Here is a 288358-nt window from a genome sequence, read left to right as displayed (position 1 = left end):
GCAGCTGCCAAAAATCATATATCCCACTCATCTTCACACACTGTCTATATAAATGGAGCATGAAAGTCACACATGGCTTTTATGAGTAAGGTGTTCTAGTGGCTGTTTTTGAATGGCACTGAGTCCTGGAACCATTCAGCCCATTTGTTAAATGCTTACAAAGCACTCATGCTATATGCAAAAAAAAAAATAAATTCTGCAGTCACCTGAGCCCTGAGCCATCAGATTCTGTGCCATCCTGTCATGGAGGGCATCCTCACATGGGGATGTGAGGATGCTCCTATCTAGAGCTCCAAATCAGCAAAACTGAATTAAGGTATTTCAAGGTCCAGAAAAGGGCAATGAAGCTGGTGAAGGGTCTGCAACACAAGTCCCATGAGGAATGGCTGAGGGAGGTGGGGTTGTTTGGCCTGGAGAAGATGAGGCTCAGAGGAGGCCTTATCGCTCACTATGATTCCCTGAAAGGAGGCTGTAGCCAGGTGAGGGTCAGTCTCTTCTCCCAGACCCTAGTGACAAGGCAAGAGGACATAGTCCTAAACTGTGCCAGAGGAGGTTTAGGATGGACATTAGGAGGAATTTCTTCACAGAAGGGCTGGAATGGGCTGCCCAGGGAGGTTGGTGGAGTCACCATCCCTGGAGGCGTTTCAAGGTTAGACTGGATGTGGCACTGAGTGCCATGGTCTAGTTGACAAGGTGGTGTTCGGTCACAGGCTGTGCTCAATGACCTCAGAGGTCTTTTCCAGCTTAGCTGATTCTGTGAAGGGAGCCCGTACACCTAGAGATGGACGCAACCTGGCTGCTCCCTGCCCGTTCCTTTGGCTGGTGTCAGGGGTACCCAGGTGCCATGGCACACTTTCAGTCAGACCAGCGCCAAAGGCAGCTGTGCCTGGTGTCACCGCTCCCTCACACCCAGCTCCCATCACACTCACACCAGAGCCCAGCTGCCAGCCTTTCAGCGCTGCGCTGCCCGACACAGGGACAGGCGACTGCCGATGTTCTCCTGCTCTGCAGGTCCGGCTAAGGATGCACGGCCTAAAGAACCTCTGGCACCCTGCCTGCAGGCCCTGCCGATCCCACCCTCGGGCGCTGCTCCCCTCCCCGCAGGGAGGCGGGAGCTCCCCCAGCTGCGCCATCCCGAGCGGGCAGCGCCAGCGCCCGGAGGCGGCAGAGGGGCCCGGCCAGGGACGGACCGCATGTCCCCCTCCCAGGCGGCAGGGACCCTCGGGGCGGTTCGGAGCAGCCCCCGGCCCGGTGCCCGGGCATGCGCGCAGAGCCCGCGGGTGCCGCCCGTGCCCCCCCGGCGGCGTTGGGAGCGGCCCAACGGACTTTGCCCCGGGCGCGGCGGTGCCGTCACGCGGCGGCGCCCAATGGCCCCGCGCGCCCGAAATAGCGCGCTATAAATGGCGCTGCCCGCCCGGCCGGCCGGCCCAGGTGTGGCGGTGCCCGAGCGCGGGGGCCGCCGCCCCCGGCCCCGCCGCCACCGCCCGGCCCTCCCCTCCCCTCCCCTGGTCGCGGCTCGCCCACGCCCCGAGCGGCAGGCTGGGCGCGGTCCCGGCCCGCGGGAGAAGCCCCGGGGCAGGGTGTGGCGCCCTCGGGGCCCTTGGTGCCTGGCTTTGTCACTTTGTCCTCCCTCAAGGACTCGCTGGCTCTTCTTGCAGCTCTTGGTTCGTTCCTCCCTTCCAAGCGTGCGCTTCACCTGCCTCTGCAGCAACCGAGGGGAGCCGGTGCCACGCCGTCCTGAAAAACCCAAAGCTCTCCTGGCAGCGTGTCCTGTGTGTGCTTTTAAAACAGCATCTGTCTGAGAGCTGAGACGGCCTGTTCCCGATGAAGGAAGCGGGCTGATAAAGCTTATCGCCTTGGCCCGAGCTCTTCCATCTCTCCTGCATTAGTCTGAGCGCTGGTGCCACGGGAGAGGCTGCAGAGATAGCGCAGGGCCAGGCCCTCTCTGGGCAGGATGCTGCGGGGAGGACACAGGCCTGCCCTGTATCGGGCTCCCCACCCGATTAATGCACAATGAATGCAAAAACCCAAACCTACCAGTGGAAAAACCCTAGGTGGGATTTTCTTTTTATCCCCTTTCCAGCTGGGAAAGATGGGGGTGCATCACCAGGCGGTAAGGAGAGCAGAACTGTGAAAACTGAAATTACTCAGAATGAAAGCAAATAGTCCCCTATTTGAGGATGTGTGCCTTTTTTAAAAACAATGTTTAAAATATACCAAGTTCCTGGCTATACTCAAGACAGCAAGGGCTATAAGTGCAGTGGACCCCTTCCAAGATGTGTCCCTACTTGCCTGAGCTGGGCTGGTTTTGTGGACATGCTCCCAACACATGTTCTCGGTCTGCACTGTGCAATTGCACCTGTTCTCACCCTACTGCTTGGACATAGTCCTTTGCTACTCTCAGATAAGGTCTCTGCTGTAGGATCACTGAGTTTGGATTTGAGGTTGGGTTTTTTTTTTTTGTTGTGTGTTTGCTTGGTTTTGTGGTTTTTTGCTTGTTTGTTTTTGGGTAGTTTTTTGGTGGCTTATTTTGCCTTTTTTTTTTTTTTTTTTTTTTTTTTTTTTGTGAGACCTTGTTAAGATAATAAAGAATATGCATTTTCTGTTGGGGAAGAGTATCTTGCATAATTTGTATACACACACAGATGTATATATGTATGATTTCATACAGCTGAATTCTCTAAATAGGAAGTTTATTCTCTTTTTCTTGTTGCCACTGGATTCAAGGAGAGGTATTTACTGAAATGCTTAGCATAAGAGCTGGGGAAGAAGAGTGATCATCAAATCAAACTATGAGGTGGCAGGTTCAGAAGAAGGTACCTCTTCACACAAAACAGATCTTGGAAGTTACTGCTACAGGACGTCAGGAAGCAGTTTAAGGAGCAATTAAGCATGATCATGGAAGAAAAATCTGCGCAGAGATGTTCAGCATGAACAGCTCTGATTCAGGAACTCTTTGAGGTGCAAATCCTCATCCTGCGGAAGCATTTTGGGGAGCAGCCTTCCCTGTGCTCATGCTGTCATTAGGCAATTCCTGTTGGCTGCTCTGGAGATAGTCCTGGACTGGACTTGAAGTGCTGCTGTTTGACCCAGCATAGTCATCCCTGCATTTAACTGTCATTTCTCTCAAGGTGGGTTTTTTTTTCCCACGGTCTTTAGTAAGTCATAGACAGCAATTTTTGCAATAAATCTTTGTGACACAGAAATGCTCTTTCTTTATGTTCTGTACCTCTCTTGTTCTTTCCTGTCTGTTGCTTCAATTGAGGGATGGAAGGTGTTTCACTGTGTGTTTGTACAACACCACATTATCAAGCTGAGCACTGGTCCGTGCCTGCATTTCCTAGTTAATTATTTGATATAAATAAATATTAATAATCTGTATTTCTGAAGGTGGCCCTAAGCCAAAAGGCTTGCTGCTTGTTTAAACACTCAAAGTAAGAAACTGTGGAGATCCAGTCCTCGTGTGCTGGCAGAACGAGAGAGATGGGCCATTTGAGAAAGTGATTAAAATACCAGCAATACCTGCCTAAACAGTTACAAATTCCACACTCCACATCTGCAAGGGCTTGTATTTATTATCTAGGGCACGGGACCAAGCCTTGTGAGCCTGCTGACACTGAAGGGTGAGAGCAAGGATGAGGTGCCAGTGCTGTAGGGGGGCTGAGTGATGCGAGCCCCCCATCTCTGCCCTGAGCTGCCTGAGCCTGGCTGAGAGCCCATGGGGAGCTCCTGTTCCAGCCTTGCTGCTGGAAGGAGGTGGATTTCCACCCACACTTTCTGTTGAAAAGTCAGTTTGGGCATATAAATATTTGCAGGGGTTTTTTTTTGTCAAAAACAAGACAAATTTTAGGGCTCAGAAGTGGAAGTGCCCTGAGATCACATGGAGAAAAGGAGCATGATCATCCCAAGGTATTGAACAATATTCAGGCACAAGTCTTCTGAAAAAGATTCCTTTCCTGTCAAGGCTGGTGAACCTCTATAGACTCTCACGTGCTTTTCTAAACATAGTGGAAATCCAGTGTGTCAGTCATAAGGCAGGGGAGAATTACCTGAGGGAAGGCCATTTCCCTAAGGAGAAGTGAAAAGAGGACCTGTTTCTGCCGAGGAGAATCCTTGCCATATGGATTGGATTTTATAGCAGTGTAAGGCTCTAGGGTTGGAGGCGCAACTTCCCACATGTACAAGGGTCCAACTCTGGATGGATGTGGGCAAAAGCCAAGCAGTAGAGCTGTTGTTCTTCCTGTTTGTCTCACCTGTGTTCCCATTGCTCTGCTGATTGATGGCAGGTCAGCGAGAGGCTGCATATGGAATGGGACACAGCAGCTGCTTGCAGAGATTGACAGTGCAAGCCCATCCTGCTGAGAAGTCGTTTCTTTTACATGACTGCCATCTCTGTTGCTGATAACCATGCAGATTGTGGTTTTAGCAGCCCCTCAGAGACAGCTGTTTCATGAGGATGAGGAGTTCTTCAAAAGCTGTTTAAATATGAAACTACCTTGGACTTTGTATAGTGCTTTTCTCCAGAAGTGAATTAGCATATACTGTAAATAAAGACAGTAAAACAAAATTTATTCTTTAGTTGGAGGACACAGGCCTGGAAGGGATGGAATAAGGAGCTCAGTCCCACAGAACCAGCAACAGGGATTGGGCTTCAGCCCAGAAAAAGGGCTGCAGAACAATTATTCCACCCGCCCCACACTCAACATACATTTATACCACATCGTCTGCACTGCCATAGCAACCGTCTGTACTTCCCAGTAACTTCTTAATGAACCTCAGACTGGTAGTAGGTGTCCAAAAGTCCCAAGTCTGAAGTCACACAGGAAGAATGGAGAGGTCAGGGGCACTGGCACTGCTTCCCTGTGGCTGATGGGTTTTCTAGTCTCAAGTCCCACACTGCTGTGGCACCTCCTAAGCTCATGCAAAGTTCTCAGAGTACTAGGGAAGAGCTCTCCCAATTCCTGTGAGTTTCAGCTCGTGACTTAGATTCCCTTTTAGTTTTCCTTCAGTTCATCCAGTCCATTCCCACAGACACTACTAAAGCCCTATATTGTCTGCAAGGCTGGGCAGCTCCTGCAGCCCAGGTACAGGGTGTAGGTTGTTCCCATGGAGCAGTTCATCAGCATTTCTGTAGGGACTGCAAGTCACCCATGACTGGGATGGCAGGAGATCTTGTGTCTCAATAGCATTGGAGGGTAGCAATGTTTTCTTGGAGTGGGGCAGTAGCTGACACTCTTTGGAAGAGGAAATCAAATTGCCTAAAGGTACAGAGGTGGTGCCACACAGTCATAAGAAAAAAAAAAAAGAAACTTTTTTTTTTAAATTTTCCAGGAGAATGACTTATTTTTATTCACTGGTATGTCTCCAGACAGTGCTGATTTATAGGCACATATATAACATTTTCATTCAGTCTGTGTTTTCCACTAACCAGAACTAGACAGTTTCTATCATTTGGGCAGTTATATACATGAAAATATATTAATTTGAATTTGTAATTTTTACATTTTAGTAAATTATATTTTTGCTCCTTATTTGGTGTGCCAAATCTGCCAGGGGACCTCAGGCACAAGCACTGTGCTGTAAGAAGAAGAATGTTGGCAGAGGTGGCTCCCCAGCCCCATGGAGAGCATGGGGATCAGGTAAACCCATGCTGGAGCTTTCTCTTAGTTCTTAACCTTTGGCCATGTGAGGGTTTGGGCAGGCAGCTTGCAAGGTTGGTCATCCTGGAGTAACCTCACTTCTCCAGCCTCAGGACATTCACTTGCCTGTGCTGCCCAGCAGAGAGCCCAGGGCCAGCTGTCACCTGTCAGGCACAACTCCTGCACACTTTGGCACCCCCAGCTCCCTGCCCACTTGTCAGCTTGTCCCTGCTGCACGACTCTAACGCTGCTCTGTGCAAATGTTTTGGGGCAGGTGGAAGGAAATGCAGATCAGAACACTGATCTGTCTACTAGCAAGATGCCCTCTCTGGGTCAGTGCAGTGCAATTTTATTGGCATAGGAGCCTGTCTGGCTCCTAAGTAAATTCTGTTGCCACTGCTATCTTTAAGTTAGAGCAAACTTAAATAATTCCCACTACTCAGCTGAAGGAATGTGACTGCCAGGCTGACTGCAGAGCCCAGCCGTGTCCTTTCACCGAGTCACTTGCAAAAGATGTCTTGGGAATGGCCATTATAATATTTTTCTTTTAAACTTAGGTACACCTTATCCATGTGAAGAAATATTTTTCATCAAATAAGCATTCCTGGTGCCTATGCTGCTGTTATCATTAAACAAATATTTCATTTAGGGGGTATGGAAACAGATTTATGAGGTTTTTTATCAAACACAACCATTAGCTGTTGACAAAAGAACACAGATTGCACCATATTTTAGGGTTAAGAGAATTGGCTCTCCTATTCTAATATATTCTCCAAATTTATTGCAAGGTAATTTTTGCCTTGCAATAAATTGTAGTAATATTTTCATGCTACTTTTTTTTTTTCTTAAATACAGATTTTGAAGTGTGGGTATTATTTACAGGCTTGGATGTATTTGTGAATTCTAGTGATGTAAAAATGGCACTCATTTGAATGATGCTAGAGGAAAAATATCTACATGTAAGTTTTCACAAAACTTTCCACAAGTGCCCTCTACCCATACTGCAGCAGGTGGAGGTGAAATCCCAATTAGCTGAACCACCTTAGGCTGATCTTGTAGTCTCTTGACAATTTCCACAACATAAAAATCCAAACAAACTCTTCACACTCTACATTTAAAAAAGAAAAAGTGATATGAAGTCAGGAGCCTGTCTTTATAGATATAACCAAACTTTGCTTTCTTTTCTCTACTTGTGAGTTGTTCGTATCACTTCAGGTAGGTGAGGACAGGGACTCTCTGAACAATACTTTTAATGTTATGTGAAGATTAGCAGTCATGTACATACTTTGGAATTTCTCTTCAGAGTGTTCTTGACCTTTCATAAACCAATTTTACTGATTTATTGCAATTGGTATAAATAATTAATTTTTCTAACAACAATTTAAGAATAAAAATAACGTCACAGATAATTTAAATACTACAACTCAACACCCTCTAATTAAATTTTTCAGCCAATAAAACACAAGGTAGAAATGGCAGAAATTCAAATCTTCCAGTTGACAATTGTTCCTTGGATAATTCCTAAAATAAATATTAAAGTTAGCCTTCAGTGGCTTTAATCTTTTTGCAAATATCCACACCAATCCTCCTAGTGATGCTAAGTCTCTTGTAAAGGTATGAGAGGACATCCAGTAATGAGTAATCCCTAAAACTGATATTTAATATTCCACTAAAGAAGCTAACATATTTACAGTTCTCACATGCCACACCTTAATGTCCTTTTTATTTATTTTAAATCAGATAAAATAAGCCATAATAAGACTGATTTATATGAAGTCATGATAAGAGTCGCCATTCTCATGAAAACAAAACCATTGTAATAAAGCCCTGGTCCCATTGACTTCAACATCTAAACCAAATTTTCACAGCCGTGCTGATAGCTTTGCTGTTAGTAATTTCTCAGCTCCCTGTCAGGCCCCAGGCCCATCCTAGCTGGGTCTGTCTGTTCCATTTGCCTTGGGCAAAGGGGAGAGGGTGGCTGCTGGCAACCCTGCAGTAGCAGCCACATCAATCTCCTTGATTGTCTCTCTAAAGATTATCCTAATCCTCTGTTGCCCATTAGAACCATTTTGGTCCAAGCCCAATGGTAGAATTTTATTACCATTTCAGTTTTCAGGTTTTTGATTTTTACCCTAAACTATGGAAAACTTGGGTTTTGGTACCTTGCCAGGTTGCATCAGTAAGCCTGGCACTGGTCTCCTGGTCACTGCCACAGCTGTACATTTAGGGAAGCCCAGTCCCTAAGACTGGGGAGATCTGGAGAGAAATATTATACAACCCAAAGTGTGTGATAAGCAGCATGGATGCCAGAAAGAGCTTTACACTGAATAACCTCTGCATGACAAATGCTAAAGTAATGTCTGCTACGTCAACCACCCACGGCCATGGTGCAGACTGTGGGCAACAAATATGTGGGTGTGCAAGCCTACCTTTCAGGGAAGGCTCTAATCTCAGGTAAAGGTGCTTTGCTTAGTGTTATCAGTGACATCTGGTGGCGACAGACAGTAAAGTAATTTCAAACCTTTTGAAAGGTTGTGTAGGAGTTTGAATGGCTCATCCCAAATGAAGTATTTTTGACAAAGATGTATTTCCCAAAGTGTATTTCTTTCTGACAAAACCACATGGTGACCATGCTCCAAGCCAGGAGCAAACACTAAGCAGATCTGTATATAGCATGGGATCTTTTGTTGGTGGGAAACACTGGGACCAAGGAAGCCACCAAAATATGTAGTGTGCCTGAAAAGCAGTTGATAAACACCTGATCTTTGTTACTGTTAGCTGCATAGAGCCTTGTAAGTGTTCCAGATCTCACAGCCCTTCTGAATCAATGAGCATGGCAACAATTCAGCAGCTGGCAAGGAGGATCATGAGTGCTGCTGGGGGTTAAGTGGTGAGTGGGCCGGACTGAAACACCACAGAGGCCCCCACAGCCCCTGTGGGGACTGCCAGGGAGAAGCTGAGCACTTATCTGGACCCTATTTCTGTCTTCCCAGCCCCTTCTTGGGCTGGACACCTTCTGTAGAGGACAGCATTTCTCAGCGACGTAGTTCTTAGCTGAAAGCAGCAGAACCAGTGCACATGGAGACACATCTTCCTTAATTTTGCACTTAACCTCGTGGTGTAAATTGAAGACTTTTTTGTTTCAATACCTTCTGTGAGGAGAAGTTCCTTTCTCATTTTGGCCCAGTTTTGCAACAGAAGCTTTGTTCATACAGGAGACTTGTTTTGACAGTGGCTGGGGAATTTGCACCTCTCCTTTTCCTATTTGCATGGCCACATGTACTCTTCTTTCTTCTTGGGTGAAAAATAGAGAGGGTTATCTCTTCAGAAAAGCACCTTCTCACTCCCTGTGTGCACCTCACTTGCTGCTCTTCTGAATTCAGCTCTAAAAAGCAAAAGTGCAGGACTTTGCTCTGACTTTTAAACTTGACAATTCAGTAAGGTAAGCATTATCCAATAAATAAGCAGTGAAATGAAACAAAACCCAAAACTTAAAACACCACTAAAATCATATACGAGGCATCTGTGCATGTTGTAATGTCACATTCTCTGTAATGTGTTCTGCTCTTCTGAAATGTTCTTTCTTCTTGAAAGGACATTTCACATCACAGATTTCTGGAGCCAGCATTGAAACTTTCAAGTTTCATCTCACCTTGAAGAGCAAACAGTTCTTGAAGCAGTTAACTTTGATAAGGCAAGTGCAAAAAAGGACAAAGATAGGCTATCAGCTGTACTGAAAATGTGTCTATCTTTTCATAGCCTGTTCCTCCTGAGAAGCAGTGACAAAATAAAGACCTCTAGATTTGTTAGGTTGGGAGAATGATCCTCTGCTTTAAGCCTGCCAGAAAGGTTCTTGAAATCTCAGCATATCTGTAAAAAATTGTGCTTGAATCAGATATTTAACATTGGGATTTAAGTCTGGATTGTGAGTGTTGTAATTTTGAACTTCTGGAAGGCATTCCTGTAGAAAAACACTTTATTAACACATTGAACTGTCAGCAACTCTCTGTGTTTCCACAGATATATTCACATATCAAATTCAATAATTTGGCCCAGTTAGTCACATCCCTAGCCCCTTCTCATACCTGTGGAGCTGTCTGTGTGCTCTGGTGACTCCTTAACCAAGGCACAGGCAGGGAAGGCAATGTCCCCCTCAAATATTTCCATGCAGTTGTTTATGAGGAACTCCACCAGCACTGTCACCTGCACAAACAAAACAGCCCATTTCAGTCAAGACAGATTGAAAATTCTTTCCCCACCCTGCCGGCTATCTTTGTAGGAAGGACAGCACAGAGCACAGTGGCTTCTGCCAAAATCCTGGCTTGAGATCTAAGGGCGAGTCCCCCATGGGGAATAAGGCCCGATGCTGCAAACAATACAGACAAAACACCATCAGCCACAGCTTTGGCCTTGCTGCCCGAGGCCCAGGGGTGACAATGGCCACGGGTGCCCCTGGCCCTCCACATGCAAAGGCTGCAGGAGCTGTGCTGTGACTGTGGGGGCTGCAGGGCAGCTGCTGCTTTGCTCAGCATCCCCAAGGCCCAGGGGTGCTGCTGTGTTCAGCTGCTGCCATGGCCGTGGGATGGATCCCTATGGATGGCTCTCAATTGCCCCGAGGGAGCGGCTGCTCGGTGAGTCCAGCGCACCTTGTCGTTCATCTCCTTCTGCACTTCCAGCGGGAGCGCGCTGTCCGTGCCTGGGCTCAGCAGATTTGGGCCAATGCAGATGGCCAGGTTGCTGGAGTCCATCCTGTTGGTCTCAGCATTTTGGCTGATGTGGTGGAGCAGAGAGAGCAAGAGCTTGAGCAAGACGAGGTTTGGTCTCGGCAGCTTGTCAGCCACCCTGTGGGAACACAAACCAAATGTCACGTTAGTTGATGGTGCAGAGGCCTCTGCTTCTTGATTTGAGCAAGTCTCAATTAAACTTAGAGTGATACCACTTCCTCCAGAAAGGGGCATGTGTGTGCTCTCTGTATCTTTCAGAAATCCCCATCTGCAGCTGAGTGTGGGGTTAATTATGAGACCTTGAATTACAAGGTCTTGACTGAAAGGCAGCATTGCAGAAGTCCATGTACTGGCATAGATGAGGTAACATCAGGAGATGTCACTGGAGGCTTCCCAATGCCTATGGTTGTGCTATGGGGCTTTCAAAGCACTCCCAGTCAGTCCCCACACCTACTGTTCCTGAAGAGCAAAACACGGTGGTGGTCTCCATGTGCCCGAGCTCACCCCCAGCAGCTGTGGAGGCCCCGTGTCAGTGCCTGTCCCACAGCACCGTGACTGTGTTAGCTGAGGCACTGCAGCCTCTGCCCTGTTCCTATGCTGTTCTTTTTTAGGGCAGCCACCAGCAGGATCTGCCCTGGACAAAATGGAGTGACTGGCAAGGCTGTTTTCCCATCATCACCAGTTAGAGGCTCTTTGAGAGTGTTACAAAGTATTCAGAGACACTTAGATAAAGCAGAACACTGTAAGCCAGAAATGCATGGAGCCAGGGGATAGGAACATGGAGAGGGATAGGGACATCCTCTTCAGAAACCTAAGTGCTGCCACCACTAAGTCTAAAACCAAAAAGTCATTCAGATCTTCAAGAGGCTTTAGAAAAAGAGACTGTTGATCCATCACCCCAGAGCTGAGGAGACACAGAAAGGCAGGTATGTGGTTGGATGTAGGTCTTGGCTTCCAGGTGGCTGCTGCTCCCCATCTATGGGTCTGGCACACAGCCCTGACTGCATGTGGGGCTGCACAGCCAGGCACGGGTGCTACAGGATGCCTGGCTGCTGCAGAAGTTGTCAGCTGGAGGTTCTTTTGAGCATTGAGGAAACTTGCACTTCTGGATATGTCAGCTGGAAGGAAACAGTTTGGACTTTGTGTTTGATAAGAAGTCTGCCTCCTCTACAGTGTGGATTTGATAAGAAGCCTTTCACTTTCTCACAGGACTTCTCCTCCAGTTTGGCTGTGCACTCATCATGGCACAGGGGAGGCCACGGAGGTTTCCAGTTCCTGCTCCCTGCTCGGAGCCGCAGCATCATCATCGAGTGAGTGATGTGGGCACGGGGGAGCGGAGGGAGGCCGGAGGGAGCGGGCGCTGCAGGCACTAGAGGGCAGGACAGCCCGCGGCAATCCGCATGGAGAAACGGGCGCGGAGACAGCAATGTCACCTATTGCACATGGCACACCTGCACTGTGACACCCGTCTGAACTTCCCTCCTCTGCTGAACCCCAATGGTGTCGATCCCTTGGAAAATCTGGCCATACTTTAATGTCAGGAACCAAAACTTAGGGTCACCCTACACTGTCCACAGTACAAGCACAGACTCAGGTTTGGATTAGAAGGGACCTTTAAAGATCATCTATGCCCCTGAAAAGTCCACATGTCCTCTACTCAGTCCACACCACAGTTGTGGGTTCCAGGGCTTTTTAACTGCAGCTGCTGAATATTTCCACACCACACCCCAGCTTTCAAAAAGTTCAGCAGAGCTGTTTCAGCCTGTCCTTTGAGATTGGAGGAAAAAACACACTATCCTGCCTATATTCAAACATCTTTCTGGATGTCCCAGTAAGTAGCCCTTGTCACCTTCTTGCCAGAATTTGGTGTTTTAGCCTTCTGCCACCATTATGAGGTGACTCAGCTGAAGGTGAGAGAAATTGTGTGCCACAGCTCCAGCACACTTTGTGAGAGTGAAGCAGAGGCTTCAGCACACAGATTGGCAAGATGCTGAATTTCTGGGTTTTTGTTTGTGGTTGTCACAGAAATCTTCCTGCAATATTCATGCAGAAAAAGGATGTGGCTAAATTAAACCACTGAAAACCAGAAGTTGTTCTCTGGAGCAAATATTTCAAAAAGTTTGTATCCCACATGGGCTGCAAAATAAAGCTGGGAAAATTTTCAGAAGAGCTCAAGCTCCTGGGTGCTTTGAAAATGAGTCCAGGAATGTTGTCTATGTGGAAATCTAGTCCCACAGTCCAGTGGAAATGACAGGACACCCCCTTCTTTATACTGCTTAACTTCTGAAATCAAATACACAGACTCAAACCCCAATTCCATGTAGAGCAACCTTTATAAAAACAAATTAAACACTCAACAGCCACCTGCAAAATGCAAGCTGTACCTCAAAAAGCACAGATTATCATGGGCTTATTACCAAACCCTGTGCAGGGATCAGCCTTGTTCTGTTTTCACACTGCATTAAACTCATCTAGTCCGCAGTCCCAGAGCTGCCACTGGTGATTCATTTCCTCCAGCATCTCTGGCTGCTTTCCCAGGAGCAGAGCTCCCGGCACAGACCCTTGACACTGCTCCTACCCTAGTCCCCAACTAAGTAGCTGCCTGCATTAAACACCAACATTTTCCCCTCATGGCAACCTGGAGGGACAGCTCAGCAAGCTTTATGCAATGCACTTGCAGCAGTGTTTCCAGAAGGAATGCATTCCTGCTGTCTCACTGCTCAGGATTCACCAGCAACTCCTCTGGTGTTGTGCTTTGGCCTCAAGGGACAAATTCTGCCTCATCCCATGCTGCCTGATGCCAGATTCTCTCCAGACCATGGGACTGCTTTTGCAAGCAGCTCTTGCCAGTCAGGGCTGGAAATATGAAAAGGATGCAGATGTGCCTCTTTTCCAGTGCATATGTGCTTCTTTTCCTTCAAGATACAGTTCCTGAGCAGAGTTGTGGAACATCCTGGCATATGCAGATCCAAATCATTTGCAATGCCTGATCTATGTGCAGCAGTCCTGGGTGTGATCCATGACACATCTCCACCTAGTTAGCTGACCTGAACAGGAAAGTCCATCTGGGGATTATATGAGCTCTGGACTTGGACATAAACACCAGAAGAGTCCTTCAACAGCAACTGGAGAGCTGAGCAAACCAACCCAGGCACAGAGGTTGCCTCAGCCACTCTACAAGGTGCCGGCCACCAGCTCTGCAGGGAACATTTCCCCAGGGGTAAAGTGTTCATGTGGCCCAGTGCAAGAGTCAGGTACTCTCTGTTGCTAAATCTCCTTCCAGCAGAGACCTTCTGGGCTGCAGAGGCACACCCCTGCCCCCAGCACTCACATGGAGTAAGATACTCCTTCACTGCATGGTCCCTGCCAAGGGCTCAGCAGATCCCACTTCCCAGCCCTCACAGCAAACAGCACACAAAGGAGAGGCTGCACCTCTCTTTTAATAGAAGCTTAGGGAAAGCAGGATTATGGTGTTTGTCTTCCCAAGCTACCATTACACGAGCTGAGGCTCTCCTTCCCAGGGTACAGTTGGACATCTGCCTGCTGATGGGAAGCGGGGAATTAATTCCTCTTTCTGCTTTGGTCACATGCACAGCTTTTGCTTTTTTTATTAAACTGTCTTTGACCCTTGAGGTGTTTTTTAACCTTATTTTGTCCAATTGAGGAGAGGAGGTGAGAAAGCATCCAGGTGGGTGTCTGGGAACCAGCCAAGATCAACCCACCAGTCCTTTTCCTTGGGCACGAGATAAAGGCAGTTTTGATCTGGGTGTACTGTAGCTGCCGTAGGTGATAATTGGCAGGGCTCTGCATGGCACACTGGGCTCGCTGGATTTACAGTGTAACAGAGCCTCGGGCTCAGCAGTGGCTGCTTTCAGCTCCTCCTGCTGCAGTGCTTATCTCTGGGTTTCACCATGCCTGGGAGCATTCTGATAAAGCATAGCCCTGCCTTGTCCCTGGCACGGGCACTGCTTCTGTGCCAGGAGAGCTTTCCTGAGGAGAGCTGAGGGATTGCACCTCTCTCTTCCCCTCCGGGACTGATGTGCCTGCCTTCCTCTCCAGAGCTCCTCTCCACATCCTTATCTAGGCTGCTTGACTAATGTCATCTTCTTGTCATTTGCATAGTAACTACTTTTGGTCTGGTGTTACAGGGAACCAGTTTGCCAGTGAGGTGACAAGGCTTTGGGCCACCGATCCCTGGGTGCCTTCATGGTGTGTGGCAGGACTTGGTGGCTGCCTGGCGGCGTTATCACCTCACATAGCCTGTGATCTTGCACCTCCACAGGCATGTTGAGCTGGCACTTGATTGAAGGGTGCCTTGCCTGCTCCAGTGAAACCCAGCAGCTCTTGGCACTACACTGGGGCTTTCCTTGTGCTTCTTGAGCCTCCCTTCAGCACCATCAGGGGAACGTGGTCGAGACAGGGATGTAAACCACATGTGGCAACACTTAGCAGTCAAAAAGAATCACTGGATGCAGAGGTAAATGGGTCCATACCAGCAATTAGTACAGGAGCAGGAGGAGGAAGTGTCTGATCAGGCAGCTGGTCCTTCAGCAAGGCAAAAAGAGGAGGAAGTGACAGAAATGACCGGCTCTGAAACTTGGGCAGACTTCAAAATATGCTGAAACATTACAGCCACCAGTCTGGCAAGCAGATTGCTGCCACTAGCACTGAAGAGGGCATCCAGTATTTGAGACTACTAGCAGTGCTGGAAAGTCCCTATGGTGACCTGGATGACAACCATGTCTCCAAAGATGCAGATGGCCACTGTACATGAGAAAGTGCAGAAGGGTTGTCTGAAATTCACCAGCATTATATTCCATCTGCCTGGAGACAATGGGCTGACCAGGCTTGAATATATGAGCTGTGAAGAGAGCATCCCACTGACTCTGACTTTTGCAGGAAACCTGTCTCTCTCCTGTCCCCACAGGTCAGGGCCTTGGCCATCAGGGGCACTCAGACATATGCTGTGTGCCACTCTGGCTCCTCCTGAGTGACCTCACAAGGAAGTGGGATGGTGACCCTCCTCCGAGTTAGGAGCCCATGTACACAAGTTGGCTGGGAAGAGAGATGATGAGGAGGGCCATCCATGAGTGCTCTCAGTTCAGCTGCTGTTGAGATGGTGGAAGGCAACCAGCAGTCTCCCTGATATAGAAGAGGATTAAGAGTGCCTCTCTTGATTTTGGGGAGGGAACTTTTGGTCTGACGCTGCAAGGGTCTCCAGCCTAGAATAGAGGGTCACTGCCTTTGATCAGGAGGAGGAGAGGGGTGACCAGCTTTACTGGGCTGTGTGGAATTGATGGCCTGGCACACTGGATCCATGGAAGTCTAAAGTATTGCTAGACACTGGTGCACAGCGTACCCTAATGCCATTATGGCATGTCAGAGAGGAACCCATCTGGATTTCTGGATTAACAGGGAGATCACAAAAGCTGTCTGTACTGGGGGCTGAGGTGAACTTAACAGGAGACAAATGGCAAAAGTACACTGTTGTGACCAGCTCAGAAGCCCTGTGTATCCTTGGCATAGACTGTCTCAGGAGAGGGTACTTCAAGGACCCAAAAAGGCATTGATGGGCTTTTGATGCAGTTGCCATCGATTCAGAGAAGTTGGAACATCTGCTTGCCTTGCCCAGCCTCCTGGAGGATCCCTGTGTCGTGGGATTGCTGCACATCAGAGAACAGCAGGCGGCCATGGATGCCATGATGGCACACCCTTGGCAATACACATCCCCCAAGGCTCCCTGTTTGCCTTCCATGATTCACCAGCTCCAGAGCCAAGGAGTGATCAGGAAGACTCACAAGGTTTTCTTTAAATCTACCTCTGTCCCCCTGTCCTGTTCAGGAGGGAAAATGAGAAAGCATCTGGGTGGGCATCTGGCAGCCAGCAAAGGTTAACCCAGCACACTCAAACTCACAGGCTGGTACATATGCTCATGTACCTGAATGTACATATGTTCTCCTCTGAGCTGATTCCCTTAGGAACAGCAGGCAGAGGAGACTGACTCAGCTTCAGGTGGTGCAAATAAATGTGGAAGAAACTTCAGGTTGGAGAATTTACATCAATTCTTTGAACTAATTATTATTGTTATTGTTAATAATAATAAAACCAACAATAATATTTTTGCTGTATTGCATAAAGCTTCCAGGAGGGAGAAAAAGCCGTGTTGAGTGAATGCCAGTGAAATGCCATCCCAGCCCCAAGGAAAGCCCGGAGCTGGCACAGGTCCTGCACTGTTCAGGTGGTCGGAGCGGGGCTGCTGGGGACACCTGAGGGGAGCTGTCAGCACAAGCGATGGCAGCAGAGCCTGGCTCTCAGCGCATACAAGACGTGGCAGATGGAGTGCAAAAGCAAAGGGGCTGGCGAGCAGCAGGGCCTTTGGTAATGAAGCTCACAGGAGCTCGCAGACTCCGCTCTGATTTTACTGGGCTGCCTTCCAGAGTGCGTCTTCACCTTTGTTTTTTTTTTCCCCTTAAGTATCCGCAAATGAAAACCTGCTAAGCCCTTGGATAAGTGTCTCTTTAACTTCTTGGTCTCTTTTGAATTTCAAATAGCAGTTTTTTATTATCTTAATTGGTGAGTGCCTGTTTTAGTTAGGCATCCCAGTTAATCTTAGTCTGTTTAAACATATGAGGCTTTGTGCAGATCAAAGTGGTTTCTTTTTTTAGCATAAGTATCAAAAGAAATATGAATTGTAAGAAATAAGATGACCATGTTTGCATTTCTGATTTCTCTCACTGTAGTCTTCAGCTGTCACCTTTAAATTAGCCAGTATTTTACATGCCAAAAAGTCCTGCCCAAGATGTTGTGTGAGCTTAGTAAAATTTTCTTCCCTTTGCAGCAATACAGAAAACATTTCTGATCTAAACAGCAAAGCAATGGTCTTTCTCACTTCTCTGGAGGTCTCTTATCTGTTCAATTCAAGCTAATATAAAATAATAAACACATTTGTAAATGCAGAAATCAATCACTGCTGATCATGCTGTCCAGGAACATATTGCAACTTCCTGAAAATCTGGCCTGCATTCATGTCCTGGAGGGCTTAACTGAGTCTTCACAATAGTTGCAGTGATGATGCCAAATCTCACGTAACTTCCCTGTTGATTTTTTGCAGGCTGCCAGAGGATGTCACAGAGCGGACCCAGCAGCTTGAAATTAACTTTTGTTAATATTTGGTACAAGTGATGTTCTCAGTAATAAAGCTGAAAAAATACAAGAAGAAAAAACCCAAACAAACCAAGAAGCCCTCCAGAAGTCCCTGAATCACACAGAGCCAGGAAAGGGAGGAAAATGCTGGCAGAACTAGGTGGCTGATTGGCAGCAGCTGGCTGTACACAAGCAGAGGCAGAGCTGCTGTCATTCGAAGCAACTTAATGCAGGGATCTGTATCTACCTTTCCTTTCAAGGGGTCTGAGTGGGTTTGAAAGGTGCTGTATTTTGCTGTTTTGTTTGGGGTTTTTTTCCCCTAAGGAGTGCCTTGTGAGCAGTCAGGGACGTGATAATTCATCCCTCCCCTCCTCAAGGACAAACTGGAGCTCTTATTAACCAGCCCAGATTTGACAGGACATTTGTCCTACTCATGGGAAAGAGCAGTTCCTATGCTTTTTTTCCTCGTGAAAATACCAAAATCCAGACTGCAAGAGCAAGTGTCCCATCTGGAGACAATTCATCATTACTTGAAACAATCCTGCAAATTTAGCTGCCAAGCAGCACAACTCAGTGAGAACAGGTCACTTGTAAAATATGATGGTTACGTACAGGCAAATCAGTAGAAGAAATAATCTACTTTGAAGCGATAAAGCTTCCCAGCACTTGGGTCACTTAGATTTCAATAAGGATATGGAGAACATTGGGTAGCAGAAAGCCAGTCTCAGTTTCTTAAGAGCTTTGTGCCATTCTTACCAGAATTAAAAAGCTGATTCCCCAGACCTATGCCCAGGACGATGAGAATGTCCTAAGACTGAAGTGGACACTTGTACGGATGATGAGAGAATTACAGAGTCTTCACATCCAAGCCAGTGGTGACACAGACCCCTATCCCTTATGCCACTTGGTCACATCCCTCATTCCTTCATTCCTGATGGACGCAAATTTCGTCTGCAAGTTGCCCAGCCCTGGTGCTCGCTATGTCTGACACCCTGCGGTGTTACATTCATACCTGCCACGCTGCCTCAGGAATAGTCCAGGCAGGGAGAGCTTGGCTGTGAAGGGCTGGCTGTGAAGAACCCGCGAAGGGTCTTCTCTTTGTAAGTCACTTCTCACTTCATTTCTCCCCTCGCCTATTGATTTTTGCCTCCCCTTATCCTGCAAACGCTGCCCGCGGACCCCCGGGGTTTGCTGCGGGCGGCGGCGGCTCCTCCCTCGGCGGGGAGGGCCGGGGGCGGCCGGCGCGGGGTCTCCGCTCACTCGCAGCGGCTCCGCGCCCGAGGCGGACCCGGACCGGGCCCCAGAGCGGGCGCTGCTCCGGCGCCTCCCGGGGCGATGCCGGGGCCGCGGGCAGGCGGCGGCAGCGGGGACCCCGCGCCCGAGGCGGTGAGTGCGGGGCGCAGCGGGGCGGGCAGGGCCGGGGCAGCCGCGCTCCTTGCCGGGTGTGAGAGGGGATGCGGCTGCTGCTGCCGCGGGTGACCTGGGCATAGAGACAGCTCAGGGTCTGCCGGGGTCTGAGCCTGGTCCCGAATCTGGTGACAAGCAAACCCCAGGACTGGAGATGGGGCACGGGGCCGGTGCCGGACTGCTGGGCTCACAGGGGTTCGTGGTCCCTGCCCCGCAGCGCAGAGCTCTCCTCATCCCGAGAAAGGGGTCACGGGAGCCGGGTGGACGCAGGGTCAGATGAGCAGAGGACAGGTCGACTTGCAGTTCCTCCCTTCTTGCCAGAAATGGGATTTAAAGAGAGTGCTTGGCGATGTCACTGCCCTGTCAAACTGCTCTGGCACCGTGTTAGGGCAGCAGAGTCTTGAAGAACAGAACAAACAAAACAAACATTTACTCAGCCACGAGTAAATGGACGTTGGTGGGTTTCTTGGCTATATCCATGTGAGGGGAAGAGTTTAAGATGTTTTTTGTTGTTTTTGTTGTTCTGGAGAGGTTTAACATCGTTGTAAGAAACACGTTTCCCTTTAGATCATGCTGTGAACGCTGTCCCATAGCACCTGGTAGTGCGTGTGAGCCCAGGACCGAAGCCTGGTCCCCGGGGGGGTCTCAGCTGCAGCGAACGCTGCCGTCAGCAGGGAGAGAAGCCCCGGCCACCGGCCCATCGATTGCGGGGCCAGAGGGGAGCGTTACATCATTTAGTCTGACCTCAGACAGGAGCGAGGTGCTGGCTGGAAAACAAAAAGAATGTTGCTGAGGATTGAATCTCTGCATTGAATAGTGACATTTCTTCATGACATTGTCAGCTCTGACATATAGACTTTTCTGCAGGGTTTACCTTTACACAGAGATGTGTGGATCTTAAGTGGTAGCTTCAGTGCTTCCAAATATAAAAGTTTGTCATTTTACATGACAACTGATCTGGTTTTCCATTGTTCCTCCTGCTCTTCAGAATGAGGGCCGCTAGCAGAAATGGGCTTTTTATACAATAAGAAAGAGTTTACATTAAAAAACTAAACCAAAACAAAAATGAGTTGAGGAAAAAAGAGAAACAAATAATAGTTACATTTTCTTCAAAGTTGTTTGTAGGAACATTGTAAAAAAAAGAAAGTTTCAGATATGCGTATTTTCCTCTCTCTTCTTCCCATTTCTTTCTTTTTAACCACTCTTTATTTTTCTGTTTCTGGTGAGAAAGTAGACAAGAAACAAAAAGAAAAGAGTAGGTGATTGTTTAGCAGAGAATGTTGGGATGCTGGTCGTGGCAAGATCAATTTTTACTTAGCTTTATTAAAAGGTAACCTTTCAATATACATTGAAAAATATTGCTATTTTCTTTAGACATAACACAGTCCCAGTAATTGCACCTATAGCATGGACATAGATCCATTTTGCTGTGCTTTGACACTTCACTTTGAGTTTTGTGGATCTATTTTGCTTAAGCCTGATGTTATTCCAGAATAGCAGTAGCCTCTGAAAATGGAAAAAGAGAGTACCAAAAAAGGCTCTTCACCTTACCTCCCACTTTTGTGGATTTTAACAACATCCACAAATCCCTTGCAATGGCACAGGAATGGAACATCACAAGGAGGGCCAGGCTGTGCTGGGACATGATCCCAAGGGGCAAGGAGGGTGACCTGCTTCCCCAGCCCTGTGCATCCATCAGCCTGGTGCACCATCTGCCACAGACCTGTGGGTTCTCCTGGGAGCCTGAGAAATGTGTATGTGCTGCCGATAGTCACAGATTGCACGGTGTGCCAGGAAAAGGGACGGTGGGGTTTGCGGCTAATGAGGGCCAGTGCAAAGCTGCTTCCTGCAGTAATTTATTACCTTGGAAGGCAGGGGTGTGATGCCAGACAAATAACTGGCCCCGTGGGAGGTCAGGACACCAGGAAGGCAGGATCAGGAGGGCGGGAAGATGAGGGGGAGGAACAAGGTCCCAGAACCACAGCCGCTGTCTCCAGCAGCAGTGCCCAGCAGAACTTGTGGGGGGATTTGGCACAGCTGGGTCTTGGAGAGCCTTCAGCAAGGCCCCTGTGGAGACTCTAAATCACACGGATTGCACAGTCAATAAAGGAAATCTCATCAGTCCCCATAACCAGGCTGTCAGCTTTTAAACCTATTTAGACAAAAATCTGTTTATTGCTGTGTTGTTAGAAGCCCAGAGTAACTGTGCTGATTTGAGTGATGATAGTGGCACAAAGTAGCTTTGGAAAAGAGTTTTACTGTGGACCAGATAAAGGCAAATTCCAGTCTGGTTTATTCTGTGTAAGCCTGGACCCACACCTTGGGCTGGTTAGTTTAAATTGGCTGCTGCTGCTTATTTCAGAGGGACCATTCTGCCCACACTGATACAGCAAAGACCAGAAATCCTCCTCTTGCATGTATTTGTAAGTTCCTTCCCAGGGAGCTTGACTGAGCCAAACAAATTCTTAAGGGAATATCCATGGGGCAGCTCTCATGGGTACTGCTGGGGGCAGTGAGGCAGCAGAGCACCCAACAGATCCCAGGGGGGTACAGAGGTGCCCTGGTCCATGAAGGACAGAGGAGCCAGATAATGCCACCCATCTGTGTGTCACTGGGAAATACTCACAGAGGGCTGCTCATCTGAAATGTCAGCTAGTGGGACTGGCTGCAGAAATGGCCAGTGCATGCACCACTCAGGGTTTGTCTGCATTAATGGATTAGGAAGCACTTGAGAGTGCTGCCTGGCACTGCAGCAGAATTATCTAAAATCTGTATAAATTATAATATCGCACATAAACTGCTAAAGCCAGCCCTGAACCCTCTTTGGCCCATGACAAATAGCACTGCCATGCTCAACCTCTTCAAGGCAGCAGCATCCAGGGATGTTCCCAGGAGCAGAGCCCTGACTCAAGATGAGCAGCACTGGCTCCCACAAGCATATCCTGAGCCATGAAACCAGGAGCATCTGCAGGTGGTTTGGCAGTGCAGCAAAACCAATGTCTTGAAGAGTGTTTGGATGGCATCCTCACACCTCTTGTCACCTCCTTGCTAATGACCTCATGTGAGAGACAAAATTGGGAAGAGGTCGAGGAAAAAAGTCATTTAAACTACTCATTGCCCTCAGGAGCCCCTTTTCCTCACCTTTTTGGCAGCCTCATCTGCTGGGGTGGTCACAACTGCCCCTGTCCCAGCCTCCTCTGCATGTGCCTGTACATGACATGACTGGGGAGAGTCCCTGGGAATTTCATTGTGTTCCCTGGGAAAACTTGGTTGAGGAAAGGCAGGTTTACCTGCCACCACACCTCCTGGAAATCCTCCAGGCTGTCCTCTCTTCTTCTGCTTTTGGTGTCTTGTGGGCTTTGAAGTGATCACTTCAAGTGAACTGATGTTCACATTGAGTCTTCCTGCCATTGATGGATTCTTTCAGGAGAAGAAGGGCACGATTTTCACAAAGACTCTCACCTATTGTGGTAGAAGAGGGTAAAGAGTCTTTTTGTTTTTCCTTAAGGACTGTAAAAGTATGTTAGTAGATGTGAGGGCATTTCTAAAAGTCATGAAGAAACATAAGTCCAAGGTTTTAGAAATGGCATTGGTTTTCAGCTAGTGGTGGCTGTTACTTGCTGAAGAAGCTGGCCACTCAAAAATCTCTTCAGATGACATGTATACACACTTTAAAAGGCTTTCTGAATGAGTGAAGACAAGCAATGCATTTGTGCCTATAAACCAGCAGGATATGGTCAGCTTATCTGAAGAAGGATGACTGAACTCTGGATTTTCAGGGTTTTTGGTGGAGTGCTTTGAGATAATAAAGGAGATTAGATTCCTGTGCCAGTTGCAAAAAGGAAATAATTCAGTGCAAGGGTTGTTGTGCACCCTCAGTAATCTATATCCCACTACAATGTGCAGAACACTGGGATACTTTTCAGACTTTCCCTGCTGTTTTTCTGGTTATGGTCGAGTCTTCAGGCAGACCTCCTTGTGGGTGCCTGGTGTGAAGCCTTTGCCTGGGGTGAAGCCCTTGCATGGTGGATGTAGGTGATTTCCTGGAGCAAATGGCTCCCAGTGAGTGCTCCTGAAGTTCTGCCATCTGCAGATGACATCCTTGCATTATTTACTGTGTGTCTCAGAATGAGAACAGGTCACAGGCAGGAGTAAGAAGGGCTGGAGCTAAACTTGTGGCAGAAACTGTGATATCCTCCGTTAACAAAAAAAGATTTCTGTTAAGTGGAGGAAACCCCCTGAAGAGAGAAAGTATGATGTAATTGATAGTGAATACTGACATAACTGTGTTCAAATTCTCCCAGGTCTTGGAACACAGGGCAAAGTTATTTTGTCCTCTCTGCACCTGCTGCAGTGTTAAGTAAAAATCACATGTAGTTTTTTTCCACCAAAGTAGCAGTAACACTGGGGAATAAAGTTGTTCTTCATGACATGACATTACCTTGTTCAATAAATCAAATAATAAGTCCCTTGTATTTGGAATGAGAGGAGGAACATCAGATCCAATATTTTCACTTATGTCAAAGTGTGCATGTGTATAAATTCATCACTTGAAATACACAGCTTATTTAATCTTGTCTATATGCATTTGGTAGATGAAATTGTGGTAACTCTAGAATAGAGTTAACATAAGAATAGCAGTAACAGAAATAATTTGCTTTACACTGATCTGGGGAGAGGAACAAAACAATTTTTCCCCACAGTGCAGAGCTCTTTCCTTGCTGTCCTGTGACACATCAATCCAGGCACCCTGAGCATCCTGCTGCCACCAGCTGTAACCCCCATGCCCACTCTGGGTGGGTGCCAGCAGGGTTGCATTTCCCTGAGCATTCCCTGTCTGCTCTGCACAGACAGTACCTTTTGGCTGGTCCTAGGTGGGCTCAGAAAAGAGTCCTGGCCAACCTCTCAGATGTTGCACCAGATTAAGAAATTAGTGTCTGCCCTCCCAAGGGCATCTTGTTTGGGAATCTGCACTGAGCAGTCCTTGTGGATTTAAAAGGAGGCAGGATGACAGACAGCATTGATGTGTTATACGTTAGTGTGGTCAGAGCTCAGAATACAAGGGAATAAACTGGGGAGAAAATGGGCCTCTGCCTGAGTCAGGATTCATCCTCACTTCCCCTGGAGGGTGCAGCTATTTCCATTGCTTTATCACTAGGCTGGTGTTTTATCCTGATACTGTAAAACCAATGATGAATAGACCATGCCTTCCATACATACTGGTATTTCAACTGGAGCTAGAGGACTTCCCCAGCCAGAGTCCCAGTGGGCTCAAACATGAAGACAACACGCTACATCTTCAAATGATCTTAGAAGGGTAACCTTTCTCCAAAACACATTTAATTCCATGAGCTCAGCAGTGACTGCTGTGACAGCAATATAGGCTTTGTCATGTACTGACCTTTTGTTGAGCACCACCTGCAGAAGAACTTCTGGTAATAATGAGTCAATACCTAGAAAAGACTTGATGCTCTGATAACATATGTAATTAGTAATTTCAAAGTTCATTTCTTTGACTTCAGATTGCATATATTTAGGTATTTGTCAAAGGTAGACACCAACAAGGGTCATGATAGTGCAGGCATGGGAACAAGCACTGCCTTCAGAAACCAGCTCCCCTGCAGGCATGAAGCAGTGTCACCTACTCCTGTCACACAAGGTCCCACATACATACACTGGGATAAATATACCAGTGTCAAACTAGTATAAACCAGGAGTAAATATACAAATCTCTCCTGTCTTTCACTGTTGCCAGGAGGAAGTCGTTTTCTAGTATCCCAGTGCAGTACTGCTGCAGCTTCGTGGCCATGAGTGCTGGCACTTTTCACTGCAGCCAGAGCAAGGTGACTTCTCCTGCTGCTGCTGCTGCTTTACTTTTTTCTGCTAATAATAACAGGGAACATCACCCATCTCCTCTGGGAAACTGCATTTGCTTGGCTTACATGGGCCATGGCACCATGGGGTGGCCTCATCTGGGCTCCCTGTCACCCTTGTCAGGGTCTCAGACACCTTCAGGGAGCACACGATGCCTCCAGCTCTGCTCCATGTGGTGCAGGGGCCTGCCCTTTGTGCTGGGCTGGTTTGCACTGACTTGGTGAGATCGTGGTAGAGGAGATCTGCAGACACCCCCAGCAGGGCTTGTTTGCCATTTGTGTACTGCATGGGGTCGTATGCTGCTAACATACTTTAAGGAGTAAAAATTGAGAGTTAGAGGTTAAAGCTGATTAAATTCTCATGAAATTGGAACAAAGTTCAATATAAAGCAGATGGTGATTTTAATCATTCCCTTTCCACTCATTTAATAAGGCCAAATGTTCAGAAAGTTCTCTGTAAATATATCACCCTGCTTTCCAAGTATCTCAAAAGAATTCTGTAACTACAACTTTAATAAGACAGGCATCCTCCCAAAAGGGCAGTAACCTGCCCTTTATTGGCCTCATGTCAACACTTGGCAGCAAGGAGCCATTTCTTGCCTCTGATGTTCCTCTGTTGTGTCACTTGTTCCTAAAATAGCCTCTTTCCTTAGCACTCATACTTGTGTTCAGATGGCAGGCAGCCACACAGAACCTGCTGTCCCAAAGCACAGATTGCAGGGATTTTAGATTTTCAGGAGGCTGGGAACTTCCCTGTGGATTTGGAGGAGGCAGCTTACCCACCTCTAATTGGAACCAGCTTTGTTGCCTCTGCATGCTGGGCTCACCAAGTGCAGCCTCCTCTCACCCTGCATTACAAAGTGTGGAGGTCTCTATCCCACCCTTTTGGTCCAAGGGCCTTTTACAGTCAGGACAGAGAAGTGGGCACTTCTGGGAAAGGACATGGCTCCTATTCTCCCAAGCCTGCTGCAAAAGTGGGGAGGGAAGTTTGGTGCCTGCAAGTGTCCATGTCTCCCCTCTCCCTGTAAAAGGAGCTCGGGTTGAGCAGCCTCTGTGCAGACACTGGTGCTGAGGTTGCCCTAAGTGACACCTGCTGGGGTGCCTCAGCTGGTGGCCCCAGGGCTTTGTCCCCAGTGCTGTGGCTGTGCACCTCCCAAGCTGAGCTGGCCCTGTGTGACAGCAGCTGTTGTGCTGACCACCATGGGGATTGGAGCCTTCACACTTGAGGGGAAATTTGGCAACATCCAGGAGTTAAGAGCACAAACACATATTCTCCTCCCATAGACAATTTGTAGCAATGACTCCTATAAGTACTCAAACCTCACTTTTGTTGGAGCTTTGCTGTAGGATGGAAACTGATGACAAACTTATTCTTGTTTTCAGCCCCTCAAGACTGTTCCTTCCCGTCGGTGTTCAGCGCCATCGCTCTTATTCAGCAAAGGTTTGAGCAAGCCATGGCTGCCTTCAGCCAGGTAGGTACATTGAGTGACTGCACAGGGGGTTGATGCCCAGGAGCAAGGTGATGCACCCTGGCTTGCCCATGCTTGTGTCATGGGGCTCTGCCGTCAGTGTCCTGCGCTAGAGGACCCCGGGAGAGTTGCAGGTGTGGGAGTGTACCTGTGGTGCCTGGGGTGGCTGGGCTGGCAGAGCTGTGGCTCCAGCAGTGGGGAATGCTGGTGTAGATGGGATGGATGGGAGAGGTGGTGGGAACTGCACTTCCTGCTACTGCATCCAGCTGCTCTTCTCGCCCTCCCACCAGGCCTGTGCAAGCCCAGCAGGAGATAAGCCTCTTCCCTCCATCTCTCACACCCCATGCCAAGGGCTACCAGTGCTGGCTCCTTGTTCATATTACTGTCACTAGTTTCTGCTAGTGCTGTTGAGAAGCCCCCATTGGCAGTTTCTCATTGGTGCATTCTGATTCTTTGTTTTCCGCCTGTTTTTCTTTCTTTTGGATAGCAAAGCCTTCAAAACAGGCAGAAGAGTTGGTTGTGATAGCATTTATTGCCTCATTTCACTACAGGTCACAACTTACCTACACAAACCAATGGGTGATGTTAGTGGCAGTGCCTCCTTCCTTGATTAAACTATTTCCAATGAGCAGAACACTGTTATTTGAACTGCAGCTATTTCACCTAAGTGCCCTGATTTCCCCTCAAATAAACCCAGTGCAGTTAGTCAAACAGGTCTGCTAACTGGGCATGGTGGTGTTGCAAGTGGGCTCATTATGTGTTACAAAAAAATCTTCCCGGGGAAAGGCAGAAAGGGAGCCAATATCTTGAGTTTTCATTTTTCAAAAATTCAAGGCCTTGAGCATTCCTTGCATGGGGAAGGGACAAGATGTGCTGTATGAGCTCTTATTAATTATTTGGCTGTTATGTCTCTGTTCAGAGAGAGCACATTTTTTTTGCATTCATTTCTTGACATGAACATCAGGAGCTGTCAGACTGTGAGAACGGCTGAGTTTAACACATTTTCCTTTTGCTGGAAACATTCCTGATTGAAGTCTGTGAAGTGGCTCTGTGTGACACCTCCTGGCTTCCCATATGGCTCCATCTTAGAGCCCAGAATCATCCTACAGCCCAGGAGGATAGGAGGAACTCAGATACTGAACGAGTGCCTAGGACCCACTGCTCTGCTTTTTGTTGATGCCATAATTTGCTAGGTGTTACGAGTGAAAAATACTATCACACACCCCACCCTACCCTCCTCCCCACAACAGCTACAAACTCCAGACACCTGCAGGAAAAAGGGGCTGTTAGTGCCACTGAAGGAAGGAGACAGCAGCATCCCTGTGTTAGCTGGTGATAAGGGTGATCAGCTGAAGGAGCAGTCGTGCCTCTTGCCCAGCCCTGAGTTCCTCCATCCTTCTCCCTCTGGCTTTGGTTTTTGGACATCTGTCTATGAAAACAGAGTGTGCTGGGCAGGAAAGTTGTCCCAGTGCCTCATCCCCACTTCATGCTTAGCATGGGCCCTCCCTCTCATTTCTGCAGGAGGCAGCATTTACCAAGCGCTCCTGCAGAGCATTCTCAGTGCTCTAATCCACATTGCTGCTGGTGCCATCAGCTAATTTGCAGCTCGTGCCAGCCCCTAATTTTGCTGCTCCAAGAGGTGGTTCAGCAGTAGCTGCCACCTCCCTCTGTCCTGAGCCTCGCCTCCACATTGTTCTCCAGACAGTGTGGGCAGGAGAGCCGTGATGCTTTTCACACTCTTTGCTCCTGTGGGTGGCTGCCTGCTTAGCCTATCCCTCGAGCTGTGCTAATCTCAGTAGCCTGGACAGAGCCCCAGTTTATTCATCAGCATCTGCCTCACAGCACTTATGGCCATCAAGACCTTGAATCAGCTCATCTTACAAAATGAAGTATCATTTCTACTGAATGCATTGGAGTCAATGAATATACAAAACCTCTGAGGTGCAGAAGAAAGTTGTGAAAGTCAGGTCAGACCCAGCTTCCTTTGTGCTGCACACACAGTCCCTCCCTGAGACCTCACAGCCTCGTGACCAAGCCACTGGTGGCTTCACTGTGATGTGAAGCAATGGAAAAGGCCCACAAAGCCCTGTGGAAAGTGATTTTTTGAGTGTGTGTGATCAGCACAATCTAATCATCCTTGAAACAAAAAATGTCAATTGTGTCTCAAAAAATGCTGCCATCTTGGGCAAACCCCCAGACTTGCTGTCTGCAGATGTGGTCTAAAGCCCCTGCACCTAGAGAAGCATAAAAAGAAAAGAAAGCCTCTATTTCACTTCACAGCAGGAAGGTGGAGTTGTTACAAGTAACCCGCCTTCATGAAGCTGTCACCTTTCAGGATGGAGAGCAGTCACAGATGAAATATTCCCTGATTTTTTTCTGTGAAGGCAGTGAGCTATGCATATGCCATGGAGCACTTACTGGAACGCTGTCCTGCATAGCCACAACACAGTGAGGATGAATTTCACATGGCAGCAATAGCCTTTGTGAGCTGGTTGCCAAACTGTGAACCGTCCACTCCTGACTGTTCTCAGTCTAAATGTGATTTTTTTCTTTCCTTTTCAGAATTTCACAACTAGATTGGGCTAATGCAGGTGATTGTTGGAGTGAACCATTAGTAATTTACAGAAAATTGATAAATTTGTTATTCCTGCAGGTTCAATGGTTTAGAAACTGGTATCATCCAGCCCTCAAACCAATTCCTTACTGCAATAGCATGCAGGCTATATTCTAATCAGCCAGTGCAGACCCAGACATTGCACGAAGAGTTGGCTCATGAGATAAAAGTCACTGAAGTGTCTGGTTTCTGAACCCATTGAGAAATTATCAGTAGCATTAGATAAAGGTAACATAAGCATAATCCTGTTCTTACTTTCTGGTTATTAATCAACAGGCCAATCAGAAATTCTTTGGATTTATGTTGGAAAACGACCAATGACTAATTTCAGGGAGTATATAAGGCAAATCTTTTGCTTTAAAGGAAACAGCCTCCATTACAAACCGAGACCCTAATGAAACTTATTCCTTGGGATATCTAGAGGATATTTTCTGAGAATTGATGTTTAATTTGTACCAGACATCTTGTGTACCTCTGAGGCTGAATTTGCATATTGCTCATTTGGTGCTAACTTCATTGCCCACTCCTGACAGGGGAGACATTAATTAACATGCATCCTCTTCAAATATTCATGGGGGCAGGATTCCTACCCCACAGGGTTTTCACTGAGATTTCCACTGATGTCATGTTAGAGATATCAGTGCACACAGACTAACCCTTGCCATGACTGCAGAGGCAGTTGCAGGAGCTGAGAGGAGCAGTGTATTGAAGTCAACACTTCACTGTCTTTCAGGAAAGTGAAGCAAGTCTTATCTGCAGCCTTTGGTGTGACATTTGGGAAAGTCATTTAACTAATGACTCTCTTGATTTCCCACCTGATAATGAAGGTGGCACTGCATTTCCTTGTGGAGGAAAACATCATTTTGGGGGGTTCTTCTCACTGAAAGAACAAATAGTGGGAGAGCTTGGGCTCTGTGTGGTCTTTTCTGTGTTACCCATGTTCCTTTTCCTGCCCAGGTAGCCAGGTCTAAGCAGGGAGGCACAGCATGTGCTGAGCTCTCCTACAGAGATTCTGGATCCTGTCCCAAAACTGAAGATCTGATTCCTGTCATCATGCAACCCCATTTATTTGCCTTTTTATTCTTGCCATGAGAAGCTGAGAAAGCTCAGGCAAGTGTCTGCAGAGATGCAGAGGGGGTGAGTCATGCAGAGCCTGGGGGCTGACAGCGGAGACCCCGGTGTGGAAGGCTGTGGTTAAGGGAGGTAGGAAGGTTTCTGGCTGACCACAGAACTAAAGTGGGCAGGTGTCAATGAAGGTTACTGCAAAACACAATCTCTGAAGGTGAATTCAGTGAGGTTGCTGGTAACACCACGGAGTTTTATGGGTCAGCTTAAAGCTTCAGTTTCCTTTCCATACCCTCCCACGACTCCTTGGCAGCTATACTGCTCCTGCCCTTCACTTTTTCTCTTCATTCACTTTTACTAACTTTATTTTTCACCCTTTGTGCACTTATAGTAGCTATATGTTTTAGCTCCCTTGTGTAACCAGCTGATAATATACTGTGAGTTTTCTTTCATACACTGACCAATGGGAAATTAATGAATAAAAATGTAATACTATCAGAGGACCAGCTGAATGGAAGCATAGCAGTCAGGGTGCTGCTTTTAGGAGAAGAGTGGGCATGCACCCCCTGCTCTGGTTCAGACAACATTCAGCATGACATTTCACCTCTGCACCACAAGTCCCCATCTGTAACACAGGGTTAATAATGCTGCCTTTCCTCATAAGGATAACAATATTGTGAGGAATGGAGAAGTTAGGAACTCAACAGAGGGATGGGGATGATTAATTTGGAGTTAGGCATAAGACAATCAGGGACTGCAGAGACCTGGAGCAAACTCAAAAGATGAGGTTTCTTCAGGGTAAGATTTGTCTTATTATTAACCCTTAGCATAGCAGGGCTCTGATCTATGCAGGATCCTTCTCTTTTTATAATACAAGTAATAAGTGAAAGTACTTCATATTTATTAAGAGCAATTTCCTTGAGAAAGAGTTTTGTGAAAACAGACCTATTTATAAACACAGAATAATGTGTCTAGCTTCTCGTGTGGGTTGGCTCAAAACAATTAATAGAAATTGCACTGCTGAGAAACTCAGAGGCTGGCTGACATTATTATAGAACATGTCTGCTTTCTTTGGAAAAGTTACATTTGTTAAAAAAAGTAACACTGAAAATATCACTCAAACTAAGAAGTTTCTCATGGGGAAATATATGTCCTTGTTGGTAGAGATCTTTAAACTTTTATTTTACCTATGACCTAACTTAAATTTGAGCTTCAGAAACTTGGCCTGTGATTCTTCATTGTGCTTTTGATAAATTACAATTTCATGAAAGCTGCAACCCAAATGCATTCAATAAACTCCAGAAACACGGGAAGTCAACATGTTTTGAAACAATATTGCCCTGACAGTGGCTGATGTTGCCACAAACATATCTGAGACTCCAGGAGCAGTGCCAGTGGGCTCTGACTAGAAGAGTTCAGTGGGGTGAATTGGGAATGTGTCCCGCCAGGGATCAGCCTGCATCAGGATGGCCTGCAGAGCCCACACAGCCATGTGACCAGAAGTGTCCCAGTGCAGTGGGCCATAAAAGCATCCACGAAGCTTTAAAAAGACTGCAGGGTCTTCAGGTGTTACAGCCCTGTTCCCAATTAACACCATTCCCTGTCTGGGGGTTATAAACAGCAGCAAAGGCTGCTGGGTGCTCTGGTACCAGTTCTGCTATTTATGTATTACAGTGCTGCACGATGGGGCTTGAAGTAAGCTGGAGACTTTCCACTGGAGATGAACTTGGAGCACTCGCTCTGTTTCACCTGCAGACTGGTGGGAGCAGAGTGCTCATGAGGTGGCCAGTGACAAGCCACACCCAGGGCTGGGCAGCAGCTGCTGCCCTTGCAGATGCTGACCTGAACAGCTGCTCCATGCAGGGCAGAATCTGTACTTCCAACAACACACCTTGTTAAAAACAGTAAAACTTTTATTTTGTGTCCAAGCCTCAGTCATAACCAGCTTATCTCTAAACAGCTAAGAATTTAATTTTACTTCTAAGTGAAACTCTGAGGTTTTCATGACCTTTCTTCACACACAGAGCTATTCCTATCTACATGCCACAAGGAACATGCAGCAGCATGTGCAATGTTGCCTAGGACTTAGCTGAGTCCATCAGCACTGCAGCCCTTATGGACAAACTCCATAAATGGCCAGTGGTGCTCATGGGATGTTAGTAGAATACAGGCTTCTTCATTGCAATTTAAAAAAATTGCACCTAGAGAAGACCTCAGAGGGATGGGGGTTTTCAGTGCTGTGACCCTGTTAAAAACTGGGTCTGAGAGGGAGCCTCAAACCGAGAGACGCACTGATGGAAATCGGGAGCATCGCGCTGTGCGCTAATGAACACCCATGACAGCTACATCCTGTGTGCTGCTGGAAAGGAAACACGCTGTGGGCGTCCCCAGGCTGACACTCACGCCTGCCATCTCCCCCTGCTGCTGCTGCAGACTGGGCAGCACAGCCAGCAGTGTGCTGGACATGCAGACCATGGGCACTCCAGAGCCTCCATCCAGAACCCTCCCATCCTCTGCAGCATAAGGCAGCCCCAGAGGTCTCCAGAGCAGGGCACCTGCTCTGCTAGCAAACATGTTGTTGTCAAGGACTTTCCCCATCACTCAAACAAGATTGTCCTTCTCAGAAATTGCTCAGGGGTTCCCAGCACAGCACAGCTCGGCCCAGGCCAGCCAGCCCTTGCCAGCAGCATCTTGACACCATCTGGAAACTGGCACAAGCTGGACAGGCCCAGCAGGCAGCTTGGATAATGTCTCCTTTGCTTGGCAGGGTGATAGCCTTGGACAGCAAAAATGTGGACTGCCCCATGCCAGGTCACCACAGAACCAGGTTCGTGTCACTGTGAAGAACCATCCTCTGCCCTGAGCCCAGGGTGTGGGCAGGGCCCAGCTGTGCCAGCAGTGCAGCCCTGGTCTCTTTAGCTTCCTTCTCCACTTCCAGCCATGAAAGGACATTGCTAATCTGCATAGACCCACTCCAGTGCCCCCAGCTGACCTAGGTGGGATTCCAAGCTAAAGCCAAAGCAAAGCCAGACTAAATGTTTCAGGCTTAGGAAAATTTGGAATTTTCCTTTTCCATATTACTTCCAGTCCCACGTGATTTCCTGCATGCCCAGAAACAATTCACTTTGTTGTCCTTCTCAGCATCCTCCCAGGGAGGAATACTGAGATTATGGGTGAATGAAAAGCAGATGAGAGCTGAGTCCTGTTGTTACCCCAAAGCAAAGGCACTTGGCACGTCCTTGTGCAGCCCACTTATGACAGTGGCAATGGGCACCTTTGAGATCAGGAAAGACAATGGGCTGCAGGGCCATCTCAATGCTGCAAGAAGCCCCAGGGCTGAGTTGAGCCACATGACACTCATCCTTCCCTTGCTCAGGTATGCCTGAAGCAGTTCCCTGACAGGGAGTCTTTGGTGTTTATTGAAGCTAGGAGAGCCAGGGTGAGGTGTCTCCAAGTTTGTTTGGAGATCAACTTTGAATTGTGCCATGATGTCACCAGAAGGAGTGGAACCAGAGGGTTTCCTCCCACTCTCTGTCTGTGGTCTCACATTTGGCAGGGTTTTTAAGTTCAATCACACAGTTATGCAATGCCTCTAGTGCCAGGCAATCTCCTGCTACCCAGGCCAGGAATACTTAGCTCCCAGGTTTAGCCAAGCATGGGTGCCTGTAGCCTCACATGGCTGTGAGGGACCCAGAAGGGCTCTGTCCTTAAGACAGCCAAGGTCAAAATGTGTAAACATGCTCAGACAACTCTTACTGGATGACACTTGCTACTCCCACTCTTTCTCCTTTCTACATATCACCTCCCACAAACAGCACCTTTCCCTTCAGTCTCCACAAAATTGGTTAATAGTTAAAGGTCAACCAAAGCAGCAAAACCTTTGCAGTTCTCAGCAGCCCTGAGCTCCCTGCCAGCACTCAGTTGGCACAGAAGCAAGGGCAGGGGAGGAAGCAGTGTGTATGTGGGTGTGCTCTTGTTGCACGAGAGAAGGGATTAGTGGAGCATCATCTGTGATTTTCATTCCAAATGTCACCATGTCACCTGCCCTGCAGAGGGAGAGGGAACTAGGCAAGCAACAGGCAGATGAAACTAGCTGGCTGCTGGAGGAGAACCTTCTTATGCCTTGGAAGTGTGCTTCACATTGTGTCTCACTCTGATTCTGCTCTCTTTGAGGTCCCTGGAGGTGTGAATGTTACCTGGTATGGGAACCAGGTGTCAATGAGATAGAAAATACATTTGCACTTCTTAACCCTGCATGAAAGAGGGCAGGCAGACTGGAAGGCACAAGATCCTCGGTTGGTCTCAGCCCAGTTCACTTGAGAATTTGCAGCCATGGAGGGACCTGCAGCTTGCAGAGGTGAATGTTCTTTCTTCCACTCCTGCAAATACAGGTGTCTGTAGGCCACCCAAGCCAATGAAGGGCCCTGGTATACTGAAGACAAGACCAGGTGTTTGGGTTTTATGTGGCAACACAGATCTGTTAGGGTCTCAAACCCCATCCTCTTCTCCTCTCTCATCCCAGGCAGCAGTCACTTCCTACTGTCCCCTACTGGAAAACTAAGTGACAGTATAATTTCCTAGTAAACAGTATGAACAGAATATATATATATACATATACATATATATATATATATATATATATATATATATATATATGTATATCTGTATCTGTATACAGGAGTTTTATCAACATTATTCTACTAGGGTATGAATTTGGGTTTCCTTGAGACTGCTGGTGTAAACTTTCTGGGGGTCCTGGCATCCCCAGAGTCATGGGAAAGATGTCTCCACTGCTCCTGCTGCCGAAGTCCACAGCATTCTTTCTTCAGACCTGTCCACCAGTGTCTGCATGGCCCATGGCACCTGACCTCAGGTCTCCTAAGGAATAGCAGAGCTCTTTTATCCTCTGGGTGTCCATGGTCCATATCATGCTTTAATTAAGGTGGATGATGGAAACTGGAACAGGTAACTGGTTTTAAAGCATCTTTCACGTATTTATTACCCAGACAACCACTTGTAATGAAGCTTTTATTTACTCAAAGCTTGATGTGACCTTTGGGTATACACAAAGCAATTAGCAGAAGTAAGGAGATTAATTTTAAATTAGAAAAGTGTTTGAAATAGTGGGACTGAAGGATGTCTGACGCATTAGTGTCTAAGTTTTTTAAAGGATTTGAAAACTTGATGAAACTGTAGAAGGATCTCTTTAAAACTGTGGAAAAGGTTGAGAAAGCCCTGCAGAATGAATCTGAAGGATATTAGCCTGGGTAAAATAGTAAAAGGAAGATCAGAAGGTGACTTGGATTATGTGTGGGTGTGTTATTGTAGGGGAAACAACTGCAAGATGGGGCTCTTGGAAGTAGGTGAAATTGGTATTAGGAGAAGAGGTAGATGTGCAAACTGGGAAAAATAAAATCTGAAAATAACCGTGCTGCCAATAAGCCATTGTGAAAGATTGAATCACAGTAAATCACACATTGCTGGCTGGGTTCACTCCAAGACTAACCAGATGAAATTCCAGTGTGGATATGGAGCCAGACTAGATGATTTAATGGACTGTTTCCCGGCCTTGTGGATGAACCTATGTGTTCATGTTACCTGTTTTCCTAAGGAAAAAAAAAAGAATGTGTTTCTTCTGATAGACATTTCCTCATCCTGCAGTCTCACCTAAGCATAATTTTCACCAACCTCTTCAAAGTGTTGTTCACACAGTTCTGTAAGGCCCAGGCCAGATCTCACCCTTGGCCCTTCTTCCAGCTCAGAACATGACTCTGATGTGTCACTTCCAGAGCTTCATTGCAAAGACCAAGACCTCCTTGGAGGATGGCAAAAGAATAAGCATCTAAAGGCACAAACCCATCCAATATGCATCTAGAGAGACAATTCCTCACTTTCTCGGGCAAGCAGCAATATTTAACAACAGCCAGCCAGCCAGCCAGGGTTTCCACAGTTCTAAGTTTTGACCCATGGCAACCTTGTATCACAGCTTCCCAGAAACCCAGCAATGAAAAGCCATCTCGCCTTTGCTAATAGCAGTAACCCTACTGATGATGTCTCATAAATATAAAGTAAAATAGATTTTCTTACATCTTATATTTTCTTTTTTTCATATATCTAAAAATAATCCCTGAAACCCCCCATTTAAAGTGTTTCTTGGGAAATAACAAAAAACCCCAAGACACCTTGTAGTCAGTTATAAACAGACAATGGGAAAATCCTACACTTGACTAATTGTAGTACTGTGGCTAGGCTTTGTGTTTGGGGATTTCTCAAAGTTTAACTTCTGCACGAGTGAGCTCAAAGCCAAACTGAAAGTGAAAGTCAGGCTCTGCTTGGAGCCATGCTGAGCCAACCACCGGTGAGCTGGGTGAATCTGCAATTCTGCTTCTGACCCACACCAAGACAATCAAACAAGTATTTTTGGAGCTGGCTTGAAGAAGAAACTTGAAAGGAGCTTGATTTCTTAAGAACAGCTGCTCAAAATCTTATTTTTGGCAGGCTGCTGGGAACTTTGGTCCTGAAATAGGAAGAAGTGTAAGAAGTTGTCTCACATTTTGAATAGCTGGCGTTCAGCTGAAGAAATGCTATTTTTTTCAGTGAAAGAATTTTATGTTCAGTTAAACTTTTCATAATGCAGAAGTAATTTTTAGAACAGTTTCAATCTTCCCTTCATTTCGTGAAGAGACGAACCTCACCTATTTTTCCTCAGCAAATGTCCCACTTTGGACCTGCTGGAGGCTCACATATGGATAGGTGGCTGGGGGAACAGCACAGTCAAGGGGCTGCAGCTTTGTCCTCAGCACCGGGCTCATCAACCTGGACCTGCTAATGGGCATGTCACTGCCCCCAGGGGATCTGCCCACATCCTAACTTCAGAGAGCCTGCTTAGGACACAACTCTCCAGGCTGTTATGCTTAGGTTATAAAAACATTTCCCAGGAAACTGGTAACAGGTTCTTCACATGAAAAGCTGGAACCTTCTCCTTGCACAGACCTCAGGTACCTGTTGTTCCAGGCAGAAACCTGGTCCCTGTGTCACCTGGGGTGCTCTCATTTGGCTGAGCCCAGGCCCTGTGCTGTAATAAGCAAGGTCAATAATAACCACGCTTATGGTGAGATCAACAACAGCAGAGTCAATCAAGCATGCCCACCCTCGGACCACAAACTCAGCCTTTCTATATATACATAACATACCGACGCAGAAACTCTTCCCTAACAAAGCAGTCAGTAGAATCTCAGAATCACCGAGGTTGGAAAATACCTCCAAGATCCTTGAGTCCAACCCTTGACCTGATACTGCCAAGCCCACCACAAAACCATGTCCCCAAGTGCCCCATCTACACATCTTTTAATTACCTCCAGGGATGGGGACTGCACCACCTCCCTGGGCAGCCTGTTCCAGTGCCTGACAACCTTTCAATGAATCTAGCACTTAAACATTCATCAATGAGTTTCAAATCAGCCATCTGATGTTTCTAGATATGCATGAAGGGCACAAGCTTTCATTTCAGAAGAGCAACTTGCATTAAATCTGTGCTCACCTTGAGTTCTGAACTGGAGTTCAGCCATGGTCAGCTTTCTTCCTTCTCCAGCACTACTTTTCTGGTTCAATTTCTCCACTTAGACCCTGGTAATACAGTCTCTGGTTCAGATGCTATCTGATGAGCAGATACTTTGAAACAAATGGAAATGAGAGAGACATAATCTGTCTGATTTGAAGAAACTTTGAAATATAATCATTCAGGAAGACACTAAAGGCAGAAAGGGAATTTCCCTGGACAGTCTTAGTGTGAGAGGGGCTGCTAGCATAACTCCAGAGAAGTTCACAACACAAAAAAGATTAAGTTCAACATTTAAATGCATATCATCTGCTTCACATATCATAAATGTTTCTCTAGCCCATTTGCTGGGTAAAATGCTAATTTCAGGATCCCAGCTCTTGGGTTTTTTTGTAAGCTTCACAGGAAAGAGGAAAATGGAGACCAGGCACCCTGAGGGGATCAATGGTTTTAAAGTTTTTTGTCCTCTCAAAAAAAATGCATCAGGAATCTAGGACATGGTAGACCATTATTCAGAAAATGCTGCCACTATAAACAGGTGCCAGCTGGATGCATTGCAATCTAGTGTGTAAATCAATCTGACTAGTGACCCTTAGCAAAGATTTTGCCCAGTGGACCAGGACAGCTCCTTTGTAGTAACAGAAGGAAAGGCTTTCTGTACCCTAGCAGGCACAGAATCTGTTATGAAGTATGATGTTCCTGGCACCTGCTGTTTGTTTTTTGGTTGGGTTTTGGGGTTATTTTGTTTTTTCCTCTAACTGTTCTGCAGGCATACATCTAAACTCTGTGTAGCTCATACATGCAGTAAAAAGGATGGCATCCTCCTGCCCAGGTAACTGTGCTGCACATTTAGAAAAGCACCACTACAAATCAGACTAATTTTCCTTTTCCTGTCAGTATTGGAGAAAGGGACTTTGATCATTCTACAGCACACAAAGAATTTGGTTTGATTCTTAGAAAGATGCTTTCCTTGGCTAAAATTTTAAGCCTAAGCTCCAAATTCTTAGGGAAGAAAATATACCAGCTTTTCTGAAAGACTTGCTGCTACAGTCTTAAACTGCAAAGACCCCTGAACAGCCTTTCTCTTCTCACAGGCAAAACATCCAGCCCGTGCACAGGTCAGTCAGACCACTGCATTCTCTGACTTTTTACTCTCCTCCTACATTCTACAAGTTAGTACTTCTTTGTAAAGCCCACACTTCTTAAATTAGTCAGAAGATGAATTAATTTATCAGTCTGAAGGGGTGGGAAATAGCAAAGGCTGCACCTACTGATTCAGCCTCAATTGCAGTATTTGTCATACTAATGGTCAAAGAGCATCTTCTGCTTCCCATCAATGCTCTTCATGTCTGCTGAGAAGTGACTTATCAGAGAGATGACTGAAAAAGAACAGAAAGACATAAATGCATTCTTATTAATTTCTTCTTAAAACCAGCTCAGATGTAGTTTTTCATTTCCATTGTTTAGAGTAATTAAAAAGTTTCAGTTACTGTTCAGTTATTGTATTACTGTATCAGATGCACTTCCTATGAGAAATTTCCCTAGAAGGCACCTAAAGGCAGAATTCCTAAAATCAATATGCAATGCCACTTTTGTGATACCATGGTATAGGTCTGTGCTTTGGTTTTTTGTTTGTTTGTTTGTTTTGTTTTTTAATTTTCCTTAGAAACACAAGAAAGAGCAGCAGTCTTTCCTAGTTCTTTGGGGTTGTTTGGTGGTGGGGGTTTTCTTCCCATTAAGTTTTTTTCCTGATAGGTCTACTGGAAATCGGAAATCTTTAAGTCTTTATTTTTACTGGCAGCTTCTCAGGTGGCTGAGGGAAGTGAATGGCAACACAGCTGTCACTCAAAGAAGAAAGGCTGTGCCTTTAACAGAAATGTTTTAATCTACCTTTGTTAGCAGACAGCACAAAAAAGTACCATTTAAAGGTGCCTTTGAGGAAGAAATAGGGTAATTAAACAAAGAATGTTGAGTGTAGGCCCATTCAAGCATTTTTCATCTTGCTTTTGTTGCATGAAAGGACTAATGCATTAAAAGAACACATTAATTCACTTAGTGAATGTCCTCGTTCTTTAACATGACTGTATGCTGCTTTACAGAGAACAACCAAGGTAAGGATCTTCCTGGGTCTCTCTGGCAGAGAGAACAGAGTGCTGAGAAAAGTAGAGGCTCTGGCACAAAAAGGCTCTTCTCCCTTCAAGGGCAGCAAGCTCACAGTCCCACTGCCAAGGCATAATGCAAAAGGGCAGCATATGTGGGACAGCTTGCATGGATTACACAAAAGTTTGTAGAGTGATTCTACTTTGGAGGGTAGAAGGTGCCCAGAAGAATGCTCTGACTCCCTACCAGCAATCTTTCCTTTGAACTCTCTGCTCTTCTGCTCATAGGGACAGAAGGTGATGTACTGGTAAAACTGGAATTGTTACCAGTGTACTATTATTCCAACTCTTTATAGGAAAACAGTCTTTAATTAAATAAGAAACTAAATCAGCCTACTCCCGTATGCTTTTCTCAAGAGTATATAAAAGTAATAAACTAGAGGCTTGGAAGAAAAACATTCTTATAAAGGTGTTGAGATCTGCAACTATTTCTGTAACAAGTAGCTTCATTTGCCATTAGAGAGAGAAATCTGAATTAGGTGAATAATTCAGGAGAATAATCCAGCCTGCTTATTTCCTACATTCTTATGTTTTTATGTACACTAGTTTTCTCCAACAGAATGGCCCAAGCTGAAAACTCAACTGTTTTCAAGGCTTCTATGAGCCGCTGAATATTGGGGTGTGGAGGTTTGCTGTGGTCATCAGTAGGGGCTTACCACCACCACACATCTTCACAGGTCTTGGTTTCAATCACAACTACAAGCAGAAGTTCCAAAATAACCCAAGAAAGGAAGTTCCCCAAGTTGTTTTTAAAGTCAGGAAGTAGAAGGATGCTACTAAAGCCTCCAGAGTTAATACAAATGCTAGTCTCATTCACAGGGTATGCCATTCTTAATGAATGCTTCTGTAACTCAGACTTTTTGGGCTTCCCCATCCTTGAGTATATTTTAGAGACAATGTAAGGAGACTGTGTTTGTCTGTTCAGAAAACCACAGCCCTGAGGATCAGACTGCCATGAAGAAGCTTCAGATTAGGCATTGCCTGGGATTTGCTCTGCAGACATCTCAACACAGTCAGCATGGAGAAAGGGCAGGGTAGTCCCCTTAAACAGACACTGGATGCTTAGAACTAGTATTGATGTGAATTGTAAATGTAGTCTGCCAATCTGCCCAGGATGTCCTTATTTTTTTCCTCCAAGTACAAATGACAGAATCATGTAAGCACACAAACCCTGCCTACCTGTGTATATGGATGTCTGGGATTGATTTGTTGGGATTGATCCTGTTAGTTTTTGCCTTACACAGTACATTTTTGTCAGGAAATAAAGGTAATACTCAGAGACACTCTGGCCAGCCTCCTCAAAATGTAGGTTTTCTTGGTCAGTTTGGGATAATTTAGAACACCATCAGCTCAGAGCAGTGGCCAGGATGTTGTCTGTTGCAGTTGCTGTGCATCCAGTGTTGTCTGATAGCCATGGAAAACCTTCCTAAGGCTGGGAGCACTGTCTACACTTCCCAGCACAGAGTACACAGGCTGATGGCAGCTGGTGTCTTGAGAACCAGTTAGAGCTCCCTGACCTTCCTCCTTGCCCCAGACATTAGGGACCTGGCTTCAACATCTTCTAGGTTAGAAAATATTTGCAAAAGATTAAGTTTCCTACTCTGAAAAGAAGATTTGTTTGTTTGATCACTTTTGCTCTGCCTCTGATGATGCCTCATACTGCAAAGAAAACAGAATCATGGAGAGGTCTGTGAGCTGGCTGGCAGTGGTCCTGGGGACCAGCCAGGATCTGGGGAGATCTGGAGAAGAATGAAGCTACCTCAGGTCATGTCTTTCTCACCTTGCCTTGCAAAACCCATATTCTCCCTCTGTCTTTTGTCCTGGAAGTGGGGAGGATGGCAGAGGTGCTGCTGTTCTAACATTGCAATTAAATGAGGCTCTCATCTGATGGGACACTGAGGCACCTCAGGAACATGGCCAGACACAGAATGTGCCCCAGTGACTTGGACTGATAAATGATGTTCAGCATATTTTATGTACAATCTAGATAAGTGTTATGTCACAGAAGAGTTATTTCTATTAATGCTGATGGATACAGGTGTTAGTGTGTATGTGTGTATGCGTGTGTGTGTGTGTGTTTTTGAGTTTCTGAAGGTCTACAAAGGAAGTCATCTGTGAAAAGGTTGAAATCCCCCAAGAGAAAAATGTGAAAAAAAAAAAAAAAGCTTGAAGTCACCCACAGGTGGTATTGACAAATAACTGTTTCCCAGGCGTCCAAGAGAATTTTTGCCTTGTTTTGGGCTGACTGAAGGCTAGTGAGTGAGGCATGATTGTGACAACCATTCTTCTCTGTGTTACCAAGTAATCTGAAACCTTTCTCTCACTTTTTCAAATGTATTGTGGTTTGTAATCACAAACCTAAGTCCGTCAGCTGCTGAGGCTGATAGAAGCAATGGTCACCTCAGCACTGGGGGAAGACCCAGTGAGGCAATGATGACCAGCATGTCTCAGAAAACAGAGAATTCTGGTCGTGGGAATGATCAGTTCAGCAAATTTCTCAAACAACAAAATGCACACAGTTGCTTTTCAAGAGAAAAACACAAGTCAGGCTTGACTGGCAACAAAGTAAAAGCTCAGTAAAAAGAAGTTGAGTGTATCTGAGTTGTAGAAACCTTTCACGCTTGCATCTGAGTTGAAGAAAACTTTCATGCTTGCACAACAAGGCACTGGGTGTTGAGGCAAGAGACCGACCAGCTGACACAGATCTATGATGCTGTCTGTCACGTGAACCAGGTTTGCAGAGAAAATCCCTCTGATGTGCCTTTGAGACAGTTACTCAGAGATCAGCTGCCATGGCCCTGGTGGAAGGCTTTCTCTGGCCCTCACTTTGTATCATTCTGAATGCTTAAACTTTTGCTCTCAGGAGCAGCCTTAATGAGAGAAATGGGCAAAAAACCCAGTCTCAGCAAGGTGAATGAACCTGGGCAAACTCTTACCTATCTGTACTCTCTTGTAGATTGTTGCAAGTCTAAAAGTTACTACAACTGGTCATATTAAAGGGACTGTTTGTTCCTGCTTCCTTGTTAGTTCATTGCATGGAAGCAGACCCCACTTGTAGTTTTATCAGCCTCCCACACACAAACCTCTCAGAACCTGCCAGTTCCTCTCTGAGGAGGAGGATGATGTGAAGAAATGTCACCAGTGATTACTTTTTGAGTGCACAGTGGGCTGGAACATCCTCTCACTGGCACCTGCTACTATGTAGCCTTCACAGGAGGCCCTTGCTGACATGTGCAGTCCCATCTGCCAATCTGCCTCTGCTCTCACTCCTTTTTTTGCCTGCTTTCTGCTTGGTCTGGAGGCATAAACCCAGCTCCAGTCCCGAGAGTGTTTTGCACGCTGTGTCCTGGGCAAAGCTGAGATCTGGACCCAGCTTAGGGCATCTCCAATGGAATGGCAGGCTAAGGCAACTATTACAAAACCATCAGGAGAAATGAGACATGGGAATCCCAGGCTTCTTTTGTCATAAAGGAGGCATGAGAATGGTATGGACTCATGCTGCTGAAGGGAACCTAGGCAGGTAAATGAGATGCACTTCAGGGCACAAAAGAGCAGAGTGAGAGCTTCTGCTGGGAAGAGGAGTTTAAGAGCAAGGTACTACTGTTGAATACTGTGAGCAGTATGGGTGGAAGGAAAATGGTGGCGTTATTTCCTAATTGTCTTTGACAACATTTGGTACTTTCTACCTCCCCATTAGCTTAGTGGGCTTGAAGAAAATAATGCAAAGATATTTGCATCACTCTGTCTTCAGGCCTCTTCTACAGAGAGCTGCAGTCAGCAGGGACCACAAAGGTTTGCTACTAGCTGCTCTTCAACTGAAGTGTAACCATTCTAGGAGGTGTTGAGAGAAGTGTGAGCATACATGCACTCTCCCATAGGACAGCTGGTAAGTAGGATTCAGGTTAGCCAGCATTAATGGGGTGAGGCTCAGTGACAGCTGGGGAGTCTGTAGTACAAATCAGCCATGATGTGTGCAAATGCCACTATCCATAGTCAGATGATACACTAGGATGGCTTCTTGGTTTTCTCTGCCCTTCTGTTATTATTTTGTATTATACGGGAAGATCCCAACACCTCCTGAATTCCTGCAAGATCTTAATGGGATTTGTATTTTACACTTTGCAGTGTAACACTGTTCATGAAAGAAAATTACACCTTCCTCATTTTTCTGGGGTCATGTGTATGCTTTTTTAATGCAAGGCTTGTGAAGAAGGAATGGTTCCTGCCTGTGCACAAGATTATTAGCATGCCAAAGTCCTGTTAAAGTCTTATACATATGGTACGATGGTGAGGATGTGCCAGAGGATAGCAGTGATTCAGTGCCCACTTACAGTAAAAGATATTGTACTAAGGGAACCTCTCACTGTGGCCCCATAAGTTAGTCCAAGGCAGAGTTCATTCAGAACATCTACTCTAGGGACAATGAAATCTCTCCATTCATAAGATTTTGTCTGGAACTAGATCTTTGAATCATACTCATTTTTTTAGAGACTAGTCATTGACTGAAAACATTATTTAGAGCAATTCATCTCTGAATCCCAGCTTTGCAATGTTTTTGTGCCATATTTCTGTGACAACTCAAATCAAAACCTAGATGCTGAGCCACATCCCTTTTCTATCTGTGTCCCTAGACCTAGAATTCCAGGCAAGCACCCTGATATTAAATCCATCCTCTATATTATCTGGTGCAGTCTAGGTCATGGTTATATGTTTTTTTTTTTTATATCTATTTTCTATAGAGGTGATTTGGGGGCTGTATCAGGTAGACTCCCTGTACCTTTCACTGGTACTGAAAATCAAAAGGATCAAATGGAAAGCACTGCCTAAATGCAGGTTAGCTTTATCTTAGCCATGCTTAGTGCACAGTAGTCATGAAAAAGAGCAAACTGCAAGGAGTAATACCTCAGGCTGCTGGAGCCTGCCTGACCTCTCCCTGACACTAACCTCATCCAAAATTTGCCAAGGCAGTTAGATTCTCAGCTTCTGTTTTAATTCAGGGTGAGTGGGTGATTAAAAAGGCAATAGGTCCCTAAGCACCTTTGAGGATTTGGTCTTTGGCTCCACTTCCTCACCAGAATCCCTAGTGGTAACTCCCCAGCACAAGGATTCCCACAGCCACCAAAGCCAGCTCCAGCCTGCTCCCACTGAGATGGTGTGGAAGCTGGGGCAAAGGAGATAAAATCCCACCAATGGGCATGTGCTGTTTCCATACCCTCTTCTCTTCCAAGGAACAGGGACCAGGATGATACCCATACCATACAAAGCAGAGCACTCAGACATGTATCATTGTGAAACCCCCATTCTGTGGTTCCTAATGGAAATTCCCCATTTTGAGAACAGAAGTTCACTAAAAATAATAGACTATTTCGTGACAGCAGGCTTTTATAAGTGCTCTCTCAAACAGCCACAATCCAAAAACAGAGGCCTGGGATTTTTTCCCATTTTCTGTGGAAACTTATCCCTGTTTAATTTTGAACACCACCTAAACAAAATGGTGGTATTTTTATACCTGGGATGCCTGGAGAGCCAGGCTGTAGGAATGGGGCCCTATTTGGTTATTCCTACACAAGTACAGAAACAGCCACACAAACCACTGTGAGAGAAGGCAATTTTGGCGGGAAAATTCATTCTGCAAGACCGGTGGTGTCTTGCACATTGAGAAAAAGAGAACAAACAAAAACTGAATTTTGAGGAACTAAAACTTGGATCTGCTAAGCAATTGTAAAGAATAAAAAAGAGAAGGAAGAGAGGAGAACCAGTGTCTGACTGTAATTTCCTTTTAATGAATTATCTCTGTATAAGAAATTAGGCAACTACTTTCAAGCTGATGAAACTTTTTGATTTTTTTTTTCAGTAAGTACAACATCATCCAGCATTTAGAAACTAAACTGGAAAATACAGGCATGAGGGTTTTTTCTTATTTTCATTAAATTCACTTTATCTACACAGAACACTGGCCAAACCACATCCAAATTTCTCTAAGGTAAGCCAAGAAAAAACACTGGTTGACCAAAGAGAGGATGTTCCCATTTGTTATTGGATTCTTCCCCTGTTCTTAAAAACAAGCAATCTCTGGGGTATAAAATGGGCCTTGTCTCTCGACCAAGTACATTTTCAGTGTACTGAAAATGAAAGAGCAGAATTTCAAGCTCTTAAGGGATACATTAGCCCAAATGCAATGATTTTCATTGGTTCATGATAAGAGTAGAGCAAAGGGACAAACCTACTAATTACAAGGAGAAAGCAGTGATTTCTGCCTTGGTACCAAAAGTATTTAGTTCATCCTCCTGCCCAGAATTTCAGCTAAGCACTTTTCTGTGCACTTTTCAGCAAAGTGATGAACTGCATCAAATACTTTGGCATACTGAGCATCTCAACCTTCACAAGATGGTGTCACAGTGGTGGAAAGGAGTGTTCACTGGCTTGTCATTGGGATGCAGAGCAAGCAGTCAACCTCCATACATATATCCATCCAGTCACTGTCCCAGTGATTTTTTGAAGATTAAATATGAATTTTATGGAATTTGCAGCTACCTCTTACCTTCAGCACTTCTATGTTGAATATATAAGGCAAGGACCTTCTTAGGAACTTGGAGATAAAGTAGTCGCAATTACTTCAGTGCCATGCAGCTCTTCCCAAGCTTGCATTGAGGGAAGCAACTCCTGATAGAGCATGTAGACATCAGGTGACACCATTTCCACTATCAGCCTGAGGATGAAAGCATAGCCTCTGCTGTGACCAGGTTGGAGCCCCCATGTCAGATCCCCTGCCAGAGGCCAGGCAAAGAGAGAGGAGTTCATGCTCAGAATGTTACTAATTACACAATGCAGACAAAATGGCTGGTTCAGTCACCATATTGAATGTTTATTTCATTGGTACATGATAACATGTTGTCACATTTTCATATATTATCCTACCATAAGCTTCATGCTTAAAACAAATGTGTATGTGACATGGCCAGAAGGTGACTGCTACATTCTGATGTGGCAAGTAGAACTGCAAAGACCTTGGAGGGACAAGCTCTTGTCCCAACAAATAGTGCCCAGACAAAAATGTAATTTTCTCATGAGTGATGCACTTCAAAACATGCTTTTATTTGTCAAAGGTTTGCCAGTAGGGCTAAAATTAAGGTTTTCTCTTTGCTGTATAGTGCATAGGAGGCAGGAGAGGGAATACTGAACTATTTACAGGCTTCTCCTGGATGTACCGGTTTTCAACAAAAGATATCAAAGCACGTTATGCAGTAGAGTGACCTTTTATTTTCAGCCCATTGTTAATAAGAAACTGAGGCAGAAAGAAAGCAGGCTACCTTTCAGATGTTGCATGGAAAATCAAAGGGCAAACTGAAGCATCTCCCAGAGTTCACCTACAAAATTCCAACACAAAGATGCAATTACAGTCTTTGGTTAGTCTAAAAATTCCCTAATAGGGGGATTACTGTGTTGTAGCTTGTTTACATTTAGAGGTTGATTACTGAGTGCTGAGTAAGCATGTTCCATTGTTAATATAATGACTTTTTCCATGCCTGTGACGTTCATTAGGACTGTTCCTTTAAGGCCAGAATGAAAATATTATCTGCATTGTTTATTTATGTCAGTCTCACATTTATGACAGGTTTATGTTGCAGCACACTCTCATCCAAAGAAAACTGTGAGAATGCTTGGTTCTGGAAGCAAACAGAACCAGGGAGGAGGGAGGAGGAACAACCACTGGGACATAAGAAAGGTCTTGCAAACTCCTCTTCCAGCAATCCAGCTCTCCTAAAACAGCCCAGACAGGTGTCAATTACTATGATATGTTGTATCTTCAAACATTGTTTTGCTGAGTATAGCACTGGAGGTGGTAATGTAATGATTCCAAAAGGGTAAATTTGAAAGATAAACTCTGGAGATTTTTGTCTAATGCAATGATAGCCACTTTGCCCTACCACGTACTAAATGGAAGAAGAACTCCCTGACACATGTACCATCATCTTCAGTTTGGCATAACTTACAGGCTAATGAGTGTTCATGTTTATTCTCTGAATACTAAGTTTAATTAAGTTATACAAGGAAAAGATCACTTCACAGTGTTGCACAAGCCTTACTCAAATGTTACAGCAGTTGCTGAACTGTACATCTTTTGGCTTAGCATTTTGAGATCTTTTGGTGCCTAAAGGAAAGAGGATTTCATCTCTCTTTGAAAAGACCCTTCTTGAGGTACTTCTGGGGTATCTGATCTTTTTATAACAAGTAACTGATCAATGGATCTGGTAAAATTAAGAGTGTTTCTTCTCAGCTTGTCCTGAGAGTAAAGACAGACATTTCTTTTCAGACCTGAGGAATGGTTTTGTAGCTGTATCATTTGGCTTGGTTAAAGATATATCCTCCCCTCACAAAATTTCTTGCTATTTCTCAGTAAAGCAGTGTGTGACTGTAAGAACACACAAAGGGACTGCTTTCAGAGAAAAAAATCCCAAAGAAACATCCTCTGCTGAGTGGGAGAAAAGGTAAATCTCAAACACAGCACAAACAAACCTTTAAAAGGAAATGGAAATGGAGAACAAATTCTTCCTTTCAAGCCTCCACCATCACTGAACAGGAAAATGAACATTGTGGCATGCAGGGTACCTTCTCTACATACTCTTTAGTGTCATCTCTGTGCAGTGACTGCAGGACTGGAAGCAAATGCAGGGTCCAGAGCAGGCACACACAGGCAGAATGAGTAAAGGCAGTGTAACAGCACCTGCTTTGCATGTCAGCAGCACAAATTAATGGCTGACTTTGCAGGAACGCAGGCCTGAAGGGAACAGCCTGACCTTCAAGCTGGGCCCTCTCCAGCAATGGGTCCAACAGCTGAACTCAAAAGTTTTTGTCTTTCTCTGACCCCACTCTCCCAAGGGGGAGATCCCAGCTCCTGCTTGCCCTGCAGGGTGGGAATTTCTCCCTTTTTCCTGGCCTAGAAGTGTCACTGTGCTTTTGCAGATGTGAAGGTGAGGACGTGGCTGCCCTAGCTCTGGGTGCAGCAGCCCTCAGTGCCCTCCAGTTGTGCTGGCTGGGGCTGGTGCCTGAGGCCAGCCTGGCCTGCCCTGGGGGCACCTCCACTCCCTGCACGTCCCTTCCTCCCAGAGACCTCGTGATGATCTGCAGCAGGAGGCAGAGCCCATGCCATGAGAAGCATTTGCTCTCAGAAATCCTCATAAGGTAGTCATGCTTTAAAATGGGATAGCAGTACAGAAGTGGAGTGTTTATTTAAAACACTAACGGGGCAGCTGTTGCTAGTAGCAACAATATGGCAATCACCAGCTAATATGGAGATGTTTGTTTCAAATTTATCATCTTGAGTTTGATGGGTGGCCAAAACTTCACAGAACATTTTATTTTGCAGTGTGTGGATGTGCAAGGACAAGGACAGCACATGACAACAAATAATCCTTTCGAAGCATGGGGTCAAATGTGCTCAGGGGAGTTCAGCTGTAGTTAGCAGAGTAGTCCCTGGAAAGATTTGCTTTGCCTGACACTGCTTTTGCCCGGAGAATGAAATCTAGATGTGTGCTCATAAAAGTTCCTATTCTTGGTGGATTTAGTGGTGTTGAGGACCTGGTTACTGGCAGTTGTACTTATTACTTAGGAAGCAGGTGACAACACAGGAATGACAAACTCACAAGGGCAAAACAATGATGAAGAGTTTGGGGATGCTCCCATCAAACCCCTGGGGCTCAGAGCAAGCCAGCTGGAGAGAAATGATGGGCAAAATCCAACTACTTCTGGTTGTTTCTCCTGGGCACCTATAATAATAGCTGTGTTCATGGCACTTGCAATGCTTGGAGCCAGGGCAGTGGTAAGGTCTTGCATTGCCAAGCCTGCCTTTCTTTTCTAGTTTCTGTATCAATGGGACACACGTACAATGAAACCCCAAATTATACTTCGACCAGGTTTTCTTGGTCTTATTCCAGACTGGCTCCTAGGCCAGTGCCAGTCTACAGATCATAATAAATGTGAAAGTGACATGACTTATGCCTGAAAAATCACATGCAAGTTAGAATTCAATGTCAAATCCAGCTTCTTTTTTGTTTCCCTTAATTCACATTTTGAGATCTGAGAGAATTTTGATGCTGAAATTCAATGCAAAACAGAAGCTGCAGAAACAAGAGATATACAAGCCTATGTTTAAAAAAATCTAAAAGAAAATATTAGTGTTAATCCTGAAAAGTAAAATCAAGATTTGCACTGCTCTATATTTGGTAGGAAGCATAATTGGTCCCTGATGGCAAATGAGCTTGGCAAAAAGTCCTATCTCATTTTCTGATTTGCAAATGAAGAGCATAAAGAAGCAAATTAGGTGAAAAACCTGCTGGAGTAACAAAAAAAAGTAAGCATATCACTTTTCAATATTGTTTGAGTACCTTCAACCAGAGATCTTGAAAAGAATAGATTTCAGACTGAATTATACATGCTCTCTACTATTTTCGTGTAAGTAAGCAAAAGTTTAGATCTGCATCTGCTCAGTCAGAAACAATGGGCAACTTCAATTCCCTGATTCCTTTGGGCTAGTCACCTCAGGGAACCTAAGGAATGAGTAATTCCCAAGTGCCACAGAGATACAAAAGCAAGCTGAATGCAGAAGAGCCAAACAGCAGCACAGACCCTTTGGAAAAATGGCCCATATGCACCTGCCCTCCACAATTGAAAAATCATCCAGTGGACCCAGTCACCTGAGGATGAGTAAAAACCTTTAGAGCTGCCAACTTAGTCTTGGGGGAAGCACCCATGAAAGAATAAACAAACAATACTGCAAAGCAAATGCAACCAAAATGGTGTAATGGGAAGGGCATAAAATACACCCTGTGCTGTATTTATAAAGTTATTTTTGATTTGTAACCTTTTCCCATGCAGTAGTAGCACAGTGTATAGAAGGGTGGTGCAATCTAACCCACACTGCAATCTAAATTTGATATCTAATTTGGAACAGAAATCAGCTGAACAGAGCTGGGGAAAACTGACTGTGTTTCACTTTCCAAAGGCAGGTTTAGCATGAGCCCAGAGTCTACCTGACTAAACCTGTAGGAGTTCAGCATCGGCTGGGTTGATGGTTTCTGCTCTGAATTGTTACAGGTAGGAAGCAGAGACTGATCTGATCAAAGGTCTGTCTGACCTCTTTTCTGTGATCAAACCCTGAACCATGTCTATGCATCCCACAACAGACTCTGGAGAGTGGTAGGAAATCAGAGCTGCCTTCAGAAGGCATCTTAAATGTGGCCTCTTTCCAGGAATGCAGTTGCCACCTTGTTCTTTGAGCTCGTGGACAGCTTGTACAGAGCTTTCCCTTCCAAAAAACAACCAGCCCAACAGCTTTCTGGGTTTGGCACAACTGCTTTCCTTATTTTGGTAAATGTTCCTATTGTTCCCTGGGGAGACTGCAGCTGTGGCAGTGAAGACAAAATGGGAATACAATCCCTTTTCCACATGGAGAGGCACTGATGAAGGCACTGCTCTATATGGGCTTGAGAGGATCCCTGCTCCAGGCTCATTCCACCGTACCCTCCTCACAGCTATGCTCCTGCTGCCTCCTTGCTGGTATGATAACAGGGCAAAGGTGAGTTTCAGGATTCATTCACACAGTCCCTCCTTCCTAAAAGCCATGCTGTCAAACATTTGCAAAAGTAAGAGAAATAAACAACAGTGAGCTGTGTCTGGGGTTTTCCCATTTGTGGTTTGATAAGGAGAGAAGGAAACAGTCTCCAGTCACAGCAGATTTATTCTTTATTTCTTTTTTCACTGTAAACTCCTGGTTTCTTTCTCATGCCAATCAGTGTTGCTCTTTCATTGCTATTGTCTAAAGTCCCTCACATAGCCACAGTGTAAGAGAAGAAAAGAGGAGAGAATGCCTAGGTTGACTGGCGCTCACACAAAGGGGACAATCACCAAAAATCACCATTGGTCCATGTTTGCAGCAAGTGCTACATAAGCCTTCTCTCCAAACACTGGCTGGGCTGAGGGCTTGGGAGTGGACCACAAAAACAGCCATGGTCTAGGGGGAGAAAGGGGCTGGCTGGGATCAGCCAGTGGAAGCAGAGGCATCAAACTGTTGTCCTGGAAAATGGTTCACACCTCAAGGGGCAAATACAGTCCTTAGAGGGCTGGATCCACCCAGGCTTGTCTGCTCTGCAGGACCTCCCTGCTCCTGCTTTCTTTCCAGTGAATGTAGAACACCTCAGGAGAACTGAGGGAAGCATCCAGGTGCACAGCAGGGGAAGAGCTTCTACACAGGCTAGTCCTACAAAACCCTTGCAAATCCACTGCCTCTCCCAAGCCTTGATCTTTGTGTAAACATCCAGTGTTTTTGAAGGACAGTGCATTCACTTAGTCAGGGATTGACTGGGAGAAACACATTGACTGCAAACAACTCCAGGTGTACCCCAGGCACCTGCCATCTGTTCTCCTTGCCCCAGGGCAGTGGCTCTGGTACAACAAACACATTGCTCTGATGCATCGTGCTGTAAGATCTGTACCAAACTGAGGGAGGAATGGACCACAGCAAAAATTTCAAGTCTGCAAAGCAGAACTGGGAGGTAGAGATGGAATCAGCCTCCTCAGGGAGAGAAGTTGTTCATATAATGGAACTTAACTTGTAAACACCTCATATGACAGGCCTCTTCTGTTAATATTCAGGGTGGAGACTGGCTTTGGGGCCTACACCTGTGTTGCCTTTTCCACGCTGATGGGGAAGCTGTGAAGCTGCTCAGGCAAGTAGGTGTGAGAGCAGCTCTTCTGACCCTGGAAGCTTGCACACAGCTCTGTGGTGCTTGGCAGGAATCAGCACATGCTTCCTTACTGCTTTTCACAAAAACTGCCAAGATTCCCTCTGTGTTGCCATACAATTACTCTGCCAAACCATTGCATTTCAGGATCCCTGCTTATTTGTAACAAAATAGGCTGCTCTAAAGTAATTTTGGCATTACTTAAGTGTTTGTGACACACACCATAAAAGAGCTATTAAATAAAGAATGATATAAGGAGGGTAAAAAAATCAAATTGTTTTTCATATGGGCAGGCCTATACACACACCTTCCACATACAACAGCCATTATATCCCCACAACTGTTAATGGATAAGAACTAATTGATAGAGATACAGCAGTGTGTGCCAGTGGACAGCCTGGTGATGTGCTACCAATACATCACCCATTACCGTATTGTCCCCTGGGAAACACAAAGCCCAGTGCTCTGTGTACAGCTGGTGCCAGAACTGTAATCTGAGCTTCTGGCCTGGCTAAGCACCACCCATTAAACTCACAAGTCACACATTTTCCAGATCAACCCTATGTCTTAATCATGGAACAGACTGAGCTCAGATGTATTTGTCTGTGCAGAGTGCTGGAAGTGAGGGGAAAGCAGAATTGAACTGCATAGGACCCCTCCAAGATGCTTAACAGACAGGTATGTTTGGATATACATTTAACAAATGTAATGAAAAATAGATCTTTCTTGTTGAGGAATCCCACTGAAACTATCAGCAGTGATGCTGCAGCTGCCAAGGATCCTTAAAAGAAATTCTCAGGAGAAAGTGACATAGGGTGACAATATTTCTGCAAGCATGTGCAGCAGCCCATGGAATTTAGTTGAGAAATTACAAATGTCGTGGGACTGATAATTAACAAAAAATCAGCTAGAGCAATGAGTAAAAAAATCAGTGGTAAATGCACAGGGCTGTAGACTAGTTGATTGATATTGCTGTAAGTTTCAGCCCTAAACAAGTCACCAGACCAGTGCCACTACAATAGCGTGGAAATGATGGGCCTCAGGAGGACTTAAAAGGTGACCTATAGCAACTCCTCCCACAAAAACAGAGCAAGTCTCCATTTGCTTTTCTGGACACATCTCTATCGAACCAAAAGTGAATTTGTGCTTTGGATTTCTGCCAGAGTCAAACTGAGATCACCCCTCTGTTCCTTTTCCATTCTGCATGAAACAGGGTCAGTAGTACCCTGGCTGGGTCTGATGTGGCTACACAAAGAGGCTTTGAGGGTGAATTCAGCAGCAGATGTAGCCATTACATGCATCTGCAAAGAGCAGTGCTAAGACAGCTCCATCCTCTGCACATGTGAAACAGAGCATCCACGAGGGAAGCAGCAGAAAGGCCACAGTTTTACAAGGGTGCTTTCCACCTAAATCCACTACTGAAGAATTCCCAATCTTGACTCTCAGCCTTAATTCCTCCTTTTCATAAGATCAGTAGACTGGCACCCAGAACAGGGCTGTAATTTACCTCAGTCAATAAATCAATAGAAATAATATCATATGTTTAACATCAAATCTTAATGAATTTTCATAATGGCCTGGTAGAGCGAGTGCTGTATTCCTGATATGCTCAAGCTGGGGGGCAGTCAGCAACAGAATGGTACAAGCAGAGGTAGATTTTTCCTAGATTTTTTTTTAATCTCTTTGGTTGAATCAAATTTTAATATGTGCACACAAATATGTCTTACTGAGATTTATTTTAAACAAGACTTTTTAATTACATATTGTCATACATTACTAAATTACTACATAACACCACTTTGTCTATAAATGTCCAGTAACTAGATTCTCAAGAACTACTTAGTACTGACAAAATGTGTGTCTACATCTGCTTGTAGACAGTAAACTGTTGCAACTAGCTTTAAAAAAGTTATAAAGAAACATTTCTCTGAATCTTGTCTATTCCATCACCCCATTGTTTTCACTGCTCTTAGTGTAGCTTGATCTGGCAGTGCATTTTAGAACTGCCAAATCTAATGAGTCTGAGCAAAGGACAGACTGTACCCACTGCCCTTTAATGGTAAAGAGAAGCTGCCCACACTGCAGCCCCCTCTGCACATCTCACCTCATGCTGGTGATGATAGCTGGAACCTTTACCTGGCAAGTGTCTCATCTTTTCCATCCATAACAGCTACCAGAGTTTCTTTTTTTTTTCTCTAAGGGGGGGGAAAACCCAGAAAAGCATCTCCTCTAAAAGGAAAGAGGAAGCCAGAAATTCGGTAGTGTCTCGGTCCTGCCCCATGATGCTTCTTCCTGCCTGTGAATTTCCACCTGCCCCTTCTGCATATATAAGGCAGTACACGCAGTATGCACTGTTTAGTCGCTGCCTCTGTCCAAAGGATTAGTAGCAGTGGGGAATGATGCTGTTTCTCCTTTCCTCTGCAGTTCACGGGAGGTGAAGGAGCTCTGGCTGGATTCACTTCTTGGGTAAGTACTGCCTTTGAAAAAATCTGTGGCATCATGGTTGAAATCAGTGGAGAGCTTCAGATGCAGCTGCACAGAGATGTACAAAAAAGTACATGGGGGAGAGGTGCACCCACTAAGCATAGCTCATGGGCAGAGCTGACGGAGTTGCTCAGCCTCGGGTGCGCAGATTAATGACCATACATAGCTGTCACCACTTGCTCACTTTTTGCATGGATTAAAAATGGAAAACTGCTTTTATTTTGTTTGAATCAGGAGGCAGCAGGGCTGAATGACCTTCCGGAGAAGGGCTTTATAGTTTCCTTGTGTGGGAGATCTTGCTGGTTCAGGATCATACACGCTAGATTGGCTTACAGAGGAGAAAGCCAAGCAGGGTGCAGTTTTACAAGACTCTTTGTCCATTCCCTGTTCAACAAACAGGCAAACAAAAGGACTGAAGGAAACCAGACTGTCCAGAGCTCCTCCAATCAAACTCCTAATGAAAGTGTTAAGCAGCTGTAATACTGTGAGTATCTTAATTATTTCAGCTCTGTCAACCTAGTGACTTTGAAAAGCTCTGATTTCCAAACCGTGGGATTCAGTTGCTCAAAGTGTCTTTGTTTTCTTGCCTAGTCAAAGACACTCAATGCTGGGAACATGGAGAGTCTGATTGAGTGCCAGACAGAGGTAAGCAGCCCTTACATTTTCCTGGATCCTTCGTGGGTACTGTGTGAGATACCTTAGCAAAGTGGGGGTGACTCCTCCAGCAGCCGCTGGCTGCCTACCCTCACCCAGGAACGGGCAGAGCTCTTCAAAGGCACCTCTGGGCGGCACTGAGCAGAGGGAGCAGGGCATTTCTGTGGGCAGTCTGTTCATTCCCCTGGCTCACCAGGAGTTTTGCTCAGGGATTTTGAAGGCTTCAAAGCCATCAAGGCTCCCCAGAGGAGTTTGGAAGGAAATTTCCAGTGCCGGGGAGGACACAAAAAAGGAGGCTGTGTCCGACTATGGCTTCTCTGGATCAAAAGTGCAGCTTGACAGAGCTCAGGGTTGTGACCTGCCAGCATGACTGGGGTGTCTGGCTGCAGAGTTTAACACAGACCCCTCTACCAGGCAGCGAGGCAGTGTCAGTCCTGGTCTGAGGCACACCTTTAGCAGGTGTTGGGCTTGTCTGGTTATTCCTCAGAGCCTCCCCAGATTTCTGAGGAGCTGCAGCAATTTGCTGGTGGTTCTCACTACTGTGGCAGCTCTGTAACCTAGCATATTTTTTGCAGGCTGATGCCAAGAAATGTCTTCTGTCAGTCCCAGCAGATACTGAAGACAGACTCTGCCTCTCCAACGGTGAGTTTCAAAAGCAAACTGAGGAACTGCCTTCTTATATAACGTTTGCAAGCCGGCACTTGTGCAAAACCACCCGAAACTGCCTGCTCCCCCTCCTGGAGGGCAAGCCACAGTTCGCACCCAGGAGGGGGCTTAAGCCCTGGAATGCCACTCATTTGCAAGCTGCTTCCTATATGCTCACTGGCAGAGTGCTGAGTGCCAGAGGTCTTGTATTCCCGTTCCCTGGTAGCAATAGGAAGTAAATGTGTTTCTTTCTCACTCAAGCATCGCCTTTGAGGTGTGGCAGTTCAAGTGAGTACTGAGTACTGTAGCAGATGTTGCACACCACAGTAAATAAACCCTCTTGGCAGCAGCACCAACACTTGTTTTTCCTCACCATGCAAAACCTCAGCAGCTGTAAACAACCCAGAGCAGACCATTAATAGGGCAGGGTCGGATTTGGAGCAGACAATCATATCAGATCAGTTTCTAAGAGTATCAGAAACGAATATTTTAAATTACACTATAATGTTAGGTGACTTTCTCAAATTTTTTTAACCCCTACCTACCAAGAGCTTATGCTAAATCACAAAGAGAGGTCTTAAGAATTTCTCATCTGGGTAAGACAACTTCATTTTGGAGTAGAAGGCATGACATTAATTGCAAATTTGCAGAAGGCAAATCCTTTAGAAATCTTTTTCACAAAAGGTTCCTTCTCTCACTGTTTGTGAAAGGGGAAAAAGGCACACCCCACCCCAATACAACTATCCTCTTAAAATTCCTGGCCCTCCTCTTGATGAAGCAGATGCAAAACCCATGCTAAGAGATTTCTAACTGTGAAGCCAGTGAGCACTTTGATGCTCCCATCCTCTGGAGCAAGTATGTTCCTCTGGCGGGGGGGCAAGCACCAGCTCTAGGAGTATTGTCATTAGAGCTGGCTGCAGAGCTGGCAGAGCTGGAGCCACATGTTTTCCTTTCAGGCTGTGAAAGAGGTCAAAAACTAGGAGCCCCTACTTCTACTCCTGCCCTAAGGCAGGGGCACAACCAGAGCATGTAGTGAAAATTGTTGTCATTGCCAGCTGCTGAAGCGGTATATCTGCCTCAGAGTTATCAGAGAAACTACTGCAATATCAAAAATCTCTATAAATGTTCTGTGCCTTGTATGTTCCCACTCTCTAAGAAGAAACAGTGACTAGAATGTAAAAAGCACCCAACCCAAAACAGGAAAGGTGGTGGCCTTAGGGGTATGGCCACAGTTTTACAGTTTAGGCAGTTGTTTCCCTAGTAACCACTTAGTTGTCTTTCAGTTTCCCCCAGTTTGGTTTGTTTCAACATACATCCCTGCACTGCACACAAATGAAAGACCACATAGTGCTCTGGGTTTTGGATTTTTTAAAAATTTTAAATTTTTAAATTGATCTTTTGTTTCCCTTTTACTTGCAGCAGATGGAACAAAGAAAAGAAAGAAGGTGATATCGCAGTCATTTACTCTGAGACAAAGCCTTACCAAAAGAAATTCCTCAGGACAGCTAGACTTGGGTGGCAAAATCCCTCTGTTTGGCCATCCTCTGGCACATATCTGTGGGGAAGACGACACACTGCCCCAGCCAGTCCAGGTAAGGAGGTACCATTATAGTGGAACTGTTTACAAAGGCCTGAAGTGTCAGGACAAGGGGGAAATGGCTTCAAACTGACAGACAGCAGGGTTAGATTGGACATTGGGAAGAAATTCTTAGCTGTGAGGGTAATGAGGTCAACCAGAGAAACTGTGGCTGCCCCATCTCTAGAAGTGTTCCAGGCCAGGTTGGATGGGACTTGGAGCAACTGGGTCTAATGAAAGGTGTCCCTGCCTATGGCAGGGGGTTGGAATAAGACAATCTTTAAGGTCCCTTTCAGCCCAAACCATTCTATGATTCTGTGATACCTCTGTCTTAAATGTGAGGCAGGATACCCAGTACTTCTGCTGCATCATCCAAGAGATGATACTGGTGTTTCCCAACATACACGCCCCTGATAAGCCCAGGGCCCATCCCAGATGTAGAAAGAGTCAGATCTGAAGGTTTTGCCCAGCCTTCACTGGAAGTAACTTGGAATGTAGAGAATCCAGGACCAGGAATGAAAGATCTGCTTCTTAATATAATCATCTGTGATTTTAAATAAGTAATTTAAATAAATCTTTCAGAAGCATAAACTTCCAAGGATTTCTATATTTCCATGAAAAACAAGTGTTCAGCTATGGACTGTCACAAAAAAATACCTAAACAATAACTTCTGAATAAAAATGGTCTCGTAACAGTTCTTCCACTGAACTGGCTTTCCCAATAGACATGCATTTGTCTCTGCTAAGTAATATTTGCCTGGCTTGTGAGAGAGGGAATGTGAACTTAGATTTAAGCCATCCCTTGCTGCCTTCTAAAAGTCAGCAAGGATGGCTCCAGTGAAGTTAGTGGAATTCATCAGTTCAAAAAGAAGGTGGATTAAGGGAAAATCAAGACTACTTCCCATGTAATGTACTTGGAACAAGAACTAGATACTGAACTAACCACAGTACAGTGTACCTCCAGACAATTTTTATTCCATTTCTAAATACTCATCTGCTAACTTCCTTCATCCATGTAACTGTTCTTCCATTCCTGATTTTTTCCCTGCAGGATCTCCTAGCCATATTATATATGAAAGGACCTTCTACTGAAGGGATATTCAGAAAAACTGCCAATGAGAAAGCACGAAAGGAGTTGAAGGAGGACCTAAACAAAGGCGGGAATGTTGATCTGAAAAGCAAATCTGTGCACCTGCTGGCAGTGGTTTTGAAGGTGAGTAATTCTGAGCTACACTGGAGGGAGGACATTGCTAATATGCACAGGATCAATCCAGTGCTCTGAGCTGATCTAGGTGGGACTCTTGGCCAAAGCCAGAACTAAGCCAGACTGAATTCTTCAAGCTTAGGGAAATTTGGCCTTTTCTACCTGATTGTCAGTCCTACTTGTCAGGCTGCTGATTTCCTGAGGGAACTCACTTTGTTCTCTTGCTCAGCATCCTCCCAGTGAGCAATAGTGAGATTTGTGAGCGAAGGAAAAGCAACTGAAAGCTGGATCCTGTTACTACACAAGTGCAAGTGCACTTGCGCATTGTACTTCTCTGTCAGTGCTGATGGTCAGGTAGCTCAAGTCAGCCTGCTAGAGCCCAGGTGACAGTAATACTCTCTCTGTGCTCGGGGATAGTGTCAAAACTTCATCTAAATCTCTTGGCCTTGCAGGATTTTCTCCGAAATATTCCCTCCAAACTCCTATCAGCTGACCTCTATGAGAAATGGATGCAAGCTCTAGAGAAGCCAAGCAAGCAAGAAAAAATTGAAGAATTGAAAGAGTAAGTTTTTCAACCAGGAAATTTTGCAACCAGTGCCAATCTAATGGAGCAGCTGGTAGAGGCCAACAGTATCTTTCAAAATCAAGAGTCTCACTTAAAAGCCTGTCATTTGTATCAGCTTGCTATTGCTTCATGGGGCTTGGTTTAGAGGGCTCCAGCAGCAGCACTTCCTGAAGTTACTTCAGATTGCTTTATGAAACCACCAATGCAGGAACAGGGCAGAGGCTGCAGTGCCTCAGCTAACACAGTCACGGTGCTGTGGGACAGGCACTGACACGGGGCCTCCACAGCTGCTGGGGGTGAGCTCGGGCACATGGAGACCACCACCGTGTTTTGCTCTTCAGGAACAGTAGGTGTGGGGACTGACTGGGAGTGCTTTGAAAGCCCCACAGCACAACCATAGGCATTGGGAAGCCTCCAGTGACATCTCTTGGCATCATTCCATCTATGCCAGTACATGGACTTCTGCAATGCTGCCTTTCAGTCAAGACCTTGTAATTCAAGGTCTCATAATTAACCCCACACTCAGCTGCAGATGGGGATTTCTGAAAGATACAGAGAGCACACACATGCCCCTTTCTGGAGGAAGTGGTATCACTCTAAGTTTAATTGAGACTTGCTCAAATCAAGAAGCAGAGGCCTCTGCACCATCAACTAACGTGACATTTGGTTTGTGTTCCCACAGGGTGGCTGACAAGCTGCCGAGACCAAACCTCGTCTTGCTCAAGCTCTTGCTCTCTCTGCTCCACCACATCAGCCAAAATGCTGAGACCAACAGGATGGACTCCAGCAACCTGGCCATCTGCATTGGCCCAAATCTGCTGAGCCCAGGCACGGACAGCGCGCTCCCGCTGGAAGTGCAGAAGGAGATGAACGACAAGGTGCGCTGGACTCACCGAGCAGCCGCTCCCTCGGGGCAATTGAGAGCCATCCATAGGGATCCATCCCACGGCCATGGCAGCAGCTGAACACAGCAGCACCCCTGGGCCTTGGGGGTGCTGAGCAAAGCAGCAGCTGCCCTGCAGCCCCCACAGTCACAGCACAGCTCCTGCAGCCTTTGCATGTGGAGGGCCAGGGGCACCCGTGGCCATTGTCACCCCTGGGCCTCGGGCAGCAAGGCCAAAGCTGTGGCTGATGGTGTTTTGTCTGTATTGTTTGCAGCATCGGGCCTTATTCCCCATGGGGGACTCGCCCTTAGATCTCAAGCCAGGATTTTGGCAGAAGCCACTGTGCTCTGTGCTGTCCTTCCTACAAAGATAGCCGGCAGGGTGGGGAAAGAATTTTCAATCTGTCTTGACTGAAATGGGCTGTTTTGTTTGTGCAGGTGACAGTGCTGGTGGAGTTCCTCATAAACAACTGCATGGAAATATTTGAGGGGGACATTGCCTTCCCTGCCTGTGCCTTGGTTAAGGAGTCACCAGAGCACATAGACAGCTCCACAGGTATGAGAAGGGGCTGGGGATATCACCAACTGGGGCTGCTGGGCCAAATTATTGAATTTGATATGTGAATATATCTGTGGAAATACAGAGGGTTCAAGATTGTTGAAGCCCTCTTCTGAACTCTCTATGTGTATTTCTCTTTCATCCTCAGGTGGTCAGCGAAAACTAATGTCTGCTTTCTCCCCACAGAACAACTCTGTGCAGCTCATCAGAATGACTCTGCCTATGACAGCCCAGATCCAGAAGCAGAAGGCAGCCCCTGTACCCCTGAAATGGAGCAGGCCAAAGGGAGGAGTGCTACTGTGAGCAGAAGATATCCAACAAATGTCTCTGCCCCTTCCCTGACTAATTTCAGAAATTACATCAGCACAATGGACAGGAGGTACTCAGAGTCAGACCTGTCCTTCCAGAACTGCCTTGATGACACAATAAGGAAACAAAGGCTAAACAAAAGTGAGGACAATTTTCCAGTTCAGCAGAAACTGCTATGGATGGAGGCACTGGAGGAACGTCTTGCAGGCTTACCTTCACAATTATCAACTGACTCTCTACCCAAAACATCCTCCAGTTGCTCCCTGGAGAGCTCTGATGGCTCAGTTTTCACCAGCTCCCCCATAGTTTCGCCCTCTAGTCCCAAAAAAACCTTTTTAAATAGGCCTCAGTCCTTTTCCACCAAGGCCACTGAAGACGGCAGTACACCTAGCAGAGAGATCAAAAAGCATTCCATGTCATTCTCTTTTGCAAACCGCAGGAAAACACTAATAAAAACCCAGAGCTGGGGGCCTGGAAAACCCATGTTTTTTCAGAGAGACAGTTTCACAAAGAAAGAAGATCAGTTCTCCTGTAGAATTGTCCAGGAGGGCAGCTGTAATGATGACAAGCAATTGCCTGTGGAATATCAGCAAAGGCCCCGTCTCAGGTCGGTTGATGAAGTGTTCAGAGAGGTAGACCAGAAAAACCCTAGAAGACCACCCTCTTATGAAGAGGCTGTTAAAAACTGCCTGGCTGCTAAAGTTCCCTCTCAAAATCTCACGGTTCAGACTCTGAGATTAGCAGCGTCAAACCAGGATGTTTTGCTGCCTTATCCATGCAGCCACAGTGCACAGGACACAGCACATATGGATCTGAGGGATCTACGCAGTGCCAGAATTTCTGCAACAAAGGATTCTGACCTGGAAACTGAAACCTTCAGCATCACCGTAGGAGTAAACTCCCGTGTAAATTTACCTGTGACCCCAGGAGTCTACCGGATGAGAGCCATGTCTGAGTCTTGTCAAAAGAACAAACTCGAATATGTGGCTCGGAGGTGCAGCCAGCCGGTTTTTGAGGTAGAGCAGATCCAGTATGCTAAGGAGTCCTATGTATAAAAAGCCTGTCCTTCCTCTTTGCACTGTACAAAGTGAATATTGTAAAAATAGACATCTTGCTAATCATTTGTAGGATTTTACTTTCAAGAGACAAAGAATAAGCTAGCTCTGCATAAACTTTTTTTCTGAAGTGTCAGTCAGCTTGACATGTCACATCCTTTTACCACAAGAGTTGTTGCTGGTGAAGACCTGTGTATATTATGTAAAAATATAAGTTAGCATGCTGTACATAACCTGTTGTGTGGGAAGAGTAGTTAGCAGATGATAAACAGTGTTGTGTTTGTTTTCCTCAAATGACAATTACAAGGTTGGCAGGTCCAGAACTTGTCTCACCTTCTTCTTGTTTTCTGTATGGTCACAGACCCTGTACCATTTTCCATGTGTATGTTGCCAGGCTGATGCAGTGCTCTGCTGATATTTTGCATTAAATGTGGGTTGGCAGTTACCTTAATGGGGGAAGAGCTATTCTGTCATCTAGGTCACTTCAGTGCTCTTCCCTGTACCTGCTGCCATTCCATCTTCCTGCTTGCTGGTGATAGGAATGATCTGACCACTATGCAGCATAGTGTTGTACACTGAGCCTGGGGTTAGAGCCCTATGAGGTCATCATGGGAAAGTATGAAGTAACCCTCATGTGTCCTGAGGTGCTTTTAGACTAAATAAACTGGACAGGCAAAGAAAGGAAAAGCAAGAAAGAAAGCAAGAAGGAAAAAAGAAACCAAAACTCCTACAAGGAAATATTCTGGATTCCAGCTTTAAATAGTTATAGTTAATTGGAAAAAAAAAAAAAGACAAAAAAGAAAATAGTAGGTGTTCTTATAAACTTGTAAAAATGACTGGAAGTGCAATGTGCTTTTATGGGTCAGCATAGCCTTAAACCAGAAGCAGGGAGACATTTTTCTCCTGTGTAACTTCACTACAATAAAACATTTTTCTGCATGAATGCTTAAGTGTCCATTGTCTGATTTTAAAATACCCAGGCCCTATTTGTACTGTACCTCCTTTTCTACAGGCACTGCAGGTCTGCTTGAATGATGTGGCATAGCTGAGTAGCAGGAAGCAAAGTAAATGACCAGCAGTATCACTGCTATTGTTGTAAGAGGCTTCAGGCTACAAATCCCTCTCTGACAGGAAAACAACTTATACTACCATGTAACAGCAGCTAAGCTGCAAAGAGGTGATGCTGCTCCAAAAGTGAAACACGTTAAAAATGGCATGCCATCTTCTCAGGACTTATGTTTTCCAGGTGTAGGTGTTCCCAGGACACAGAGAAGAGGGAAGGTGGCTGCCTGACCTGATAGAAGAAATTATGAGAAGGACCATATTGGTAGGCTGCAACTAGAGAAATCATCACTTCTCTCAGCCACCTGGACAGTGGCACTCTGCTTCCAAGCAAGCTGAGAGAGGGCTCTGATGCAAAAGGTGTTTACCTTTTTCTAGAATCTGCATCTCCTGAGTCACAGAACCAGTGAGGCTTGAGATCCTCCTGTCCAACCCTACTGCCCAAGCAGGGTCAGATAAAACAGGTTGTCCAGGATTGTGTCCAGACAGTTTTTGAATATTTCCACAGATGGAGGCTCTACAACATCTCTGGGCAATCTATTCCTGTGTTTGACCAGACTTACAGAGAAAAAGTGTCTCCTTGAATTCAGATGGAATTTGATTGTATTTCAATTTGTGCCTATTGCTTCTCGTTCTGTGTTAAGTGGAATGATATTTTTCTTGTGTAAAAAACACAGTTGTCTTACCCACGTGGCACAAGTATGAAGAGATAGTCCATGTGCTGTGAAAAGGCTCAGAAGCCACAAAACAGAAAACACAAACCTTGAAATGTAATCAAAACCCAATACAGCTCCTTCTTTGTTAAGTGACTCTTTCTTTTTTGACTGTGAGAAGACTAAATCGCCCAAGGAGATGCCTGCTTTGTAGCCACACCAGAAAACCCGGGGTGAATAAGCCCAGTCACTTCACCAGAGATGAGGAAAGTCTCTAGGTCTAAGGTGTCCTAAGGCATATATGACAATCCCACTCAGAAAGCTTACCTGAGCTTAAATATTCAGTATAGACGAGTCTAAATCTTCCAGCTTCTGGATAAGAAGGACCATTTGGAAAAGATCACCTTCAATTGGTGAAGGAAAAAGAAGAGAGAGAAGCTCTACAAATTGTAAACAAAAAAGGACTAAGGTGAAGGAGTTGTATAGAAGAGTGGCCTAGTCCCTCTCATCCTGCTCTTCCATTTCTTGAGGTCCAGGGAACACCATGATTAAAGAAAATGGGAATGCAAACAGACCCCAAAAGATACTTACCTCCTCATTGACAGATAACTTTTGACTTCCTTCATCCCTTCAGACTTGACTGTTTAGTCAGCATTATTTTCATGTCATGTGTCTCCACAGAAGTGATTTTTCTTCTATACAGGCAGATAAGAGATCTCAAAAGACTAGAATGACACAGGAAGTAGAGAACTTTGCTTTAGCACTTACTTATCTGCCTTTCGTTCAGAAAACCATTTAATCATACTACCAGTCCACCCTACCACATCCTAGGATCCAGACCAATTATCCAGGACTCCAAGAGTAAGGTCCTTTAAATCCTATATCCAACAAGTGGGTTATCTGTTTTACAAGTGCCGTGCCAAAGCTGCCTTTGACTTCTCAGCCAGAAAGTTCAAACACCCATTTACAACTAGGTCAACTGGAGATGGATTTTGGAAGAAGAGTTGAATGATGGCAGCCAGCCTCCCACTCTCCACAAGTTTCTCCATCATCAGTATTGCACCACTTGCTTCACACACAGCATTTTCTAATTAAATTTCATGAAGACAGTCCAAACGTGAATTTGGAGGTAGGACTGGAAGAGGGGAAAAAAGCAATATTAAAGCAGGAAATCCAAGCCATTGCCTTGTTAGGCAATGCTGGAATTAAGGCTAGTGATGCAGCTTGAATTCAGTCCCTTATGTTTGCATCCCACTGTTGTCTTCAAACACATGGTGCACTCTGTTCTTCCCCACAGGATTTTTCCTTACCTGCACTGGTAAGGAAAAAAGGTTGTCCAGCAAAGGAGAAAACTTTAATTCTGGCATTCCCCAGTACAGTTTGCCTAGCAGACATCCAGGTTTTGGACATACAGCTATGTCTCATTTGCTAGGATTTGAAAGAACAAACAGAAGACCAAAGGAGTTCCTCATGGAGTACCTCTTTCCATGTTGTGCACCCAGAAGTTGCAAATTCGTTCCCTGCCACTTGAATTAGGATGGCAACTTAACAGAAAAGGGATGATGGTATCAATTCTATGTCCAAACATTGGTGAGGATTGAGAGAAACATCATGCCTGCAGGTTTCACAAACATTCAGACTGCAGGAATTCAAATACTCAGGTGCAGAATGCAAATGTAGACACATACATTTATTTATCTGTATGCAAGGTTTATATTTATGTAAGCTTGTGCTTTATCTTCTGCACAGTCTGCAGAAAATGAGGCATAGGCTCTCTGTGTCCCATTTCTCTGGATTCTTGGGACTGAATTGAGTGCAGGTAGAATGCAGTTGTCTGAAATAAGGTGTCCCTTCAGGCCATTTGGATATCTTAGGACCACAGGAATTTCCTAAGACATCAAAAGTGGATACAAATCCTGATACTTAGGTTGTAAAATCCTTTCCCAAAGTCTTCTCTGTCTGTGATGTGAGCTTAGACTCCCACCTCACACATACGTGATACATTTATACCTTGAATGTAGGGCTCTATAATCTAGGGCTGACATTTTTGCTGCCACCAGAGAAATAGTAACATTTGGGATTTTAGGCACCATCTAAGCCTTCAAAAGAAGCCTTCTTGAACTTAAGCTCTCATGCTTACCTCCCACCCCAGAGTTTGGTGTTTTCTGCTCCATCCCACCATAGAAAACTATGACTCAGACCTTTATCTTTTCCATCCCTACCCCTTATCTCTGCCTCATTTTCATTCCCTCTCCATTCCCAGCCTCCATTCCTGATCTCATCCAGCTATTTCTCTTTAAATTGAACAAGCTCCAATCTTTGATTTGCTCTCAAAGTCACAATTTCATTTCCTGTCCATCCCTTGACCCACTTTTTTCAGTCAGCCAATTTCAGTTTACCCCTTCCAATTCTCCCACATTTTCCTGTCTTACCTGCACTGGTTGTTATTGCAATAAGTCCCATCAAAACTCATCTAGCCTCAGTCCCATCCACATGCTCCACCTTGTTTTAATCTCTGTAAATACAGAGAATCAGAATGAGAGAAGGAAAATCCCAGGAAGCTACAAGAAAAAAAAATACAGAATTCAAAAAGTCCAGTGATGACCTCAATTCACAGCTGTAACCATAGAAAGCCTCAGGATGAACCTTCCATGGCTAGAGGTCCTTGAATTTTTGGGATTTCAGCAAGTGGTCTGCACATCTCTTGTTGTATGGAAATATGGGCTGTCAGCTAGGATGGAAGGACATTTGGAACTAGGTTAAGTTGAAATAAGGAGTCAAAATAATCTGTTGCCCCTGTGCTTCATGAAAGCAATGCATCAACTATGATGTAAGGGATATTTTCAGTAATTTGCTCATATTCTCTGATAAGAGGCATTGTTAGGAATTTTTTTTCTGCCTCTGCAAGCAGGGTCTTGGGGGAGAAGCCCTCTCAGGGTCTGACCTCTTCTCAGAGCTATTATCTGAAGGGCACTTATTTCTGGGAACTGTGAAAACTAAAGAGATAATGAATTCACACCTGAGGAAAAACAACTTCTTGTTACTTAGCAATGATGCATAAGAGAATTGCTACTGCCATGGTCACTTTCTGTGATAGCTGCCTTGACATAACCCAAGAAACAGTGGTTCTGTTCCAGACACAGTCACAGAACAGAACCACTGCTCTACATAAGATCTTTCTTCTGCCTCTTCCTCCCATGATTACCACCTGTGTATCCCAGGCACAAGATGCCACACTGATGTAATGTTTGCTGATACAAACCCATGGCAAAAATATTAGTGAACAGAATTTCACCAACCTTGTTGCTCACACTTTGTTTTTCATATTTACCTCCTTACAACATGAACAGTTGGCTTTCCCTTTTGTGTGTGTGCATTTGGCTCTTCAGAGTTCCTTAAACTGTATCCAGTTTGATGAAATAGGATTTGAAATCTTCTTCTTTGGGCATCATGTAACTGATGGACAAGACTGCATACCCTGCATTGACAGGGAATGTAGAGCATCCTGTTGAACACACAGAAACTTTGCTTTTGAAACTGAACCACTCCATAGGATGTGACTGTGGTCCACAATCAATTCTGACACTTATAATAAAGCCAAAAACTTTGGAATTTGGTTTTTTCTTTTTTTTTTTTTTTCTTTTTTTTTTTTGTAATGGGATTGTATCTCTTCAGTCTTTTGCTTAGAACTAGATCTCTAATTTCTTCTATCACTAAAGCCAAAATGGATAGTTTAGGGATTCTGCTTGGGTAATGTACACTTTAATGTTAAAAAGCTAATACTGATGTTAAAAGCTAATAATAAAATTACTGCTTCATAGCTCAGTTCCATATTGTAGGGAACTCCACACAGTTTTTATGTATGGTTCCTCTTATAATATTGCTATCAAATGTCTCCAATTACAGCATGAAGAAGTATCACAGATGATAAAATCCCCATCTGTGTTGTTTTTTATCTGGGAATAGTTCTTATTTCTGTACTGACTGTTCTGGTTTTGGTGCTGATACATCACAGGACACCTGTGATGGTGGTTTGCTGCAGCACCACACCAGATTATTCCATAAACTGCAAGTGACAATTTCAGCTTCCCATTGTACCCAGGCAGGTCTCTTAACCTGAGAAGAGAATATTACTTTTTATTACAGTGAGGCCACTTGGCTATCACAGGGGTGAACTCTGAACCAACAAGAACATGATGCTACTCTGGTAGCAATGTGGCAGACCACAGTGAGTGTGCTATCGTGTGTTTCCAGGAGGACAATTTCTGACTACAGGAAAAGGAAACCTACCTTCAGTAGGCTTTCTGGTTACATTTTTCTCTGAATTTTGTTAGCAGTCACTCCTTATCACATGTGTCATCAGAACAGAGTGAAAACTTCAGAGGACCTTCTGAAAGCTAAAAATTCAGAAAAGGGAGCAATTTTTAAATAAAAAATTGACAATGATAGAGAAAAAGATCAATGGAAAAAGGGCAACCACTGTTGGAGAAGTGACGGAATCCTCATATGGACAGATGACTATCATATAGGTAGCTGCCTGCAAGTCTCTGTGGATGCTAGGTAAAAAATTGCTTTTTCTGCCTCCCTGCTATCCAGAAATGCTAATTATCTTATAATATTTTTCTATAAATAAATGGATTTTATTGTTTTAATCAGTCTTTATCATTCACTGTGATAAATACAACAATTTAAATCTCACTTCTGACTGAAACCCATTCCAAGTTCTACCTCTTCTTCTACAAAGGGAGAGGAAAACAGATTATTTTGTTTCTAACCTGAGGTGGCAGCACATAAATCTGAACAAATGGTTCACAAACTCTAAACACAGCTGACTCCATTGAGCTCTGCTTCCTCTGCTAGGTAATAATATGAAAAGATTTTTGTGAAGGGTTTCACACTTTCTAAACAAAACATGCTCTTCAGCCAACGAGTCTATTTACAGAACTGATCCAACGGCTGCTCAAAACTCTTCCTTCCTACAACCCACAAACCTCCCACCAACTTCCTTGACAAATGCAACAATTCATGTTCAAGCCCTGCACCTTCAGTATCCCACAGGTTATGCTGAAAATTATAAAACTGTATTTAAAAAAAAAAAATTTAAAGCCAAATCCAAGTTTCCAAGTCAGGTGATCAGAGAAGATGTTCTTATAATACATTAGGGATTTTTCTGGTTTTCCACATGCTTGCTGCACAGTCTTGGGCCATGCAAGTCTCTCCACCATGAAGATTTAGCAAGTGCACCTGTGCAGCTGTGCCTGTGATTCACCTACCAGATTTCTTCAGCACAACTGGGACCAGGTGAGAAAGCAACCACATTATCATTCAACAACTTTGCAGGGCTGTACTCTGAGGCGTACACAATGTTACACAATACAATACAGAGATGCACACCCATCTTGTGAGCTACAGACACCATGGCATTTGAGAAGTCCTTGGGTGTGAGAAAGAGCACAGCAGCCACTATTTCTCCACAGGTCATCAGGAGGATGATTTTGAGATGAAGACCAGAGACTTGTAGTTAGGAAGTTCAACATCTGGATCTGCTTTTTCCAAAAGGCCTCCTACCCAGTGCAGTTTTGGACTGTGCAGTTTATCTCAAATTAAGCATGGGTGATACTGATCTGCCTCCCAGAGATGTTAAAAAGGGGAACTTATATCAAGATGAAAAAACACCATGACTACAATGAAGGACCAATAGAAGCAGATCTGTCTTGTTTCTTACTCTGCAAGTTTAGTGCAGTTGTACCATTGCCCTCAATACAGGGAGATGAAAAATAAGGAGGCAGAGCTTCCTGAGGTGAAAAGATGGAGAGGGAGAGGCCTCTTCAAGGCAGGAAGAGGTGAGAAGGGGCTGGAGCAGGATAGCACAGAGTCTATTTGAGCTTAAATAGGAAGGTCGCCAACAATTGATTTTCCATTTGATAGTCTAATGAATGATAGCTTGAAATTCAGTGAGCTCCACTCTCTAAGGTACTTCATCACCCTTTCATAATTTTTCTAGTCACTCTCTCTGAAAGCACATGGTGGCAAAGAATGCAGCCTGAAGAGCAGGCACACTGAAAAACAAAGCTTGTGGGGAACGTGGAGGAAAAGCAACCTAGGGAAAATGGTGCTGTGAGTCAGAGGGTGAATTGTAGGGGAAACAGCCTTGTAAATTTTGGCTGGGAACCATGATTAATAAGTTCTGTTTTTTCACTTGTGTTGGAGAAATTAAGGTCTTGAGAACTGAAACTTTCCAGTCCTGCCCAACCCCACAAACTCAGAACCAGAGTCAAGAGGAAGCTGTGCTGCTACACAGAAAAGGAAGCTCAATAATTTGGGTTGAAGATATGAGGGATAGGATCTCCTTTCTTCTCTATTAATGTTTATGTATTACTATTAACAACCCTTATTAAAAAATATTGATGGCACCAGCAGAACTCAAGTTTAGATCCGGTATTTATTTTTCATGCTGTGTCTCTCATCTGAGAGTCAAAACTCCAGGTTGGCACATTATAATTTTTTTAAGCTGAGTATCTCCCTGTTGGGACCAGGCCTGTTTATCTTTGATGCTCTGAGCCCAGCACCCCTGAACAGCAGCAAAGACACCATTGGCTGGCAGACACCAGTGATACAATACTGACACAGTATTTGCTAATTCTCTTTGATCATGTCACTGCAGCAAGTTGAAACAGGTTTCAGGGCACTTCTATTAATTGTTCTCTCACAGCATCAGGACAAACAGTACATACACACCCCACTTGGGCTCTGTGATTTTTTCATCTTTGCAGTCACACTGACTGCATGTCTGTGCTCTTTGTGTTTCCATCAGACATCTCAGGGCATGGATTAGCAGTGGTATGATGATTTCTGGTATTTTCAAGGCTATTTCAAGCATCTCCTGGAGATTTTCAAAAGCTGCCAGGGGAAGGCCCTGACCAATCTGATCTACCTTTGAATTTGTCCTGGCTTAGGCAAGAGGGTTACACTAGAGAGCTCCAGAGTCCTTTTCAGTTTAGATTGCTCTGTAATTTTTGATGTCTACTTGAAAGCAATGGCATTTTGGCCTCAATCAGAATTGCTTCCAAGACTGGGTAGATCCACATCTTTAACTGCAGGCTCAAGGGGGTAAGACTCACAGATTAAAGTTCCATTTCAGGACCATGGAGAACCAAATCTAACCCAAATTTCATATAATTACACAGTTTTACACCAGGGAAGCATTCCTGTGATTTTATAAGCAGCCACGGTCCTCCTCCAGACAGAAGGAGGACCAATGCTCTAGCAAGGCATTATGCCTCTCCCTGTCTTTTTGGACAATTAAGCATTATGCCTAGATCCATAAACCTCCTTCCTTTCTTAATTTTGAAATGCTGCAGAAAGTTAAGGTGGTGGAAACTGGACTCAGCTAGTCTGCTCAGCATTGTATTGTGTAATGAATTGTGGCAGAAGGTCTCCCAGTCTAGCAACATCCAAGCTAGGGCCCCAGGAAGACCCAGGCTCAGCACTGCAGATCCCTCATATTGTATTTCAAGGTGTCATTCACTAGTTACAGATGCATCCCGAGTGCTGCAGAAAGAGTGGGTGTACATCTTCTGTTACTACACACTGACACCTTCACATTTGCTTTGCTGTGAATAAACTTGTTTCACATCCAAAAAAAGAAAGCCAAGGGCATGCCATAAGGTATGGCAGAATGCCAGGAAATTCTTATGAAAACAAACAAAAACCTAAGTATGTTCAAAGCCTTTTAACAGACCCACAGCAAACCTGGAAGGAGATAAAGCCCTCGTTCTGCAGCTTTCAAGTCAGCTGAAGGCACTTCAAAAGACCTTTCTTAGCTGCCATATGGGAGATGGGCTGATTTATTCCTTGCTAGCTAGGCCCATTTTCCAGGCAGCACCTCTGGCACTGCGATTGTGCAGGGCCAAGAAAAACCTCCAAAGAATATGTGAAAAAGCCATTGATACTGTAAGATCCAGAAAGCAACAAATGGCAGGAATCTGATTATAATCAATGTGGTTTTGCATCCTGCTCCACTCAGTCTTGTGATGACACAAAGTGTTCCAGAACTCACCATGTATTTTTAGAAAAAAAAAAAAAAAGCCAACCAAAAAACAAACAAAACAAAACAAAAAAACCCCAAAACCCCCCAAAAGCCACACTAAAAAAACCAAACCAAACAAAACCAACCAACCAAATCAATTCCAAAGAACAAAAAAACAAACAATCAAACCCCATAAACTCAAACAACAACAAGAACAAAACAGCATAAAACAGGGCAAGGGAGAAAAGCTGGTTTTTTTTCTGGGAATGGGTCTGTCACTTATAAACCTGCAGAGACCTTTGCACTGAACTGGTAACTCAGGAGGCAGCAGTGTTTCACAGAGATAAAGAGGAGAGTTGCTGCCATTCAACCAATGAACACATCAGGTGAATGAGAAATTCCCCCAAAAAGTGAGACACCAGCTGGGACCAGCCTAACAAAATGAACTTGTGATGCAACATCTTCATCTTCACAAGATTTGTGGGCAATAAGGAACAGGCAACTCCTCAGGAATCTTTGCTCCAGTGGTAACAGGCTGTTTTCTTTTTGTCTTCCTATCCAGTCCATTCCAGCCAAATTTCGAAGGTTATTCATCAAGCACATTCTGGACAGCTTTAGACTGACATTTTTTAGGCTATGCTGCAGCTGTTTTTCACATGAAGAGAAACACCAGATCCATAACAATCCTGGAAAGATCTACCCAGATTTCAAGTCGCCAGTCTAAAAGAGTAGAGCCAACTCTATGACCAAACTTAAATTTTCAGCAAATATGAGTCTGGTCTCCAAAATCAAAGGATTGTGTTGGTTCAGATCAAATTTAAGGACCATAGTTCTCTGACTTGGCTGGACTGAGAACCCATTCATTAACTTTGCTTGCCCAGACACAAGCAAATATTGAAGGACTACCTCAATAGGGTTTTTTGTTTGTTTGGTTGTTGTTTCTTGAGGGTCCTTTTGTTTTGTTTGTTTGGTTTTTAGTTCAGGGCGGGTTTCTCAAACTTGTTTTTCAAATAGTTTCTCCTGCTCCAGAGCTTTCCCCATGCCTTTGAGGCCTCTTGTGAAGTACTTGGGGCTGCAGAGGAGCACAGATGTCTCAGCAGTAACATAACTGAGCTGAAATAAATAGAATTTAAAATAAGAATTTAAAATAAGAATTATATTTAAACCAAAGGTTTCAGAAACAAAGGGTATGGGCTATTTTATATGCTAAGTCTTGTTAAAAGAATCCCTACCCACACAGGTTAAAAAAAGGGCTATCACTGTTTCAGTAACCCTTCAACGCTTTCATGTTTCTCTTAATGGAAATTTTTCACAGAGGCTGAAAACGCGTGCTCATGATTTGCCCTGGCAGGGAGCGCAGCTCACCACGGGTGGGGCAGCACACTGAGGACTCACCTCATCTTCCCTCTGCCATCAGAGCACACCTTTACAGGATCCAAATCTCCTGCTTACGTGGAAAACACAAATTTGGGGTGCAGCTGTTCGAGCCGGTGCTTCCAGGACGCCGGTACTGAAGCCACCACCACGCCACCCAACAGGGTTCCGCGTCCCCCCACGCCAGTGCCAGGGCACCCCGCGTGTCCCTGGGGAGCTGCGAGTCCCGGGGAGCTGTTCGGAGGCGGCGGGAGGACGGTGACACCTCGCGGTCCGACGCCCTCATTGCCTCGGCCGGGCGGGCCCGCAGCGCTGCCGAGCGAGCTCGGAGCCGCTGTGGGTGACGGCGGCGCTTTCCCGGGGCCCGGCATGGCCCCAGGCCCGGGCTATGTCCCGGCAGGAACAGCTCCGTGAGGGGCGAGGGCCGCACACCGCAAAGGGAAGGCTCCGGCGTGGCCTGCCGCTTTCCAGTACCGGAGAGCCGACAGGAGGGGGGCTTATTACAAGGGCATGTAGTGACAGGACAAGGGGGAATGCATTCAAACTGGAAGAGAGTAGATTTGGATTAGATATTAGGCAGGCATTGTTTGCTGGGACGGTGGTGGGGCACTGTAGCAGGTTGCCCAGAGAGGCTGTGAATTCGCCACCCTGAAAGTGTTCGAGGTCGGGCAGGACGGGGCTTTGAGCACCCTGTTCTGGTGGGCCGTGTTCCTACCCACGGACGATCCTTTAGGAGCCTCCCAGCCCCGGCCGTTCCGCGACGCCCCGCGAGCCCGCGGCCGCCGGCCCGCGCACGCGCGGCGCGTTGCCCGGGAGACGGACGCCGTTAGCGCTCCCTCAGGCGCGCCCTCCGCGCGGAGCCGGAGCCGCAGCATGGAGCCCACCGTGGGGCCCGTGCAAGCGGCCGCCGACGGGCCCTACAGCTACTCCAGCCAGCCCCGCTCCCTGCCTCCCCGGCCCAAGTACCGAGAGCAGTCCAATGGCTCCGAGACGTGAGTGCCGGTGTCCGGCAGGCCGCTGCCCCGCTGCCTTCCTCGCCTTCCCCCGGGCCCAGCGCCCTTCCCCGCTTTGCCTTTCTCCCGCCGGCCGGGGGAAGCCGCAAGCGGCGCTGTGTGTGCTGTGCCGCAGGGAGAAGGTGCGCTACGGCAACATCATGGTCGACCCGAGAGTGGTGCGCGGAAACGTCCTGTCCTCCCGTCCGACCCCACCGCAGGTACGGGGGTTCGCTAAAGTGCATCACGCTACGTTTTTTGTTGGAAAACCATAGGGCGGCGAAGCTGTTCCTCATCTATAATGAAGCTGTAATTGAACTTCCAATGTTTCACGTAAGTCACAGGCTCTCCAGTTAAACCAGCCTGTGACTGTTATTAGCTCTTCTTTAAAACACTCGGTTTCATACGAACTTCTGCAGTTCTGATTTTTTTACCCCCCATTACATACTCGATGACTTTATTTTCTTTATCTGTTTCTTTAGAGTAGTGGTCCTGAGCACAAGTCATTACTCGATAATCTTTTATCATATGCAAGGTGTCATCAGGGGGAATTGCAGCTCTTGGGAAGTTGAATTGTGGCATAGACTTTGGTTTATCCTACCACAGAAGCAGAGCTAAATGGTCCAGCTGTATGCAAAAGCTGCTTGTGAGGATGCCAAAGTTTTTGGTTTTTTTTTTGTATTACTGCTATATCCTGATATAATAGTAAATCATAGAATCTTAGAATGGTTTGGGTTGAAAGGGACCCTGAAGATCATCTAGTTCCAACCCCCTGCCCTGGGCAGGGACAACTTCCACTGGTCCAGGTTGCTCGGAATCCCACCCACATGTGATACTTTGTTTTCAGAGAATATTTCTACATAGATAATTTGATCATATAGGAATTTAAAGCAGTATATTTTAAAAGCTACTGTTTGAAAATAGCTTTGTGTTGTTCAGTAGCCATTTCTTAGAGTGAATTTTACGTAAGTTTTGTTTAAGAAGTTCAAAGCTGATGTTTATCTCAATCTATAAGTAGAATACTGAATTTAAATGTTATTATGAGTTTCTTTTGTTTCATTAGCAGTAATTGGTCTATTATATAGACCAATTATATATTAGTCTAATTTTTATCTAGCAAACAATTCTGTTCATAATATGATAACTGGACTTGAGTCCATTTGACCTCTCAAAATTTGAAAACATACCATTTTAATATACTTTATCTAACAAAGTTCTGTATACAATATTCACTTTCAAATAAGAAAATAATTAATTATTACTCTTAGCATGAGATGCTGTTATTATGTGCCTGTAGGCAGCTAGCATAACTTAATAATTTTATGCCATACAGTCTTTAAGTCTGTGAAAATTTAGGGCCAGGACCCAGGAAAGTAAATCCAAAATACTAGATAGCTATCATTAAGATCAAAGAGCAACCTTCATTTTTCTGTAGAGGCAATTGAATATCATTTTCAAGTATAAAGTGTGTTCTGTTTTGTGGGTATCTTCCTTCTTCACCCAGGCTCTGAGTACCGAGCCCCTTGCCATTGAGGTTAAAAGGCCGAGGAGAGCATCGAATTCGAAACACACCCCGGCCAGAAGGCTCACGCTGGAGCAAATTCGGCCAGGAACGCCGGAGCCTGTGGCGGGCAGAGTACATGTTCACGTGCAGACAGGTAAAAGGCTGCATTTTTTTTTTATATCTGTCTGAAAACAAAAGCTTGTTGATCTATATTTACTTGCTAAATCGGTGATGAAGTTGGTAGAATCACACAGTTTAAAATCACGGAATGCTGGAATCAGAGGTTCTATACTTGTCTAATTAGTGACATTTTCCCAGAAGGTCTATTTTTCAGTGTACATTCTTGAATACTAGTCAAGACTGCTTCCTTTACTCTTTCCATTTTCAGTATAATTAGAGAAATTTCATATATGCTTAAAATGGAAAGTTTTAAAACTTTTGCTTAAGGTGAACTACTGTTTTTGGAATCACTTCTATGAAGTGCACCTGACATTACAGAGAACACAGCATCAGATGGCCTTTGCAGCAAATTGACCTATGTTTTGAGAGGCCTTTTTTCTAACTTTATAGAAAGCATTTTATTGCACTCTTTGGATGTAATTCAGAATATAGAGTCATCTAAAACAGTTGAAAGCTAAAATGAAAGGAATCCCATGTTGTGTATTCATTGTGCTTTTGTTTCTAGAACTGTATTTGGAAGAGATTAGTGATCGGATAATAGAGGTTGATGGAGAGTGTCAAACAGATGAATTTTTGGACAGACCTCCCACTCCACTCTTCATACCAGCCAAATCAGGAAAAGATGTGGCCACTCAAATAGAAGCAGGAGAGGTATGAAATCAGGCCCACAAGTGCTGTCAAAATATCTCTTCCATCCAAAACACATTGCTGATACAAAATTGAAGTAGAAACAGAAAGAAACTAATCCTCACGGAACATGCCAAAAAAGCCCCCACAAACCACCCAAACCCAACTCACCAAGGTTTGCTTTGAGGTTGAGTGCAAAATCAAGGAAGTTGTGCTGCCATGTGCACTGGTTCTGCTGCTTTCAGCTGTGATACAGTGTTGAGAAATGCTCTCTTCTGTAAAACATGTCCAGCCCAAGAAGGGACTGGGAACACAGAAGTATGGTCTAGGCAAGTGCTCAGCTTCTCCCTGGCAGTCCCACAGGGGCTATGGGAGGCTGTGTGGTGTCTCAGGCCAGCCCACTCAGGCCATCCCACGCACCCCCAGCAGCACTCATGATTCTCTGTGCCTTAGCTGACACTGGTCCCCCACCTCCCCTTCCCCAGCCTGACTTCAGTACAAGGGCTTTGTTCATCCTCCTTTTCTCCTTGCCAATCCTTGTTAAGAGTAATTGTGATCAAGAGACATTTCTCTCTGTTTCTCTGACTCTCATCCTCAGTTGTTTGACTTTGATATCGAAGTTAAGCCGATCCTGGAGGTGTTGGTTGGAAAAACAGTTGAGCAGGCTTTGCTGGAAGTCATGGAAGAAGAGGAGCTGTCCCAGCTGTGGTCACATCAGCGTGCCTTCGCAGAGCTGCGTAGTGCAGAGTTTGCTGAGTTACAGCGCTTGGAAGAGCAGGACAGGCGGATCAGAGAGGAGAAGGTAGGACTTCCTAAGGGACTTCCTGTCAGAAGGGAGAAAAACATTTCCAGTACTGAACAACAGCCTGTGATATAAGCTGGGTATGCCCAAAAGGGTACTGTCAGCTTTGACATGCCTTAAAGCATTTTGATGACATACAGCTGCACTCTGCCACTTGCTCTCATACAACAGCACCACACTGTTGTGTTTATTGGGAGCTGTCATGCTTGAGTGACTTGGTCAAAAGGTCAAAACTAACAGCATTTTCTTCTGTACCTGGTACAGCTGTTTCTTAAGCCTTTTCGTTATAATAAGTGCTAAACAAATAGTCAGAGTGCTTGGAAGTAAGAGAGACACCTCCTGGTCTTTCACACACAATGCATGCTCTACTCTGTGTGCACATCTCAAGATTGCAAAGTATCATGCCAAATTAGTAATCTTTAGTAAATAGGAATAAGCAGAGAAGGCAAGTGTTAATTACTTACTATTTATCAGCCTTGTATAATTGTGTTTTCTAATGGTTTTCTGAACCAATTTGAGTTTTAATCTTTTGGTATTTGCAATATTATATAATATTGGAAGATAAAAAGTTTGGGAAATACTTATCTGAACTTCATCCTATTCCAAGGCAAATAACCAGCTTGATCTGCAATAATAAAGCAAAAAGTCATGAGATTAATATATATTAAGGCATTAGAGAAGGGTTTCATTTGGCCAGCTGTGATGCCCTTATTTTACAGACTTGTCAAATTGAAAAAAAGGAATACTACAGAAATGTGTTTCTTTGTAATTTGGTCTCATTGATAAAGTACAAACTTGCTTTCAAGCACTCTTTCATGTGAGGAATTTCAGTGGAAGTTAGAAGCTGCAAATACCAGGTAGAGATCATACTGTCTTTGCTATTCATGGGACACACACTGTGATAATTCTTCAAAATCTAGATCAAAGGAGTAACAGCTAAAGGCCTCTAAGTTTTACATGCATAATTGCCTTGACAGGAACGTCGCAGGCTGGAGCACCTGGAAAAGCTGCGGAAACAGAAAGAGACTGCAGAGAAAATTGCAGCTCGGGCATTTGCTCAGCGTTACCTGGCTGATCTCATTCCCTCAGTCTTCAACAATCTTCATGACAGTGGATTTTTTTATGACCCTATAGAAAGAGGTTTGTTTCGTTTTTTTCTTTTTAAATACGTGAGCAAAGTTATATAAAGCTCAAAACAACCACGAAACATAGCATATTATCCTATTATTTAGAATAATGTCATAAGACTATTCATTTACATTTGTGGCTGAACACAAAAAACATTATTGCTCATCTGTACAAATAGTGAAGAATAAGCAAGAGCTAACAGTGTGACAATGAGAAGAGCTACTTTGGAGCTAGACAGAAATAAATGGGTGGTTAGGATTGGGAGAGAGATCCAAACTGAAGTACATGTATTTTTATAGATCAGACAAAGAAATCAGTATGTCATTCTGAATATTTTTTAATGATTATCAGAGCAAGTGAAAAATTAGTCAATTGGAATTGAAAACTGAAAATAATTTTGGAATTGTATATCAGTGACTTCCAAGCCCTTAGAATCAGCAGCATTTCTTATGAGTTATCTTGCTACACCTCACTTCATCAGTCTCCACAGACCACAGCTTGGGAATGGTTACACTCTCTCCAGGGTAAATCATGAGATCAGTGCAGAAACTGAGTGTGTTTTGCAACCAGGGCAGGCTTTGGGATTACAGTGTTCAAAAAGTATCATTTGAGAAGTACATAAGTGACCAAGAGCTCCTTAGTCAGAGAGAACAAATGCCTTCAGCAGACCAGAAGCCAAAAGTCTTTGGAAAGCAAGGCAGGAAATGTTATTCTTCTGACTTGTTCAGGATAGTTATTTGGATCTCACTAGAACATGACTGTGTATCTCATCTGTGCTGAGCCCTTCAAGGGTGCCAGACCTCTTTGAAAATAACTGCAGTTGAGAGGACTCTGAATCTATAATGATTATGAACCTCAGTAAGAGAAGCTGGAGATAAGAAAAAATAACATCTGAGAGATTTCATGTGACTCTTACAGAACAAGTGCCTTTTGGCTGGGTGTGGGGTGTCATCCCTTAATTGTTGTAGCCATAATAAATAAATAAAAAACAGCCACCAAGTCCTGTTGGTCATCCTTTCTAAAGTGACATTTTCCCTTTGTTTCTTCCTCCTAAATTCCGACAGATATTGAGACAGAATTCCTTCCATGGCTGATGTCAGAAGTGGAAGAAGAACTACAGAAGAAGGTTCTGGGAAGAATAATGCTTGACTGTAAGTTTCCAAATCTTGGAATGTAATCCAGGCTGCCTGATGTTCTTGATTGTTTTTTTGCTGGTCGGAACAAATGTCACGTTTATATGGTCACTGTGGGTTAAGGTAGGAAGTGTCGTTTTAGGAAAAACTCCATGTTTTTTTGTGTTGGGAGTTTTGTTTGCTTGCATTTGTTTGTTGATTTGGTTTGGGTTTTTTACTATATTAACATGTTTTAATGTTGGAAAATTACTACTACAGACAACCAGGTAACTGATTTTCAGCTGAAATAATGGAAGTGTCAGTCATGTAGCACTATCCACTCTCTTCTGACTTTATACTGTTTGAGGTTTGTTAATGCTGGGAGATACAACACCTATGTCAGGAACAGAATGGTTAAAGAGCACAATTTTTTTGGCTATAAAGCTTCTACTTCCTCTGTGTTACACTGCTGTAGTGTTCTCTGTAGTGCACCTGATTGTGCCAGTGGGAACAGAAAAGCCCAGCTTGTGTATTGCCACATGTATACCATGAAAGCGTCTTAATTTGTTGTGTAAGCTCATGGAGCTATGGATTATTTTCCTACATTAAAAGGAGAATGATGGTGGGCCATGGTTGACTGAGAAGTGAGGTGACCAATATTTTTCATCAAAACAAGGGCTTACCTCCTTATCAATCAATAATAATGTCCTTGCTTTTGAAATAGATTGAAATATCAGTCTTCTTTGGCTAGTTCAAGCTAAATATTTGGGCTCTTTTATTAGTTTAGAGGCTGTAGTTGAAAAACCTGAAAAACCTGGATTCTCTCTTGTGTAGGAACACAAAAGTATGGTATATCTGTGCTCAGCAATGTGCTCCTAGATCAAACCACTTTTTTACACTTGCATAACATCTTCATTCCTATAGTTTTCCTCTTGCTGGGATTTTGGGTTTGTATTACAAGTATGTTTGCTTCCTTTGGTTTATTTTTAGTTTAATTAGGACCCTGAATTTTACTTGTTAAGGTATAATATTATTTGGACAATTAAAGCTGGTGTGTTAGGTATTTTATGCTGATTCATGTACACTCAAGGATCACTTCTTAATGTAGCTCTTCAGAAGGAAGGGAAATGTCTCTTCTTTAAGAAAAAAATATTGTATGTGACTACTGAATAAACATCCTAAGGAGAATGTTGCTGCAGGATATAATAGTGATGAGAATATCTATTGTATTCTTGTTAAATCTGTTTAAACTTTTAACCAGATACCATTGTCTTGCTCCAGTCCTTAGATATTTCTTCATTTTCAGAGTTATTTTAGGGTTATTTCCCTGAATATTCCCTGGATTTATAGGCCAGTAATACATACAAAAAAAATCTCAAATTATAGGGTTTTTCTTCTGTGGTTGTAAATGGTGGCTATCTCTGTTTCAGCTTTGATTCGTACGGTGGTGGAAGAGCGCTTAGATGAATTTAGCCGTCCACCTCCACCTGCTCCACCTGCTGAAGAGCCTGGGGAAAAAGATGCAGCTCCCAAGATGTCTGGTGAGGAGGATGATGCTGACCAACCTGTTGCTGAGGAAGAAGAGACTGACCAACCTGAGGAAGGTGCTGAGGAAGAACCTTCAGATTCCAGTTAGAAGAATAAGGTCAAGAAGGAGCAGCAGATTTGGAAACTGAGTAACAAACAGGCAAGTCATCAAGTAAATGGAGACCAGTGGCTTAGAAATAAGGAATTAATTCCTATCTATTTACAGGTATTGTGCCCTAGCCATTCTGAAGGGTGAACCTAAGCAACAGTAGAGCATTAAAACATGTTTTCCATATGCTGGAGTTGCTGATTTCAGGCTGCTAGAATCAACAGAGAAGTTACAAGTGCAATGAATGGCACAGAAATTCTGTCTCCTTTTACACAATCCAATCCATCAAAAGTTGAAAATGCTGTCCCACACCCTGTGCTAGAAGGTCATGAGAAGGATGTTGAGAGCATCATAATAATCTTTGTAAATGCTTTGATAATGTTCTTGGAACAATATTTCCTTATTTTCCTTGTTTTGAAAGGTAGTTACTACAGCAATTAAATAAATTGCTTTTGACTCATGTTAGTCTTTTCTTTCCTCACAAACTTGAATGGACATCTCAGCAGGTAATAGAGCCGAAGCAGCTGTTCCTCAGCCTTGCCAAGTTCAGATTTACCTGCCCGTGGGAATTTCTGCCTGTGCAAAATCCTCCTCAGCATCCTCTTAGAACCCCTCCTGGAGGTGAGGGGCTGGAGCTACACGCTGAGTCCTGTCTCGGTTTTCTTTGTAATCGTCCTTTCCTGCCGGTTCACTGGAAGCAGTACCAGACATGACTGACAAAACGTGCCTTCACTAACACGTGTAGTTAGTTAGTTGTCCGTCCACAGGCCAGTTCCTCAGGTGGGGCCGTCCCCCTCACAGAAGTACACCTGTGCTACATTGCAGCAGCACCGTGCCTTGCTGGGTCAGTGTTGCCAGCAGCAGCTGTCCCCGTCAGGCACAGGGCCGCAGGGTGGACAGCTCTGCACCCACGGGGCCCGGGGGGTGCACGGGGCTCTGCAGCTCCTGGGGGCGTCAGTGCAGCAGGGAGCCGAGGGAGGCCGGAGGGAGCGGGCGCTGCAGGCACTAGAGGGCAGGACAGCCCGCGGCAATCCGCATGGAGAAGCGCCGGGGAGGACACTGCTGGTGCCACCTTTTCTCATTGCACACCCTGCGCTAGTGACGCCCGTCGGAACTTCCCTCCTCTGCTGAACCCCAATGGCGTCGAACTTTTGCAAGATTTACTCATTTATAGCATGAGAAGCCAATACTTGAATCACCCAGTGCAGTCCACACCGGCTCATAGAACGACAGAGTAGTTTGAGTTGGAAGGGGCCTTTTAGATCATCGGGTGCAATCCCACACCTGCCCTGAGCGGGGACATCTTTAAGTAGGTCAGGTTGCTCAAAGTCCCATCCAGCCTGGTGGTAACGGAGAAGGTGGAATCATCTCCTCAGGGCTGACCCGTGACAGTACAAGAAACAGACACTGGTTCCTTCAGGGGAGGTGCACGCCGGCTGGGGTGCGAGTCTGACACCGAATCCCAAGTAAAGGGAGCAAAACCGGGACGTGCGTGCAGGACATTCTAAATGTTGTGAGTTGCCTTCCTGGGAAGTTGCTAACCACCAGCAGTGCAGGTCAGGACGTTCTGTGGATCCTCACAAGCACGGGCAACTCCGCGGCTACGGCAGAGACGGTATCGACAGCCGCGGCACCCGCACTCCCCTGAGAAGGAGCTTCCCGCTATCGCCGCTGCATAGCGATCGCCGGGCACCGGCGGCGGCGGGGCCGCATCCCCGGGCCGTCCCCGCACTCCGCCCGGGGCTCACCCCCCGCCCGTCCCGGCGCTCCGCAGGGGCGGAGCGGGCAGGGGAGGCGGCGCGGCCGCCCCTCGTCCCGGCCCTCCCCCGGCCCGCCCGCCGCCGCCCCGCCGCCAGGCGTCTCCCGGGGCCGGGCAGCGCCGCGGGGACGGGAGGAGCCGCCACTGCCGCCGCTGCGCTCCCCGGCCCGGCGCTGGGGGAGCGGGCGGCGCTGGGGGAGCTGGGCCATGAGGTGAGCGGGACCGGCGTGCGGGGCCGGGGCGGGGCGCTCCGCCGTCCCGCAGCCGTGCCGGGGCGCTCGGGGGAGCGGGGGGCCCGCTCCGGGCGGGGCGCTGGGGGGCGGGCGCCGAGCACCGCGGCTGTCGGACCGGGCCCGCCGCCGCAGGAAAACTGTGCCACAATGTGTCCGCCTTCAGGAGGAGAGTTTCGTCTTTACTTATTTGTTTTCCACTTGCCCCCCTCGGCTTTCCTCACGCCCCGGGCGCCGTGCAGGCTCTCCCGCTTGTCCGCCCGCAGCGCCGCGCACCGGAGCCCCGGGATGGGCGTCCGCTCCGGCCCCTGTTGCCTCTGGGCACAGAAAGGCCGCAGGACCGCGAATTTGGAGGAGGAGGGGACATCTCCTCATCTCTCCTTGGTGCCTCTCTGCAGCCCGCAGCCCTCACGGCGCTTTCAGGGCAGGGCGTGGGGCGGCGGGCGGTGCGGTGACCTGCGGGCGGCGGTGGCACCCCCGTGACGGGAGGCACGGGTCGCGGTCCGGGAGGTAGGTTTGTTCCCGCGTGGAAAAACAACTGCGGCTCCAAAGGTGCGCCCGCCGCTCGCACACGGGTCTCGACGGCTCCATCAAACCCCCGCCGACAGAAGCCGCCGCAGCAGGGTTTACACAGTTCTCCATCTCTCTTCAGGAGGCTGACGGCTTGCCGAGGTCAAGCCTTGAGCTGTCATTGACTCCTGCGGGACACACAACTTTGTAAAATTTTTTTAAAATTTTTTTGTTGTGTGGAAGAGGGATTTACTATATTTACTACTTTCTACTACATAGGATTTGTTTTTTTCTTAAAGAACTTAACTTGGTTAAAATTTAACTTTCAGTTATTTATTTTTTTCTCTATTAGAAGTTTCTGTCCCTTAGTCAAATGACAATTCATTTCTGAGAAAGGGGAATATTGGACAGCCAAACTTTTCTCTGGTGGCTGTTGCTTCCTGTCTGACTTTAACACAACAAGTATGTCCCACCTTGCAATGCATGGCCAGTAAGGCAAACTGTTTTTGTAGAAGGTGTTTAAAGTAGCTGATGAAGAGCAAAAGTACTAGCTGCCTTTAAAACGTGACTTAAAACACAATCTTCCCACCTCAGCTGATATTTTTAATTTATAAAGCATTATATAGGACAGAATCCAAACCATGTTTTTGCGTACATGATATATCTACATGCATGTTTGTGGCCACTTTGACTAACATGATGAAGATCTTCATGAATAAATAGAAATGACATATACGTCCTATTTCCAGGAATCAGTAGGAGAGGATGTGCCTGGCATTATTACCGGGAGATTAGCAATCCAGCTCTGACAGAACAGGGAAGAGGTTTCCAATCTGAACACTCAGATTGGATTGCATTGCAGTCACAAAATTAACGTCAGCAGGTATAACCCGATTCTTCTTGGTTGTCCCAAAGCTTAGCAGAAAATCTGGCTCTTTAAGTCTGAGATACCTTATTACATGCAGCAGCACAAAGTGTCAAGAATTCCTGTCCCTTCTTGGCGCTTTGCAGGAGTGTCCCTTTTTTATTGTGAGGTCTTCAGTATGCCATTGACCCTGCAACATCTCTCTGTGCTCTGACCCTTCATCGGGGAGAAATAAAGATGCTGTCATTGGGAATTTCCCTTCCCTGGTCTTCCCGTCCCTGTTGTTGTTTGGAGAAGCAGCTCAAGGAGCACTGCTCCTCCTCTGTGCGTGGGGAGTGGTCACACAGCACAGCACAAAATGGGGCTGTAGGGAGCAGGTGGCTCTGGGTGGAACACAGGGACTTGTGCTCAACAGAGGTACAGGTACAGTCACAGGATTGGTGACAAACTGTGCTTTTATTTCTCGATATTGTGTGTGCTTGCTGCCCTGGTGCCACTGTATCTGCAGTATAGTTTCCACCATTAGGGTGTTACTTGCCCTGAATTATAAGTCAAAGCAGTCAAAATCTCATTTGCAAACCTAATGGGAGCTGAAATAGATCCTGGAGTACTATCTGAAACAGATCCTGGGGTACTATAACTGTGTAATGGGCTGACTGCTGCTGCTTTTTGAATTGCTCAGTGCTCTGACATGCAAATAGAAGCTGGTTGTTCTGATCATGCAGATGCTGAAAATTGATAATAGGATTATTTGTGTAAGAAGCAGAAGATGGGATGAGCAGAAATAAAATAGAAATAAGATTAGAAGGACTGTACCGGTCCCTCTGGACCTGTGTATCAGAGTGGGAACAATAGTGGGAGGTTTGGAGAGTTTGGTACAAAAAAATCACATAAATACAAGAAAGTAATTATTTATTTCATAAAGGGATCCATTAAATCATGTAGTTTATTCTCTAAGTTTAACCAGGGTAGGTCACAAATTCATGGTCTCTAAAGTCAATAACTTCTATTTCCTCTAATGTCTATAATTTTCTCTGCATCAAGAACCTCCTGTTGTGAAGTTCTGTGAGCACTTGCATGTCCTTTTTCAGTGCTCAGTGGAAAGGAAGCATCATAAGATAATTCCCCTCCCCTTGACTATTGAGACACATTTAATCTACCGTGCATTGCCAGGGCTGGGACCTGATCTGCTGTCCCTCCCTCAAACTCCTAATTTCTTGAGTGATGATTAAACCCCAAAAAACATTGAATCTCACCCTGCCCATAAGGGAATACATGCACTATACTTAAGGCAGTCATTGTAAGTTTGATGTGTTTGAGCACTTGACTTTACACTTAACTTTATGAATCTAAATCATCCTCTTCAGTAAGAGCAACCTGGCCCACAAGATGTTTTCAAAGCTAGAGTATTGCCAGCTAGTTCCCTACTGGCCCCTCTGAGCTTTTATTTTAAGATGTTCCTGCTTTCACAGATAAGCATGAAGCCAACAAGACACAAGGGATCAGCAGTCACACACTTCTACTTCAGCCTGTGCCACCCTGCAGGCGGCTGCATCTTTTAATTGTCACAACCCAGAGGAATCTGTTTGTTCTTTTCTTGTGTTGTGTGGAAAGAAGTAGGAAATCTCTTTGATTGATGCCAAGGATACTGCTGTTTTGTGATAACTAGCAGGAAATAACAAGAGTTAGGACAGAAAGAAGGTCAGTTGACTTGAATTCTGTGTGGGAAAATCTTGAAAGTCGATAATAAAATTTAATTGCACACATATCCTGGAGATAGTAAAATAAATATTTTGCTTCTAATTTTGCTTTTTTTGCTGATTTATGTCTATGTTCCAATGCATTCTTCTGTATATGGGCTATTTGCAATTTGCTGTGAGAGAGTGTTTTGGGTTTCAGATGTCTCTGACATGACAATCCAGAAGGAAGAGCTATTTCCAGTGGACTTTACTGTCTCTATGTTTCTCACATTTCCTCTTTTTCTGCTTGTACTGATTGATCTTTTGTAAAATGGCATGAGTTTCAGTGCTAAATAAGGATCAAGGATGCCTTTGTAAACTAGTTCTGTCTTGGAGGACAGAGTAGGTCTGCTTTTATCTTTCTGTGTCTTGCACCTAGAGCACTATTTCAGAAGCTGTTTCACAAACAACTTGGGATAGAAAAATATAAGCTTAGGAAAGCACTTAGGAAAATATTAGTGTAGCAGTATTTAATCTGTGCTAACATGCACAACACCAAGGAAATGTAGTGCATTGAGCAATATTAAATTTTGCTCTTCCACTCACTCTCTTGTATCCAGGTTTCTGTTGCTATTAATGGTGTTGAGGGACTCTTGAGGAGAAGCAAGGATGTCTTCTGCATGAGTGACACTTGTCTTTCAGAGAGAACCACAACAGCAACAGTCCCATGTGGTTTTTTTTTGGTCATAAACTGTCACTGCAATTTTGTTGGTGTACTTTAGCTGGAATGTTATTTCAATCACTGCAGCTGTAAAATGTGATGGACAGCTTTGGTTTGTCCTGTCCTGCAGAAATAAGTAACTTTAGATTCAGTATGGCTTTTTTAAAGATTACAATAAAAGTGCTGTAAAATTGAGCAACAAACAAGTTGTTTATATGGCATTACAATTCTATTTCACCAGTGCCTTGATAGGTTGATGCTCAAAGAAGACACCAAGTGTCTAGTCATTATATTGTCCTGCAATAATAAGCAGTGGAAGGACTGGTGAAGCACATATCAAAGACATAACTAAAGTAGTTCAATGCTTATTTTGTCTCTGAAGAGGTAGAAATTACTTCTTTTCCAGGTGCAATTTCCTCTAGAGTCATTGTCACAGTTATGGCATGCAGAGAACCAAGAGGATTTTGAAAGGAAGGGAAGTAGAGATGCTAAATAAAGATCTGCAAAGAGGGAGTAAGCAAAAGGCAGAGGGAAGATAGTAAAATGCTGGAAAGTATTAGCTGAGGAAAAATGTTACCAAAAACATAACTGATGTTTGATTGGCATAACAAAAGAGAAACTGGTAGATAAAAGTACATAACCCTCAGAGATATGTTTTGTAATCACAAGTTCTATTTCAATTCAATTTTCATTTAGTCTTAGCAACCAGCTTAACTTTCTGTGCAGAGAGGCAGCCTCTGTAATGCTCCAGAAATATTCCATACAGCTCTAGGATGCTTTGTGACTTCTGTTTGTTTTTTTTTTTTTTAATGTGCTGAGAGACACAAAAAGACATTAAACCCTTTAAAAGTGGTTAAGATAATCCAAGAAGACATAACAGAATCTTTTTCTGCTTCAACTGCACTTAGGTATCACTTGGCAATCACCCATATTAATTAGGCAAGTGATCTCTCACAGTAAGAAAGAGCAGCAGATTATTTGCCTGCTGAAACACTATTTTTTTGTATTCTCAGGGCTCACCCAAGAAAAGACCAGAGCTGCTGGTCAGAATGAGTCCAAATGCACTAAGACAAAATGACTCCTCCCTCTTTCAGTGGAGGAAATTTCAGAAATTTGAAAACTAGCACATGAAGTATCCTGAGTAGGTGCATCATCATTTGCTTCCTGTAAACCTGGCAGCCAGACAGCCCTTCCTCATCCCAGTGGTGCCAGGCACTGGAAAGAGATCACTCAGTGTTGGTCCTCAGTGATGGATGCCAATGAAAGTAAGAAAAAATGTGTCAGGTGAGAATTTCCACAGTTAGGCTGTTAGACCCCAGATGAAGATGAATTAAATTTCTCTTGTCCAGAAAAGGGCAACAAAGCTGGTGAAGGGTCTGGAGCACAAGTCTTACGAGGAGTGGTTGAGGGAGCTGGGGTTGTTTAGACTGGAGAAAAGGAGGCTCAAGGGAGACTCTCCACAGCTGCTATAGCCCACTGGGAGTTGGTCTCTTCTCCCAGGCAACAGCAACAACGAGGACATTGTCTCAAGCTGGCCCATGAGAGTTTTAGGTTGGACATTTGGAAGGAATTCTTCACAGAAAAGGTGATTAGACATTGGTATGGGCTGCCTAGGGAGATGGTGGAGTCACTGTGCCTGGAGGTGTTTAATAAAAAGCTGAATGTGGCACTTAGTGCCATGGTCTAGTGGAGATGGTGGTGTTTGGTCATGTTGCACTCAATGATCAGAGCTCTTTTCTCACCTAGTTGATTCTGTGATTCTGTAACTAACAATTTCAGCAAAATGTAGCACAGCCTGGAGCACCAATTCATCACAAGCCAGTGAAACTGATACAAGTCTGCAAAATGTTTTGGTTTCAGTTAACTCAGGGTATTCAGGCAAAAATAAGTTCACTGGAAATATTTTGACTTGTTCATGACTCACTTGTTTTTACAAATCTAACACTCCTTTCCTCATGAAGCAAGTAAATATGCAGGCAAAGCAAACACATTTACGATAATATCTGTGATACCAAAATTCTGTAGTTCTGAAAGGTATTCTCAGCCTGCCCTTATTCGAAACCATTTGAGGGGGTCAGGGAGGTGCTCATGTGGTGACAGTCACTATGTCGTGGCTTGGAAACATGTTGCTTTGGATTTCTAGTTTTGCTTAGAACAAAGGATTGGCGAGACATTTTGTGTCTCTTGGGGGTTGCAGATGGATTGTAATGATATTCTTGTCACTGGTTGTGCCCAACAGGGCTTCTGGACCTTGTTACTTCTCACATAGCAGCTGCCAGGGACAAGAATAATTTTCACACTTGGAAATCATCTTTACTTGACTTGTGCACATTTACATGCTGCTCTTCTCTCTGAAATACTCTTAGTGTAATTGATAGAAGGAATTGTCTCCCTTTTAAATCGTTGCATTTGCAGATTTTTCACTGAGTCTGTGGAGAGCTCTGGCTAATAAAATGCATCCTAATTTTTAAGCATTTGTTGAATGAAAAGAAGAAAGGCTGCCCTGGCCTAAACAGAGAGACTGACAAGATAGAAAACAAAGCAAGGATAAATGGGAGATTAAATTGCTTTCCACCCTTTGTCTTTCTCTAATAGAAAAGATAAGGCTTGAATTTTTTTTTTTTCCTTTAAATTGTTCTTATTGTTTCAACAATTTGTCAATGTTCATGCCTGAATCTCAGAACACTTCAAGTCTTTGCAGGCTTCTGGACCTATACAGCCAAATATTTGCAGATTTGTAGAACTCTAACAAAAATAAAATACTGAATTACAGAGTGTATACTACGATGCTAGGGGTCATCAAAGTGACGTGATTGAGAAGGGGTTGTGGTCTCAGTCCTTTCAAAAATAAAATTACCAGATTTTTGCTAAATTTTTCATACCACTTTTCTCAACATCAAAAATCTCAGCATTATAAAATAATTTAAAAATAAGATATTACAAAAATGAGTACAGACTTCTAAAACTAACAGAAAACAGAGAATATAAATAAGATTGTTTCATATATTTTTACCCAAATAAAAAAAAGCAGTTCATTAAATAGCTGAGACAATGTAGTGTCTTTTTTGATCTGTAAAAATATCAGCAGGATATATTACTTTGAAAATTTTTATTTGTCAAATTCACTAATTTTTTCAACTGTATAAGTCTCTGAATTATCTTTGTGGTCACTGATTTGCACTGATAACTTTATAAATTTATTAGGTAATCATCTAATTTAGAAAAACCCGTAGTCAGGTTATAATTTTTAATATTAAATTCTAGCCTGATAGCAAAAATGGTCGCACATCTACTGAGGTGTTATAGTTGCTATCATACTTTTAATAATATATTTGAGTCCCAGAATCTGAAATTGCATTAAATTTTAATTTGAATATCATGTGTTTTGACAAGGATATTCTTCCAAAGTTGAATCCACAAAGTTTATCAAACAACTTAAGACAGCATAATTGTGGAGAGTGTGACCTGTGCCTAAGTTTGTCTCAGCAGAGCACTGACTCTTGAATCATATGGGTTCTCCCAATGTGAATATGGTTAGCAAGTCGTTAGCAACCATTTATTAGAGATCTGTTAGCTTGTTATTGAGATTGTAGTAAATGTTGGAGATTAGATTGTCGTGGTGCAACAAGGAAAATGCACTTTGGTGGCTGGTGACAGAAAACATCCAAGTATTTGACAGTGGGCACTTTTAGATAACCCTAAGTTCTTCCACTTGCAGACCTCACATGCTGTATAAACATCTGACAGAGTATGCTCATGTAGGTTTTTGTAAATTACTAACCCAGCCTTCTGTTAACTTGGGGTGAGCATCTGAGTTGTTTCAAGTTACTTTCCATTAACTCACAGAACCATACTAAATGGATGTTTCAAAAGTCAGAGCTGGAGTAAGAGGTCATGCAACTCAGCGAAGGAATGAAGACAAGTGTCCTCTCAGTGAATTTTAATAAAAGGTTGGAGATCACTTAGCTTGTTTTTTTCTAAATTATTGTAACTTTTCTATGTCAAGATCACTTTTAAATGAAGAAATGGTGTTTGCCTCTGTTGTTAGAGCACATGGAGCAGTTAATCAGGTTCCAAGGCTGTCTCTGAAAAACTGGCATACAGACAAGTGACTGCAATAAAAATGCCAAACTGCTGAAATACAAGGTGTATTTTATATCAGCCTGCACTTGGCATTCATTAATCTGTGGTGCACCCTATTCCAAGCACTTTATTTGGTACTGACAGGGGATTTAACAATGACTTGTTTTTAAGTTGTTTTTGTCATTCTGTGGAGGTAGTGGCTCTTCCTTTACTTTCAGTCTCCACATCATTGACCTTGTTATCCTGTTTTCATAATTCCTTTCATATTCTCTTTCACTGAAAAAAGAGCCTTGTGTAGAGAAGAGACAGTCTCCTTTAATTCATTCAAGTTTCAGTTTTGCTGGACAAAACAGTAGAACAACATTGCCCTGCAAGATGAAATTTTAAATGAGCATGAACACTGTGCGTGTAATGCCACATTTTTTTGGCTTCTTGTTTGGCTTCTTGTAATGTGCAAGAAGTGGCACAGAATTCCAGACAGGTTTGTATACCATGCAATTCCAGGTCTGCAAGTCCAGACCTCAGAAGGGCAGGAGTCCAGTTATAACTCTGTGTGACCAGTTGTCAGTATGGGAGAACAAAAGGTTCAATTAATCTTTAGTTGACAGTGGGGAGCAACATTTTATCTCCTTTTTATCTGAGAAAGAGGTTACTGGGCTGAGTATGAATTGTCTGCATTTATCTCTGCTTTTATTCAACAATAATCTGTGAGCCACAATTTGCAGATCTTTGGAATTATTAAATGGCTTGATAACCAAAGGAAAAATTAAGGAAACAGCCAAGTAATATTTAGGAACATGTGTAGCTTTCATTATTAAAGCATATATGCACCATTTGGAGGATTTGGTTATTATTAGAGCAGTGCATTCTAGACACTGCTATGAAAATATAACCCCTAAAACAAACATACTTTTTAAGAAAAGGCAATAAGAAATCACTCCTCGAGTTACAGTTTAGTTCCAATAGAATCAGTCCCTGACAATTAATGCGATGGCTAATTTCAGTAAATTAGTTCTAATAATTACCCCTTGCCTCTGTGCCATCTGAAGTGGCAGCTTGCATTTCCCATGCAGTATCCTGCTCCAGCCAGTCCACGTGTGAGAGCAGGAGGGAAGGAATGTGGGTGGTTTGGCTGCCGAGTTTGCCACTGACAGGTCCAGCTGCTGTCCAAAGGAAATCTGAGCTTGCAGGTTGAAGCAAACAAATGGAGCAATGTGACGGGCAGCTGTTACCCAGTGTAAGTCTTGTAGTGTTAATTGAAACTAATCAGCTCCTGCTGTTCTCTGCCTCCAGTATTAAGTTCTCAGTGAAAACTTTGCCTATGCTTCAGAGTTATAAGGATGTACTTGTGTTATCATTGCCTACTTCTGGCAGCTCAAGCAAATCTCTGAAGTATAGAGCCTTTGGGAGTGGAGAGGAAAAAGAAAACATTTTTACTTGCCAAGAAGCTGTTAACTAACAGTGAGGCATATTGTGGAAGAGCATTACTTATGCTTTGCCACATAATTTAGGTACAGGGACATCCAGCTTTTATGAAGCAACTAAAGAGACTAAGCTGCTAAACCACTTAGAATCACTGTAAAGATCACTTTGCATCTAAAATAACTGAAAAATACCAATATTCTTGACCCAAAATCTTTTGCAGATGAATCTTCCTCCCTTTCTGAATGAAGTAATTTCACAGCATTGAAATTTAAAACTACTGAAAGTGTATGAGAGTGAGCAAAACAGAGAAGTGAAATTTGACCAAATAATTTGTGAGTGTTTTTATAACATAGCAGCAACATTACACATTGGATCACCTTGTTGCAATAGTGCTTAGGTTGCATATGTTGTAGATAATGTGCAAGATTGTGAGCATTTTGAGGGTGGGAGGTTTTAGATTACCATAATCTAAGCAAGATGTGTGAGGTAAGGTGTTGGCTTCTAGATGATAAATCTGTTTTTATGATTTCCTGAAATTTACTGACATTGCCAAAGTACTGACTAAAAGCATATCCCCCGCTCTGGTCACGGGAGTGACTTTTGCACCGTGTGGGAACTTGTCTGTTTGTCTGTCTCTCCTGTGGGTTTTGCTCACCACATTTGGAAAGTTTTCAGCTGCTAGTGTGTGTTATTTGTATCAAACTTATGAAAGAAGTGAGTCTTAAACCCCAGGTTTTTGTCAAACCTTTTTTGAAGCCACAGACTTGTTGACTCTGGGTGATTGCAGGAAAGGGACAGGAAATCTCCCTGCTGACCAGTCTGTCCAGCAGAGGAGTGGCAGTGCCCTTCCTGAAATAAGTGTTGGGATGCAGGCTTGAAGTGATGAAAAGTTTAGCTAAGGTATTGAGGGAGAACAGGAAAAAGTGCTTTTTCACGTGACCTTGTACAAGTGGGTTTGGTGTTTATTTTATGCTGGGGCTCAGTCCTGAGTTTCAGCCAGTAGACCAGAGTCCTCTCCAAGGGCTCATTGAAATGGAAATGGTTTTGCCCTGCTGCTGTGGAATGCAAATTATTTTAGGAATGTTCCTGGGTCTTGAGGCTTTCTAAAGCTCACACTTACAAGATTTATTTTTTTTTAGCTCATTTTATCCAATTCTCATAGGAAAATAAGGATCCAGAAAGATGATTGGTGCCTTGATCCTGACCCAGCAAAATATGAAGTGTAGGTTTGTCTTCATGTGTACAAATAGTTCCCTTCAAGTTAGTGGTGGGAAAACATGGGAAATGCAGAATTGCTTTGCTGGATCGCAGTCAAAATTCTGAGTGCTTTGCAAAGCCAAAAAACAAGAGCAGCCCTCAGTAAGGCAGGCTGGCATGAGATGCTGTTTGGTATCTTTTCCTAGGAGTTTGTCTCCCTTTTGTTACTGTCTCTTTTAAAAACAATCTATATAATAGCTTTTCTTGTTATCAGGGCACTGGAGATGGGCAAAGACTTGTTTTGATGTCTTGTCTGCCACAGATCTTCTGCTGACCAAAATAGACCAGTGTCAAGTGATACAGGCTTGGAAAATATGGTGAGAGACAGTGCCATATTTCAGAACAGGAAGAATTCACTTTGAAACGTGGAGCGGGATTTGTTAATCTTTGTGTTTCTGGTATCAGGGCACAGGATATAAGGTGTATTTACATTTAATGAAAATTGGGGTTTTTTTGCTCTAAACTGAAAACAGACTTGGATAGATGAGTTGCCTGTGTGTGGACCATATTTGCTGATGCTACATGTTGAAGTGATCATAAGCTGGTTAGGGTATTGATTGGTTGGTGGAGGGAAATAAGGTGGGATTTTTTAATGTATCCAGATTTAATGCTTGGTATAGCTTTGCAGAAATATTAGCCGAGGGATCCAAAAATTTTCAACAGGATGACTCTTGAAGTCACTGGGAACTGACAGGGCTCTTAGTTGCTTGCATACCACTGCATTTAATCTGTGGAGATGTGTATATAGTTATAAAGTTTCCTTCAGCAGCAGGACTAGTTTATGTACTTGTATAGTGTTTGTGTGTCTGTAAACACAATTTAAAACATTATCATGAAGGTATACAAAATATCCTTAGTTAATACATTAGAGAAAACATCCTTGAGCACATGACTTTTGTCCATTCACAGTCTGCCTCATGATTTTGTACAGTTCTTTTACCTCTGCATAGTCCTTTGTAAAAGAGAAAGACATTACGTTTATAACCTTGGGTTTTCCTTATTTTTTACACTCACAAATGAGACTTAGGGGCCTTCTGCAATATTAGTGAGTCAAATTTCTGGATTGTGGACACAAGCTTTCATATGTTGTACTTCACAACCTTTTTTGCTTGATCAAGGGAAAAGATGCAGAATCCTGTACATAAAGAAAAATATGATGGCAAATCAGTTTTTCTCTTTTGCAATTATGAAATAATACCATGACTTGAAAAAAAACCCCAAGTAATTGTAAAAGTACAAACTATACTATTTTATGTTGTAAATAAAGTGATTTATAATTTCATCTATTTTCCTAGTGAGAGACTCTACATATGATAGACTAAAAATGCACAGAATATCACTGTTGATCAGTGACATCAAACAAACATAAATCATATGTTTGAGGGGTTGTACTTAGCATGGACTAAATCCTGATATGGAGGTACATGTGGGGACTAACACAAACTTGAGAAAATCTATGTGGGTTTCTTTACATGAAAATTTTGGCCATGCATATAATCTTTCCTTGTTAGTACTCTGTCAATCTTAAGCAATTTCTACATCATTATTATTGTCTTTCTTGTTCTTGAATTTGGGAGAAGACAAACTATGTCAGCAGTTAGCCCAGCACAAGCACTAGCAGTAGCCAAAAGAACACAAGCAGGGACATCAGTGGAATGCTAACGCTGTGTGATAGATTCTTTGTCTCCTGAAGGTGTTTTCTTCTGAGGGATTGCAACCTGAGTCATCAGGTGTGCTGAAAGTTAAACCCCCACAACTGATTTCTGTGGTGGTGGAAGGAGAGTCCTTCCTGATTTAATCTCAGTGTAAGTAGGTTAAGTGTGGTTTTCCTGTCACTTCTTTGCTTGTGCATTTTAGACATCTGCAACTCTATTACTTACCATAGATGTCTTGAAAAAATACATTTCCTTGTGTTTTACCTTTACTCAGTTAAAATATGATAAAAGGTACTTAGATAACAATGTCACTTACGTGAGGCTGTTGTGAATCTATAAATGGCTTGTGCTGGGCATTTTTCTGAGTATCCAAGGGATAGCAGTGCCCCTTTTCAGCTGCATGAGTAAGGTGGACAGATGACTTCACATGGTGAGATTAGTCTTTTGGTGACTGGTTAATTAATGTTCCTCTTTGGTGGGCAGCATGAAACTGAGGTGCATTTGGGGGCTGTATAACGTCAGATCACTACAAAGGGTGTGCCTGTGTTGACAGTTGTCTTTGTTTTTGGACATTCTTTTCATGTGGAAAGCAATGTAAGGAATTCTGTAATAACCTCTGAGGACTTGGTGGGGGGCAGAAGCTGACTGGTCCCAAACAGCCATGTTTCAACTCACAGTGGGTTCATCATTCAGAGGCTCTGATTCAAGTCTTTGTCTCTGCATGGCACAGATCTCTTTTGCAGGCAGCGTGTTCTCTTGTTATCTACAGATGGCATCGTGTTGCAAGCACAAGGTATCACCCCACAGTGTGAAAGCTTTTCCTGTTGCTGCCACTTTTGTCTCTTCCCATATCTGGGCCTGCTTTTCCCTTGGCTTTCTGTGGTATGATGCCAGGGAAGATAGATGTACATCTTCTGAAAGAGAGGTCAGTGCAAGAGCTCTGTCACATGAGCCCATGTGAGAATCCTTGGGTGTTACATGCAGGGCAGCTGTCTCAAACAGCAAGTTGTGGTCTTAGGCTGCAGAGATTGCAAAGGTGCCTCACACAGCACTTTCCTGGCTTCCCTTGCCGTGGAGTTTGTCATCTCTGGTAAAGATGAGCTTCAAGGTCAGGGAAACAAGTGCTTTTTGATGAAACCTTGTCATCCTCCTGGAACTCTGCAGTGACCTGCAGCAGCTGGAGAAGGTGGAGTCTTTGCTGCCCTTCTTGCTGGCTCCCAGTGTGAACACTGGTTAGCAAGGAAGTTATCAAGGTCATTGCTGGCAGCCTTCATGGATGTCTTGTGCATCATGAACAGCCCCATGGGTCCTGTGCAGGCTGGTTTTCCTTACTGTGCATTTCCTTGTGGACTTCACCTTTCCTCTGGTGTAGCAGTGACTTTGATCCTCATTGTAGATCCTCCTCATGGTTCCATACTTCAAAACTGCTGCCTATTTTCATTACTTCCATGTCTTCTGCACCAGAACAGAGCAAGTAACAGGCATTTTATTTCCCAGTGTGGGCTCTGGAAATATCAGGACTGTCCCTTGAGACTGGATCACCATTATATGTATCTGAGTCATACATGCCCACAGTGTGCCCACTACAATCACGTATAAAACATAAAATGCATAGACTGATTTTTTGCCAATGGTGGAGCAACTGAAAATAACCCAATCCCTAAAATCCTGTCTCCTACACAAAATGCACTGTGACACATCCTTCTAGGCAGTGCAGAACCCATCCCCACTTCCTCTAATGGGTGCAAACCAGTTTCCACCACCACAAAGCATTGAACTTCTCATCATTCAAAGTGCCTGTAATCACTGCTTTGCTATCTTTTTACTGTTAACTATCTATTATATTTAACCCATCAAGTCTTCCTCAGCCTAAATGAATAAGTTATTTTCCTGATACCTGAAAGCCTGTAAAAACCTCATTAAGCTTTGCCTCACATTTTCTAGGCTGCAATTTTCATGTATGGGAAACATCCCCCACCCAGCTTCTCTTCCTCTTCTGCCCATTCATTGATGAGAAAGGAGGCTACTTAAGAGCAACTGCAAACAACTTATTTTGGCTGTGTGGGCAGCACAGCAAATTTGGGCAGTGTGGTTCATGGCCAGGCACCTGAGTTTACATGTGGCCAGAAACTGCCTGGCACCGTGCCTGCTTGGCACAGTATCTATGGCTGGCACGGCTCTGTGTGTGTTGGAGCCCCCTGGGTCAGAGGGCAGTACACTGCACAAGGGGAGCCCTCATACCCTTGAAGAAGGAGAGGGATTTACAGTATGGTTTTGTACAGCTAGGATGATGGGCAGCTCTGGGTCCCTGTTGAGGATAACTGCAGGTAAGAGCTGACATAGCTTATGAAAGAGCTTGTAGTTCTGCTTAAACTCCCCTGCCCCTGCAAATGCAGGTCAAGCTTTGTTGTACTTATCTTCACCCTGTCAGAAAGAAAGTCTGAACCAGCTGTTGGGAGAGGAGCAGTTCCTTGTGGTGGTATGCCTGCTGTTCTTTTGTCCTGAGAGTGGGTTGTGTTGCAGTGACTGGGATGCCCTCACAGAGGTGCTCCCTCTTGGTCTGTAGTTTCTGTGCCCTTCCCAAGGGCTGGGCTTGGGCACTTGGGGTTGCTGTTGCTAACAGTGTTTCATCATAGAAATGTACAGGGGGAAGAATTTCTCAGGCGTCAGTGGCCTGTGGAGAAAATGTTAATGAAGATGTGGAATACAGTGAACTGCTCTTAATTAAAATGCATTACATTAAGATTGTCAGTTTACATGGTCTGTGAAATGAAGTGAAATCAGTTTTTCTTCTCCTCTAAAAACTGAAGCTTTTCCTTTTTAGATTTCTGTAGCTATGTTCTTATTTCTATGCATACGATTATTAGCATGAGATATAAACATGAATAGCCCTAGTTCAGAGAACTGATAATTCTTTTTTCATTTATTTTGTGTAGGTTTCCTTTGCCTGATCTGTAAACATGTCCACAGACCTGCTCTGTAAGTACATTTCCATCATCCCACAGTGATTTTTTCGTACCATATGTTTTTATCGGATTCCCAGATGTACTTATGATTGATGTCTTTTATCTGAAGTATAAAGTCTGCTTTTACATTTGCGTTTCTTCTGGGACATCTGTGAAACAATATTACCATTATAATCAATGAGATTATTCTTGGAGTAAAGCATGACTTAATGTGAGTAAAATTGTAAAAATCTGGCCCAAGTATAAGAACAGACTGGTTCATTGAGATTTAAAACTGTAATTCTCTCTAAAATGTTTTATCTATCTTTGGCACAAATACCATCCCAGATTACTGCAGAGTGATGTGCTTGGGGTTTTTTAATCATCTTGGGAATTTAACTCCTGTGCTTCCAAGGCATCATTAAACCAGTCACATCCAAATCTCCTGCTGTATCACTATAATTTGTTCTTCTTCTTAACAGACAAGTGCTATATCCTTATGCTTTGCTGTTGTGACTGCCATGGAAGGTTTTGCTCACGTTTCCCAGATACTTGCACTCTCTCACTTCAGCTGAAGTTATCTGAAGCATTAGGCACAATTTTTTTCTGCTTGTTGATCTGATCTACATGCTTTCTTTTGGAGTCCCTCCAGTGCCTCAGCTGCCTTTTTTTATCATTGCCTCTAAGGGCTGCCCAGCTGCTCACTGTGCAATATAAGAGATGGAAATTTCAGACACACATTTTATCATTCTTCGGTACTTCCTTAGAGGAGCAAGGAAAACAGGATTGGAGGTTTATTCATTGAAACTGCAATCAGTTAATAAATATAAAACCATCAGTGGCTTAATGGAAGGTAGCAATTATGTGTGGAGATCAAGTTATTTGTTAAAATGTATTTTTAAAGTTTTTACTGTGAAATGGAAATTTCGAGGCATGCTTAAATGCCATTTAGATACAGAGAGAACTCTAAAACAAGGAATGTAATATGCCTGACTGTATTGTATTCAACAGGCAAAACTATCATCAGGAATGAAATATTAAAGAAAGCAGAGGGCAGGGTGACTGCACAGGGGTCGTGGTCAAGACTCCTCAGCTGTACTCCGATGTTTGTCTCTTTTAGGAATTTTATCCACTGGCAGTTTCATTTTTCTTTTATTCAGCTCAGCAACAGTGCCTTTCTCGTGTTCCCCCAATGACCAGGGAGCTAGAGAAGTTGTCACCTGCGTAGAGGCAGAAGGAGTTGGGTGTGCTCTGCTCAAAGAAGAGAAGGCTCAAGGGGATCAAGTCATGGTCTTGCAGTACAGAAATGTGGTTATGGAAAAGGAGTTAGAAGCAGCCTTTCCCCAGGCATGCACTGTGACAGGACAAGAGGCGATGGCCACAAGCTGGAGGAGGTGCTTATGCATGCAAGGGGCATTTTCAGTGGGGGATCAATCAAACATTGGAATGGGCTGCTCAGGGAAGTGGTGGAGTTGCCCACACCAGAATTTTTCAAGATACAGCTTGACAAGGCCCTGGGTAATGCTATTAAAGGACCTGCATTCAGCAAGAGTCTCAGCTAGTTGATCATTGCAGGTCTCCTGCCACTTCAGTAATTCTGCAGTTCTGTATTTCCTTGTGTTCTCAGCTGTCTTCTGTGCAGTGAGCCGTCATCCCTACCAGCTGTCCCTGGTCTTCTCAGTATTGTACTGCTTGTGCTGTGCCAGATCCTGTGATACTTGCTTATGTTAGTGGGATAGACATTTGTCTTCTCACTTGGAGAAGTGTCAGTGGCCTGGAGGCAGTGCCAGTGCTGAGGGAACTCTCCAGGTTCCAGCTGGTGGGTGTTTGTAACAGCCTGGTAGTGCCTCCGTAAAACATCAGTGCACAGAGAATGCTAAAGAATGACATGGCAAATCTCTTCAGGTGTGAATTGACTTCAGAGCTTTATGTCTGTCTGTATATAAATAAATATTTCAGGGCCAGCCTGTGAGCTTCGTACTAGCATATAATAACAAGCAACAAACACTAGGGTGTGTGTGAGGGATAATATCTACCAGACTGTGTTCCAGTTAAGGAATTTGGATATAACCAAACTGTTTATGGGGGAAAAGAGAAGGAGATGAGGAGCATTTAGACTTGTGGAGATGGTGCCAGGTGGTTTCAGCACCAGGTCTCTGGCTCTTACTGTTTAGCGATAGATGTGAAGCCTAACCACCAGTCCTTAAGCTTGACCATGACATTGTCTTTTTGTTGAATACAAAGTCAAATTTTAGCATTAAAAATCTTGTTCCAGGTTACAGGAATAAAGACAAGATGTATAATGAAAAAAAAGTAAAAATTCTACGTAAACTGGAACGAACCCCTTTAAATTCCTTAGAAGAAACCCCACTGCAGTCTAGGGCAAATTGCACAAAGAAAATATCATGGTTGCACAATACAAGGGCTGCTGCAGCTAGACCTCAAACTCCAGCAGCTAAGTCTTCAAGCTTGTGGAAATAAATCAGAAAAGCCAACATTCCAGAGAAGTTTCAGCACAATGAATTTGAGGTAGCAAACATTTCTTCGGTTTAGATGGAGAAGCTAAGGAAAAAAAAGACGTTTATGAAGAGTCTGTCAGCTACTGCGGTTCGGCTGGTCGGGGAAGCAGCAGACTTCCCTTGGAGCTTGTTTTTCTTTTTATCCTTGGATGAGCTGGTGTGCAGTACATTATGCTGCCTGAATGTGGGGTTTGTCACGGTTAGCGCCGGGGCTGCCCCAGGAATGCAGGAAGGCGATGGGCGTGAATGGAGCGTGCAGCGCTCGGTGGGGACCGAGCCCACTCCTCAGGAAACCTGTTGCTGCTCCTCTCAGCCCAGCCGGCCAAAGCCAGGCAGGAAAGGAGGTGGGTCTTTGATCTCTTTGTTGTAGCTGCTCCCTGGGAATTTGCTGAAATCAATGCCCTGTTTTCCTGAAGAAATGAATGGCTATGCCTAACTAGCTTTGTGAAGCACTGGGGAATTCACTGCTTCTGTTTATTGACAGCTGAAAAGGAGCACATGGTCCTGAATGGGTCCTCCTGGGGAAACAAAACAGAGCAGAGTTAGACTTAGTTGAATACAGGAGCATTTGGAAAAGTCTGCCGAAGGAGGATGACATGGTTCCTTACACCCTGGACTAGCATAGCCTGACTTTTTACTAAAATTTCCATTTAAAATAAGGTAAGGTTTGTTTTGATTTCCCATATGTAGTGCGATTATGAAATGTTTGCAGTTCTGTTCTTGAGTGCAAAACCAATGTTTGAGTTGTATTCTGTCATGGGAAATACCTAAGTAACTCTTGTGCTGTTTCTAGCCTCTGTGTGAGTTCATTTGTTCTTTATCTAGTGGTGATTAATGAATATGAAAAGTAATAGAAAATCAGTATTTGGGTCTTCCAGTCAGGTCCTGAACATCAATCATTCATGTACGCTATGATATGTAAGTTTTTGTACCTTTGAAAATCAGCTGAGTTGCATCAGATGATTACTTAACTGGTACAGACTGCTGTGTCAATACTTACACACAGGGCAGTGACTAACAAGAGACCCTGTCTGGCAGACAATCTGAGAATCTCAAAATCCTTTGAAATGTATTTCCAAACCTCTGTTTCCACGTGTGGACTCCGGGCAAGAGGCAGACTGACCACTATTCTTGCTGCTGGCTTTAGGTGTATGTGGGTTTTTTGTAAAGACAGAAAAAAATAGCGAGAGGAGGATGATGATGAAGAAGCAGTATTTTCATTGTGCAAGCTCAGAACAGTTTATTAGACCAAGAGCATTTGGTGTGTAATTCATATGTAAATTTTCTACTGAAAACAAGAGAACCAATTGCCAGAGTTTCTACATTAGTTTCTGTAGTGAGTGAAGGAAAAGATTTCTGGGCTCATGCAGCTACAACTTCCAGGTGTGGCCCAATTATGATAGCAGGAAAAACCTTAAGTAATGTCACTTCTTCCTTTGTTATTTTAAGTGTGAGGGCAAGCTCAGAGCAGAGTAATTGCTGCCATGCAGCCTTGTTCTTACATGGCAGTAGGAATTGCTGGGGTTTTATTGCAAACCCCATTAAAGTGTCTGTGCATGGGTGCAGTAGTTTGAAAACTCTCAAGTTGTCCCCTCATTTTGAGAGAAATGCTTGGGAAGTTTCATGTTTTGTTGGAATAATTTGTGTTCCTCAGTCTGGCATTTTTTTCTCCAAGTGATTTTGAGCTAGTATTCTTAACTAGTTTTGTTGCATTTTGTGCTTTTCCCAGCAGATAACTTGTCTGTTTTTCTTGGAAGAGTTTGGGCTCCATATGCAAACATGCTTCCTTTAGATTACTTTGTGATCCTTAAAATGAAAATACATTGCTTAACTGTAGAGCATCAACATGTTTGCTTGTAGCTTCTACTGTTAAGTTTCCAAGATTTTCAGAGAGAAAAAGCAAAAAAAAAAAAAAAGCATATGCATTTATAATTTTGACTAAGATGTGGAAACACTGAACTCAAGCAGGCACATATCAAAGTTTGTAGGCTCTGTTGTCATTATTGTTATCCAAATGTGTCAAGACTGTTTTTTGACCTCACTTAAGTGTATTTATGCATGATAGGCATTGGAAGCCATTAAAATGTAAAGCTAAAGCTAATATAAAGTTAACATTTAAGTTGGACATGAGATATATTTGTAGGTCCTTTTAGTGCTGTAATCTAGATGTGTTATGAAAACATTGACCAGTGAGGGCTCCTGGGTACTTGTGGAGTGGTGCAAATAGAAAGGAATTGCAGTTGCGGAAAGCGCAGTTGATCGGGGCTTTTTTAGTTGGTGTAATGGGGAAGCAAGTGGGTGATTCATGTGTGACACGGAAGGTGGCACTTGTTCCCTGTTCCCTGGGTGATAAGACAAGGCAGAGTGTGTTGTTTGACTTACTGGACTGGAAGGTGCTTAGGAAGATGTGAGTGGGGAGGTGTGTAGGGATGTTCTGGCAGGACAGTTGTCCCTTCGCCTCTTCTAACATCTTTATAAAATATGAAATTGTTTTTACCTGTTGGCAGAGTTGAAGGGAAAGAAGTATAAAATGTTGGATTTCTAACCAACAAATAAAATATACCAAATACAAGGTGAGATATGTAATCATACACAGCTTTAAGTAAATATGTATGTTAAATAACCAGAGTTATGTAAATACGTATCTGAGGAATGGTGCATTTCTCCCAAGGTGATGCCTTTAACATCTGTTCATCTTGTTCTTTGAGCTAGGAAAGTATGAAAACAGGAACAAATTCTTTGCAACTTTGCATTGCAAGATTGTTTCTTAGATTCACGTAAGAATTTATTTGTGTGTGTGCGTGTAACTTTTGCAAATTTTTTTTTTAAAACTACAGATTAATCAGAAATCTATAAAAAGTGAATTTTATTTGATCTCAAACTAAGATGACTCTCAGCAGAATAAATACAGCTGTATGGAGATACTTTATAATCTGAGTGGAGAGCTTAATCTATAGAAAAAATCTGCAATTTTTTTAAACCCACAAATTTTTGCAACTCTTATGCAATTCTCTTATAGTAATATATAATCATCTACTTTGTATTTCTGTGTCTTACAGGGCTGTTCTTGTGCCTCAGGAGAATAGTTATTGTAAGGAAAATGTACTACACTGCTGTCTAATTTGTTGCTGCCAATCTTATCAGCCTTTTTTAATCGATCTGTTAAAGAAGTGCAGGTAGAGATAATTTCTTTATTACAATATCAGTCAAGACATTAGCTAATTATCATATGGTTCCCCGTAAAAATATTTTTTGTAGGAATAAAATAAATGTTGGATCTTAGGAAAAAGAAAATGAGTGAATGGAAACACAGACATGATACTTGCACATGTGAGTATTTTTTCACAGAGATAAATTTTTGTCTCTGTTCAGCAGCAGAGCTTCTCAATGTCTATGTGTTTTTTTTTAAAGAAATCACTTCATGCCTTAAAAGAGGAAAATAATTTAACAGGGTCATAAAGGCTAAGGATGAGAGTCTCCTACCCATGTTGTTCCCATCGAGGCTGGGAATCAAGCATGCTTTTCCTGTTGGAAATGAAGTAAGGAATAACAGAAGTTGTCTGTTATGAAGGAGATGCATAGTAAGAACTAAAGCTGTTCTGCTAAGCTGTTAATGACCCTTCATTTACAAAAGCCAATTCTTTTAAAAGATGACTCCTTCATTTTGGTATTTTAGATATATACTTTAGGGTTCATTGAGAAGAAAAAAAAAACAACTTTTTTTCTCTTGGGTGAGTGGGAATATCAGCAGGAAGTTTGGATGGCTCACTGAGGAAGTTAACTAATTTTCCAGTTTTAATAATAGCTTCTACTGAATGTAATATGGACTGGAGTATTCTTTTAGGACTCCAAGGTCTCAGCCCTGATCAGTCCTAAGTGTCTATGTGTTCACTTCTCCACATGGACTTCTTTCTTCCATAATGTGGCTACTTGCACATCACTGGAGCCATGTGCACAGACTAATTCCTGCAGAAGTGGGTCCTGGGGTGCCAGCACTGCACTTTGATTCCCAGTAGCTGTACTTGCTTCATGTTGTTGTATGCGCCTCTAAAGACATCAGCTTCTGCAGCCACGGGATGAATGTGGTATCTCTACACTCTGCATGCCATGCTTCCTCTTTGCATTCTACAGTAAACTCATGTTACCTGCTCCAAAGTGGAAATATGTCCCAGCTGCTAATGTCTTTGCTGGTAAGGTTCCCTCAAGTCCATGTTGAAAGTCACCAATGGAAAATAAAGAATTGATTTGGGCTGGTTTCCTTATGAGGCGTAGCTTTATTTCACCAAGTTTTCCACCAGTCTCTTCAATGCAACATCTGGATTTGCTGGCCACTGACAACCAAGTTCAATGAAGGAGCAAGACACCCAGTCTGGGGTTCCCTTTTAAGGGAATGTTGCAAGGCTTGGAAATATTTCAACTAATCGAAACTAAGCTTTAGTTATTACAAGTGCTGCACTTCCTTTATCAGAGTTCAAACTGTGGTGTTGACCTGCCATCAATAAACCTGCTGACAGTATTAGTGCACTTAATGTGGTGTGTGTGTGGCTGTGTGCATGTGTATTTATACATATATGCATTTAGGAAGATCTATTATATGAGGTTTTTTCTGCTATTACAAAGGTGGACGATTCTGGTGTCTGTGTTAAACTGCCACAGTAGCATTCACATTTTCCACTAAAACACCTCACACTAAAATAAATCAACTGTCCTGCCAAAAAATCTCTCCAAAAGGAAAGTGCTTGAGATAGATAAAGTGCTTCTGCTGTGGTAGGTAGAATTTGTGGTGTGAGAGATGCAGTTTAGGGGGTCCAACATGCAGCCCAGGAGCCACAGGGTGCCTATGATCAGTTTGAACATGACTCTCCTGGTGGCTGTCTCTGTTTCTGTGACAGGGGGATTTTAGTCTTGCCATCTACAGTACAGAAGCAGGGCAGTTTGGACAGTGCCAGTGAAGACCTAAAGCAAGCAGAAGGTGTCACAGACAAGGAGCCACAGCCTTGCACCAGGTTGTACTGCTGCTGGCTGCTGGGGAAGAGTTGCAGAGTGCAACAGAAAAGCTTCCCTCTCAGAGAGCTTTTTGCTGGGCATTTAATAGGACCATGCTATGCTGACTCAGGTTCTTTCTCATAAAAAGTAGTAGTTGTTTCTGTGAATTTGCTGTTAACCTCCTTCCCTGTTTCTGGATCGAATTTTATATGACTTCGTGCCAAGACAGTGGAGGGAGAGGGAGAGAAGGAAAAAAAACGCTGGAAAATCCAACTGCATTTTTCAATATGATTGTTTGAAATGTGCTCAGCTTTCAGCAGAAAGAGAAGTCTCTTTGTTTGCACTGATTAGAAGCTATTACATGTAAACTACGGGAGGTGACTTCACTTGAACTGTGCTCATTTATGTGTATGGGTTCTGATAACAACCAAACCCCATGTGGTGTACTGGAAATGGGACACCTAAGTTTTATCCCAAGAATAACTAGAAAATGATTATTTTTTAAATTAGCTTTCAATCAATCAATGCATTTTTTGACCTCAGGTCATTTTTTGATGAATGAACATACCAAGAGCTTTGGTAAACAAGTTGATCAGACTACAGTGAAGTTTGCACCTACATACTTTCCCTCCTGTTTGGTTTGTTAGGGCTTTTTTTCTCCTTTAGTTTTGCAGGAAAGACGTGTTAAGTTACTGTCTTTTCAGGTGTTCAGGCAGTGAAGGTAACTTTTTTCTGTGGAGTTTGTAAGATGCAGCAGAGCACAGGTGTGCTTTTGCTGCACAGCCTTCATGGGAACATGCCAGAACTGCTGAATTCCATAGCCCAGCTGTGCTCCTTGAGGTTTCTCTATCTGTTTTGCTCCTCAGATTTGCTAGACAAAATGAGCACAGTAGAAAGCCTCATTGGGATTGGTGTAAGACTGACTTTTTACTGAAAGCTGTTTAAATTCCTCTGGGCTATGCCTGTTGTAGTACTTCACGCCCACCAGGTGAAAGACTTACTGTTCCCAGATGAGCTTGATTATCGTCGCGATTGCTCCCTATTAGGGACGAATAATGAATCATAGTGTTTGTTATCTTGTATGTGTTTGTATAACAAATTGTTCTGCAGCTTGGAGGAATTTACATATTGGAACTTGTGCCAGAAAAATGGACATGTGCTTTGTGTGAGGTTTCTTTACAGTCAGATAAGTGCTGAGCCACTCTTCTAGAGGCATTCTTCCATAAGAGCAGCTGGTCAGGATCATAGTGCTGTGAGGAAGGAGCAGGTGCCTTGACAGATGATCTCCCACTGCTGAAAACCCAAGGGTGTAACTCTTCTTCCAAATCTTCATTCTTCTTGGGAGCAAAGGCAAGCACAGGGAGGATGGAGGTGAGGTGAGGGAAGGTGTCACAGCACATCAGAGGCTGGGTCAGGGTTCTTGAGGGGCAGGTTCACCTGCAGTGCTGGGTTTTAGGGAATCAGCCTGACTTGCAGGTCTGACTGAATGTATGGGGTGGGGTGGCAGTAAGGCATGTTTGCTGTTCTCTTTCTCTGTTTCTGTCTCCAAATATAGTAACTCCTTTTTAAAGTTTTACATTTTAGTAGAGTGAGGTCATGTTCCCATGACTATCTTTAATGTTCAGAGTGATTTCTGGGATGTTTGCAAACCATCTACTGTTCTCCTTCCCAGGGAGGGGGCCCCAAGAGCAGTAGGCATTTACGTGCAGGGTGCCACTAATGCCTGAGCAGGACCAGGACTCCTCCTCACCCTTCACCTTTGTCTCAGGAGCTCCCATCCTCTCACCAGAAACCCTTGGCATGGCAGCACAAGGCCTTGCTAAGGGGCCAGTATTGCCCCAGCAGCGTGTCCAGAGGTTCTGTGCTGGTGGTGCCACCAGGTAGGGGCTGCAAGGCTTCAGGGTTTCTGTGTGTCAAAGACAGAGGAACTCTGCTTGAAATCTAAAGTTTCCTCTCAAGCACACAGGAGTAAAAATCTGCCTCCTTTTTTTTTTTTTTTTTCATTTTCTTGTCAGGATGGTGTTATTTTTGGGTGCCAGGTTATGGAAAACACTGCACCTGCTTCCCAAATAATACAGTGTCATGCACAGAAGTGCAAGTCTTTATTCAGGTGAATGATTATGATTGCAAAGTCAGCCTGTAGTGGGCTTTCTTGATTTATGTATTTTTTCTTTTTTTCCATGCAGAGCTGAGCAGTTGTACATCTCTGCTAATACAAGGTTTTGGTGTATGACATAGAAAAGAGATGAAAAGGAGACATTGAGGAAATGTTCACCTGTTTTGATGCTGGATTAGGGAGCAGTTTTTCCAGTTAACAAGTAAAGATCATTCTGTCGACAATTTAGCATAATAAAATATCAGAAGTTAATGGGATTTGAATACAATTATTCTGAATTCTGGTAATTATGACAAGTTCTATTTTGCTTCAATATAAATAGAATCAATTATTAATCAGTTAAAAGCTTTGTTTTGCACATCCAACTTAGGCTATAAGGCTTCTTTCATAAACTTTTTTTCAGAGAAAATGTGTGTCAGTGGTCCACAATAATGGGAAAATAACTGTTTGCTAATTGAGTACTTTGAATTTTTTGCCAAATAAATTGTGGAACAAGGATTTCAAGTTTTCCAGCACAGAGTGCTGAGAACAGACCTCAGGCTAGAAACCCTCGTGCACCTTTGGCTAAGAGAACCAAGACTGGCCTGTGCAATGTACTTCAGAAAATATCCAGGAGGTGTTTTTGCAGCGTTCCTCTCTGTGAAGGCTGAACAAGGCTAACGGAGCGCTACAGTTTTACTCTGGAATAAATTACTGTTGTTTGCTATGCAAATCTTATGATTGTAATTAGGCTAGGATTTCAACTGCTTGTGTACACTGATCTTTGTTCCCTCTGCGCATGGGAGCTAATTCTAATGCTGCAAAACAGCACAGCACATGCCAAGGTCTGCTCAGCCTCTGATCATTTCTCACAGGGTGCATTTGCTCCAAGTGGACAACTGAAAAGAAATTATTTACCTCTGCCTTCACAGGGTACGTAATTGCACCGCAGGCATCTTGTGGGCCGCTGAAATGTTCAGGTACTGTAGAGTCTCACTTGAAAGCAGGGGTGGGAGAAAAGGCAGGGAGGAGGTCCTGATAGGCATCTAGTTTTTAGCAAACTGGGTTTAAGAAGCGACGTTCTGCTGCTGAGTGGCTGAGGCTCGGGTGGCATGTGTGAGCTGTCAGGACAGTGATTGCAGTTCCTGGCATGGCTATGTATAGCTCCCGTTATCTGTGCAGCGGGGCTCTGTGGAACCACAGCCCGTGGCTGCTCGCCCACACTAATGAGCTCTCCCCGAGGCCGGGCTTGTGCCTCTGGGGATGGGTGGCACAGTGCTCCAGCCCTGCTGCTGTTTTGGAAACCAGTTTGTTGCCTGTGCTCAAGTCCAGCTTGCCCAAGCTGCCGTGCCAGCTTGGCTACTGTTGGCTGCAGGAGCTTGTCCCAGCGCAGCGTGGCGGCCCCAGAGCTGTGTGGAGGACAAGGCAGGCTGGTAGCTGGGGCTGCAGCAAAGGAGAAGGGTCACCTAGACCTGGACTGGGGCGAAGCACCAGCATGGTGAGGCCGGTACAGGTGAGCCACACTCACAGCCACCAGTGTCCAGCCAGCTCATGGGGTGGGAGCGCATCCTGCGGGCAGCGGGTCGCAGTTTTGTGATGGCCCAAAGAGCAGGGGAAAGCCAGGGGGTGGCTGCTGCCAACCATGCCTCCCAATATGTGGGAGAAGTGGGAGCAGAGGCATTCAGGTGCAGGGGTACCAGCTGGAGACGCTCGGGAGGTGTACCCACCCTTCCCTTAGCCCCTCCATGGTTTGTCTGTGTGATTGAGGTGGTGGCTGTGCTCCTGCAACCTGGTCAGAGGCTGCACCTGCTCCAGGGTTGGGCTCTTCTGTATACCTGCCTCCCCTCTGCTGCAGGATGTCCAGCAAAATAAAAATCTTAACTGCAAGATCTATTAGCTTGTGCAGTTTTATATACAGATAGATAAAAAGGCATTATTTGGAGTTTTTTCAGAATCATTGAGAGGACAGAGGAAGAATGAAGAAGTACCCTCTAGGGGACAATATAGCATTGTTTTTCTAAGGATGTAGTAAATGACACGGTCTGGTTTTTAACAGCTTGTAACTCCTGTAAATCTTGTTTATTTCTTTTTGTTGCCTACTCATCTAAATCACAACAAAGCAAAAGAATAGTGGCAGTTTTAGTTTACTTTACTTGCATGTTTGCACATGACCTCGAATCCATTAATTTTATTTGTGTAAATACAATTTAAGGGAGCAAGGAAACTGAAAAGTGTCGAGGTACTAACGTGCCTAGCAAAAAGCAGAAGAAATATTCTTTGCAGAAAGTAATTTTTCTGACCAAGTGTTTTTCATTTCTAGTGCTAGTACAACAAAGTGTATGTTGTTTCTATAGCTGGATGAACCCTATTTCAGAACAGGTTTGAGTGTGTTCTGAAGCTATTGTTGAAAAAATATATTTTACTTAATTAGCCAAGTTAAAAAGTGGCATAAAATCTGTGTGAGCTTTACAAACTCTGTGCTGTGGCTCTATGTACATTCCTTTGTCAATGGCATCTGTAATTTAGCATTGAAACATAAAGGATCGTTACTTGGCCTGTAATTGTCTCTGAGAAGGAATGTGAACTTGACAGTTTTGCACTGTTAGTTTGGGGGAGAGAAATTACAAAGATCTCAGTTTCCTTCAGTAGCTCTTAAAGTTATTCTATTTGCAGTGTTCTAATCCTGTTTTTCTGGTACACCTGGCAATTTTTAGAATACAGTAAATTTGCACTCAGGGTACTAAGATGTTGGTATGGTGTCAGAAATGCTGTGTAGTGAATGTAAATCCTGTATGCCTGTTATTTAATAACTTAAGTCATTCTAGATATCTTCATGACCTGTATACATAGAAAACCTTATAACAAGTGTTGTACAGCTCTGGATTTTTCACAGAATTGCTGAATATTCTGAGTTGGAAGGGACCCACAAGTGTGATCAAGTCAAACTCTTAGGTGTACAGGGACTGAATGCACAGCCTTGGTGTTGTTGGCACCATGCTCTAACCAACTGAGCTAATCTCATGTTTCAAGGTGCTGGGCAGCTGTGCCAGGTCAGAATCCCAGGCCATGCTGGCTATTGAGGTGCTTAATAGGGCTTCCAGCTCTGCAGGGAGTTTGGTGCAGGGCTGGCTGATGTTTTTGTGCTGCTGCTGCTCAGGTGTGCTGTGGGGCTGCTCAGCGTGGAGACCCTTGCTCAACACCCGGTTAGATGCAAAGTGGTTCCTGAATTTAGAGAAGCGCCTCTCTACTACCCATGTGTGAATCATTTCAGACCTTATGTCCTGGATCAGGAGGACCAAGGTGGGTTAGCTGATGGAGAATTTGGAAGCTGATTCAAGGGATGTCCTTTTCCCGCTGCTTTCCCTTTCCAGCTTTCCTGGGAGCTGCCCACCCTGGAGCCTCGGAGGTGGGCACTGCCTTGGGGCAGCTGGAAGGTTTGCTCAGGAGCTTGCTAGTGATGAATCACAGAGGAATGGCATGGATTGATAAGGTCGTGTACTTATGATTAGACACATCCTTCCTCCAACAGCGGTTCTTTGTCTCCATTTTGCTTTTGGTAATGTGTTTCGGCCGTTTGCATACAATGACTCTCCAAGCAGGAGCTATTTGACTTGAGACAAAGTCACTATTATTCCAAGCAAGCTCAGGAAGCCCTCATAATTTTGTTGCTCTCAGAAGGGTGAATTTATTTAAAAGCCAATTAAGTTAAATCACCAAGGAAATATTTTTATTTTCTTGCAGCCTTGCAGCTGTAAAGGGCTTTTGGGTACATAAACAAATGTATAACAAGAAAAATATACCTGGCAGCTACATTGTTGGGCTTTTTGTGCATTTTAAGTGATGGCTGTAGGGGGCATGTTCTTTATCTGTAGCACTAGCAAAAATAAGTAATTTGATTAATTTTGAGCTATTCACAGTGCAGGTGGGTAGCCTGGAAGGCACGGAAGAAGAAATTATTGAAATTATTATTCCACATTAGTCCACAAATTATTGAAATTATTATTGAAATTATTATTGAAATTATTATTCCACATTAGTCCACAAATTATTGAAAAATACTGACTATTGTAGTGCTTACAGCCTGCCCAACACACAAGTCTATCTATGTCCTCAGCTGGAGTTGATGGAGAGCCCAAAGCAGTAGGTAGGAACACTTTAGGTTTATCTGGGGAGATTTTGGACTAGACTCTCAAGGTGCATGATTTAGTCAAGTGTCTGCTTGTGTTTACAAACAGAAACCTTTTTGGGGTACCCTGAATATGACATTTCTGGTGCTGCTGTCCTTTTTCAAAGACCATCTCTGATGTCTCCCCCGGCAGTGTCTCCTGAGCCCTTTATGCTCCTTGGTTATGATCCCCTGCCTGTGATGAAGCCTCACCTCTCCTGCTGCAGTGCTCCCTTGGGCTCTGCTGGCTGTTCTGGCTCCCCTCCTCTGCTCTGTATTGTCACTTACTGAATAGACTCGCTCAGCAGAGTTTTCAGAAGGAAAACAAAATGAGGTAGTCATGGATGACCAATATCAGCTTTTCTTTTTAACTCAGTCATAAAGCATTGTTGGCTCACTGGTTTGGCTTCTACTGTCTATAAAAAGGTTTTGTGCAACAAGTCCCCTTTTTCCCATCGCTCTGTGTGACACCAGTGCTGAGATGACCTTCTGCTGGAAAGTCTCATTGCTCAGTTTTGTCACTGCTCTGTATGAGTTTCCCTGGCAACCAGTTTGAGCTGCACTGAACCAAAATATCTCACTGTGCTGGGGGAAAGTCAGTTTGCAGACATGTATTTCTCTTTAACGGGTTCTCTGGATGGTCCATGTGTTCAGCCTGCAGATGTCATTATTGGGACCAACAGCTGGGAGATGCAGTGTGCCCCTTTTCCTTCCTTCCACAGGCAGAGCAGCCTATGAGGAGGCTGCCCTTGCATGATTGTCAACTGAGCTGTGGCTGTAGGACCCATCATACTCATTTCTCATGGTACCCTGAGGGTCTCATCTTCTGCTGAGAATGGTCTGTGCAGCAGACACAAAGTCTTTCTTGCATTCCTTGGATCTCCGCAAATTTCAGAATTTTTTAGTCACAGAATGGGTAAGGTTGGAAGGGACCAGCCTTACCTAGGTTATTACTAACAACTTTGTCCACATTTCTGTATAAATACATTCATCTTTACAGCTGGGCAGGCACTGAAGTCCAGTTTTGCTCCCATCCTAGTCTCTAAAGGCGCCTGAATGAGAATATGTATAAATCTTTGGAGGTTGAGACACACCAGTATGCTCAGGAGAGAATGCACAAACTGGAGGTGTTATTTTAAACCTTCCCTGTTTAGTTTTGATTTGCAGATAATCTTTTCACTACCTAATGTAGAAGACTGATGTGAAGAAAAGCATTCGTAATTCCAGATGTGTTCTCAAGATGACAAAATTAGAAGAGACAGAATTGGAAAGCAGTTGGTCATTTTTAGTAACAGGTTCCCTTTTCTGGATTTGTAGGGTGTGAGGATTGCGGTAAAAGCCTTATAGGAGAATGCAAACTGCACGGACCACTCATCAGGGCTAAAGATAGGGTCATTCCCAGCCGCGCCCGCCTCACCCTACCTCACTACCTCACTCTGCGAGTCTTGGAGCTGAGAGCTGGAAACCAGCAGAGTAAGTATTTTAGCTCTTTTTCCCACATTTGAGAAAAAAGGAGACAAAGACACTGGCCTGTTTTCATGAGTAACTCAAGGCATAATGATTGGGCATTTGAGTTATGAAGACTGTTTTCAGCTGAGCACAGCTAAAGCTCACAGTCAGCCACTGTTTTTTGTGACTGGTTTCTGGTAACAGACACATCAGCTGATGGCAGGACATTAGCCAGAGCTGGTGTGATATTTAGCTGTGAACAACCAGTTAGCTCTGTTCAGTCAATCCAAGTTTAATGAATGTTGAATTTGTGTTTAATAATAACAACCATGCACTACTACTTTTTTTTTCTCTTTTCCCCAAGCATGCAAAACAGGAAAGAGTATTCAATGAAAGGTCAGAAACAAAATGGTAAATGACATCCCTTATCCACCCCCTGCAAACTCCAGAGATCACAGGGGGGTAATTTACCTTTTGCAGCATTTTCAGTTCATATTGTGGAAAGACTGTTGTTTCCTTGTGAAAACAAAGCAGTTTGAATGCCCAAACATGAACAAAGGAACGATGTTCTTAGTGTGCAAATTTTCCACAGCTACCTGTGTATAATTAGTCCTGCCTAGATTGCTTTTCAGACAGAGAATGACAAGATGCCTACACTGTCACTCCATTGATCTGGCAGTGGAATAACCAGAATGATTAAGAAGGCTAATACTGTGTTTTTATAGATTCTTTCCACTCTTATTGGGAGAGAACAACCTCCCAAATTATGCCAAAAGGCAGAGAACTACGACAACATGGGTTTGTAGATTGAGAAGTATCAACACGTTTGTGTTGCATACTCAGTTTAACATCCTGTCATGGATTTTTGGTACTTTTTTATTCAATGTAGTTCCCATTAAAAAAAATCAGTACCTATTTACATCCTTTTTAGATTCTTCACCTTAGAATTATTTAGTGGGCTTATTTGTCTAGAAAAAGAATCCATGTGTTCTGCACTATTTTGTCTCTGTTTTCACAACTGTAAGCATACAAGAAATAGTTTGTGATGTCTGTACTAATATTAGACTGCTCTTTGTTTTCTTCACAGTCCTTGGTGTATTTGCAAAGAAAGTAATACAGAAGAGAACACAATTTGGCCCTTATGTTGGTCAACTGTCCACAAAACTGACCTGCTATGATGAGAGCAGACTAGTCCTGCAGGTAAAAACCCACTGCCTTTCTATGGAGTGCATGTGTCTTTAGCAGCTCATACTTATTTAGGTATTTTAATCAGTCAATTTGCCATCTGATCTAGTTCATTATTTGTACTTTTGATGTGTAAGTATGAGTGTAAATCACATTATTAGGCAGTACAGAATAACCTGAAGTACCCAAGTGTTCCTGTATACTGTGTTTTCTAGAAGTTTGGTTTCCTGCTTTCTAGTTTTACCATTTCTAGGGCGTTAAGCCTATCAGTCTGATAGCTCTTGATAAGCTTTTCAGGGAGCATGGCTACTGAACTTTCTTCCCAGGTAACACAAAAGGATTTGTGCTTTGCACCATACCACTGGGAGGTTTGAGTTTGTGCACTGAGTTAGTGAGAGTGACAGAAATATGCACTGAGGCACTGGCTTAGTAGGGAGAAACACTTCTTAATTATTATAAATGCTATTGTTATTAATTAGTAATAATTGTTAATTTATATGTAGACTTTGATGCACAGTGCACTACCTCAGTTTGTTTAATCAGATTGTTATTTAGGGCTGGTACCTTCTGTTGCTGCACACATAGGTACTGACTGTTGCACCTGGACCATGACACTATTACTTGTACTTTATCCAGCAAAAATCATGGCCTCTCAGGACTAGCCCAGCTTAGACAAATGTACATGGACATCCTTTCCCACAGGAATTCCTTGGGAGTTGGTTGATTGCGGTCCTCTGGGCCCCAGTCTTTGCATTTTGCTGTCAAGGTCGTGGCTGAGCACAACTCTGTGTCATACAATGAACCCATGGTCAAGCCACAGCCTGTGTCAGGACTTCCCAACAGATCATGGCTCTTCCAGAGTTTGCAGTTCCTATCAGGCCCTCTCACCCTCAAACAGAGAGGCACCAGCAGCAGCTGTCCTGTGATACACTCTGTGTCTTCATTTGAGCTTTCTCCAGAGGCCTGGGGCTGGAAAACGCTGTGTTGTGAGGAAATACTTCTGAACTTTAGTTTGAGAGCTTCAAAGCATAATAACTTCAGTAGTTGCTGTAAACTTGATTTGCACATGGAAATCATGGGAATTATCTGCCAGGAAAATAATGCTGTCCTTCTATGGGATTTTCATAGCATGTGAACACCAGAAAAGGTTTGTTCTTCTCTATTACTAAATATCTTCAGTCTTTTGATTAGACACCGAAAATGTACTTCTCTAACAATGGATGGATGAGCTAAGCACCCAGTTCCTTCCTTTTCACCAAGCCATTGTAAACCACACCCTATCCTCTATCAGTCAGCACCATTTGCTTAAAAGTATACAGTGATAAGCACAGCTCTGGCTGATGAATGGACTGTTTCTTCAGAAGAGGAGATTAGAGTCCCAGATTTCCTACATGACAGCAGTAGCTGCCTTGACTTCTCCCTAGCATGAGTATGTGACCAAACTTGTCCAACAGGCAGGTGCTTTCATCGGAAACATGATGAAGTTAGATAAAATAGTTCCCAGAAGCAATGAAAATGCAACTTTTTTTTTGCAGTTACTTGCTCAGTTATGTGGTTAGTAGAACAAATACAAACTGTGCTGATATCAGTTATGCAGCTTTGTCTGTCCATGTTTGAGACATTTTTGCAGAAAAGCAATAGTCTTGTTTGAGGTCGGTAGTTTTTGCCTCATAGGGGCGTTCTCTTGGAGGGGAATCTAGGAAGAATGAAGTAAAGGAAAAAGAAAAAGATCATTCTGGCACAATTGTTCATTTGTATTTACTTTTGCATTGTTAAGAGGAAAAAGAGAAGACTGTTAAAATGCCATTATGTTATATGTTACCTCTCTGGACTTATTAACACAAGCTATACAATTGTTCCATGCAAAATGTGGTAGCACTGAGGCTTGAGATTATCGAGTGCTCAGGAAGTAGATTAAGGCATAAATCTTATCTTTCTGCCTGCCTGCACTTAGTTCTTAATATTATCTTTATATAACATAAAAATGATGAACTATAAATGGAAAATACATACAAAGGCCTACAGTTATTTTAGTAGCAGGGTGCTCAGCAGGTATTCTTTCTTCACTTTCTTTTGCACTCAGTGTTCATTAAGAGTGATCTATTTCAAAACAACCATGATTTCAAGGGACATATGACCAAGACAAGATAGATAACTGATTGTAAATTAAAGAAAACTAATGTGTCTTTATACAGGACTTGGTTTTATCATATTAGTCCTGTTCCCCCCACTTTGTTTCAGGTGTTGAAAGATGGAGGGAAGTACTTTCTGGACACTCCCAATGAGGACTGTGGAAACTGGATGATGTTTGTCCGGCTAGCCCGGAACCAAGAAGAACAGACTCTTGTGGCTTATCAGCACTGTGGAGAAGTCTACTTCACAACAGTCAAGGTAGTTAAACCTACATTGCTCCACCTGTCATCCAAAAGGAAATTTATAGACAAAGGTTCTGAAGGACTAACTCTTTTACAATGACAGATTGATTCTATTCTGCTAACTGGATCATTACTTACATACCACCTTTAATGTCATTTAATCTGTAGTAAAGCAAGCAGTGTATGGGGTTTGTCAGGAAAAGGTGTTGTGTACTTGCTGCTGTGGGTAGTGAAGAAACTGAGCTGAGGGAAGATAAAAAGCATTCCTGCTGATAATGTTTAAACTAAATGCTCTTTAATGCCAGGAAGGTGTATATAGTGGGATTATTTGGCATTATTACATTCTACAGTACTTCATTCTGGAAATAACAAAAAAATTCCTTTCTCTATTACATTTCTGGACACATATAGTTTTCTGAGCACATTGCCCTGTGCTCAGGAGCAAGGTGTTAAGTGAATCTTCATGTACAATTTTCCTTGCTCATTAAATCTGAAGACTTAACTGCAAAACTTAGACTACTGCAATGTTGCCATGAAATGATCAGTTTATGTAAGAAATTCTGAACTGCATCTTTGTTTGAAAAGAGAGAACAAGGTACTCTATGTTTATAAATGAGACTAGAACATACAGTCTTGGTTTTTATTGTTTTGGCCATTTTCTTAGGCAGAGTTGGTTTCAATCAGAAGCAACTCTTTTGCACACTTGGGAGAAAGAAATCTATCTGTTGAACATAATGCTTGTATATCATTGTGAGCAACATAAAAATTAAAAAAGAAAATAATATTAGTGAAAAGTAGTTACTATGAATTAAAATCCAGTGTTTCAGTTTCATATCCAAGATTGGCACATATTTCTGTGGCATAGTAGTATTTACATTTTTTATTCCATTTTTGTTTCTCCACCTGCACAGTGAGAAAAATATTTACTGTATAGTGGTGATGAGAGAATAACATTTCATACCTTGAAGTCTTTTATAACAGTATGGAGCATAGTTGATTCTAGAATTAATATCAACATAATTATTAAGAAAAAAAAGAAAAATATAAAATAGATATACTACCCTAAGACATATTTAGGTTGTGTTTGATTCTCATGCAGTCCATATTATTTGAGATTTCAGCTTGATTTGAAATGCATTATATGCTTGTAAAATTGACAGGATTACTAATACTATATTTGGGAAGCATGAACTTTTCCAAGAAGTAGTTGTTATAAACTAGTAACTTAAAATTTCCAGAATAATTTAAATTCTATTGAACCAGCTCTCTGCTGACTTCAGCAGAACTCTGCACATTGGCATTAATGAAGAGTTGCCTCCTATACACTGACACAAAGAGTGTCCTAGGATGATGCATGTGGAACCTTTGCTGTGCTGTGGGTCATAGGGCATTATTTGCGTTTTATTTCTCCCAAGTCCCAGTATCGTTCAGGGTGCTGTGGCATCCAGCAGATTTTATCCTGGTCAGTGAATGCAATGGCCTTGTGCTACACTTAGGCACACCCTGCTGGTCATGCTGTGAGGCTGGCTTAGGGCTCATTCTGAAGATACTTTCTCAAAACATTTTTAGTAAAGTAGATTAAGATAGGAGTAGGATTGGCTCCTTTCCCCACTATTTTACAAAGAAATGAGGTTTCAGTGACATGAAAGTACAGCTACTAAAGCAGATGTGTAAGTGGCATTCTGACACCGCCATTAGCTTACTTTCTGACCTAATCACTGCAATCCTTGGAAATAAATGCTTTAAAAGATATGGAACTGTGGAGAAATAAAAATAATCCATGATTGCTCTTGGTCTGATCCCAGGAGAGTCTCATGTGTGCACTGCAGTTCTCTTATTGTCACTGGTGGCACAGAGTAAGACTACTTGTAGTGGATTTGCATATTGATATTTAATGTCAGTTTTACTGAGATTAGAGCTTTTGAATTACTTGACTGTTTCACACACTGATGCACTTGCTCTCCCTTCGAAGTCACATTGACCAGCTCTCAGCTTTCCTTTAAGGAAGTGGCTGCTGGTCCAGGAATGCTGGGCAGAAAGCAGTGACAGTGTCATGCTGTGCAGTTTTTTTGTGGGTATCAGTCTCAGCTGTCACAGGCCAAGCTCCCAGACATCCTTAAACATTTGTCTCACAATGCATGATGAGCCTCCTCCTTAATGGCTCTGCCTCATGTCCTTAATTGAGTGGAGAATTCGGGACAGACCATTTTTATTTAGGCCAGGTATTATCAAAATGTACACCCAACCCACAGGGGTTGTAGTTGGCAGGCGGGTTTGTGCCTGGGAATACAAAATTCAGTTTTCGGCATTAAACCCACAATTAACCCGTCACCTGTCTGCATTCACAATCTACATTGTCTTTTGCCTACTATGCTTATCCCACACCAATATTACAGAATAAGTGGATTTTATGATGGAATAAGACTCAGCTGCTCTCTTTCTAGGCTAGTTTGCCTTTTTTTTTTTTTTTTGGTGGCACGTGTTTATCTTAGTTAAAATAAAACTACAAGTACAGTGGGCAGTTTGGCTCTACCCTTGTTGCAGCAATGATAGTGTTTATTATAGATGAAGAGAATTGTGTACAGGGTCAGGGAGTCATATAAATCATGTTTAGTTCTCTCCTTTGCATTTAAAGAACTAATAGATCTTTAGCCAGTGAGTGTAACCATGCCTCTCCTTTTCTCTCTGCTATATTATTGACTGAAAGTATTTGTCAGAAGAGGTCATAGTCCAGTCCAAGGAGAGATTTGGGCAAGCATGACTGGATGGGAGACTGCAGATTATGGGCTCCTTTAATCCTGTGGGGGAAGGCTTCAGTGGAAGAAGGGCAGAGTTACAGTAAAGCACGCTCACAGCAAGCCAGGCACATCAGAGCCAGCCCGGGGAAGGTGCCAATTTGCCTGGCAGTGCACATATTGATCAGCTCTGCACCCATGCTCAGCCTAACATATCCAGGAGGCATCCAAGATCTTGTGCATTCACAAGGCATTTTTCCTTTGCCTGTACCCTGTAGTTAAGTGTTGTGTCCAGAGGGCTTCCAGACATCAAGGAATGGCCATGGGATATTGCTTGGAAAGACTGATGGATGTCTCAAAATCACAGGCAAATGTATCTCACTGAGCAAAGGTTATGAGCATTGAGGCATCCCTCCTGCTACAGGGCCCCCTGCCTCAAAACTCTGTGCATACACAATTCCACTTTTAGAAACAGAAAATGTCAATCAAGAAAGCAGGCAGTAATGCTCAAAAAGTGCTTGAATCTTGAAACTAAGTTACCAATAATTTAAACAGAGTCAAAAATGCAGTTTGGATAAGGACAAAACACTGCACACCCCTGCCCCTCCTGTTTTTCTTATTGTTTGGTTTAGGAAAATTGACACAAGTAAACATGTGCTGGTTTTTTCCATTCACAGCCAATTGAACCCCACACAGAATTGAAAGTATGGTATGCTGCCGATTATGCCAAATTTATGGAAGCTTCTGCAGTCTTCTTTAAAGAAGAATCAGATGTCTCTCCTTTGCCTCCAGTAGCAGTAAGTACCTCTACTCTGCATTGAAGCCATCACTAGACATAGTAAATTATGGTTTATTTACATGTTTTCTTTGTTTGTATAACTCTAGTAATGCAAGTGTAGGCCACAGAGTGCTTTTAGTAATTTTAGCTAAGCAGCTGCCCAGAGAAAAGCTGTTCTTCCTGTCCTGTGTTTGTAATCCAATGGAGCCATCAGATACAGTCAGAAGTAAATGGCACCACTTGATGTATTGGAAAGACTTAAGATGGGCACTAATTTTTGGATAACCAAGCTGTCAAGCCTCAGAGTTTTTTCACCATTTCTCATTCTTTTGCTCTGACTGATTGGCCAGAGTACCCACTAATTATTTCAGTCTTTCCTGTTCAGTAACCCTTCTCTACTAATTCAAATACCTTCCCTCTGTATCATAGCAGAAATCCTTAAACAGATAGGAGAAGTTTGTTAAGTGTTGAAAACAGGGCTGTGGAAATCAATACTTAATCTAGAAAGAATGTGAAACAAATGAACCAGGAATACAAATGAACCAGGAATTCATGTTCCAAGAAGGCTTGTGAGGTGTTCAGAATATTCCCCAGAAGGAAGGTGAGGGAGAGCCACAGCATCAGGAACAAGTCTTAGCAGAGAGGAGAGCTCAGTTTGGTAGTAAAGAGGGATTGGATACAGCCTCACCATGCTCTCCAGAGCAAGCTAGCCCAAGAGCAAGGGAAAAGAAGGACAGTTTATGAGAAACTTACTTATGAGAAAAACAACTTATGAGAAAAGGTAGATGAAGTTGAGGAGGTACATGGTCATGCATTAATTGGAAGTATATTTCATCAGTGATAGGAGTTTTTCGGTAATTGTTTTTCATCTGAATGTTTATAATGTCAGTATTTAAAGTGAATTCAACTGAATCCAGTAGAGCTCTTATTTCCATGGAAGTAATACTTCCAAATAATACCCTGTCTGGAAAAAAAAAAGCTTTAAGTCACGATAGGCTTGAGATCCCTAAACCTAAGATGTTTCTTATCCAGTTAATGGAAGTCTAATGCCAAATGTCAAGCTAAGTGAGGAAGCCTCTCCTGGAGTCATTGACCATTGCTGTGTGGTAAAACATGGAGTCAGCCCAAGACACAAGGAAATCTGTATGGCTAAACTACATTTTTGTACAGAAACCCATTCCATTTTTGTGTGGCTGGAATAGCAGATAAACTATGTCAGTCCAAGGATAAAAGTACAATTTACAACTGTTTATGAGTAATTTCATAAATGCAACAAATGTAGAGACTTTGAAATTCAGTAAGCACAGATAAACAAAGGTGAAGAACTCAGGACTGTTACAGTAAATGCTAAACAAAAACATATGAACCAGTATTTAGCCAGCCTTACCTTACCTTTGAGTTTTTACTCCTAGGCACAATCTATTGCCAGTTGAACAACTAGGTGGTAGCACATGGAAGTAAATACCACCAGAGACAATGATGGGTCTTAGAAAACCACAGGAGAAGTTGAGTGAGAAGAATATGACCCTTCCTTAGAATGTTTAGTAAGAAAGACCTGTCTCTGTTCTCATTGCAGAAAGAGCCTGTAGACTCTTGGATATGCTCCAGCTGTGGAAGCACTTTTGCAACTTTTGCTCTGCTGGAATCTCACCAGTGCATCCATAAGGACCGAGTCCTTCCTGCAAGGTTCAGACCACCAAATAAATTGGGACCTGTAAAAGCAAAGAACAAGCTCAAAGGGAAACTGAGAGGAGCATCATTAGGCAAAAGCATTACTCAATGCTTTGGGACCATTTCCTGTTCCTCTGCTGCAAAGTTCAGCTGTGCCAGCTCAGGAAGCACTTGTGGTGCTCTCGTGAGGTTTATACCTAAATGGAGAAATGGTCGGTCTTCACTGCTGAAGGGAAAAGAAGTGAAGCAGCCAGATAATTTTCCCTGCCGACTCTGTGGGAAGATTTTTGATTCCATTGACAAGCTCACGGTCCACACTTATGCGCACAAAGGGGAGCGTCCCTACAAGTGTTCCCAGCACGGATGCACAAAAGCCTTCATTTCCAAATATAAACTGCTCAGGTACAGCTCTGAAGGCATTCCTTTTCTACTGGGGGTGTGGGGGGGGAAAAAAGACATCTTTTTCCTTTGGGTTGTTCCAGTGACGGTTAATCCCTGAGGTTCAGTTTTTATTTTTACTGTTTTTGGTAGAATTGAAGACTAGTCTCCCTTAATTATGGTGGCTACTCAAAAAGATTATGTTGAGCAGTTTTAAGCTGCTCTGTACTTTATGATTAACACCTTCCTTCCCGCCTATGAAATTTAGGCTTTTACTAATAACCTGAGAAGTAGTGAGAATGCCTTCCTTCAAGAATTCCAGTGTTTTCAAGTTTTGAGGCTGCTAGAGTAAATGTACTAGAATAAATGTGAACACAAATAACTTTTTTTGTGTCCGTGTTTTGTTTCTTTTCCTCTTAGGCACTCGGCCACTCATTCTCCCCAGAAATCTCACCAGTGTGGCTACTGTGAAAAGACCTTTCACAGGAAAGACCATCTAAAGAATCACCTTCAGACTCATGACCCCAACAAGATGGCCTTCAAGTGTGAAGAGTGTGGCAAGAAGTACAATACCAAGTTAGGCTACAAGAGACACTTGGCTCTTCATGCTGCCACCAGCGGGGACCTCACCTGTAGGGTGTGTGCCCAAGAGTTTGGTGGTACCGAGGTTCTGTTGGAGCACCTCAAAAGTCATGCAGGGAAGCCGACTGGCAACATGAAGGAAAAGAAGCATAAGTGTGACCACTGCGAGCGTCACTTCTATACCCGCAAGGATGTGCGACGCCACATGGTGGTTCACACAGGCTGCAAGGACTTCCTGTGCCAGTTCTGTGCCCAGAGGTTCGGGCGGAAGGACCACTTGACACGCCACACTAGGAAAACTCATCCCCAAGAACTGCTGAAGAGCAGGTTGCAGAACGGTGACTCAGTGGGTCTCCTTGACCAACTCTTTTCATACAGACTGAAGGAAGATGCCAGCATGCTGTCCCCTCTTCCTGAAAGGGTCCCTGTGCCAAATGGGATTATGAATAGTTCAGAAACAGAGGAATACAACTGTTCACATCTTCATTCCCAGTCAAGCTTACAAACTGCTCTTCCTCTTGAGTCTTCTCCTCACTTGCAAAGGATGGGCTGTGCAGACAGCCTCCCGGCTGTCCCTCCCGCACCATGTTCAACAGCTGTCCCTGTCAACCTGAACCTTCATCAGCCTAACAAATACGACCTTAGTTCTACCTCATTTGCCGCAGGAGCCCTCAAGAATCTGCCAATAAAAGTGGATGTTAAAGGTTACAATGTGCATCTTCTTGAGGACCTGCCGTTACCAGAACCTCAGTCTCTCCACAAAATCAGTATGGAAGAAGCTTCCTCAGGGCCTGTAGGGGATACTAACAAGTACCCAGTGCACAAAGAGACAGAGGCAGCAGCTGAAACTGCAAGCCTGCCTTTCATGGATCTCACTCATTTGATGGGCTTCTGGCAGCTCCCACCAGGTGACAACCAGAACACTATTGGGGACATCACAATGGCGTTTGGCTCAGAGGAACCATCACACAGGCTGAATGGCCTTGGCCAACAGCAAGGTCTTCAGCTAGCAGCTGGTGGGATGGCCATAAACCAGCTGCACCATCTTCCTCGCTCCTTTCCATCCACTACAAATTCTGTAACATTGCCTCACTTTCACCATGCCTTCAAGTAACCATCATCCTGTGTGGGTTTTTTTCCTTTTTGTTTTTTAAGACTGTGCTTCTTACTTAAATCTGTTAGGACCGGGGTGTTTTTGTTTTGTTTTGAAGAAAAGCTGCCCCAGATGTTTTCAAAGCACGTTATGAACATGGTAGTTAAATTCAGGATGTTAATAAACAAGAAGCTCTATTTTTCATACTGTTAGTTTTTTAGCATATGACAACAGTAGAACTAACATGTTTCCGTCAGCTCCCTCTATATTTTTGTTTCTTTTCATGCAAACAACTGAATAACTATCTTCAGTGACAGCAAAGTATCATAACAGGCACAATAAAACTATGGCTGCTGCAATAGGAGAAATATGGTTAGGGTGATTGGGAAGAGGGGGGAAATCACAAAGAAATCAATTTAATGAGCCATAAATCACAGCAAATTTGTACACATGGCAAATGTAACAAACAATTTATCAACATCAGATAGATTTCTATTAAGCACTTAATTAATGAAATTTATTAATCCTTAATTTAAATCAGAATCATTCCAAGAGTAAATCTTACGTCCTTGTTTCAATGAAGTTTATCACTATTATGTTAAACTAGATTTTGTTTTCCGGCAGTTCAGCTGTGTGCCTTTTTCCTGGGGCTGGAAATAACCACCACTTTTGAATGGCTGTGTAAGAACTGCAGTCTTGGATATATGCAGTTCTCAGAATGAGAAGTGAATTGTCTCAAGTTAGAACAAAACATTAATTTTCATTTAGAGCCGGATCTGTCAAGACATCAGACATTTCTCTTTCTCTCTCTTTCTCTCTCTCTCTCTGTTTCTAGTAAAGCATTTGAGCATTTGCTTAAATTTAAGCTTATGGTAACCCATTGGGTCAACAGCTTGATTAATTCAACACTTAATAAAAAATAATGCATCCTACCTAAGGGGCCTTTATTCACCTTTTGTTGATAAAAATGGCCATTGTTTAGTTGGGGAAATGATTAATAATTGCAACCATCTGAAAATATGGGCTTTCACAGAAATCCAGCCCTGGTGCAGGGGAGCCTGTGCTCAAGTGGTACCCCTATGGAGCCAGGGACAGGTCCATGCACAGAGGGGCTGTGGTGCTGAGCTGACACTGGGCCCTGTTCAAAACCAGGTTCTGAACCTGCCTGATGAGTGTCAGCTGAAATTAGTAGGCATGATAATGGTTGAAGCCATTTTACTCATGGGGGTTCTGCTCAGAAACATCGGGACTGCTGCAGTTGGACTCCAGCCTTTGTTTATTGCAGACCAGAGCCATGGGGAATTCTGGTTGTTTCCTGGGGTAAATTGTCCATGAACAGTTCCTGTGGACAGTGGGTTGGTGTGACAGTCCTGTGCATGCATGGTGTGACAGTACCTGATGCATGAACAAGCAGAAATTGTAAAGATCACATTTTTCAGTAGTGACATTATTGAACAAAGTAACAAACTCTTCACAATTTAGTTTGTTGCCTAACAAACTAGTTACAAAAAAATAATAATGGTTTTAGTGGATGGCTCAGTTACTAATGGATTCTGTTTCATCTGAAACAGACACGAAATTTCTGAATCTGAGTAAATTCTCAAACCCCAAGAACTACTGTTCTGTTAAATCCAAAGAGAGTTCATAGTACCAATGGCCATTACTAATATAACATGGAGAAAGCATGTTCTCCTCTCCCTCATTAATTGCAGGAATATTTCCAGAGAGCTTCAAATAAAAAATAATTCTTAAATTATTGATGTTTTGCTGTTACTGAGCTACAGATCATTGTAGTTGTACAATGTCATTGAATATTCTTACAAGCTGATCGGTACTTGGATTAAGCATTGTCTTATTGCAGCTCATGAAAGAATATGTTCTGCAGATGCAGTGCTGAGGGGATTTTTTGTCATGAAAATTTTTGGCATAAGACAAACCAAAAGGAATTTTAAGGTCCTTCCTGTAATGACAACAGCAGGAGGCAAACAGGTACTTCATAGTCATGTCCAGTGAGTCGTTATTTAAATGATGAGTTCCAGAATAGGGAAAAGGTTGCAAACAGTGTTACATGCACATTCTACAGCTAGGCTTGTATTTTCATCTGGACTCGGAAAGAGGTGTGTGTTTGTATTCACTTAACTGTATTTTTTTCCTTGTTTGTGCAAATTGTATTCACTTGGCTTCAAGCAAGCTTATGTACTTGTAAAAAAAACACAAAAAAACTAAATTACAACAAAAAATTCTTTGCTACAAAAAAAAAATTTGTAGCACTGCCTGATCATACACATTTTGTTATTTTGGTTTGTGCTTTCATAAGGGTTGTCACTAATTACCTAAATACTTGTCCTTGAATTTAAATGTAATGTTTAGAAGCAAACATTATGCAGACACTGAGCACGTTCTTCCAGTTGATCTTTCAGCCCTGGAGCATGGTACCTGAGCTCTGGGCTGCCAACAGAGGTGCTGCTGCTTGATTTCAGCCTCTTCCAAAATATGGAAAGATGATAAGCATTCCTTACCAATGCATATGTAACTACAGATTAAAGACCGTCTCATTCAAATAAAAAGAAAATAACCACTTTTGATGCATTTTAAAATACTTTAAAAGCACACAGCCACGGAGTCTGCAAGTAAAGCACAGAAGCAAACCTTAAATGTGCAATGCTGCTTAAACCCATCAGCCCATTCAATTTTCTTTTTCCGGATTCTTGGCATCATAGATGTAGCAGAAGCTGATGATGTCCCATGACAAAGAAAGGCAAAAAGTTTCAAAAAGTTATGTTGTCAAAAAATAGTTTTGTTTTAAAATTCTTGCAACTCAAGAGACGTGAGATACCCCCGAGTCATCTAATACTGTAAGCAGGACTGGACCTTCTGAATGTGTTTGTTAGGGAGACCTCTGTAAACATTTCTCAGAGGCCATCAGTGGCTGAGGCTCGGGCTGCAGGAGACCTCTGGTGGCGCTGCCTTTGGCTCATGCAGGGCTGTGACAGCTCCAGTGTGGGGAGAGCAGCCCCACATCCTCTGTGGGTACGGTGGGGGAAGGCAGCAGCCCCAGCACGGACCAGTCCTCCTCCAAAGGTGAGAAGGGCATGTAAGAGCAGAGAGCTGCCATGGCCATGGCACAGCAGGTAAGGGGTCTGGGAGATCTTAGGATATTTTACCTCACATTCAAATAGAGATAAAAATACTCTTTTATCTGAGCTCTGCTTGAAAACCTGTAGAAGCAGAGCAGTATGTGATGAATAAAGAACAGAATTACTATAATCAAATCATACTGTAAAAGAACAAAATTTAGTAAACATTTGGTCTCATAAAAAGAGTATTCTTTTTATGAAAGAAGAAAAAAGACCGGAACCTGCTGAAATAATGTCAAGAAGCTAAAATTATACTACATGGAACAAAAGACTGCATCCTCTATGTAATCCCAAGTTGATCCATTGCTAAGTTCCCATCCTCTATCAGAAACCAAGTTCATTTCTTTTTCCTTCAGTTTTATTTATGAACTTTTCCTGTTAGAACTTTCCATTTCCTTAGTCAATAAATGTTTGCTGTTAGTTTCAGAAAATTTTTCATAGCCAGTCTGAACTGGGGTGGTACATTCCATATATTAATTGGTTCATTTCTAGTGGAATGTTTAAAATGCTTTTCCTCAATACACCATTCCTGCCCTTATACATAAATATATATATATTTTTTTGTAAGACACTGGAAACAAAGCTATGAAATCCTACACTTCTGTAAACAGACAGAAAATAATGGGGACACACACACAGCAGCAAATACAGTAAAACTTGCTCTAAATTTGAAGATTCATTTATCTGGTTGTTAAAGAAAGCAACTGTGGTAACATTGCACAGTATAGTTTGGAATGGGTTTGGGGTTTTTTCCCTCTTCTTCCTGGACTGAAAGAAAGGCTAAGCAGCACTGCTTTAATATATTGGGGCTACTGTCATGCCTGCCTTTTCTAGCTCTAGGAGTTGCAGTTGCTTCAGTGTCATCCTTTCTGTATCCATCTAATCATTATTAGCTAGAGTCTAAGTAGTTCAATTAAACTGTTTAAAATATGGTATTTATTACTGCTATGTCCAACTACTTTTCATCTTAATTTACTTAATGAGCATTTAATAGGTAAGAAAATTCCTTATGGATTTTAATTGAAAGCCTTACTGAAAATTACTGGGCTAAAAAAGCCCCTACTTGTTGCATCACTGAAACTTTATGGAAGGTGATCCAAGGCTGACAGTGGATCAAGTAACCAAAAAAATAAGAAGGGATATACCTCTACAACATTTCTGTCTTGTTGAAGATTTTTAAAAAGCAATTGAAGTGCTTAATGCAAGAATGAGATTTGGTTTTAGTCTGAAATCAAAGTGCTTTGAAGAGATGCACAGCATACATGGCCATTTCTCATGTATCAATCACTGTCATTTATTGTTTACTGGAAGACTGTATTAAATATTCACATGAAGTTCCACAATGTCCACTTGTCTTGTTCAATATATCAAAGCATTAGGGCAAAGAAAAACAAAATCACATGGTACTTCATCTTCCTGCATTTTGTTAAAACCATTGAATGAACTGCTGGTAATGTCCACCCCTCTAGGCAATCATTTAATTAAATCTTGGCAGTGGATGCAAATAATCTCACAACTTTAAACAGGATAGCATAATAAGATTTGTAGCCTAGAGAGAAAAAGCTCCAATCAAACCTGAGCCAATGAATTGGAGTTTGGTAATTTTATTGGTAACTGTAGCATTTCAGGGGGAAGTGGTGCTGAAAATCTGGGGTTGCATAAGATCTTCTGCTTTCCAGCAGAAAGCCTTAACACAACCTTGCCGACCCGTCACTCTCATCTTCTGTTGTCCGCTTATGGTCTAGAAGCAGCAACAAGCCATATACTTGCTATTTCTTGTTACAGAAAGAGCTTTTATATTTTACTCTATTTTCTCCAAGAAGATTAAACCTGTATTCGTGGGAAGGTGATGGAGCAGCTCATCCAGGAAACCATTTCCAGGCACATTAGGGATGAGACCATTCATTTGCACCACTCACAGCCAGTTTCTCACATCTCCTTTCTCAGCTAAAAAAGGCTCGTGGGTAGCTCTGAAACTGATTTCTCACCTGCTCAAGTGCTACAGGAAATGCAGCAGCAGTTGCCAACACCCAGCACCTGCAAGCTCACCTAGACCAGTCTTTTTCACAGTTCCACTGCCCTCTATTTCAGATGTGAGTGTGGATGTCTGTCCCTGGGACACACTGGGGGCAGTGGCTGTCCCAGACCTCTGCAACTACAACCCCAGTGATATCTGGACTAGCCAGTATCCCCGGGGAAAGGAGGTGTCAAGCCCCAGGTTTCAGAATTCAGTGACTAAACCTTGAGAATGGTGATGGTATCAATAAATCCCTGCTGGTGGGTGCAAGACCCTGTGTGATAACCAGAGGAGTTCCTATGCTGTTAACATGGTCCCAGGTGACACCACAGGGTACTGAGAGCAGTTTTCCTGTGGTGTCAGGAGGTGGGTAGAGCTGACATTGGCACTGTGGGCTGGACACTCCCCTGCCCATTGCAGTCTCCCCCACAGCTGAGGGATCCAGCCACTGACCAGCAGCAACCAAGGACAGTAAAACTGCACACAGAGGAACCTGCAACAGCTCTGACTGTGAGTCTCTGCAACTGACTGTTCTGTGCACATTCCTTTCATCCCATGCTCCAAGGACTCTCACAAGCATCTCTCCCAGGCTCAAAATATCTTGCCAGCTACAGGGAATCATTCTTGGCTATATTTCCTGCTAAGGACTCATGTTCTGCAGCTGTATATATTTCAGAGGGGTGCGAGATGCTGACCATCTGAGCCATCCTCTTGAGCAACTGCACCACAACCACTTGAACATGGGCTGGAAGGGCTTCTTCCTGCTCTGACATGGCTTGGCAACCCCGTTGGGAACCCCAGTGACTGCATGGTCTGAGGAGCAGGAGCACCAAACATCATGATCTGGGAAACAAAGCATTAAGGAGAAGGAAGAACATCCACACTGTCATCCTGACATAGCTGTTACTGAAATGAATGCTTGCACCTTCCACACGTGGACAATGGGAGAACATTGCACGTGCACAAGATCTGCTGGAGAGGTTTGCACTATCGAGAGGCAAATCCTCTCGAGCAGAGCACAGTCACTGCCTACTTGGGATGGGGCTGTTCCAAATCAAAGAACATTCAACACCAAAATTAGTATTCTCAGCAGCCTACGCTGGGGCCCTGAGGAGCTCTGCTACAGGTTTCAGTGAAATTGATTACTTCAATTAATACAAAGGAGCTCATACTGCAAACACTGCAACAGGATATTCTATATAACCAAAGCAAACAAGTTCTTTTTGCATTACAATATTGAAATAAAAAGTAATAATAATTTCTTACCCAGTCTTTCCTGAGGATCTTCTCCCAGCAGATACACTCCTAGATTTTTTTGTTTTCTTCAGTGTTTCTGAAGAGGCCTCTGCAGATCATTATTTTTGAAATTTACTTGCCATAAAACATGATAATCTACATAAATTCTCAAACCTTAGAAATATAGGGATCAAAGATACTGATACAAGGGGCAGTGTGTATTATAATTCACAGGTTATACTACAAATAACCTTTAAAATAACTTTTAAAAAACTCTTCTAAACATAGACTGATACAGGTCATGATTACCAGTAGCAATGGTTCCTATAAAACATATTATGCAGTATCCTGCTTAGAGGGAACTATTTTAGGAAGTGGTGATGTTAATTTTAAAGCTAAATCTTCAAGGGCATTTGGAAAAAAAACCATACACAAAGCTTTGTATCTCATCCAAATGGACTTAAGGTAAAAAGGATGGAATAAATCTCAAAGTTGAAGAGCAAATGTTATGGAGTTCTTTATGGGCAAAAAGAACTTCAAAGCCAGACTCTGTATTTTAGGTCTATATAGATACTTCTGCTTGACGGCCTCTAACTCCTGAGGTCCCTCTTGAGGAGCCAAATGAAAATCTCTGTGCATACAGTCCACACAAGGGATCAAGATAATGACCAGGAAAGCCATTCACTACCAACAACATCCCCTTGGAATCTTTGTCTTTTCTCAGTTATAGCAAGTGTTGTGCAGAAATAAGTTCAGGATTTCATGTCAAGACTTGCAAAAAAAAAGCCCAGCAAAAAAAGTCAAACTTTATAATTCTACATTTTTCTATCAGAAAACAGGATTCCAAAGCCTAGGATCTGCTTTAAAAAATGCCTCCCCCACCTCAAATACCTCAGGGTTTGTTATAAGAAACACATAAATATGACTAAATGAACTCTTTGCCTGGCTTACGTTTCTCTTTTTGTATTCTCTCCAGAAGTGCTAACACAGCAGGTGTTAATGTTGGAGTTTTTCTCTCCATCAATCGTTGCTTGTCCTAGTAAAACAAGATGCACAGTCATCACTTAACTCTAGCACCGAGGTTATGGACCCTAGTGAAAACTCTCCAAATTGCTGTTGATGCAGTGCTAGGAAGGAACAGGCCAAAGGCCCACCCTCTCACATTTGCAAGCCATTTTTCCTGCTCTGAATAGGTGAAAGAGTAACAAGATTTTTCAACATATTTAAAAAAATAATCCAAACCCCCCTAACCAGCAGTACTCTCCTAAAGGAACTGCTTATATTATTCTCTTATCTATAACAAAACAGGATCTCACTTCAAGACACTGATGGCTAGCTCTACTTTTCTGATTCCCCCAAGGGGCTCTGCCCTTTGGTCTTGTGTCTAGTGACTAGGGAATAGCAAACCTTCCAACAGCAGGGAGCCCTAAAGAACAGTAAGAGCTTTCTCAAAGCACTGCAAAAGCTGCCAGGTATCTCATTCTCTAGTATTCCAGCTGTTACCCTGGAATACAACTGCAGAAGAGTCTGAAGAAGTTGTTGTCCCAAGTTTTTTGTACTGTCATATTCTGTCACTTTTTTATCAGAAAAAGAGCTTCAGTTATGGGCAACTCCCAGACGATATTCAGCACGTGTTCTAAGAATTTATCAACTTCTCTGGAATTTCAATTCTTATATTAATATAGGCCTTTACTGGCCCACAAATTACAGTTTAGCAAATCTGCTTCCAGGACAAGACAAGTGTGACTGTGTTTGCTTACCAAAGCTTGTCTGATGGAGATTGCAGCATAGCCAACAGCTTGCTTCCCAAAAAACTCCATGTCCCTCTGTCGGGGAGCCTCAGCAAACCTTTGAGAGCATAATAGATATTGAATATATAGACTGACAGAAAGACAGGAACAGCTTGTGTCACAGTTTATACACTACAGGAGAGGAATTCCCCTGCTTTTCTGGAACACTCAAGATGCAGTTCAACACCTGGTCCCACCAGCAGGTGCCCATGATGAATTCCCACCAGCTTCCAAAGTACAAACTTAGCAGAACTACAAAACCTTCCTCTAGAAAAACACTTGAGACAGTAAAATGAATGCTTATGGTATCAACCCTGCAAAAAGTAATTGCTTTCAGGAATAAATCCTGGGGATTAATAAAAGCAGGTTTTATTATCTTTGTCCTAGTCCTACCCCTTCCCAGCCTCACAATTAACTAGTCTGAGCAGAGCTCCTCAAGAAGTGTGTGAATATCCAGGCCTCTGAGCCCAGTGTCGGGTGCTGCAGGACAGTGGGGAAGACACCTGCATGCACAGAGACCTGCTCAGCCTGTGGCAGAGCTTAAAGAGGAGGTGGGGAGGCTGAGAAGTATCAGAGAGTGCAAAAAAAGATGTAGACTCAGGATTGCACCCTTCCATCCCTGAGAGAAATGCAGTGGATGGAAGATCAGCAGGAGTCTGAGGAGCTCTGCCTCTCTTGCTATCAAGCTGAAGGAGAAGACTTAAAAGCAGGGAAATGGAAACAGGTCCCTGCCCAGGGAGGCAGAAGAATTCCCTGTTGGCTTCCCTTGCCTTCCATGGGGCCCTTACAGAAGAGGTGTGAAGCCTTGGATCCCGAGGGTCAGGCAGACGGCAGTGGAGAAGCAGCTCTGTCTGGGGGTGTCCCAGATCCGAGCAGTCAAACAGAGGAACAGACAGCCAGATAACAACTACAGGGAACAAAAGAAGGGTGGATGTTGTGGGTGCCTTGCTCCTGAGGGGAGCTGAGTGCCCTGTATGTCAACCAGACTTATACCATGGGGAAATCTGCTCCTTGCTAGAGCCTGGGTAAGGGATATTACTTGGAGGCTCTCTGGACTAAGTCAGCACACAGATTACTACACACCAGTGACTGTCCAGGTGGGCAGTGACAAGGACATTCGGTCATAGGTTGGAATCTATGAACTCAGAGGTTTTTTCCAGTGTAATTGATCCTGTGATTTAGCAAAACACTGCTGCAGCAGTTTTGTCCCATCAGCCGAGGCACATCCAAGAGCCAGGTTTCTGGGTGTGAAGCAGCATTGTGAAGAACATGAAGTGGTGCTTTCTAAAATCTCTTTTGACAGTTTTGCTGTCCTGATTCTGCTAAAAGCTCTTCAGCAGCTGTTATGGCAGGTACAATCCAACTCATTGCAATGAACAATCAGTGCTCAGGGTCACTGCAATCACATTCAGCCATCACCCTGCCCTTGATGCTCTCAGACCCTTCCTCTGTGTCCAGTGCCTTTCACAAAAGCAACTCAAGTGTCCTTACCTTAATACTAAAGATACAGTGTGTTTATAAATTATTTCTCTCAGTAACAATACTGAAAATATGGCCCAAGCAGCCACCAAAAACCTGCTCCAAACCAGTAGCATGGGCAAAATGGTTCTGAGCACAGGGGAGGGGATGATGAGACAGGGCAGATTCAGGGGTGCAGTGGGGATGCCTGGAACTTCAGGGAAGAATGGGGAGTTTTGGGCTCTATCTGGAGGAGGATCAGATAAAAACTAAGTCTTCCTCTCCTTCCCACAATCCATGTACTTTCTCACCAGTCCTGTAGTATAGGATATACACCCCCACTAGAACTCAGCAATTTGTCCTTCCTAAAAAGCAATTCTCCAATTTCTTTCTCCACAACTACCGCTGCTTTTGCACAGCTTGGTTTCCTCCAAGAGGGAGAAGGAAAGGGAGGGTCTGCTCTTAGAGTTGGTAAAGTAAGACAGAAATAACAGAGTCATTAAAGCAGCAGTGGAAATTCAGAGAGGAGCTTGACCCTAATCAAGGAAGGAAGACGTGTCCTGCTGCTTATATTGCATTGCTGTCATCTAGGAGAGGAGAGAGGCTGGAATCATGGCAGCTGCTTTTGCTATCAGTAATGAATTCCTGCTCCAGAGGGGAGCCCAAAGAGCCCCCCTTCTCCCTTCTGCCCTCTGCCTTCCTAAGGCAGGCAGGACTCCACTGACACCCTTCTCAAGATTGCTCCTACATTTTATAAGTCACACTATCATGAGATATTGTCCATGTGTGCATCTTTTTGGAGCTGTGACTTTTAACACAGGGAGCTCTGGGCAGAGGCTGAACTTGATATTAAGTAGTAAACCAGACCTGTCCTTTTCTAAAAGCCTTTCCCTGCCTGCAAAGCTGGTTGGAGAAAGGGACAGTGGAAAAGGCACCCTGTGAGAGTGGGGAAGCCTGTGTACACTACTTATTTTGATTTGAGAAAGGATTTATTTCACCCTCTGTTATAGGATAGTACAGCTATCCTGACTCTCCTCCTGAAGTGTTAATATCAGACATTTGCTGCCTTTAAATTCAAAATGTATGGTTAGTATTGTCTTCCATTACCTCTGCCTTGCATCCTTACTCAATTCAAGCCAAAAAATAGAGCTGAAAATCAGAGTTTATGGAGAGAATTAATATTGTGCCAAGGGTGCAAAGCTGAATCCTGTCTGTGGTTAATAAGATGTCACTGCCTTATCAAAGATCAGTACAAGAACCACAATAAGAAAGCAGACCACAAATCTGGATTGGTGCTTGGTGGGGGAGAAGGTGGAAGGTGGCCTCCTTCACAGTTTGTGTGACCTGCTTGGCTGATTGAATAGTATTAAGAAATACTCATAAGGCTGCTTCCAGTTAGATTTCTTCCCTGGCTGTTTCTGCAATAGAAACAGGAGAAGGCACAAACTACACTTCCCTCTTGCAAGGGACAGAAATATCTTAGAGCAAGAGTTCTTTTATATTTTTTTTTCTGAGGGAAAGAGAAAACATTAGAAACAAAAGAAATTTTCATTTTTTGAAAGGCGTAGGGAAGCTGGTTCAGCCCTTCACTGTCTATTGACAACACCAGAAGAAGGACAAAATAAACCAATGCACTCCAACAAAATTCCATGGTCATGGCAGACCTAAGAGCACTTAGGAAGAACCAGAAAAGACATTATTAGAAAAGACACCTTCCCTTCTCCCTTTGTCACATTCTTTTAACTTTAAACCTTTGTGCATTTCTCTTTCCTGCCACAAATTATTTTAAAGGACATTTTACAATAGCAGTCGACCAAATCAGTAGTGAATTGGCATCTCTGGATAAAATAATATCTATGCATGTCCATGTGTATTCACCTCCTCCCTTGCAAAATTACTTGTTCCAGTAAGAGCTTAAGCATCCTTTCCCTCCATCTCTGGTAAATAAGTTCAGCTCAAACACATTTTTAATCCTTCAGTAAAATGGCAGTGAATCTCTGCAACTTCATCTCTGAAAGGGCAGCTCTCAGATTCAACCTTGGGCATTCATGCATCATTGAATCATACTCTCTTTCAGATTTAGGTGAAGAGAAATCTATTAGAGATTCACATTATCTTTAAAAATATATATTTGAACATTTACTCGAAGAGCAGAGACACTTATGTGCCCAGGGCAGACATGATATCTACTGATTTGGCTCTTCATATTGTCAAACACTAACAGCACAGGGAGGGGGAGGAAAGAATTTGGCACCTAGTCAAGCACATATGTGACACTCATCCACAACATCCAGGCTTTGTCCTTGGAGGAAACAATAATGTTACTGGATGAAAGACTTCATATGGAGATAACACACAAACACACTACAGTTTTAACTATACCCTTTGCAGGGGCTGCTTCTTCACAGTGGTGATTTCTCTTTCCTATACTCTCTGTCTCAAAATGCTGAAGGGCTGGCACTTCCTGTTGAAGGCTTCCTTGGAACACTGGATCAGCTGGGATGCAAAGAAAAACTTTTGCTTATGGGTTGAAGTGATGCTTTGTTAATGATACTTTCTTACCCAGGCTTTAAAATAACTTCTATCCAGGAGCAGGGAGCTGCAGCAGTATTTGTTTTGGGTTCAGTTTAACTCCTGAAGGATTTCATCAAAACTTTCAAAAGCTGTCCAAGTAAAGCTGTGGTTCAACACAAATAAGAAATAAAGGCCATTTCCAGTTTATTTTGCTCAGGAACAGACTGGAGAGCAGTCCAAATGTTGACGTGCAGACAAGAACAGATTGGGTCTGTGAACAGGAGCTGTCCCATTGGACTCTCCCCACACACACCTGTTTTTCTTTCTTTCTTAATTAAGGTGGAGACCAGTCAGATCCTGTTCAAAGGGCCAATATTTACATAATTAGTTCTCTGAGTTTAGATGTATTCCAGAGTGGGGTGTCCCCTGACAAACAGCAGTGGTGCCCATCCCACCAACACCACTGAGAGAGCCACAGCCCCAGGCTGAATGGGAGCAGCTTCTTACCAGCACCTGTACCACCTGACAAAACAGAAGGAAAGCTAGGGATAGCACCTGCAGCTGGAAGCACTGGAAATTTTAGGTAGATATTATATCCACTGCCAAATTTGTATAAGGGCCATGCCTCACAACAAATGAGGTTGTAAGGTTCAGACATGTCTCGGATTTTAGCATCACTCTCACTCTTCTGCAACAGGACGGGCAATGCCCTTTGTAAGGAACACCACGGAAGCAAGGACCAAACTAAAGCCTCTTTCCTGTACTGTGAGTTGCATGAGTCCATCCACAGCTGGTAAATTAAAGGCCCTGTTTGTATCTTATTTTGCTTACTCACCTTTTCTTGTTCTCAGTTATTCTCTTGATCTTCTTAATAATTTCTCTATGCTGTCCACTCTTTTTCCATAGTAATTAAGTGGATACTCAAGCAAGGCATTTTGGTTACAGCTCAGCTGGACTAGAACACCCCTCATTCTACAAAAGCACACACTTCCAAATCCTCATTTCCCTTTGAACCTTCTACTCCTATGACTCAGGTCCTTACCTTCTGTTTCTAGACATTTTTGACAGCAAACTTGAGAGGAATATTCCTCTGCAGTACTGGAAGTGCAGCAGACACCTGTGCCCTGCTCACTGAGGAGCAAATCAGTCCTGCATCACCAGGGCACGGAGAGCCACTGCAGGAGTTGGATCTCACACCAGCCATGGTGACACAAAACTTATCACCTCTCTCATAACACACAGCTCTTTCTTTTCAAACTATTTTGCTAGATAAAACCATTATGCTCTCCACAAATCTTGAGATACCAAACATGGGACTAAGGCAAAGTTATTGCACCTTTGTCTTGGTTCTTGCAGTCACTCGGATTTCAGTGTATTTTTTGTTTTGTTTTGTTTGGGGTTTTTCCTTGCCAGATCAGGTTTTAGCCCTATTGTAGGGCTGATCTGATCTACCACAGAGACACAGGATCAGTGACAAAAACTGAAGAACGGAGGGGTATGTGCAGAGCCCCACCCCTTGCAGAAAACCCCTGCATTTGGGTTGTGCCAGGCAAACTGTGCAGTCACGCATTCAGTTTGTAATCCAGGGATCAGGGAGGTCAAGGGGAATCTTTTCATTCACTTCAGCAGGCTTTGGAACAGAGCCTGGTACCCACACTATGCTGTCAAAGGGACTAGTTATCAGATGGTTTATTAGTCTATTTTTTCCAAGAAGACTGAAAGAACAAATTCAGCCTAAAACCCTGGAACAAAAAAGGAAGCTGTAGGTTAGTAATTTATGCCTCACCAAGAGAAAATACATTCTTTTAAATTCAGTGTACAGTAAACATGGTTTTGGACAAGCAGGTAAATTAAGACAGTGCAAGACTGAAGATGAATTCACAGTGTGTCTGTGCACAATAAATCCTCTAATCAAGTTCACTAATGGAAGCAGTTACTAGATAATTTGCTGTTTCAATTTGTTCAAGTCACTTCTCTACCAGCAGTCACCTCCTCCTTCCTCAGCGCTCATTACCCATTTCAGCTAAATGCATTGAAATTCCCATTAAAAAGGAGGAGTTTTTACCACAAACTATGCAAAGTGTTTTCCATGGGTTCTAGAAGGAGCCAGACCTTAACTTCAGGCAGCTGTGCAAAATGCAAAGCATGCAAGAGCCTCAGTTAGACAGCACAGGATGTCATGACCGTGGCAGAGTCGGCACTTGGACAGGGCTCTTGCTGGAACAGCACTTCATTGTCAGAAAGGGGCATCTCCACAGGATTACAGAATATCCTGAACTGGAAAGGACCCAAGAACTATCAAATCCAACTCTCCTGTTGCATACCAGGGTTCCCTTTTGCAGAACTCCCTCCTCATGTATCCAGCTCCAACAAAGCACAAGCTCTCCTTTGCTATGACAGGCAGCATTCTGTTTTCCACATGACTGCTCAGGTATGTGCTTTCACAATGACATCACAGTTGACTGAGGAGATGGTGGAACAATACTTACGTTCATCACTGCCTAAATTCAGGGCAGGTGAGCTGATTTATGGTTTGGATGTCAGCTAGTGGATACCCAGTAATGGCTCAGGTAGAAAGTGCCATGCAAAGTGTGGCATGATCTTCATTACTAAGGTGGAATGCTTTCATGATATGCTAAACAGCATTCCAAGATGATCTTATTTTGTAGATGTTAAATTTGTTGAGATTTGCATTTAAATCACTTTTTTTTTTTTTTAAAAAGTAAGTGTTAAAGTTACATGGAAAGTAGTTTCAGGCCCTTCTAACTCCAAAGACAATCACTCATTTCAGAGCAGGGACATGACTTCTACAAAACAAAAACAGCCTTTAGAAAAACTTCAGGAAAAAGTCCTTTTCATTTGACTTGCAACCTACAGAGGTACTTCATTAAATTAACTTCTGTAAGAACTTCTCATGGAAGTGTTCTTTACCTCCTCTTGCTAAAACAAAAGAAATCCTTGTCTTGCTAAGCAGATGAGTGACTTCTTTTGTTTTTTACCTTTTCCTTGGGATTTTACCACACTCCAAATCACTGTTAAGGTTACTGCAGTGTTTCACTGATTACAAGTGAAGAGGAACAAAGCAATTCTGAAATCTGTTTGACTCCTTTCCTATTGCCTCTGTTTAAATGTCTTTCCTCTTTTGTTTCCAAGTCACAGCTGTGTCTGTCCTTAATCCAGACTCCACTCTTCGTTTCAAGTGCCTTCCTCTGCCTCCCCCACCTCTTTATTCTGTTCTCATTCCCTCTAGATGTTTGTTTGTTTTCCCTTTTGTTTTTATTTTAAAGGACTTTAGGTATAAGCACAGTACCACTGAATCAGTGATGAGAAATCTAGCACAGAACGTGTGCACTGGTTTAGTCAGACTGTCCTTTTTGGTAAACCACAAAATCACATTCCACCCCAAAGCACTGAACAGCATGTTACTTACTTGTTCCATTGAACTTATTTCCTGGTATCTGACTCACCTCAACAGACTTGCTTCTCAGATTTCCTTTTCTGTTTTGCTGTCAGAAGTCATGAGTACTGGGTGGTCAGTGTTCCAGTTACCACAGTCAGTGATTACACAATTAGCAATTAAGACACAGGCAGATCCCACTTAAGCTTGTCAAACACATGAAAACTAGTACAGGCATCAGTTAATGGAAAATGCTGAAACTTTTTCTAATCTTACAGATTATTTCTATTGATTCTGTTAACAGACAATTCTAGAAAATGAAGGCTTAATCTAGATGTGTATACTGTACATGACACTTTAGCTTTCTGAGCAGTGATCAAGACTTGCAGATTCAGATGCCTCTTTATTCCCTTCTCCATAATCAAAATATAAGAGCTTTCTTCCAATAAAAACAAGTATTTTGAATTTTCTGTACATTAAAAGTCTTTATCAGTCCCTGTTAGCTTGTCTCCATCTAGTATTCACACACCTATGGAAGGAATATTGAAGATGCTTTGAATGCACCAGTAGTCAGGCCACTGCACTGATGTACTGCTGACCATTCCCTTCCAGTAAAAAGGTTAACTTCTCACAAAGAGGTAGAAGATTGTCTGTAACATACAGACATAAACCTGAGGGGGTTTTTATAAATACAGAAAGATTCAGGACTGACTACTAATCCTATTGATTTCACTCACATTATGAACCAGTCACTATCAAAATAATTCATGTTCACAGTACAAACATTCAAGTTCACACCAAACCTACAGATTTTGGCCCTCAGTTCATCTTTAGAATTTTTACAATTGTAGTGGGTATTAAGTTTGTATTCCAATTAAACCAAGTTAAATACAAGACCTGAGGAAGGGTATTCTAGAAACACCAAGATGGTGACTATCTGCCACACACTTTTTATCCAAGCATCTGCTGCATGTTTGCCATCCTACTCAGACTGAGTAATTCCAGCAAAGCCAATTCCAATGGCAACATTAAGGGTCACTGACTACTGTAACTGCAACACTCCTTGGGACAGATTTTATTTGCCAGGAAATGCAAAACTCAGGTTAGGTAACAGTGATGTCTAACTGCAGAACAGCTTTTCAGACACCTTTGTTTACAATAGGGACCCATCATAGTACCAAAACAATAAATAATCCACCCAAAAAAAAAGAACCGCGGAGGAGTGGGTGTAAACTCCTTGACTTATAAAACTGTATCATATCAAGCTACTATATTCAACCATCAGTATAAGAGAAAAGACATAAATGAAAATACTATTTTGTAAACTGAAATAATTTAATAGAAGAATCTAATCAGATCAAATCTGTAGGATTCTGCTGATTTGTTGAATACATTCAACAAATATATATAACTCTGTTCAGTGATAACTTGTAAGAAAAATATTTGTAATTTTAATACATTTCTACTGTAATGAAACTTTGCAGCTATTGCAATGTCACTCATTACAGAACAGATATCACCACTACATTATTTTATATAGAATTTCACTTCAGAAAAAATGACAAATTACTGGATCTTGTTATAGTGAGATTTGAACAACCCCCTTTGAGCAGGACTGGCAAAGGTGTGAGTTAGCAGTTCCCTTCTCAACACAAATGAAAAAATAGGGATATTTCCACAATAAGTTTCTCAGTTTCATCAGGACAGCTTCAGACCTTGCACATTTTGTTTCAGATTGAGCAACTCTTTCTCTTGTCTCGTTTTCTCCTGTTTGAAGGCCAGCTTGTTGGCTTTCTTCTCCATTCGGCGTTCCTGTACATAGGAATAATGAGAAATTTACAAAATAGGAATTAACATGCAAAATCAAACTATTCCAATTGACTCTCCTAGATCATGAAAATAAGAGCAATCTGGACAACAGTATTATTTATGGCACTAATTATTGGTAGTCAAATTAATACATGTACAACCAGGATAAACATCTTTAGTTAGCTGAAGCTTCTAATATGCTTCTAATGGCAATTTCTGTTCCTACATAAGACAGCTAGGACTTCACTGTGACCAATGAGGATTTTCCACATTTTTTTCAGATATGATGTTTCAGATCACACAAAGTGAAAGGTAACTATTTTCTTTGCTACTCTAGACTGTAAGGAAATCTGATGTTCCTCCAGCAGTTGTATCTGCAGTAGTGGCCACAGACCTAAAGTTTTGATACTGGAAATCAGAAAGACAAAAGTGTGATGTTAAAAAAAAATCTACTGGAAAGAAAATTAAGAAGCAATAACTAGTCCTTTGAACCATCAAGATTCTCCCATTACCTTCAGACACGACAAGTGAGTTTTAAACAAAGTTTTTAAGACAGAATTCAGGTAACACAGAAAGCTCTGCATAGTTTTATTTGCAGTCAGGTGTACCTTTCTCTCCTCCTTGATTGCCTGTTTCCTGGCTTTGCGATCCTCTCTGCTCTCAGCTTTGGAACGGGGCTGTGTTGATGCTTTTGGCAGGTCACTGCCATTTATCATTTGCATGCGCTCCACCTGCCTAGCAGTGAGACCTTTCTGAGGCAGGACGTGTAGGGGAATTCCAGTCTTCTGAGAAATTTTGATTGGTTTGGGCTGAAATAGAGAGTGCATAGGAATTAGTGGCCCCTAGCTTTCTCTCCAGGAAGTGCACATGGCACTGCCTTATCAGTGTAAAAACTTCAAATCCAGATTTAACAGTAATAAATGTTAAGCATCCTCATACTATTTAACTCCCCCACAAAAACACATATTAATCCCAAAGTAAGAAATAAAAACATCTGTGACAAAATCTGGCCTTCCAGAATAAGAAAAACATTTCCCCCTTCTATTTAAATATTACTGAAAAAATAAAGAACTCAAGCAGTCACTTAATATTCCTTTATAGGCTTGCAAAAAAAGATTTAATTTCAAATTTGGGGATACCAAGCTATGCTCTAATGATGGGGAACATATGGAAGACCAAAGAACTAGAATAAACTGTTCCAGACCATAGGAAAATAAACCTGAGCAAGTATGTGGCTGTGAGACACAGATTACACAAATCTCACAGATAATAAAGGAAATTCCTCACTGTTTCTGCCTAGCTATTACAGAAACTTTTAACTGACTCAGTTTTCCTTAGAATAAGAAAAAATATATCCAAATTCCTCTTTAGTGAAGACATAATGCCAGAGCCCTCCCCAACCCTCATTTCTGCTCCCTGTCTTTTAAAACAGATACCCATTGAAAAAACAAACACATTTATCTCAAGTTTTTTCAGTGTTATTAATCAGAGTAAGTTTAACAATTTTACCTTTGATGGCTCCTTAATAAGTGTTGGGTGATTATATAGGTTTGAATAGGTACCTAAGTCGCAAAGGAAAAAGAAAGTAGTTAAGAAAGGCTTGCAAATAGCAATTATGAATTGTACTGCTACTTAGGTTTTGGGAATTTCTCCTGTTGTGCTCAGAGAATAAACCATTTTACCTGAAGCACTGCCAGGGAAGTTCTGAAATCACCTATCATTTACCTTGAAATCCTAAGAACAAATAAGCAAACTCTAAAATACTTACTCAAAATGGATTCACAATCCCACTTTTCTTTTGGCTCCTCTATAACTACAGTTACTATTTCTTCCTTTTCCTCCTCACTTTCTTCATTGACAAGAGAGTCCAAATCTTCATCAGGTTCAAGAGCATCCAGTTTCACACAACTTTTTCAAAGTTCAGAAAACAAAAAAATATGTTTTATCTCTTATTGAAAATGTATAATTATTTAAGCCCAGACTCCCTTAAGTCAAGCCCCAGACCCAATAAAGCTACTTCCAATGAAATTTGCAGCAAAAATGAAGTTTCCATAAGTAAGTCTCCTCAAAATAAACTAAAAACATTAGGACAAAGACACAGTCAACAAAAGAAGTATTTCTGCTTTTCAAGAGGATGAATGCCTCTAAGATACTGCTTACATTAAGTTCAACACAACTATATAAAAGGAGCATAACCTACTCAAACCAACAAAATTCCTCCACTTAATTTTATCATGCAAATGGATGCATGATAAAATGCATGCAAAAGCAGCTGCTTTTATTGTGGGATGCAATCTTTTGAGTACATGAACTTGAAACAACACACCCAAAACCTCCATGTAAACAGAGGATTACAGAACTACTTATGTGAAGCAGTACTTCTGAGAATACATACTTCTTTGCTTTCTCTCTGTAGTAATCATCCAGGACTTCCTGCAGCCGAGCATTGTCTGTGTTAATGTAGCCTTCTAACTCCACGTTATCTAAGGCTCCAATCTCATCTTCATCAAATTGTTCATAAAACTAAAATAAAGAAGTGGATATCTGTAATTAGACCACATTTGTCATGCAACTTCTTGACAGCTTAAAGAAGAACCTCACATTTCTTTTTATTTGCCTCTTTTTCCTCTCCCCTTGCATTTGCTGAACAACTGCCAAACACATCTGCAGTAGGATTTCCTTCTTACTGTCAGTGCTCTTTCCACACAGAACTCCACAAAGTTATCTTATAATAATATAAAAACCAGCTTCTAGAAAACATTTTTTATTCTGATGCATTATTTCAATCTATGCCTTAAGAAGCCTGTTACTGCTCAGGACAAAAGTTACACCCTATTTCCATGCTCGGTTCGTGAATGTATACTTCACCAGGGACTTGTAAATGGCTTGCTGTGTTGAATTGAGCCTCTCAGACAAAAGTGTAACACTAATTATGAATGCTCATACAGTCATTGGAGTAATTTTGTTTACTTCCCATCAGTGCTAGGCCTTGCAATAGCAATTAACACTACAGCCTAGGTGACACAAGCCTCTAAATGCACCCAGGATTAAATGCAGAATACATGCAGAGAGCAGTAGCTTGATGCCCTGACTGCTAAAAGCAGTAAAATCTGCACAGGTACACAGGACACTGTGTGATGAAAAAAATCAACATACAAAGAAGCATTTATCACTCTTCACAGTTACACTCTTGAGCAGCCTCACCTTCTCAAATCTGTCATCCAACAGGGTTAACTGCTCATTCCGTCTTATCACAGAAGATGTCATAGAATATTCTGTGAAACGACTCCTGGTTTCTTCTTGCATAAAAAGGAATTCTTTAGCCTGTCCATTAACCTCACCATCTGACAAAGGACCTTCTGAATCATAGTCTTTATCAGTACTGCAGCTATCCTTCTCATCACTATCATCTTCCATATCTTCCCATTCATCTTCATCCTCAGCATCTGGTCCCCTGAACAGAAGCACAAAATAGTTTTAGAATAACACATGGACCTTTACATAGCTCTGGCCCATGCTGGGTTATCTGAAACAAATTGGCAAAAACAGATTTAAATCTTGAGTGAGACACTTGTCTGAGAGCTGAAAGCATTGCTAGCTGGACCATGCATCTGTGCACTGAGACTGAAGTTATTTTTATATTCATCTGTACATGTCAAAGCAGAAAAATATCAGCTGCATTCTTGACTATTAAAACAAGCAAAAATTCTTACTGTTCATGAAATTATGAGAATGATACCACACCTAAGCAGATAAAATGCAGTGGGGTATCATATAAAGCATTTGTAAAGGGTTCAGAAACACCCATTAGCCTTCATCAACACTATTACTGATGTATTTTACATGTAATAGATGACAATGATTTAAACAGTTCAAGAACACTATTATTCCAAATACTGCATATAATCCATAAGCTCAAAGTAACAAATGAATCCCACTTCTTGGATAATGTAATAAATTTCATTTTGCAAGCTGCCATCCAAGCAACACAAGGTAATACTTTTTTCAACACACCAAAGTATTCAAGTTGAAATCTGAAACCACTGTGGCTTCCTACACCACCACATCCAGTAGCAAATAGCATCTCTCCTATTTACATAACAAATATTTCAACAAAGCTCTATCTACCGCTTCTGTGGTTTATTTGCTTGCAGAACAAAATCATCTTCCAGGATATTTTCAGGATTGTCAAAGTCAAAATCATCATCAAGAGCTGCAACAATATCGGGGTCAAAATCTAGCCGTGGTCCTAGAAAGTTGAAAAAATGAAATGTAAATATTTACATTTCTCTGACATTACAAAGCTACTCTCCTGGATAAAAACCAACCCAGCTGGACTGTTAATTTGCAGTAAGGAAAGCTTAAACTAAAGAAACACAAAACTCCTCAAGAATATTTGTAGATCTGATAGAAGCCAGGGCATGCCACCAATCTCTTGTCAATTTTTATCACTTTGTCTTTAGCATCCTTCTGTCAGGACAGAGAGAACTGCTACAATTGCTTACTGTTAAGAAATATGGAGATAGCTGTGGAGTCAATGTCCAGTGCAAATGTGGATACATAACAAAAACCTACCTCACAGCATGTAACACTGAAATAACACTAATGAAGGGGTGTAAACACTACTCAGCATTTGAAGAGAATCTGAGTGAAAATCCAGTTCCAGACTCGGATTCAAAAATACAGAATAATAAATTAATAGTATTATCTACAGTTTCCCCCTGTTTTTAGTTTGTATTTGCTATGCCATAGTAAGAGATCATGGATTCACCCTCTCCAAGCAAAGCTAAAGAACTCTCATTAGTCAATCACAGAAGTAAGTCTCAAATTGAAACATGGGTCTCTGAAAGATCATTCCTCATGTCTGCTGCTGAGCCTGTTCTGAGCCAAAATAAAAATGACATCACAATAGAAGCCCTAATTACCATCTATTTCCTAGATGGCAACTCACATCACAAAAAGGTGAAAAATACCTGAAACAGGAGCAGCTTTATTTAGCAAGCCCACATCCTCTTCAAACTCTGTGGCAAATACTGAGGAAGGCAACTTAATGGATGGAGCCTTAGAAAAAGAAACAGAAAAACAGGATCATAATGTATTTGTTCTCAGCTTCTTATTTGAGCTCACATTAACAAAAATCATGCAGACACTCCTGTGACCAAAAGAAACTCTGTTAGTGCCACTTAAATGTTACAAGTGCTACATTATCTACACCAAATTTCCAGAGCTATACAATGATAGCTGCATAAACTGCTAGCAGCATCAATTCTCATATTGTCAGTATTCTCCAGGTACAGGAACAGTATTTTTTGCATCTCTAAAACTTTTTAGAGAATAGTTGTACAGCAGTCACATGGAAATTGTAAAATGTTTTTGGCTTGTTTTGGAGAACACTAGCACAGATTTGAATTCACCTCTTTATTGAAAGTCTTGTTAAAAGCTTCACAACATGCACATCTATCCTAACTTTAAACCTTATGTAGTCTCACCAAGCTGTACCTGAAAGGTACCTCTGACTAAGACTATTCGTTTTGACTAAAATGACAATATTTGATTAAATCAAACACCCTCAGCTATAAGTGACTGGCAATGGCATGCTTCACTGCTTTAAAGCATTTACTGTTTTTCCACTCCAATGTGATCCAGCATTGTGAACTTCTGCAAGTTATGCTAGCAATTGAAAAGTTTGCTTTTATTCCGTCTGGCTTCTCTTACATTTCCCTTTAAAAACATGGTGTGCTGATAATACAACCTGGCATATTCATAACTCCCAGAGCATTCAGAAGTTCTTAAAAACCTTAAAAACAAATGTCCATCCCAGAAAAACACACAACTTGTTCAAACAAACACCTTTGCAAGCCATCTCTGTAGAAAAAATGTTTTTTGTGGGTACCTGAAGTGTTTTAACACTGTCCTAGCAAAACAATGTTCATCAGTAAATGCCAGCTTGTCAGCTTCTGAGTTGGTTTGTAGGAAAGTCAAGTTGGTTATGGATCAAAAGGATCCTTACACATAAATATAAATATATATACACACACACAATGAAAGTGTCTAGAAAATGTTAATGCTCCAAAGCACAGCGTTACCATCAGCAAAAACACTACGTACTGAAATTCTCTGAATTTCATCCTCTATGTGCCCCTCACTTGTGATGACAATTCTGCTTTGCTGTCCCCGCACAGATGGGACAAGCTCAGAGGGACCAGATGCTTCTTTGAGGTGCTGCAAATAGTCATAGTCATCATCAAAGAAGACACCATACTTGCGCTGCTCTTCTCTTCTCTGCTCCTCATGCCCCTAGGAAGAGGGTGGAGAAGAAAATAATCAAAAAGAATACATTTAGTTACTTAAGTCCACGTAAAACTTACTAGCAAAAACAAATGCAACACATCTACTGAGTGTCTGACTGTGTAGTCCTCTCTCCACTCCTTACCCTAATACACAGCCAATTAGAATATTGTAATCAGCTGGTTCCATGTCTGGGTGCTGTCTGAGCAAGACCTTTCCAACAATGCCTGTTTTATCACAGTGAGTCAGGCAAGTTTCCTTGTTGCTTCTTTAATACATTTACACCTCAAATGCCAGTTAAGTCATTCTTCAACGATCAGGTAGTAACTCATAACTATGAAATTCCCTACAACATCCCTTTTTCAATAAGCTGAACTAAATACTACCTTCTCTCAGGCTGTTTTTGAACTGTATAATTGCATACCAACTTTTTTTCTCCAAGGTGTTTCTTATCTGAATGAACCTCAGTATTAAAAGCGAGTATTTACTTTCTGTGTGGGCAGCAGAACTCTCTGGGGTGCAGTATCATCAGCAGCAAGAGGATCCCTCTGACTTCGGTGCACCAAGTGAAATGTTACTGCTTTCTTCTTCTCTATGAAGGGCTTTTTCTTCTTGTGAGGCTGAAAAAAGGAAATTTGGTTAACTGTTAACAAAATATTAAATATTAAATGCACCTTAAGAGAACTTGTAGTGTGCTGTATTAGTTTTAAGGCAATGCCTTACTAACAAATGCTTGAAGACCGGCGGGAGCTTAACTTACCTCCCCACATGCACAACAAATATTTCGTATGTTCTAACAGCAAACACAGCTTATTCAGCTGCAAAATGGCAATGCATGGAACAGTACATATCTGACAACAGCACACACAGTTTAACATACAGCCCTAGAAAAGAATTCTGCAACGCACTTCATCCAAGAAACACGGGAAACTGATAAGGAGACTCATCTAGACACATCTTGTTTCGTGCTTTGGATAGCTGCGCCTAGAGCAGCAGTCCCACTCCAGCCATGAGGGCCATCGGCAGCACCCCTAGCCAGGCACAGCTCCAATATCGGCCCACACCGGCGGGCTGGATCAACAAACCCACCCAGTATTCCGAGCGGCTGAACGCCTTTCCTGCGAGTTACCACACCTGACCTGGAAAAACACTTCCAGCAAGGCTTCCGGCTTTACTCACCTAACAAACCGCGCTACAGCCGATATAGGATACCCGGGGGCGGCTCTATCGGTCTAACCTTGTTCCCCAGGCAATTGCGCGTACAGAGCACGGCACACTCACCATGGCGCTGTCCCCCGGCCGCTCCCGCTGAACCGAACCCCGCTCGCTCCCACGCGGGCCAGGCGTCAGCGCTCCCGGGCTGTGCCCTCCATCTTGGGAAACACCAGTGACCAACGGGGGGAACCAGATAAGCCGCCAGTCCGGCCAGGTTTGTAAGATTTTGTTTCCCAGTTAAAAAAAAAAAAACAACAAAACAACGAGACTTTTCTCAGACGGAAATAGTATTTTGATAAAAGAGAGGCTCAGTGGATGTTCGTTCGAGACACATTTTCCCAGTTCTCCCCTCAAAATTGTGAGAATGGTTCGAGCCACCAGCGCTCCCAATGGCAGAGCGCGGCGCAGGCGGCCGTGGGGCAGCGCGCGTGCGCAGCAGCCGGGGCGGGCCGGTTGTGGTGACGGGCGGGCTGTGGGGGCTGAGTCTGAAGGACCGGTGGTAAATAACACGTGTTGGTATTAACAGTGTTTTGCCATGTTTGAGTTATTATTTCGGACGAGAAATGGCTGGGGGAACTGGGCCTGTTCAGAGAAGAGACGACCAAAGTGGGGGACGTCATCAATGTCCATAAGTATCTGAAGGGAGGGTGTCAAAAGTTTGGAGCCAGGCTCTGCTTGATAGTGCCCAGCAGCAGGACGAGAGGAGACAGACAGAAACTGATGCACGGGAAGTTTTACCTGAGCATAAGGACGAATCTCTTTACTGTGCGGGTGATCACGCAGTGGAATAGATTGTCCAGAGAGGCTGTGGAGTCTCCCTCACTGGAAATACCCAAGAGCCGCCCGGACGCAGTGGAGTGCAATGTGCCTTGGGGTAGCACTGCGTGGGCAGGTAGGTTGGAGCAGATGTTCCACTGTGGTCCTTTCCAACCTGAACCATTCTGCAGTATGACACTGTAGCTGTATAAATGTTACCTACACCATGTAGCGGGGCTGGGCAGAAACGTGGGCACTCACGTACAGGCTCCTTGCTGAGAAAAAGAGAAGTATGCTGGGTATTTTAAAACCTGCTTTGTTACTTTTCAAAGGAAAGTATAAAACAGAGAGGAGCAGTTTTTTTCCCATGTGTTTACAGGCGACTAAAACAGTAACAAGCTAAGAAGAGGTTTTCACTGAAAATTCAGAAAAGTTGTCCACACTATGTGTATATGGATACAGCTAAATATATGTGCATTCTTTTACCTTAAAGTATTAGCTTTACTCATATTTGGGTGGATTTCACTGGTTTTCAGTAGGTGTCACTAGAGCTCCGAAAGAACCCAGATTTTCACTCTTCTGGCTGTTTTCTGGAGTCTTGAATCTTTACCCACTTTCATCACACCACTCTTGCAGAAGACAATCTGATTTGATCCAGTCCATCAGCTGAAATAACTCCCGTACTCGGAGGATTCAGATTATCTCTGTGCAAAGGCTGGACTTTCCTCTGCCTTGCAGCAGGTCTGTACTGCCAACCCAGCGACAGCTGGAATAGCAGAGCTGGATTTTTGCAGGGTAATTAAGAACAGAGTCACTCAGCTGTTGAAAACACAGTACTTAGCATTTGTTTGTGGGGTAATGATGTAGATTAGATTACTCCTTATTGCTTCCAAGTTCCTGGCATGCCTCTCTGGCATCCACAGAAGTGCATGTACATAGACTTGGTGACAGGATTACACTTCACAATCCCCTGAACTTGGCACCTCCATATCTGGTGCTGGCAGTACTGTCATTCCACACACCCCAAATCTGGTATAGGAGTATTGTGTCAGTTTGGATTTGGGAAACATTAACTTTTACTCTCAGCTGTTTCCTACGTATAAGTTTGCCTGTTAAGTCTCTGTTTTCTGTTTTTCTTTAATTTACATCCTTCCCCTGAATTTCCTGGTTAGATTCCAGGTATTTAGGGGGAAGGATATGTATTATTTGTTCACAGAGAGATTAAGACAGGTTCCTCCCCATATCACAGAAGATTGCTAATGTATACTAACAGTAATATATCTCTATACTTCAGTAATACATCTGGGGATGAGTTTGAATCATGGATTAGCAACAATAGGCACCACATTGCCTCCTTTGTTGATACCTGAGGGTGAGTCATCTCCTGATTTATATCAAAGTTCAATATTTAGTATTACATGTGTATAACTGTGTATGAGAGAGTGTCTCGGAGACTCTGCTGAAGCTTCTATTTCAGCCAAGCCTTACAAGGCCATCCATCCCACTGCACTCTCTCACTCTCAGATTCTTTGCAGAGACTGCTAACAGAGCTCAGCAAAGAGCATCTACAGAGACTGAGGGGTAAGTGCTCTGGTCACTAACTACTCCTTTTATGCTTGCAGAAGAAAAATGGTCGGTATTGAAACAGTCTCACTGTCAAGGCAGCCACTTAAAAGATAATATGCTGGAAGCACCTCCTTAACATAATCATCAACTTGCCTTCTGTGTGACGAAATTTATGTTCATTTTTGTTCTCTTAGTTCTTGCAAAGAAGAAATTATTTCAAAGTAATTAAAACCAAAAGTTATTGTCAGTCACTTTGAAAGTTAAAAGATAGGCAGATGCACTGTTGTCTAGGCTAAACCCTCAGCTGTGCAAATCAGTTTTGTTCCTCTGCAGCAGGTGTATTTCCACTGTAAATTTGCTGTCAGTGAAACTGCTTAGAAACACTGCTTGCTGATAAAAAAGGGGAAACTGGAAGCACAGGTTAGGTCTCCAAACCATTGAGCTACAACCCTAACTTTGTATTTTTAAACCAAGTATCACGTCTTTCAACACACCTCTCCACGAATACACCACACACAGGGAATTTACCACATGTGTTTGAAGGACTGCCAGAAAACAAAGGAAGGTTTCAGGAAAATTCTTTCATTTCACTTCCACAAGGAGGAAATTTAATTTGGCTTCTGGAGGCTCTCTGAATTTAACTCTACTATGTGTGCCCATGTACATGCTAGAGATTCAAGAAGAAATTATTTTCAGTAAAGATTTTCTGAACAATTTTCTAGAGGTGATTTTTAAATTTTTCTATTTCTATATATTCATTCATATATATCTATAATTCAAAGAGCTAAACAATTGTCTAAAGTGCTTGGAACTGTGCACAGCAGAGTATCCTACAGTACTGTACAACTAGGCAGCACATTCTCAGTTTCCTTGTTTAATACAAACACCATAAAACAAGCATATGTACTGTATATACCCCCCAATACATTCTTTATGTTTTTCAGGTGATGATACTGGACTATATTTGTGTGTGTGTGTATATATATATATATATATATGTATATATATTAATTACAGATAAAACCTCAAGAAGTAGCTATCATTAATTTGTAACAGTTACTGGCATTCACAGGTATCACAGACCTGTATAAAATGCAGTATCAGATCTGCCACTTCTTCAGAGTTACCATATTCAATCACACTGAACCAAGTAGCATTAATTTTAAAATTGTAACAAAAAATCCACTCTGCGTAAGCTGAAAAGTTGTCGGTGTTGATTCTCCACAGCCTTCCATCTTTTGAAAGTAATGAAACATGTGGAAAGTACATTTTAGACGGACAGCAATTCTAAGCTGATAATGTTTCAGATACATATTTTGTAGTTACCAGTAACTATTTAGTTACCAGTAACTATTGAGCAATGGGGAACCAAGGTTTGAAATTTTTTTGCCTTACTTGACTTGAAAATGGGAACATTTAATCAAAAATCAAAGGAAGTTACAGAATAATTTTTCACTGTTTTTCACCGAAGTAATAGAAAAAATAAAGTCTAAGAACTGGCCCAGTGTGTATGAATGGGTGACACTCTGTATGCAAAATTTTATTTGCAATGAATTGACGTGACAATTCCCATGCAGGTGACTGTGGCTGCCTTAGAGTCTATTCAGCAAGTAACAATCTGTGGCTGCACTGGACCCTTGGAAGACCATCCTGGAGCTCAGCAGCCTGCACTGCTGTGGATGTGTGATCAAGCCCTCCTTACTGGGGTCACGTCCATGAGGGTTTGCTTGGAAGAGGCAGCAGTGCAGTGATTCCTACTGCTGAGCCTGTCCTGGTGCACTGCAGCTCTGCCAGAGAAACACAGCTTTGTGATCTCCCAGCGTTTAAGGTGCGGCTGGGGCCAAAGCAGAGCACACAGACCTTGCCATGATTTACTGTTTGAGCTATTGTGCCGCAGAACACTGGGAAGGGACAAAAACCTACCAGCTTTGTCAGCTCCTGTGTGCACAACAGTGTCTGTGCTCTGCAATCTTCTTGTGCCTCTCCCAGATTTGCAGTTCGGTTGTTAATGGAATTCTGGTTTTTGGTTTTTTTTTGTTGGGTTTTTTTGTTTTGTTTTGTTTTTTGGGGTTTTTTTGGGTTTCTTTTTTGTTTTTGTTTTTTTTTATTTTTTTTTTTAAGGAAAGCCCCTCTTCCCCCCAAAACTTAAGAGCTATCTGAACACTTGCAGGCAATTAAGCATGTGCCATCTTCACACCCTTCCCCCGCTGCCCATGCAGTCGAATGCCCGTTCAAACAAGCCATTGATATTTTTGTTTCAAATCACACCAGCTAAAATAATAATTATCTGAAACACAGTATTCCTTTAATTCCAAAATTTGTACAAGTTTACAAATCAGTATATACCACCACACAAAGTAGTGAATGGAAGATATGTTTAGCAATGTTTTACCATTTTACTATATCATAGCAATGTTCAAATATTGTTAAATTTGACATAGTATTGCAAGTTTTTTTTAATATAAAGAATTTATGCTTGAACAAGAAGATACAGATAATACCATTGCTTTCTTTGTTTCTATCCAGTGCAATATGTAGCTTCTATAAAATATTGGTGAAATGCTGTATCTAGTTCATATGAGCTTTATTTCCATTAAAATCTTGAAATGGGAACACAAAGTAAAACAAGACCTTATTAGTTATTAGAGTTTATAAATATAAACCTGTTTGAACATTACAGCAAATATATGTTAATTTCACTTAATTTCTCCCTTTCCCTTTCTTTGTATAGATACAGTTCCATAAGTTTTGGTGGGGTTATTTTTCAGATTTCTGTTAAATAGAAGTTTTAAGCTATACTGGGGGCTGCTTTTTTTTTTTTTTTTTTTTTTTTAATTTGACCTTCAAAATATTTTTGTATCATCCTTATAAAATCTTTCAGAATATATATTTTTTTCTTTTCATCATAATCTATGCCCCATCAGTGAATATTGCACTGATCTTGGTATAATAAGACTACAGCTAGCAACAATAGCGGAACTAAATGTGGAAGATCCTAAAGGCAGGAGGCAAGTTTATCCATACTTGCTTTTTCACCCTGAGTATATTTTCAGTTTAGTTTACAATGGTGCAGGTCTTAACTCCTGAAGATCATTAAAACCAGAGGACATGAAAGTGTTAAACACATGGTTCATGTGCACCTGTCAGTCTCATGCAAATGTAGGCGTTCAGCTTGGTTTTGTCATTGAAGCATTAAACAGACATGAAGACATGGGCCAATATTCTGGTCTCTGTTTAGGATGTCAGCAGTGCTCACACAGGCCTGTGCTGCCAGGTACCCAGGTGACAGAGTGGCTCTCCCTACCCTGACTCCAAGCCCTGCCAGCTGCAGACAGTCAGGGAGTTTTGCTTGATTCCCAGGCTGCCAGACTGGACTAGATGTTTTTAGCCTGTTGCTGGCTGGATCTTTTTGCACTTTGTGATGATACAAAATCGGGGGTCAGACTGAGTTTATACTCAGGTTAAGCAACTGTTAATTTGAAACAAACTCTCTCATATTATTAATTACAGTTCTGAGTTTGAAGCATCTCTGCAGGAAACCAAGCACTCACTTCACCTGGAAGGAGGGGTCTAATTTCTATAATATCAGGGATACTTAATCCCTTTGTTTCAAAGCTTTCATTTGGTTTTCTAGTTAAAACATGGGTGCTTATCTGATGTGGTTTTTCCATGTCAGCACTGAGGCTGTGGTGCTTCTCTAAGAGGTGCTCAGGTTGGCCAAAGCAGATGGTGGTGTGAAGTCCACCACAGTAAGGGTGGTGGAATACACAACTGTAGGTAAATGATAAACCCAACAAATAAATGCAGTCTGTAGAACTACAAATGGCCAAGAATATTTTCAGTGACTTTGAAGAGATCTATCTTCTGGTCCTAACATGTTTCAAATCACCAGTTGAAATGGTATTAGCTTAAATAATCATTAGCTTTTTTTTTTTTTTTTTATACTTGTTGAGTCAACATATATAGCACAATTAAAAAAAATCCAGATAGACTGTATCTGAGTTACAAAGACTAATATGTGTTACCTGAAAGAGGAGAGAGATGAGACACTCTAGAACCATTTCAATTTTTTATGTGAAGAAGAAATAAGGATTTGATTAAGTACCCATTCTTTTGCACCCACAGCAACATACTATGATGTGTGATTATACTGATAAATATTATATGTGAGATAATTTCAGAAGCCACTTCAAGCTGCTCATTTTCTCTTTCTGTGGATGTAGACATACCTGACTCTGTGGGAACACAGGTATCCTGTGTGTAAGGTTTGTCATGTCTTGTGCATGACATTTAAATGATTCATCCAACTTGATAAAAATTATCATACTGATCCCTCTTAGCCAACTGGGCTCTACTATACTTTGCATGAAAAGTGCTATTTTTTCTTTGCCTGTTTAACATCTTTTTATTTTTAACTCTAGGATTATTAACTCATTAATTTCTCAGGACTTACACTTGTAGAAGGCATGCAGCACCAAAGCAGGTATATGGTGTAATATTTCCAATGGGTTGTTGATGCAACTGGAAAACATTTGAACTTATCAATACAGACAACTAGGAGAGGCAGCAGAAATTGCTTCAGGCTTCTTGAAGCAAACTTGCTTCACTGCACATGGTGACATACCAAATTCTCATTACTTTTTATTGCATGGACAACGCTTTACAGCTATTGTTTTTCTGCCAAAAAATTCTGCCACAAAATTCTAAATTTCTAAATTCAATTTTTCAATTTTAAAATTTAATTTCAAAATTCTAAATTCTAAGTTCTAAATTTTGTATTTAGAATACAAAAATAGTATATACAATTCTGTGTCTCTGTGTAGCTAAAATACATTATGGATAGTTTGAAGTTCTAATTCTGCTACATCTTATAATAATGTTATGTAGTATACTATATAAGATTTTACATAAGTTCCCATAAAGGTAACTCTTTTTGTCCAGTTACATAAATGTGTTTAATTAGTTCACTGAACTGTGGGCCACACTATGCATCTGATTATTAACAAAATAGTAAGAAATTAAAAATTATTTCAGCATCTCTACCAAGGCTAGAGTCCTGCAACTAGAAATGGCTTGGAGGGAATACTTTAAAAAAACCCCTCCAACCCCAGAAGGAAGATAGGAAAAGCCTAAGTGATACCTCACCTACACATCCTTATTTTTTATGACATAACTTCAGCTTGAAGAAGTCTGAGCCAGAAGTTGTATCCTCATCTTTGTGTTATTACTCTTAAAACAATAAGGTTGGGACGTGACTTTCCATCCATGGTCTAGGCCTAGTATAGAGGAATGTCTTCTTGCAAAGTCAATTTTTTCACTTCATCCTAAGAGTTTAACAAGTTTTAGTTTGCTTGTGTAAGCACCACCTTGGCATGGTGGTGGAGCTCCTGTCTGATATAAAATATTTATAGTCTGACCTTACCTTTGTCCGAGTTATTCTGCCTGTGTAACAGCTGCCTTTCTGCCTTCAGTATCTTGGCTGCTTTCAAATGTTTCAATGGGATTAATGCAACACTGAGATCTATTTCATTGCTCCTCTCATTTCCTTTGAAGTGAAATACTGTGTTTTATACTTCAAAGTCAATATAGTAGACCTTTATATGATTTTGGACACACATTCTTACATCACACATTGGCAACATCAGCAAAAAAAAAAAAAAGTTTAGGCAGAACTATTCTAGTGTAACTTTTGAGTTTACTCTTCAAATTCTAAAAATAAAAATTAGCATTCTACCAGAATTGCTGACAAACCTAATGCCCTGCTAATTCCTGTATGATTTAGTGCCAAAGAATACATTTTCACTGCTTCCTTGATGTCAGAGTGGTGTTTCTATATTTATAAAATGATGGGCTTTCCAGAAGCTTATTGTCTGCAAATGGAATCCTAATGGCTCTTATTGATTCCATTAAAAAAGGAAGGTTCTGCTTCCTTTTCTTTCCTACAAGCATGTAGATGGATTTTTTAATTTGGTTATTGATATTTTGTAGCTTGTACATCATTAGATTTTTACCAAAGTGTAATGGATCCTAAAAGTCATTTAAATTTTACCTTTTTTAAAAAAGCTTTTCCAATGTCTTTAAAAATAATAGAGTGACAGAGAGTGGCAGCTGTTGGAAAGCACTCTTCTGTTACTAGAAGTGTTCTTCATTAAAATAATCCACCTCATTTATGCAAACCTGGTCTTGTTGTAAATAGCTCTAAAGAGGGATATCTAATTTTAGCCTCCAAATTGCCTTCCTGCCTTCAGGCTGACATCTCTAACAACAACCTTCAATTTTATAAACTAAACATATTCCACAAGAATCTATCAGAGGATCTGAAGTAAAAATCACATCTACACAGATCTTTTATTGCCAGAAAAAGAAATACTTACACTTCATAATTAAAAACTGAACAGGACACATAAAAGACAAAAATAAATTGTAATATGTACACACATTAGAAAGGATAAATAGCAAATATATTGTAATACTGCATTAAATGTATGCATATGTGAATTCCAGGACCCCCCCCCCCACAGTTGTGTACACTAATTCAAAGGATAAATAAGTGCTAATATAGGACAGAGAATTTCTTAGTGTAAACAATGCCACAGGCTTTTTAATAGGCCTTTGGGCCAATTTAGAAAAACCATGTATTGCCTTTCACACTCCATACCACTTAATTTTAATAGTATTCTATTCACATGTACAATTTCAAGATAGTATAAAAAGTTAGGAATCTAAGACGCATTCTTCACACTCAACAAAAACAGGCTGGAGACACTCCAAGGATTTTTCTTTCACTTTTAAAGGACCACTAGCTGAAGACACGCTGATTTGTTTGGGAGTTCTTCCTCAAAGCAGTGCAAGAGTCCTTAAATGTAAAAAGTTACATTAGTAGTCACTGCTCAGGCCTACTAATAAAGTCTTCTGTGCCTAATTTCAATTCTGACTTTGGATTCACACTAGCATGATGTCAAAGTTGTCACTACTGCCTGCCATGGATGACAAAGATAATGATCCCTCTGGTTTGAATGGCAAGTGACAGACAGCAAGGAGTGTTTCTAAACACAAAGCATTTCATTGCATTCATAGTGTCACATGATTTGTCTTTCAAATCCTGTTTATGTATCTCTGAGGATCCAGAGTATGTCAACATTAAAAAGCCAAAAAATATATTACTTGTTCTGTATCAATGTTCCATGTGTTTTCCTGAAGCATGTGCACTGGGATTTTAAAAAAAGACAGTTGAGTTATACTAGGACTAATTTCTGGCAACTGTATTTACTGGCACCAAAGAAAATGACAGTTCTTCCTAAAGTACTGATGACACAAGGACTTATGGCTTGCTATCTTTTTAAGACAGGCTGCATCCACTGAAAAAAACCTACATGCACAGTTGCTTACAGTCTTTCTTTTAAAAAATAATTCTTCCCACTGGCCAAATGCATTGTTGAGCAGTCCCATCGATTCCACTTAGCTCTGTGGACTGACAGACAAAGTCTCTTTTCCCCCAGCTCTCAGTTCTTTTGTGACCCCAGCTCCCCCTTTGTTCCCCTCAGTCCCAGCCCCATGAAGGCGGATGAGATCCTGGCAGCAGGCTCTCCAGCGATTGTCCTCAGCACTTCCTGACTCGTGGAGCTCTCACAAAGGAGCCCACTGGCTTGTCCGTGTGGGCTGGCCACAGAACCGTGGTTTGTCTGGACATGGACAAACGCTTCCTCTGGGTTCTCCTCCTAGACTAATCATTTGTCCATTGACAAAGACAAGGGCCGCTTTCTTCATTAGCCTCAGGGTAAGCTGTAGCACACACTCATAATCAAGTTCCAGTGCAATTTCAGGTCTTCAGGACGCAATGATTTCCCCAAAGAAAATTGTTACTTGAAATATGGGATGCGGTCAAACAGTTATGGACGATGAAACCTGAAAAGATAAATTAAAATCTTAGAATTATGTGTATTATATTTCAACTGACAATGACACTGATCCTCATCCCATTCTCACAGCTGTTTCCTTTTGTCGGCCAGTTATTCCTGATTTTCCTGATCTGTATTGGTTTAGAGTCAGACCTGTTATTTCCTGCTGTCCATCTCTCTCTGCTTAGTAAACCAAACAGAGATTTGGTGTGGCTCAAGCAGTGTCTGTCTGTGCCATTAGCCTGCCAGTGTGGTCCCTGGCAGAGTTTTCCTTGGGTCAGCCAGTGCTTTCAGGTACTGCCTGGGCATGGCTGGGGTTAGCACAGGACAGCAGGCAGGCTGGGAAGGGGGAACATCACCCTGTTTTGAGGTGAGTGGAACAGGTTAACTGCATGGATTCAAGCTGTGCCAAGCTTGCTGGCCTCAGGGCCGGAGAAGAATGTCCAGTCTGTTTGCCAATACAGATTTAGCTACAACTGCATCCATTATTTGCAGATACTGTCAGTAAGTATTATCAGAAAAGCTTTGCTAAACCATAAAAATTAAAATTCTGGGTTTTTAATCCTTGTGCAAAATGAGGCTAACAAAAATGTTGTATTTTCTTTTAAGTTAGCAGCAAATTTTATAGCATTTCAGATGCTTTCTTCTTATTAACAGCAGCGAACTGAGGTACATGGAGACCCAAATATACCTCACTTTTTTAGGCTTTTAGGTAGGGCATGTACATCACTCCAGATTGCCTGTATGATGGCTAGAGAAGTGGGTTGCACCAAAAGGTGTCACCAACCCTTTCTATAATAAGTTAGGAACCTACAGCAATTGAAATTCTAAATCATGTTAAATGTAATGAATCCAAGCAAAAGGGTAAGGAGGGCACCAGTATCAGGTTCTCGGTGTATAGACATATATCTCTGTTTAAATGGCTTTAAAAATTTATCTGTCCATGAAGTAGTAAAAGATGCATCAGCCTGAAAAAGGCATAGATAACGATACATCTACACAACAGATTTACCTCAGTTTTTGTTTGACACATTTTCTCTTAATAGTTCCACACATTATCCCTGTAAGTTGATTCAATCCAATACAGGGATGGATTTCTCAAATGAAGATGTGCACAAAGCCTGACATTCACAACTATGCAGCTGATCTGCTAAATGATGGTACAGAGGATTGCTAAAAAGACACAGGGGTTTTGTATTTTGTGGAAAAACAATATACTGGACTATATATAGCATTTTCCTTAGAAACTCTTCATCAACACCTGCTAATATGCTCCTCCCAAACTTGTATTGATTTCTTTATTTTTAGAAACTAATTTTCTTGGATTTTGTTATGAAATAACAGAAAGAATCAGTCTAATTTACTAGGACTAGAAAACCAGTCAAGTAACAGTCATTACAGTAAATGATGAACAATGAAACCCATTGTTCTTTCTTTTTCAAGTTTGATATAAATTTTTAACATTTCAAATATATTGTAAATACTGATTATAATATTAAATCATCTATATTTAATCTGCAATAATATAGGAAACCATATACTAGAAACTACTTTTGTTTATTAAGCAGCTTCCTTGTTTTCTCAGTCTATCACAGAATAGCCTTTGCTAATCAGGTGCCAATGCAAGTGTCTTTTGGTCTGCATAATCTCAGTGATCTTGAAAATAATTAATGTATGAGAAATCAATTCTCTGGCTAGAGAATTCTGTATATGGTTTCATTAAATCACTTTTGTTGTATCAATCCAATATTACGTAGCAGAAAACATAATTTTTAGTGAGACGTCCCAGGGAAAATTAGATCTCTTTATTTTCAAAATTGCAATTGACTTAAAACATTTGCATGTTATTCTGCTCTTAATTATTTTTTTCTAGTGTTACTCTTCTAACTTCTGTGTAGTAACTCCACAACATGACCAGTGAAACAAAAGAGCAGGGATAAAGAACAGAAAAAAACTGACTTCCCTCAGGTTGAAATTCTTTCAACAACCTATAGAATCATTGCCTGCATTGATCACAATTTGGCTGTTCCTATTTTTAACTCCATTTTCAAAGGCCCTCCTTGAAGAAAATAATTCCCTTTTTTACTGGTTTGTCACTCCACGAGATTCCTGGTTCAGCTTTCAAGAATCCAGTTGTAATCAGCCTCAACTGTTCTCAAAGCTCATGAAAAAATATCCAATTCTTTTTGTATGAATCATGCCTGTCTGTACTTAAGCTTCAGTATTGCAAAGCAACTCAAGAAACACAACAATATAAGCAGGGGTTTGGTTTCTATACCTATTTTTATTCTCTCCCTTGGGATGCTCTTTTTTTAAAAGTAGTATTTTTATACATTCTGAAAAAGATATACTATGTGCTACCTAAAGAGAAAATGACATCAGAAGCCAAATCAAAAGATCCATCTCCATGTTTGAAAAATACATTTTCTAGTGGTCAGAATGCAACACTACATTAAAACCCTGCATCCTGGTTCATCTTCTGGCTTAGGTTTGCTGTCTGTGAAGCCGGTTTGGATTTTTAAAAATGAATTTGTTTATGTTGTATCTACACAGAAGTGATAAGTTATTCTTTTTAAAAACTCCATGTTTTGGTGAGAAAGAAATCACTGAAGTTGTGAAATCAAACAGTGAAGTAGCAGATACATGAAACACCCATCATGAATTTTCCTTGTGATGCCTTTTTTTAATTTGGTGATTCACACTCACTAGCTCAGATCCTGAGTTTGGTTGAAACAGTAGCAGGAAACAGAAGGGACCCAATCTTAGATAATTGGTTCTGTCTGACAATTTTCAGCAGAAGCAAAGACATTAATACTATGGACACAATATTGGCCAATCTAACATCAAGTTTTGATTGCTGGTGGCAATTTTCAGGCTTTGCAACTTCCAAGAAAAATGAACACAGCCATGGAGATTTCAGAAAGTGTGTCCCTCCCCCTAGGAATAATTCTGCCAAATTTGAAACCCTGCTAAAATACTGTGGACACTTCAGAGCTTCTTCAAATAACAATGCTTCAGACAACATCTTGGTGTTATCCGAAGCAAAGAACAAAACAAATCCACATGAACACATTAGAAGTGGCAACAAGGGAATCTATCTTGTTCCCCAGAAACTGCTGCCAGGAGCCTAAGTGACCCTTAGAAAGCTTGCCAAGACACTGGTGAGCTTTTCTGAAGTTCAAAGCATCATCTAATTTTCACTTACAAATGCATCTACACAAATGTATATTTTAATGAGCAAGGGAGTGCTGCCAGAGAAGGAAACCCCTTTTATTTTGTGTGCTTGAAGATCACTAACTTCATCTGTAAGAACTGATGGGTTCTTGCATAAGATTATTTTTTAGATTCCCCAATCTTTTTCTACATAGTGACCAATCCATTGCAGTCACCTGCACTGCTGTATAGAGATGGCATCAGCAATAGTGGGAATTCCAACAGAATCAGTGGTGGGATTCAAGGGGACTCATGATAGGAATCCACACAAATCATGACACAACTGCAGAGAACTTGCAGGAAAGCAGAGGGTTGCTGTCGTTTCTCACACTTTCACAAGAAGGGGGATTCACCCACCTGGTAAATTGCCGACTTTCCTCGTGTACTTCCATTTCTGTGCTTTTGAATTCATTCAGTTCTTTCCGTATTGCTGCCTAAGAAGCAATAATGATATATGCAACCGTAAGAAATATGAATTTTCAGGAAAACAAAGACTCTGAAAGAAACGTGGCCCTACCATTACACGTGCCTTACAGTTCCCATTTCAATTTTTCCTTACTATAATCCACAGCTCTCACACATTTCTGATCACCAACATGAATGACTTTTCAATTAGAGCTGTTCAAAGTACTCATCCACAACAAAGAAATGAAAAGCATCAAGCACCAAAAGTAAACCAAGAAACACCAAATCAACTGCAATGGGTGAACAAAGCCCACACTGAAACAGAGCACTTCTACTGACAAAAATGGGCAAGGGGTTGGGTTACCCTGACAATCACTTGCTGAGTAGGCAGACAGGAGGGGATTCTATCTCCAGACACAGCCCTGAGGAGCTGGTGAGTTACTCTGCCAGCACAGGCACTGTGTGCACAGCAGGGTCCTTGTATCTCCCCTCTGGAGACAGGACTTCAGGAGTGCAGGATGAAAAGCATTTTATTTTTCAAGTGGAATTAATCACTTGGTTTGATTAGTTTTATTTAAAATGACATTAATATTTGGACATTTCAGGCTTGGATTTTTAGTTGGCAGATACTAAAGAACAGCAGAAATCCAGTACAGTTTGTAAATGCCTTGTTGCTTATGTTAAGAGACTGATAGCAATTTACCTCATCAAGTAAATACAGTTTCTGAAATATTCTAATATATATTACAAGAGGTTTTGTTCTATGCCACACACCTTTCTACCTTCACTGTTAAAGGAAATGACAGTTTATTCTTACTCATTCTTTCATCAGTTTAAATAAAGACAATATCATTTCATTAATCCCTAAAGAAACGTCAACTAGTGTGCATGCCTTTCAGTGCAGAGCAGACAAGCAGCATGATAAAATTATAGCATCAACAGGCTGCAGTCTTATAAATTATAAACTTTGCTTTAAGCAGGGGTGGTCGTGTTTAGGCACAACAGCATGCTTACATGAGGCTGCTGTAGAGCTAGTGAAGAGACAGTGACTTCTGAGCACCAAATCAGCAACAAAGACAGCAGAGCTCCAGTTCTGTAACAGACCTGCAGCACAATTTTCTGCTCCTACTGGAATTAGAAGAATGATTTCTCTTGGAAAAAAAGGACAAGGGAGTTTTCAGGCAACCGCAAGTCTGCTTTTCTGCTAAGGCCAATAAACTTGGGGCTGAGAGGATCAGCCTTGGGCAGCTGTTAATTACAAAATGAATTGAGACTAAAACCTGCTACCCTGAAGTAGGTAGGCAACTCCATTGTTTTTTTCTAGTGCAGTTTACCCTGGTTGGACCTCTGTCCAAGTGGAGGTGCTGGGTCCTCTAACCTCCCACAAACTATGGGAGGACTAGACAGTGCTCAGCATCTCCCATAACCAACATCTACAAACTCTTCTGACTACATTTTTAACTATTTCACCTTGGCCTGAGACAACTGTCAGATGAACTGGCAATTTTTAAATATTAAACTTTAAAATACTAGCTGAAATAAAATTAGTGCTTCACTACCCTTAGCTAAAATAGAGTGGGCTCTTGCACACACCACTTTTCATATCAAGCACATCTCACAGGAGTTCTATTAAGTCCACAGGTCTTGGTTCAGACCAGTGCTTTAAGACCCAGCACTCTGGGCTACCTGAATCTTACAGCTCTCCTTTCATTAAGTAATGTAGGAGGGAAATGGAAGAGTACCTTATGGTAACCTTTGACTGATATTTTTTAAAAATGAGAATCACAGGATCATTTATCTCATCCTTTGTAGTCAGGCAGCAGAGCTTTATTAACTGTAGGATGTTAGGGGCAGTCTTCCCAAGAAGCTCTGCTGCATGCACATGGTCATTCCCTGCACTGGTGGTCATGGCCAAGAACCTTGAGGAGGATGGAGAAACTTCTACCTGTTTTTCACTCAAATGCGTGGCAAAAGCAACTCCTGGTAGCAGTGATGCAGACTCCTGCCTGCAAATCCCTGCATGAATTCCCACAGATCAGGGCCACCTTTGGTAAACTTTTATCTGTCTTAGCAAGGTTTTAAAAAATAGAAAACAAAAATTAGAAATTCTGGCTCCAACTGTCATAATGGAGGTGTAAAATATGCTCATAATAGGCACCTGAGTGGGTTTTCTTAGCTGCAAGCAGTAGACGCACAGTAGCGCCATGACAATCTTGCTGTCACCAGCAGATGTCATTTGTGATGCTGACAATCAAGAGAATGTAAACCAGAGGAAAGCTCCCCAAAAGTGACAGATGAAAGCATTTTCTTATAATCTGGATTTGTGCCTTGCCTTGTCTGCAGGAGTTAGCCTGGCCCAAGGCTTGTCAGCACGACGGTCGTAATCTGGAGATTCCGTGACCTCCACGTACTCGTTAAATCGAAGGATTCTTCTCGCTTGAAGTTCAGCCACTGTAGGCCTCAGACTGAGCTGTAAGCAGGAGGCAGAAAATAGTATGCTTAATAAGATGAAATGAAATAAAAGAGGAGGGTATGATGTAATCTCAAGAGAACTTTGATGGTATTTCTAAATAGGGTGACTTTCAGGTGTCTAAAAAAAGGCACCACCCTGGGAGTGCTGTGCAGGAATGGGGAGGCAGCCTAACCTGATTTCTTCAATTATAAAAATAGTCTTTGTCGGGCAGGTCACAGAGAATCATGACAGTTATCCCTGCAATGTTAATTGTGACTTTGCAACTGGCACTACCCCACTAGGCCATCTGCATGAACAGTTATACCGTGTTAAAACTGTAATATCAAAAATACGTGACATTTGGAAGTATCTGCCCCGGTTTTGACCATCTAGTGGTCATTATAATGCCAAATTGTTTCAATCACCTCAAACAATATTCATTTTAATTAACTAAGGATGATCATATTAAGGAAACTGTATTTTTGCAGAGACAGGCAGACCAGGGATACTTATGAAAACTCCCCCCATCCTCTCCCAGAACAGACCTGTAACTGCTCCATTTCCAGGGACAATGAGCATGATCCCACCTGCAGAAGCTAAGACCACTGATGTGGTTAGAAAAGCACTGAAGGGATGTCATAGGGGTCACATTGTTTTGCTGCCCTCTCCACTGCTCTAGGGAAGAGGGGATCTGCAGGTGTGGCTGCCCCTGATCATATGTGACGGGGTGGTCTTGCTACAGAGGAAATCTGTCACTTATGTCCCCTGCTGAGAAACAGCAATATGGCCAGACTCAGTATGCTTCTCCAGGTGTGGGGAGCTGGACAGCATGGGGGTTCCCCCAACAAGGGCTTGGCTTGTACTGCTTTTCAAGCAGATTTCTAATCTGGGGAAAATGACTGGACATTTGCAGCAATGTCTACACACTGATTTTCAGATTCTTATGAAACATAATTCTATGTACAAAAAGACACAATACAAAAAAGCACATCATCACCTTTCTACTGAGTCTACGTTTTATTTCTCTTTTGGCTTCCTGTTCCTCTTCTTCATTCTTCTCTGTTTTCAGAAGAGATAAAAAGGAGTGAATATTTAAGTATTATAACTGCAGATACTGTATTTCTCTTGGTTGAACGCTTCAGAACTCCAAGTCCTGGCTCATGTTTCCTCATATTTCTGGATGATGCCGCCTGTGTTGTCTGCTTTTTGGATTTTGTCTGCTCTCATTCTTTTCCCTATCCGCATTTCCCCTGATTCTGTAGACATCTCAAGTCAACTGTGGGTCATGAGCACAGCAAAGAGAAGGTGCCTGTCATTTCCTTTCTGTGTACCAGCAAGCAAGTACCCTGAAAGAGTTGCCTGATGTTTCAATAACTTATTTTAGCATTACAATCACTGTTGCTTTTACTTCCAACATTGACTTTAGAATAAGAGTCTAATTTATAAATGCCAAGTGAAAATTTTACTCTGAGTATTTGAATTACCCAAGTTCCTTCTACTGCTACAGACACGAATCAATGACATTTGTTTCACTGTCATTTGTCAGCAAATTGGTTTTATTATATAAATTTTTTTCTGGTTTTACAATAGGGGCATATGATCCAACACTCAAGCCCTCTTGGTTAAAGGCCACTGGCTGGACCAGATGAACCAGTACAGCAGAAAATTATGTCCATTTTTAGGATGTATTTGGGCACACGAATAAAACAATTTCCTTTTAACAAACTTCTGTTCTAACCAAACTTGATTTTTCAACTGCCAGTGAAAAGCACACTTAGAAAGACATGTTTGTGTGTGCTCAGCATATTTTTAAATTGATGTATGGTTCGAAGGACAGTATTTGCCCTTTCAGTCCAACTCTGATGGTTAAATGCTAAGTTTTGTGGCTGAAATATCCCACCTAGAGAAATACATAAAATTCTGATCCTGTTTTATTCATGGTTGGGGATTACAGACTCTGCTTTACAGTTCAAGGCTAACTTTAAATTTAAAGAAATTCATTTGTTCTGGATACAGCCAACTTGTATAGATGAAAAGGGAGTTTTAAAACCTGGTATAGTTGTATCTGCCCTGTTTCCTATGGCCAGCCTGCTGTCTTAGTAGAGGTGACCTGGCCTGAGGAGAATTTCTGTGTAATGACTTTCACAGTGGAGAAAATGCTACGACAGGACATCTCGTGGTACTTGCAGATATCCTTTGCTTACTCAAATGCTTTCATTTAATAAGAATATCAGGGAAAGGAGGAGAGGACAAATTATAAAAATAAAAAAGTAAGAAGGTAAAAAATAGGAAAAAGGCAATGCTTGCCCAAGATCTTCTCTGTGAGAAGATTCCAACACCAACATCAGGTTTCCAAGAGCAAGGTGCAATCGCACAGGCTTGCTGCCAGGATTAGGTTGGATTTCAGGTTGATGGTGATGTTACTGAGAGACTGAAATATGGATGTAATTTATGGCTTATTAATTGCTTTCCTGTTAAATGGAAAAGAAATGGATAGCCTGTTTCCATAGAGGAACTGTAAATGGACTCAAACTGAAGAATAACTGTAACTGGAGAGTTATAGATTAATCTACATTTTAATTTTTTTAATTATGTATCTATCAATAAATAAGTTGGGTATTATTTAAGGAATTATAACTTTAAAGGATAACTAATCCCATAATATCCTCATCTAAAAAAGTCAAAAGGTCTCTAGCTGTTTTGAGACAGATAAATAATCTGTAGGCTTTTGTTTAAACATCCTGTCTTTGCAATCAATAGACACAGCAGCTGAGGTAATTAAACACAAACTATTACTTTGGGGTTCCGTTCACTTGGGAATCATGTGACATAAAGAAATTTTGTCCCCTTATGAATGGAATTGCTTAAGTCCTACCTCAGACAATCTCCAGTAACAGGAAAAAAAGACAATTGAAAGTACACATCACTGTACTGCCCTTTCCTTACTTTAGTTTGTAAAATATGCTGTGCATTATCTTGGCCTTTCTTTTCTATCTAAACTACAGTGTTTCCTAAGATGCTTCATGTAAGAAACAAGGGCTCACACTGCTTAATGTATGCCTTAAGGAAGAACTACCAACAGCACGGCACCTGAAATAGTGTTTCTCTGTATTTTGGGGGAGGATAAAACACCTTAAAAATCTTTCTCTAGACATTTAGGAAGGTTGAAGGTTAGCTGCCTATTCCAAGCTGTGAAGCCAGATCCCTTTGGAGAGCAGATGACTGCACAGCAAGATGGGAGACAAGGGAAAACCCCCCAAAAAGGGCAAGCATCTTAGTGACTGGGCAGAGGGTGTTGGTACCCCTTGGAACAGGCCATCTTCTGGAGGCCAATTCCAACATGAGCTTCCTTAAATCCTGGGAAAAGCAGGAGAGGATCAAACCCATGGGGAATAGACAGTCTTCTGCATGAGAGGTCAGGGACAGGATTTTATACATTCAAACTGGTTTACTTCTAGGAATAAAAGTCAAGAGCTAAAGGAAATGGACTGAAATCTTGTGGCTGCTAGTATTATACTGAATCTGCTGTTTAGCACACAGGCCCCTGTCTCTCCACTGACTTGTACCTAAAGCACCAATTTCCCACCTCCAGCGTGCTGGGCAGAGTCTTGCTTTAAGCCTGGTGCTACAGAAACGCTGCCTGGATACAAATACCTACAAACAGTAAAAACTACAGTGTGTTTTTGGTCTTTTAAGGTAAAAGTTTTGAAAGTTGCTGTAGGGAGTTAAGAAGATGTGTGGTGCTAAAAATAATGGGTCTGGTGCTCCTGGTTCCTGTAGGTGTTGTGGAAAATTCCAGCCAGAGGGCCAAGATTTGGCTGCAGGTATGAAGTGACTCACTTGGCCAAACAGGAACACATTAATGCACAGGAACACACTTATCACTGCTTTCCACCTTAAAAGCAGATCTAATCTGTGTGATGTGGAGAGAGAAAATATAAACACAGCATTCTCAGCTGCAAGTCCCCTCCTCAGATGTCCTGCTGCTGCCCTACTGGCAAAGAACCAGCCCAGCAAGCACCCTGTGCTTGAAGAAGTCTCTGATTAGATCCCAGCAAAACTATGGCTTCCCTCCTTCCCTCCCTGCAATTCCTAGGAGGTCAAACTGGGATTTGACTCCTAATTGAAACAATTTTGTTTAGCATCAGTTATTGTGGCTGTCAAGTTAAATAATCCACCAGTCAAAGCCAAACAAGCAGCTTCCCAGTCAACCATACATTATTGCTCCTGCACTTTTACCACATTACATCTGGTCACCTTCTGTGGGACATCTGTTTTGTAGCAGAAGGGGAGAAGAAAAAAGACAAATTTTCCTGCCTGAGGACTGCTCCATTCTTGACCAAAAAGTACTCCTGGAGCATAAAACCGAACTTTCCATTGTGTCCCTATGGGATTAGCTATGTTTAGAGTTCTCTGTGGGCTTGCTAAGGAAAGAGAAAGAAAAGACAAATAAAGCACTTGCTTCTTGCAGTGCTCTGAAATGCACAAAGCTGTTTCTCTTTCCTGGTCTTACAAGCAAAGATAACAATTAATATTCCTTAACAAGCTTTGAGAGCTAAACCCCATTTTCTACAAAGCCATTACTGGCAGGCGTGCAGGTGCATTGTACAAGAAATTCACTGTCCCTTACAAATACAGGGAAAAATTACAGTTATCTTAATCTGAAATTCTTGGAAGACTAAAAAGTTTCTTTGCCATAATGCAATACTATAAATACTGTTGGTTCAAAGCCAGTGTACAAGAAGCCTGCCTTGATAAAAAACACAGGGCTTTATGTATTCCTTCAAGTGGACTCTTAAGTTGTCGTAACTTTGTTTTAGTGTGGGAAGTCTCAAAAGTCTGGATAGTTTTATCCAAACAGTTTTTAAACAAATCCGCCTGCAATGTCTTGAGATGGTACTTGGAAACAGGATTTTCAGTAACTCGTGTATCTGGAAATATTATCTAAACAAAGCTTCTTGCAAAAAAAACTTGCTCACTAACTGGAAATACAAAAAAAGAAAAAAAGTAGGGATTTTTTTTCTGAACCTCTTAGAAGATTTGGGCTGAACTTTATTCTGAAGTAAACATTAGGACCTTTACCACTTAATGTAACCTCAAAGTCTGATAAATATGACTCAAAACAATACATCCCCTTAGCTGCAGTTTACATACACACAATAATATAACTCTTTCTCCTCATCCACTGCTTAAAAAATATGAGGAAGGAAACTTTATGAAAGAAATCCCAACTTACTCACAAAAGCTCACTACACCAAGAAAGGCATTTAAGACGTGCCAACATTTTCAAATGATCCACAGTAAGGAATGGCAAAAATTTTGATGTAAAATATAAGTGCCTTATGGTTTAGAGAGAACTTGCACCCTGAAAGGACTCTGAGTCAGACTCATCACAAACCCTGTCTTGGTTTTGGTTTGCTTTAGTTTTAATAGATCACTTTCAACTTGAAATATTTTATATCTCAGTGATGAGCAAAAAGCAGTTCCTTCATGTGCTCACAAGGGCCTCTGTGATTTTTTTGTGATTTACAATTCTGCTTCCCAGCCTTCATTTTTCGCTCTCCCTGGCCTCTTTAAGACACCCCCCAGCAGCAGCAGGGGAGGATGGCAGGAGGCACTGAGTGCAAAGCCTGGTGCGCTGCCAAAAGCTTAAAGTAAACAAGCTGAAACAGGAGAGGAAATCTATTAACTGCTTTCCAGTTTTGAGCTACTTATTGCAAGAGCAGTGAATGGAATAAACACTGGCAAAAGGGGATATTAAATACATCACAGGTTTGCTGCTGGCTTGGTCACCTCGAGATAAGCGAGAAAGGGCAATAAGGGAGCCCAGCTGGTGCTCCCAGCCCAGTGGCTGTATCCTGGCCCACCAAAGATGCTTTGGATTTATGCTTCTCACACAGTCCAGCATGAGCAGTTTGTCATATATAAAAAAAGTTCTTATTTCCAATTTTATTTTTATTTATCTTTGAAATTTAGAGGTTTGGAAATTACAGTTTTAGAAAGTCTAATCACATTATGTGCTGGACAGGAGTTCCCTGATCCCTCTCCTGTGCAAGCATGAACTGTAGCTTCCATTTTCAGTAAGATATGGCACTATTTGGCATTTGAGAACTCAAACAACAGCACAAAGATTTTATTAGCATTTTATTGTCGGGATGGTTTGCCTGAAAGCCAATAATTGCCCTCTCCCTGATTTGCTAGGCTGAGCAAGTGACAGAGTCATCAGTCCATGGATGCTGTCAGGTAAACATCCCATTTTCTTTTCTTCCCTTCCATTAGCATGCTACATATCAGAGCTGACACCAGACCTGCATGGATGAGCTCCAACTTTACTGAACAATTGTTGGAAATACCATAACAGCATCATACCAACTCTTTGATCAGGTGTGAGAAGTTCTCATGCCTTAAGAGTTTTTTTGTTTGCTATTTGTGTGATTTTTGATTTATTGCTATGAAGTGTCTTTTCTTCATTTATTTCTTCTACTTAACCATCAAGTACTAGCCACCTCTGCAGGATGAACACAGGACTAGGTGGAGTTGGGCATGGCACTGTGTGTTTAGGTAACAGCTTCATTGTGGAAAGATTCATAAAGGAGGACAAAACAATGCTTGTTCTGAAGAGTTTGCCAGCCAAAGAACAGAAGCAACATAAGTAAATGGCAGAATAGGTATAAATAGTAAATATCTAGTGTACTTCCTCCACCCTTGACTATTTGAATTACAGACTTTTTTTCAGCATAGATAAAAGGATTGATTTAATTAATGGGAAGATATTCAGTGAGATTCTCATGCATGTTTCAGTACAGAAGACATTTATGTCAGAAGTGAATATGAAGCCAGCATGCTGAAGTAGCTGACATATACCTATTGACTTTCTGCTGAACACTTTGCCTTTCTTCTTTCTACTCGTCCTTTCAACCTCTGCCCTTCCATCCCACCTGCACCTCCAACTCATATTCCTTTCTCCTCCTCCTCCTAAAAATCAGGGGGAAGGTTAACTAGCCTAGAACTATTTCTAAAAGGTATCCAAGTCATTCTTGGTCTTTGGGACCAGCTTCAAGAAGTGAGATTGTGACAAGTAAAATTTGGCATATTCAATAAATGGAATTTTCAAAGCTACAATTACAGGTTAGTGTATAAATCAAGTGTTGAGACATTATTTTCTAGAACATCATTTCTCTCTAGTTATGGTTCTAATACTGGAGCAACAATGATGGACTTCCATATGAATCCAACACCTGCTCCCTTTCTAAGCAAATACTGTATGAAACCTGAATGAAATACTTACGCTTCAGGATATTTCTTTGCTCCAGCTCTTCAGTTGTGGGCCTCTGGCTAAGCCTCCTGTGAGAACAAAGTAAATGACTGATTTAAAACCAGATCTAAATGACACATTAGGATTTGTAATACAGCTTAAAAAATGTAATTTCTGGAAGTAATTTCCAGGCAGTTATAACAACTGCTTATGTAACCAGATTGGCCATTTGTTTTAAAAGATGTAGTGTTGTCATTTGAACACATGAATAACTGATACTTGAATAATATTACAGAATTTGTACTAGCAAATTTATAGTCCTCACAGGCATAATTTTATTAATAAATTCATATACCTTTTTTGTTCCCAAGAACCATCACTATAATCAGTTGCGCAATTGTTAGATTATTCTCAGGTATTTTGAATGAATTTTGATATTTTTGATATTTTGAAGTCTTACTAAAGTTTTTTTAAAAAAACAAAACCAACAAAATCCATAAGCTGTTCATTCCTCATTAATTTGTATGTACAATACAATTAAGAGCTTCACCTGAAACCTAATTTTATTTAGTTACCTAAATATAACAACTGCCATTACAAAAACCCCAAACTGAGATAATAATTTTCTGATTTGTACATGGTTGATATTGTCTCTGTGTTTACTAAACAAGTCCACTTGTTCACTTGAGGAAAGGAGCAAGAAAAATTTCAGCAGTAAAACTTATTTTGCATGTGTGTTCAAGACAGGTGTCTATTCATCAACACTCACACAGTTCACTACAAGCTGTCTTTAGCCTCGTGACACTCATCCAATTCAAATCCCTCTTGGACTTACAGATTTGTCCCTGGGGACTGGCAGGTTTACCACAGGTGACCAGTCCCAGCTGTAGGAAGTCCCAGGTGGGGACCTGACTCAACCCTGACTTGAGCTGTGGGAACAGATTTTCCACCAGACCTCGATGCTGCCAGGTGCTGACCACCAGGCCAGGAATTTTTAAGAAACTGGCATCAAACATGGATGTGATTTTGGGTATGAGCACAGCCCTGATGTACACAGATCTTTCTCCTGCCACCAAAGCAGAGCTGTGTGCATTGCCTTTCAGCTCTCCAGCAGAACCCCAAAGCAGCTTCTGCAGTTGCAGCCCCTAAGGGAGGACGGACAAGCAGGATGTGATCACCAGAGCTGGGATTTGTTCAGGAAAGTGATGATAACAACCACACCTCTTTATTGGCAGGAGAAAAATGACCCTTGGGCTCTGCACAGTAGATGTACCACTCTTACAGTTCAGTAATGAAATAGCTGCCTTGGCCAGACACCCAGTTCACAGAGCAATTCAGCTCAGCTTCTGGGTGTTGATGCAGGGCTGTGTACTCTGTACTGGAGCAGTACCAACAGGACTACCCTGTATCTGGGAATCTCCAAAAAACACAGGACATCCTCCAAATCTGGACAACATTCCTGAGGCAAACAGAAACAGGGACAGGTCTAGCAAAATACAGGCATGTTGTAGTCTATTCTAAGAGACCACAAAAGCCAAAATAAACATGAAGTTTTTTTTTTAAAAAAACCTGTAAAAGGCAAGTGAATTTTTAATGCAATGTTCTCAATTCCAGAAGGAGAAAGTAATATACATCCCACAGCAGTTTAACAGTTTGAGAAGACGTGTCTCAGCACTGGGTACAGTAAAACACTAAACACTGACCAGCTCAACTTCTTTTGCTGGAATCAGCACATGATTGGAGGACTTGGAGAGCCAGAGGAAGAGGAGAAGGGTCAGAATAGACAACATGCACAGGCATGCTCTGTGGGTCAGGAACTAATGCTCTGCCTGAGATGGGTATACAAGTGGAAGTTCTGCTAACAAATCTGAGAAAGAACCAGAACCACAGCATTGACTGTTGTGGACTCATTCTTACCCTCTTCCTCTTCTTTCCCTTTTTAACCAAAGTACCCAAAACTCCAAAAGCTCTCCAGTTTTGTTTCTTGCAGAACAGAAAATCTATTATTGACAATTTAAAGTTTTGTGAGAAATAAAACCACCATTTTCCAGACAGTTGTACCACAAAGATCCTGCAGTGCACATTGGGCTGCATTTAAAACATGAACCCAGTGTTCTCAATTCTCTTCCTCCATCTCCACCCAGTGAAACCACATTGACCCTGTGACTGATACCTCACAAGCTTTGTTCCAATCTGATGTCTGATTTCCTGCCTCTCCTCTTCGGATGTACGCTGCAAGATGTTTTTGTCTTCTAACTCTTTCTTAGATGGTCTGTTGCCAAGTTTGATAGCAAGAGTATCCCTACGACGAATTTTACTTGCCAAAGAGCCTGAGGAAAGGAGGAGTAGGGTAGATTTAGTTCATTCATGCTCAGGTTACAGACACAAACTCCCAGTGAGAACTTTAATACCTCCCCAAAGCAACCTTGTTCCCACATGCAGGAGAGGAATTTTAATTAACATCAAAAGAAAAATTTTAGCTCAGTTCATGAAAATAAAAAGCTAAAAGGCTTGGAGGGAAAAGCCAAATTGATACAAACATCACTTGTCATCTGTGAAGTGACAGGATAAAAATGACAAATCTACACTAAAATGTCTTTGAAGTCTAATACATTACAGGTTGGCTTATTTATCTGCTTAGTATATTTAGCAACCTGCTGCTCGTTTTCTTCAGCCTTAAATGGCTTAGTCTCATTCCATCATCATTTCCCTCATTCTTTCAACTTTTTTTCAATCAATTACCACTTAGTTCTTTTATAGTGTTTTCCATCTCTAAGTTATTTGTAAACTAAACCAAAAAATACAGCTTAGAAAAGTGCTCTGAGTGCCTGCAAAATAACCTAGGCAGGAACCCCCAGACACTGCAGCAATCTGTTCTGCATAAAACCAACACTCTAGGGACAAGGGCTTTGCAGCTTGGCCAGCATTAGCTTCAGGCAGCTGTGGAACATTTTTCACAGCCTTTATAGTATTTCCCTCGTGTCTTGACATTCTGACCAAGGTGGGCTACAAATGACTTAGGTGGCAGATTTTCCCTGTGTAAGGCAGTTTGGTAAGGCCACAGGCTCCCAGCTCACTTTTCATAAGACACTGTGCTGCGGTGTGAACACAATAACTTTTGGTTTCTATCACTTTGGGTTGTATTCAAACCCAACAAAGAACTATAGGAGACTTCAGCCTCTTGACCTACCTAGCACTTCACCTTCTCCTGCACCAGTGGCTAAGGAAAAAAAACAACCAAAAAACATGTTCATTTTGCCTCATGCCACTTTGGTACACTGGACCGTGGCGTTCAAACCTTCTTTGTTGAGCACAGTGAGGCACCTCCTCCAAAAAAGCTGTGAGCAAGGCTCTCAAACCATGGCTTGATGGTGATTTCATACTGACATAAAGCCACCCCCGAGAGGCAGAGGGAGGTCTGCCCTCCTTTGTGCTCCTGACAGCCTGCTGCTCCCACCTTCTTTGCCCAAGCAAAGGAGAAGCCTTTGTGTGAGCTGGATCAGGGAACCACAGATTCTGTTGAAAATCAGCTCAATGACAGCTGCTCCTACAATAATAAACATGAACTCTACCCTAAGGAAAAACAGCTGGGAGAAAGGATTAGGCAGAATGGGGGCAAGACAACCCCTTCAGCACTGCATGGCTTCTGCCCAGTTAAGGTGATGATAAGAGTCATGACCCCAGAAATTTCAAAGCTGTAAAACTTAGACGTAATCTACTGTGATCTGCTCTGCCTGCTAAGGTTGCTCCAATGCTTAAAACATCCTGATCAAAGAGGAACTAGTGACTTTCAGACAGTGAAGCTGCTGACTGATGGGCCTCCTCTGTCATGCACCACACCTGTAGCTCCCACGAGGAACTCATGGTGTGGGCAAGCCAAATGAATGGCTTGTGATGCCCTAAGGTCTCCACCTTGTCCCTCCCTGACATCCTCCTGAGCCTGTTCCTCCCACCTCTGCTTTCCTCCCTGCAATGATTGATCTGCTCTTCTCAGGTTTCTGTGGTTGAGATGACCCTGAAGTATTAGAAAGTATTTCCCAGCCTCGTGACTGAAGAAGTCGAGTATTGTCGGTTCTGCTTTTCAAGGTTGTTTATTTTTTTCTTATCTATTACATTCTTTCTCTGACCTGCTGAGATCTGTCCAGCAGGTTGGGCTGTGGCACAGCACCTGGCCTTGGGGTGGTCTTAACATTTTATACTACAATCTACATGTACTTTATTTACAATAATTTTCCAATATCTACCATCTATGTCAGTCTGTTTCTACTCTAAACCAATCAAAAAGTGTCACCCATCCCAGCAGAAGATGGAGGACAAGAAGAAGGGGAAGAAGGACAGCACACACCCAGATTCCTCCATCTTGCTTCTTGAACCCTCATTTGAAAACCCAAAAATTCTGCTTTTTCACCCTGTGACAAATTAACTATTATTCTACTCAAACTCTTGTGGGTTGTAAATCTTCAAACAAAGTTGGTAATTTTTTCCATGGAATAAAATTGAAGGCACAGATGTTTTTGACTCCGTGCCAAGGTCTCTGAGCCCCCTGCCAGGGTCTCGAATTACCCAGGGCAGCCAGAGGAATGTCCTGGGTCCCGACATGCTCTCACCCATGCACAGGCCTCAGCAGGTTTCTGACTGTCATTGCCTGGGAGAAGCAGGGCACTCATTTCTCAGTAGTGACAAAATACTAAATCCCCTTAAAAGCATTCCCTGCAGCCATTCCTCTCTCTGCCTCACACTGGCATGGATCAGGCACGCTCACAAAACGCAATCTGTGAACAGCAGCCTGCAGCATTTTGAGCAGGATACTTACTTTCAGTACTTGCATTCTCATCATCATCATCATCATCATCGTCATCATCTGTGTACAGGATCGGCCCGTCTGAGTCCGAGTCACTGCCGTGGCTGTCTCTGCTGCTTTCACTCTCAGGAGGGGCTGCAGCGTCAGAAGCCTCCTCCAGTAGCTCAGAGAATGCTTCATCTGGAGCCTCCCCTTCCTGGTCTTCTTTGGGAGCCAAGCTGTTTATTCATGAGCAGGTAGGGCGACACATCAATGCAAGCAGAACAAAACACCAATGAGAAGCAATTGAAAAAGCAAGGATGAAAATAAAAGTTCTGTTAATCAAAGTAATTCCTTTCTAAAAAACATACATATATAAGACATCTTTAACATATGCAGATATGTAAATGTATCTATGTATGTGTGTTAGGAAAAAGGATACAAACAATCCAGAATTATGTGCTGTGAAGACTGCATTAAGAACAGTTCACAAAGCTGGGGATGAGAGGACCAAGTTGGAGAGCAGATGGGATGGCAAAGTTTCCTGTTCTGGAAGCCTAACCCTATTTATTGTAGATACAGTCTCATTGCAGTTGAGTTCAAAATGTTCATGCTCATTACTAATGAATTTGGGGATCAACAGCAGGTTGCCCTTTGCCTTGGGAAAATCTTTACGTAAAGGAAGGGTAGAGCAGGGGGAGATGCTGCACTAGAATGTAGAGCTGGCAACAGATGTACCAGCAAGAATTTAAAGGAAGGTCTCTAGGCTACTGGCATTTAGACTAAACCCTCTTGGATTTATATAAAAGATGCTGATTTTTGTGACAGGGAAAAGACAAATTAATAAGCTAGTTTCATTTTTCTGCCAACTGTTTTCCTTAAAAAAGGTAATTATGACTCTTCTCTTGACCAGTTTCTACAATACCTGAGATTTACACAAGTTATTAGGCAGTAAAAAACCAAACACCTACTAACTGAAGCCTGAAAGAACCCTCATTTTCAAGTGTTCAAGCAAATTCAGCTATTGAATCGAGAACTTTAGCCGTGAGATATTTAATGACATCTACAGAAAAAAAAAAGACATCTACAGAAAAGAACCCCTTTATAATTCGGCATTATTTCTTGTTTGCCTTTATGAGAGATAAATAAAAGTGTCACCAGCTTTGAGCTGAACTGCTGACCCCAGTGCCAGCCACACAATGAAGTAAGAGGCAGGTCATGAGCGACGACCTTCTGGGGAAACATGAGGTGCTGCAGGTGAAAGGCTCGAAGGCGCTGGGAAGGAACAAACTGTGCTGGGGGCCACACAAACTGTTCCCTGTAGCAGGCTCCGAGCTGGCTAGGGCCCCATGGAGGGCCGAGGCTTAACCATAGGAATTGCTAAGTCATGGTGAAATAGCAAAAGAAGCTCCTGTCTTCTGCCTTTTGGACCCCAGCTTATCTCTGTAACCCCATAGGTCACTTTCCCTTAGCCCCTACTATTGGACAAGTTTGGATCCCCTTATACCCTATAAAAAGGGGCTGTTTTAGCCCATTCTGGTTAGAAGAGCCGTTGCTAGAACCCTTCACAGACCCCTCAATAAAACCATCACTGTGGAACACCAGGACATTTTCTTCTCCTCACTCACGTCTGCTTCCCGCCTAGCCTGGACACCTTAGCAAGCTCGAGCTGAAATCCTAAGAGAGCTGATAATCACTAAAGAGCTGATATCCACTAAGCTTGCTAAGGTAGCCATCAGCTGAGAGCGGCCTGGGTACTCGGACGCTCTGCCCCCGTGAAGGACTGAGCTATCCGGCCCGTGCTGCCTGCTTGGGAGCAAATCAGCCCAGCAGGGAGTTGAGATTAGTTCCCAGTCAGCAGAAGCAGCAGAAGAGATTCCCACGTGCCTACAGTGCAAACAAATGTGGCTTCCTTGGCTGTGCTCTCACTGCTCCCCCAGGACAGCCATACTGTCTCACCTTTCCGTGCGGTCTCCTCTGGCACCTGGAGCGCTGCCCGGGGCCGCACTGCTCGGACTCGGGTCTGTGCCACGCTCGGTCAGGAGCAGAGCCTTCATGTCCGAGCCTGGCGGCCCTGCCACAGGGCTGTCTGACACATCCTGCCCATCTGAGGAGCCAGCAGGCTGCTGAGGAGCTGCAGCAGGAAAAGGAGGTGGAAGTGGAGGTGGAGGAGGGGCAGCGGTGGGAGGAGGGGGCACAACAAGCTTGCTGGGCTGGTCCGCGTTGTCCGTGTCAAAGGTGACTGCGGGAGTTTGCTCAGCCTTGGGTTTTTCTGCCGTCGCTGCCACACTGTCGGCTGTCGCACCTGAGGGGGAGGAAGCAGCCCCGTCTGGTGCTGTTCGTGGGGCTGACTGCTTCCCAGGTTTTTTCTTGCCCCTGGGAGTCCCTGATGTGCCAGATTTGCTGGAAGTCTCCTTAGAGGCTTTGGGATGAGATGATGTGGACGAAGGAGATGGTGATGAAGAAGACTTGGAGACTGGTAGTTTTTTTGCGTGAGAGGAACCAGCTAAAACAAGAAAATAAAAGGCATTTTACAGTCTTGCAATTATATGATTTTTGCACTGTATTTTCTGCATGAATTGACTGGTGCTGGTCTTAAAAAAATACATTTGATACTTCTACAATACATTCATGTAAATGCTTGAGGTGATTAAATTTTGCAGTTCCAATTTCACCTTTGTGTGGGAGACACTGAAATGATGAATACTTGACCAAGAACAGCAGAGAGGACCAACCTTACAAATGGATAGGAGTTTGTTTTGAGCATTCTGAATTGGCCTGTTACACCTGGCCTGGACATCTTCTAAGAAGTCCACAACTTATTCTAAAAATATGTGTAGTGACTTAGCTAAAAAAAATTTTACTGCAACTGGTGTCCTCCTATGTAATGACAAACAGCAGAGGGGCAGAAACCACTCCTGCCACTGTGCACAAATGACCTTCAGAAGGGAGCAGGCACTGGAGGCCTCCTATATGTACTGGAGGCCTCCATCTTACCAGTGACCAACTTGGGCAGTCTTGAAAATGAAGTGAAACAAGGTTTTGACAGCAGCTGTACAAACTGGCCAAGCTGGCTGTTTAATCCTGTGATGCTGATCATACTGAAGCATATAAAGAATCTCACTAAATATTTCAGCTAGCCCACATTTCCATGTGCATTCCAGCCACATTTCCAATTGCTGTGTCAATGTCATGCTGTGTCATCACCTGAGATGGGAGCTTCAAACTTCTGACTTCCATTTAAAAAGCAATAAAAAATGACAACCATCTAATGGTTCAGTCCTTTTCATCAAAATGCATCCAACTCAAATACTTCTGATGTAATTCTAAAAATTCATTAAGTTCCAGAGAACAAATGAAAGCATTATAAAGTTAAATAGCAGCCTTCTGGCTAAGCTTACTGAATAAAACAGAAAGCTGTAATAGAAATCTGCTGAAGGCCCTACTTTACTTATAAGCATTTAAATAAAAACAACCCCCCAGGAGACTGAGAGAGAATCAAAGTGCAGATACTGGCCATAATAAGTTCATGATATAAAAACAGTTTTCACAGTTAGACTGTTCTCAAAGGAGATGGAAATTAATTCAAGACACTTTACTGTTCTCTTCTCTAGCTGTTATGGTTTAAAAACATTTAGAGAACTGTGAAGCTTTCAGTGTATCTGAAAAAATTTATATAAACTTCAGGCAAATCCCTGTTCCTCTCTGTGCTCCCAGGTGACAGTAAAGGGCACTGTCCTGAATCAACTGATATTGTACTCATCTTCTCACATCAGGTAAAAATCACTCAATTTACATGCAAAACGAAATGAAGCAGAAAAATGCATCAGCAGAAGTTCATAATTACAGCAGAAATAGATGGTGGTTCCAACCTGCATATTATTTAACAGAAATCTCACTGAGTAGGTGGATGGTAGAAAGAAAAGGCTCTGGTTCTGATGCCCTTCAGCGCAGGCTGGAGGTCAACAGAACCAGTTACATGCTTGCACTTAAGAACTGCAGCACAGTACAAATATATGGCCACACAGTTATGGCTGAGAAAATGTCAAAACATGTTTCCATTGTAAAAATCCTTACATTATTCTCAGAACCTCCAATTAGATACAGAAACTTAAAAGATTTCTCCCACAAAAAACCCCCCTACATGTCCACATGGGTCAAAAGTGCTATTGCTGCTGTTGTTTTTGACTGGGCTGGCTGACAATTTTCTGTCATGCCTCTTTTTCAGTAGAAGATTTGAATTCTGATTAAATGAAAAATTTAATGGCTGTTGTTTGCCTTTTGGCATACATCCACCCCTCCATTTAAGTCCCATTCTCCCAGTTCCACTATTTCAGTATGGAAACTTGCAGGAGAGCCATGGCTCCACTGTTACTCATATTCCTCTCCTCCTTCATGGGGCTTGATCACTAGCTGCATCATGTGCTCACTTTCATGGTGATTGACAAACCCCTTGTACTGACACTGTTCCAAACCAGTTCTGCTTATTAAGTACTGCCCCGTTTTGAATGAACACAATATATTTTTAATGTTGGAAGAAATTACCATTAGAATAAAGAATAGACGTGGATATATTTTACATCTGTATGGTCTGCAAGCACTGGCTGACATTGCAGCAAGGCTAATAGAAGACAAATCTGGAACCTGGAATGTATTTTAGTCTAAAAAGTCAGATACCTGACAGCTTGTTACCAACCACTGGTATAAACAGTTCTTTATGTGATGGATTGCTTTATTTCTGAAAAGTCTGCTGTTACAAGGTTTCACCTAGGAAGAGATGAGTTTCCCAGTTGCATGTGAAATACAAGCAGCAAATTCTGCATTTTCAAAACGTTTATTCTTGTAGTCGTCTGATGTAGTAGGGACAGTTAATACCAAGTTAATGGATATTTTATGGCAAAGTTATTATTGTAATTCTAGAAGTCTTGCAATGTTTTCAAACAGTCCTCTTCTGTATGCTTCAAATACAAAATGTGCCAAAATGTACAAGCTGTGAAGAGAAATACTTGCAGAGAAAACTGGAGGGACTGAAGGGCTTTGAAAGACAGAGAATGAAAATACAGGGCTTGTATAAGTTTGCCAATACAATATGGAGCCCATTCATCACAATACTGCTTGTGGTCAAAGTATGTGTGGATGTTTTAATTATGGTCATTGTCTCCACTGCAACCATTCAAACTCACAATCAGTACCTTAAGAGCACCCACCTATAATCTTAAATCTTGCATCACTGCTGAATTTTGATGTAATAGTGTGGTGATAAACACATGCTTTGTGCCTGATGAGTGACATTTTCCATTTCCAGTATGTACTTAGAATCACAGCACCTGAGGGAAGCCTGGTCATTTCTAATGGTGTAATTTTTTTTGGTCAGCTAAACCAACTGCTATTCAACAATCTTTTAAGATGCTTCAATGGTTTTATTCTTAACTTCTTTGTGATCTTGTCATATTGTCAAATTAATTGGAACAGTTGATACTTCCAGTAGAAAGTTACAGCAATATCAAATTAGTTTCACTTAGGGGTAACTTGTGCTTGGTTTCAGAAGTCACCTTCTATCCTGCTTATTCTTGAGCTGTTTCTCTGGGTCATTTTTTTGCCAGCTTTCACACTTGAACTGGGAATTCAGTGCTGTCTCTGCTGTGCTTGGTGTTGTACATGGGTACAACATGTAGGGGGTCTGTGTGTTGTCTGGGGTGTTTGTGGCCAGCAGAACCAGAGGCCAGCAGGAAGCTCTCTGCAAACACCCACACATGCTCCTCAGTAACACTGCTCTGTCCAAAGGCATGAGTCACCAAGCCAAGCAGCCCCATGCACATGCACCCACGGCAGCTGCACTGCTGGGCAGTACTCACCAGCTTCTCGATTTGCACTGGCACCCGTTGGCTTGGGTGGTGGGAGAGGAGGCTGCTTAGCAGGAGCCTTTCCCTTTTTTTTAGTGTGAGGTGCTTCGTTACCCCTATGGCTGCTGGCGGTGGAAGCGGCAGTGGCATTTTTTGGTGGTAGCGGAGCTTTTTTAGGTTTAGGCTTAGGCTTAGGTAGTGGTGGAGCATGGGGTGTCGGAATTTCTGGGCAGTGACCAGTGCTCTCTATGGGTAAGAAAGTGAACAGAAGCCAACTGACATAGACATACACCACATAAATTCAACAGCAAGCTTCACAACAGTGACTACTTCTGCTGCTTGAGCTCTTGGGAATCAGGAGAGACTTCATCTGCCTCTTAAGGCAGTATTACCTCAGAAAAAAGTTACTGTTTACCTCAACCCAGGATCTTCTCATGGAAAATATTTACCTTGAACTCTGCTCAGACTCATCTATTCTAGACCTCCAAGATCTGCCTTTACATTCAGTATCCCAAACTAAAGTGCTGGCTTAAAACTAAATGAGGGCATGCTATTTACTTCTCTAACAAATCTCCTCAGCTTCTTAACCACCCTAAGATCAACAGTTTGTAAAACTCAGATTCATGTGAACCTGAATGTGAACAGGGCCATTCTCCCAGCCACAGGCTTGCACATGGCTATGCAGCAGAAATTTTCCCAGTTTTCCCCTGGAGCAATTAATTCTTCTGAGCTGCATATTTTTTGCTCTTAGCAGCTTTATTTTGGGTAACTCCCTCAGAGTACTTTTACTCTTCAGAAACAAATGAAGCTAAATAAGATAAGTTATCATTTGGCATGGAAAGGCTCTCCCCTCCTGCAGGTTCTTTGTTACACAACTGCACTTTCAAGAGTCTAGAGTTCATTAGTCAGCAGGAATTTGGTCTTTATCTAAATTGTGCTTTGCAATAGGAATGGCTCTGCAGAGTGAAAGAGGTAGCACTGAGGACCCAATAGCCACAATCTGCATTTCAGGATTTGGACTTTCTTCAGGCTAGTTCTGTAGATGAACTAGTGTTGGAGGGAGTACAAGTTCCTGAATGCATCTTTTGGCTTAGTTTCTTCCAAAAACACCCCTGGTTTGTTTGTAGCCTGCAAACCAAAGCAGGGTAAGTGGGGATGACCAGGAAATTAATTTAAAAAGTGCATGCCTAATGCCAGCTGTAATGTTAATGTAGGTGAGCCATTTACAGCCAATGTATAATTTTGCAACATGATCACTACTGCTGTAACACTTGGTGCTCCCAGGTGGAAGAGCTGAAGTTCCCAGAGGGGAATCTTTATCCATTCAACTAAACCAACTCTATGCCCATTTTGTCTCAAGATAACCTTCCCAAACCTTTCTGAAAAGGGATATTATAGAAGCAAGAGCATTCCATCAGAATCATATAGACTTTGTTTGCATGTTACTGAAAACTGTGACTGGGGAAGAAAGGACACAAGCTAATACTGAAAAGACTTTTAACAGTCTCTTCTATCACTCAAGAGAAAACCATTTCATTTCTTGCATTATGTTCCTATTAGAGCCTCACTCTTCACACACATTAAATGGACTTTCTCATCTCTCTTCTTTCCCATGTTAATGATTCCCAAGAGGTAAGCAACACATTTTAATTTTAAGATTAGTAGATGAAAAAACAAATAATGTGCTAGACAACAAAGACATTCTTCCTCTCAGAAACAAAGCCTTCCCAACCTCTAGCTTAAGGCTTTTTAACATGAACCTAATGCATCACCTGCAGTTATTGTAAGCAACATGCACACATGTGTCTTCATGAGTTGAAGGAATCAAATGTCCAGTGTATTCCTCCTTTATTTCCAGCCTATTATAAACTAATATGCTTTTGCTAAAGCTTTGAAAACACCATCTCATAGAAACATTTTACAACTTTCAAACAGGTTTTTTTTTGAGCACAGATTCTTGTACCATCTCTTTGTTTTCCATAGAAAGACTTTGGATGGAGAAAGAAACATCCTTATTTGTTACATTTTGACCTCCTTTCACAGCAAAAGGGGCTCCTTGTGAAATTCTACCTACCTTCATTCAAAGTTGAAATGGTGATATAATTCTGAAAAAGCAGGACATTTTAAAATTTGAAGTCCATTAATAATAAACAGGGCAAGAGAAGATATGCTTTTGTATTTTGAAGATCCTGAAGGACATGATGATCAGAAATAATATAAGTGTAAACAACTATTAACAACTATTAACTAAAGATCCATAATGCTAAAATTTTATGTACTATTAAGAAAGAATTTAAAACTTGTTTACTTATATACCATTACTGTGTTTTGTTTCAGTTCATTAGTAGAGAAAATGTTAATAAAAAGAATGACAACCTAGAAAAACTAATACAGCATTCACCATATTCTAAAGTAATACAGTCAATCTACACTAAACTATATAACTGATTAAATAATGTATATCAGAATTTATCTTTTGAATCAGGAAAAAAGGTACAAAATAAAATATAAGGCTAAAACTTTATTTAGTTAAAATAAACACATCCTAGTGACAACCTATAATTTTCAATTTTTCTGTAGACAAATAACTAAAAACTATAAATGAAAACCAAAACCATAGCAGTTCATTCACACCAAAGTTCTTGCTTGCAGAATTCATGTGTGATTAAAACTGGCAGTTTATATAGCATTTATTTTAACAGAAATGCCTTGCCATTACTGGAACCCTACATTTGTCTAAGACAGCTCTTTTCATAGTGTTATGTACCTCATTCCAAAGACTGGCAGACTCCTGCACAGCTGCATCCTACTTGCTCAGATAGTTACATCTCTCATCCAGTCTTGACTGCCCCTTGATTACAGCAAACCTTCTTCTTACTCACAGCCAGGAGGAAATCTGTGGTGAAGATTATTGTCTTTGACCATATTGTTCCTCCTGGCATCTTATTGGCTTTGTTGCTTTTATCTTTGTAAGCTCCATTTTTTTATCTCACTGTCAGTCTGATTTTGCCCATGGTACAGTTTCCCATTTACTTGAGACAGAGATTTCCAGTTCCTACCTGACCAGTCCATTATATCAGCTTTTAACAGTGACAAGCCAAGTTTGAAGCAGATGCTTTTCATTGCTTTTCCTCTGCTGACCCTCAGGCTTTGTGAATATTCACTGACTGTCCTCCCTTAAACTCCCCTCTGCAGCGGTGCCAAAGCTGACAACATTTAGGCTGCCATTATTGTGCTTTTTTCTCTGGTCTGGTGTCCTCTTGTTTTTCAGTGCCTAATCATAGTGTTCTTTCTTTTACTGCAAGTCCATTGGAAAATTCTTGTGGTTTTCTGCATCTATGTAAGATGTTGTAATAAATGTCTGGTATATACAGTAACACTGTAGTAATATAAATAACTAATAACTGCAACAGGGGCTTGATCTTGAACAGTGACAGAGATGGTCTGATGTCTGTAAATGATTGCAGATACAATTATGTTGTAATTGTACCTCCCTAACATGATTCTGCTTGAACACGGACCCTTGGTCTTCATGCCTGCTCTTTCTTTTGCCAAAACAAGGGGGCATCTGAATCAGTTCAGACCCATCTATTTGTTCAAACCAATCCCCCAGGTACCTCAGTACCAGCTGCAACACACTTTTATTGCTGTTGTTTTTCTTAATTTAGACATCTGTTCATCAAGAACTGACCTTTTAATAAAAAGTCTCTGAAACATATCAGATAGGAATATCTTTTATCCACTGCTGCCTTGGTAGAAATATCTGCTGTAGAAGCAACTTGCTTATAAATTACATCTTTAACAGGAAAACAAATGTTAATATCTCATTAAGCATTTGGATCGATGATATGTTTATGTTTAGAATAAATTTTCCAAAGGCCAGATTTTGAACAAACCTCACTTTCAGACCAGATTTTCTTGTTTCCAGAAATTGTGATTGGGGCCAGACTCTTAACAAAACTCTTTTCTCATGTAAACACCTAAATGATGGTCAGAATTACAAATTACTCAGTGTACAACAGATCTTGTGGGGACTCAAATCTGAAAGACTTTCAGAGAGATGCCAGTGTGCCACATGCACTAGAAAATCAAATTACTTATTTTGCAAACTAAAAGTGGGACCTTTTGCAAATTCTGGACCAAATGAACCTATGAAAATGCTAGGCATACTTTCAGAGGATAGGTTGTAAAATACAACAATTTTTTCTTTACTTCTGTGAACTTGTAAGGAACATGAGGATTTTGTCCTAGAGCACTGGTATTTTTGTTGGTACAGTTCGAGCAGGGCCATGGAGTTACCCCACAGAAAAGCAGCACTGCTGCAGCACCAGTGTATGATCTCCATCAACTGCAAAGCACCCTCCTCCTGGAGGATGAACAAAACACATTGGAGAAACACTATGTAAAATAAAAGTTGGAAATAAAGTGTTTGCCGTCTTCTGCAGGATGACTCCCTGCACAATGAAACTGTGTAAGAGTTTTGCAGATGGTGAGTTTCCTTTCCAGACTATGCAGAGAACTACATTTTGATTAATCAAAATCCAGGAAGCTGTCAGTCAGGAACATGGGACACAGGACAAGACAAGGTGTCTTTTGTCACTTTTTTGGACTCATTGATTGTGCTGATGCAGGTGGTCAACTCAGACAAATCCTTTCATAAACTTCAGATTTAACCAGCTCCATTTTTTGTTCCTGCTATTGCTAATAAAATTCTGTTCAAGAAAAGACCCATTCTAATTGTTAGAAAGCTTCCTTTAATTTCCACTCTAACTCTATTTCAAGGCACTGTTTATTCCTTTCTACCTGTGCCAGCATTGTCCTTCAGCCATGCTCTCTCTCCTGGCTGTTTACCAACTCGAAACATTCATCTAATGCACTCTGGCTCTCTCGGGCTCTGTTTTGCTACACTGAACCAGGACAGCTGTCTCACAATGCTGTTTGCACTCTCTCTGCAGTTTTGAATTCATCTTTCATTAAGATGGATAAGCAGATCTGCAAATCTGCAGACATCTAGATCTTACTGACTCCATAATTTCAACAACACCAAGAGCAAGAGGCCTTGTAACAGAGACCGTAGAAAACAGGAGAGGGGAGAAAGGGACAGGTGTAACATCTCACCTGAAGCAACCACATTCAGGTATTTTGCATTAGTTTCACAATAAAAAAGGCAAAAAAAAAAAAAACACCTGACTATCATTCTACATTTTTAACTGCTCAATCTTTGTGTAAGAAGTAAGCTGCTAAAAAAAAGAGAATGCCTAAGACATATTCAGCTGATCTGTGAGAACCTTGGAAGGTGGAAGGCATGGAGGTTTCTACATTCTCTCATACTTTCTGTAAAGATAGACATAAATAATTGAATAGTTAGTTTCTAAAAAAAAAAAAAATCCACATAATCTTAATTCTGGAGCCACACTAGGATATGTTTCCTATAAAAGAAAAAAACTGAAACAAACAAAACAGCTTCACAAGTCAGGAGCTTTCTTTAGGCAATCATTTTTTTGGTGAAAGCCTGTGCCTCTCTCATCACTCTACCAGCATGAGCCAGCCCTGCTGACCTAGTGGACAGGCTCTGGCCAAACACAGCTATATCTAGCTTTCCTTTTAAGAATACTTGGATTCAGCCTCATTTACATAGTTCAGGTGATGAATTGAAGATATACTATTCTTAGAAGAACTGGTTTTGCCCAGCAAATAGCTCAGCTGGAGTGAGAGATTCTTAGGGAGTCAAGCAAAGAAGCCCACGGCCTTTTCTGTATGCTGCTCATATCAATGATCTACAGAGCTCAGGAGTGCAGGAATCCAGCAAGGCACACAAGAGGGATGAAAGTCTTCCCAGTTTCTCACAGTGGCTGGTTTGCAGGTTTAATCTTCTGAGACAAAGCAGGCTCTTGTCTGAGACCCTGGAAGATGAGGGTTACTACTTTATATTCAAACAGCTTCTGTTCTGCTTTGAGGAAATAAAGAAAAGATCTCTGAGAAAAGGAACCTAGAAAATTAGACTTTGAAGAACATTCCTTGGTAGACAAACTAAAGCATTAGAGAGCAACTATGCATGGTTGTAAGACCACAGTTTGTGCCTCCAACCTTCTTTCCTTTGGTTACCCATAAGAGAATATTAAATTTAACGGCAGACTTAAGGACAGCAGACAAAATATAGAGGAAAGAACCTGTAAACCCAACATACTAAGGCCTCTTTTCCAGCTCTCATATGAGACTTAACCTCTTGGGGAAAAAATATGCACATGTAGCCCAACAATTCATTTGGAAATAGGACTAAAAACTGTTTCCTTTACCCATGTTTACTTCAGAGATGAGGAAACCTGAGAAGATTGATCTCCTACAAATGTCCCAGGAACATTCCAGAAGCTTATGCTTCTGGACAGGAGGGACAGGAGGCAGAGATCCCCTTCCTTGGATCCCCCTTGCAGTGCTCAGACTCCCCTGGAATGTGGAGCTCTGGGCATTGCTGGGGATCCTGTAGCCCAGTGCAATGGCTCAGGAGCCCTGGCACAGTGGGAGATTTCAGTCTGCTGCCCAGACACCCAGAGTGTCCTTTGACATTGGTGCCTGTCCACTTGCTGCTGTCAGGCTCACAGATAAAATAGCTATACTTTAGCTCTTATTTTCTGCAAAAGATGCTAGTGGCTTTTCTTAGTCAAAACAATAGAATTCAGAAGTCAACCCAGTGCAAGCACAACATGAATAAATGATCTCAGGAAAAGATTCATCTGATTTTTCAATAGCAAGGCTTTATCCATCAATTAGCTACTTTATGTTAAACTGTCACTTGTTTCTAATCATTCTGCAATAAAGGAGAAATTTTCTTTTAAATACCCTGCTTGTATGACTGTCATTATTACTACAAAGAGTAACAGTTACACTATTAAATTGCCCAAGAGAATTTTTCACCACATATAAAAGGCACCTGTGAGCTGATAGGCAGCAGATGGGTACACAGCTTATGGAACTGCCTGGCCGCAAGGGGAACAGCTTTCAGGGGCTGTCTTCTTCACTTGCTTCTGCTTTACTCATTTTTATATGCATGGCTGAGCCTATTGTTTGCCTTGTGGATACTGTATTTCCATAACTCATGCTGAAAAAACTTTCCTCCTTTAACTTGTTTTAACTCCTAATATATTCCACATTCTACAACCTGCTGCTGCCAGCTCTCACCATACTATCACAATGTGCCTGTAACATGTGCTCTTTTTAAACTTCTGGGTCCTGCAGCCATCACATTTATATGAGAAGGCCATTTTCAAGACCCAGTTGAACAAGAGGGCAAATAAAGACTACTACCATTTCTTAAGAGCATTTTAAAATAACCTTATAACTTCACAAGGCTGAGATGCATTTTTTGGCAAACTTTGATTCATTGGGAGTTGGAAATGCAGCACAACATTGCGCTACTAAGCAGGAGGAATTAATCCTGTCTTTGGGTCTTACAAACGTGGCAGGTGCACACATCTTCCCTCAAGATTTACACCTGAGTTCATGACTTTGGAAGCCTCACATTAGCCTCGCTGAAGATGAACTTGCAGCCATTACTCCTGACTGTCAGGTAGTGTTCAATCCACCTACCTCAGTTCTCATGATGGAGGGCTGTGATCTGAAGCACCAGCACATTTTTTGGTCCTAGCAGAAGAGTATTCATGCTTCAGCTCTGATTTGGGTGCTCAGTGAACATTTGCAAATCTCCACTCTGCAGCTGTGAATTCCTTGCTCTGCCAGTGGGTGTGGGTGTAATGCAAACCTACTGCATGTGCCATAAAAAAATCACCCAGGATTAACCTGTCAGGTGAGACGCTGTGGGCCTTACTCTTCCACTGAGTTCAGCAGGCTGGCTCACCTTCTTGCCTAGTGTGCTATATATAAATAAAGAATAACTGAAGTGTGCTCACCATGACCGGGGGTGGCTGTACTGGGTCTACACATTGTAACATTTTCTGATGTGTGGAATTGATCCTTAACAACTTTTGTGGGGAGAGTATTCTCTGCAATAAATCTACCTCCTTTTGTTTCAGGGGACTCCAGATTTTAACTCCTAGCAGAACTTAATGTTTAGGTGCAAGAGGAAAGTATACTTTAAGGGGTTTGCATCTTCTGGATGCTCATACTGAGATTCAATGAAGCCTAGAATACCAGTTTTGCTCATTTTTTTGTTTTTCTCCATATATTCTTAACTTTCTGAGAGGGACTGGAGTGATAGCTATACTTCTTTTGTACTGAATCTCCTTCTGTACAATAATCATTCTTAATTTCTCCCCATAAGGTCAAAAATATATAGAGAGTGCAGAGTCTAATAAGAAGTTGAAATAGATATTGGACCTCTCCTGCTTCACTGGAGTTCTGACATTCTGCAAAGTCAGCTAGAGGGGATTTCAACACAGTTAGAAATATGTATTTCTAAAATAATAAACTGTACCTTAGGAAAACTTCCAAGTCCTGACAATTCTAAAAGGCTGTATTTAGTGATGCACAAAATAATAAGTGGTCTGATCTAACCCCAAAGTTAAATTGAACCATTTTAAAGGAGTTTTCCATGGCTTTTATAACTCTTTTCCCCTGACCCAATACACATCTGGTTCTAGTTGGCACCAAAAGAAAGACATATTTAAATGTCATGGCAAAGGCTAATCTTGTATTTCTGCCTTGTTGGGAGACAGGAAGTACTAGAAATCTCATAAGATTCTCCTTGCATATCTATCCACTTTTTAAATAGTCAAGTGATTTACGTAGCTCTGAGAAGAATTCAGATTTTTTCTGTTAGCTGAACTGACCCTCTCAACCTCCAGAGGATCATTCATCACTAGGTAGAGTTTAATAGAAGATATTGGAAAGGCTGCTCTGTCCTGCCTCCATGGCTTCAGCCAGCCATGAAGGTCTTGATCTTTTGTATCTTTCTGCTAGGAAAATCCAATAAATTAAATACTGGTTAAGAACACTTTTAGACAGAGGAAAGAACTGGTGCATTATTCAAGAGGGTAGAGAAAGAAAATAAATTTGGTTCAAATCCTGTGATACCACAATAATCTTTACATTTCCTTTACAAGTCAAACTCAGGTAGATCTGAGTAAAGGTAGCACAATTAAGATAGACATTGGGACTGCTAAATAGTTACCAGTGTTTACTACAATTCATCTATAGAAAACCCTATAAAGTGGGGTTTTATTTTCCAAAAATGGCCTAGTTTTTGATTGCAGTAGTGACACAGCCCCTTGAATGTGTGTGAAGTGCTGGACTGCAAGTGTTTAAGATTCCATGAAAACCAGCTGGAATGAGTTGCTGAACTTACTTTCAAAATGATAGATGGTTTCCAAGTGACTTAAACACTTTTGAACATCCAACCCCCGAGCCACATCTACAATGATGCTGCAAGGTGATGCATATGCACTCAGTGTGCTATTTCATAAGAGGAAACCCTGACACCAAAGCTTGGCCATGGCTACAAGGAAAGGCCCACAGTGAATTGAGAAACCGAACCTCCCTGCATGCACTGTGATGTTCAGATCATGCTTCTCTTTACTGCCCTACCACATGCACAGGAAAAGGCATGCCTACCAGTGAGGGAATACTGGTGTTTCACAAGTCTTATCTTCTCAGCAGGTTCTGCTGGCATCGTTGTGGCAGGACAGAACTCACAGCATGTATAGGTGCTAGTGGAAGAACACGTTAATGTTTAAAGTATGCAAAAAACAACCTGTGAAGAATACTTTAATTTACCTTTCTGATCTTCTTTTTTTCCTTCTGATGCTGATGCTTTCTCTGATAAAGTGCCATTATTTCCACTGGCTTTTACCAGATTTTCCTCCTGTATGGTTTCTTCACCAATGGCTACAGTGTGTCCATTTGAAGTTTCAAAATTTACTGTTACATCACCATCTGAAATGAAAATTAAAGAGTCATTGCCCAGTTTAACTACTTACTTAGCACCTACTTACAACACACAGCATCCCTCTGCTTTCAAGCTTCTGTGGAAGAAAAGCAGAAAGACTTACTGAAACGTGAAACATCAGGCTGTAGATCTGCTCTGGAAAGTAACTCTGCAAAGAAACTCTACAGGCTTTCATGTTCTTTGGGCAGGCACTTCTGCAGCAACAGGCTTGGAAGTCCATGCTAGTTTTCTCCTTCATGTCTTTCATGAGTGTTCTGCTCTCTTATCCCTGCAGCTTGGTTTACACAGCAAAGAAATGTGTGCATGGACCACAACAAAGCTGTAACATATTCCAGCATGTTCCAAAAGTGCACAAAGGGGGCCAGAGTTGCAGAACTACTATGGTGCATTCCCAGCATGTAAATAAGCCAGGAATTTGGACAGAACTTCTCAGAATGTATGTGCCCATTTCCTTCATAAAAATATGCCACAAAGACATCATCCAGTCTTAAGAACCAAGGTGAAGTCTTCCTGTATCACACATCATATCATAATTAAATTCTGCAAGTCAAATTCTTTCTCAGCTTTGATGATTCTTTACTCACTTACCCAGACTAGCTCAGCTTCAGAGGTTTTCTGATTCTGAAAAAAAATTATTTCCCTATTTGTCTCTATATTGCTGAAAAGTGCTATTCTTGCTGGCTTACAGCTTTCTCTGTTCCATGAACTTTAAAGTTGCTGCTGATTTTCTTCTCTGGTAATTTCTTTCTGCAGGATTCTCTTGCTGTCAATACAGAAAGTAAGCAAATCTACATGGTATCTCTTCTGATTCCTCCCATTGATTATTCACTAACTGTGGCAATTCCACTTCTCTTCCTTGCTGTGTGTTATCAGACCTGGATGTTTGGCACTTCCCTGGTTTCAACACAATTATGCAGCCTCTGTCCTGCCACGTTGGTGCCCCCACTCAGGTGATTATTTAATTACCTTCTGCACTCTAACATCGACTTGATTTGTAAAAAATGAGTTCTGCCTTCCTAAATTTGTCTAATTTACTACAGCTGACACTTGTACTTACCTTAACTGCAACATTCAGTTTCTTCAGCTTCTCTCTTCCAGGGTTTCTGAAATCCACTCTTTCCTCTCCGCCTCCACATATGACACTGCCACCTCGTATTCACGGCTTGCTTCTCAAACACCTCCTGCCTCCGAGTGGCACTTGCCACTTTCCACTTCATTCTTCTTCACTCCATGTGAAACACTGTCACTTCTTCACATTTCTTACCTCTCACTTCTCAAGTCTCCATGTAATTTCCTCTTTTAGCTTTCATCCTCATGGCCATTCCTTCTAACTACCTTCACACTCCTCAACTGTCTTTCCTACCTCTCTATTTTTAGCACCTTCAAACTAACCCCATATTCTTTCAAAATGTCCTTAAAAATTACGATTTTCATCAAACATGAAGTACAATGTGATGAAGATAACACAGACCAGATTGATATGAGAGGAAGAAGAGAAAATTGTTTATACTTGTATCCTTTTCTCATTTTGCTCAATCCCTGTAAGGAACTCAAAGTCCCACTCCCTTTAAGAATGGAAGAGAGGGTCAAGGACACTGCTGACCCAAGCATTCATACTTTTACCACAAATAACAGTATTTATGTTCAGACTGTAACCAACCAGAGAAGTTACCACATTTCATTAACTGTTCCCACTGTAAATACAATTTACAACCTTCAAAGGACAAGGTCACACAGGTCCCCAGTAAAGCACGTGGCAAAACCCACAACAAAGCCACAGATGGACAAACTGATGTATGGAGAGTTTACAAATCTTGTTTTAAGACAATGACAGTAGCAGAGACAAGTGCAGAAGCCAGCCATGCTGAATGTCATAGTCTGACAATTAGCCAAACTCTGTATGGACAGGGGATGTCACACATCAACAAACAGACCCTTTACTGCTGAGTATCTATGGGTATGATACAAGCCATACACACTCATACCTCACTGACTCTTCAGATCACACAGAAAAACACAACTTCTAGGAGAGAATTATTTTTTGGAAAATGTGGAGTTCTTAGACTCCGTGAAAAAATGACAAATGGTTTAATTTAAGCTACAGAAAATTATTTTACTCGCTTGACTTTTATTTGATCTGTATTGATAAAAGATGAAGAATATTAGAGAGAATACCACTAGAAACATAATAGGATGTAGCATAGATGTATCTATCTAGGCTTACTCATGCTTTTCAAAATGCAAACTGTGGCTAATGCCAGATACTAAACCTTAGAGCATTTTGAAACAAGTGATTTCTTGCCCACTGTTTAATGCTGGTACCATTTGTGATTGTGGCCTGTGTGATAGCAGTTGGATCCATATGATCCCAGCACTGGTACTTTTTGCTACCTGAAATGCATTATATTGATTTTTCTGGGTTCCAAAGCCCCTAAGTTTTCAGTCCAAATTTCTGATTTTTTACTCTAGTGGAGTAAAAAATGAGAAATTTTCTCTTTAGATAGCAGACCTTGACTCAAAAACAGATCTATCACTAATTTGAAAAAATTCTGGCAAACAACAGGCAGGAGCCACAGAAGTCACATTATTTACAGGGAGCATTAAAATATTTCAGGATATGACCAGAGGTCAGCTGGGGCTCCTGTGGCAGAAGTAGTTACAGAGCACAAATTCCTTGACTTAACTTCAGCTGTCAGCTGGCCCAAATTACCTCTGACACTTCTCAGTTGGTCTCCTCATACCTATTTATACTACAAGGAAACAATGCAACAGTGTCTTTATTATACATGTTTAGTGCTTTGTAGCTAAATTCTAGTCAATGTGTTATCACCTTGCTCAGGCATTTCCTTCAGCACTCCCCTTCTTATCAGCTCCTCTCTGCTTTGTCTTGTCGAAATCTTCCTTTCCAACACTAAAGAAAAAGCACAGTTAAGAACAGATTTATTCTCTACTGCTGATGACTGTGAAAAAAATGTAGAGAACTATTTTTATTTTATAGAAAGAGAACACTTGTTTCCTCTGGTTCTGCAGAAGAAGTGGTCTGGGTTTTCTTGGACAGTCTCCAAAAATATTGCCCTGCAATTTCAGGCACAGAAAGTGGGGACTCATAAGATCCCATATCTTCAGCTCAGCAAGTCTCCTTGAGGCTTCTTTTATGGTCAGTGGAAAAAGGTACTTTCAGGGTGAAATTGAACTCATCCTAGCATAGGCATTTAACATGTAAAAGTACATTTTTCCCACCGACTAGACTGAGTATCTCAGTTGGAGATATCTTCACCTGCTTTGTACAGGTTTTGAGAGGTGAGACACAAATCCTGCTCAGAGAAAGCAATTCACAGAGTAGCTCTTGTGACATGCAAGCTGTTTAAAGGGAAAAAAGACACGTAAACAGAAACAACCCTTAACAGAAGCCAGAAAGTTGTGTTCTAAAAGGAAGTAACACCCTCATCGATTGATGCTGGTTGACTTTCATGGAAAAAAAATACAGCATCCTGTTTTTAGGTAAAAAAAACCCAAACAACCTCATACACAAAAACCCCAAGACTGTGGCATGAAGCATTCTAATTATTATGTTTATTTCCCATGGGAAAATTGCTGAACAGTTTTATAGGGAACAGCATTTACAAATGTTAGAATAGTTCCACATTGCATCCCATCCCCAAACTGATGCAGTGATCTGGGAGATTATTGCAATGATCCACGGGACGATGGTGCATAATGTTCACAAAATGTGAGCATCACTTGTAAAGTCCTGTCTCCCCTGTTAGGAAAAGGTAGTCTCACACTTTCCCATCTCGATTCTGTTATCATACAGACATCAAAATCCATGTGACATTTGGACCTCAAGCTGAGGGCAAGTGGTGAAGTCCAGCTGAGCTGGACTTCATCCTATTCATGCTATGGGATAGGGTTATTTGTCTCATTAACCAATTCAAACACTCTCTGGGGTCAGTCTAATTGCTGTATGCAGAGTGATAATACCTTGTGCAGTGTTTAATCTCACTTGTGCCAGCCCAGCTGGAGTGGCTCAGCCATACAGGGGAGCGACAGGCTCCTGGGAAGGCAGGGAGAAAGGCAGTTTGGCTCTTTGGAGAAAGCTGCCCTTCATGCCCAGCAAAACACCTTTCCCAGCAGCAGGTGCTCAGCTGCTGGCACAACCAGACTGGCTGACCTCAGGTGCCTGAAGGCACCACTGCTTACAGCTCCCCACTCCCCTTCTCCACCACTGAAGGGAATGGTTGAACAGAATGACAGAATTTGGGTTTCAGCTGGAAGGGAACTTAAACCATCTCATTCCAACCCCTCTGCCATGGGCAGGGACACCTTCCACTAAGCCAGGGTGCTTAAAAACCCATCCAACCTGGTCTTGAATGCCTACAGCAATGGGGCATCCACAACAACTCTGGGCCACCTGTTCACTGCCTTACCACCCTCAAAGTAAAGAATTTCTTCCTAACATCTAATCTAAACCCACTCTCTTCCAGTTTAAAGCCATTTCCTCTTATTCTATCGTTACACACTCTTGCAAGAAGTCCCTCAAATTCCGCGCTCCCTGGAGTTACAGTACCAGGTTTATCTCTCATACTGCAAAGTGCAGGGATTCAGCAGCTCCTCAACACAGGAGGCATTTCCCCATCAAAACAGCACCAACTCCTGGCAGAAGAGCTGGAAGGAGTAAACATTTTAACCAGTCCAGCTCCAGCTACTCCATGCCTGTGAGATCAAGAGCTCACAAATGCAAGCATTACTGGCTCAAGAATGTAAGCTGGCATTAAGCCTGTGTCTATACACCCAGGTACTTTGAGGGATCTGTCCATTAAAGGTCAGAGCTCTGCAGCATTCACATGTGACAGCACAAAGGAACCCATGAGCGTGGCTGCAGACTCTCAGTACAGCCAGCCTCCTTGGGGAGAGTGTGGTAGCCTGAACTCTGATCAAGTTAGGCTGCCTTGGGTCCCACACATAAGTTACTCACAAGCTCTTCCAGTTTCTCCCCTGCATATTTTAAAGCATGTGCCTTGTCACACACACTTGCACAGGAACACACCCTAGGCTTGCAAAGAGTTTTTTGTGTAGGGGAGCAGTCCCACAAGGACTATTTTAAGAGAGATTAGGGGTCATGGAGACAGAGGACCATGTGGGCAGGCATGGATGGAGTGTCTTGGTCTTTCTAGAGAGCAGGTGCATTCACAAGCAGGGTGAAATCTCCTTTGACACAGCCCTGAAGGATGAGCACCTTACACATGCACTTTATACTTGTTTTGTTGCTGGCACTCTAAATATTATTTTATTAGTATTTCAGCATTACAAAATATTATTTATTTCCCACTTTTTTTTTCCTCTCTGCTTCCTTTTTACATCTCTTTTCTTGGGGACTGTAAAACAAGGTGATCTCTTACACATCTATGGGACAATTCAATGCCACCGTAAACAACAATGCTTTTTCCATCAAGTTAAGAACATTGGATCAGACCTTGCCCCATCAATGTCTCTCTAGTTTTCAGGATGATATATTTTTTTCAGTTCTACAACACTGAATTAACAACTGTATTGAATTAATTATCATGGGAAATGAAAATTGTCATTAAAAGGTATGAACCTCTTACACTTAAACTAAAAAACCTCAAAGCATTTAATAAATTACACAGGTTTCATAACAACCCTGAGACATAACTATCTCCATTTCACATATTAGAAAATTTGTGAACAGATAAGAAGCTTAAGTCCCAGTTCTCCATCTTCAAAAATGCTAGCCATGATTGGTGGTTTTATTTAAACTGATTAAGCTCAATTAATTCAGCTTGAAAAGCTAATTTATTTTAAATATTATTGGCCCCATGGAAAAAACATAAAAAAATCAAGCTAGTGATCACCACTAGTACCATAATTCCAATTCATACAAAGAAAAAGGCAGAATCTTAATTTGAATCAAAGTGGCAAAAAAATGTCCCCTTGTATAAGAGGAATGAGTAGCCTGTCAACTTAGGAACTTATACTGGGCATTATTTAGTTAGTCTGGACTCATCATAATAATTTATAGTTTATTGCAGATTATACAATATATTTGGTTTATTTTAGATTGTGCAATATATTTCACATTTACTGTGTAATTTAAAATACAAAAGTATTTTGTGCCATCCTGCCACCCAGAACCATCATTGAAACATTTCCTGACTTCTGAATGCTTGACTTTGTAACTCTATCATTTTAGGAGAGCTTACTGAAACATAACAATAGTCAAAAGTAATTAGCTCAGCAGACTGGTTTGAGATTCTTAAAACTGTGCAATTAGGCTCAGTGACCAGCTGATGCTATCAGCACAAATCTTTTCTGCAATATGTGTATATAAGAATGTATGTTTATCTATCTATGTGAATATATATATATATATATATATGTATATCTCAACATGTCTGTCATATATATGTGATGTAGATATATATGTGTATATGTAAAGGTGTCAAAAATATATAAAATTTCAACATGAACACCAACATACTCTTTCTAACTTTAGGCAATGATAAACTGTAAAGAACAATTTCTCTGTGTACATGTATGTATTGAGATTTTTTACAAAGAGATCACTCCTGACTGTGAGAGTAACTGGTTATGAGTCCTTGCCTACTGAAGAAGGCTGAGGTGAGGCAGGCAGGCAGTCTCCAGTCTCATGATCCAGAAGAATCAGAAAATTCCAGGTAAAAATCCTTCCCCTGCTGCAGTCAGCAGCAGAACTTGCCCTGACTTCAGATGCAACCATCAGAAAGGATGTAAATTTATTGTATTGTATGCAACCCTCATTTACTCCAGTAAATCTTACTGCCCTTCACAAATATTTGCTGTTTTGCCCAATACAAATAATAACAACACTAATATTTACCTCAAAAAGTATTTTCTCTCTCTCTCTCCTCCGTTCCTCATCCCCACAAAAAAGATTGCTTAGTGATGGTCAGCAGCTGCAAACCTCAGGCAGTCTTAAAACCCATTCTTTGACTTGAAGAGTGCTGTGGGATTCTGGATACTCTCCAGTACTTGGTTTTGTTCTTCTAAGAGAAGCTTGAGAGCGTTCAGATTATTAATTTTTTTCTGACCTAGTAAGAGCTAAAATTGCCTTCTGATCCCTCTCTGTATATACTTTTGCAGTGAAGCTTTGAAGTGGCATCTACTTTGTGCCAAGACACAAACTGCTGTCCTTTCCTTCGCAGCAAAACATTGCAGAGGAGAGAAACTTTTGAGATGATGGCATTTTATGTTTGTTTTTCCTTGATTCTGAAAGCCCTCCAGGCAAAAAGCATACAGCCAGTGCCCAAAGAACAGACTTTCTGAGATAGAGCGTGGAAAACACATTGCTAAAGGGAAAAGTTCCAACCATGATTCCCACACTGGCACAGATATTAACATCTAACATCTAAACATCCCTCCTTTTTTGATGCTTGTGGTATTTGCTGTTTATGAACATCTTCCAGTTGCTCCTAAGACAAAAAGTGCTCCATGGAACATGTCCTGGCAAGGCCATAGCAAGAACCTATTTCAAAAAGCCAATTGAAAACCCAGAGAAAGTAGTGAGAGTTCCTTCCAATAGCCCACATTCTGTCTTAGAAGAAACCCTTTCTTCAGCTGCATGTGGATTTACCATGCTGCAGCCCTGTTAGGGGACTGGCAAAAAATGAGGATCATGGTGCTCTCTCCCATGGTCCCAGGCCAGGAAATGGGCTTCCTGCATGTAAGAGGCAGGCACACAGACAGCCCCCACTTGGTCATGAATATACACCTCTGATTGAGTACTGTGAGGAAGAGGATATCCTGTAGGATTTTTATTTTGAATGGATGTCTTCCCGTTTCCTTCTCAAGTTAGATAAGCAAGTTTCTTCTGCCGTGTCACTGAGCAAGCAACAAGGGGCAGCTTGCCACGTCAATGCCTCTTCTCAGTCTCCATTGGTCCTGGGCCTATTTCCTCAAGAAATACAGGGAATACTATTTTTATTCATCCCTGAAATTACCATCTAAGGCAGGATGAATACAATTCAAACTACTTCTCGATTCAAGTTCCAGCCTCACATGAAGCACATACACAAACACAAGTGATCCCATGCACAGTTTAAAAGCAAATCAGTGTCTTGAGGGACCACAACATCATGAACACGACCAGCAAATTAAGTAGAAGGAGTTTCTAAGGACACACTTTTGGAAATGTTGACCTTAATTTCTTTGTGCGTGATTTCCTGCTTTTGTAAAATAAATACTAACACCTGCTCTGCCTTGGTATTATAAGAATTGATGTGTCATGCTTGCAAGACTGGATTCAGGCCCTCAGAAGAAAGACAGTACAACATAAGAAATACAACCTTTAACATGAACTTACCAGATATTAGGTTTTTTTTTTTTAAAATTGAAAAATGATACATGCGTTATTATTTAATGGCATCACAGTTTCACACATGCTAATAGGTAGTGAAAGTTTAGGGAATCTCTGTATACATAGCTTATGAATGGTCATTACTCTGAAGAACTTGTTGCATATAAAATCACATACCTGTCCAGGAGAAGCTGCAGAACATTCAGGAGTCATTAACTAGAAATAACTTTGCTTTAGCAACATGATAAAGTACTGGGAAAGCTGAAGGAAACGGGAAGCCATTAAGGAGATTTCAGACTGATGGGGTTTTTTTTTAATTGCAGTAACAGAAGAAATTGTGAGGGGGTTGTTGCAGGGGATGTGGAAAAACGAAAAAAAAAAAAAAAAAAACCAAAAAAAGGAGAGAAAGAAGGATTTGAAGATCTCAGAAATCTGTTCAAAACTTCAGCTGGCATCTGGAGTAGTGATGAAGACACCAGAGAAAATGGCTTATTTTTCCTTTTTGTGTAAAAAAATTTTGTTTTAGAAGTTTTGCTGTCAAACCATAGAGCTCCTTACTGTAACTGTCAGGGGTTGGTATGGGTTTAAAATGTCAAACAGTGTACCTCTAAGAGTTCAGGGGAGCTACTGAAAACACTTCAGGACACTAGACCTGGCTTTATTGCCTACAGCCTTGGAGGACAGTAGACAGAGGGCTTGCACAGTGACAATGAATCTAAAGAGAGCTCACAGAAGCTCACTGGACTCTAATTAGATTCAAGTTTAGGAAACCACAACATCAAATGTTTGAATCCCAAACCAGAATTTTGGGAGTTTTGTAGAGAAAGTTTGGCTAGAGCAGTGACAAAAAGACACACACACATATATATGCAGGGTGGAATTCAGTTTTCTAAACATGGATATCTACAGCCACTTCAGATGCCCCAGAGTTTTGGAGCTGTCTGCAGAAGGATGACAAATATGATATCAAACCTTCTGGGAGAGCAGCCAGGACACCCAGAGCATCTCAGGTGGCCCCAAACAACTATGTTTGGCTAACTAAATTCCAGCCTTTAATACCCCTCTTTTCAGACAGAATATAATGCAACCACAGCATTTGATTTCAGACCTTGTCAGTCAGTGGGGAAGTGAAGGGCCGGAGCAGCCTCTGTGAAGGCAGGGGCTGCAGAGCTGATCCTCTTTCTTCTGCTGGGCATGGCTACATCTGCTTCTGCCCCAGACTTCTGTCCCCACAAAGGCAAGGTTTGTTTCATAATTCAAGTCACTGACTACCCAGAGGACAGAGAGATTTTCCAATATATTTGAGGACATGTATAGTAAACAAATCAGCTGTGTATTTTAGGGGACAGGTTCAAGACAGAGGCTGAACAGGTATGGTTTTTCCTTGCCAAGGATCAAACTGCTTTTCTGTATGTCAAATACCATGCCTAAATAATCTTTGCCATCTAACAAGTTCAAAGAGCTTTTCAAATACTACCCTGCAAAACCATCACAGTGTTTTCTACTCTTTGCTACCAAAGGGCCACAGACATACCTGCTGATGTTTCTCTGAATTTGTCACTGGTCTTCTTCTTCCGCCATTTCCAAGGTTTAAAGATTTTGCCAATGTTGGAGAGTTTGCCCTTCCTCTTGAAGGGGGGAGTTTGGGATCCTGGGGCTGGTCCATCTGAGTTAGCAATTGAAGCCTTGTCCAAACCATCAACTGTATAAAGAAAAGAAATAAAAATAACTGAAGGATGGAAAATGAAATAGTACCAACAGCTAAACTGCACCACTACCAGACTGCAACAAGCTGTGTGTGCATCAACATGGATTTTTCCTGTTCCAGAAGGCAGCCCTGGGCTTCAGTGCTTCTCTGCAACTGAGGCTGTGCAGAACTTGCATCTCGTGATGCTCATCTGGTGTATTTGCACAGTCCAGTGGTTTTCTATCACTACAGGAGAATTTCTTCCAAATTATGTTTGGGTGAGTTTTTCCCAATCCATGGTGGAGTTGAATAACTAGCTATCATCACATAGAAAACAAAACCCTTGCAATGTGAAAACATAAACTGTTTCTTTTGGGTAAAATTAATCCTTTCTTAAACAAACTCTAAAGATAACTGTTCTGGCAGTGGAATGGGACCAGGTCTGTTTGATATCCCTGGTAATCAGTCCTTCCCAGCACAGCCTGCCATGAGTCAGGCTTCTTACTCACAAAGCGTATTTAACAATACGCTTTTGAACTGGAGCCAAAACTTATAGAAGGATTTCTTTACTGCAAAAACATATTGAATTATATGAAAGCCAATACTTAGCAAACTTTGAGTTTCATGAACCAATTAAGACACATCCCACAATGTCCTGTAGCATACAGTTAAACTACCCTGAGAAATCTACTATTATTTATTTCTATTGAAGAATTATCCTTCCATTTGTAGTCCTGCAAACAATTCCAATGTGCTGAATTTTACTCCTATGAGCAACGAAGTAACTGCCATTACTTAGAGAAACAAAATTAATCATGGGCTTAACTGTTTCTGGCATATAGGCTCTGTAATTGCTTTCATTCATCTAAAAATTCTAATTATAACCAATTCGGAACAGAGTTGATGCACTCTTAACAGTAGCAATGATAATCATAGATCATTAAATCAGAAATGCTATTCAAAGAAAGAAATACCAATGTCCCCATTTCACAGATGGAAAATATGAGGCACAGAATTGTTAAGTGTTTAATTTTATGTTTGCCAAATAGCTTCCTGAATCCTGGTCTTGTGACCTAACTGCTAAAAAGATACATATTCAGCCACATAATATCATGGTGCAATCTTATTATTCTGTTTCTCAGACAAATGACATGTAATGAATCCTATATTTGTCCTAGGCTTAAGATTGATCCAGGATGTTAAAAAAAAAAATTCTGTGAGAAAGCAGATGTAATGCAAAGAGAGTCCAAAAAACTTTATTTCCAATATTTTGAAATAAAGTACTGACAAGAAAGATTCATTATATAATTTCATTGAAGTCTATGAAAAGTAGTGATAAACTTCCTCACCTGTGTGCCCTGGAGAACAAGGTGAACTTTAGAGAGATTTAAAATGAGACTGCCTTAAAATAAAGCAGCTCACCCAGCACACCTGAGAAGCCAGGTGAGAGATGGCAAGATCACCAAAGGCTGTGGGCAGTTTTGCAGAGAGGCACAGGGCAGCACAAGGAGCCCTGCACAGGTGCCTTGCCTGAAATCAGGGATTGCAATCCCCTGTGGAATGCAGAAGCCTCTGCAGGAAACTGTGGATCTAAGGGAGAATTACAGTTATTTGGAGTGTATGTACAAAGACAAGAGAGCAAAATTTATCTCTACAATTCCAGCTGACATAAGAAGGGATGAGTGCCACAGTTTGCAGCCAGGAAAAGCCAGGTAAAAGAGGTAAGGAAAACACCAGCAGGAGTTGGGTAGTGCAGCACTGGATCAGGTCCTAGGAGGATGTGAACCAAAGCTCCTTCTGGGGCTGACCTCACCCACTGTCAGGAACAGTCCTGCTCCAAGTAACCTCCTGAGTCCCTCCCAGTCAATATTCCCATGGTGCTATGGGATGCAGAAACATACAGTTTCTCTGTGAAATCAGCACCAGTAAATCCAAATACTCAGAAGTGAAGCCATGAAGAAAAGAGACCAGGATCTGTTGGCTGCAGAGTCCTGTCCTGGGGCAGGAGCCAGGCAATATCTCACTGGCAGAAGCAGTGAGATATCAGCTCAGGGGAGTGAGAGGACACTCACCCTTGAGGCAGCAGGACAAAATCCATGCTCTTCTCTCCAGTGGCTCAGAAAGGCTGTGCTGGTGGTGTGAAGAGCCTGCATCCTGCTGACAGACAGCATGGGCTTGTAAGCACTGGAACACTGACTTTTTCAACTGCTCCTGAGTCATGGAGTACAGCCCATTGCAGGAGACCACTTTCACAAAAACCTCATCCAGATTTTTTCACCCTCTGCCCAGCAGCAGAAATGGAGGAGAATTAGGGCTCCAATAGCTCCTCACAGAGAAATAGATTTGCAGTGGTCCCTGTTCTGCCCTCTGCTGAAAAACTGGTAACTACAAAATAATCATATTCATCCTAGCTACAGAAATCTGTCTGCTTCAAACTGAGCAAATACATGAAATTCATGGAAAATAATTCTATTCAGGAAGACTGAAACTTTTGAAAACAGATGTCAACATTAATTCCTTCAGACAATAAAAGGCAAGGAGCTGATTTATCTAGTGAGTTCAACAAGTGTTCAAAATTGGGAATTTACTAATCCATGGACCTTGCACCAATTCCCTCATTTGAAATATGTATTTGAAAAGAAGGAATAAGCATAGCCGATATCACAGACTAACTTTAGAAAAAGAAACTTATTTATATTCAAAACTGCATATATTATGTGTATACATATATATTCACAAGCTAGCACATTTTATCAATTAATAAGCTATTTAGAAAAAACCCCACAATTTCAGCAAAGATATTTCAGAACATTTATAGAAAGATCTTTGCAAAAGTTATTACTCCTCTTGCTTGAAACATTCCACAGGAAACTGATGCTTCAGATGCACGTTATTTGCTTTATAGGCCATGTACTACTTAAGAATAAGGTGGTGTGTTTTTCACCTCAGAGAACTTATCTACCTTTTATTAATCATTATAAACATACATATTCACTGAGGGGAAAAGAAACATCTTAGCTCTCTGAGGTTTAGAGGAGCTTGCTGACTTGTACTACTCCATTATTTGCATATATAGTGTCTTGAAGTCCTGCCTTCTTCAAAAACCCAGTGAGTCACTTTGTTGTCTTCAATAAACATTAAGTTTGACACTAGGAGTTCTGGCTATAGTACCTGCATAGTTTACATGACCATATTCCAGTCCTTTGCCCTAGGTGAAGATTTTCCAGCTGCAGGATCAGCTGGGTGCACAAGAAGGACAAGAAGTGAGGATATGAACCCTGCACATCAATGTCTCACAACAAGGAGATCTTGCTCAAAGGCCAACAAGGCTTGCAGGGACACTACAAAGCTGAATCTTGCCACATGGGCTGTTATCAGATGAAATGTACAAAAAGGACAGCCTCTCCTCAAGCTTGTGGGCAGCCAGAGAAGATTAGATCAGCCTGTGGATGAGCCTGACTTTCCTACAAATGCTTAGAGATGACTGAACACGTCTCATCCCAGGAAGGCTACTTGCAATAAGCAGCGCTGATCTCTGTAGCTGCTGAGGAAACATTTCAGGGCTGTGAATGATCTTCAGAGATGCTGTGGGGCTGAGGCAGGTGTGTGAAACCATCACAGTTTTCCCAGGGCATGGTACACTTCAAAACTAAGACGTCAGCACTGACACACACTAACACTTTTTTCAGATACGAACTTACGGCTAACTTTATAAGAGCAAAATGCAACAGAAGAATGACCCACCAGATAACTTCAAGCAAGTCTAATATCAATTATTGTAAACTAAACAGTGTGTTTCTGCTGGTTCCAGGCCTTGTGATCAAAATGCAGCAAGACTATTTTTTAAAAACTTTGAATTAAAGAAATTTATTATCAAAAGAAAAGAGGACTATATTTATGACTTTGGATGTTCTGTATTTTTTGCTTCTGTATATTTTTTCTCTTGGCAGTGAAAATGAAAAGCCAGCAGAAGAACCTAACCTTCACTCCCCTCACCAGCACCTTTCTACACAACTGATCTAACCCAATCCTGCTGCAGTACTGGTATATATTTAAGGGATTCTTTCTCACATCAGGGCTGTTAAGTACAAGAAGGTGCCAGCAGAATGTCAAGTTCTCTCCTTTCCCCACCATGCTGCTATCCCTTCTCTCACCCACATCAACCAAGGCTTATCCACCTGCACTGCAACTCTGCTCTGGATCCCTGTCATAGAGCAACGTTAAAAGTGGCAAGATGAAGGAAAAGTCCTCCTCCTACAGCTGGACAACATAACCAAGAGGGAAAAAGGCACAGAATCAAGTGCCCCACTGATACCAAGGCACTGAGGTAGCATAATACTTTCACTAGCAATAGCTCTCTTTCAGTACTGCTGTGGGATCACCACATCACTCTTGAAGCATGTGAGGAAAACCTTTTCATCCTGTCAGAACACAGGTGACTCAGGGCATTGCCTCATCTAACCATGAATGAATTGAGAAATGCAGCAGAAGGTGCCTTGGTCCCAGTTCAGATTTACTTTACATGTGGATTTGGATACAATTTCTGTGCTTATTAACTACCAGTTAGCTAGTACAGTTTTTTTTCTCTTCCTCCCACTGCACCCTGCTGCCTTGCAGGGATGTGCTGCAAAAGTCCTCTTGGTTTATTGAGACCTCAAAACCTCTTCTGACAACAATATGATTTTCCATACCACCTTGCCAGAGGGCAGAGAGTTGGAAATAATGGTTTTTATGCCAGCAAAATCAACATGTTTTTGCAGCTGCCTATTATCCCCAATTAGCAGTAAGTCATCAACTTACTATAGAATATAAGCTGCTTATTCCTCAAGCTTACTGGCAAACTTCAAGACACTGCATGATAAAAGGTTTGATGTAGTCATTGAAAATCAGAAGTCATTCTGACACAATAAATGTCATTTTCCATAAGTATCTCAAATTATTATTTTTCCTGACCTGAACCAGATGGAATTTTTTTTTCTTTCTCACATTTTTGTTTTGTGGGTGGTTTTGTTTTGTTTTTTGTTGTTGTTGGTTTTTCTTAACCTACTTGAAAGGGAAAAATACAGCTAATCCATGGTGGATAAACTGCTAAATGGAAGAGATATAATCTACCTCCAGGCAGCACAATGAATTGGCATCTCCATGCTTTTGCCTTGCCATACATCTGGAGTTTAACTTTGGAGAAACTCTGTCATGAGCTAATTGCCTTGATTGTGTTTTAATTAAATGAAAGGAAAAAGCTGAAGTTCAAATGTGGGCGGCAGAGTGGTAGTTTCCATATGGAGCTGCCAATGTTGCCAAATGTTAACTGGACCTCCTGCTGGCAATCAGCTGAACAGGCTGGGTAGCGGCTACTCGATAGGGAGGCTGGCTGCTGCCCTGGAAGAGCCAGAGGGAATCCTCCTAGGATAACCACAGCAGGGATGGAGATGGTGGCCTGAATACACACAAATGCCTCTGGGGTTGCTGGAATCACACTTGGATCAGCAGTGCCAAAGCCCAGAAAGGGTTTCAAGTCTGAACCTTGCAACTCCCACTGCTTCCATGGGCAAAATGTTACCTTGCTGCAGAAAGTCAAACCTGGCAAGAGTGGAAAGCTCAGCTCAAAAGACCACAATCTGTTCTGCCTGTGATGAGCCCCTACCTAAGCTCTGCAAAAAGCACAGGTACAGCTACACAGGTACTTCAAAGGAAAAGAGGGAAGCCTGTGCTTCCCTGAAATTCATAGCATGGATGCTCAGGGCTCCACGTTTCAAAGAGCCATGTGGCTCAGAGGGATGCTCAGCCACACTTGTTCTCTTCTGCAGTGTGCAGAGAAGAAATTTGACCAGAGTTCCAAACAATGATGTATTTATTTAGTTCTCACTTTCTTAGCTCTACACCTGGGATTGACTGGCTGAAAAGCTTATTTAGTTATCTCTCTCTTAGGTAGAAGGCCCTAGTCCTAAGAGACAATGATCCCAGCAAGCAAGCAAGAGACCTGACCTGGGTTTCCCACTAATTACACAGGAAACAGGACCTAAAACAGGGTTAGCTTTAGGGTTTGACATGTGCCTGCTGCATCATTGGGGTAAAGTGCAAAAAATGTTGCTTTTTCTTTTTCCTGGTCACAATAACCACCTCAGCTTAAGTGCTGGTGGTTGGTTTGTCAGGTTCCAGGCTGTCATTACCACAAATTGTCTCTTGCTAGTGCATCCCAAATGCAGATAACACACTTGTAACCTCCAGCTTCAGCACTACTTTGCAATATAGCTTTCACTCCCATGGGGTTAATTCTACAGAGAAAAAAAGCTAAGTTATGATTGTAGGACACTCTGTAAAAAATATCAAAGGCAACACAGCCAGTCAGGGCTGCCCAGCCTCACTGAATTACACTTCCCATGCAGGAACTTCATGGTTCAGAGCTCATCTGCTCTATCTACACTGGCATCTGAGCTGGGTGTGCTCTACAGCACTTTGAGCACTGCAGTCAGACCTCTACAATCACATCACCTCTCTTCCCAATTGTTTCTTATGTCAAAACACATCAGGGATTCTCTTAAGGTCTGGGGGAAAAAAAAAATTTGACCTATGTTTGCAATATGCCCACAAACATGTGTTTGTGAAATAATTATTGACATTTTGGCAACATGCAGTCCTTATTGGAACAGCTACACAACTTCTTCCTCCTCTTCAATAAAATGCTTAACTTCCACACTTCCAGCTTCCTGAAGAAGGAACAAGCAAATGCTCAGCCATCCTGTTATACAGGTTTGAAAGCAATCTGGCCAAAAATCTTCTTGCTACCTCCTCTCTCACCCTGGACACAGCTGGCTCCAACCAGAAGGAAAGGGGTCATAGGTTTAATGCAGGCTGCTTATTCTTTTTTTTTTTTTTCAACCCCAATACTTGAGGAAAAAATCAGCAAATAGAAAGTTTCCAGACAGTTACATTTTCCAGATATACGAAACATCATATCAAAGGTCAAAGCAACTCCTCCACAAAAACAGGGGGGAAAAAAATCCAGGCACAATAACAGAGATGGGGGGGGGGAAGAAAAAACAACAGCTAAAAGCATTGTACATAAAAGAGCAACCTAACTACTTTGACCAACGGAACTGCTAATTGAAAATTAATGCTTCTTGTGTCTGAACATTAAGGGATAAATCTCCTTGGACTACAATGGTATATATTTCTATTTACAGTTCAAATATTTTTTGGAAGATTTTGTAATTTCACCTAAAAGTAAGGTGCAGGTACTCATCTTATTAAATTCTGTATTGATATTTTAAAACATCACATCTGAAAACCAGAACTGCAAAACTGGAAATACCTCTTTACTGACTTTTCTTGGCATAGCCTTATTATGGGGGAGAAATATAGCTGCAATAAATTCACAATGAATCTTTTTAGCTGCAGGCAAGTGGTAAATCTCCCCAGCAGATATTGGCTAGAAGTGTGAAAATAAACCGAAACACCTGTGGCCCCTCTTCAGTGTGGTGACAAAGAAGAATTAAAAGCAACCACCTTTGCAGTAGTTAATAGGTGTGTTATACCAATGCTGAGATAAAACTGGGTGAGGAGAGTCACAGAGAAGCCTTTGGCCCTGGTTTCCACCACCCCAGATGGCAGCAATTTACTCTCCATCTGCCCCAAACAGGCCAGGTCAAAAACCTAGGAAAAGAGTAAAAGCATAGCCAAAGTTACTCTGGGCTGTTTATCCCTCCTCTCCTCTCCCTAAGCAAGCCTGAGACTGTCACAGGCCTCAGCTGGCTGGCTCCTCTGCAGATATACACCATCCCAAAGGAGAAGCTGCAGGATGTTAGGAGATTATTCTGCTAACCCCCTACTCTGCATCACTGGCTAAAGGACTCACTGCTGAACTCTCTTCGATGCCTTTCAGCCATGCCAGATGCACTTGGAAACTCAGAGGCATTTCCCTGCAGACCTCTGGCTGTGTCCCCAGAAGCATCACCCCTGCAGGCAGAGGCAGCACGTAGGTACAGCTTCACAGAGATGCCGCCCACACAAGTGGCCTTCCAGTCACCTCAGCCTGTGTTTCTGCACCAGCACAACAGAAACCCTGGATGAACCACCAGCTACGCTGGTGACCATTTGTAAGGCTGCACGTTATTGTAGGGGGATAGAATATAAGAAAATAAAGATAGTGTAGAGAGTAATCTCACCCCTAAGGAGTTGCAGCTGATTATCAAAGAGTAGGAACAGGCCTGACTTTAAGAGGCCACAGCTGTAACCAGAGAGAAGAAAAGTGCTATAAAAGAGGGGGGTGGCTGGTTGAGAAGGAACTGGAGTCACTTGGCTGCTCTGTGAAGAAGAAAGAGTCAGTGCTCTGAGGAGCTGTCCACAAGAAACACCAAGAAGGTATGAAACTTTTGGATAAGGAGACATCAGTATTGAACCCCTGCAATAAGATGACAACATGTTACCACTGCACCGAGACAAAACAGCCTTTTGTCTGGGCTTCTAAAAGTGAGTCAGCTCCTACTTCTGAGCTAGAGAATGTACCACTGAGCTGGGACAGGAACAGAATGGGAGTAGAGAGAAGTTTGTGAAGAGAGGGAAGATTTCTGCCAGGAGGTGATCACCTGAGCTCACTGCCAACAGGTGTGAGAGATACTCTAATGCCTTCAACACATCCAGTGCTGAAGCAATGACCACCTGAAGAGATAACATCATCAGCTGTTTTCCTCTTCAGCATGAAAAAGGTGAGGAACCCACTCCAACTCGTTCCAGACCAGCCAGTGCCCTTGCCAAGCACAATTATCTACAAATATTACATGTGGTTTTCCCTCTATTATTACTACTTTTAATCAAATCTTTCACAATTAACATGTTTATGTATCTGAAAGTAGGTTTGGTTCTGTGGGCTCCCATCCCAATGCTTCCCCACTCCTATGACAAGGAGTTCCTGATCTACAAATAACAGCACATGAACACACCCAAAACCTTAGGAGCAATTTGATCAGTCATGTAATTAAATGCCTGGGACAGGACAGCCCAGAGCTCATTGTGCTGCCTTTCAAGACAACAATTTTCTTCTATACTGGCACCATTTCAACACCTTTTTTCTAGTACAGGAAACAGCATACTGCATTTGTCCACATGTGTGCAAGTCAACCTCAAAGCAAATAGACTCTTTATGTGACCTTGCTGGCCTCAGAACCTGCCAGGGAGGTCAAGAACACTTTTAAACCCAACCAACAAATTTCTGATTGTTGCTGTCATTGCAAATATTTGTACAGGCTTTTAGCTCTGCTGTCTTTGTAGAACTGTGTTTATTTTTAAGTTCAGTTTTTAGCTGCCTTTAAAATGCTCGTCTTTGTTGCTAGACACCAGCTTGAATAAACAATAATAGTGAAGCTCCAAAATACTCAGAACAACCTGTTAATGATTAAATACAGTCTTCTTAATCAAAATACTAATTTGACAACTCTAAAACCACAGCCTATAAAAATCATTCGGTACCTATAATATCATAAATCTTAATACAGTCTAAGTTATCTTCATTGCTAGGAGGAAAAGGGAGTTGCCAAGTTGCAGCTGACTTTTATTCTGCATCATGTTTCATTACCCTCTTCATCCCCAGCCACACAGCAAACAGCTGTTTTACTCCCTGTAACTTGTTCTTTACTAGGGCCAAGGTGGGAAAAATCAGGCACAAGCTGATATATTTGTCAGCTCAGCTGCCCTTCTCAGCAGGGCATGTTCACGTCCTTGTCACAGGATGAGTCTGTGCAACTGTGATGGGATTCAGTTTTACTTTAAAAACCATTATGGTCCCTTTCCTACACAATCAAGAAACAGTAATTCCATCAAGCAAGATGATGGCACTGTAAATCACTGCAGTAAAACCCAGTGGAATTGTAGTATCATCTTCATGAAGGTTTGGGGCTGTATTCATGCATATTTTTTTTTACTTCAGTCTTTCCATGGAATCAGTGTTTATGGAAGTGAGGTGCTGGCAATAAAAAGACCTTTAGCTGGAACAAATTACAAATGAGCAAGCTGCTGCCCTGCAGCTCATTGCACTGGGACGCTGGGCTGGAGCCTGCCCTGCTCACAGCTCACCCTGGGGTACATGTGCCTCTCACTTGTGGAGGCAGGGCTGGAAAACAGGATCCCTCTTCCCTGTGGGAGAGCCAGCAGTGCTCTCCTTTTAGATCCAGGCACCAGCCCAGGACAAAGCAGAGCATCAAACACTCCTGGGAGGGAAAGGGGCTAAAGAAAGGGGCTTGTTGAAGCTTCAGGTGGGGAGGTGTCATCTTGTTGTCAGGGAAGGCACTGAGAACATGCTTTGCTTTCCCAGCGGATTCTTCCCTTAGGAGAAAACAACTGCTCTGTAAGAGCATCGTTAACATGGCAGATACATAATTGATACCTTCATTTCCCCACTTGGCTCTTCCTGATGTATTTGGGGCCTTCCACTTCTCTGCTCTCTGTTAATAATGAATGACTGCATTATCACAGTGCTTAAAGAGGGCTGGCCATAGATCAGAACCTCTTTGTTTAAAGAGCAGTATGGACAAACACCATAAAGACCATTCTTGTTTCAGCTCCAAGTATAAAATGAGAGACAATAGCTTGAACAACAGATTTCTGATTTTCATTGACACCTGCTCAGCTGTTGCATTTGACAAAAAAATTAGCTATCCACAAGCCCCTATGAGTTTGTTTGCCAGCATGTCCCTCTCTAACTTTCTCATTCAGACACTGGCATTTTAAGCTATCATAAAATACATCTTTGCTGTCTGCAGACTAAAACAAAATGCCAACTTCAACTTTTATATGCCAGCTTGAACTGAACTGCTTGAGCTGGAGTTGGATGAGCATCCCTTGAGCCAGAAAGCAAGCACCAACAGAAAAAATGCCAGACCCCATCTCCTCCCCAGCAGTGCTTTCCAGCACTACACTCCCCCATGGCCTAATATATTCATTCAGTACTTTGCTTCAGCATACAGAGCTTCAAAGGGCACCAGAGCAAATGCCTGTTTGTCTGTCAGGGGCACCTGAGCCCACCCAGCTACTCCACCATGCATCAATACATTGCCATGCAGGAAAACCTTTCATTTTTCTAAGTGGAATTAGGAATTAGCAGTCATCGTAGCCCAATGAAACATTTTAAGCCTTCCAATTACCATTATGATGCATTCAGGCTGATTGTGAATCAGATAATATATTAATTTTTTACTTTGTACAAAACTCAGTAAAAACAAGAAGAATAATTTAGCCTATTTTAGTGAGATTAATGTGGACAAAGGTCACTCCAAACTGTACAGAATTACACACTTCACTGTATTTTGTATTTTCTTTAAGACTGTCTTTAAACCTTTAAACAATTTAACTTTCATTAAAAAATATTTTTATTATTCCTTATTTATTTAGAGGTAAACCAGGCTACATTACCCTTGAGTACTTACAAGCCAGAATACAAAACACTGACATGAATTACTTAAAAACCCAAATGAAACAGAAGCTGTTCTCACAATTATCAAGTTTCTTTAGTTTTATGATTACGAGTGCCATGACCTTGTTGATACAGATGAATTGAGCACAAAAGCTTTATTATTTACCCATGTGCTTAAGAGTGTCATAATAAGAACTTGATTAAAACAGAAGAGGTCGTGCAAAAAAACCCGAATATGACTGGCAAGCCCTGGACCTATTGCCAGCAACTCCAAGCAGCACTGGAAATTCCAAATCCTTGCAAATAAAGTATGTACAGCATCAGTCTTCACCAAATGCATCTTTGGCATTATTTGAGCTCTATAAAGCTTTATTTTTTAAACTACTACCAAATGTTTTCCTAGAGAGGGAACAGCGTGTGCCAGAGTGCTCGCCTGTTTCCATCGGTCCCTGGGAAAGCAAGCTGTTTCTTAGGAAAGCCCACAGGAATACTTCAGAAATTCCTGCTTGCAGTTTCTGCCTGACCCTACTGTTTCTCATCCTGGGCTTTCTGCAACTCACCCAGCAACTGATGCACCCAGCAAGGAAGAGAAAGAGCTAATTATCAGCTTGGTTAACAATGAATCAACACATGGCCAAAGTGTCCCACAAAGGAAGGAGCAATCACTGTTTCCACCGGTGGTACTTCCACTTCCACAGGGTCTCTCTCTAAGGCATTGCCCAGAGGTGAGCAGCCCATCCTGGCAGGCAGGGCTTGCTTGGGTTTCTGCTCTTCCCAGACCCAAAATAACATCACTGTGGGGATCCAAGGAGGGAAAAGAAAGCAGAGATCCCACAGGTGATGGATGATCTATTCCCCATGCCCAGGGAGCACAGAGGGAACACTGGAATGGCAAGCAGGAGTCAAATCCAGTCCCTGAGCCCCTCTGCAAGGCACAATGTCTTCACAGCCACTCCCCAGTGTTACTTGCACTGTGTGATTTGGAACCTGTTGAGCTCCAGCCTCAACTGAAGGAGCAGAGGGCCTTCCTGCAATCCCTGGAAATTTACCTCCCTCAGGAAATAACTCGTGAAAAATTCTATGCCATACTGAAAAAAAGTGCCTTGTAATTCCATCTCCAGTGAAAAATGCTTTGTATAAGAACAGGTTTTGAAATAGAAAGGTTAATAACTATTCTTTAAAAGAGCACCTTCAAGTAGCTTACAAATAAATGATGGCAACTCTATTGAGCTTAGCAAGAAGCTGTGACATTTTGGAAATGAAAAGAAATGATAAAGAGTTCAGTCATTTTGCTTGCCTTGAAAAAGGTTTACAATTTCCCTTAAACCTCCCTCCCACTCTTGCTAACATTCAAGTACTTGGCACACATTCACACACATATTCAACATTTTTAGAACCTGTACTCACTTTTCACCCTAGCTGGATGCTGAACTTTGGGAGAGAGTGGTAATTTTAACACCAGGAGAGACCCAAAAAGTGACTGGTGCATTACACCATGCAACTCCTTGCTGTGGGCAAGCGTTTCTTTCACATGCTGTGCTCACAAGAGCTATGGTAGATCAGAGAAAAACCTGGAATTGTGATGAAACATACATAAGCCACGATAAGCAAACCATAAGATTTCTGTATCTAGTAGGAAATTTTCTGTATCTCAATACAAATGAAGAATACAAGGAACATAGGTAAGCACAGCAGCACAATCAGGTTGAAGAAAAGTGCTAGAGAAGCACCACTGACCGTCACTGAATATTTTCTTGTTGTAGAAGGAATGAAATTAAATTAAATCAAGTGTTAACTGGCTCTTTTTTTCTATTTTTTTAAAATTCCTGTATAGGATCATGAATAACATGCTAAACTGGAAAACACAGAAATGCAAGAAGTGTCCCACTCAGAAGCTTTTTGACAAACTTTATGACATTTCATGCATTTGTGAATAGTGGTAACTGAGAATCAGTTCCATAAGTATTCAGTGCATAAATAAATAAAGTATATTTAAGTTTCACTTAAACCAGAAGAATTTAGTTTCATGTTTGTGAACACGTACATGGCCCATACAACAGGGCTGCACACAGCCTTGCATTTCAAAGGCTGCCTTTAGTTTTTGGCCAGATGTCAGCACAGGAGGAGCAGCCTGGCCAAGCATCCAGCTGGTGCTGGATGTAAATCAGCCCTCGCCAAATCAGCTCAGCAATGCTGGAACAGCCAGCTAAAGGCAAGGTCCATGGATTGTGTCAAGATACCAGGGAAAACATGATCCTCTTTCAGGTAAAACCTGCTCTGAGGAGGATGAAAAACCTTCAGATGTGTCCTCAAAGCTTCCAATCCAAACAGCTCCATCACCAACATTGCCTTCCCACTTCAGTCAGCCTCTCTGCTAACTTTAAACTTCTGTCTTCTAGACCACATGGGAATCAAAGGTTTGAGTGGACTTTTAATTATCTTTCATGCCAACACAGACTTTTAGAGAATAATTGAATTTTGTGGGAAGTTTAGCTTTGAGAAAAGTTAAGGAGGAAAAAGAAATTAATGACAAGAAAAAAAATTAGAAAGATTACTACAGCACACACATTTTCTTCACACTCACAGCAAGACAAAACACTGTATTTGCCCAATTTGCTCATGTGCTACAAATACTGCACACTTTTATGCAATAAAAGGGGCAGCATACAGGCTGGGAATGCCCCCTGGCTGGAGTGTGGCGCTCACAGGGATGCACAGTTCCCTTGCCCAGCAGGGGCAGCACTCCAGGCTCAGCACCTGCTCCCCAGGGAGGCAACTGAGCACAGAAAAGCACAAACACAAAATTTGAAGTGACTCTTGTTAGTCATACAGAGGGAAGTGCCTCTTTTCTAAATACTCTGGAATCCATGGCCCTGCATGCTGGCTTTTAGAAAGGACCTTTGACTGTGTATCTTTATATAATATTTTAATAAAGCCACCAATTTCACAACTAAAACAAGCCAGAGTGTAAAGCCAGGGCTAAATGTGCTAGAATACTGCCCTTGATGTGCTTTGGTCAAGCTGTTGAATGTAATCTCAATTTTATATGAAGTCATAGTACTTGTCCGGGCTGCATCTGGATGTTGTTTTTATAAGTACAAAACTCTGCTGGTAGGAAGAGCTGAGTAATTGGTGAAAATACTGCAAGTACTATAACTAAAAAACATGTAGGTTTTTGTGCAAGGAAAAGTTCTCATTACTAATTTCACTGACATGCAGTTTAATGCAAGGTGCTCTTTTTCCAGGCAAATACAGACACAGTGAAGGAAATGCAGAGCTAGATCCACAAAATTGAAGGATCCAATTTACTTCTTGCGGCACCTACTCAGAACTGGGGAGGCCCAGAGCAAATCCCTGCTATTAAAAGGACTCCTAACCTACCACATGTCCTAAATCTGCCTTATTCTACTACTGGGGAGCTCTGGGGAGCACTGCTCTATCTCTCACGTTCTCTCATGTTCCCTTCCTACAGCCACAAACAATTGCTAGCACCAGACCTCCGGCTTCTCTATTTTCACGGAAACGACAAATATTTTGAAAAATTGTCAGTTCTCTTGAAAACTGTGCTATGGACATTAACAGCAAAATATAACATCAATCCTGATGTTATATTTTTAGTCTGATGCTAAGAACTTCAGTGAGTATATGTGACTCCACACCTGTGCACCACTCAGTGAGACTTCACTCATAATTCCTGGGTTAGAAGAAAAATGTTCCTGCCAATGTGTCAGAAGAAGAGCCATCAATATGGTACCAACAATATCATTGAAATAACCTAATGGTTGTCTTTCTCATCTAATTGCTGCCAGACTAAAGAGGGCTACTGGAAGCCCTCATAAAAGACTTCCTACTTCACTACCCATCTCCTTGAAGTGTCATCTCTTGCACCACCTCAGCATCATCCCAGTTTCCCTCCCTTCTCTCTCACCTCAAACACAGTCCTTGCTTTTCTTACCCCACAAGAAGGACATTTTTTGTCTCAAAACTTTTGCAACCACTCCATACATTAAAAAATTTAAAAAAAAAGGCACCAAACATGGTAGGTGCAAAGACTGAATTATAAGGAAATACACACAGTAAGAAAAAATAAACCTCTACATTTGCAAGTTTTCCCTGAATTGGCATCTGCCATGTAAGTAATCACTTAAACCAGAAAGAATGGGCTTCACGCTGATATTTTTTTTAATGCGACTGAAGTGCCTGCTATTTGTTTTTAGGAAATGGTTAATTTAATTAGCAGCATCTGTTCTTCCTTTACTCTTCACTCAGTCTTATGTGGAATTTTCTGCACAAACAAGAAAAAATCTAAACTGAAAGCAAGAAACCTCTGGGCCTGTATAGACAGAGGATGTATCAATTCTGAGGGGGTTAAGAAAAACTCGTCTGTGCCACCAGACACCTCCCTGCTGACGTGAGGGCACTGGTCTCACTTCTGCCCTGCTGATATATACAGGCCCTCGGGGGAAAAACCAGGTTGCCAAATATGCTAACCAGTAGCATTCCCACCCAGGGACTGTCAGGGTGTAATGATGTTATCTGCTAAACCACAGGCAGGCAGGGGCTGAGGAGCGTGCTCCCCTGCAAAAGCTGAATAAAGAATTAACCACAGCAGTGGGATAATTCACTAGCTGTCTTCAGCTGATTCCTTCATCACAGTGAACTCACCTAACAAAGGATTTCATATAGCAATGGTGTTTTGTTCATCTCACCTTCTGCTGGTGTCTCCTGCAGTGTTTCTCTTCTGTGGTTGAGGAAACCCTGAGTGCAATGTAGGATGAGCTACAGAAAGAGAGAGACATGTTTTCTCTACGAGCAGATCCCTAAGGACAGCTGGTGGAAAGGTAAAACCACCAAGATCCATGGCATGACTTCAACCATTTGTTGAATCACTTACATCCATGGTCTGTGACTGTCAGGTCTGACATCATCCATCTGCAGCTAAGTGGGGAGGAGGGGGAAACAACATTTAATTATCACACAAAACCCATCTTCAGGACTGATTAATACTCATGGAAGATTTCAGAGCTGGGTGACATGAACCCTTCCAGATGATGCCAGGGTGATTTTCTGTGGCCTTTATTCTCACATGCTATCAGATCTTGCTGATTTTGCACTGAGGCAGCCGGGAAAGGCTTGTACCTTAACAGGGCTGAGCTGCAGCCATTGCCAAAGTGAAAACTGGTCTGTGCAACAGAGACAGTGTGCAATGACACACATCAAATGTTGTGTCCAGCTTCTCCTACTAACTAGAGAAACCTGCATAGTCTCTACCTTTAGTTAATGGTTTAAAATGTATTGAAAATAATGCTTTTGTATACTTTCTAGTGGCCTGAACTTGTATTCTCAAGGGTTTTCATCATTCATGGGTCTCAGCTAGAAAGGTACATTCTTCTTCCTCTTTTTCTCTTTAAAAATACGTCATCCTTGATATCCAATTGTGACATTAAATGCTTTTTTTCCTTCAACACATTTTTTGCTATGCACTTCAAACTAAGCTACACTTTCCAGGTGCATTAAGCGTTTCAAAAACACCCTGTTCATCTTGCTGGATCTGGCTAAAACATGTTTGCCTCCTTTTCTATCCCCTTGCCTCCAGTAGCAACGGGAAAATTAAATCAGCTGGAGGAGAAGTGCAGGGGGAGTTAAGAGAGAGGTGTTGCTGTAAGTGTCCAAGATTTTTTTTTTTCAGTTTCAGGTTTCTGAGAATTCCCCTAGGCTTTTCCAACACAAACTTTCTTCCTCTTTTCAGAATCATGTTTTCTCTGTAACATGACACAGTTACATGACAATTCTGCCCAACAAAAAGATTTTAAAGCAGAGTGACAGTCAGGTAATTTCTGCAATGCTTTGTAGTTAATATCTCTTTCTTTTTCTTGCTGGCTCGTGTTTTGCTACTCTCTTATTACTTTCTCCTCCAGCTAAAGTATATACTATTTCTGCTTGGTCTTTGTCCAGCTCTCCAGAAACTGGCTTTATCCCCAGTCTTAGTTGTCTACTTAACTGTTCATTCCCTTGCACAGACACAGCCTCTTCTACATCTCACTTATTTCTTCCATACACTACTTCTGTGTGTCAAAAGCAGCACTATTCAAGCAGGAATAAACAACAACATTGTTTTTCAAAGAAATCAAATCTAGTGTACTCTTATAAGAGTCAGATCAGCCTTCCAAAACTTTCCGTCAGGAATTTAAGCACAGGAACTACTCTGCAATTACTGCAACTGTTTTAAGCCTTGTATGGATTTTTAGCTCTAATTAATATTCTCCTTTTTTAATCAATCACTTCAAAAATTCATGAGAATAGGAGAGTTGTGCATGGTGGTGAAACATGTAAGGCAGGAAAACCACTACACCCTTCTCTGTATCAACAAAAAGGAGGCCAGATTTGCAGTGCACTAGAACACTGCTTCACATTTTCAGAACAAGAATATTCTTAGCATCTGTGCCAAAACCAACATTTCCTTCCCCTCAGAAATGCAATAAATCTATAAAACTCCAAGAAACAAACCAGTAATCTTCAGACACATTGAATGAATTTACAGGGTAGGAAATGTACAGCCGGTTCTGAATTATTAACAATGAAATAAATTATAACACATTATAAATGCATAATTTAAATACATCTAATTTCTTGGCAATGAACTGTTTGGGTTTTTTTCTTCTCATAAAGACAGATAACATCTAAGAATCATTTCCCAGCAGCTTAGGGGGACTTTAGGTTGTAATGTGACTCAAATTACTTGATTGTATCCCACTAAATCTCTTCCATAAGCATGCAATGGAAGTGTCATTTCTTTGCTGATTCATCCAGGATCTTGGGGGGAAAAAGGGAGGGAAAAGAAGCCCACAGAGATTGGCTTTCAGCCTGGGTGACTTTATGTTACTTGTTATGACATAAATGCTTCAGGTGAGTTGATCTCTGGGGTTTATAAGCAAGGCGAGCAATTGGGGGAGGAGTCACAAACTGGATCCTCTCCTACTGCCCAGTTCCCACCATGTTTTTAACTCAGGATGCTGCTACTGAGAGAAATTCACTTGTTTGGTGCCCAACAGTAGAGGTGAAAGATGTACAAGCCACACTGAGGCTTTCCACGGGCTCAGGGGCAAACACTGCCTAGGAACATGTATCCTGGGCATCTCACTCCCTGCAGGAACTGCAGCTGGGGCTCTTCCAGGAGCTCCTGTTGCTCCAGACATCCTCCCAACAGTATTTACACTGGGGTACACCAGCAGAGGCTGCAGCTGGCTGAGGAGGCAGACATGGACACTGGCACATCGTGCTGGCTTCGCAGCCCTTGGTTTGAGAGGGAAGATCACTGCTGCACCCGACTGCAGTAGGCTGAGCTGAATGCAAAGCCTGGCTCTTGGAATCAAAAGAATGTTTGGGGCTGGAAGGGACCTGAGAGATTATATAGTCCAAACCCCTCTGCCACAGGCAGGGAACCTTGCACATCCTGGCTTCCAGGCTCCCATTGAGGTAGTTTGCTTCTTCAACACACCATCCTCTTCCCTGTCAGGCTGAGTTTTCCTGGGCATTCAAACCAAACTTCACTCATAACAAATGTTATTTTATTTAGATGATCTGACTACCAAAGAGAAATTGGAATCCAAATTGCTTTCCTTCTGTTGCCTTGCTCTACAGCCATGCAGGCAGAGGGCACAAAGAGCCAGCCCTGTCTTCCTCCTCAGCAGAAAGGGTCAAGTGAAACAACAACAAGCATTTAAGCATGCATCAACAGTGTTGCAAGCCTCAGAAATAGAACCAGCAGTGACAAATCCCCAGTCAAGAGTTCACTTTCTGAGCTGAAGCTTCCAGGAATAAAGAAAAGCTCTTAGGCTTGAAAAAGAGTCCCTGTGTGTCTCTGAGTCTTGTCAGCAATGTTTTAAGGTGAAAGTGTAAATTACAATAGCAATGAAAACACCAAGTTTCATCATATATCACAGTTATTCTAACTGTGCAAATCACTAAGTTGGCTAAAATCAATAATAGTAGAGATTTTCTGTATTTTTTGCAAATTAGATCATAAACTACATGATCTGTTTGCATAGATCATGCAGTAGCCCAGGCTCTAAAGCCCAACCAGCATCCAAGGCCTCTGCACCATTCTTGGGCTTTTACTGGACAACACATTAAAACATTCAGATTCAGAAAATACAAAAAGGATTAAATAACACTGAAATGACTATGATGCATCTACCTGATGAGGATTTGCTAACAGTTTGGGCAGATGGTCAGAGTGAAGACATCTTAAAACACTAATAAAAAAAAGGACATTCTCAGGGGTGAGGAATGGAGGCTGATCTTTGGGATAGAACCGGCTTTGCTCATACAGTTTCAAATGTTAGGACAGCTGCATCACAGCCTAACTCTGCTAGGCAAAACATCATTCTAATACATATTAAATCAATGCAGAAATCAGAGAAGGAAAAGGCAAGACAGCCCTTATCTTTTCATATGAAACTTCATTTTCACAAAGCTATCATTGACACAGATTTGGTATTAACCCTCTGATGATCTGTCATTCTCATTCTACTGACATGCAACCTGACAGCATACCCTGTATTTCCACAGAATGATGGAGCAGCCATAGATCCTCATTTCTCCCTAGCTTTTTCCCACTTACACTGATTATCACAGTTGTACAAAGCAGAAATAGAACAAAAAGGTAAATTAAACTTGCCTTCTGGACAGAGACTTTATTTCCAAGTGTCCATAAACCAAGTCAGGGACAGAAGAAATTCATGTTCCTTTGCAGTGACCTTGTATCATGCCTTGCAAGAAACTAAAGTCTTAAATCAAATTTCCCAATAATGAGCTTTCATAAGATTAACAGAGGTGATTTCAAGGTCCCTGCTGATTGCTAGCCCAAACCACTATGTGGACTACAAAGAGGCAAGGTTAAATTGATTCACATATTGTAATATTTAAACTCAGAAAAAAACTCCAAACCCAGAAGAGAGGACATCTCATCCCTGTTACCCATGTGATTCTGGTCAAACAGAGTGAGAAGAAAAAACAGTCCATCTTCATACCCTGCATCACCTGGATGTCCATGGTGATCTTCCTACCTAGTTCCTACTGAACCATTTCATAAGACACTACAGGAAATGGCATGCTCCAGACCTCACCGTAATTTTATACTTACCCAAAAATACACTTGACAGTGCAGGGCTTGTAGAGTTCATGTACAGGGGGGGATACAAATTACTCCAGTGTCACTCTTTGATTTGGCTTTGGGACATGAAAAACTAACAAAAAGCACTCCTTGTTATCTGGCTTCTTTCCCCGCCCATGGCTCATAGTCACAGTTTCTCCTGGCTCAGAAGGGGCACCAGCAACCAGCCTCACTCTCTGGGATCTGCTGGGGGCAAAACAGACCAGAGCTACCACTGCCTGTTATTAGAGTGATTTTGTCATCACCAGCTAACTACCTGCTTTCTATTTTCCTAAGCCTAGCACTGGCCTGACTCAAAAGTCAATCCTTACATATCAGAAAAAGAACAGGATGAGGAACCTGCCTTGTGCCAGCTAGAGAAGACAACACATGGACAGCTCAGAAATTACTTCTCCACATGGGACTTAATGGCAGCTAACTGGAGTATTTCTGCATATCAGAAAAAAACTTCTAGCCACTGTTACAATTTAAATACAATAGGTAGAAATAAGTTCTGGGAGGAGGCTGCTTGCTGAAGTATTTTTAAAAATCCATCAGTGATTGACCCAAGGCACTAAGAGCACTCAGCATTGTGTTTTAAAACAATTAATTCAGTGAAAAACAAATTAATACCAGCATCAATTCAGAAGTATTTTTCTGCATTGTTACATTTTTTAAACTTCAAAAAGCATCAGTGTCCAAAATGAATAAAGGACAACTTTAAGGAAAAAACATACAAAGATATAAATGTGTAAGTCCTTTCTATTTTTAATAGGCTGGACTATTTGATATGATGCAAACACTGATGAGGATTTGAAAGCTCTTTGGTTTCATCCTGGCTACCTTAGGTGCTATCCTGCTTACTTCTGATAATTCACAGAATCACAGAATAATGAGGTTGGAAGAGACCTCTAAGATCATTGAGTCCAACCTATGCCCTAACACCTCAACTAGACTATAGCACCAAGTGCCATGTCCAGTCTCTTTTTAAACACATCCAGAGATGGTGATTCTATCACCTCCCTGGGAAGATCATTCCAGTACTTTATCATTCTTTTGGTGAAAAATTTCTTCCTAATATCCAACCTATACCTTCCCTGACGTAGCCTGAGACTGTCCCCTCTTTAAAGGATACATTTAAAGGACTGTGTCCTTTAATTTAAACTAAGGAATTAAATAAAAAGGACTGGAAAGCATTTTGAAATCTGTAACAGAAAACACCAGCTAAGGATGAGGCCATATGACTCAGGAGAAATTCCTCAGGAGTAAGAAAGCCAAGGAGGAGGATCTAGGAAGGAAGGACAACTGATCCAAGGAGTGGCTGGGATCCAGCGGCATGGGATCAGTTGTCAGCGGGGCTTAGCACAGGGGGCTCAGCAGGAAACAAGATCTTTTCATCTGGGGGAAGTGTCGGGGTGGTCATCTGAGAAGACAACCCCCACACAAACACAGGCAGCCAGCAAAGGCTCTGCCCTGCCCGAGAGCCCCTGCTCTCCTCATGGCAGAGGAGGAAGCTGATGATTAACGCTGTGAACAGGTGATTAGTGGCTACCAAACATCAGCACATGAAGATATGTCAGCCAGCATGCCTGACGTGAAAGGTCACGTACCATGGCAGCCAAACGAGGAGACATTCTGGTCATGCCTGAGGCAGCCTCAGAGGGAGAGGAGGTGAGACGCCAACCTGTTGAGCACTACACCTTTGCTTTCACACACACGTGGTCCCCATGGCGTGGCTGGTGCCCTGTGTCCCTATGAGACCCGTGTTCTGGCCGTGCCCCAGGGTGCAGGCTCAGGTTGCGGCCTCCTCTGCAGAGGGGGATTGCTGCAGCTGAGGGGCCGCGGGGGCTCCGCCTGCTCCGGCGGATCACAGCGCGAGCGGCAGCACGGGCACTCTGTATTCCATACACATGCTGCACTCAAAGGGTGCACAACTTTTTCTCTATAAATAGTGATCCATTCCACACGCTTACATTTAGACCCTCACCAAGAGCTCAAATCAGAATCATGGTGTTGGGAGCATGATGAGACCCACGCTTTCAGCAGTTGTCATTGCTTTTCATATTTCGGCTCAATAAACACAAGCATCAACTTTTAAAAAGAGCTCTTGCAGTTCTCGTTAGTAGCAGGCAACTTCATGGCTACCCATTCTGTCCAAAAACCTGGCCTTTTTGTACCTTTGACCAGGCATCCAAAATATCCACTCAATCAGCCTGAAGTCTAAGGCAGATTACATACTTAATTAACCCAAATTCTGAAGCTGTCCCAACTGTAGTCCCATCTGACAACACTGGCAGGGTGAAGTGTTTCCCAAAAATAGCTGAATAGCTTTGGATAGAAATTTAGCACCAAATGAAAACAGTACACCTTTACATTGTACTTAAAACTCTTGCATAACTTACAAAAGCATTAAAAAACAGGGAGAAATGAATAGGATTCCCAAAGTAGTCTTACGAGAGTTCAGCCTCGAAGTCCCAAAGCAATTTAAATCTCAGGGAAAAAAATAAGGAATATGAGGCTCTTTGCTAAGAACATCCTTTGTGGCTGTGGACAAGTCATTTAGGGCTTCACATCAAATGAAACTTACCATTTCATCTCAATAGCTCTGCTTTCCACTCTTTCAAGTGCAGCAAATCCTGAAATGACCAGCTGACAGGTGTGCTGGGAGTAGCTCACTTCACCTGTAAGTGCTTTGAAATGCCTTCCTGTAAAGTGCAAGGAGTTTCAAAGTTCTTCCACTTTAGAAAGGAAAAACAGCCAGAGGAGAAAAAACAATTTCCTTTTTAAACCCTTTAAGAATTATTACTCTAAGGGCTTTTCTGCACATTCAGAGTCATAGTGGACTGAGTCAGGATGAGAATTTATGTCTCTGGCTGAGCATCTCCATGTCCAGCTCCTCAGGAACAGGAGCGCTGGCTCCACAACCGTGCCCTCAGTAAGGCTCACAAGCAGCTACTAATGCAGAGCACCACTGGAGTAACAACTTCCACTAGACAAGTCTTGGAATTTCTCTATGGATAACCAATTAGTTTCTTTAGCAGCACCTAGAAGTGCTGAAGCAAATATTAATTTTCCATTTCATTTCAGGATTATGACAAGCTCACCCAGTTTACACAATTACAGTTCCTCTGCACAGACACAGGTGAAGTTGCTGTTTCCTCGTCCATGAACAGGAAATCCCATAAAGCCAAGAGAGATGAAAAGCAGCAGTCTGAGAAACATGTTCACTGCTGACCTATGAGAATCATTTCACCGAGTGCCAAGGTCAACAAACAACAGGATCCTACCAGGGACTGCTTTCATCTCATGGGGGGAGCTGGGTGGGAAATGGTTTTCCTGTGCTGTTGAAGTACATTTTCATGCCCTTGAAAAAAACAAAACTGTGTGTCTGTAAAAGGACGAAATGCAAGCCAGACAGTTTGTGCTCTGTTTCTGCAAAACGCATGCGAGGAGAGGAACTCCCCCAGCGCTGAGTAGCAGCCCTGCAGATCTCATCCTTGGCACAGCAGGTCAGCACAGGGCTCTGACCCCAGTGAGCACCCTGACCAGGGGGGCAAGAGTTTCCCGGGACCTTCCCTTTGCAACTTGTCCTACCCTCTGCTTGTGCTCCACATTCCAGGCTGAGCTGCCTGACCTATTCCTAGGAACACTAACAAGGTCTGTTTTTACTGGAAATTTCATTCTTGAAAAGGCATCGCAACTCAAGGAACAACAAAAATCTTTTCCCACCTAACTAGTTCAGCTTTGAATTGCTACCTTCCCAATATGCTGATCATGTCTCCACTGTTTGTTTCTCTGTGCTATGGTTGGTACTGAACTACCAAAGAAGAAATCTAAAAGAGAAAAGAGAAAAAAAAAAAAAACCCAAACAGAAAAAAGTGCACAGCTCTACTGCCCTTTGATAAGCTGTAGATCAGAAAGTAGAAGACATAGCTTTTGCACACAATGGCTGATAACCCCCAAAAGCACATAACAAACAAGCTTTAAAAAAATTTCTAAGTGGCTGGAAAGGTGTAATCTGGGAGAAGGAGCAAAAGCTGCTTATGGACACCAACTAGGCAATCCAAGGCCTGCTTTACTGCCCATCTACCACTCATAGTTATGAGAGATGATTAAAGCCCAGATCCTCCTGTCCAAAACACTTCAACACCCACTCACATGCAGCTGATGGCAAACTCTAGCCCGGCAGTATGGCTAAAGAAAGTTCCAATGGAGTATGAAAATCTAAAGTTCTTCCTCTCTTTATAGGCATGCTAATCCATCTGGTATGAGTCTACATCTGCCCAGTAGAGAAGGACTTTGAATTTTATGATTAGACCTCAGTCCTGCCCTTAACCCATCAGGAAAGTGACACTGGGACCTTGATCTGTTGAAATACTTCAACATATATTTACATTTCCAAGAGTAAAACCTTTAACTTAAAGCAAATCTTAAAAACCCAGCCCTTCAGGACACTGGCTGACGTCCATCCTGAGCACTGCGTTATGTATTTATTTTATCTCTTCTAAGTCACTCTGTGACTTTCAGGAAAAATCTTTTACTTTAGTTTGCTACATCAAACCATGTTCACTCGAGCAGTCTACCCGAAGGCCCCGTGGTGATTTATCAGTGGTGCCTCCCCTGCACAGAGCCACAGCAGGGCTCGTGGGGCAGGGTCTGAGCCCTGCAGGCTGGCATGGCAGGAGGAAAAGGGAGCAAACAGGCAAGCAGCTCCTCACAGCTGCTGTTGTGTGGCTCACTGGGGATCTGAATGCACTATTGATTCCCTAGCACTAAAACAGATTTGTAGCCCCTGCGTGTGCAGGACAGATATCTCCTTCAACTCTAATCTCTAGCAGCTGTCAATGACTTAAATGGCTTGGAGCTGCCTGGAACACCAAAATCAACAAAGATTTTAGGCCTGCTTGCCTAAAGGGCAACCCATGGAACAGGAACCAGTGAAAGTCATTCTCCTGCCCTGATTACACATGGATAGGGCCTCCCAAACTTCACAATGGATTAAGCATCCAGATCATGTCAGTAAAAAAGACTAGAGAAAACAAATGAGTGCACCCCATCCATGACACCCAGAAACCCACTTGCCCCTATCATTCCTTGTTGAGGATACACCCTACCAACAATTTCAACAGCAATAAAAGTGCAGTGGGATTACTCTGCCAGAAACCTCCCGGGGGCACTGCCACTGTCTCATCACAAACTGCAATGCTCTTAAAATGAAGATAACTAAAATTTACTTGGCAATATTGAGGCAGCATCATTGGAACTTTAATCTTCAGATACCTGTCTCTCACTGCTCCTGATAGAAAATGTTCTTTTCAATCAGGAAAGAATTCAACAGTGATTATTTTTTCTTTGAGGCAAAGCTAGAAATTCAGCGCAATTATTGTCCATTATCAGCCAGCCAAGCAAACACAGGCACCATAGTTATCCTTGGTCAAGGTACAGGCCCCCTCAAGGCAAAATGCTCTCACAATAGACTTCTGAACTCGAGTTTGGTCACTGTTTTTGTACAGGAAGTTTAACAAAAATTTTTAACCAGTCCATCTGTTTCCTTACATCTGCTTTCCAATGACTACCTTGAAACAATTCTAACACACTAGCTGCCGGGTGAAACCTTCAACAGGATGGTAACATTTCTTGGAAATGGTCCAATTTTTCTTTCATGCAATGTTTGACAGGTGAGAAAACCATCCAAGATTTTGACTGGGATGGTGTGACTAGGAATATAACCAAGTTTGTCTGAAAATTATGTGCTAATACTAAAACTATTCTCTGGAACAGCAATGAAGGAAAAATAAAAGAGGAAAAGAGAAAGTTTGTTGCACTGTCTCCCATTTGACAAAACATTCCCACATTAACAGTAATAAGCAAATTAAGGATAAAGTTCAGTCTTCAGCATTAAAGTCCCCAACAGGATTTTTGTTGGTTGGGGGTTTTTTTGCTTGGTTTTCAGTTTGTTTGTTTTGTTTTGAGGATTTAAAGGAAACAGGCGTTGAGGAAAAACAGGCATGCAGGAATTTCGCAGCAAACTTCAAATCTCGCTCAAGTTAATTCAGATTCTACATCCTATTATTGTGGGAAGAGACCCACTCTTCAGTAACTAAAACACACCGGATTATCTTAACAACATTCCCAAGAAGCTCGAACTACCTTCAAAAAGTTGCCAACAGCCGGGACTGCTTTACTGGGAGGATGGGAGTGGGGGGATGGAGGTAGCGGGGAAAAGGACCCGAAACAGTTCCACTCACACGCTATTTATTTATTTTCAACAGTCTGCTTACACATAAAATGTCCTGGAGCTAAAAGCAACCAGCTGGGCGGGTTACTAGCCGCGCTCCTGGGCGAGGTGCCAGAGCTCCTTCCCTTTCCCTACGAAAGGGAAGCCTTCGTTCTTATTTATTTAATAACGGGAAAAGAAGGAGCCCCGAGCCCCGGGGAAGCTGCGAGGCACGGCGGAGCCTCTGGCCCGCCGAGGAGCCGGGCAGTGCAGCGCCGGGAGCGGCCGCGCCTCGCGTTCCGCTGCGCTCCGAAGGTACGGGCACCGCTCCGCCCGCCCGGGACCGCGGGCACCGTTCCGCCCGCCCCGCCACCGCGGCTCCCCCGCCGCCACCGGCAGGGACCCCCGGCGGGAGCCCCCGCCCCGCCGCCCCGGTACTCACCGCCGGCCGGCTCGGGCAGCGTGGAGACCGAGGTCTGGCCCATGGCTCGGCCGGGAGGCGCTCACGCCGCCCGCAGCCTCCGCCGCGGCTGCTGCCGAGGGCACATCCCGGAGCTGGCCGGGCCCGCGCTCCCCGCCGGCTGGCGGGGGGCGGCTGCTCCGGCTGCGGGCCCGCGGCTGCCGCCTGTCATCCCGCCGAGCCGCCCGGACACCGCCGCGCCCCGGGCCCTCAAACCCGCCCCGCTCCGCCCCGGCACCGCCCCGGCCCCGCCCGGCCCGCAGCAGCGCCGCGGTCGCGGGGGTCTTTAAGAAAGAAATTAAAAATATTTAAAAATTAAAAATAAAAAATATCAAAGGCAGAAAACCCCCCTTTAGCTACACGGAGTTTCCCCTTTAGCCACTCGGAGTTTGGGAAGGACGGAGCGCTACCGGCGGGGCTTCCCGCGCCGCTGGCGTCCCTGTCCCTGCCTCCCCCCGCCCTGCTCCAAAGCCTTAGTCCAGACACGGAGTTATTCCCACCCCTTCTCATCCCCTCTGAAGGTACAGGGGAAACTTGAGACAGCCTCAGGGAGCGATCCCATCGCCCTGGCTGGAGGTGCTTCGCTATCGGGAGCAGTTTCCAGGCTGCGCTGCCGCCACGAGTGGAAAAGGAGCGGCCGGGCAGGGCATGGGATCCTCACCAGGCTCCTTTGGCTGTGGCTGAGCTCTGGAAAAGTGCCCGGCGCTCGCCACACACTCAGGTAGGTACATAATGGAAGACAGGACTGCTTTTAGTTTTGGGAGAAAGAAGATAGCCAAAGACAGCGGTATCCAGACAGCACTCTGCCGTAACACGTGACAGAAGGGACAGAATAAATGGGATAAACTTATGAGCAAGATGGGGGAAAACAGACATTGTGCATATAGCTCTAAGGCAAAATAAATTATTAATTTGTCTTCCTTAAAGCATAAGCATCATCCAAGCAGTGATGCAAGCTTAACGCTAAAGCAAACAAGTAACTGTTACCAAAAATAAAATAAAAAATAAAAGCCCCCAAAACCTTGAGCACCTAATAGCTATTACTATGCAGCATCTAGAAATAAGCAGGGAGATGCATATATATCACAGGAGGACACCTAAGACCCGCCTAAAGAACATCTATTAGTAAAACATGGTGAAATTGCAATTTACTAGCGGCCTGGAAGTCCCAGAGGAAAATCCTAGAGGGGTTGAAGTGTTTTCTGGCTAGCTGATCTTTGCCTGTATTGGCACTGTGGTGGTGTTTCAAGGATGGAGAAGTGTGTTTGTTAGTGTGGGGCCCATACTAAGGACACAAAAGGAGCACAAGAAGTTGCTGCTGCCTATGTGGCAGGCAGAACTGTGATTGTCAGCTAATACATGGAGAATACAACTAATGCTAGTCTTCATGGTTTTTTATAGAAAATAGGTCCTGGTAAACAGCTCTTTTTTTTCCTCATTTTATATGATTATGCATTAAATTGCCAGAGGCTTGAGTGTAATAGACTTCTGCTAGGTGCTTGATTTAGTAAGAGAAAAAAAGTGAGTACAGCACAAAATTAATAAAGCACAAACAGATGAAGAGCTAAATGAAAAGCAGATCAACTGTCCAAGCAGCACTAGCATTTAATGAAGATGTTGGTGAGCTGCAGGGAGGCTCTTCAGAGTTTTCATCAGTAATCTAGAGAAGTATTTTTTCAAACAGCTTTAAAAAGACTAAATAAATCACCACTGGCAGCAGTTTTAGACAGTAAATATTAACAGAGAACAAGGCAGTCACAGAGTTATCTGGATTATTTAACAAACTCGGGTCTTTCAAACAAGTTTTAATAGAGTCAAAATGAGAAAAAAGTCAGACTTGGAGGATGAAACCACACAACCTATATGGCCAAGGAATGTACCTTTGAAATTCACACCATACAGAAGCTTGGAGAAATTCAACACGAGCTTCTAGTGAGCTAGTGCTGGTGGAAAAGGGATTGCTATGTACATATAGCTGTGCAAGTGGAAAAGGGTAGGTAGAAATCCCATTGCCTTGTTGTGCTTTTTATCAGACAAAAAGTGCTGTCCCGTATCCAGTGTTGTTGTCTCTCCCTTAAAAAGATGCTGTGTGGTGTGAGAGAGCTGGAAAAGATCCACAAGATAAGATGGAAACCGCAGAAAGCGGTCTCCAACAAAAGGTGTGGAAAAAGCCAATGCACTTGGGAAACACAGACATGCTGCACTTTAACTCAAGAGTGCCCTTGCAAGGAAACAACATGTTGAAGCACTGAAGGAAGGACTCTGACACCCCCAAATCCAGGTTCCATACAAAGCACAGTGTTGAGGACAACTGAGTGGGGCTTATGCAGAGAACCAGACTGAACTGTGCAGTGGGAGCCAAAGGCAAGGGACATGGCCTAATGGTCCCTTTGTCCACCCAAGCAAAAGATTCCAGAAGGGTGGCTTGTTGTATTAGATGACTTATATCATTAATTTCTCAGGATTTTTTTTGCATGCAATTTGGCACATTCATTTTTCTTACCTTGAAAAGTTATTTTTAAAGGGTTTGTTTTGAGAAACTCGAGTTACCTCTTTGGAGTCTCTTGTAAACAGGAACATAAAAGTTTTCCTGTCTGCCTCTGGTGAATCTCATTAATTTTATCAAAGGAAATTGTGTTCCCCTCCTGCGTAAATGCCCAGTTTACAATGCAAAAGTGTATACCATCTGTCTGCAATGCTTCATGTGACGTAATAAAGTCCTTAAAGTCAATTCGTGAGCTAAATAAATGAAATTTAATTACCACATCCTTCATGTAACTCAAGTAGTTGCCAGTTTCCTTTGCTTTAGTTGTTGTGTTTGTTTCTGTTTTTTTCTTCCTAAGTTAACTGATGGTGACAACTTTCTTTTCTGTGAATGGTAAGGGACACTGGGCTGTTGAAAGATATATTACATTTCTCATATGCAGGGCTATATTTATGTAATTGCCTCCATACAGAAAGATTCTAGCATCCTACTGACATTCACATGTGACCATCCACACAAAATACACACATTTAATATTTGCTTGTCTGTGGACTTTAATTCTGCAGTATGACAGAGGTGTTCTCATCTGTGCATTAGGTTTCTTGCCATGTTGATAGCCGGCATGTAGAACAGTTGACAGTTTAAGGATATAACAAATTATTCTAGCAGAGATTTAAGATTACAATTATGTAGATAGAATACACTTTTATCTGGTATACTTGTCTTTTAGGATGTAGATGATCCTATGATATCTTAAGCTGTATATTCCACTTTGCATCTAAACATCTAAGAGGGTAAGACACACAAAGAGCTTCTAAGCATTTTGCAGTATTTTAGTCTTCTGGGGTTTCTGGAAATCCACAATCGCAAGCAAAGCAAAAACAGGCAGGGAAAGATTAAAGAAGGAATTTCAGGATTAAAATTTCCATGATCATTTTATCCAAGGTTAGTCTTGTACTGAAGGAAATTCTGCAAAAAGATGCTAAAATATGAGTGTTTTCCATCAGGTGGTGAAGCAGCAGTTCAGCTGATGGGTACAAGAGGTGCCAGTAAGTCATGCCAGACTGTTCTGACACAGCAGCATCAATGGGGTTCCTGGAACCTGTGTCCCAGGTAGATTTGAGATCCAATGTGAGTAATAATGTCTGATTGCTACATGCTACAACACAGAACTCTTCTCTTCTTGCCCAAAGTTACTTCTTGCCCAAAGTTACTGCGTTGATACTGTGTAGAGTACTCTTAAAGAGGCACTCTGTTGAACCTCAAGAAGGGAAATATCCCACCAAAAGGAAAAAAGTTAGCTTCTCCCTGAATTTCAGAGGTGTTTGTCAAACTAGAATGTCTCACTTGTTGAAATGGCTGGACGAGGTCTCTTCGTGGAAGATGATGTAAAACTTCCAAATTTTTCCAAAGTCAGAGTGAGATAATGCACACAATGATCTATCTCACATATGAAAGTGTAAGCTCCTTCCCTTCAATAAAACATCAAAGACAGGTCTATTTCAGTGTGTTTACTATACTGGGATGATGGATGGCAATAGATGACTTACAATTTACAGCATGTTGTTGCCTGGTCTTTACAGTTCTATAGGCTCATGTTAAGAGGCATTTTAGAAAGGGGAAATTGTATTTCTATTCTCTCAGTTACCAAGATTAATTTATGGCCCTAAATATAACAGAAGCTATGAGGAGGGTCTATCACATTTAATCCCAGGTTTTGTAATGCATGACTGGCAAATGTAACAGGAAAAGACTAGTTCCCAGGTGCTTATTAAGAAAAACCAGGAGGATAGCACTGAGTCCAGAGCAGAAATGATCCAAACAGGTCATTTCTTATGTGTTCCACTCACTCACAACTCCTGCAGAACTGCTGGAAGATGATCAGCCCGGTCTCTGGCAGGCTGCAGAGCTGAATGATCCAACAAACAAAGCAAAGGTCATGGCATGGGGCAAACACGAGCAAGAAGCTGGGTCCTTTTTTTAGCCATGGTCACAGTAAGGTGTGTAACAATGGTATTGAATTTGTACCTGTCTGTAGAGAACCTGCAGTCATTAGGGGAAGAGTTTGGGGAGGATACCTGCACAGTCTCTTTGCTTGAGACTGAAATATCAGCTGTGGTTGAGCAAAAAGCTAATTCTGTTTTCTGTGAAACTGAATGCAGTTCTTAAACAGGCACCATCAAAACCAAGCCAAAGGCCATATTAATGGATTATACAGGCAGCACATTGGGCATTTAGGCCATTTCCTTGTAATAACCAGAGACTTTTCAATAACTCCAGAATCTTCTCTCATTTGAAAATGTTTAAAAATATTTTTATATGTCCTTTTTTTACTTTTAATGGCTTAGCAATGCTGTGCTTTCACCAGTGTCACCTACCATTTTCAGTGCCCAAGTGTAAGGAAAAAAAAAAAAAACTTGAAATCTTCCTTAAAAAAGAGGCTGTTGTTTTTGTGAGTGATCATCACCGGTTTTCCTGCCACAAAAATCCCTATTGCATTCTGTCTACATAGTAGAATGGAAGGCAACTATACAGAACTGAGAGGAGCTTCTGTAGTTCAGTCTCTAAATTTGGAAGCTAAGGGTTCAGAACTTTAGGTCACAGGAGGAGTTAATATGCAAATATGGGTTATTCTGATCACAACATACAGCAGAAGTGTTTTGGATGAGATTTGTTTGTTCACATTAAGATTGCCCTGGGTGGTGGGTAGCAAGGCCTGTGGAAGATCTGAGGGGCTCAGACTTATTTAGTATTCAGATGATCTCAACTCCTGTTTCAATGTCTGTTCTTATTTATCCATACTAGATCTTTGTCATCAGAGGCAGGAAAAACAGCACAACTGGGCAAACCCATTCCTGGTGATTTGGCGCAGACGGGTTTTCTTTCTGCTCACAAATTATCTCCGAATTGGTTCTGCACTTGCAAACCTGTTTGCTGCTCTAAATTATTCACCATAATGGTTTGCAAGCCAGTTTTGAACACTGAGAAGCAGGTAAACAATTCATGGCAACAGGATTTCAATAATTTATCACCCAGGCTGTGTGCTAGGTGCCCTCAGCCATGGGCATCTCTTTGTGCTCTCTGTCTCAGGGGTTTTACCTGTGCCTGGAGGAAACTTGCATAAAAACACATCAATATGGTCTTAAAAGGTTAGTAATGAGTGCTTATGGATCTACTTGTGTGGTTTTATCATCTGATCTGTGGCTTTCTTATGTTGTATCCTTTAACTTGATATTGTTCTTTCCCATATTAAGTAGCTGTTCAGCAAGTTTTTCTAGGAATGACTTTTACAGACTTGAAGAATGCAAGTACATTTAAAAATCTCCATTGTCATTTTAACAACAGATTGCAGTTTCTGTGGTATTGTTTACACTGGACTTTTAAAGTAATTCACGTACTGTGTGTGGTTGAAAGGCAGAAAATAGGAAGAAAATGGTCCCAACACAAATATTTAGCGAGTGGTGAAGAGCAGACCTGCTCCTCTCCTGTGCATATTCCTCAGCTGCAGAAACTGCCCTACACACCCACTGTGCTTTCTTCCTACATTTCCATTTCTACATGCTTCATCCCCAGCCAGTTCTGTTCCACAATATCTTTCAAACGTTTTTTCTTTCCCTAATGTTCTTTAAGGGCAAATTCTAAAACTTTAAATTCCTCTGAGATTTTAGACCTCCATCCCACACTTGTTGCTAATGTTTGTTTACTTTGCTTGTGATGATCTGGAGCCAGTTCCCTTGCTTCACTTCATTAAGCCTGGCCTATGCAGGAACCTTCATTTTCTCACAGACTCAGAGTATTTCACCAATTGTTTGGAGTACTATTATGTTCACATCTATTTTTTAAAAATTATCAGCTGCCTAAAGACTTCTGATATAAGTAGTAGAAGTGGTGTCATGCAGATTTTGGAGAAGTACTTGTGTAATATTATGGAGGTGAAAAAATTAGAGATTAATCAGACCCATCTGACACAAGTGTTGGAGTTTTCAAATTTGAATTTACTGAAAATTAATATGTTTTAAGAAATGTGTGCTCTTCAGGATAAGACTCTTGCCTTCTTTAAGGGCTAAGTAGTGCTCACTTAATGCTGGAAAAAGCTACCTTCTGTCTTTGTTTAAAGCATCGAGGGGAGCTGGCATCCTGGATCACATGATGTCCCTAAGCCTAAATCAGATATTCCTGAAAAAGAGATGAAGAACCCCCCAGTAGGTGACATGACATATTACCCAAAGTCTGTAAGGTCACACCCTAATACTTAATAATGTAAATTGCCATAAAAATGCCACCGTTCTGGTTTAAATTTTACACCTTGAATTTTCAAAAACTCTTCTACATGTTTATGACTGTTAGTTGCAAGAACTCTTGACATTAATGTACTTCATACATGATCATTTCCTCTGTGCCTCATTCTGGCTCCTGGATCCCAGCACCTCCTGTTGTGTGGCAGCGCTGTGACAGCACAGGACAGAATTTCCTTTCCAGGCAGAAAATAACCATCAGACATTTTCTAATCAACAGTGTGTTTGTCACCAGATTTCAATTTTGTCCAGGGTTCCAGATTTATGATGAAAGACAAAAAAGGACTACATTAGGAATTATAAATAGCATCCTGCCTGTCCTAGTTCAGGCCACTGGGGAAGAAGAAAGCAGTGGCATAACAATGGCACTTTGGAGTGTAGAGTTCCTCAATAGTCAGGTTTCTGCCAGGTTTTCACAGGCTTTAGCTGCTGCTAGAGTTTGTATCAGTAGCTACGATAAACAGAATGAACAGGCCCCTTTACTGATACAAGCTGGCATGTCCCCAGCTGGGAAAATGAAGTAGGGCAGCTAAAGGCAGCTGGAGGCCTGTTCTTTCTCCAGGTCACCACCACCTCTCCTCCTCCACCTCTTCTCTCAAGGCCTGTTGCACCTTTCATTGTGGCATGGTACTGGAGGTCCCTAATTCATCATTCACAGAGAGGCTCCTACCAGCAGGACCAACTCCCCTTCACCATTTTGCATTTTTTCTCTCTCCCCTCTGGGCCTAACAGCAGCCTCTGGCTGCCTTCTGGCTGCTGCTGCAACAAAGCCAAACTACCCAGGAGAATTCCTGTGCTCTCCAGCCTTCCCAGCTGAGAGAGAGAAGCAGCCATGACACTGATTCAGCTGCACTAACCATTTTCCTTAGAAAAACACAGTTCTCGGCTCTTTGGGGCACGTGTGGTGGTTGCTGGCTGTGGTTTTTCCTCTGTGTTTCCAAGCTCCTTAATGAATCACTGCTTTTTGGCACTGAAGCAAAATAAACACATCATTTTGGATGCCTTTGCCAAATGTATGTACACTTGGAGCAGGTTTTGAATGATAGAAAGCAAAAGGTTTAATGAAATGTGCAGGCTGCATAGTTAAAGTTTCAAAAGAGCCAGAAAATATGAAACTGAGGGTCACAACAGTATCATCAGCCCCAAGTTGTTCAGATCTTGTGGATTTTCTGGAACACATGGAGGGGACTTACTAGTAATGTATCCACTAGAACCCTCAATGGGAGAAAACAGTAATAGAAAGCAGCACAGGGGTGCAGGATCACTCATCAGCATGATGGTTAGATGCCTGCCTCTTTCCTTTCCATTTCCCTTCCCCTTTCCATTTTTCTTTTCTGCTTTTTAACTGATTCAGTGTAACTACACATAGCACAGCGGAGTTTTGCACTGATGCTTCCTAGCCTATGTGAAGGGGAAAAGATATCCAACAAATAAATTGGCAGCTGTACTGAATGAAGTTTCTCATTTGCTCAAGCCAGTCGTGTGTACATACCTTGTCCTGCACTTTGGCCCTTCTGAACTGCATCAGCCTGCCCATGATTTCAACAGTATTCATTTGCTCTTGCTGACTTGAGTGAGAATTGAGAAAAAGTTTCAAAACTGTTTGGCACCAGTGTTCTTCTAGTTCCTCTCCATTCAATTAGATTTTAGAATGAATGCAAATGTATTGCTGGACTATAATTAGCTCTGAAGGACAGAAGTCCACTGGGGACTGCCTCTTTTGTTTTTAAATGGCCAGCTGTAAAGACACTACTTTGAACAATATCCTGAATGTCAGCAAAGTTTCAAACCTGGAGCCATGCCTGATTAACTTCCAAAAATCAGAATCATCTCTGCCTTTGGCAAATCAAAGTCCTTCCCTATGAAGCTGGTTTACTACAGAACTATCTGGATCAAAATGCAAGTTTCAGCCTTCAGTTTCCCTTCCCTGTATGTTTCTACTACTGTGAAAATGTGGACTTTTTTTTTATCCTTTTTATCCTACTGGGAAAATGCATTTTTTCCACTCTCCCATGACTCAAAAACATCTAAAAGATTCTCCCTCCAAGCTGAAGAAAAAGAAGAGGGAAAAACTTCACCTTTTGGCAAAGATACAGATGGAAATTTTTGACTCAAAAGAGGATTTTCAAAATAAAATAAAAGAAGCATGTGAAAACAAGGGGTTATAGTGGAAACTATTTTCATAGCCAGCTCTAAAGTAAGCACTGCTGTTCCAGAGACACATGGTACTGATGCAAACATTGGTTTGAAGCCAAAGCCCCATGCATGCTAGTGGAATCCGGAAACACTACAATATTAAATGCACCTCAAAATATATGTCAGACATCTCCCCGTGTCTGTTCCACTTATTCTTCACAGCAAGACACCGTGCACTTAATTCATCAGCAGAATAAAGAGCTGGTGGTGGACATTCTTTCCTGCACCACACTCACCAAACAGTCTTCTGGAAGACTTTGGGCTTATTATTCCCATTTTGCAAATATTGAGCCAATATCCACTTTCCATCTGCAGCACTTACACAGCACCTATTATTATAGCATGTGAGCAGCTCTTGCTGGTTTTAGGGAAGTGTTATTATCCCCAAGGTACCATTTCCATGTTTCATTTGGGGTGATGGCAGGAGTGAGTGTGCTACAAAAGGTGTGAGGGCATCCTGCTCAGCTGCACTCCTCTTTGGCAGACTCTTTCTCCTATCTTTTGTCTGCTTCTTTCAGATGCTATAAAGCAGTTGTCCTGGCCCTGGACAGTTTTCTATCATGGCAAATCCCCTCTGTCTGCTCTGGTGAGACCTCACCTGGATTACTGTGACTCACTCAGCACATGGAAGACATGGACCTGTTGGAATAAATCCAGAGGAGGGCCATGTAGATGATTAGAGGTATGAAGCCCCCTCCTGTGAATACAGGCTGGGAGAGCTGGGGTTATTGTACCAGGAAAAGAGAAAGTTCAGGGACACCTTTTAGCACCTTCCAGTAAATTAAAGGGGGCCTACAAAAGAGCTGAGAGGGACTTTTCACAAGAGTATGTGGAGATGGAACAAGGGGGCAATGGCTTGGGTCTGAAAGGTAGTATGTTTTGATTTCATGTTGGGAAGAAGTCCTTCACTGTAAGGGTGGGTGAGACACAAACAGTAGCCTGGAAAGCTGGTACTTGCCCCCATCCCTGGAAATATTTAAGGCTGGACAGAGTTCTGAGCAACCTCATCTAGCTGAAGATGGCCCTACTCATTGCAGGGGTGTTGGACTAAATTACCTTTCAGAGGTCCTTTCCAGTTCCAACCCATTCCATGGTTACTTTTGCACCTACCATGATTAAAGCTGTGGTGCTTGTTCTACATCTTTGCTGATCTGTAAGAAAGCCCACAGCCAGTTACAAGTGTCCAAAACAAAGGTGTAAAATGAATCTCCTGCTTTTGTGCAGACTGTCTGTCAGATTCACATTCTCTGAACAGAGAGAGACAATTATCTCTCTCAGGTTTTTTCCTGGAGAAGCAGAAAAAAGAATGGTCAGAACAATTCTTATCTCATTTGCTGCCCCTGTGGTTGTGCACAAGTGGAATGTATTATGGAAGATTGTTTACCAGGCATCTGGTAATTGGATTCTGGTGTGAGTGTTTTGTTTCCTTGACCAATCTCTGCAAGGTGTGTCATGATGGTCAGGAGACAGTCACAAGATTTGGTTCAGTTGAGTTCTTGTTAAGTTTCAGTTTAGATGTAGTGTAATATAGTGCAATATAGTATAGAATAATATAGTATAATAAAGTAATTAATTAGCCTTCTGATATCATGGAGTCCTGCTCATCATTCTTCCCACCTGTTGGGCAAAATTGCACTGATAACTGTCTTTCCTGCAGATTTGAGGCTTTTGCTCTCAGGTCTTGCCTCTCAATCAAATGCAAACACTAACTGATATTTTTCCCAGGAGTAGGCTGGTGGAGCATCCCCCTTTCCACTTGTATTCCCAGAGGTTTAACAGGGAAGTGATGTCCCCTCCCTGCTGGCTCTGTCATGGTCTGGATGGCTGCAGAGGCACACCAGCACTAGCAGAGCATAGGCTGGGGCTGTTTCTTCTCTGCCTGTCGGGCCCCAGCTCCCCACAAGGCTCTCCATAGACAGGATCCACAGGGTTCACAAAGAGCAGCCAGAGGCAAGCAGGTGGGGCTGGCAAAGCTCCCAGGCTGCTCTGCCAGGGATTCATGGCACCTCTGGAACGGGAATGTGTTCTGTGGACGTTGGCCCTGGTGGCTGGGCCCTGTACTTTGAGCAGCAATGTCAGAAAGGTGTGACTGGTTCAAGGATACCATCAGATCCAATTTCATGCTAACATGCACACCATGCACCTCTCTCCTCTCCCAAGCACTTGTTTGGGGTTCTGTTTTGAACCTTCAGAATCAGCCACTTTGATTCTCCTAACTGGAGGTAGCTGTCTTTGCAGTAGGTTTTACACACCGCTTGTTTCTAAAGCCATCCTTGACAGTGGGAAACAGATCATGCCTTTTTAACTTCTGTATGACAAAGTGTGCATGGCTGTGCATAGAGAGGGCTAAGAACAGGTGGGTTTTGCACCCTTGCCAGTGTGCTGGGGCAGAATTGTGATCTGGTAACCTGCTAGCATCTCCCTGCTGAGGGCTGCCTTCCATGGGGCAGAAAGCCTGGTGAGCTTTGCCTCCAGCTCCTCCTGTGTGCGTGGCATTTGGTCCTTACACGGTGATTGTATAAATCAAATGTCAATCTGTGACTCTCATTTTGCTATTTAAATCCTTGTGTGTCATTCATTGACTTGCTGGTGGCCAGAGGAACCAGCATGCTTTAACCACGCTGCTCCTGGGGGTCTTTTTTGTCCTGACTTATTTTGGGTTCTTTCAGTTGCAAACCCACACATAAGGAAACGAAAACAATTGTATCAAATAAGCCAGGAGTGGTTCTTGGGAAAAGTGCTTTTACCGAGACTAAACATCAATCTTACACATTTTTTTTCTCACTACTTTTTAATACAGCAGATTATTAATGCAGCACATTTAGTCAGTTCAAATGAAAAAAATTCATTAAATTAAAATTCAGAAACATTAGAGCCAGATGGGTTGTAGGGGCAAAAATGAGGAGACTTTTAAAGCTAATGTAAATGTAATATTATTGTTTTCAGCTACAATCCAATTAAATTGGGCTGGCAGAAGAAATGCCCAGGAAGATAGCTTCTCTGTGGGGAAAATCCATTTAAAAAATAGTGCATCAGATGTTTTCATGGTGGTGTGGCTCACTGAATTACATTCCAGTATAGACACAGCAAAGCTGATGTGAGCGAGCCAGTAATAAGACCTTTACTGGTATGTCACTTACTGAGAGACAAAGGACTTAATTTCGCAGTGTTTTGCAAGTATTTAACTGTAGAAAACATTAACCCAAGAAGACCCCTTGTGAAAGGAAGAAAATACACATTTCTGAAAACAGGACCTGCTTGGGGAGCTCTTGTGGCCCTTTCCACAGTCCCTGGTAGCGCTGGGAACAAGCAGCAATGTCAAACTCCCTCTAAAACTTCACGTGGGTGCAAGGCACAGCCCCATGCCATGCAGAAATGCCTTCATGTGCGCTGCAGATAGCTTGTACTGGGCTCTCTGGATGGAGGACAAATGCCTTTGGTTGTGGGGTATGACCCACAAAATCCAGCTTGGCATTATTTTCTGTAAAGCCACTTGGAGAACTGTGTTAGCTGGTGGTAAAAGAAAAGGTATCCTACATAAGACACCCACAAGCACTCCATTTCTCTTTTTAAACAGTTACCCTTTCCAGAATACCTGAGACATTTCCTTGTATGTTAGCTGTGTGGCACAGTAAATAGTTGTTTCCCCCAAAAGCAGTAAGCAAGATTCTGTATAGTCTCACCTGCATAGGTGATGGAGCAGGTTGAGGGGCACTCCAAAGCATTCTCAAGCACAGATCCCACTCACTTAAATTACTAAAATACAACACAAGATGTCTTTAGGGTTTTCCCATGATCCCATTCACTGGAACTACTAAAATACAGCACAAGATGTCTTTAGGGTTTTCCCATGAACTGCACAGTAATTATGAACCACAACCTTGACTCACACATGGTGATAAAACCCAGTGCCTGTAAATCTGTGAATGTAGCTGGCAGTCATAAAGTAAATTATGCAGAGCTCAGGTCAATGGTCCCTTCTGTGTTTATTCCTCTTATTTAATGGTCCATTGCTGGAGACAGACTGAGAACTTTCTGAATGTTTTACAATGTTTTTATGCGACCAAGAAGGGTGCCCTGTACTCTCCATCCCCATTATCCTGACATGTTGAACATAAATCAGAGTGCAGTACGCAGATTAACATTTGAGGAAAGCAAAGAGCACTTTTTAGGTTTTTAAATAATGTATACAGAGAAAAAATGTCTTCCTTTCTAGAGTAGCCCTTAAGAGAGATCATCTTTTGGTTAAGGGACAAAATAGGGCCACCTTCATTTTGTGCAGTTGAATTTCACAAAAGCTCAGTGTCCCAGTCTGGGGAGCCAGGCAGACATCCATTCAATTCAAGACAAAGTGTGGTTAAAATAACATTACCTTGTCAGGGGTCAGATCCTTGCAGCTCAAGCGAATAAAAGTCAATTTTTTTAAAGGTACAGAGACTTAACCCTTGTTCAGCACTCAGTACGAACTCCTGGCCTCACAAGGCAGGTTGTGTTTAAGTAAAATAATTCATTAAGTGAATGTATTTACAATTATGCATATATCCATGTATAGATATGTGAAATGAGTGCAAGTCAGTTGCATGTGCTCTCAGGTAAAAAACTGTAAATATTCCTGTGTGGCCAGCATCACTGAAAACCTTCTCAGTGCATAGACATTTGTGTTCAACCATCCCATTCATCCTACAAAATTTTTAGAAGTCTGAAATGGAGTTCCAGCAGCAAGACTCCTTGTAGTTCAAATTTATGAACCGTAAGAAGTATAGAAAGGAAGACATATTAAAGATGTCTATTTACCAGTCTAATAGAAAAAAAATCTGCATTTTAAGGTATTTCATTATTAAACTAGTAAATTAAACACTTTAATAAAACTAGCAGTGTTATTAAACTAGTATGGTGCTAGTAACCTAAACAAATCTGACATTTCCTTATGATATGATAAATATTAGTTGTTTTATAAATAATTTGGCCTATCAAATTAACTAATATGTGACAACTGGATCCACAATTCATGCAAGGCATTTTTTGTTGGTATGAGTTGTCTAGCAACATTGGTTAACTGATGGACCATAACACTTTAGTAAGAAAAATCCATACATTTTCTGACTTTTTTTAGGCTTGTGTGTTAATTTTTACACTGAACATAATTTGTCTGACTGCAAACTGTTCCAAACAACAAAACATTACGTTGCTCTCAGGTTATTGCTTGCTAGAAGCTGAGTCAGTCTAAAGGACAAAAGACAACCCGGAATATGGGGTAGGGTGACCTTCTCCATGGACAGAACATTTCCGTGCACACATCAGGACCTGCTGCCAACAGCCTGGTGCTGGGCTGCCAAACACACTCACCATTCTGCTCCTCTTTGCTGCTGTTTCGCTCAGGTCCCTACAATGTATTTCACTGACAATAAGTTTTGTACCTAATATGCTACAGATTTGCTGGTTCAGTAAAGACCGCTAATGCTCAAGCACATGTGCAATGCAGCAGCCACATGGGAGCTCTGGGACTCCTTGTTTTTCCCTGGCAAGGCACTCAATCATCATTTGTAGCCTCAAATACCATGCAAGGCCCAGGCCGTGTATTTTTCACACACACATGAAAACCCTTTCCCCCCATTATAATTGCAATCAAGCCTTTATGAAAGCTCTACTACCTACACCAGGCTATGCATTTTCAGAGAAGAGATGTATCAATATAACTGACAAGTGGTAAAATAGCAGAAAAGAAAACAAACATTGTGTATCCTTAGATATAAAATCCATTTCTTCTGGAAGCTTCCAAGTTTCAAGAGTTACAGCAAAGTTCCATGTGCTCCATTTTATCCAATTCTCTTTCTTGTGCATTTTAATCGACGCTTAGAAAGTTGGCATGTTTTATCACATTAGAATTCAATGTAAGAAACCTGAACACATGCTCATGCTTCACTGCTCAGTGGTTATTAGAATAATCTGCAGGAAACACCACAATAGGGCATTGTTTGTGAATGTAAGCAAAAGGTTACAAGGAAAGCCTGCACCCAGAGCTGACTCCTTGGCTCCCATCCCCTTTGCTGTGAAGAATGCACATGTTATTTGGTGGCTATCTCCATCACAGTCAGTCTCTTCTGCATCCCAGGAGGGAAGAAGGTACAGCAAGAGCACATTTATCCTGAAAACCCAGAGTAGCTGGAGCACTGTGCTCAGTGAGAGGTGACCAGCTATGGCATGAAGCAAACCTCAGGCTCCTCCTCACTGCAATATTTGAGTACCCCACAGCACCCAGCAGACAGATCTGCAACACGCGTAATATAGACACAGCTTTGTGAGAAATTATTTCCTTTAACAGAAATTTGCTTTGATCTCTCAGCTCCACAGTCCTCAACCCCCTCCTTCATTGCTGCCCAGCCACACAGGCACCAGAATGAGCTGTACACTGGAGCTTTCCTCCTTGGCAGCTGAACATCCCCCTGGGAGTCCCACCACAGCAATGAGCTAGCACTCACACTGGTGGAGATACAGTGCCCAGTCCCTTTTGAAGAGCCCCAGAGAGTCCTGAAGACTCTTCTTGCTGAGGAGCATTTTCAAGTGACCTGGGGTTGTCCAAAGAAGGCATGTTTGGGGAAAAAGCTTCTCCTGTCTCCTAGAATCTCCATCTCAAGACATCAGCTTAGATAGCACAGTGCTGGGTAGTGAGGCTGTCTGTCATCTGTGTTACAGGAACTCTATTTCCAGCCTAAATCCCACACAATACCAGCATTTAGATGGAAAAACTCTTTCTGTCCATCCATGCAATAGCTTGGGCGGGACACAGAACCGTTTAGGGGGTGGTTCTTGACTCAATATTGTTTTCTGCTTGAAAGGATTAATTCCTGCTTCTCTGACTTTCCAGTGACAGAAACAACCTGATCTTTTTGCTGGTACAGTACCAGTATTTCAGGACTTTTATCTTACCAGCTGGGATTAGGGGGAATACTGGTCATGTTTCTGCATGGAGAATAAAGTACTGTTAGCATAGTGGCATAGGGCTAGGCTCTTGTGTCTAGTTCTCCTTGCAAAAAAACCTCAAAAATCCAACAAAACAGCAAACAAAAAAACCCCAAAAAAACCAAACAAAACAAACCAAAATAAAAAGAAACCCAACAAAACAACAACAATGACAACAAAACTTCTGCATTTTAAGTAGGTGAAGAGAAGGGCAGATGAGGGCCCTGATCAGCAGGCTGTATTATCATATACATTGTCTATTTAAGGCAAAATGAGCTGCTTGTTATTTTAGGCACTGTGCAGTTTGCAGACATTGCCTGTGTGCTCCAACAACAGCGTTCACCCTCACCACAACCCACCGTGCTGCTTCCAGCTCTTCTGTCCCAGGAGGCCTCTTCTGGCAGGGGTGACCTGTGGTGTAGGATTCTTAGCCGCCACACAAAGAATGACATCAAAAACTCAGGATTTACATGACTTGATTAAAAAAAAAATAAGAAAACAATCTCTGGAGTACCCAGGAAAAAGCCACAGCACCTGCACAAAGCAATGGTATTGACTGGAAAGTGTTGCCTTGCAGTTTGAAGAGCAGCACCAGTGCCCTAGAAGTCAGGTTTAGCCAGTGAAACCCTCCTGCTAGGTGTAACACCCAGGCAGTGCCTAACCATGGTTTCTGTGCAGCTGTGTGAGTTCCAGCTACATTGCCAGGCTGACAGCAGCACTGAGAAGCAGGGAGGGTGCCTGATTTCAGAGCTGCTGGGATAATGCCAGGATCTGCCCCTCCATTGGTGTGAGTGGGTATAAAGGACTGAATTGGTTCTGGCTTACCCCCACCTGCCCCTCTTGTGAGCAGCTACCCCTTGAAAGGAACAGGAGTGAATGCTTTGTACAGGATCTCTGGCTCAGGCTGGCTCTGGGGTGACGAGAAAGAATTAAACTTCTTGCATTTAGCTACCTGTGCACTAAAAAGCAGTACAATGGGCATCATTTCAGCAAGCTTTCCTGGTGCTGGGAAGGCAGGACAGCCAAGACTCGTGTGTGCCAGTGCTGCCGTTCTGTTGTGTCTGACGGGTGGCAATTACAGCAGAAGCAGCAAGATCCAGGGGAAACAAAGCCTTTATTAAAACTGGAAGGAGAAATTCTGAGTGAGTATTAGGAACCATCCTGCTGGAGGCTTTCTAACACCTGGCACCCCTCATTTCCAGCCTTCTTAGCAGTCTATCTGATGTAAGTTGTGCAGTATTGTTTTTTACTTGTGCAACTTACTAGTCACCTTCCTTTTTCAAATTTGAAATAGAATCAGCATCACCAATGACCGCTGTTTTAAACTTATATAGATACACACAGACATGTTAAAGTAGATATTTATTGTTGCTGCCAACAATATACCTCTATAGATCTTTGTGATATTTCTTCATAAATGGGAACTAAGAGGTCTGAATTAGTATTGTCCAGTAAGAAGTCATGGAACAATGTGTAGGATTATTACAGTCAGAAAGCTGCAAAGGGATTTTAGGGCTAGGTGCAAAGGAGATTCAGAATTTTAAAAATTTCTTTTATAGTTGCTCAGATTGCATTGTTGCAATGCTTCCTGAACCCTCCTCAGATTTTTGTGTTTCAAGGAAGACATGGGACACCCAAGATTACTTACAATTCCAGAAGCAGTCACTCCAGTGCTCCAACTAGAGCAAGACAGCACCTTTCAGTGCTGCAAGTACATGTGAGGAGTGTCTCAGCTCTCTGAGACAGAGCTCATCAGCTGCACATGTGCCTCCAGCATAATGTCATTATGCAAGTATTTTCAAAAATCACTGCCTCTCAACATTGAGCCTCCCAATGTGTAACTATGATCTAATTAGTCTTGTCCCTGATTATATGGCCTTTCCTTTGTCTATACTGAATGCATTAGTTTCTTACCTAAATATAATTTTGTATTTTCTTCCTAGTCAGTGCCAGTAGCACCATGCAGCTGGAGCAAAGGACCATCTCTTGCTGGATGCCTCCCTGATGAGTGGAATCACACCTGATGAGTGAAAACAATTCCCAAAATGCACTCGTATTTTGAAACCTGGCATTTGGGTACAGAAGAACCCATTTGATACATAGTGTATAGGTTTTGCATCATTTTAGGTTCTACAAATCAGAACTGAGGCAAGCATCTTCTCATGCAGCAAGATAGATATATGAAATATTTCCCTCAAACTTGTTTTTCCTCCAACCCGTGTTAATTGAAATTATTTGTATTCAATCTCTTAATTCTTTCTGGCTCAGTCTCTGTATCATCTGTTTCGCATTTTTGCCTGGGACTGATGTCAAGCTCACTAGCTAATGCTTATAAGTCTACCTCATTTACTCTCTTTAAAAATTGTTGCAAGGCAAATTTATAATAATTTCTTCAAGAGCATGCAGTTCTCTCACAAGGGAGACCAAGGGGACACATTGTCAACCTTACCTGGTTAACTTCAGAATGTTCCTGAGCCCAGGCCACTCATTGGCTTCCCAGACCACAAACACAAGGCCAGAAAGCCGTGCCAGCTCCATGTCAGGGCTACAAAGTGAATGTCAGCTCTGTGCCTTGCGTGGACAGCTGTTTGCAGCTCTTTTGCAGCACTCTCCCTACTCAACACTGCTACAGACTGACACATTGCAGCAGGCTGGGAGCTCCCTGTCTCCCGGCCATACTCACACCCCTCCCATACACACAGGAAAGATGCACCCAGCCCAGCATTCCCTCTCTGAGAGCCTCCAAGCACTGCAAACTCTCCACAGGGTCCAGGCAGGGGCTTCTCCCATGCAAGTCAGTCCTGCACACGCTGAGGAGTGCATTGGTGTGCTTGGGAATCATCTTTGTTCCTTTGTGTTTGCAATGTCTCTTGACCTGCATAGAGCACGTGGTGCAGCCATCCATAAATATCATGAGAACACAGCTTGTTCTATAAATGAACACATAATGGAATTTGATTTAGTACCATGAAATAGCAGGAAAATATTGGGAGCAAAGTGGAAATGTTCATATGCTTAAGAATTGTAAATGTCTTGGACTAGTCACCTTTGACAGAGCAAAAGCTGAAACAGGTTAGGGGCCACTTCTCAGCTATGGGAAGTCCTTTCATACCTGTGTAAAGAATTTCTAAGTTCTCACATTTGGATCGAGACAATGTGACCAGGGAGTTGGCAAGCAGGAAAATCATGGAGCATGTGAAAATTTTCTTTGCTTTTTCCCTTGGCTGAGAAGAAGCCAAGTTTGATACAGGTAAGTGTTGTCTTACAATTTTGTTTCTGTTCCTAGAAACCAAGCTAATATCTCCCCTACTCCCCCCTCCAAATAGTATGAGACAGCCAGTGGGTGATCCCTGTTGGCAGCAGTCTAAATCAGCAATGCATACACTGAACTGACTCAGAAGACTCAGAAAAACCCTGGATTTGAGCACAGCAACCTACTTTCATGGCATCAGTTGCAGAACCGGAGCTCTGGTGCACAGTGCAGAGCAAGATAAAGGGAAGTACAGAGGTAAGCACTCCAAATTCCTCTGCAAAGCCACGGGAAATCTTCATGGTTGCCAAGCTACTAATATCTTCAAAATACTTTTTTTTCCCTTTTTTATTCTGCCTGTAATACACTATGACTGTGAAAATGGGGAGAAGGAAAAAAAATTTTAAAAAAATTAAAAAGAAAACCTAAATCATGCAGATTCACACAGTGCATGCAGACCAGCATGAAAATGTGAAAGTGAAGGGGACCACAGTAGCTATGGGGACCAATCCAACAGAGTAGCAGACAATAGGTTCTTTGCTGTGGGAAGCACCACTTTTGCATCCTGTGGGCACTTGGGTGCTTTTCTGAGAAGCTGTAAAAGGCAAATGTGTAAAAGACTGGTGTGGTGTGCCAGAAGCAGAGCAAAGGAAAGCCTGAGGTCACACAACTCCATCCACCCTGTGCTGAGACGTTTATTTGTGGTGCTTTTTCAGGCAAGCACTTATCAGCTGCCACGGTGGCAACACCCTTCTCCATTAGCAGTCTGATCAAATGCATGAGGCTGCGCTTATTGCCCTGGGGGAAAAGCTTAAAGGCAGAGCAGAGGAAAAGGAGATCATGGCAAGAGGCAATAATGACCCTAAAGTGTAGTTAAATGCTGATCTGGGAAGGATTTTGACTCCTGCCTTCACCTTGCTCACCCTGAGAGTGCTCCTTTGAAATGGATGCACACCCTATCTGCACCTCAAAGATGTACACAAACTCTAACACTGCTAGAGCTGTCTGCTCTACCAGGGCAAAAAAACTGAATTTGCCCTCAGAATTTAAAATTTTGTTTAAAAAAAACCCCAAAGAAGTCTAGCTGTGGTTGCAAGCAGTGATGAGGGAACTTAGGGCAATCTTGTCCCCAAATTTGCAAGCCATTCCACAAAGCAGCTAACTGCATTTCTGTCACAACAGGCGATGGGACTGTAGGGAGAAGCAGACTTCAAGGCTTCACTGATGCCCACACAACATTACTAGTGCAGTGGAGAAACACTGCCCTCAGAAAAGTGTTCTTAAACCATAGCTGCACAAACTGCCCCCTTGGCTTCAGTAGCATATTGCTAGCTTCTTCACCTGCAGTGCAGAGTAAAGCAGGAGGCAGGCCACCACCTGGGAGAGGAAGGGGACCCCACAATCATCCTTCTTATTCCTCCCTGGGAGAAGATAACATCCTGGGAAATAGCACTGGCTCTGCTCTTTCTCCTCCAACAACTCAAAATAGGACTCCAATGGTGCTGAGCAGTGCCCCTAATTTGCCAGTTTGTACCCCCCTGCTCTTCCTTGCACTCAGGCTTCCTGAGACACAGATAAGAGAATCTACACAACACTCAGAGAACTTGAGGGTTTGCAAACATGACAGAAACTTGTGTGAAAATGAAGAGCTTTGTGTGGAGTTGCTGCATCTCCTCTAGTGCTTGAATTAAAGAATTGTCTCGGTGTGACAACATCCACAGCTAAAACAAGGAACATTGAAGGATATTACATTATTTTGGGGACAATATAATAATATAACGCACTGCTCGTCACCCTCAGATGTTGCAAAGTAAATTGTTCATCTTCAGGGACCTCAAAATCTTGCTCAAAACTTCATCACATTTACTTTTGCCCTAGAACCTCCCACTTGTAGGTTAAAAAAAAGTATTTCTTTCCCACTACCTAGACTATCTAACTTCAGGAACTGCTAAGATACTCTCACATGTCACTGTGTAACCTTCCCAAAGTTTCTAAATTAGACAGGTAATTCATCAGGGTGAATAGCACCTCCAAAACCATGGGCAGGGGTAGGCTCTGAGGCCTGTCTGCATCAGTTAACAGCACAGTGGTGAAAGATCCTCAACTGGAACTAGAACTAGAACTAGAACAAGCACTAGAACTAGAACTGGAACTAGAATTAGAACTAGAGCTAGACCTAGAGCTAGAGCTAGAACAGCTGTGTCCTGAGCGGGATGCTGTGCAGGTGTAAGACCCTGCATCCCACCTCACCCCAGCTGGTCACCAGTCGGGGTCCAGCCCCCAGTGCTGATGTGGCTGTGCTCTTTAGGGGCTCACATTAATGTCTGCTGGCACCACGCCACACCACGCCACGCCACGCCACGCCACGCCACGCCACGCCACACCACACCAACGGGCTCAGAGCTGCCTCAAAGACCTCCTGTCACCCAGAGCAGACACGGCCTTTGCAGGGTACCAAAAGAGAGAACAAACAAACAAAACACCCCATTGCTGAGTTTTGCAGAAACACTGAGAAAAGCAAATTCTACCATGGCTTCCCATTTCCCTTTTAACCCCAAAGCCATCGTTGTTCCTAAATTCTGTGGTGCTTTATGCCTCTTGAAGCCACTCATGCCAAAGTAAACAGCTACTTCAACCTCTCATGGGCGCCTTAAGCTGTTTTGTAGGAAATGCATGTTTGTGCCTTACAGAAGGCACATAATACATTACAATCACTGTGCTAAGTGACACAAACTGGGGGATTTGAAAGTTACGTTTGGCAACCTGCCCTTACTGTGCTCTAATTATTCCTTAATATCCCAATTTAAGGGCAGCATATTGGCCCCATTTATAAATTGTCTGGCTTTTATGAGTTTGTGCCACAGAATTAATGTTGAACAGTTTTCAGATTCTTTATTGAAAACTGCTGATTGTGTATTGCCTGACAAAGCAAAATGTCTCCATTAGAATGATGATTTATTGTAAATATGGTAGTATTAAGGCTGACTATTCTGGGTATTAAAAATGCGATGGAAAAAAAACATTGTAAAAAGTGTTATGTGAGCTGTCATAATTTGTCGGTTTAATATCTTTGTCATTTGCATTTCTTTTTAAAATGCCAAGAGCAATTAAACCTTATCTCACCGGTAGAAATTGCCAAATTTCCCTTGAAATTAAACCAGAATAATGTGTCATGTTAGTTATTTTAATAATATTAAACAATAAAAACAGAATCAGAAAAGAGAAGAAAAAGGAGACATACAACAACTGCAGCTACAAAAAAATCAGCTAAAATATATAGCCTGTTTTTGTGATAAAATCACAGTCATGAGCTCCATAGGCTTCTTCCATCAACAAACCATTTTCCCTGACAGTAGGGCTATAACAAAGTCTTGCTGAACTATGATTTAAATGTCAATAAACAGCTCCCAGAAGCACAAATTTTATGCCTGAGATCGCCATATTTTCAGTTCATCTCTCCACGTGGTTACCAGGCAAGCCTCCATAATGAAATACCCCTTGTTTTTTGGACTCACTCAAGTCCCAGTGAGAAAGACAGAAGGGACTTGTGAGTCAGCAGGAGCTGGAGCTGGGATGAATCAATCACAACTTTGTCTCCCGTGGAAATACCAGCTGCTGTCATATTTCTGTTGGAACTACATTGTGCATGCCCTCTAGCAATGGTCAAGCCATGGGTGAAAAAATTGTTTCTGGGATGGTCTCCCACTGTGCCTGCCTCTCTACAGAGACATAGGGTTGACTTTATCATGAAATATTCTGTTGCTTTTCAGAAATACATTTAAAGGGATTTTCCCATACAATAAGTTGTAAAATAGCAATCTCTGGTAGCTACATTACAGAAAAAGTGCTGTGGAGAAAATTGAGCAAACATTTGGCCCTGGCCAATTCATTTTCTCCTAGACTTTTGCTTTCTTTGAAAACTGGATGTTAAGAGGGACCCAATTCTTCACTCAGGTCCACTATTTGACTCATATATTTCCAGCAACTCAATACCTCATTGCTGACAAGCCTGGGTTAAGTATATCTCCTCTGGGAGGAAAGCAGACAAGTCACCCCTTCTTGTCTCCTTTGGAGGAAGTTCCTGTGCTAGTACCACTGCCCCCAGGGTGCTTGGAGAGGATGCTTCTGTACAGGTGTCAATACAAACCCCAGCAGCCTCAGTCCCCCAGTAGCTGCAGTCAAGGTGATAGATCTGTTCAAATGGATGTGGCTATGTAGGGGGATAGAATATAAGAAAATAAAGATAGTGTAGAAAGTAATCTTACCCCTAAGGAGTTGCAGCTGGGCCAATTATTGAAGATTAGGAACAGGCCTAACTTTTAACAGGCCACAGCTGTAACCAATGAGAAGAGTGCTATAAAAGGGTGGGGTGGCTGGTTGAGAAGGGAACTGGAGTCACTTGGCTGCTTTGTGAAGAAGAGTCAGTGCTCTGAGGAGATGCCCATGAGAAAACACCAAGAATGTATGAAACTTTTGTGATAAGGAGACAACAGTATGGAACCTCTGCAATAAGATGACAACAGCTGTTTCCTTCTTCCTGCATCCCCAGCAGCAAATGGGGCATCCCTTCTGATGTGGAGCTGTGCCCAGAGTCAGGCACACACAGCTCTGTGGGTGCAGGATAACAAATCCATTTGCCCAGTCTTCTCCTGCCTCTCCATGGGCACCAGTTGGGGACACTCGCTTTGGCCTGGGGACCTTCATGCTCACCCTGGCCCCACTTGCCAGCAAGAATGATGAGACACAAACTCAGCAGTTTTATTCAGGATTTGCTGCTGTCTGCTGGGAGAAGGTTGCTGGGTATTCTTATAGTCCTAAGCTACTTACAGTTTTCAATTATACCTCAGGAAGAAGTCTCGTAAACGTTTTACGTGAAAATATAAAAAAGGCTTAAATAGTGAGACAAAGTGAGGTTTTTTTTGGTAAAATTCCATCCAGTCTTCTTTTTGAGCCCATAGAAATACCCCTGCAAGTCACCCCACAATTAGGTATCACATTTCATGCAAGATTCACTGTTAGAGACAATGAATGATGGTGAAACAGCAGCAGACTAGGTCCTTATTATCAGCCACCAGCTCTTTGATCATGCAATCTTGCTTTCCCCCTTGTCACTCTCTTCCAGCCCCCTCAGTTTTGGGGTTCAAAGCCCCTGTAACACTGGCTGGTTTTCTTGGAACGATTTGTGCCAGTGCCTCTTAACACAGCCTTTCCTTGTCTGGACTTATTTCTTGTACTGTCAAAATAATTGGCTCCTGCAATTTTGGCTTCATCCTTGCTAGAAGCATACGGAGAAGTGCTGCCTCTCAAACTTGGATTACTACTTCTGTGCACAGCACTTGCTTCTTCACCAAAGGTGGCAGTGATGATCCAGAGTGCAGAACAGAGGTCTGAAAGGCAGCAGGCCAAAAATGCCACAAAACCAGCAGATGTAAACATAAGGCATGAGCTCAGAACCAGATGGTTTGATGCTTGCCAGCTTTTACCAGAAAAAAAGAATCATAAATTATTTGTAAGTAAAATCAGTGTTATACCATCTCTCCAAACCAGCTAGAGTTCATGCTGCTTCTCCATAAGAAGCACTGCAGCAACTGGAATCATTGCTTAAAATATCATGAGTGTGTGTCAGCACAGTGGAACTGCAGCATTTCTAGCTAAAGAAAACCCTTTGAAGGAGGGTGGGTGGACTATCTCCACATTAGAAGGTGCTCCATCATTTTGGTGCTGCATGATGTTTGGCTACCTCCAGTGCAAGTTCCTATGTAATCATTCTGTGTGCTATGTGTATAGAGACTTGAAATTAACACAGGGAGCAGCAGCATCACAAGGAAGTTTAATCCTCACAAAAATGTTTTCCAAGGTCATGGATTTATAAGCACGCTATGCCAACTCCTGGGTAAAGGGGCAATAAGCCATGAATAGTATTCTAAAATTACAACAAGAAGAAATTCAACTTTCTGGTAGACAGTGACCTGTGATACACTAGTGTTCACTTCAGCCAGGGGCATGGGTGAAAATAGGAGGCAAATTAGAATACACAATGTAGTATAAAGGAGTTGCTTATTGCTTTTTACTTTATTGCTCATGAGCAGGCAATTTTGTGATCTATAGAACATGCCAAATGGACCAATAAAAGCAACATGGCATGGATAGCCCCATTTACATAAGAGTGGAACAGAGAGAGGAGGTACTGTTGTCCCCTCTAAAAACACTTCCACACTTGGGGAGAACATGGACAAGGCACCATCAAAGATCAAAACAGAAGCTGCCAAAGGATGTGACTGGTTTTGCCTCTGGAGTTGGGAATTGTCCCAAGGGCTCACAGACCTGTGGTGACACTGCGGCCGTCTCCATTGCAAGTGGTTTTGTTTAATGGGTTTCCTAATTCATAGGGACAATTCAGACAGCTTAAGCTTTAGGTGGCCAAAGGATTTCAGAGCCCTTTATGGGCAACAAATGAACCTTACAACTCACTGAGATTGTTATCTAGCCTAGTTCTGCACACAGATCAGCTCAGCTACATCAGAGGTTTTTGAACACTATGAATTGATGAGAAATCAGGATCATAAGCTGAAATCCTCCTCCCAGTTTTGTTCTTCTGCCTGTTTTTCTTTCTCCTCTGTGTTTTAGAAATATGTACCCTGTTTGCCTCAAAATAACAGATAAGACATAACAAAGAGTCTGTAAGGTCAAATCCTCAACAAGCATTCAATCCCAGCAGTCCTACTGAGTGCAAAATAGGTCCTATTGACTTATGGAAAGACAAAAATGACTACTTACTTCAAAAGCAAGGGAATTTCCATCCATAAATGGTTTCCTGTGTCTCTTACCCTTCCTGTGAATACCTGATGTCATGCAGAAGGCTAAAGTGGTCACTTGCTATCCTTCCCATCCCACATTATTTCAGGCTTAAAGTTAAATTCTCACCTCACTATAGTTCAAATACAAAGTTTGATGTTGCTACTGGATATTCCTCAGAGATGGTCTATACAACAGAGAAGACCTCCAGTCCCTTTAAAACACATTTTTTACTTGAAGGCATAGCCTGCAGCCACAGCTGCAGAACCTACATAATTCAGGGTAACAATTAACCACAGCTAGCTCATTACTGCTAAAATAATATTTCAAGTGCAAAGAAGTCATATAAATCCCCAAGAAACATGAAACAAGGCCTCCTGGTTTTGTTCACTACTGGTATGGTATGCATGACACAGGATCTCACCACGGTGTCATTCACCCCCATGAGATTCCTCCCCCAGGCCTTTGGCACCTCACACTGGCATTCTTCTTGGTAAGAATGGATGCACAAGACTTGTCTGCTTTAAGGTGAGATGCCTGTCTGAGCAGGACACAGCTGACTAGGAGCTCTGGGGGAAGGGATGTTGCTGATCTCACTCCTTAAAGGAAATCCTCCCCCAAACGCATCACTTGGGAGCACTTCTGTTTCCACAGCTTCTTTCTTCCTGCCACTCCAAGTTTCTTGCTGGTTTTATACTTGCTTCCCTGCCCCCTCTGCTCTACCCCACAAGTTATTTCCAAACCTTCCTATTTTTTAAAAATGAGTTTTGTTACATCACTGCTGTCCCCAGGCCTGATGTGTTTGCCCAAAGTCGATGTGTGCAGCAAAGCTGGAGCCCAGGACCTGGCAGTGGAGGCTGCTGGCTACCCTCCCCTGCCCAGATCAGCAGGCAGCCTTGCAGCTGGATACCTGCAGACAGCCTGTCACAAACAGCTGATGCCAAAATAGGCAAAAAACACAACTAGAACGGTCCTGTTGTGCCCTACACAGATGGATGAATATTTTATTGTTATTCCAGGAAGGGCTTTTAAAAGAACACACAAGACAACAATTATGTGGAGTTGTCTCGGTACACAGAATAAAAATAAGAGCAATCTAACACTTAAAGGCAAGGACTTTTAAAATGAACACATTGTTTCTAAACCCCACAAAATGGCATCAACCATAGCAGCTAAAAATGTACGCAGGTGACTTATTAGCAACACCGATCTTTTTAAATGACAGTTTTGGCCAGAAAATAATTTTAATGATGGCAGAGGAGAAGAGTGATGAATTACAGAGATATTTCTGTTATGCAGAGCAGAAGATGGAGTTTTGCCCAACAATTATCCATGGTCTGACTTTGAAAGTCTCTTCAGCAGCTTGATGAGTTTAATAACAGAGGCCTGATTCACTGACACTGATACTAAATTGTTATTTCTAACACTCAGTAGCTAAAACACGCAGCTTTGCTAATATTCTGCAGTTCTGTATTGCCAGAAATAGCATCTCTCCAGGAAGAATTCGGGCAGGTATCCAGTTTATATACATCAGTGTGTTTACATTTTAGTTGGCAGACTGCTGAAGAACAAATTGATCAGGCAGTTGGGCTTAGGCATGCAAATAATCCTGCTGCTCTGTGATCTCATAAGTGCCCCAATGACACCACAAGGGTTTTCAAAGGTGCTCTCCCATCCCTCCAGATGTCTGAGGGACAGGACAGACATACAGAGGTATTCAGCTGCACAATCCCCACACTGGCATCCCAGTCAGGGATCATGAGCCCTAAACATTCCTCTACAGACCTGGCTGTGTTAACCCAGCACCCTGTGGGCTCTTTGGAAATGATGTATTCCCAATACCACTCTCAAATCCTCTGCCTCTGTAAGGCAGGGGAAAGGCATTTGGCAAAACCTTTTCCCAACACTGTTTCCCAATACTTTCCAAAGTATGGAAGTGGCAGGACTCTTAGAAGAGCTGCCTGGAGAAGGGAGGGTGTCCATACCCCATGTGGGGCTGAAGCCCTCTGGGAATTTGGAGCAAGCTGACCACAGGCAGCAGGAAGATCAGTGGTAACCACAGAAGAAACTGGATCACAGCCTTAAACCCTGACATGATGTCTTCAATATGGCTTGGTTTCATCTGTTGTTGGGTTGGTTCGTGGCTTTTTTTTTTAACAACTAGATTTTAGTTATTGTCTGAAAGGATTATTTTAACCGATTTTAATGGTATATAGGTTGTTTTCTGCAAAAGGAAAACATCAGTCACTGTTTCCACATGAGAAAAATAATATCTGGAGTTATTCAGCAAACTAATGTTGTAAGAAGTGTTGAGAATAGCTGGTAAGTTGTGCAGACATCAAGTCTTACCTATTTTAACTTTTTTCAGATAGTAACCAAATTGGATTCTTCCTTAGGACAAAAACCAAGAAACAACAGAAAAACTAAACAAAAAACCCCAACCAACCAACCAAAAAAAAAAAAAAAAAAAAAGGAAAATCTGTTTCTATGGTTTTCAGACACTAGCTTCCCTCTTCATCCCCCCAAAACTGGCCTTTAAATAAATATGACTCATTCCAGAACAGATTCTTATAGCTGGATTAAAGTGGTATCTCCATCAAGTCCCCATTACTGTTAGTTGTTGATGGTGAGGAGTGTAAAAACCTGGAGGTTTTTTTAGCAGCTCTGCCTGCCAGGGTATCTCTTGCCCACAGATATTCTGTGTCAGAGAGCAGGAATCCTTCTCCTCCAGCAGAAAATTCTGCCTCGTCATGCAATATCAAACACAAGTCATTATCATTTATTATGTTAAGGCTCCCTAAAAGCTAGCCAAAGCACCAAGTGCAAAGAGTATTGCTAATCTTATTTATTTCCAGAAATGAACATTTTACTAGGACCATGCCAGGTTTTTTTTATATGCTGGCAGTGTAATTTTCCATGATGTTACATTTTAAATTCTAGATTTTTTTTTTTTTGGTCCTGGACTTTATAGAAATTAAGACAGCAAGACCCTTTTATCTGTTTGTCACAGGAGTTTATAATGATACATGTGAGCTGAGAATGACCTAGGCAGCTTAGCAGACATAAGCAAGAGTTTTACTTCTACTATTAAAAAAAAAAAATCAAACCAAACCACCCACAACCTCCCAAAAATCACCGAAACCTACCATAAATCTTTGACACATGCTGTAGAGGTAATTGTCACTTTTAAGGTCAACATTAGACAAATCTGATGAGCTGAGCAGGTTTCAAAGGGCACTGAATCTACTGCAGATACTCCTAATATATATTGCATTAGTACCAATAAATTTGTGAGGTCTTGACATATTCAAGTTTCACAGCAGTTAAAGCAGCATGCAAAATAACTGTCCCAAAAAACTCTCTTTTTTCTCTGCCTCATGATAGAAGATAATGCAAAAGGGGAATGCAAATAATGTATTTCATCACCGATGTAAATGATGTGTGCTCCTCCTTAGAAACGGTGAAGTGCATTATTTGGGATGAAAATGCATGATCTAAAGTTGGAAGATCAAAGAAAATAAAAAGTGCAAATATATTCAGTATTTAATGTAGCAAACATGAAAGAGAGTAAGGCATTATTCGGAGAAAACAGAGCCAGCTTAAAATGAGACAGATGGGAGCTAAACATTATCTACTTTTTGTTAGCTTTATTAGTTACCTATCCACACCTATTTCAAACTGTGAGAGATATTTCTTTCTGAAGTACACGCATTTTCCCTTCCTGCCACATTTCCTGCATATAGCTTCCAAAATAACACTGAATACCTTAAAAAGGCAGATCCTACATTACAGTTTAGGTTCACATTTCCAGGAAACGGAGCAGAAAAAAATCAGACTGTTAAGGGGTTAACAACTTAAGTGTGTCACATTTTAGACATAAAGATTTGCTTTAATAAAGGACATTTAAAAGAAAGAAGCCACAGAGGCTAAAGAAACACATCTCCTGCAGCAAGTGAGAGAGGATACAGACGAACCCCGGAGCTGCACTAGGAATGAGGATCTGTTTTATTCCACTTACCGGTATTGTCCATTATTCCCTTTATTCCCTCTCGGCATTCAAAAAGCACAGTTCCCCAGAAAAGCAGCCGGCACAGTCTCGGGCTCGCTAATGAAGCTGGCTGCCCTTCTCCTGCTTATTAGACCTTGCTGGCAGTCAGAGCATACTTCATGTACTGACTGCAGTAGACATCACCAGGAAATTTATATCTCCAAGGATGACAAACAGCCATTAGCTCCATTATAGGCTGATTAAGATTGTGTGAGCCTATCAAGTAGATACGTAAATCCCCCAGGGTTTTGCATTCATGGGGGGGGAAAACAAAAGAACTCCTAGCCTGTAATACTGAATATTTGTTTCTGAAAAGTAAAAGTAATGCTGACGAGGAGAGCTTTAATGGGTAGGAAGGCAAAACCTTAAATACAGAAGGGATTTATTACCGAGCAAAGGGCTGTTATTTATCAGTGACGCAACAGCAAAAGTTTTAGGGAGAAAAAAAAAAGGGGGAGGAATCTGTGGCTGACAAAGTGTTAGGTTAGGCTACAATTTGAGCCATTAGCTTTGTCTGTGCTTTAAATCCTGCAAGTTCTGCACCTGATGTTCTCTACATCAGGTGTTCTCCTTTTTCTGAGAAACACAGTAGATGTGCTTATTTGTAAATGCATATCAATATATTAATTGCGTGGAAACGTACGTTATTATAGTGATCAAAGCTGAATGCAAGGAAAGGGTAAAAAGTAACTACAGGGCTTTACTTCTTTTAAAGTCAAAGTAAAAAACACTGGATGCTGGAGGGACTGGGCTCAGCAAAATCTGAGTGACATGCTGAAATGAAGAGGTATTAATTCTGAATTTTGAGACTCTGAAGAACAGGCTTTTCCCCCACAGAAATAAACAAACAAACAAACAAACAAACAAAGTACAGACCAATGAAAATTCCCTTGTACCAGGATATTAGGGTTTCATCCCCTGTTTTGGAACTGATTGCTGTGTAACCCTTAACTAGGCATTTTGTGCCACAGTGTTTGCTCAGTGGTGACAGGGGCACCATCACACACATGGCCTTTAGTGAAAGACAATGCCACAAAGTAGTGACACTCCATAAATGCTGCACAGTATTTTCTCAGTATTTGTACCTTCCATTAGATAATTCACTACAGTCCTCTTTATTGCAATGGAGAAGAAGGAATACAGGTTTTTTATGTCTCCATTTTATTGACCCTCTGCCTCACAGCATCACATGAGCAACAAAATATATTTTAAATTCATCGCCCCTTAAACGTCCTTTTGATGTAATGTCTTTTAAATTTTTTAAATAAAAAGAGTGTTGCAGCCATGATCTATTTACACTGATTAAGAAATGGAAAGAATCAATGGCTGAGAGCTAAAAGTCATCAGCAAGAATGGAGAATATCTAGGGCACACTGGATATATTTTGTATTTCCAGAAAGGAAGCGCTTGGAGGGCTAAGGAGAGACTAAAGATTAGAGATCTGTCACACTTCATATTAAGCTTCTATTTATAAGTGGCTTATGAAGAGCTTATAAAAAATAGAAGTTAGCATAAGCATGTTGCATTAGTACATGCCACAGATAGCTACTATCACACTAATACAAAGGGTTAAAGATGACCAGTAAGGAGCTTATTCATTTGCTAGATCCTGTATCAGTTAATGGCAATTGCTTAATGTGCCAATTTGGGTAATTGGTTAATGTGCATTTAGTGAAATCTAGTTGCAGAGGAGCACTAAACTGGAGGCTGTGTGATGACCATCTGATAAAGGCAAGCACTTTTCTCCAGCTCCTGTGTGGGAAAGAGCTGCCTTAGAGTGCTGGGTTCCTGCAGAAAAGAGAAAAAGTGCAGGGTCTTGGTGTGCCTTTAAAGTCCCATGAGTCCTGGAGAGAGCTAGGGGATGTACTGCAGAGCTGGCAGACTGCTCAGGAGAGAAAGGCAGAGGATTGTGCCTTTGTGCTAGGATGCTACTGCTCTACTGTGGAGCCAACCCAGGGAACAGCAAGCTGCCTGTGTGAAAAGAAGAGATGGCTTGGTTTGGAGATGGGGCTCTGCAGAAGTGCAAATGCTACAGGTGCCTGAGCTCAAACAGCCCTGTGGGATGGTGACAAAGCCACTGCAGGGCAGAAGGACAGATATCTTAAATCCCACCAAGTGTGCAAGTATCTTGTGCTGACTAAAACTAAGAGAGGTTGGTTTTGAATCCAACTCGTTTGCTTAGAGTTTCACTGGAAGTGGGAAATGGGGAGCTCTGCACTTGAGAGGCCACCAGGCAATGGTGCAGCTCTAGGAAACCAGTCCTGGCCCTTGTGGCTGGGGAATACAGCTGGGTAACTCCCCCTGCCAGAGACCCCAAAGGAAGATGCAAAGCTGCACCCACATAGACCTCAAGGAAGTGAAGAGCTCCAGACAGTGACTATTTCTATGTGCAGAGCACTCCGAGTGTGCATGCCATGGCTGAACCTCAGCTGCAGGGCAGGTGGCCTTCATGGTGTCCTGCAGGGTGCTGGTCCCCAGTCACACAGATGAGCAGACCTACAGGAGCACACCACAGCTCCCCTCCTGCCCACATGCACAGCTTTCCTTCCAAGGATGCCCTGGAAGAGGAGAATGGGTACCAAGGTCCCTGCCTGACATGGAATTCAGATTCACAGCTTCAGGTCAGATAAGGATCAGGATTATAAGGTGCTAGCTAGAGTATGGGAAGTACCAATTGCAACAGCATTGAGATTGGGTGCTTCATTATGGCTGTGTGACAGAACTGTTAATGAAATTAACTATTGTTGGAATTTATTAACTCTTGAAAGCTAACTATAAATGGATATTTCATACGACATGTGATGTAAATCTCCTCCATTTAAACAGAAATTATCTCACCAGGGAACTTAAAAAAAGAGAAAGCTTTACAAAATATGTGAGTTAGGGTGGATTTTAAAAAATTATAGCTAATTAGATTATTGCATAGAAATCAACAGATGGGTATAATCAGATGCCATTGTTACAGGATTAAAGCAATGTTGGCCTGACTGAACATGGGAGAAAGAAAGCTACAGATAACAGATGGAATTCAACAAGGAGAATGTGATTGTTATTTAGAAGTAAAATATACATATACTCCAGGCATACATTTACTGAATTTGTGAGTACAAAGCAACCCCATCACCATACACAGCTGCATGACACCAAAATGGCTCAGTCTTTTTAAGGACAATTTTAGGTAAGGGCTAAGAAGATCAGATCTGCACAGGTGCAAAGCTCTCTGCTCATCTTGCAAAAATCTCATACTCCACCAGACTGTATCCTGGTTTTCTCACTTGTGAGGCTGTCCTGTCTAACAATCCTTTTCAGCCACAGGCACTGAAGACCTGGGCTCAATTCCTTGCTCATCCTGACTTTGTGCAGGCTCCTCCAACATCTGACCTAGGAACAGCTTGTACCGTGCTCGCTTCCCACACCTCAGCTGTGAGGATAAACACCCTGGAGGTTGTGTGAGACCCCAGTGCAATGAAGGAGCTGATGAAGTCAGCCAGATAATAACCCAGATAATCAGGGCCAGCCCCTGGAGAAGAAAGCATTGCAGGGTACATTAGTAGCACTGCTAATTACACAAACACTAACGATCCCGCTCTCCAATATACCTGATGTACACAGCCTGCAGCAATGACATTTCCCTCCCAGGAAAATCAATGAGCATTCTCGGAGGCACAGAAATCTGCCCAGGTAAGCAGCAAATAGAGAAACCAGGGTAAACAGACACCTCAGCGCCCAGCCATCAAAAACACTTAGAGTTGACAAACCTGCAGAATCCATGGACAGCTTCAGCTGTGGTGTTTCCAATCATGACAGAGATGCCTAAGAACACATTTAGAAAATGTGAAATCTGGCTCTGTTCAGTGCACATTTGTCACTGCAAAGATCTGATTCTGTGAGATGCCATTTCAGGCAAAATGTTTCACTTCCCTTTCACTGTGTCTGTTCCTTCCCACACAGAAATCATCAGGCAGGTGTCTCTGGGATAAGCTCTACTTGTTTTTAGATGCTGTGGGTTTGAATAGTCATCATCGATACTCTAAATAGACAACTTCATGCAATTCTTGTAAGTATCCACCAAGCCCCAAGGCAACAGCTGTGCGGAGTACAATGGGTCTGTAGCCCTCCAGAAAGTATTTCCTTCTCTGAAGTGCCTGTCCATGGTGACATTGCATGTCACCAAAGGTGAGGTGGTTTCACTGGGAGGGAAGGAAGGACACTTTGAGTAAGAAAGGGAATGACAGCAAAAGCTACAGACATATCCCAGTATTTCAGTCCGTAACAGAGATTGATGCTTGTCACAATGTGGCTTTGGTCCTCAAGAACTGCACCAAAATCCAGAATTAGTAACATCTATAAATACAGAGTTGCTAGATGCACATTCTTCAGGCTTTATGTGTATGAAAGCTGTCTCTGGCACGCTCTTGAAAATTGCTAGGCAAAAGGGAAAACCTCTTGAGGATATGCTGGGCAGTAAGCATGGAATAGGCTTCCCTGGGTAAGGGCTGAGGATTTGCCAAAGAGCAGATGCAATCTCTAGCAGAAGCCTTCCCTAAGCCTCACTAACATTTCTCAGCAGTGTTGGGAAAAGGTTTTTGCCAAATGCCTTTCCCCTGCCTTACAGAGGCAGAGGATTTGAGAGCAGGACAGTTACAAGGATGCTCTTTCCTGGGAAGAAGCTCCAGTTCAACCTGGAAATGTTGTTAATACCAGCTGTAAGTGCAGAGAGTGCTTTGTTTTGCTGAGCAAACAGCAGGAGCCTCTTGTTCCCCAGGAAGACTTTATCCTTGAACAGCCTGGGCAGATGCAGTGGCTCTGACTCTTGCTGGAAGCTGCAAGGGGAGAAGCAGCACCTCTGAAGTCAACAGCTTTAAACTGAGAAAACAAGTAGAGAGTGGGATCGAGACAGCAATAGGGGGTCGTCGTAGGTGGGGAGTTTCACAGCACAGATGGGTTTTCAGAGGCAGCAGAAAGGGCCTGGGTGTATGTTGAGCTCAGTGCAGAGAGAGTGGCAGGGCTGAGTGAGAGGAGACAGAGGAAGTGCAAGGGGAAAGCAGGGACATGGGGACAGGTCAAGAAATCTGTTTCAGCATATTGTAAAGAGGGCAGCTCAGCAGGCAATAAAAGCATCGACAAGAAAAACATCTCTAAATACTTAATTATTTAAGAAAATGGTAACTTTTTTTCTGTATCCTGGATTTTAGTGAATTCATGTCTACAAAGCAGTATGGTATGTGTTTAGCTTGAAATACCTGGAAAAATAGACACAAGTTTTTCCTCCATAGCTTTCTCACTGATTCCTTTATGGAGGCTTTGCATGTGCCTAACTGCCTACCTGGCCCTGGAAATCTTAAGAAGATTTCTTGGATTTGGATATTCTTGAATGTATTGTGCCTGGCATGGCCAAAAGTAAATATATATTAACTATGTGCTGGTGTCACCAAGAGCACGGCTGCACAGCTGGTGATGGGGGCCTCACAAACAAGATGTTTAACGGCTTCAAGCATTTTTACTACTATTAAACCAGCTCAGAGCTATTGGCAGGCTGTGTGCCTTCAGAAAACAATTTTGTCTACTCAGAGTCAGGTCTAATTGACATGCTGGTAAAAATGCCTGAAGTCTCAGACTTGTCTGTGCTCCATCCTCCTCGTAGCCAGCCATTACTGCTGCATCACTTGCCCTTCTTCTCTTGTCTTGCCCTCTCATGAGCACACATCCACATACAACCCAAGCTGTGGTTATTCCTCTGTGCCCTGCCCTTCCTGCAAGTCAGACTCTCAGCCATGTACCAGCTTGTGCAGAGCCAAGGGTGGCTGCTACAGAGGGAAGTTCTGTAGATCTGAAACTCTCACATGTCTTCCACAGAACTGCCAAGCATTTGCTGTCAGAATCAAAATGTGCCCTTCTGTTTGCTTTTTAAAGCCTCCCAAAATTGGAAATTACTTTGAAAGGCAAATGGCTACCAAAGGGGTTAGGGCTATGATTTGGGAAGGTCCAGAAGATGTACTTTCTTCTCTGTCAGAAAACTGGGTAAGTGTTCCAGATGAAAGGCTACAAGCCCTGGGCAGCCATTTACAGTGCTTGGCGTGGGTGTTCATGCATTAATATAACATATTGCTCACATAAATGAATTCTGTCAAGCAAACTGAAATAACCTCTCTCCCTTTCTCTTTAAATATCACAAACAAATGCTTTGGAACAAGTTACTATTCCTATGGAAACAGAGATGAGCTCCAATCAAAACCTTACCTCATGGCATGGCCTTTGCTACCCAGAATGCTAAGCTAAATCAGGTATGGAAATAGGGAAAATCCATTCAAAATAGGAATTTTTAAGTGTAATGTTAAGGTATCAGGCTCCTATAATCCTCAGTATTATATTATTATAACAAGGAATAAAAAATTTGCTTCCACATGTCCACAGAAATAATTCCACACTCAAACTCCATTTTATGAGCTGTAGGCTTTTCACACCTGAGCCAGACAGTTACAGAGCCTGTAACAAAATGTTCTGACTTTGGAAATCTAGTAACATCTTTGAATGTTCTGAAACCATTACGATATTTGGCCAGACCTAGTGTTTGTCTCAGCACAGATTTGCTCCAAAGGGGCCAAGCTGAAGCTGTGCATGCAGAGACAGCCAGTTTTGGGTCCCACTTTGCCTCTGTCATTGTCACACTGAGGCTGCTGTGGTGACAGCTCCATCTCAGCATTTGGCTTGTTTTACAACAAGCAAAACTACTTCAGCCTTCTACTGCAATCTGAAAAGTGAACACACTTTTGAGTCATTGGGGCCAGGGCACCAAGAAGAAACAAAATGCCTTTTACTCTCTCAGTGGAAGTTACAATAAAAAACTGGTCAAAAACTGAGACTAAGCATGTTCAAGTAAAAACATGTATCTTTTGCAACAGCAAATGTGATTAAGTTACCAAGGCTATCAGTGGATTTTCTGTCTCTGGAGGTCATCACATCAGGACTAGATGTCTTTCTGGATGAAACACAGATCACTGAGCTCAACAAAAGTGTTAATGGTCATAATTTAAGGGCTTGTATCACACAAGTCAGACCTAATAACCCCTCTGGCATTAGTGCCATGAATCCATGTAAAAAAGTCAGTCTTCATTATCCTTGCTGAAGTGAAATGTCAGATTTTTATCATGTCTTAATGACTGCATACAATAGATTTATAGAACATTTTACCCTACTCCTTATCTCAGAACCTTATTCTTACCATCTGCCCTCCACTTTTCCTCTTGTGTCTTCTGTAGATTTTTCTGTTGCAATCTTATGTACAATAAAAAGAGAGTGACTTTAACCTCACTGAAAGGCATAAACATGGCTCTATTTATATTTTCTCTTAGAATCTGCTAACAGATAATCCAGTAAAGAAAAAAAAAAATAAACCAAGGAAAGACAATATATCCTGGTCTGAGGATCTGAAGTGATACCAACTTACAGTGAAGCCAACAGCAAAACTTCCACTTAGTCAGGCCAGGACTTTGAACATAAAACATGTGGCCACATTTATGTTAGGGATAGGGAAGATTCTAGGGTCTTTCTGTTTGTTTTAAATAGTGTGAGTCAAAATACATCAATAAAGTCTTAGGCAATGGAATAGGAGACTGCATTTATTGGCATTTGTCTTAACCCTGTCTCCCAGCTGAAGTAAAATTTAGGAAGGAAGAGCTAGATAATGATCACTTAAATGTCAAATGCCACCCTTAGGAAAATGAACAAATAAATACCAAGAAAGGAAAAGCTTTTCAGACTCCAAAGGCTGACAAACAACTGCTGGTGTGCAGCCATGTGCTGTACACAAGGCACTGTACATTTAGCCAGACAAACTTGACCATCTCTTTGGGGTTAATGTTTTGTAACTTGCTTTTTGAGACACAAATCCAAGCAGACATAAACTGGAATCAGAGGACACACTTGACAAGATGCACTAGAGTGAGACATCACTTCAGGTTGTTACCTTGCTGTCTCTTCCCTCCTGGTACTGCTAGGTGTCATATAGATCTTGCCACTAACCTGTATTGCTTTTGAACTCCATAGTGCACATTATTGAAGTAAAATCCATTATCCAGAAGTGACCATCAAATAAAGGACCACTATTAGGTGCTGCCAGATATTCTGCAATAGTTGGAAAGGAGAATGGCAGAAGAGCCTAACTAAAGCAGAGTGAAAAACACTGATTGAGCATGTTTTCCTAAATAACTGTTAAAAATGTCTCTTTCTCTATATTTATCTATTAATTTGCTCTATATTTTACCATATTGGGACTGCACTCTCACTTAATTTATCACAACTTCTGTTCCACACGGAAGGGACTTGCTTTTACATACCCACAGCCCAAGCTATGCTACGCACATGAGCAATCAGTGTCTCTACAAGGTCTGATGGAATTACATCCCATCTCCTCAAGCTCAGGGTTACTCTTACTTCAGTCCTTGGGTTTCCATGGAGTTGCAATGATTGCTTTTCTCCTTCAATGGCAGGAGCTCAAGCTGAATGGGCTGTGTAACTGCAAAGAGTGCCCAGCATGCCTGAATGGGATCTGTCTGTGTTCTGCCAGTAGAGACCCCTGAAACAAAACATCTTTTTTTCCCCCCATATCTATTTCTCCTGCTCTTTCCTGACTCAAAGGGAGAGATTTATTATTGAGAACTTTGTCCGCATGATACACCTCCTCAAGGGATCCAGCTGGACTAGAATCACAGCTCCAGATATTGTACAAGGTGCCTCACACTCACACCAAAGGATATTTCTTTTAAATCACTAACAGTCAGAGATTGACTTCACCTATTCAAGTGCTTAAAGTGTGGTGGGTTGATTGCTGGTGTATGTGTAACTTAACTCTCAGCACTCTGGTCCATTACAGGAATGTCTGATCAATTTGACTTCTGCTCCACTCCTGTCCTGAACTTCTCTAGGTGCCACACAGAGGACCACTTTACCTTGTGCAGCTTGGTGATATTCTAATACCAGCAACAGATGTCCAGATGCACCTCAAAGGTACTGAAAGGATGAGTATATTTTTATTATTATACAACACATATTTTACCTGCAGAAGATCATTAACAACACCAGTTATTTTAATCTTGTTTGGTAGCTAGTGTGCTTGCCAGAACTTGCTGTAAAACGTGTGTGGCAAACACAGAGCCTAGGTGATATCAGCAAAGTACTTCAGGCAAATTCGCAAGTTGGAGATGTGTCACATGCAGGTGTTGGGAAAACATGCATTAGAAAGAGTTTGCTTCTGCTGAATGAATAGACAAGGTGAATATTTTCCACTTCAGGATGTTTCTGTGTCACCATAAGCTGTACTTTTGTTAGGCCACAGCTAGCAGTATAGCAGAACTAAAACCCTGGAGTTGTTTCAGGTCATAATGCTGGTAATTCAGCATCCCAAGAGTTTTTATTCTGAGTCAAAACTCCAACTGTACTCTGCTGTAGCATGGAGCCAGAGGATAAACTACTGTTTATACAACAACATAAAAACTTCCTGTGCTGAAAGGGGCACTACAATGAAATCAACAACGTGTTGTAAATCTGGTTCAGACTGCTTGGCTGCTTTGCACAGAAGTGTGTGTATCTGGGGAAGAAAGGCAGAAAGGCCAGAGAATTTGACCAAAGAGGCAACAAGGAAGCCAGGGGAACTGGAAATGCACCCTGAGGAAAACCTATGGCCAAACACCAGCTGAAGAAGACTGTGCTACTAATAGTGAAATGATGCCCTTTTGTTTGACTCCTGCTTTTTTTGGGAAACAGACTGGTGTATTGACAGAGGAAGAAATTGAAGACATTTCTGTTTCTATTGTCAGTTTTTCATCATAAGCGAAACAGCGCATAAAGTTGTGTGAAAGCTCAAAAAGAGGTCAAATCCACATGGCAAATTCGTATTTGAAGTTTCTCTCCTTCCTTAGCTGTTACCCAAAACATCCTGTTACTGTAACATGCCTTTCACCAAGGCATCCCTTCCCAGGGTGTCATGCAAGGCCATTTAATCCCTTTTGTGGCAAGCAAGTCAGTGCTCTTTTCCTGGGGTGGGAATAAGATGTAAAAAGAACCCCAAAGTGACATTTGTATGGCATTGTTCCTTTTCTTTTCCCCTTACAATAGCACCCACTGGCAGTTGCAGTGCCTGTTTTGTGCACAATCTGGGATGCTGCAATTAACTTCTGAACACAGGTCTTTCCATAAAGGCATCAACAAAGGGGTAGGAAGGGAAATTATGTATCTGGCTTTTTATTTCTAAAAATAACAACATTTCATCAAGAACATGATGCTTGAATTTGCCTGGAGAGCATATTTAGATACTGCAGGGAAAGGTGCCCTCTTGAGAGCAAGAAGAAAAAGCTCACTAAACCTGGTGGTTGAATATTTCAGAGCTATGTTGCCCTTCTCTTTGCATTGCAGAGTGGTGAGACGTTTAAGCTTCTTTCCTTCAATAAGAAAGAGAATATTATAGAAGGATGCTGACAAAATAGTATTTGAAATATTTTTATTTACCTTATTAATAGTGGTTTCATTATTAAAATGTAATGAATCTGAAATAGGTAATTATTTTACTACTACTGTATTTTTCTTTTGTTTCTGAGGTCAGCCTTGACAATGGGATTGCAATGAAGATTGTTTCCTCTTTGATTCCCCGTTTTCCATTGTGGTTTTAAAGCACAGGTGTGCTGTCTTTCAACAATTTCCTTCCTCCAATTTGCATTCAGTTCAGCAGTGTGGGTAAAGGGCACAATCATATGCAGTCTTAATCTCACAACTCTTCTGTTCTCTACTTGTTCTCTCAGGTTGCAGCCTTCAAGTCTGGCAAGCCACCCAAATTACAAGTATTTTGATGAAGCCTTGAAATAGTACATTTCTTGTGGTTAGTTTCAGCATTTCTCTAAAGCAGTTTTTCAAATATCTTTAAATCCTTGCAAAAATTTAGTATTGGACATAAATTACTTGACAGTGACTAACCTCTCAAGTGGTTTGGAATTTTACTTGGATTTTGATAATGTTTTCTTTGTGCACCCTAGTTATATGAAAATCAAACCAAAAGAAGAGTATATCAATTGACAGAAAGCTGTATTACCTCTTTGTTTGAATTTGTCAAGACATTTTGACTCCCAGTGCTATCCTCTACAGTGCTTGCAACTTTCCTGGCTTGGCAATAGCTACAGAATTTGCAAGAATATTATGTAATCCTACATTCAAATCAGAACTGAAGCATTGAGTAAGAGCTGGGCCAGGGGCTGCCACATGAAAGACCCAGCAGGAGATGCCCTTTTGGACTGACAGAAAACTATGGATACATATTTTTGAGAGCAATTTATCAAACTGTTGTACACTTACTTCATGAAGATAATATCTAGGCCATGTTTCCATGACATTGATTTCTGAACTAGTCTACAAATACAGGACAAGTTCAATAGTTACATTTCTATTTTATAAAGGAAATGTCAATTGAAATAGATAAACATTAATGTGCTTAGTCAGGATATGACAATTCTCTGCTATAAATCTCCCACAGGTTTTTAAGTCAAACAACCAACCAACCAACAAAAAAAGCCTAAACAAAACAAACAAAACCACAAAACAAAACAACAAAAACAAACCCCACACAAAATAAATTTAAAAAACCAAAACTAAAAAAACCCCAACCAAAACACTGTGGTTTTCATCCTGACATAAGAATAAGATCAATTACACATTCCAAGACCTGGATGGAATTGCACGATGCTATCTCCCACAGAGTCCAGGAATGAAGAATTTCTAGCACCCTGCTCCACAACAGAGCCTGCCCCAAAGCTTTCAGAAAACCTACAGCAATCCCAGATATTCCTGAGCCACTGGAGCTGAAACACACCAAGAATTTCTTGTGGATGCTGTGGAGTGAAGGAACTTTGGCTCCTTAGTCTGGCAGGTGCTGCAATGGTTACTCAGATGTGGCAGGAGGAGTGTGGCAGCTCCAGGCTTGTACTCACCTGGGACCTGGCTGAGAAAAGCTATTTAAAGGTTTTGTTTGGGTTTTTTTTTAAGTTTCTCCCTCTCTCTCCATATTCATCTGCACATATATGCGGGAGATGGCCAGGACTTAGACATGCAATTTTCTAAACATGGATTACATTCTATCAAATGACACAGTCATTTTTCATTGAGTCACTTTTTATGATAATTTCAGGCAGTATTGAATAAATAACAGAGAAATGTTTTGGTAAGTGAGTAAGAGTGCTCTTTTCATGTTTCATTTGGTGATATGTCATGGGAAAACTGCTTTAGCTTACTTTTAGTTATATATCTACTATCTATAATCTTTTTTACTTCATGTAGAAAAAAATTTCTGTTGCAGATGGACTGGTATACATGAAAACTTTGATGATATCTTTGATACTTATCAATTGTATATGAACCACTTAACATTACTGTGGGGTTATTTTTCATGAAATACACTCTAAAAGCAAAAATCTACCAGGCCCTCGTCCTCCAAGAATAAAAGAAAAGAAACTGAAAAAAGAAAAAAAGGAAAACAAAAGATTTTTCCTGCAATAAAACTGTTTTGAGGTTGGAAAGAATGAGTGATGTCTCTCTTTTAGGCTTCTGGGGAAAGTCTTTCCAATGTTGGAATTTCCAGGCTGGGAGAAGGAATTACTGTTTTCAGCCTCAGTCTAGTCTAGGGATTCTGCATCTGCCCTTAGAGCTGCATGTACCAAATCTAAATGTCCACCAGGCCAGGAAGCCATCCGGGTACTTCAGTGCACAATGCTAGTCAAGGCCTAAATGCATTTCTGAACACATTTTATATAGATCCAACTGAATTTTGCTTTAGAAAATAGTACTTCATGTCCAGCACACACAGAAATTTTAGTCCAATTATTTTAATGATTTCTTTCTCAGAAGACTATGTAATAAAGGTGCAACTCAGACTGAGAGTCTGCCTTTGCAGACTGGCTGTGGACTGGGGTCAAAGCAGTCTGCACAAATACTGGAAAACCTGGTGCTAATTAAAGCCAGATTCCCTCATAATGAATCAATATCCAAGTGTGCAACAGGCTGCTGGCAAAAAATAGGAGTTTTGTTAGTTCCCAAACAACACAGACAACAGACCTTGCTCCCCCACTCCTCAGCAGTTTCTTTGGCAGGTCAATGCAGAGCCCACAAGCCCTGACCAAAGTACATCAGAATCAATGCAACAGGGAGATCCAGTTTCACTAGCACGACTGATAATGCCAAGCTTGCAGCATTACCTTGGCTGAGGGAAGAGCAATGGCTGATAATAACATTTTGTGTTGTTTAAATCGACATTTTATGGATCAAAAACAAAAAAAAAGGGCGGGCGGGGAGAAGGGAGCATGAGGAAATTTAAAACGCTGACACACCATCCCCATCCCACCCCACTCCAGCTTTGTGCCTTTAAAGACACTTAAGGCACTGAAACTAATGAAGACCCTCCTGTGACTTCCTCTGGGAAGGAGCAGAAACCAGGCAAAACCAGCTCAGGGCAACCTGCTGCTGCTCACTCCCTACAATACGTACAAGCCTGTATTTCAGATCCTGGCTGGGGGCAGGTGCCTGAGCCAGGCAGAAAGCCAGCACAGAGAGGCAGGTTTTGCAGGATGGCAGGCTCTGCAGAGAGGAAGGCTAGTTCTGCAGCTCAGCATCACAACCGCTCCATCTAGTGTAGCAGCCCCGCACAGCAGCACCTCTGACACACAACCTCTCCCCACAGCCCCTGGCAGGGCAGGTGAAGGCACCTAACCAGGCTGATGGGAGACACACATGATGGGAGGCACAGCGATTGGGTCTGAACGCAGAGGGGGAATTTGGGAGCACACGGTGTGATGCTTTCAGTGTGTGGCTGGGCTCAGGGGAAGCTCTTTGGGCGGTGACAAGGCAAGGGTGCTCTTAGCCCTATCAAAAATGACTAGAATAAGGAAGATGTAACAAAACAGGAGGCATAAGGGGGTTAAATCTACCTTGTTGCTGGGCAATATATTCTGTTTTGACCATATATTGATGAACATAATCATAGTCACAAACCCAAAAAGCTTGGCTTTTCCAAATTTTTCCCATTTCCCTCCCCCTGCAGGAAGGTCACTGAAGCTGTTGGGCCTCGTAGGGCAGGAAATAGCACAGACAATAGCAGAAGGAAGCTCCATTACCTTACATCTTCATTACACAAGGAAAAAATGAAAAAAATTGCTCACATAAGTGATGCTTTCTTCAGACAATTACTATAACACAAACAAATTGTTTCAAGCCACCAACCTCTTCATTTGCTGCTGTCTGTCAATATTTTCAGACTCCTCCACAGACCTGTTGGAAAATCTCAGTCTATGGACAATTATCATATCTATAGCAGAGCAGAGCTGGAGCTGGTAAGGGTCCAGCATGTCAGTCTCTGCTGGCCACCACAGGAAGATGGACTCCTCCAGTAATTGTTGCTAGATGGAGAGCATCCCTACTTTTCCCACACTTGGTGGACATCATAATACAAAAAACCTGGAGAATAAAGATTTTCCACTGAACAGCAATCAGAGATGCTGAGTTAAAAGATCATTTGTTGCAGATAAAGTGAAAGAAGCAGAGCAGAATCAATGGATTTTTCTAGATAAAGAAATCATTTGCTCTGATTGTGGACATCAGGGCAGATTAACATAAAAAAGGTATCAACATTTTCAGTGAAGTATTTTCTTCTGTTTCTGATGGGGATCTTTTATATGTTAAACTATTTCAAATTTTCTTAGCTATATGAGTCAGTACTTTTTCATCTTGATTTCTCCTGGCCCTTCCTACTCCTCTTGGTACTATAATAAAAGGCCTAGCTGTGTGGAGGGAGATAATACTGCTCACACCAGAGAAGAAGAGCTAGTATGCTCCTCTCTCCCACTCACTTGCAGCAGAGGAAGTGAGTCACAGATAATCATGGACAGTCCCATCCTCTTTCTGTCCTTACCTGAGTAACAAGGAGCAGGAGCAGGGCTCTCCTCCCATGAGGAGATCCTCTTCTCTGAAGGCTGCCTGCCTGCAGACTCCCACATCACCAAGTGGACCTTCACAGGGCTTTCACAGGATGAAGGTAGAAGCTGCTGTGTATTTTTATCTACTGTGGAATTGCTCTAGATGCTTTGTACTTGCTCTTTGTCTAATTTCCTTTGGAAAACAATCTCACATTTATTTTGATCCTTATTGACCCTGGCCAATCACAAAACCTGTTAATGCATCTCATCCCTGTTAATGCATCTCATCCCTGCTTGCATCAGGATTTTCTTAAGAGGCTGGAACTGAAAAAAGCCAGTCTGCTCCCAAAGGGACTTTTGCCTTCTACAGGACTGTGATATTTAACTTCAGGTCACCTCATCTTTGTAAAGTGTTGTAAAGAATCCTTCCTGGGATAAAAGCTGCAGCAATCTATTCCAGCCCAAACCTTTGCTTTGACCCTTTGGAGTCAATAGCTGCACTGCCAACCACAAGTGCACCAACATCATGAATCAAGCCTCCAGGAACATGGAGATGCAGTAGAAAGCACATTATAACTTCTCTTGGAATAAAAAAAAGCAGTCATTTTTCTGTCTCTTTCTCCAAACCTCTGAATGCCCAAGCATGGGAGAATTTTGTTTTCAGAAGTTTTCAACACCAAGGAAGTCCAGCAGCCACTGGAGGGGAAAAACCCCACAACTGAGAATGTGAGTGTAAGAGCCGAACCAAAACAATGTTGAGCACTGGAAAGTCACAATGAAGTCACAAGTCCAGACCCATGGCATCAGCCTTGACTGGCAGGGCACTCCTGCCTCTCAAAGGGGCTGCACAGCACCTAGCAGGGAAGCTTGGGTGGGATGCAGTCCCAGTGATGGCTTGGCTGGACCTCTCTGGCTTAGCCTGGGTGGCATCCTCACTGAAGGGTGTTTGGTCCACTGGAATTGCTGCATCTCCTGCTCTCAAACCAGTGCATTTGCTGAGAGATCAGAAAGTTTGTATTATCTACTCACACTACCTCAAATCACAGAAATGGGAGGGAAAGATGACAGCATAGACTCAAGAGGGAAAGGAAAGGGGTTCCCAGCCCCTTTTCCTTCCATGGCAATCTCAAAGTGCAGTGACTGAAGCCTGTTGCCCTGCTCAGAGCAAGGGTCCCTGTGGCCAGTCATCAGCATTTCTCTTGGAGATATTCAATAGCTAAGCAATTCCTTCCTTCCCTGTGGCTGTGTACCTGTATTTTCTAGCAGAGAAAGTAAGGCCCCACCAGTCTGATGTTTATATTTCAGTGGTTTAGAAAAATGTCACTTAAATGGACTGCAATGAACTGAAGCTGGTTAGCTATTTTTTAATATATACATACATTATCATACCCAAGAGTTCTTCATTGCCTATGTACAGGACACCCTTGACATGCTCTTCTTTCTCGTGTGCTGTGAATTCCCAGCAGGAGAATCTACTGAAATTTTACAGAAAAAAATATACAGCTAATAAAAACTGTCCTGCAGTTCTGTGGCAGCATTTATTTCAGTGCCTGCTGTCCACATGACTCAGCCAATGTTCAGTGCTATTATAAAAATTCCAGGGCTCAGAGAAATCTACTTAGGGATGTTACATCCCTCAGACTGGCACAGAGGGGAAGTATTTCATTACAAGACAAACAAGGAATTTTGGTTCTTTGAACCATACCAGCCTTTATCCTATAGGAATCTTCAACATCAGTTGAACTTGGCTTCTGATCTTTCCCTGGTATAATTATTAGACTGGCCAAATTGCAGGAATCCCAAATTGCTGCAAAAAAGTTACTCTTAAAACTCTGCTTCTATAGATTAAGCTCATATTAACAAATGGAGTTAGGACTAGGGCCAAGTGTGCATATTTTGATAGCTGTTATTGACATGTAAAATTATTAGAATCAGAAAACATTTGAATGTTTTTTTAAAAAAAATCCAGTCCTTCTTATAAATGTGCATAATTTGAAGCATCTAATTCTGAGTCTGAGAGAGATGCATATTGCCATTTGCAGAGTTCTTTCTGGATTTTTTCCCCTCTCTCCTTTTATTATGATAATCAATATTTATATGAAAACATTTTGTATCAAATATCGCTTCATGCATGATATGCATGAAGTTTAGTTTTCTGGGATTTATTTTCTCTATGGGCCATATATAACTGAGACAAGTTCATTGAAGGAGAAGTATGGAGTTCTAATAAATATTAGAATTCACTTCATTAATTAGTGCCTGAATTAAAATCTCCTTAATATCTTTAAAGAAAGTGATATTCTTAGAAAGCAGAATAAGCTTGTTTATTTAAAGTACTTCTCATTGTCAAAACCCCCTCATCTAGAATTCATCTAAATATTCTAAATATTCACCCAAAATCATCTAAATATATATTTATCTTAAGCTTAGGATAAAACTGTGTGTAACAGAATTCCTCATCCAAATACTAAGGGTAGATTTGGCTTTGTCATTTCATTTATCTAATTGTCAGTTATATATTTGCTGCTTAGGAGAACTCCTTTCCATCTCTTTCGTTTCTGTCTGCTTTTAAAGGAGGCAGAGAGGACACTGCGCCACTGAGGGTGGGTCATGGATGTGGCTCTTCCATCCACTAACAAAGCAAGATCCATCTTTATTTCCTTTGCCCCGTGAGTCTGGCAGATGGATGGTTTGTATACTCAGTCCTCTGTCCCTCTGCTGCCATTCCTGACTTGGCCTAAACACAGCAATAAAAAAACCAAACCAAAAAAACCAAACAAAACATTCACGAGTGCAAAAGACCCTGCTCATTGTTGCTGTAAAAAGTTTATTTTCACATACTTTTTAGTATGTTTCCAGCTCTGGTTTCAAGTGCTTCCAGAACTTAAGGGAGAGCAACTTTCATTGTTCCTCCTGGGAGGCCATTTCCCAGCCCAATAAATCTCACTCCCAAGAAATTTCACACATCCCCTCCTGTGCTTACAGCACTTTTCCAATCTTGGCCTATCATGAGCAGAATAAATATCTTTTTCCCCACGGAGTTTATATAATAATGCAATAAAGTTGCAAAAGCTGTGCACTCCACTGAGTTACTTCCACTCATCAGAAATTTATGGGATAACAACTTCTGTGTTGCCAGCAAGACATAATTTAAAATGTCAATGAATTACAAATTTCTACTGAAACACAAAGCCATCCAAAACAGACAATATTATTACAAACCTCACAGAAGACATAGGAAAAGAAGCATGGAAAATCTTTAAACTGCTGACACCAAGGTAAAGTCTGATGGGTTGCTCTCCCCCTGTATTCAGCAGACTGGTTACAAATGTCTTGCCGGCATTTACTCTGTAATATTTTCTTTCTCTTTTTGAAAGACAAGCAACTGAGTTATTTTAGTATTTATAAAAAGAAGTGCTTTGGTTACATTTTGCTTAACCTAGCTTGAATTAAAAATGATTTCAAAATAATGCTTTAGCTCTGTTAGGCAATTATCTTGCCATCTTCCCTCACCCAAGGATAGGCAAACCTGTGGAGCTGCCTGGCACTCCCTTCATGGCAGGCACTGAGTGAAGGGCAAAAAAAAAAAAAAAGAAAAAAAATCCCTATAGAAACTTTGAAGGAGGAAAACTTTCTTCCAGGGTCTGGGGATGATCAGGACAGCTATTTGATAGAGAGCCAAAAAAGGGGCAGGCAGCACATCCGAAGTCCTGAAGTCTTTGGCCCCTGTAGCTGAAAGGAAATCATTCACTCTGCTCATTCCCTCCAGGCCTGGCAAGTGCTGCACTGCAAGGGTGTAGCTTTCACAGCTTCTTTCAGGTAGACCACTAAATGCAGGAGTGTGTACAATGCTCTCATTTACCATGTGGCCAGTGATAAACATCTGCACCACAGAGAGGCTTGTGGCTTAAGAGCTGAAATTGCCTACAGAATTGCACACACATTCACCAGTGTGCTTCAGGAAGATTCCATTAAACAAATCCCAAGATGACCAGCTAAATATGAGAAAGGTCTGAAAACTACTGCATCAATTTTTTGAAAAATCTTTCTCCAAAATGATTTTTGCTATTTGTAGCCATTGTTTATCTCAACTTCCAAAGAAAGGCAAAATTCATAGCAGATTTGTCTCCAAATACTTAAAGAGCTGGGTGGCAGACTTTGCTTTTTATTTGCTATTCACTAAAATAAACATGATGTGAAATTTGCCACTCAGTTTTGTTTGCAGGAAGACATAACAGGAAGGCACCATGTTTTTTAAAAAAATGTTAAGGGCTCAAAAGTCAGACAGCTGGAAGAAAGATGCCATGCCCCTGGGGAGGTGTAATTCTCTCTCTTGGATCACTCCTAAGGATAGAGAGTTGAGAGTCTACTCAGAAACACAGGCAGAGGTACCTATAAACCTAAGTAACAAAGGGAGCTTTGCCATGCCTCATCCTTGGAAATGGAGCAGTTCTTATCCTGGTTTGGGATGTCCACTAGTCCCTGATCAATTACTCTGGCTCTGGCTGTGTAAGCAAAATAACATATTTCAAATCCAACTCTTCTGATCTTGCCAAAACTGCTTTAAATCAGAAAAAAAAATCAGAATTATGTCTTGCAGACTCTGCCTTTTTGTGCTGTTCCTTGGTATCACTAATCTTTTTTCAGATAAAAAGTCACAGTTTCATTGGTGGTTTAAACCACTAACATTTACTGGCAGCCCTGACACTGGGCAAGAGAGGACTTAAATTAAAAAGTGGCAAGCAGAAGACTGCTAATTATCCTTTCACTCATAAAGTTTAAATATAGCTGCCTGTGTTTGAACACAAAGAAGGCCTGCAATTAGGGCACATTCAATTGCAAATACACCACAACCCCTCTTTACTGTGCCTGTAGAGGATGCAAAACAATAACTCAATACCAATTCTACTTAGTGGCTGTAATTTTCTTCAGTAATGTGTGTATTAGTCACAGACATATGTTAAAAACTGTGATTTTACCCCCAAAAACAAGAAAAGCAAACACACATGCTCTGGAGGGAGAGCTTTGCTCAACATGTTCTTTACAGTCTGGTTCTCTGATATATTCAACATCCTTATTCTGTCAAGAAGGCATTTGCACATTTTGATATCCAATAATTTGTAAATGAATCTGGCAGTGGTTACCCTTGCCTTGGAAGGGTGTGCACTTGATGGACAGGATCCCTCAGGATAATCACATTTCTGTGGTGGGGAAATTCTGGCACTTCTCTGCTGCGACAATTCCTTTTCCTGATCCCCAAGCTAGAAGAAAAAAAACCTACACCAAAAATCTGTATGATGAAAAGCTATAGAAACCTCAGTTAATTTTTTGAAGTGACAATTTACCATTTTCAAAATTTTTTGTCTGATATTTCTCCTGAAAATTAAGAAACATGCCTGAAATCAGGATCTTCAGAAAAAAAGGAAAAATTGATTTTCACAAAACTCTTATCAGGAAAAAAACTGTATTCAAAGAAACTTAATAACTTTAAATAAAGTAAGGATGATGCCAGAGTTCATGTTTCCTGATCCTTGCCATTGTGCCAAGCTTTATCTTGGAAAGACTCTGAAGCACTTCTCCTTCATTCCCAATACTCAGCAACCCTTTCTTTTAGAATTTTTAGGAGACCTTTTACCCTTTCCCAATGAATTCTTAACACTGAAGGAATCTTTGCTTGGCCTGTACAAATTCTCCTCTGTCTCTCTGTGACAGACAGAAAATAAACTTACTGTTTATTTACTTCATGTTATTAATTGCAGGTGATTGCATTATTATTTTATAAACTTAATGTCATTAATTGGAGGTTCCTAGTCCCTTCACATCTCAGTGCATTAAACTCAGATGGGCAGGATACAGCAACCTCACATGTACCTATCCAGACCTCAACAGAGGATCACCCAAAGGGATGTTTAGGCTATCAACACAATATAAATGACATTAACTGGAAGCTATGGAGAAGGCAGAAAAGAAGTTAGTAGGAAAGAGGGGGGTGAAAGGGCAGAAGATGAAAGCAAGAATGAGTTGAAAGGAAGAAAGATGAAAGAAAGAAAGGAAGAAAGACTCTTACTTCCAGTACAGTTTGGATAGGCACATCCTGCCAAAGGTGCCAAAACAGAGCTGCTGGCTGATGAATCCATCCAGGGTAAATTAGTGTATGGTGCTGTGCAACTGGGCAAATTCCCCAAGTGGGAGACACCACAATTTTTGTGCGAGACTGAACTCATGCCTGAAGTTAAAGGGAAACAAAAAACAGCTGCTTTTAATGGGAGTCCACTCTCTCTAAACAAATTTTCTTCTGGATACTGTAAATTGTGCAAACGTTAGAAAATGTGGGCCAAGCGACAATGCACATATTTAATTCAAAATAACTGTTAAATGCTACATTGTCTGAAAAATATTGTAAAAATATTATTACTTTGAAAAGATTTTTTTAAAATGTTTTATCTCGTGTGAAGTGTCACCACGCTGCCATCTGTGGTTGAATGCTTCCTCCTCCACATTTACCTCCCAGCCTTGCACTGTTAGGTCCTGTATTTCTCTGAATAGAGCCTGGCATGAGAAATGTGAAGGGCAATGCAGGATGTGTCAGAAACATGTATGAAATGTGAGAGAAATGGGAGAGGGTAAAAAAGTGTCGCATCAGCAAAGGATGCAGTGGTTTAAGCTGCTCTGTAGCTCCTCTGTGGATCTCTCCCTCCACCTGAGAGCGCGGCCGACTTGTGAAGCATGGTGGCTTTGCAGCTTCAGGCTGAATTCCGAGCCCATTATACTAAATCCTTGATGCTGATAAAATTTACTAATATTTCATCGTTTCAAAACTCAAAAATCGTGACAACATCTAAGACACAAACAGAATTTGTACAACACACCATCTTAGAAGTCCAGTTCTGCATCAAAACCTCGCAATGGGAACAAGTTTTCTCAGCTCACCACCAAGGGAAGTACCTACAAACTCTGCTTGCATTTCAGGAAAATCATAGTGCTTTCCACATGAATGGAGAGCAAGGGTACCTCTTGTTGTGGTGAGATTTAAGACTGACAATTTCAAAGATAAAGTGAGAAGTGAATGAACTCAGAACACTGAAGTCAGAATTTTCTATTTTCTTCTGGATATTTTTCCTTTTGTGCATTCAGTTTGTACCTGAGAAAAAGCAATTTCTGCATTTGTTAAAAGTAGCAACATGCTAGGTAAAATCCTAGGGGAAAAGGAAGAAAAATAAAAGATTATCACTAAAAAGATGTTTGCTTTATGATAAAGCATATTCAATGAGAGTTTGTGAAAATTCAGAAACATAACTAGTATTGGCGTTATTGAAAGCTGAACTCTTACAGGATTTTTGGCACTGGAAAGATTCTGATTTCAAAAAGCCTAAATAAATTTTAAAAATGTAAATTCTTCATGAACCTTTAAAAAATCTGCTAATTCTCCCCAGTTTTTTGACCGTAAGTTGTGCATGCTTTTTCAGGAAACAATGGCAAAAAGAGAAGGACACGCAGGAGTGGGGTGGGAAAGAAAGATAAACTATTTATGCTAATGATGAATTTGGCTAATTAAACATTTAGGTTTTAAAACCAAAACAAAAGCTTTTTTAGAACAAGTTGCTTACATTCAGTAAGAGAAGAACAATTTTTCTTCAGCCATTCTTTGAATCACTTCTTCAGCCCTCATACTTGACATGTGGTCTGATATTAAGTGGTTACTTGCTAAGAGCCACAGAGCAGCAGGAAGTGCTAAATGCCAAAGGGCCTTGAGAAACTAAAATACTCAGCAGCAAACCACTAAGCAGATCTCACCATCAGCTACTGGTCTAGCTGCTGCAAAACATGCATTAAATACTATGCTGCAGTTCTTTGGAGTTAAATTTCTACTTAGCCAACCATGAAGATTATCATCACATGTAATTTCTTTTTTTTTTATAAGCCTGAACCCAAGTCTGAATGTATTATTATAAAGCTTTTGCCTCAGAAACTATGCCATGTGTAAACGACATGTAGAACCCATGGTTTATATTTGTAAACCATTAAATTCCCAGGGTCTCCCCTTTCACGCTTAATGAGGCTGGGCTAATTACAAGAACCTACTCCAAATATGCTGCATGAGTTGGTGGGGAATAATGTCTTTTAGCCTAGTACAAAACAAGCAGGTTCTTATTGTGTGTATTTTTTGGTATAAACTCACATTAGAAATGGCTGACTATATTCTGACACATGCTTCTTCTCTATATGCCCATCTAATTTATAAACGGAATTGTTTTTCAGGCAGACTTGAACTTTGTCAATGTATGCAGTACAAACGATTCCTAAACTTTTCCTCAGCATCATTCTGAAACTACAAGTTACATGTAAGGTTGACCAGGATGGGGTGTAACATTACCACATGATGGCCTAAATAGATTATTACAAAGTAGCTGCTTCAGTTCTATAAGGCATAAGGCAAATTTCATTTGGTTACACTTGTTGCCTCTTCCTGATAGTTTGAATTTTAAAATTGATGCAAAAATATTAATGTGAACTTAGGACAGGATACACTAACTCTTGGTAATGACCTCGTCATGCTGAGTTGAGTTTCTAAATCCCCCCAAATTATTATTTGTCTTAACTTGTACTATTGATTTCTGCCAAAAATTGTCTGCCTTGGTCTTCCTGCAAAATTCTGTACTTAAATTTATGTAGTAAACAAGCCTTGCTTAATATGATGGAGAATCATGTTTTCCCATAACTCCCATATTTGCATAAAATGTATCAAAATCAGCTGCTTTATTTATCGTGTTCTCCCACAGCATGAATATTCTCCCTCATCAACCCCATCTTAGGACTGAAAAACAACATTTTCCTAGCTCCCAGACAGCTTGGTAGGGCTCTTTGTGACTGGAATCTGTAGTTTTTTGGGGGAATACAAGTGCAAAAGGAAATACAGACACACGTTAACAGCTACCCACCCAAAATTTCCCTTTTCCCCTAGATTCCACACTCCCAGATAATCAGGTCAATGTCTAGAGTGTATTCTGGGTTTCACCCTTTCTAGATTCTCAGTTTCCTTCTGCTGTCAAAAATGTGTCCTCTGCATCAACCAGAGAATTTTTTCAATAAAAAGAGAATCTGACATTTGTTATGTTTGCAAAGTGGGATACCATATTCATGAAAAGCTTAAGTAAGTCCAAAAATCGTAAATTTTCTTCTCATATAGCATCAGCCACTTTGATGCTCTGATCACTACAAGAAAGCTTCCCCAGTTCTTCACTTAGCTGGGGGATTTTAAGTAATCTTTTCACCCACCCTACTTTGGACTCAGCAGCAGATGGCATCATAGATGTCACTCATTATCATTTTGAATAAATTAACCCACAAAAATAGCCAAAGTCATCCTGGGATGTACAAGTTTTGAGGCAGGACTGCCATTTGCACTCAGGCTTTCATTTTCTTCTTCAACCCAACATCTGGGCTAAAGCCTGAGGTACTGATGAATTGCTGTCTGAATTCTTAGGTAGGTTTTTTTTTTGTCTGTCGTCAGAAGGGCTCAAAGAACCCATGAAAGAAATGGAAAGGTGCGTGAGTAGCTCACCCCTCCATCTGAAAGGTGCATTTCTCACTAATGGAACAAATTATCTGAAGCTTCTTGCTGCCAAAGAGCGAGACCTCTAGAGGAACTGCAACATTTCGAGAGATCAATCCCAGAGCAGAGAGATGGGTGGTTTTCTGACTTCTGATCTGAGCAGCAAGGTTCCCTTTTCACCAAGACGTACCTCACCACAGACCTCACCGCCTTTGGAACAAAGTGCAAGGCTGTACAACAAAACCCACAACACTGAAAGGAGAGCGAACTGGAAACTGCACGGACATGCAGATCAGTGCAGATAAAGAGCAGGCACGGTGGCAGCCTGAGGTCTGTCAGGTGCCTGAGGGCTGTCACAAAGAGAACCACTGCCACTGCTCTGCCATCAGATGTGATGTGAAACAGCACCTCTTCCACCCTGCAACCCAGGACCCACAGCTCGTGCTGACAGCTACCTTCAGCCTCACAAACACCAAATCTAGGTTTTGGATGAGTTCTGGGAAAATGTTTGAACAGGGTCTTTTTTTTCCAATCGCAGTTCTGTCCCCATCTGTGTTGGACACATTAAGAAACTTGACTAAATTGATCCACCTTTAAGGTGGGTTTAAATCTAGTCACTAAATATGGAAGACTGCTTAAAGGTATGTAATTCAAGCAGCTTTCTGCAAGTGGCTCTGGTGTTGGCCTGAAATTTTAGAAGAGTATGTTTTGCTTTACTCATCTCTTTCAGATGCTCTGACGAACCAGCCAGCTGTCAGCTGGGGCATACCACAATGTTGAAGTGATGCACAAGCTATGCCTGCCACAGAGGTTTTGAACTTTGCTAACATTACACTTTTCCAGGGTCTAAATCAAAATTCTAGATCATGCCACCCATACTCGTGATGAGTATCACTTTACTCCTCCCAGGAGCTTACCACAAATGAAACACTGACAAAACAGTGGATGGAGGTGATAGCCCAGAAAGAGAAATGAAATAATCTTCTACCACTAGCATTAAAAGAAAGGTCAGCTTGAAGAAGAAAATCCTGAAAATATATTGTCCTCACATACTGGATAGAAGCTAATGAAGTGAGATGCTGTGAAGTGATACCAGGAAGTTGCTTCTGTCAGTGTGTAGGAGCAGCAGAAGGAGGAGTGGGGCTAAGAGAGCACAGAGAGCATAAACATGGGGACCACCCGACCAGCCTCACTGCACTATCAAGATACATACAGTACTGACCTAGAATAACAAACAGATGCATTTCATGGACCACTGCCAAAGCTGCTTTACAAAAAGCCATTATATTTCCCCTAGCTAGAAGGGTCTCTAAAAATACTGCCTTTTAATAGATCCTGCATTGAGAATGGTGGATCAGAAAGTGGTAAAATAAATGAGTGTGAACCTCTACAGGGATACCAACCCATCACTGGAAGAGTGTGAGGAGACAACATCTTCTCAGCACAATTCATGTCAGGTTCTAGAAAATGGAAACAAGCATGCAACAGAAGCTGCCAACAGTTGCAAGTGACTCAGTCTCGGAACAGGCGTAAAGTAAACATTTTGCAGGTTAGTTAAAATGCAAATTGTTTTTCTATACATGCAGCTGTTGGAGCACAGGTAACATCTGATGTAAATGAGTCACCTACTTTAATCAAATGATATGGCTAGAAAAAAAGGCAGAAGCAAAAAACAATGACTCATACTGTTTCTTCACTTTTCTGCCCCCATTAGAGTTGTTCTCCAGGTTAGTAGGGGAATGAAAAAGCAGGTTATTTTAATGGCACCTCAGTATAAAGCAAATTCTCTAACCACCATATTAAACATTAAACAGCTTTGCATCTTTAATGCATACTTTCCTTTTTGAAAACAGAATCAACAGTTGTGTGGCCATATGTAAGTGTTTTTGTGGTGTCCAATGAGCAACTGCAAAAAAATATTCAGGAAGTAGCAAGGGAGAAAATACACAATTAAAAAATATGACAAAAAAAAATTAAAAACAAAGAAAGCAACACTTGTTCCCTACTGGCAGGAAGCACATCCTCAAAATTAAAATAAAAAATCAAGTCAGGAAATGAGGATGCTAAAATGTCATGTGTAAGAAACTACAAAAAACAACACATCTTTGAAAACACTGTCATTTAACCTCCACTAGATTTGCCAGTCTCTCAAAATGACACCTCAGTTCATTGTCAGGTGTCTTAGTACTTAAGCCACCAACCAACAGAGTCTACATTGGCATGGTCTCAATCTTGTCAGTCTCTGTGGGGATCCCTCTGGAACCAGGGTGTACACATCCAGTCACAGGGCATTGCTCATGCAGCGCTCTCCAGGTGGTGCTGAAATACACCTGAAAGTAATCCCTTTTGAAGAACTAGAATATCCTCCCTCCTCCCTGTCCCAAATGTCCTTCACCATAAATTTTAAGCAGGCACAGAAAAAGGTAAAACAGAAAATTATACAGAAAATGACATCCTCTGGCCCCATAAGCTGAATCTACTTGCTCCTATGTGACTAAGCAAGTTTTCATTCCCTCTCTCCTCATCAGGAGGAGGGAATGTGTGCACTTGATCTTCCCCAAGCAAATGTTCTACTTCATCTTAAGATTCCCTGAGGAACAAACATAAGAGAACATTGTGGTCCATTTCAGGCCCAACCACGCACTGCACTGCCCTGTGCTGCAGCAGAGGAGATCCCTCAGTGCACTCTGGAGCTTCTCTGAGGGTGTTTCATGGGTACCTCTGTGCAGCAGTGTGTGAGTGCATCCAAAATACCAACATCACCAGGCTGTGTGTGCCTACAGACTTTTCTAGTCAACAGAGCAGGGCTGATTTGCAACTGGGCAAGCACACATTTTCAAAATGTGCTCAGCCCTACAGAGACCAGAATTTCATTTTCCTTAGTGCCCTACCTCAGGAAACAGACAGAATAAAGCACAGCCCAGCCACTTTGGCAACTTTCAAGTTTCTGCACTGTACACTAGGACCCTCACTTCCTCTCCTTTTATATAGTGAATCTTCTCCAAATCCTGCAGGAAGCCTGCTCGGTCCCAAAGGGCCAGCTTCCACCCCCAATCATCCTGTGT

The 288358-nt window shown here is 42.4% G+C and overlaps 5 protein-coding genes across 9 annotated transcripts; 3 read left to right on the top strand and 2 right to left on the bottom strand.

The window, feature by feature from the left end:
- The first annotated feature begins 54764 nt into the window (after nucleotides 1–54764).
- On the top strand, nucleotides 54765–63236 carry TAGAP (T cell activation RhoGTPase activating protein). Its single transcript, XM_058802252.1, has 10 exons — nucleotides 54765–54857; nucleotides 55275–55359; nucleotides 55467–55520; nucleotides 56105–56171; nucleotides 57594–57766; nucleotides 58802–58963; nucleotides 59407–59516; nucleotides 60202–60397; nucleotides 60841–60958; nucleotides 61148–63236. The coding sequence occupies exons 2-10, from the start codon at nucleotides 55333–55335 to the stop codon at nucleotides 62323–62325; spliced, it is 2085 nt and encodes a 694-aa protein (XP_058658235.1). The 5' UTR covers nucleotides 54765–54857; nucleotides 55275–55332; the 3' UTR covers nucleotides 62326–63236.
- A 10595-nt stretch (nucleotides 63237–73831) lies between these two features.
- On the top strand, nucleotides 73832–81700 carry RSPH3 (radial spoke head 3). Its single transcript, XM_058801485.1, is given in 10 exon segments — nucleotides 73832–73951; nucleotides 74177–74459; nucleotides 74462–74537; nucleotides 74539–74656; nucleotides 75940–76093; nucleotides 76625–76770; nucleotides 77345–77548; nucleotides 78526–78688; nucleotides 79741–79827; nucleotides 81219–81700. Coding segments are annotated over 10 exon segments (1557 nt in total). The 3' UTR covers nucleotides 81425–81700.
- A 1577-nt stretch (nucleotides 81701–83277) lies between these two features.
- PLAGL1 (PLAG1 like zinc finger 1) lies at nucleotides 83278–125711 on the top strand. Of its 2 annotated transcripts, XM_058802357.1 has the most exons (8): nucleotides 83278–83395; nucleotides 98545–98587; nucleotides 113636–113791; nucleotides 114855–114967; nucleotides 117194–117343; nucleotides 120740–120859; nucleotides 122417–122913; nucleotides 123310–125711. In XM_058802357.1, the coding sequence occupies exons 2-8, from the start codon at nucleotides 98569–98571 to the stop codon at nucleotides 124583–124585; spliced, it is 2331 nt and encodes a 776-aa protein (XP_058658340.1). In that variant the 5' UTR covers nucleotides 83278–83395; nucleotides 98545–98568; the 3' UTR covers nucleotides 124586–125711. The 2 variants fall into 2 exon arrangements, with proteins under 2 accessions (XP_058658340.1, XP_058658341.1); XM_058802358.1 differs by lacking the exons at nucleotides 83278–83395; nucleotides 98545–98587 and adding an exon at nucleotides 101598–101732.
- A 15718-nt stretch (nucleotides 125712–141429) lies between these two features.
- On the bottom strand, nucleotides 141430–149580 carry LTV1 (LTV1 ribosome biogenesis factor). The gene is made up of 11 exons (XM_058801997.1): nucleotides 149492–149580; nucleotides 148699–148830; nucleotides 148031–148219; nucleotides 146896–146983; nucleotides 146051–146171; nucleotides 145127–145376; nucleotides 144318–144445; nucleotides 143691–143830; nucleotides 143432–143484; nucleotides 142531–142731; nucleotides 141430–141925 (listed from the first exon to the last, which is right to left on the bottom strand). The coding sequence occupies exons 1-11, from the start codon at nucleotides 149492–149494 to the stop codon at nucleotides 141812–141814; spliced, it is 1419 nt and encodes a 472-aa protein (XP_058657980.1). The 5' UTR covers nucleotides 149495–149580; the 3' UTR covers nucleotides 141430–141811.
- Nucleotides 149581–154121: 4541 nt separating this feature from the next.
- PHACTR2 (phosphatase and actin regulator 2) lies at nucleotides 154122–230982 on the bottom strand. Of its 4 annotated transcripts, XM_058801770.1 has the most exons (13): nucleotides 230749–230982; nucleotides 203379–203546; nucleotides 196322–196402; nucleotides 193320–193478; nucleotides 183606–183839; nucleotides 179710–180256; nucleotides 177784–177989; nucleotides 175144–175300; nucleotides 173004–173059; nucleotides 166713–166774; nucleotides 165596–165733; nucleotides 163216–163292; nucleotides 154122–159652 (listed from the first exon to the last, which is right to left on the bottom strand). In XM_058801770.1, exons 1-13 carry the CDS (start codon nucleotides 230789–230791, stop codon nucleotides 159637–159639), a joined length of 1944 nt encoding a protein of 647 aa, XP_058657753.1. In that variant the 5' UTR covers nucleotides 230792–230982; the 3' UTR covers nucleotides 154122–159636. The 4 variants fall into 4 exon arrangements, with proteins under 4 accessions (XP_058657753.1, XP_058657755.1, XP_058657754.1 ...); XM_058801772.1 differs by lacking the exon at nucleotides 183606–183839; XM_058801771.1 differs by lacking the exon at nucleotides 196322–196402.
- Between the last annotated feature and the right edge of the window lie 57376 nt (nucleotides 230983–288358).

This window comes from Ammospiza caudacuta, chromosome 3 (genome assembly GCF_027887145.1).
Source record: "Ammospiza caudacuta isolate bAmmCau1 chromosome 3, bAmmCau1.pri, whole genome shotgun sequence".
Taxonomy (NCBI): Eukaryota; Metazoa; Chordata; class Aves; order Passeriformes; family Passerellidae; genus Ammospiza; species Ammospiza caudacuta.
This window is presented reverse-complemented; position numbering and strand designations above follow the sequence as displayed.

Excerpts from the sequence above, each read along its gene's own strand:
- TAGAP (XM_058802252.1), top strand. The coding sequence starts at position 55,333 with ATGAAAGTGTTAAGCAGCTGTAATACT. Across the intron at positions 56,172-57,593 it reads CAGACTCTGCCTCTCCAACG|CAGATGGAACAAAGAAAAGA; the intron begins GTGAGTTTCAAA and ends TTTTACTTGCAG. Across the intron at positions 58,964-59,406 it reads TGCTGGCAGTGGTTTTGAAG|GATTTTCTCCGAAATATTCC; the intron begins GTGAGTAATTCT and ends TTGGCCTTGCAG.
- PHACTR2 (XM_058801770.1), bottom strand. The coding sequence starts at position 230,791 with ATGGGCCAGACCTCGGTCTCCACGCTGCCCGAGCCGGCCGGCG. Across the intron at positions 203,547-230,748 it reads GCTGCCCGAGCCGGCCGGCG|TTGATGGTTTGGACAAGGCT; the intron begins GTGAGTACCGGG and ends TTCTTTATACAG. Across the intron at positions 166,775-173,003 it reads GCAAAGAAATATCCTGAAGC|AGAAGAATGAAGAAGAGGAA; the intron begins GTAAGTATTTCA and ends TTCTGAAAACAG.
- PLAGL1 (XM_058802357.1), top strand. Across the intron at positions 117,344-120,739 it reads TCTACTTCACAACAGTCAAG|CCAATTGAACCCCACACAGA; the intron begins GTAGTTAAACCT and ends TTCCATTCACAG. Across the intron at positions 122,914-123,309 it reads TCCAAATATAAACTGCTCAG|GCACTCGGCCACTCATTCTC; the intron begins GTACAGCTCTGA and ends TTTTCCTCTTAG.
- LTV1 (XM_058801997.1), bottom strand. Across the intron at positions 146,172-146,895 it reads TAAAGCTGCTCCTGTTTCAG|GACCACGGCTAGATTTTGAC; the intron begins GTATTTTTCACC and ends TCAACTTTCTAG. Across the intron at positions 145,377-146,050 it reads GCAAATAAACCACAGAAGCG|GGGACCAGATGCTGAGGATG; the intron begins GTAGATAGAGCT and ends GCTTCTGTTCAG.